The 219835-nt window shown below is 39.8% G+C and overlaps 10 protein-coding genes across 19 annotated transcripts; 7 read left to right on the forward strand and 3 right to left on the reverse strand.

The window, feature by feature from the left end:
* Window positions 1-336: 336 nt before the first annotated feature.
* On the forward strand, window positions 337-10907 carry uck2b (uridine-cytidine kinase 2b). The gene is made up of 7 exons (XM_062993844.1): window positions 337-695; window positions 4252-4411; window positions 4648-4744; window positions 5323-5465; window positions 5553-5650; window positions 5746-5794; window positions 9950-10907. Exons 1-7 carry the CDS (start codon window positions 591-593, stop codon window positions 10081-10083), a joined length of 786 nt encoding a protein of 261 aa, XP_062849914.1. The 5' UTR covers window positions 337-590; the 3' UTR covers window positions 10084-10907.
* Window positions 10908-11053: 146 nt separating this feature from the next.
* Window positions 11054-14729, forward strand: czib (CXXC motif containing zinc binding protein). Of its 3 annotated transcripts, XM_062992967.1 has the most exons (8): window positions 11054-11125; window positions 11210-11293; window positions 11971-12027; window positions 12690-12771; window positions 13226-13257; window positions 13694-13771; window positions 13940-14005; window positions 14461-14729. In XM_062992967.1, exons 1-8 carry the CDS (start codon window positions 11120-11122, stop codon window positions 14536-14538), a joined length of 483 nt encoding a protein of 160 aa, XP_062849037.1. In that variant the 5' UTR covers window positions 11054-11119; the 3' UTR covers window positions 14539-14729. The 3 variants fall into 3 exon arrangements, with proteins under 3 accessions (XP_062849037.1, XP_062849039.1, XP_062849038.1); XM_062992969.1 differs by lacking the exons at window positions 11054-11125; window positions 11210-11293 and having other exon boundaries at window positions 11974-12027; window positions 12695-12771; XM_062992968.1 differs by lacking the exons at window positions 11054-11125; window positions 11210-11293; window positions 11971-12027 and adding an exon at window positions 12512-12534.
* A 1077-nt stretch (window positions 14730-15806) lies between these two features.
* scp2a (sterol carrier protein 2a) lies at window positions 15807-27684 on the forward strand. Its single transcript, XM_062993845.1, has 16 exons — window positions 15807-15926; window positions 16825-16879; window positions 16971-17042; window positions 17243-17374; window positions 17608-17672; window positions 17936-18062; window positions 18609-18672; window positions 19111-19197; window positions 20157-20307; window positions 20881-21028; window positions 22334-22441; window positions 22711-22864; window positions 23365-23461; window positions 24300-24429; window positions 25269-25348; window positions 26383-27684. The coding sequence occupies exons 1-16, from the start codon at window positions 15876-15878 to the stop codon at window positions 26476-26478; spliced, it is 1617 nt and encodes a 538-aa protein (XP_062849915.1). The 5' UTR covers window positions 15807-15875; the 3' UTR covers window positions 26479-27684.
* Window positions 27685-28078: 394 nt separating this feature from the next.
* slc1a7a (solute carrier family 1 member 7a) lies at window positions 28079-40356 on the reverse strand. 2 transcript variants are annotated; one of them, XM_062992971.1, is made up of 11 exons: window positions 40222-40356; window positions 39366-39445; window positions 35273-35488; window positions 32902-32944; window positions 32421-32652; window positions 32114-32213; window positions 31216-31449; window positions 30632-30826; window positions 29622-29756; window positions 28913-29012; window positions 28079-28363 (listed from the first exon to the last, which is right to left on the reverse strand). In XM_062992971.1, exons 1-11 carry the CDS (start codon window positions 40354-40356, stop codon window positions 28079-28081), a joined length of 1755 nt encoding a protein of 584 aa, XP_062849041.1. The 2 variants fall into 2 exon arrangements, with proteins under 2 accessions (XP_062849041.1, XP_062849040.1); XM_062992970.1 differs by having other exon boundaries at window positions 28880-29012.
* Window positions 36937-38437, forward strand: LOC134311339 (uncharacterized). 2 transcript variants are annotated; one of them, XM_062992972.1, is made up of 6 exons: window positions 36937-37068; window positions 37287-37378; window positions 37472-37569; window positions 37654-37928; window positions 38024-38110; window positions 38194-38437. In XM_062992972.1, exons 2-6 carry the CDS (start codon window positions 37343-37345, stop codon window positions 38346-38348), a joined length of 651 nt encoding a protein of 216 aa, XP_062849042.1. In that variant the 5' UTR covers window positions 36937-37068; window positions 37287-37342; the 3' UTR covers window positions 38349-38437. The 2 variants fall into 2 exon arrangements, with proteins under 2 accessions (XP_062849042.1, XP_062849043.1); XM_062992973.1 differs by having other exon boundaries at window positions 37702-37928.
* Window positions 40357-46766: 6410 nt separating the features above from the next.
* On the forward strand, window positions 46767-118853 carry LOC134311235 (calsyntenin-2-like). Its single transcript, XM_062992838.1, has 21 exons — window positions 46767-46943; window positions 47053-47272; window positions 47877-48031; window positions 48132-48183; window positions 50414-50494; window positions 72085-72207; window positions 91282-91477; window positions 95536-95744; window positions 98579-98728; window positions 103205-103390; window positions 104250-104507; window positions 104984-105105; window positions 110912-111074; window positions 113567-113733; window positions 113822-113970; window positions 114281-114489; window positions 116277-116444; window positions 116557-116702; window positions 117062-117185; window positions 117321-117508; window positions 118105-118853. The coding sequence occupies exons 1-21, from the start codon at window positions 46767-46769 to the stop codon at window positions 118282-118284; spliced, it is 3423 nt and encodes a 1140-aa protein (XP_062848908.1). The 3' UTR covers window positions 118285-118853.
* On the reverse strand, window positions 112818-123031 carry LOC134312149 (retinol-binding protein 2-like). 6 transcript variants are annotated; one of them, XR_010011504.1, is made up of 7 exons: window positions 122947-123031; window positions 122666-122844; window positions 121775-121876; window positions 121037-121105; window positions 118090-118126; window positions 113628-114428; window positions 112818-113003 (listed from the first exon to the last, which is right to left on the reverse strand). XR_010011504.1 is itself a non-coding variant. In XM_062993854.1 (5 exons), exons 1-4 carry the CDS (start codon window positions 123017-123019, stop codon window positions 121052-121054), a joined length of 408 nt encoding a protein of 135 aa, XP_062849924.1. In that variant the 5' UTR covers window positions 123020-123031; the 3' UTR covers window positions 112818-114428; window positions 121037-121051. The 6 variants fall into 6 exon arrangements, 4 of the variants coding, with proteins under 4 accessions (XP_062849924.1, XP_062849925.1, XP_062849926.1 ...); XR_010011503.1 differs by having other exon boundaries at window positions 112818-114428; XM_062993854.1 differs by lacking the exon at window positions 118090-118126 and having other exon boundaries at window positions 112818-114428.
* Window positions 123032-124804: 1773 nt separating this feature from the next.
* copb2 (COPI coat complex subunit beta 2) lies at window positions 124805-140785 on the forward strand. The gene is made up of 20 exons (XM_062993851.1): window positions 124805-124909; window positions 128977-129201; window positions 129401-129527; window positions 129700-129848; window positions 130116-130362; window positions 131046-131188; window positions 131280-131479; window positions 132102-132212; window positions 132396-132484; window positions 133394-133500; window positions 133592-133735; window positions 134508-134638; window positions 135565-135772; window positions 135862-135972; window positions 136683-136897; window positions 137015-137107; window positions 137826-138009; window positions 138581-138655; window positions 139261-139392; window positions 140338-140785. Exons 1-20 carry the CDS (start codon window positions 124907-124909, stop codon window positions 140431-140433), a joined length of 2790 nt encoding a protein of 929 aa, XP_062849921.1. The 5' UTR covers window positions 124805-124906; the 3' UTR covers window positions 140434-140785.
* A 2270-nt stretch (window positions 140786-143055) lies between these two features.
* si:ch211-119o8.6 (uncharacterized protein LOC556659 homolog) lies at window positions 143056-147065 on the forward strand. The gene is made up of 3 exons (XM_062992839.1): window positions 143056-143223; window positions 143315-143334; window positions 145565-147065. Exons 1-3 carry the CDS (start codon window positions 143056-143058, stop codon window positions 147063-147065), a joined length of 1689 nt encoding a protein of 562 aa, XP_062848909.1.
* Window positions 147066-156274: 9209 nt separating this feature from the next.
* Window positions 156275-179824, reverse strand: rem2 (RAS (RAD and GEM)-like GTP binding 2). The gene is made up of 5 exons (XM_062992974.1): window positions 179813-179824; window positions 174109-174433; window positions 171241-171314; window positions 161371-161548; window positions 156275-156722 (listed from the first exon to the last, which is right to left on the reverse strand). Exons 1-5 carry the CDS (start codon window positions 179822-179824, stop codon window positions 156406-156408), a joined length of 906 nt encoding a protein of 301 aa, XP_062849044.1. The 3' UTR covers window positions 156275-156405.
* Window positions 179825-219835: the final 40011 nt, after the last annotated feature.

A 219835-nucleotide genomic window follows, 5' to 3' on the forward strand; every position in this document is an offset into this window, starting at 1 on the left:
TATAATCACTAATAAGTAGTGAGGAAATCATGCCTCAAAAACGTTCTATTTTATTTTTAACTCAGTGAACATTTGAAAAACTTTAAATGACAAAACTTCATGCATGTTCTTTGACATCTGTAAACTTTTTAAATACACACATACATACTAAAATGGAAAATGTGGCCGGGTTAGAAAATGTAAACGTTTGTAAGTCATTAATAGCTCATAATTGTTCTTATTTGTAAATGAAATTGATTGTATTCTTTCAAAAACGTCCTTGTTTGATACTTCAAACCTAATGCGGTGAGGGGAATCTGTATCCTAAATGTTACTATTCTCTCTACATAGGTGCCCTACTTAGGGGATTTAATGAATGTATTCTGTACCATATCTAGGGCACTAGATTTCAAATTGAAATTCAGTTTGAGCTCGAGGCAGCGTGGTAGAGGGAAGGCTTTGGCCTTATTCCAAATCGGACCATTTAGTATAAAGAAGTGCGCTACGAAAGGAGTTGCAGTCGTTCATTCAGCCGACACGTTAGTGCCCGTGGAGAGGGATCTTGGAGCGGTTTAGGATTAGATCTGTGGTAGGTTAGCGACAGAGCAAGCATGGCTGGCGATAGCGAAACGCGGCTTCAGGACCACGGGGAGAACGGCAACGCGGTTAGACAACCTTTCCTCATCGGCGTTTCTGGCGGTACGGCCAGTGGAAAGGTTCGTCCTCGTTTTTTTCATCGTGTTTTGGTTATTTTTCTTTCCGTCGTCGAGCTCGTTTTGTTGAATCTTTGTGTAACGGTCGGAGCGCGCGCGTGGAGTCGCTCCTTTCCGAACTCGTGGCATTTGTTTAAAGTTTGTTTATTCAAATATTATTTGGATTTGTAATCACCATTAGAATGTTTACCGGCTGATTGATTTACATTTAGACAAACAGGTGTAAAACGGAAAACTACGCATATTTCATAGTTTTGTTAGTCGTATCGGAATTTCTGTTAGCCTCGGCTCGAGCTGATCCCGTCATTCACCAGCACGTGCTCGAGTAAACCAGATGTACATTTGATTGTCCATTTCTGTCCCATTCTACCACATTTAGTATCAGATTTAAGCAGATCAGATTTTTTGTGATTGCTCTCCAACCACTTCCTCCCACACATTTGGGCTCTTGTAATGCATATGCATTAAATGATGCATATAATGTTATCTGTGTAGTGTAGAACATAGTTAGGCACTGTTCATGCCTATTGTGGTGTTTTGCACGTAGCCGACTTGTTCAAAGGGGGCAGTTTGGGGTGGATTCCGGCTCAATGTTTACAACGTGACGTCATCATTAATGACGTAATCATGGTGAAGGTGAAGAAAACTTTCCAAGGGTCTGTAGGGCAAAACTGTGCAAGGCAGGTGCGCAGGCTTTGCTACATATTTACCTGCGTACAAAGCTGCAGTCAAAGCTTTTAAACATTCCTATATCCCATCCGGTACAACCGGTCTGATAAAACCCTAGCTAAAGTTAAAAACAAGGCCATAATCAATATATATCTAAAGGAAAGGGGGGGGGGGCAAGATTTAATGCCCAGCCCCATTATAATGATGTAAGCGTTATAAATAAACATATTTCACTCACTAACTTTGTGTAATCAAATCAAGGTTTATTTGTCACATACATAGTCAAACACAGTACAACTGGCAGTGAAATGCTTTTGTTACTGCTCAGCCACAGCAGTTACAAAAAGTAAAAGTACACAAAATATATATTACACAAAAAATAGAAATGTTTAAAATCTGAAGTGTAATAATACAGAAATTTGAAAAATTGAAATTAAGAAAGCTTAAATATAATTAAAAATAAAAGTAATTTAAGGTAAACCAAGTATGCGAAAGTGACAACAGTGCAAGAACTTTACATAATATTGATCTATTATTGTGCAACATATGCAATAAGTGTGAATATCGTACACAAATACAAATCTATATACAGTGTATCACAAAAGTGAGTACACCCCTCACATTTCTGCAAATATTTCATTATATATTTTCATGGGACAACACTATAGAAATAAAACTTGGGTATAACTTAGAGTATTCAGTGTACAACTTGTATAGCAGTGTAGATTTACTGTCTTCTGAAAATAACTCAACACACAGCCATTAATGTCTAAATAGCTGGCAACATAAGTGAGTACACCCCACAGTGAACATGTCCAAATTGTGCCCAAAGTGTCAATATTTTGTGTGACCACCATTATTATCCAGCACTGCCTTAACCCTCCTGGGCATGGAATTCACCAGAGCTGCACAGGTTGCTACTGGAATCCTCTTCCACTCCTCCATGATGACATCACGGAGCTGGTGGATGTTAGACACCTTGAACTCCTCCACCTTCCACTTGAGGATGCGCCACAGGTGCTCAATTGGGTTTAGTCCATCACCTTTACCTTCAGCTTCCTCAGCAAGGCAGTTGTCATCTTGGAGGTTGTGTTTGGGGTCGTTATCCTGTTGGAAAACTGCCATGAGGCCCAGTTTTCGAAGGGATGGGATCATGCTCTGTTTCAGAATGTCACAGTACATGTTGGAATTCATGTTTCCCTCAATGAACTGCAGCTCCCCAGTGCCAGCAACACTCATGCAGCCCAAGACCATGATGCTACCACCACCATGCTTGACTGTAGGCAAGATACAGTTGTCTTGGTACTTCTCACCAGGGCGCCGCCACACATGCTGGACACCATCTGAGCCAAACAAGTTTATCTTGGTCTCGTCAGACCACAGGGCATTCCAGTAATCCATGTTCTTGGACTGCTTGTCTTCAGCAAACTGTTTGCGGGCTTTCTTATGCGTCAGCTTCCTTCTGGGATGACGACCATGCAGACCGAGTTGATGCAGTGTGCGGCGTATGGTCTGAGCACTGACAGGCTGACCTCCCACATCTTCAACCTCTGCAGCAATGCTGGCAGCACTCATGTGTCTATTTTTTAAAGCCAACCTCTGGATATGACGCCGAACACGTGGACTCAACTTCTTTGGTCGACCCTGGCGAAGCCTGTTCCGAGTGGAACCTGTCCTGGAAAACCGCTGTATGACCTTGGCCACCATGCTGTAGCTCAGTTTCAGGGTGTTAGCAATCTTCTTATAGCCCAGGCCATCTTTGTGGAGAGCAACAATTCTATTTTTCACATCCTCAGAGAGTTCTTTGCCATGAGGTGCCATGTTGAATATCCAGTGGCCAGTATGAGAGAATTGTACCCAAAACACCAAATTTAACAGCCCTGCTCCCCATTTACACCTGGGACCTTGACACATGACACCAGGGAGGGACAACGACACATTTGGGCACAATTTGGACATGTTCACTGTGGGGTGTACTCACTTATGTTGCCAGCTGTTTAGACATTAATGGCTGTGTGTTGAGTTATTTTCAGAAGACAGTAAATCTACACTGCTATACAAGCTGTACACTGACTACTCTAAGTTATATCCAAGTTTCATGTCTATAGTGTTGTCCCATGAAAAGATATAATGAAATATTTGCAGAAATGTGAGGGGTGTACTCACTTTTGTGATACACTGTACATATACACATATATACATACACATACATAGAACCTGTATACACGCATATACATATATACACACATACATATAAATCTCTCTCTCTCTATATATATATATACACTCATATATACACATAAATTAGATTTGTGTACGTTAGTCCTGCTATTTTGGTTGAGGACTCGAATAGCTTGTGGAAAAAAGCTCCTCCTCATCCTCTCTGTTTTGGCTTTTAAGGCACGAAAGCGTTTCCCAGACCGTAACAAAGAAAACAGTCTATTACTGGGATGACTGGGGTCCTTTACTATCCTCCTGGCCCTTGACCAGCACCGTTTCCTGTATATGGACTGCAGGTCAGGATGTTCGGATCCGTCAGTGTTCCCAAAACTGTGATATGGTAGGCATGTTTAGGAATGACAGGGCCCCAAGTAGGTAGATTTTGTGTCTGTTAAATCCAAAAAGTGTTTATGAGGTTGATAATACAAGCATAATATATATTTTCTATGTTGGGTTTTATTCGTATGTTCAGAGTGTGGCTGAAACACCCAAACTTAATTAGGAGGAGTGTTCGCATACTTCTGGTCGTATTAAATATATGTTTATGTAAATATGTGCATGCTTTAGGTGCACAATCACTGCCAGCACAAGAATGCAAGAAACAATATCCTTGAATTGTCCACTATAGCACTGTTGTGGTCTAATTGTATTGTCAACTTGTTCTCGACAGTCGTCAGTATGTGCCAAGATCATGGAGCTGCTGGGCCAGAATGAGATTGACCATCGGCAGCGCCAGGTGGCCATCCTGAGCCAGGACAGCTTCTACAAAGTGCTCACCCCTGAGCAGAAAGCCAAAGCCGTCAAGGGCCAGTTCAACTTCGATCATCCAGGTAATAAACCAGCAGTACAGATCAGCACAACAGAATACCAGCATTACTTTGTATTGTAGTATTGATATTGATGAAGGGCTTTGGCTCAGTGCATGGATCCAGAACATCTTGAGTTTAGGCTAACTAGGCTAGCTTTGTTTCAAAGCAGAATTGAAACCCAACTTTGATTTACTTTTAAATAAAGCTAATGTTAATTAATGATCTAATGTTTTAACTTTATCAACTTCTGTACCTAGATGCTTTTGACACTGAGCTCATCCTGAAGACCCTTCATGACATTCTGCAGGGCAAGACGGTTCACATCCCAGAATATGACTTCGTCACTCATTCCAGGTCAGCTTCAGCTTAATCATTTGTGATGAGATCTATCACTGTGGGTTATTTTTTAGGAATGAATGATTGGATCACAGACGACTGTCTAAAAACTTTACCACCAGTTTATTGTGGGTTTTCTGAGAATATTATAGCGATCATACAAAACATTAGCACCATTCACCAAAAATGCACATGGCTATGCCTGTTTGATAACAACTGTGCATGTCACAGTCAGTTGTTTGCTATACTGGCCTGTTTGCAGTCCAGATCTATTTTCTCTCAAAAATTAATGGCACATTTTAAAGAGGAGAATCAGACAATGATGACCACACACAATGTGATAAGCAATTAAAGTCTTCAATTAAAATCAAGCAAGAATTCCCTAAAAATTTCAAATGCAAAACTGCAACAATAAGTGTCCTCAGTTCCCTGTTTTATTTTGTTGGAGTGTGTTGAAGTCATCAAATTATATGAACCAAAATCTTATATTTACCAAAATCTTAAAGCTTAAGAAATCGCTTTGTACTTTCTTCAGGTAAATAAAGGTCCATATGAAAACAAATCTAACTTTGTGCGTACTACTTCTTCCTCCACAGAAAAGACAAGTTCATAACGCTGTACCCAGCTGACGTGGTCCTCTTCGAGGGCATTCTCATGTTCTACACACAAGAGATCCGGGACCTGTTCCAGATGAAGCTGTTTGTGGACACAGATGCTGACACACGGCTCTCTCGCAGAGGTACATGTGTTCCAAACTCCACCAGTTAAACCTCCTCGCGCCTTGATGACTTTTTAAAAAAAAGTCCTGTGTTTGATCGTGTGCTAGTTCTGCGTGACATCAGTGACAGAGGACGGGAGCTGGAGCAGGTTCTGTCCCAGTATATCACTTTTGTAAAGCCAGCCTTCGAGGAATTTTGTCTTCCAGTAAGTGTCGGGATTTTTTTCAAAGATCTGAATACTTGTATTTATAAATTGACCCACATATTCAAAGCTCTGGCTTCCCTTTGCTGCCTTTTCAGACAAAGAAGTATGCTGACGTCATCATCCCACGTGGTGCCGATAACCTTGGTAAGACTGTTTAGGACAAAAGGCTATTTTGTCTAAAATAGTCACTGTGTGGCTTCTATCACAAGTAAATCTTGCTGACTAGAACACAATTGGCCTTGTTGTGGCCAAGTTTGTGAAGAAGCATTGCCACTGTGTAGGGCTGTTGCAGTGACAGAATTTCCCCTTGCGATATTCAGCCTGTCTCAATATCGCGGTATGCGGTTATATCGCCATTTTTAGTTGTTTTTGAAAATTACTTAATTGATCTGGATTTTAGAGCTATATAAACAAGCTTTATTGTTAGGCTATGATACGGTATATTATTGCTTTATAATGACAAAGATGAGACAGCTTTAAGACCAATGAAATGCGTGTATAGGCTATTGTTAAATACAGAACAGAGCAGGGATGCGTGTCTTTTCTCTATTAAAAAAAGGTTTAAATAAGCTTCTAGCCTAGGTTAGATATACACTGTGAAACAAAAAAAAAGTGTTTAGGCTAAATATTTTAAATGCACATCTAATCAAAATATGGTAAAAAAAAATAGAATAAAGAATAAAGTCTGTAAGAGTTTAAACCTGCGTTATCATGCGCGCTAGACGAACCAACATGTTCACCTGATGTGTTTTAGAGAGGATCTGAGTGGGGTAGCGATGTTCCCCTCGGCACTAAAACTCTCTCTGATGGTGCTCGTTGCATTAACCTCCTCACTCCTAATGTCCAGTATACTGGACATTTTTTTTTCTGGGTTTTATAACTCGACAGGAAGTTTTACTTTGTTACACTCACTTTTAGACACTCCAACACAACTCTGTCTTTCTACTGGTTGGTCAAAGACATTGAGAATTTTTTTTAAGCTTCTTGAAAAAAGACCCGAAGATGGCAGCTGTTGAGAAAGACGCTTGTTGCCTCCGTGACCGAACAAAACATACGTTTTTATCTATTAATGTGCACATATAACCAAAGTGTTTTAGAAATGATGTATTTTTAGAAGGTTTTTGTAATGATTGGTAACAATATAAGCGATGAATATGTATTTACGCATACTTAAATTTAGAGCAAATGTTTTATGTCCAGCCAGCTGGACATTTGGATTTAACGTATTGAATGTTGTTTAGTTTGTCATGCTAACTATGAATTAGAAGATGTGCATCAGTATTACTTTTTGCATTTTTCGTGCTGTACATATCTTTTTCGTGTATGTTAAGGGCTGACAGTAGATGAGGTGCTTAAATTACTAGATGATAGTAATAGACTGCAGCAGGCACGTGCACAGATAGACCCCTAGTGGTGCTCAAGCACCTGCCCTTTTGCCCTGGATGAGAAAAGTGGCCTTTCTGCTAGAGCCCAACTTTTTTCTACATTCATTAATATTTAAAAATTACCCTCTCTGTCATCAATTCCCCCCAAAATTGTTTTGATATCTGACGGGCATTTATTTGAGTTCTTGTGAGAATTCTGCCCCAATATGATCCCCGCCTTGCCCCTCCCTCCTCCTCCTCCGGTTAGCAATCATGCAGTGCTGAGCGCCAGGCCAAACCGCTGCTACACACTTCTCCTCTGACCCGCATAAATAGGAAAATGTTATTTAGTTGTCTATTTGATTTTATTGGCATAAAAATAGGCCCATCGTTAACATTAACTACCCAAAGTGGGTTTCTGATTTGAAATCAAAGGTAGGTCTTAAGTTGAGCTACATGACAGTCTGGTGAGGTAAATTGATACTAGTAATGGTATATTATTAGTTTAATGCTTCAACTCTGTCAGAAAACAGTAAAATGATGTATACTGTGTTCTCCCCTTTATGGAGATTCAGTAAGTCACTCTTGAAAGGTTACAAAAGCAGAAAGAAAAGGAACTACAGCAAGCATCTCAGGGTAGCAGCTCTCTTTTATCCTGGATTAAGCCATCTAAAGCAAATGAGGGAGATGTATCAGTATCAGTTGTTTGGTTATTAAAAGCGTGCACAATATTGCCTTGTTTTTGCCTGTTTTTCATTTATTTATGCAATTTGATAATTTGAGTTATTTGATTAGATGTGTATTGATTGTGTTAACAAAAATAAATATATAACTTAAATATCGTACCATGTTTTTTTTTTTTTTTTTTTTTTTTAATTTTATAAATAATTTTGGCGATGGGTGCCCTTTTTTTTTGGTTTGAGCACCTGCCCCCAAAAATGTCTGTGCACGTGCCTGGACTGCAGTGTTGAGAGTAGTGGGATGAATATCAACAGGATAGTGATAGGGAGTCAAGTGATTCTAAGCCAAGATGTTAAATGCAGTGGGGCAGAGCACTTGCCAGTGGTGGGTAGTGATAGCACCAGCTTTCAGAGGTGCAGAAACCCTGGCTGCACCAAAAAATCAAGCATAAGATGTTTAAAATGTAATGTATTTCTTTGCATTCAAGTTGAACGAAACTGCTTTTATGAGTTCCACACAAGGTCCCGTTAAAAAAAGAAAAGAAAAACTCAAAGCTGAAATGCAAAAGGTTTTGATTTGAATAATTTAGATATCATTTATTTTCAAAATATTTATATTGAAAGATAGATATGTGGATAATTTAAAATTTAAAATTTATATTCACAAACTGAATATTCTGTTTTATGTTTTAGTAATGTTCCTTGTTTTTAAAATATATCTATAAAAGGAAAGTTTGTTTATAAGAAAAGGGGAAATGAACAAAACTAAATGTTTTAATTAAAAAGTTTGAGTTTTCATTTTTAAGGTTTGAGGTTTTTAAAATTAAAAGTTTTAAATTAAATATTTAAAATATTCATATAAATAATTAAAATGTAAATTTTAACTTCTGTATAAACTAGTATATGCTTTTTAATATTATAAACATGTATTACATTATGCCATAAATGTACAATACTTGATATGTCACATGTTATAATGGTAATAATAATATGTAAATTTTTTCAGAATCTTGCACATTTCATGCTCTTAATTCCAAATGTCCAGTATACTGGACACTAAATAACTCACAGTCCCCAAGCAAAATTTCTTTTTTTTTTTTTATAATGTCATTTAAAAGGCTGAAATGAACAAGTGTTGTTACAGGATATTGTTTGTTTTCAAAGCGTCCAATCTCGGGGGTGAGGAGGTTATTACACTGTAGATGTACTGAACCTGCATGCGACTTTAGAGATCAGAGAAAGTCTAGCCTGGTTATCGCGCCACTATTAACCATCTATTTAGTAGATATAATTAACATAACAATATATACTACATTTCAAGTTATTATTCGTTTCAATACATTTTTATTCAACGAAAAAATACATTTAAATCATTCCAGCAAGCCAGCAAGAGAGAATCTGCAGGCTGCAATGCCATATTAACCGTCATTAAGTGTTTTAGTACACCGAGGCTGTTTGAATATAGTCTAAATTACAAGTATTTATTGAGTGTGAACTCAATTTAATCATTAATAAACTTGCCTATAATTCCTGTTGCGATTGTTTACATTTTAAAACACAAAGCCTGACACTCAGCAGCAACGCATGAGAACAGGTTGCGGGAAAATGTCGCTCCTAGCTCATTTTCATTATGAATTTATTTAACATTTATTACGCACGAATGTAAGCGTATAAAACAAGATGGACCTGCAACAATAAAAAAAAAAAGGAGAAGAAAGAAAGAAAAAACGTGAATATCGCGGTGTTGCGGTTGTCCAGCATGCCCTGCGGTTGGCTGGTCTATACCGCGATATTTCAAAATTGCGGTTAGCGCGACAGCCCTACCACTGTGCACTGGATACCAAGATTCAAAAGCTTGTTATAATTGTTAAACTGCATTGATTACCCAAACTACATTGAAACAGCGATAGATACTGTACATCAAGAAGGATGTGCGTTGTACCTCTGTATGGAATTTCAACATGAGTGCTTGTGGAATCAAGCCATAAATAAATCATCATGACGTTTCTGTGGACTGGTACCACTGGCACAGTCTTAACAGAAAAATCAGCACTGTGTTAGGACCCCTTATTTGAGGTAATCGTAAGCTGTGTCACCACCAGTAGTTTATTCAGTTGTAATGTGCAAGACTTTCACATCATAGACGTCAAACCCATGTTTGAATGTACTGAACCAGTACAATATTGTTGCACTAGAAAATGTTGATCTTGATTCATTCTCCCTCTGAATAATTACGTTTCTCCTCTTTTTTGCAGTTGCGATAAACCTCATAGTGCAGCACATTCAGGACATTCTAAACGGCTTTGTCAAGCGCCAGAACGGCTACACAAACGGTACCGCGACTCCTCAGAGACAGAGACGGACTTCAGAATCAAGCAGACCTCATTGACCTCACCCTGTCCCTTCCTTTTGCTGAGGATGGGGATGCACCTCTCAAAAGACATGCGGTCCCTTCATCTTCTTCTCTTCAACAGCATCAACTGGAAGTGCAGAGATGTCTGACCGGGGCTGATATGACTTTTTATTTGAAATGTTCGGTTTACTTTAACCCTTTTAAGGGCTTTCTGTTTGCACGAGTGCTGTCATCTTTGCCTGTTGTAAATAAATGATGCGCTCTGTTGTGGCTCACAGTGAAAAAACTCCAGATGTACGAACGGTTAAGACTCAAGATCTATGTTTGTGTACGACGCCCTTATAAACTTGAAACCAGAACTCAGGAAAGGTGACAGTGGGGTCGAGTTGTCCTTCATGCAAAAAGTCCCACTTGCTTTGATGCTAGTGGTCAGATTTTATTACCGTAGTTTAATTACTTGACTATTCGAGGGATTGTTGTTGTTTTTTTTTTTTTTTTTCTTCAATAAAGGTCAAGACTTAATACTTTGATCACGCAAGATCCTTTGCTGCTAGGAATTTGTTCCATTTAAGGTTATAGGTTTACATTTGGATGCATTCACAGTGAAGCCTGTAAACAATTTTGGACTCAACTCATGCCTAAAAACCCGATCATGTTTTATACTTAAAAATCAGGGTGATTTCATGATGTCCAGACAATTACTTGAATTGTAGCTAGATCACTAAAAACTTAACCATGAGTTTGTTTGTTTTTTAAATTTATTTGTAGATAGTTGGTAGATTAGGTTTTGCCAAAGAATATAAGTGTGAATTTCATTCACAACAACTGTATTTGCAAAAGAAATAAAAACGATTTGATAATCCGTGTTTTTCATTTTCTTTAATTGCATGTGTTCCAAATTGCTTCAGTCTGTATATGAAGTGCACTAGACAGGGCGTACAAGAATACGTACCGTGCTCTATATGTAGTGCACTTGTGCAGGGGTAATGGAGACATATGGAACACTATCCCAGACAGCGGTGTGAACTCATTCTACGGATAGCGTATTTACGAAAACGCTCTAAACGCCAACATGGGGGTAGGTGTGCTTACAATTGACTTTCCACTGTTTTTGCTTGCCTGTTGAAATGCATTTATAAAGCACAAATATTGCTTTCCTCAGAAATTTGGTTTGCAGTTCAAAGCGACGTTGGAGAACGTTACAAATGTCAGACCTGACGGAGAAGACTTTCGCTGGTATTTAAAGGTAATTAGCTTCGTGCTAAATTCAAATGTACACACTTTAAAATGGAGCGTTTCTCAAAAGGTGTGATATATTTTTAAGTAGTTAATGCTACATATAACTAGCTTTTAGAGAAGTTCTTTGTTTAAACAATGTGTGCTTAATATGCCATTTTTAACAGCTGAAGTTGTTTTTATGGCTGAATCTCAAATGACCAATCTTTAGCTACGTAGTGCACTAGCTTATTTTTAGAATCACCAATTTTAAACACTTTATAGGGCACCTTAATAGGGAATGTGGGGCTATTTAGGATTCAGCTAGTGTGTCAGAAAACTGCGTGAACGAATATTGTCTCATATTTTTATAAACAGTATTACTCTGCCTTTAAGTAAGATGCATCAATTCATTACAGTGTGTTTAAATGTACAAACGGTAGTATTTGCAGTCATTCCAGCTACAAAATCTTTAATGTGGCAGTTCTGTGGCTGAATCCCAAATTCCTCTACATTAACTATGTAGTGCACTAGGGATGATTATACACTAGATACTTCTGTTTCTACAATGCACATTTTAGGTTTTACAGGCATGTTTATGTCAATGTAGTAAGTGTTGTGGTTAGCTGTGGCTGAATTACAAATGCCTTTCTATTGACAATATATTGTATTTTACCAATATTTAGATTTTTTTTTGTTTTATTGCAGCTCAAGTGTGGTAACTGTGGAGAGGTCTCTGAAAAATGGCAGTATATCACATTACTGGTAAAGCATAACATTATTATGTATTAGTTATTAACAATACAGATGGTTCTTTTTATTTATTTAGTTTTTTTTCTTATGAACCTTGTTAATGTTGAGTTATTTATTGTTTTTCTTGCATAATTCTGTACATTCTGCTCCATTTTTTTTATTTTTTTTTTTTATTTTTTTTTTATTTAACCAGGAAATTAATCTCACTGAGATTTACAATCTCATTTGCAGGAGAGTCCTGGCCAAGATAAGCAGCAACATAGTACATAGTTACACTTATACAAACAACATACGACAAACATGAATACATAATATAGACAATACAATGCTCATTTAAAACAATTACAAACTGTTTTACCTATGTCCATATTCAACAACATGTTTTTAAAATAACTTAAATTCACCAAATCCTGCAATTTTAAAACATTCTGCAGTGTATTCCAGTCTGATGGTGCAGCATGATTAAAAGCCTGTTTCCCTAATTTCGTACGTGCCAAGGGGACCTTAAGAAGATACAAGGTGCAAGAGCGCAGACAATAATTTCCATCCATTTCTTATTTTATTAGCATGTATTTGCATATTACTATATGTATTTCTACAAAAGTTGGTTGCTGATAATAAGAACAGGGCTCTGTATGTTTAGTATGTATTTACTGACAGAGGATTTTCTTTAGGACAGCATGCCACTTAAAGGAGGCAGAGGCAGTGCCAGTATGGTTCAGAAGTGTAAGCTGTGTTCCCGGGAGAACTCGATAGGTAAATGTGGTCCATTCAGTGAACATATCCAGCAAAACTGTATGATGGGATGATGGCAGATGATCTTACATAATCATTTAAAGTAAATGTTATACAGCAGTACAATGCATGAGTGTGGGCCTGTGCTTGCACCATACCTCTACAACCATATAGCATGAACATGGTTCCCAAACTTGAGCCCCTGAAACAGTATAGCCCATTTGAAGCACATTGTTTAACTGATGCAGGACTTAGTTCCTAGGGTCACAATTTAGCTGATGAAAATGTACTTTCATTGGAATAGTAATCTGCATTTAATTATGAACCTAATCTCTACAGTTTTTTATGCATGCATGTTTTACTATCTAACCTTTTCATATTTTTAATCTAATTATGTCTTAATAAAAACCACAGTCATTTTTATAAATGTGCAGTTTAATTAATCAGCTTTTGCCTTCATTTCTTTCCTCCACAGATATCCTGAAAGATACCATTACGCCATATAATGTAAGTGAGGGAACTCATGTCTGAATCCCTCTTTCCCGTTTGCATTGTATGTGTGGATATATCCAATTCTTCCTTACTCTGGTGGCCCTTGCCACTTGTGGTTACTTACTTACTCTGGCCAGCAGTAGGTCACAGAGTGCTGATTTGCACGAGGATTAAGTTCCACCAAAATTGCTTATTAGATGTTACCAAAGCAAAAGGTTGTAAAAGTGAAAAAAAAAAAAAGCAAAAGTACTGAGGCTGCGTTAGAATAATAGTGCACACGGTCATTTATCAACAGAACTTGATGTTTTCATTTAAACTTACAATTGTCAAACTATATTCTCACAATTGCTTGTATATAGCAATAAATATTCTTTATCTGCTTTTTAAGACTTCTTGTTATATATTTTATTCAACTCCATACACATCACCATATTTATATATTTATTTCAAGATGGAGGACAGCGATAGGTTTAAGACAATGGTGCAGTTTGAGTGCCGAGGCCTTGAACCAGTTGATTTTCAGCCTCAGGTGAGAGACTTTTTACATTGTGCTCGCTGTGCTCATAAAGGTCCTTTAAAAATCACAAACAGCTAGCAAGCACAATAACAAAAATGTCCGGTCATCAGTCTGTAATCTGAATAGTAACATTCTGGATCAACATCTTGACCACATGTTGTGAACCTGATTATTTTGCAGGCTGGCTTTGCTGCTAAGGGTGCTGAGACGACCACTCAGTTTCTAGAAATCAATCTTCAGGAGAAGGTGGGTAAAGGTTTCTCGTCACTTATAACACATGGCATCAAGTGCCGACAAACAAGTATTTGATGGTTTAGTTATTATGAAAGATGTTGCCATTGGTTGAAATATTTTACACAATAGGAATGATGATAAAGTTAAAGGACCTTCCTAAAGTTCTCAGATGATTACAAAATTTTACAACATTCTCTAAGACCAGAAGTCAACCGACACTTGCAGAGTTTCTGTATGACCCGAAGGCACCAGCAGTCCCTGCTGCTTGGAAATACCGCCATATCATGCTGCTCCCACCACCATGTTTCACTGTAGACATGGTATCTCAAGAATAATTAGCACAGCAAAGGGTGCAAATATTTTAGTAAATACAATTTGTTACATTTTTGAATTTGAGTGAATGTATTAAAATGTAAAAAAGTAAAAAAAAAGTTTTTTTTTCTGCACTGAAATTCTTTGTGTTTCAGGACTGGACAGACTATGATGAAAAGGCCAGTGAGTCTGTTGGGATCTATGAGGTCACACATCAGTTCATCAAGTGCTGAGCACTTAAGAAATGCAAAACGAGGGGTCCAGTAAAAACCTGTCAAAACAGACCATTTATGATAATGTTTTTATTACTGGTTGTAGGCAGTAAATGACTTGATTGGACTGTAGATGCAAGAACATTTACTACTTAAAGGATTGAAGATGAATACCAACTGGCAGTGACAATAAAACCTGGAAAAAAGCTGTTGATTGTCTATTGCTGTGTCTTTATTTTACATCAAATTGCCAAAAATATTTGGATACCAATTCTTTATTATTTAACTCAGGTGCATTAACAACACCCATTGCTATCAGCTGTGTGAAATCTGTTACAAAACTATATGCTTACTATTCTGTGCAAAGAGTCAGGTCCTTAAAGACATTGTTTGATGTGTTTGGTGTCAAAGAACTTGAATGGCCTGCACAAGTCAAGTCAGATTTATTCATATAGCGCTTTTTACAATAGACATTGTCTCAAAGCAACTTTACAAAATCCAGGACCAACAGATACAAAAAATCCCTGTTAAGCAAGCCGAGGGCGACAGTGGCAAGGAAAAACTCCCTTAAAATTACAGGAAGAAACCTTGCAAGGAACCAGACTCAGAAGGGCCCATCCTTCTTGGGTAGCCTGGAGGATAAACACAGAGCCCCAACCTGAACCCCACTGAAGATTAGCATGAATCAGAATGTCAGCTGTGAGCCAGGCCTTTTCCAACGTCAGTTATAGCTGCAAAGTACCAAATTGATATTAATGCCAATTGTTTTGAAATGGGCTATCCCACAGGCTCACTATTAAGTGTCCATGTACTTTAGGTCATATAGTGCACATTTACTGTTGTTTTAACAGTGTTTTATCTAGCATCACATTAAAACAAAATTCAACTGCACAATGGCAGATGAAAGAATACATTAGATTAATGACATTAGAATCCTCGCCTCCCTGACGCGACCCTGATCAGGAAGAAGCAGTGAAAAATAATGAATTCATATACATCGCCACCTCTAACAAAGTGTCAGTAGGTGGATTGGCAGATATAAATTGCCATTAGCCGTGAGTGAGGTCATGGACATGCTATTAGGCTCCGAACCCACCGTGAAACTGATCAGGAATAAGCCGAGAAAAGGAAGAATCCTTAATGTGAATATTAGCGCCATCTGCTGACAATAATAATATTCCTGGCACAATTTGATTCACTGAAATGAATCGACACGCTTTTTCTTCGCCTTGAATCAGTGAGTCGATTCATGTAACCCACTCTCATCCTGGTGAAAGGTTGCTGGTTGAGAAACTGTCAACTGTAACGAGAACCGGTCAGCAGCACTGTTTTATAGTTTGTACATTTTACCATAAAACATGGCTCCTGCGAACAACAGAGTGTTTGTGGTTGGTGTTGGGATGACAAAGGTAAACTAAAACCGTTTCATTTAGTGTACTTTTTTGCAAGCGACCTAGTTAGTGTAGCCGCCGTAGCTAAAGAACACAGCATTTAGCTCTCTGGTTGATACAAGCTAACATAGCTTATAACTTTATACGTTTATTAATTACTTACTAATCTGGAACAATGAATGCATAATGTAGTGTCGATACAGCATACACCATGTATTTAAATAGCTTACCAAGTTGTCTCACTGAACTGTCAGTTGTTCATTGCAATTTTATTCAATAGCTGTTCCATCAAAAGTCTGTCCAAATATTTAGTTCTGTGTATTAGAAGCATAAGCAAATTGTTAGGTCATTGTTAAATGTCTAATATTGAATCTGCACTTTGATCTGGATCTGGGTGCACTGTTCATGGTGAGTGTTACACAATAGCAGGTGAAAGTTAATACAGATGTCTGCATGATAATGGACATGGTTTTGCATCAGGATGTCCTGGTCATGATCAAGTGTCCACCTGAATGTTTTGATTCGATAAAAACCTAGTTCAATTTCCTCGTTATGGGGGTACCAAGTGTAGATATTTATAGATTAGGATTTTAATGTCATGTTTTACACATTTTGGTTACATTCATGACAGGACAAGTAATTACTGGTTACACAAGATTCATCAGTTCAAGTCTTTAATGTCAAACACAGTCATGGTCTTTGAACTGTGGGAGGAAACTCCACACAGAAAGGACCCGGACCGCTCCACCTGGCAATTGAATCCAGGACCTTCTTGCTGTGAGGCTACCAAGTGTAGATAAAGGAGTAAAAAGGGCAATTGTATTTATTTGAAATCAAATCCGCAAAACAATAAAGGTTGCAGGAAGTCAAGGGGTCTGAATACTTACTGAATCCACTGTATGTTCAATATTTGTAGTTCGATAAGCCAGGAGCAAGAGATGGCGATTACCCAGACATGGCCAAAGAAGCAGGTGTGTTTAATTTTTTTGCTTCTCTTCCAATTACCTAACCAAATAACCAACCCATCAGTGCTTATGTTGACTTGACCATGATATATTTCAGGAGAGAAAGCCTTGGCCGATGCAGGAATCCCGTACTCTTCTGTTGAGCAAGCCTGTGTGGGATATGTATATGGTATGTTATTTCATCTCACTCATATTTTTTGCATTTAGCTTCTCTTCTCTTGAGCATGCACCTCACACCTGAGTTCCTCCAATCCAACTTGACAAACAAGGGGAAATTGGAAATACCTAATTTGGAAGGAAAAAAGATTTCACTATTGTTACATTTAAAAAGGGTTAAAACTAATGCTGATTTGGTCTGTGCTTTTGAAGGTGACTCTACATGTGGTCAGCGAGCTATATACCACAGCCTGGGTCTGTCGGGCATCCCTATAATCAATGTCAATAATAACTGCTCCACCGGTTCCACTGCGCTCTTCATGGCACGGCAACTTGTCCGAGGAGGTAAGTTAGCCATTCAACACCTCGTCCACTATTAATGACTGACTAAAGAACACTTCTGAATTCCTTTTTTTTATTTTTTATTTAGGGACCAGAATGTCCACGCACACACGCACGCACGCACGCACGCACGCACGCACACACGCACACACACACACACACACACACACACTCCTAAACAGCATGTTAAAGCAAACCAGTGATTGGGATACACCCATAGACTCTAATTGTTGCAGGTTTGGCTGACTGTGTCCTTGCACTGGGTTTCGAGAAGATGGAGAGGGGTTCCTTGTCCTCTAAGGTAAGCCCACTGAGTCAGTGACCAGATGTTTATACATTAAAATCCATTAACTACCAGTGTTGGGCCTGCTGGGTAATGTAGCCAGATAAAGCAATATAGTCAGATGGCATTGTTCTCACTAACCAGGTTTAACTTACATCTGACTCTGCCTGGTCATTTGTACCTATGCGGGCATTGTTTATTGTATATTGTTTATTGTCATAGATAAAAGCTTTTGTCAAATGACTGAATCTGTAATTTTACTTAAATCTGTGCTTTTCCAGTACATGGACAGGACCAACCCTATGGACAAACACATGGAAGTGATGATCAATCGATATGGGATGGTCGCAGCTCCAGCTGCACCTCAGATGTTTGGCAATGCTGGAAGAGAACACATGGAGAAGTATGGTAAGACAAATAAACTACAAATAAAAGATGAATAAATACCTTAAATGGCCAAAAGAATGTGGACACCTGACCATTAGCTTGTTGAGAGCATAAATACGGAGTTCCCTCTCCCACTATAACAGCCTCCACTCTTTTGGAAGAGCTTTCCACTGGATTTTGGAGTGTCTGTGGGAAGATATGCCCACTCAGTCAAAAAAAAAAAAAAAAAAAAAAAAAACATTTGTTTGCTTGGGTACCGATTTTAAATAAGAAGACCCTGGGTTAGACTTTGTTTTGTTCACAACTGTTGCCTTAAAATGGAAGCATATAATAGATTTTATACACCTGTTACCAATGGGTGCAAATGAAACATCAGGGCTCAATAATTACCTAGGGTGTTCACATACTTTCATATGGTGTATTTTTAGAGCCATTGTCTGATTAATGGGCAGCTACAGCAGAGAAATTTGTACCAGTTTGTAGATTTGCACGACCTGTGGCTGTCCTGTGTTAGCAATGACCTGTGGAATACAATGAGCTTATACAATTGTGTTTTGTCTGTTACAGGCACCAAGCCTGAACATTTTGCCAAAATTGCCTGGAAAAATCACAAGCACTCGACCAACAACCCGTAAGTTCTGCCAACAAACCATGCAGTTGAGGCCTAAGGGTTACATACACCTGAAAAGACCATGCCATGTAGAAGTCTGTGTTCCTTAACCAGTTTATTGTGTGTTTTCTGAAAATATTACAAAATCTACTGGGTCAAAGTAAACAAACTGCATGCAGATACTTTTAATAGTCATCATAAGCTTGATCACTTGTGCACATTCACACTGGCATAATTTCAAATGTGCCAGAGGAAACTTTATGCAGTGGTTCAACTCTCCCATTATCAATAAAATGAATGGAAATTAACTCTTGAAACAATGAAAACAATGTTGTGAAGTTACATAAGGATGAAGAAAACAATTCCCCCTGTTAAGAGTTGTTGTTGTGGATTGCCAGTTGAGGAACAGAAGCTGTATCTGTTAAAGCCCTTCATTTTTGTTTCCTTCGTTCCCATCAGATATTCTCAGTTCCAGGACGAGTACAGTCTGGAGCAGGTGATTAAATCCCGAAAGGTCTTTGAATTCCTCACACTCCTACAGTGCTGGTAAGTAGTTTGCTGTGTCTGGGATTTGTACTGGATTCCACTTAAGCTTAAACTTAAGCCTGTTTGTGTTTTAATTAGGGCTGTCGAAGTTAACGCGATAATAACGCATTAACGCGATTTCAATTTAACGCGATTAAAAATAATAGTGCCGTTAACGCAAATTCTAGTTAATGTTGAGACTTGACTGGTAGAACTACAACGCTCGGTTACATTATGTTAACATTATGTTAAAACAAACGTTTTAATGTCGGACTTGCCACCGTTTTTCATTTGCGGTTTGTTAGCATAATGTAACCGAGCGTTGTAGTGATGCACTTATAAAGAAATAAATACACGCTATATTCACACGTTGTCGGGAGCAGAACACTTTTATTAACTTATTCTGTTAAGGTACCAAATACCGGAAAGCTGAGTCAAGCACGTTAGTCCATGAACTATGGAAGCCCCAAAGGGTCAAAACACACTCACTTCGTGTAGAAACGGCCATCAAACCATTGTCACAATACAACCACAGAAAAGTCTGTTGCAATAACTACGCCTTATCCCACCTAAAGCACCGCTGATCTACAATGTTTGCTGATGGAGAAATTCTAAACTACAATCTGACATTTACTGCCTAGTATGTGAGTGAATAAAACTCCCTTACAGTTTTCTCTTGTCCCAGCAGTTTTTAACATCAGTACATTTAGCATAAAATGTGTTCACCATTTTAATTGTAACATTTCACATAAAAATCCTTGTTTTCTATAACATTTACACAGATTTTTTTAAATGCGATTAATCGCGATTAACTATATGAAATTCTGAGATTAATCGCGATTAAAAATTTTAATCGTTTGACAGCCCTAGTTTTAATAGCTATATCGGCTTACCAGTTGAATTGGGACTTTTCCCACATGGTCATATGAGCGTTGTATAGCTTTTTTCTCTTTAAGAAAATGAAATTTTGTTGTGTGCAGTCCTACATCTGATGGAGCCGGAGCAGCAGTCCTGGCCAGCGAGGCTTTTGTGATGAAGCATGGCCTGCAGGCCAAGGCTGTGGAGATCATCGCTCAGGAGATGGTCACTGACCTCGCCACAACGTTTGAGGAGAACAGCTGCATCAAGATGGTGAGTGGAGGAGGAGGAGGGGGGTTCTTCTGCTTGGTCTTTATTATTTAAAAAATTTGTTTTGTTTTGTCTGGTTTTAGTCTTGTCATTGTGGCTCAAATGCTCTCATTCAAAATTCAAACATATCTGTCTCTTTAAATGTAAATGTGTGGATTAAAAACATGGCTAATAATTGACCAGCACAAGATGTCTACAGGTGGCGTGTTGCTGCAGCTCCAGGAACCTAGGTTTGATCCTAATCTTTGGATTGTTATGTAATGTTAACCGATTGCTTCTTTTCGCCGTCTGCCATCTGCTATCGACCGCGTCTTGTGCAGATGCAGAGGCCAAAATTGCAACAGCGATGCAAAACCCCACTGCAGACACACAGCCAGCAGGCAATTAGCACAACTGAGATTTAAACTTTGATCCCATAGGCCGCAACTACTTATTTTGCAAGTAATAAATGGATCTCAGATCAGAAAGTAGTTTTAAAACACCTGTAACCATTATAACCATAAGCTTTATTGTAGTTGCTGTTTTTTGAGAAAATGTTATTTGAAATTTTTTTGCTGTGATTCAAATGTTCCTCAGGTTGGCTATGACATGACCCACCATGCAGCCAAAAAGTGCTTCGAAGCGGCAGGCCTGACGCCGGCAGACGTCAACGTCATTGAGCTTCATGACTGTTTCTCTGCCAACGAGCTCATCACATACGAGGCCCTTGGCCTTTGCTCTGAAGGTGAGCTATATAAGCCTAGCAGTAGGTTGATAAATACAGCTGAATCCAGCCACACAAGTGTCATAGTTTGTTTTTTTGCTGTTATTTTGATAACAGGATGTAAAAGAATTAGGGCTGTCAAACGATTTAAATTTTTAATCGCGATTAATCTCAGAATTTCATATAGTTAATCGCGATTAATCGCATAAAAAAAAAAAATCTGTGTAAATGTTATAGAAAACAAGGATTTTTAAGTGAAATGTTACAGTTAAAATGGTGAACACATTTTATGCTAAATGTACTGATGTTAAAAACTGCTGGGACAAGAGAAAACTGTTTTATTCACTCACATACTAGGCAGTAATACTATCCAGTGGTTTAATGGACGTTTCTACACGAACTGAGTGTGTTTAGACTAGGGTGGCCAGATTCATAGTAACAAAAAGGAGGACATTACACCCCAAAAAGCCGGACATCTTATTAGGAACAGGGGGACATGCTACTGCAACACACAGAATGAATCCAGAACCCATATAACAGAGTTTTTGACCAATTTAAGCAAGAATTATATAACAAATGACTGTTTTACTCACTAAATGTTGTGTCTTTTCATATTTAGGTCCGTTCATCGCTGCCTCAAAAGTTTACTTTTTGGCATTTTCACCGCGTTCCTGATCATGAGAGCTGAGTGATTGACTCAGGTAGCGCGGTGTTTACAAAACAGAGAGGGCGGGCGAAATTCAACCACCCAATCATAGACTAGCATTTAGAGGGCGGACCTTCTCCGATTGGCCAGTGGTAGCTCTATAAGGAGTCAAATGAGGCTGTTAAACCAATGATATACAAAGCATTTGTTTCGACATGTACCTGAGCCAATGGTAAATAATATTGATCAAAAATGAAACCAGTTCACTCCAAAAGGAGGATTTTTAAGTGTCCATCCTAGCGTTACGTGAATGCAGGACTGGCAGCTTCTTTATTATGCAAGTGCATTACTACGACACTACGACGCTCGGTTACATTATGATAACAAACCGCAAATAAAAAACGGTGGCAAGTCCGACATTAAAACGTTTGTTCTACCAGTCAAGTCTCAACATGAACTAGAATTTGCGTTAACGGCACTAATTTTTATAATCGCGTTAAATTGAGATTGCGTTAATGCGTTATTATCGCGTTAACTTCGACAGCCCTAAAAAGAATATATGAGGATCTTGTCTTTTAAAACCTTTCAAGGTTCTTTTTGACTGTGGTGTTTGGCACAGTCAAACCTGTGGATTTTCATGCTGCTTGATTTTATTTTAAGATTTACTGTTCCTCTCTCAGGTAAAGCCGGAGAGCTTATTGACAGGGGAGATAACACTTACGGTGGCAAGTGGGTGGTTAACCCAAGCGGAGGGCTAATTTCGAAGGGTCATCCACTTGGAGCTACAGGTACGATTAAAAAGGCTGCTATTACACTGCAAATAATTGACACAGTTACAACTCCCCCGCCCCGTTCCCCTGTGTGCCCACAAGTTAAAAATAGGATCTGCTTTAAGTGAAAATGTACTTTGGTCTGACTCGACTGATCCTTCTTTTTTGATTACTTACGGACGTTGAACTGCAGAACTTTCAGTCCTGGATTTTGAGCCCTGTGGAGTTTGATTACACTACTCTCAGGTCATTGAGCCCTTGTCGTTGTGCTTGGTTTGATTATTAAGGTCTGGCCCAGTGTGCAGAGCTGTGCTGGCAGTTAAGAGGCGAGGCTGGAAAGCGGCAGGTCCCGAAAGCAAAGGTCGCCCTGCAGCACAACATTGGCCTCGGCGGAGCAGTGGTGGTCACTCTGTACAGGATGGGATTCCCTCAAGAAGTAAGGTGAGAAGATCTCTAGTGTTAATCTGTAATTATGTAACATACTGTAGTGGTTGTGCACTTGCCATGACATTGTAATGTGGACATGTGATTGGTCAGTTCTGGACTAGTATGTCTTTGTGTTATGTTACCAGTATTTATCTATTCTAATTTGCTTGATGCTTTGGGTTTGATCTCTTGGGTCTTTCTGCAAATGTTCCTTTCCTCTGACTGAATAATTGGAACGAATGAATGTCATGTTCTTTTAGTTGAGAGGAAAATACGTTACATATGTATAATATCCATAAAGCATAAGGCTTGCTGTTAACACACTTGCATTATTGGGTTTCTTCTAAATACACATGCTTTTGTGCTTTGCGACATTGTGAGCCACATTCAAAATAAAAATTCTATTCTGTATGTCATACATTATTAATTACTTTAGTCTTACCGTATCTTTAGAACTTTGGACTTGTAACTTCCTAAACCAACACACTACAGATAACATGCATTTTTTTTTTCAGGTCACGGATAGCTGCAGTGCCCACCGGTGCTTCCGACGGGCTGGAGGGTTTCAAAGCTCATGCACTTTTCAAGGAAATTGAGAAGAAACTGCAGGAGGTAGTAATTTATTTTAATGAGCGCACACACAGCTTAAATGTTTTAAAGCTGATTCGCCCCTTTAGATGTTTTTCTGTCTTTGTGTTTTTGACACATTAATGGCTTCAGATTTCATACAAACAGTAATGTAAGCCGAAGGGGAATGTTAGGAAACCCCAAAAAAGCACCCCCCTTTAAACCTGAGCAGCTCAACAAGTGTGGCTAAACGCTTTCAAATTGCTGGGGCGGTTGGGTCATTCATTTACATTTACATTTTCGGCATTTAGCAGACGCTTTTATCCAAAGTGACTTACAGTATAGAGTCTTAGCAATTGAGGGTTAGGGGCCTTGCTCAAGGGCCGAACCGTGGCAACCTGGCAGTGGTGGAGTTTGAACCAGCAACCTTCTGCTTACTAGTCCAGTACCTTAACCGCTAGGCTGCAACTGCCCATTCAGCCACACTTGATGTGCTTTTAGAGCATGAGCTGCCCATTTAAGGTCATGCCACAGCATCTCAGTGAAGTTTTAAGTTGAATTGAATTGAATTATGCTGCTTCAAAACCTCAGTTTTGTTTCTTTTGAGTCAGAGTTGGACTCCTGAGGTTTAATTTTTTTCTGTATCTTGGACTGGTAACATATGGAGTGCAAAATTAATGTTTTTGCAGACTCATAAAGGCTCTTAAAAGAATCATAAAGGCTGATGATATCCGAGGTGTTCGGTTCCTTATGTTTCTTCTGAATTTTGTGTGATTTGGGACGCAGCCTATGGTCAGAAGAGATACTGTTTAAGACAGTGTCAGGCTGAAGCATCCATAAAGAGTAAACAGGACTTTATTTAACTTGTCTTTCCTTTATCCAGGAAGGAGAGGCATATGTGAAAAAAATCGGTGCCATTTTCGCCTTCAAAGTGAAAGATGGCCCCGGTGGAAGGGAAGCATTGTGGGTCGTGGATGTGAAAAATGGCAAAGGATCGGTGGACAACGATGCAGGTCTGTCAATATTTTTTTTTTTGTTTAATTTGACGCTGAGGCGGTGTTGGCTTACTGGATCTGTATATTGAATTCAGCACAGGACCCAGATGGTGTGTGTTTTGGCTTATTAGGACTGGCTGTGGTCTATTTCTGGCATCTGTGATCTGTTGCTGGGGTGTTTGTGGGATGAGTTTATTTTCCACCACAAATATTGGTACTCCTGTAAAACAGGAACAAAACTGGGCGCAAACAATACTGAAACACATTCTTAAAAAGCTCTTTCTTTGTAAAAGTACAAAAACTGAAAAACCTTAAATAATATCATAAAAGTCAAAGTGTGCCTCAATTATTCCCACCCCTTCATTCAGTAATTTCTGTATTTTAGTGAGACTTGGCAAGGGATCTGATTCCCCATACAGAATCCCTCCAGATTCTGTCACCTCTACTTTGTGGACTTTCCTCTTCAGTTTGTCCCAAAGGCTTTCTGAGGTTTGTCAATGGCAAAACACTTTATTCTGTGGTCAGCGAACCATTCCAATTTAAGATGTGCTTTGGATCTTTGTCCTGCTGGAAGATCCAACCACAGCCCACTTTGAGCTTCCCTGCTGAGGCAGTCAGATATTGATTTAATATCTGCTGGCACTTGATGCTGTGCATGATACCATGGATCCAAACATGTTGTTTATGGCTTTTGGAAGAAAAACAGCCTCACAGGATTGCAGATCCTTCGCCAAGCTTTCCACATTCTCAAACACATTCTGGTTCGATAGGTGGCATCAGATAGCAGACATTTTTGCCCCAAGACTTAACTGATATCTCAGTGTCTAATTATTTATTTCAAATATCTTATTTCTCAGGCAAAAAAGCAGACTGCACAATTATAATGGCAGATTCTGAGCTTATCCACTTGATGACAGGAAAACTGAATCCACAAACTGTAAGTGTGTTTTTCAGTCTTTCAGTTCTTGTCAAAAACTTGCACAAAGAGCTCCATTAAAGTACCAAAAGTATGTGGACACCCCTCCTAATTATTGAGGTCAGGTCTTTTAGCCAACTCTTTGCTAACAGGGTTTTAAAATCAATTGTATGCTCCCAAGTTTGTGGCAACAGTTTGGGGAAGGCCCTTTCATATTTCAGTATGACTGCCAATGTGTAAAAAACACGGTTTAAAGAGACTTAGTGTGAATAATTTCATGTGAATAAATTCCCCTGGCCTACACAGAGCACCTTCACTCTTACTGAGCAACTTGGGATGAATTGGTGCATTGTTTGCATGCAGACCTTCTCATCAAGCATTAAAGTCTGATCCAGTGGAGTGGAGGCTGTTAGAGCTGCAAAGAGGCAGGCAACCCTGTTTTAATACCCATCGATTATGGAAAAGGATGTCTAATAATAAAGTAATGGCCAGGTGTCCACATATTTTTGATCACACATTGGTTGAATACTTGTTGTTTTTTCTTGCTTTATGCAACAAGTTTTCCCAAACTCATGATAATCAGCACATGTCAGGTGTTCAGGTAAAACAGTGCAAAGAGGATATACTTTAATGTTTTGTCTCATCAGCTTTATTAAATTTTGTTAATATAAGATAATTCCTAATATGACGTGAGCAGCATTCCTAAAAACAGGTGATGCTGTCATGATCTGGAATAAAAGCATTAACAAAAGGCTTAGTTGTTTATGGGCAATGAATGGTTGAATTTCTGGAAAAAATGTGCAAATAAATAGTCCAACAGTTTAAAAACACTTTTGTCTGTAAATAATTACAAGAAAAAAAAGATTTTTACAATCTACAGTCCATAATATTATTAAAAGATTAATAGAAAAGCCCAGATAAATTCCTGTGCATAAAGGGCAAGGTAAAAATAAATGCTGCTAACCTTCAATCCCTCGGACCACCTTCGATATTCATTTTGCTTTTGTTTTTTCTTTTTCTTTGCCAATGACTTTTGTCTTTTTTTTCAATCCAAGGCCTTCTTTCAAGGTAAGCTGAAGATCACTGGGAACATGGGAATGGCGATGAAGCTGCAGAACCTACAGCTGACTCCGGGCAAAGCCAAACTGTGAAGAAATCACAACTTCTGCAGCCTGATGCTGGAACTGGTGTCCTGTTAGGATGTGTGTTGATAATTAGCAAAGAGATTATGAGATCACGATTATGGATGCTTTAGTTTAAGCTCAATGAGTCAACAAGTGCTCATTATTACCAAGAGACAATGAACAAATCTGATGCTGCTAGGGTTGATTTACAGTTGAATTGTTGTAGATCTTGTAGTGATTTTATCTACAATATTGCAATAATACTACAGTATGAACTATGGGAAATATTAACAGTCCTGACTTTATAAGATTTTGATTCGACAACCTTAAACCGAGAAACATAGAAGAATTAGGATAAAGACTTTTCGAGGATTTAAATTTATAAGCCCAATAAACAATTTTAAAAGGTAGTTTAAAGTTACTAATGATTAAAATACGCTGCATCCCAAACCACATAGCACCCTAATATAAACAGTATGTCAGTTTTTAAAACCACCAGTGGTATCAAAACATACTATTCTATCCATGACATTTACTCAGGTGAGTAAGTCAATATGACTTACCAATCTACCAAGCCTGACTTACACAGGCCGAGCCTGTTATTAGCTAGCATGGCTAACAGGTGCAGTTTCACAAAGCACTGTTTATTTAGACGACACTGTAGCTTTAAAAGAAGTACAGCCAAACAACGTTACAGTGGCATAGTTGGCTCATATTGATACCAAATTTTCATTAACATTCGCTGTTAGACCTTCTCCACTTGTGTCTTCTCGAAATGCAATGGCTTCAGGCTCAGGGAGAACATCCTCATACAGATGTGTGAGCAAACAAATGGCTGCCACATTTCCATTACAGTGACCGTCAGAAGCATTTAGATTGCAGTTCATTCAGTAATGCACTTAAACTACGCCGCACGTGCCTACAGTTGAACAATGTTTATCTAATCTTGATGTCTAGATTTGAAATTATGACCCTAATTAAATCTTATTTCTTTAAAAATATAAACCTGATGTGGTAACCTAGAATCAACTTGCTTAAGCCATTTAGTGCAAATGACACTAATTACCACTTAGCAAAATGTTTAACATACTGTATTAGCTTCCTATTCAAGATTAGTGCTTGTCCACTATAAACAACATCTTGTATAATTGTAATTGTAACAAATGTTTAATACTGTTGAAGTTAATCTTTTTTGATGAGTATTTCTAATAATAAAAGTTTTCTCTGAATGTGCAGGATGTCTGTGGTGACACCAGGCAGTTTTCAGTCATAGGACATTTGTGAAAGGCTAGCACAGCAGCTTAGCTCATGAGTGTGCCACACAGCTGACACAAAAGAAGTCAAAAGATCCAAACTAAAGAAATCTGAGCTGCTGCTCACACCAGGTTTCACAACATTCATGTTTATAGTATCTGTGGTGATAATCAGTGGATTCAATGTTCAGGCCACTGGAACACCGCTACACCGAACAATAGAACCTCTAGAGGAAAGTCTGGAGTTCCTTGATCCCTTTATTCTTCTTGCATATTGTTCTGTATGAAAAACAAACCCCAACTTTCATTCTGTCTTGCTTTGGATAATGGAAATGTATAAAATCAGGCACTTCCGTCTCAAAAACTAAGCGAGGCTAGACGTTGGTCTCTAAGCCGTTCATGTCGATTGTACAGTGATCCCTGTTTCGGTACTGGTGCTTGTCTGTCTTCTCTTCATGGTGTGAGGACTTCTTCTTCTTCGTCTTTTTCCCCTGCTCTGGCTGCATCCCTTCTTCCAGCTGGACGAGGCGAGCCACGTCAGGAGAGAGCCGTTCGGGTTTCCTGGGTCCTGCTGAAGGAGGTTGGAAGGAGCCGTTGCTCTGGTAGGACGTCATTTGGTGGATGCTGATCATGGGCTTGGTTTCACAGATCAGTGGAATCTACAGTTGAGGAAAGAGCGCAAACTTGATCTTTTGTGTTGGAAACACGTTTTGAAAACAGGATACATATTTCACAGAATAGCTGGTCATTAAACATGTGATTTGCTTAAAGCTAAAATGTGATTGGCAACAGCGATCAGAAGTATATTGGGAAGTCAAAAGCTGAGTCGCTATCAATTCTTGAACTCCGGTGTGGACGGTGGTCAGCTACATTGTCTGACAAAGAAAAGGCTACTGCAACAGCAACGCCTGCTATATGATAGTAGAGCCAGAAGTGGTGGAGGAATACAACGAGCATAGAGTATTTCTCCATCCTTAATACTTGATACTGAAGCTGTCAGTAGGAATCTGCGGCTATCTGGTAAACCCAAGCGGCATCTGCACATGCCAGACAAGCCATGTGCCAACCTGCAAACCTTCTCAGACAGCAAGTATTGTGCATGTGACAAAGGTTGCAAGTGGAGACTTGGTTATGATTACATTGGGAAAATGGGAAAATAATTAGACAAAACAAACACATATTTGCTGTTTAAGGTTGTTGGATCTCACCCCTTCACACTCCTTCTGGAAGTCTTTCCTACAGATGTGTGCCATAATACCCGTAGCCAAAGCGTCTCCCAGCACATTCACCATCGTCCTGAATCTGTCCCTAAAATGGAAAAACAAAAGACATACTGTGGAATTCAAACATTTATGTATACTCATAGGGAACGTGATATGTAAGTGATTGTCCACAGTCAAACCAGCTTTACTTATTTTAGCTCTAGGCTCAGGTGCTGCTGTTTGAGTAACAAGCATTGCCACTCCTGTTGTTCCAGCAGCTTCTAATTCATGGTGGATTTTTATGTTTTTACATCAGACCATCTGGAAATTCTCTGGCAAGAGACCACTGTGTCATGTACATTGTGTTTGCTGCAGTCAAACTAAATTTATATGGGTAAAGAGGAGTCGTCAGCTATTGACAATTACATTCACAGATGTGTCCATAAAGACACAGTTTGTGGTTTGATTTCAGTGACCCGCTCAGAGCTCTGACCTCAACCCTTCTGAATACCTTTGATATGAGATGAAATGTTGATTGTGAGCCATGCCTTCTTACAAACTGACCTCAGAAATGCCATTTTAACAGATTGGGCACAAATATCCAGGCTGCTATAGCTGCAGTATGATGGCCAACACCATATTCAAGCCCACGTTTTTTGGAACGACAAGTTCAACAAGCTGTATAGTCTGTTCAGCTACATGAGTGTGTACTCACAGAGCCCAGTCCACGGCTATGATCAGTGTGATGTCATCTGCTGGAAGACCCACTGAGGTCAATACAATCACCATCGTTACCAGGCCGGCCTGAGGGATCCCTGCAGCACCGATACTGGCTGCTGTTGCTGTGATGCTGGAAAAGAAATCGGTTTTATTGACATCGGAGATCTCATAGTTTATATCAGTGGTTCTTAAGCTCATACAACATCATAAGCTCATAAAACATATTATACAGAGGTAACCTGTAAAACAATTGTAAGACATGGGGAACAAAGTAATCTAACACCCAGTAACTGCAACTAGAGGCTTTCATACCAGGTTTTATTTTTTGGGATGTGGTTTGGTTGTTGCAGATTTAGAGGTCTAAAAAGTTTGATTGCCTGCAGAGCCTCGACTCCAAACCTACTGAAAACCTTGAGGATGAATGCAAGCCAGAGCTTCTGGTCCATTAGTGTCCATCGTGATCTCAGCAATGGGCAGTGGTAGCTCAGTGGTTAAGGTACTAGACTAGTAATCAGAAAGTTATCTGTTCAAGCCCCGCCACCATCAAGTTGCCACTGTTGGTTTCCTGGTTTCCTTAGACCTACATGGCTTGAATTGAATTCAGTCATAATTAAAAGTCGCTTTGGAAAGAAGTGTCTGTTAAATGTCGTAAATGTCAGAAAAAAGTCAAATAATTTTGACTAATTGGGCACAATTAAAGTCTTGTGGAAAGCACTCTTAGAAGAGTGGGGGCTGTTATAGCTGTATACTTGTAGGGCAACGCTGCATTAATACTTTAGTTTTGGAATGGGATGTCTATCAATTTAATGGTCAGGAATCAACATACTATAGGCCATGTTGAGTAGATTTCTACCAAACTTAGTAGCTTGAGTTATACCAGTCAAAGATTTTTGGAGGTGTGCCACATAAATACACCACAATTATGGGATCACAATTATGGACGCCATACATGAAAGGTTACGATTTAACATGTTACATATTTTTTATTGATTAATTGGACCAAACCTAATGGTGATGATCTGGCCAAAGTCCAGCTCATGATTGTTGACCTGGGCAATGAAGATGGCTGCCACGGCCTCGTAGAGTGCGGTACCATCCATGTTGATGGTGGCGCCGACCGGTAAGACGAAGCGGATGATGCGCCGGTCGATGTGGTTGTTCTCCAGGAGGCACTTGAAGGTGATAGGCAATGTGGCTGAGCTAAAGCAAAAATTATGACACTTCATTGAGTGTTTTTGGTAAATCATACTTTACACACATGCATACACACACACACACATAAGGCTGGAATACACTTTGAACAGGCTGCCAGGTTATTACAATACACATATTCTTTAAACCTTTGGGCAGTTTAGGTCTGTTTAACTGTGGGAGATGGGAGACGTAGAGAACATGCTGAAAGCAGACTGAAAGCAAGGTTTAAACCCAGGTTCCTGGGTCTACATGCTACCAAACACAGTGGTCATGTTTTGTGAGCTTACCTACTAATTATACTTATAGACCCCCAATACTTTTGTCTACATAGCTATGTGTCTTATGTATATCTTATTTATTAGCAAAATCAAGTCTCTATGGAATCCATGGCTCACCTGGATGAAGTGGCCAGTGAAATGAGCAAGGCCTGCAGGATGCCTCGGATATAGACGATGGGACTCTTCCTGGTGATGAAGAAGTACATGGCGGGCAGGATAAAGAGGCCATGTACAATAAGGCCCATGACCACAGTGATGGCGTAGAAGCCCAACTTCCTCCCCATTGCAGAGGGGTCGTCCATCTCCAGTATCTTACCAGCTACCAAGAAAACGATCCCAAATGGAAAATACCTGTAGATTAAATGTTAAGTAATATTATGACACTCATTTATTATCAGTGACCATTGAATCAGATATGTCTGTTATGTACATTGGAAGTTAAAAGTTTACATGCACCAGCAACTATTCTTTATCTATGACTGAATGACTGAAACATGACTTTTTAATTAATTTGTGGGTCTTCTAAGAACAAAATGGGCCACAAATGAACAAATATACACTATGATGGGACATTTTTCTGGATGGTCACCAAAAACATTACTCGGAAGCAGCTAGATCCAGGGTTACAATGTCCACAGTCAACCTGTTTCAAAATTGGCTCCTGGCCTACTGAAGTTTGTTGCAGATTACAAATCCCCAGCAGCAATCTCTTGTGAAGGCTTTCTACAAAATTTTGAATTGTGTACTGGTGCACTGGTAAAGTCAGGGACACAATTGACGTTACAATTCCTCTCACAGGTCCTCAGTGGTTGAGGCCAGGTCTCTGGCGTTTCTCCACACCAAACTTGTCAAACTGTATGCGGCTTTGTGAAGAGGCACAGTCATAATGGAAGTGCAAATGGCCTTCTGAACTTGATAATTAGAAGGTATGTTCATATACATTTAGCCAAAGTTTTAATACAATAAACTAGGTGTAAATATTTATTTTGAATTAAAGCTGGATGATTATACTTACCAGATGACTATGGCCACAATCTTCAGTACTGCTTCATTTAGACTCTGGCAGAAGTTAATCAGTGCACTGCCATTAGGTCCCATTCTTCCCAGCATTATGCCTTTGGAAAAACACATAGCATTCTTTTGATAGCCACCAACAAGTTTCTGGCACAACATTGGTTGGATCTTTGACCACTTTGCTCAGAATTGGAAAAGGAATTATCCACTGCACCCATTGTTATAGTCTCAACTTTATATTAATGTACATAGTTTTTGAACAGGATAGTTGTCCACATACTTTTTGGCCATATAGCCTACATACTCACCCATCGTAGCAGAGAAGATGACAATGCCAAGGACGTTCATGCCTTCACTGGTGCCTGGTAGCGTCCTAAACACCACGTCTGGAGAAGGAGTTAAATCCAAAGAAAAGTTTTGGATGTCAGTGCTGTTGTCTTCTGCGATGCCATAGATGAAAATGCGCCTGGTGGTGGCTTCATTCAGATCTTGGCTCGATGTAGGCTTTGGCTTCAAAATAGGGATGCTCCTGGTACGATACTAGCCACCAGTAGGAAGATCAACAGCCTATTAATGATGGGCTACACCAATACAGCTCATGACATAAAAAATGAAAACAATATTATAATAATATAATATATAATAATATAATATAATATTATGTCTTAACCTATTTAATGACTTTTTTCTGACTTTTGCCCCATGTTTCCTTAGTTTGGTTTGTTACCAGAGTTTCCCCTCTAGAGTTCATAGTATCAAATGCAATACTTTTTTATTTTCGTTTCTCACCTGTTGAAATGTGGCTTGGACCAGGTTGGCAGGAAACATGTTTCTATTAGAGAAGAAGAAAATGGTATTAGTTAGTTTAGCACTTACATGCAGTGGTTAAAATTAAGTCAAACGATTACATACTCTTGTATGTTCAGTGTAGACTGTATTAAAACATGACTTGAGTTTATTGATTGTCTATGTGTAGAAAAATCTGAAATGCCATTACACTTTGTGTCATGGCCTCCTAATTCCTCATTACTGATTATGACTGACTACAGCTGGTCTTTTCTCTTCTCATATTAATTGTTGCTGGTTTAAGTGGACTCAATGGAGTCCAACTGGCCACAAGAATTATAATAGGAAAACTTGCAAAACTCTGAAGATTTCTTAGAAAGCAGAACAGATTCTTACAACTTAGGAATGCCACCTGTAGCCATTTCCCAGCAAAGTTGGGTCCTAAGATCATCTCTACAAGAAAGAAAGTTCTTGGAAACAAACTTAGCGGTCTCTTTTTAGCCCACGATGAGGAGGAAAACCAAACGTTTACTTGAAGTTTGAGGAACATTTGTTCAGAGGGTAAAATGTAATCCAAGATCCAAAATGACCCATACAAAAATCTAAAATCAGCACCTTAAAGCTCAACTAAAGTTTGTTGCTGATCACATGGACAAAGAGGCAGAGTTTTCTTTCTCACCTGGCAGCCTTTAAGCCCAAGTGAATGTTCTTGGCCTGGGTGCAGCAGCTAATTAATGGCAGATCTGTTTTAGGTGGCATATAAAACACATCTAACAATTTGGATATTTCTTTCCCAACACAAGTTAATCATTAGGGTTTTCTTTTGCTAAAAGACCACTATTTAATTATTTTGTATCTATTTTTAAACAATTAATGCCTTGCAAACAATATTTATTGTCAATACAAGTATATACATATTGATAAAGGCTTGTATGCCTAAAATCATGATGTAAAACATTAATTATGTGTGACTTCGCATATAGCAAGTTTAGAGAACACATAACTTATCTTGATAATAAATAAATATCTGCAAGGCATTAACTATTTAGTTAAACCAGACTGGTCTTTCCTCAGTGGAAATCTGTGTACACATGGTAAAAGTAAATGATGTTGTTTGGCTCTGCTTTTACTATTAAGATCACAGTGACAGGCAACCATTGTTTAGCACTGGATACTGATGGCTTGTGATGCTAATCAACTGCAACAGTGACCCAGTGACTCTGTGACTAAGTCATCTTAAGGACAGACTAATTAGCTTAGCGTAAGGACTTACTTAGCATGAACTCACTAAAGAATTAGACAGGTGAAACAGGGGCAAGAATTTACATTTTCTGCATTTAGCAGACGCTTTCATCCAAAGCGACTTACAGTTGTGACAGTATACAATTTAAGCAGTTGAGGGTTAAGGGCCTTGCTCAAGGGCCCAACAGTTGCAACCTGGAGGTGAGGCTTGAACCGGCAAACTTCTGATTACTAGTCCAGTAACTTAACCACTAGGCTACAACTGCCCTACAATTGCTGTGAAGTGTTAACAGAATAACAGGAGCATTAATGAATGGCTCATCTGTTCTCAGGAAAGGTTGGGTGGAAGCTCGCCAACAGACACAAATGTTTCTCAACACACAATTGCAAGGAATTTAAGTCATTTACTGAGGCAAAAATAAAATACTGAATGCCAGTAACATTTGCTTTTTCAAATAAACAATTATAAACAATTATGATTCTGTTATGAATATAACCAAATGGGTTCAGCATTACTTGGAAAACCCTTGTCAATAAACACAACTTGATGATGCATCTTCAAGACTCCAATATACAAAGTGTTAACCATTCATCAAGATCCAGAAACGCCATCAACTTCTCTGGGCTCAAGTTCATCTGAAATAAACTGACTCAAAGTGAAAACATAGGCTGACATTTACCTGCTTGTTTTAGCAATGCCAAGTCACATTCTGCAGGTGTTACATAAGCATGGTGTGTTAGTAAAAGAGGGCAGGTGCTAGACTAGTCTGCCAGCAGTCCAGACCTGTCTCTCAGTGAAAATGTGTGGTGAATTATGAGAGCAATATACAACAAAGCAGAAACCTGATCTCTAATTGTGCATGTACTTTCCATAACAAGGGCAGTGGTAGCTTAATGGATAGAGCTCAGGATTTGAATTCTGACTTTTCCATGGCACCCACTATTGGGCACTTGAGTAAGGTTCTTAACCCCTCGTCTTAGACCCCAGTTTGAACATGTCACATGCCTTGTAATTAATTAATGTTCTATGTTCATCATTTCTGGTAGGCACCAGAACTACCAGCATCTTTAATCAGAACAAATCAGTTAAATAGTAAAATACATCATAATTATAAGAATCATGCTCTCCTACCTGATAAGGTCGAGCAGGGCGTCTGCTGAGCTCATGATGGGTTTGCCGCTGTCCTTCGAGTCCCCTCTCTGCGCAGCTCCCCCTGGGTGGATGATAATCACCATGACAATGCCCACCACCACCGCCACGAAGGTGGTCCACAGGCAGTAGAAGATGGTCATGATGCCCAGGCGGCTCGAGCATTTGGCATCCAGGGCTGCCAGGCCAGACATCAAACTAAAGGAAAAGCAGATAATACATGTTGAAATGCGGTCAGCTGATTAATCATTGGAAATCAAGTTGAAAATTTACTGTATGGTTGAAAGTATGTGGACATATTAAGATTCCCTGAAGATTAAGCTCAGACTGCACTGTAGCATAAGAGGAAATTTGTACAGGAGGTAAAGGTGCATAACCAAACACCTTCAAGAACTGAATAACACAGCAAGTACATATTAATAATTTTTACATTACATTTGACATTTCCAGCATTTAGGAGAGACTTTTAAGCGGCTCACAGTACTGTGACAGTATATTGTCTAAGCAAGTGAGGGTTAAGGGCTTTGCTCAAGGGCACAACAGTGGCAATGTGACAGTGGTTGGGCTTGAACCAGTGACCTTTTGATTACACATACTAGTCCAGTACCTTAGCCTCGTGGTTAATGTACTGGACTAGTGTGTGTCAGCTTGTCAGTTTGTGTGCCAGTGTCAGGAGAATCATAATTTTCATATCTATGTAACTACACTGATCAGCCATAACATTAAAACCACCTCCTTCTTTCTACACACATTGTCCATTTTATCAGCTCCACTTACCATATAGAAGCACTTTGTAGTTTTACAATTACTGACTGTAGTCCATCTGTTTCTCTGCATGCTTTGTTAGCCCCCTTTCATGCTGTTTTTCAATGGTCAGGACTCTCACAGGACCACCACAGAGCAGGTATTATTTAGGTGGTGGATCATTCTCAGCACTGCAGTGACCCTGACATGGTGGTGGTGTGTTAGTGTGTGTTGTGCTGGTATGAGTGAATAAGACACAGCCGCGCTGATGGAGTTTTGAAACACCTCACTGTCACTGCTGGACTGAGAATAGTCCACCAACCAAAAAGATCCAGCCAACAGCGCCGTGGGCAGCGTCCTGTGATCACTGATGAAGGTCTAGAAGATGACCAACTTAAACAGCAGCAATAGATGAGCGATCGTCTCTGACTTTACATCTACAAGGTGGACCAACTAGGTAGGAGTGTCTAGTAGAGTGGCAGCAGTCAGTCAGTAATTGTAGAACTACAAAGTGCTTCTATATGGACAGTGAGTGTAGAAACAAGGAGGTGGTTTTAATGTTATGGCTGATCAGTGTATATATCTATGATTAATTCATAATAATTCACTTATTTGTATTCATGTTTAAACAGAATGACGGTTTACTACTAAACACCCATATATGAATCTAATGAACATTGGCCAGCTGCATTTAATAAACCAGTTCATTACTCCTAATGTAAATGTTAGTGTGTTCAATGCATTGATTACTTTTAAAATGCATAATAACTTAAGTTTAAGTGCTTAGAGCAGAAATTACAATTGGTTATACAGCTGCTTGCTGATGTTAGCAGCTTATGAATTGTTCTATGGAGACCTGCAGGCAGAGAGAGCCGAGAATATTGTGATGTCACAGTCAGCAGCTTTACAGAATCTCAGGCACACAGGAACACTGGATCATTTCATCAATACTGAGCACTAAAGAGGAGACCTGTTTTTGTGGCTATATTTGTTTCAACACGCTTTAGAAAAACTCATTTAAAAAACAAAATAAGGTGACTACATCACTTTTTTAATCAAAGATCAAACAGTTGAATGTTGCTGTAAGTGTGTAGTAAAATATAAAAATATTGATATTTTCAGTTAATGTGATCCTTAATGTGAAGGTGTCATGAAGTCTTATGTTGTATTGTTATAATTTTTGATAATAATATTTTATCCTGTGTACTGTGATCATCTGATACTTCAGATAAAATTTAATTATTTGATCCAGATCAGATTACTGACTGTCTGATTGACGGTAAAACCGGTACCATCAGTCTTTAAACTATGGAACCCTACGATGATCCCAGCAATGCTGACACGGTAAGAGAAACTTCTGCTAAAAGATTTAGTACTCAGATATATTCCTGGCAAATTTAATGTATTTGGACACCTGTTTTACATGATATTCCAAAGAGCTTGGCATCAGCTACCAGGATGATCATGAAGGATCACTCTTTCTCTAAACGTCATGGCTCCTCTGACATTATTTCCTTGACTGACATATCTGATGAGTAAGTCCAAATCAACCACAAGAAGAAATAAGCTTACAAAGGTTTGCATTTCTGTGTAAAATGAAGCTGATTTTGGTGTGTTAGGTGTTCTTTTGATCTGTCAGACATTCCCTCAATTTCTGGGGGAAGTAGTCTCAATTCAATCACAGGAGCATGTGGATTGCAATATGAGACGGAGGTGGATGTTGTCGATGAAGTCCTGCTGGAATACCAGGCTTCATCATCCTCCATCTGTACATTTGCGTCAGACTCCACAATGTCTGGTGAATATTATATTAACTACCCAGAGGAACACCAAAATCCCAGAGCTACGATTGATGGTGAGGAAGAGCTCAAAAGCTTCATGGTTGCACCAGTTGGTAAGTACAGGAAAATACTTTAATACATTTTTGTATTTTACATTTGTGAACTGGTTTGTACCTCAGATTAAATATACATTTATGTTTTCATTTAGACAAAGCTGATCAGCCAAGCTCTTTAAATCCAGAAGCTTTGGCTGATGGTGAGAAAGAGCCTAGGAGCTCCATGGTTGCACCAGCTGGTGAGTAAAGCAAAATAGCATTATTTTATATTCATGAACTGGTTTGTACCTCAGATTAAACATACATTTCTGTTTTCATTTAGACAAAGCTGATCAACCAAGCTCTTCAAAGCTGAAAAAACGAGTCAGCGGCTTCTTCAGAAGGGCGTGGCAGGCTATGAAACGACCCTTCATACCTGCCAAACGTTCCCAAAAAGTCTTCCCTATTGAATTACTTTATAGGGCTGGATTCCTTTGAGGATACCCAACAACCTAATTAATGGAAGTGATGTTTGGATTAATGGATTTATGTTGTTAATAATAATAATAATAATTCAGATGTACATATTGGTGATTTTCTTGCAAATAAAAAGCCAAAAAAAATTGAAAAAAAGAGTCAGTGCCTTCTTTGGAAGGGTGTAGCAGGCTAGAAAACAGGTCAATAAGACAGACACTCCAAGATCTTCCCTATTGGATACCTTCCACTTGATCTATAATAAAAAAATGCCTGCAGTTCAGCTGTGTCCGCTATTAAAAACACGGTAAAAGGATGTGTGTGTGTGTATGTGTGTGTTTGTGCGCTTTAGCAACATTGAATTAGATTGGACACCGTCTGATTCTGATGTAGTTTTGGACCATCTGGAGCTTACTGCTGCTTACCTCTGCTCCACAAGAGCATTACAGTAATCCTGAGGTGGGAAAGTGCTGTTAGAGGCTCCTTGTCTGGCTACTCAATGTTTTACTGAGTATTGTGATTATTAACCATTTGATTTCCTTCATTATTAAACTTGAAACATGCTATATCACCAATTTATTGAAAGTCACCATTTATTGAATTAATTCATTTATTTAAAAAATATCAGCTAATATCAGCTGGCTGGGCCTCTACCCAGACATGATTGGCTATGTCTGATGGGGTATAGAGGGGTGACTAAGTGCCCAGTGCAAAAGATCAGTACAGTCAGTAATTGTGCACACACAAAGTTTGTCTGTATGGTAGGTTTGGCCCATAATCAATAAATGTACATAAAGCAAGGTGTACCTAATAAAGTGCTCAGTAATTGTATAAAAGACAATAAAAAACAAATACAGAATAACTACTGCTTAGCTGCAATGCATAGTTCCATAGAGTTGTTTTCATCACATGGGCCCAAGACTTACTGCAGTTTTACACAGGTACGCCTGTTTTTCAGGTGCAAAGTGTTATTTTTCTGTTCTTGGAAAATCTCCCACTAATGGATCTGTGTAAATTACCTTAAAATTGGTGTCCACTTACCTTGAGACAACAAGAGGTAGGATGAGCATCTTCAGCATCCTCATGAGCAGCTCTCCAGGAAACTGAAAGTACTTCACCTCCTGTATACACAAAAACACAAAAAAATAAAAATGACTTAAACACATATACGCACAAATACACACCTTATAGTGAAGGTCTTTTGCTGTTTTACACAAACAGGATTTATAAAGACATGGTTTGATGAGTTTGGTATAGAAGATCTCCAGTGGCCTGCACAAGAGCCCTGCCTTATTTGGGATTTGCTAGCCAGGGCATTTCGTTTGTCATCAGTGTCTGAATGGGCACCAATTTCCATAGACACACCCAAACCTTTGTGGAAAACCTAGAAAGATAAAGGCTCTTACAGCTTCAAAGGAGAGGGAGGGGGCAATGCCATATTCATGAATTATAAAACTGCTGGACTAATCAGATGACTGTTAATCATAACCTGTTACCCATTTACCTGTGGAAGGGTCCAAAACAGGTTTTTAAAAAAAAAATTCTCCTTACATTGGCCTTGTCTCAACTTTTTGGTATGCAGGGGTATGTAGTGTTGGAGGGGGTTAGTGCAACTTCATATTAATGCCCATGGTCTTGGAATGGAATGTCCAAAAAGCTCATGTCTTAACATTCTCTCTGCAGTTTCAAACAAAGCCATTCCCAGTTATCCAAGATTCTTTATCCACCTCTAGAATTCCTTACTGGCTTTTATGATCAAACATGCAACCAGTTTATTAAAATAATCAGGTCACAGTTGGAATGACTATGTTACTGGCTAAAAGAGCTTTAAAAAAAATCACACCAAAAAAAAACACAGAGGGGACATAAGGATAGAAAAAATCAGTCAGTGACCAACCTGTTCAGAGAGGTGTTTGGACCGTAGGAAGAATCCCAGCAGGCATCCCACCACCACGGCCAGCACCGACATGATGAGCAAGCCATTCTGCTGGCAGACGTTTTTCACTCGGCTCCACACGGCACCCAGTGGCATGGTTTCACGTTCCTCACGATCCTGCCTAAACAACCAGACACAAAAAGTCCAAAACAGTGTGCAAACGACTGGAGAGTAACCATACAGACTGAACGGTCATCAGCTCTAATGGGTCTCACATCCGGTCTGGAGGTTAAAGCACTGGCTAAAGGTGCAGTGTTGGTGAATATTTCGCTAATTTAAAGCCCATCACAATATCCAGCGGCCTTTACTCCTTTACGTTTCTTTTTCCTCTGTCTCTCTTATCTACCGGAGCAGGCCGGCACTTACGGGCTCTTCGACAGCTGGCAGTATTGTCTCAGGGTTAATGCCAGCGATCCTATTAGGGCCGCACTGCATTAGGGGAATCTGGAGCTGGATTAAGGATCTTGGGACAATTGGAAAAAGATTGCTTCCAACTACAGATGAAAAATAAAAGACTTGAGACATGAGACTATATATATAGCTTTATGTCATTTGAAATTGATATAAACCATCAGCTTGACCAAACCAGACATGAAATTGACATGCATTTACATGGCCTGAACGATGTGTAGGAGCACCACCCAATGATCAGAGTAGATAAAAAGACTGTGGTGCCAGAATAAGGCAAAAAAAGTATTCCTCTAAATGTAAGCAGTGGTATTATAGTTTATAAGGCAGTTGTAGCCTAGCGGTTAGGGTACTGGACTAGTAATCAAAAGGTTGCTGGTTCAAGCCCCACTACTGCTAGGTTGCTGCTGTTGGGCCCTTGAGCATAGCCCTTAACCCTCAATTGCTTAGACTGTATACTGTCCCACTAATGCAAGTCGCTTTGGATAAAGGTGTCTGCTAAATGCTGAAAATGTAAATGAATTATTCCTCCTAAAATTAACAAAAATAGTGAGTTTGAATAACCTGCCTTATAAGTCAATGACTTATTATAATCCTCTCTACTAAGGCAGCTCCCTAGGTTTTCGAACACACCCAAAATGTATATCCTATTTCAACTATTCAACTATTGGCAATCACATGCAACATCAGCCTCCCCTCTTTTGGAAAATGTGTCCACAATCTGGCACCTGTTCCATCTGTGGAAATTTGTCACCTTTTAGTCAAATGAACATATGAAAAACAGCAGAAACAACAATCACACAATGAACAATAAGCAATAAACTGAATTTTAATCATCTCCACCCCTACATCCCACCTAAACATTGTGTATGACTCCAAGAACACCAAGGTATTCTTATGTGTTTTGTGGGGTTAAAGTCAGGGCTGTAAGCAGGCCAGTGGAGTTTCTACACACCAAACTCGAACAGAGAATGCTCTTAACAGTTGGACTCAATAATCAGAAATGAGTGTCCACATACTTTCGACCATATTGTGTATGTATTCATAAGCGGATGGCATAACCTCACACATTCTTTCAGCAAGTTTTTATTAAGAATATACAAGCAGCTTGGAAAACGAGTCATATGACCAAAACTCAGACAGCTATAAAGATTATTTATCAACTCCGTTCACTGGCATGTGATACACCTTCAGTCCTTCAACCTTTGCTCGAGACGTTACTACCGAAACCTGACATCCTGAATCTACCTCACTGTGCACAGTGTACTAGCATTTTTCATTTCGGTGTGATATTAGACCTTCGAGTGGATTTTGGCTGGTGTGGTTTTGGTATGTAGATAATTCTTATGTTAGTTTAAATGCTTGAGTTTTATAAAAATCAATGTTTTGTTTTATTATGACCATGTGATTGTAATTTAGATGTCTGTACCTCAGTGGACCACAATTTTAAATACTTTTAGACACCTACTAATTGCAGTTATAGCTTAATTTGGACAGACTTGATGAAATTCTATGTTTTATTACTTATATTTGTAATATGTGAAAGTTAATACAGTTTCAACTGGCAGGAAACGTCGGTGCTACTTCAATTCAGAAAAGAAAAGAAAATGTGGCATATACATATACAAGTTACATAATTATATATTTCTTCCAAATATTTGGAAAGCTGGTTTCCTGTATAGCATGTTAATATCTTTCCAAATAATCTGTTGGCATGGTGGGGCATCTGATGGTAGTTTAGAAGACTTGGTGTCACCGAAATGTTTTTTTTTTCTGTAATTCTCCAACACTGATCCTTAGGGATATTTTTGCCTCTCTTATTATCCTTGGCACTAAATGTGGGGACAAAACAAACTTGGGAGTCCAGGCAAGTTTGTCACGGTTCCAGTTGATTTTAAATTTCTATTTTTTTATTGCCCTAACTGTAGATAAGGAGAGTTCATTTTTTATACAGCCATTTACTGACAACACGCAACACGATTTTCTCTTATTTGAATTGTGCATTCTCTTGTATTAAGAATTTGACTTCAGTTAAACAGAATAAAATGGAAAAAATTGCATTAATTACATTTTTATTAAAAATTTCAATTTTTTATTAAAAATAATTGTGGCACATGTAGTTTAGTTAAAATAATTATTTCTTAATATGGATTTTCTTTTACTATTGATATAATTTATTTATAATAAACCTTGAATTGAAGGTGTTGACATGGCCACCCCAGTGTCCTGACTATAATCTTATTTAAAAAGCTGTGGGTGGTTCGCTTACTAATGTAAAAATAGGTATTGGACATCCCATTTCAAAACATTTACATTTTCAGCATACGCTTTTATCCAAAGCGACTTACAGTTGTGACGGTATACAGTCTAAGCAATTGAGGGTTAAGGGCCTTGCTCAAGGGCCCAACAGTGGCAACCTGGCAGAGGTGGGGCTTGAACCAGCAACCTTCTGATTACTAGTCCAGTACCTAAACCACTAGGCTACAGCTGCCCAGAGTTGAAACCATATTATTAATATGTTGACTGCCCCGTTTACGGCAGTAACAGCCTCCACTCTTAAGGAAAAGTGTCTTTGGTAATCTGTCAGGTAATAGGTCAGGTACCAATGTTGGCCAATATGGTGTGAACCTTGTTTGTGTACATGCGCACAATCACGCCGCAACAGGAAATGGCCCGTACTAAATAAAGCATTTACTTTATTGTACAGAGTAGAAATGGGTGGGGCTGAAACTAGCAAACTCAAAATCTGACAGTCTGTGTATGTGTTTATCTGTTTAATGTTCTTACAGGCTGGAAAAGTTCAAGCAAACTGAAGGGAAAACTATGGAACCTTCAATAATGGAGGAAGCTCTAAATGGTAAAAGAAGATTTTGTGGTGCTGGAAATGTTGGGACATTTTTAAATGCACAATGATACCTGGGTTTTGCATAGAACTGCTGTATGGTTTTTTTGCTTAACAGAGTTTCAGGTTTTATTTCATGATGCAGCCGCGGATTGTTTTAAGTGACAACCATATTTTGAAGTACTCCTGAGCCCATGTGTCTACATTTATCACATTAACATAAAATGTTTCATGTCTGAGGGCTCAAATGTTTTTGGCCTTACCCTACAAGGACAGGGATTTCACCGGATTAACTAAATCTTTGTACAGTGGTATGAAAGGTAGACGGTAAAAGATGTAAATTACTTAGATTCTTGCATTGAGAGATGTTCTTTTTGAACTGACTGACAATTTTCTCACCAAGTTTGGCAGAAAGTGGTGAGCCATGACCCAAATTTGCTTGTAAAGACTGAGCCTTTAGTGAATTCTCCTTTATACCCCTTTTAATCCTCCTTTTATGAAGCTGGTCAGTAGAAACCTCGAAAATATTTTATTTTTACTTTTATGTATCAAAGAAACTGTCCATTAAAGATTTAAATAATTCAAATAACTAAGCAAAATATTAAACATTACACCCTTGTTTTTCTACTTTGTTCTCTTCATATTTAGCCTCTCATACCAAAATATCAGCTGCCACAAAGTCAGAAACCTGGTCGATTCTCATTGGTGTGTTGCTCACTGTGGCCTCTGTCGGCTTTTTCATCATCATCATGGTCAAAAGCCGCGTCTTACAGCGTTACTTCGGCAGCTACAGAGAAGCTCTTCTTCCAGACGGAGAAGGTATCAGCCAGTTCAGCATTGATGGGACGCTTACATCAAACGTTTCTCACTATGGCATGAGGGACAGCCAGGACCCAGGAAGACATGCGGAGGATGATGACGGCTTCATCGAGGACAATTACATCTCAGAGAATGACAAGGTGGAAGCTGAAAAAGAGGAAGAGCATCAGGAAGAAAGCGATGATGATCTGGACATCCATTTCTCAATTTAATGATAAATGATCTGGACAATGTTCAACTAACCTTCATATTTTGTTTACTAATCATGGACATTTGCTGATTTATATATTATAATATGTGAAAAATTGTACCTTACAAAATACAAATTTTAAATAGTACGTACAGGTACTAGAAAAAAAAACCTAACACCAACTGTCTCTCTGTAAAAACAAGTATTTCCCTCATTTAACACTCAGCACACTCATTCAACCAATCAGCCAAATATAATTAATAATTGGGTTCAACTGGACCAGACAAACCCAGACTTAATTACTGGCAGCCCTGTTAAATCTTATTATGGACTAAATAGAAACCTACCAACACTGTAAAGCAGTTAAAATACTTTAACAAGCAGCAGACTGTGTCGTGATCTAACATTAGAGGCTGGGGCTCCAGGGAACCACAATAAAAGCCACTGCAACAGTTATGAATCAACATGTTTGACTTATTTGAATGCATATTTTGCATCACACAGAATCTACACTATTTTATATTACAATTATTCATAACAATCTTTTCAATTCATTTTTATGAATACAGACTGTGTCCAAATCACTGTATCTGCTCACTGCACAATGTTTACTGTAATGCTGTCGTAAAATCTGAACTGTTTATGAGACGTTTATTAGTATCGTAGTTCCTCTCTAGAGGTGGGAAGTAATGATGTATACGTTACTGTGTTTTGTTACTGTGTTATTTTTACTATATATTTTTATTCCTACTCATACTAAAAGATGAATCTGTACATATTATTCTGATATTTAATCAGTTGATTTTCCTAAACCATGATTATCAATACTAGAGAAACAGATGAAACAGATGGACTACAGTCAGTAATTGTACAACTATAAAGTGCTTCTATATGGTAAGTGGAGCTGATAAAATGGACAGTGAGTGTAGAAACAAGGAGGTAGTTTTAATGTTATGGCTGATCTTTGTATATTTTCTATATTTTTGCACCAAACATATTTTTCAAGAATAAACACATAAAAGAACAAAAAAAGTGTCAGATTATTCATCCAAAGAAAAAAAGTGCAGAAACTTTTACCTTCAGCCTTCTAACTGACTCTCAAGTTTTTTTTAATGTATACCCGAATCCAAAGCTCATATTAATATACAATTTGATACATCATATGAAAGCACCCTGAATCAATATTAAATCAGATGTCATGACCTACATTCATCATCATCCATTTGTGATACCATGCAGCATATGTAGCGCTTCCTACATGTCAATACTAGGATGAGTGTGATCCAAAGATACAGCCACACAGCTGAAAAACACAAGTACAGCAATCAATGTCTAACACATCAGAATCTTTAAAACATAACCCAAATAAGCCAAATACACTTACACCATTTAATAATCTGCATGAACCCCTTGCTTTTTTATTTTGTGTGTTTGGTTGGTTTGCAGAATAACTGGAACATTCTAGATGTTCTGGTCACTGTGGCTGTGCTGGTATTACTCAAGGTTTTGCCTCAAGGTGGGGCTGCCGTTATCGGGTAAGTTAAGTAAACACTGTGTGATGTTAAGGCAATAAGCCACGAGAGACCGTGCGTTACTGCGATTTTATCACGGGGAAGGATGTTTTGGTCTCTCACCAAATTTACTGGCAGTTGTAGTCTAGTGGTTAAGGTAATGGACTAGTAATCAAAAGGTCGCTGGTTCAAGCGCCGCCACTGTTGGGCCCTTGAGCAAGGCCCTTAACCCCCAATTGCTTAGACAATACACTGTCACAGTACTGTAAGTCACTTTGGATAAAAGGTGTCTGCTAATGCTGAAAATGTAAATGTATAATGTATAAAACTCATTATGACATTGTGTGTGTGTGTGTGTGTGTGTGTGTGTGTGTGTTCTCCAAGAATTTTACGAGTGGTGTGTGGCATCACGAGATTTGCAGCCATATCAGGAGTTTTTATTGTGATGTCATTGTCATTGTGCGGTCAATTCCTGACATGGGCTACACCATCCTCCTTCTTGGAATCATCATTTCACCCTTTAATGAAGCCCATACGTTAGCCTTTGGTGATCTGATGTCTGCAGTCTTCACCCTTTTCATATGCATCACCCAAGGCTGGATGAAAGTCTACAGGGGGTTTTACATGTAGGCAACCTCTCTCTTACTGGTTTGAGTGAATAGATAGAGCATTCAAACTAACAAAACCAACTTACCTTTGGAATTTTCATGTCCTGTTCATTTCAGTGAGTTAGGTGATGAGGATGATGAGGATGAGGATGAACACGATCATATGGATCACTGGATTTAAGATGCTGCTTTGTACTTGGTTTTCATCTTCTCTCATCATCACGAACATTATTGTGACTGTGATTACCACAAATTTGGAAATTTCGGCCACAGAGCAGGAGGAAAACGATTCGTCTGAGAATACGGTGAGCTTGCAAGGTTTCATACCTGAACTGCGAGGCTACAATCTGCTTGATCAGCTTGTTTTTTATTAGCTGCTCTGACAGATCAATCACATGTGTGTTTTTTAAACAGACGGCATGTGAAAAGCCAGTGACAGAGGAAGGTTTCTCTCTCAAACAAGAGAACTTCGTCCATGTAGAGGAACTGGTTACTAGAACAAAAATGACGAAAAGCCAGAGACCCCTGAGAACCAGCTGTCTGGAGAATCTGACCATGGACACATTTGAGGAATTGATCTTGGTCATGGCAGACATAGATAAGAGTATCAGAACATTCGGGAGGAGCTACAGATGTATGTGTCAACAAAACATCTGGTTACAGATCTATCCTGACACCATATGATACAATACAATCATATGGTCTTGTCTACACTAAATGGCCAAATGTATTTGGACACCTGACCATGGGCTTGTTGGACATTCTATTTAAAAAACAAACAGTATTAAAATAGAGCGGCCTCTGTAATCTCTTTAGCTAGAACAACTGCCACTCTTCTGAGAAGGCTTCTCACAAGGCTTTGAAGTATGCCTGTGGGAATTTGTGCCCATTTACCTATGGCTGGGCACAAATAAGTGTTAGAAAAGCCTCAATTGATGTTCCACTTCATTCCATCGCTGTTCAGTGGGGCTGGGGTCAGGGATTTGTGCTGGCCACTGACATTTAAATCAAGCTTACCTTCATGTATTTATAAATCTTGCTTTGTGCACTTAAACTGTTGCTGCAAAGTTTGAAGCATAAAATGCCAAATGTTGTGGCTGAAACACATGAATTCAATAATTAGAAGTGTGCCCCAATTCAAAAATTATGGGTGTCCCAATACTTTTGTCCATGCAGTGTAGGTTCCATCAGATAAAGCTAAAGTTCTTTGCTTGAAATTTCTTGCTACAGGGTTGTAGATGAGGTTTACAAACTATCCTCCAACCAAGAGATGGAGGAAAACAGGATCACGAGGAATAAGATGGCTATGGCTCTTCAGGAAAGCCTGCTCATCAACAAGCTCACCTCGTGCCATAGTGGAGACATTCTGTCCACCCTCATGACCTTGGAAAAGGTGAGGAGATTTGACAAACCATAAAACCAGCTTCAGAATGACAATTTTAACACATCTATATACAATGTGGCATCTTTTTGATATAACGTGTGTATTTCAGACCAACTTTAGAGATTTCAGCTTGGACGAAGAACCTCAGCTGTTTACTCGTGGTATGTTGTGCCGTGGTATCAGCCGCATAGCCATGCTGTCAACAAACGAAACATCTGAAACCTGACTGAAGGAAATAGTGCCACCAACATCAGTTAAACACAAAGAGTCTTTCTCCCAAACAAGAACTACAGGGAAGGAGCTTTCCCTTAAAAACATCTTATACAGATTGGGGAATCATACACAAAGGGTATGTCATTTATTTTACTTTCTATGTATCATAACTCAAGTGTCTTAAATGATTGCACATTTCTCCACATGTCATTTCATCTAGGAGTTCAACTGTTTTTTCCCATAAAGAGGATCTAGGAGAAGTTGAAGTGGTAGTGGTGCATTTAGTGTGTTTGAGGCTGGCAAGAGTGAACATAGACACAAAGACACACACTACTGATGCCTAAAGGCAGACAGCTATAACAATCCCCAATAGTAAAAAACTAAGAACATCTTCTAATCTGGAACTACAAACAATTGTATCTGCTTTCTTTCACTGTGTGTTTATTCAGCAAATGTCTAGAAAAATGTATTATTACTGACATTTTTAAAACTTTACATACATAATTTTTTTTACTGATGAGTGAATGATTTTATTTCCTAACTAATACAAGCCTGTAATCTAATAATACTACACATTGTTCTACACATTATTAACCAGCAGGGGGCAATAAAGGAAAGCCTAATTTACACATAACTAACGTTGTACTTGCAACAGTTAATCTCACAAATGACATGATAGTATAATACGTTAGTATTTATAGATTTTTATAATAGGTTTCTTTCTATTTTCTATTTTTACGTCAGTCTTCTACAACAAGAAAGATTCAAGGTTCTGTTTATTAACATGGTTATTCTATAATAATGATTTGGACCACTCAATGCTCTCCAAGGTGCTGAACAGGTCCAGCCATGATGTAGTTAGCTAAAGGATTTTATATTAGAACTGTGTAACTGGACCTTAATATAGATGGAAAATCTTATAGATGCAAAATCTTTCACTTTTTTTTATTTGAATAAATGTGCCTTGGAGTTTGAGGATTCATGTGTCATCAAAAGGAGTAAGACACACTGTCGTTAAGAATATAGTTTGTATCCATTGTAGGTCAGTTTTGTGTCATTCCCTGCTGAATTACATTTAGCAGACGCTTTTACCCAAAGCAACGAACAGTACTATGGCATTATACTGTCTAAGCAATTGAGGGTTAAGGGCCTTGCTTAAGGGCCCAACATTGGCAACCTGGTGGTGGTGGGGCTTGAACCTGCGACCTTTCGATTATTTGTCCAGTACCTTAACCAGTAGGCTACAACTGCCTGACCTGTGAGTTAGCCAAAAGATCCATCTTGGTTTATGGTTTCTATTATTATTATTATTATTATTATTTTTAATTATTTGATTATTATTATTACTATTATTATTATTATTATTAGTGTTTTTGATTATTTGATTATTATTATTATTATTATTATTATTACTATTATTATTAATTATTTGATTATTATTATTATTACTATTACTACTACTATTGTTATTAATATTATTACTACTACTACTATTAGTATTATATTTATTATTATTATTATTATTATATTACTTATTATTATTATTTTACTTATTATTATTATTATTATTATATTACTTATTATTATTATTATTATTATTGATTATTTGATGATGATGATGATTACTATTATTTCTATTATTATTATTATTAATATGAATAATATTACTATTATTATTATTGATATTATTATTATTATTACTACTATTATTATTATATTTATTATTAGTAGTAGTATTATTACTATTATTATTAATAATATTAATATTAATATTAGTATTAATATTATTACTACTATTATTATTATTACTATTATTATTATTATTAATATTATATTATTATTATTAATATTATTGTTATTATTATTATTATATTTATTATTATTATTATTATTATTATTATTATTATTATTATATTTATTATTATTATTATTATTATTATTATTATTATTATTGTTATTACACTTTACCTTTCCCCCTCAAATTAATGATAGGTGAAGTTAATGATAGTTCATGGGTAAGTGTGACGTAGTAAAACCGACCAGGTGGGCTTTTTCCCCGCGCGCGCACCGGTACTCCGCTCCAGTCCTGCGCGTGCGCTCCAGCACGAGCCGTGAGGAGGAAGGACAGGCTCGCGCTGTGATGTGAGCATGGAACAGACTCGTGAATTTGACCTGAAGTCGCTTTTCTGCTGAACATGGCTCTAACAGCGCTGGTGCTCATCGGGCTCTTCTGTCGGGGAGACGTCCTCGCTGCTAAAGGTAAGAGGAGAAATAAAGGACACTGTGAGCTGGTGCTGTTACCGGGCATCGTGTGTTCAATTTAATAAAGTCACCACGTGAACTTCAGCTCGGTTTTATTTCAGCTTTAATAGAATTTGTTTGTTTATTAGGATTTTAACGTCTTTTAATGTTTTACACTTTGGTTACATTCATGACAGAAACGGTAGTTACTCGTTACACACGATTCATCAGTTCACAAGTTTAATGTCAAACACAGTCATGGATAATTTATTATCTCCAATTCACCTCACTTGCACGTTTTTGAACTGTGGGAGGAAACCGGAGCTCCAGGAGGAAACCCACGCAGACACGGGGAGAACATGCAAACTCCACACGTAAAGAACCGGACCACCCCACTTGGGGATCAAACCCAGGACCTTCTTGCTGTGAGGCAACAGTGCTACCCACCGAGCCACCATGGCGCCCCAGCTTTAATAGAAATACCCGCGGTGGTGTGGACTCTTGTGTGCTGCCTTTAAGTGGACAGTTCTAATTACGAGTGTAAAGCTCAGGATTCTTGAAAATACAATTTTGGAGATAATAAAAACACATTTAAATCCACTGATATCACTGCAGCAGTCTGTGTGTGGAAGAGTTTGGCAGATTATGATGGATACTGGAAAGGTAAAGGTGAAGAATAAAGTAAACAAATAGTTATTGCTGTATAAAAAGAAGGTAAAACAAATCTCACCCATCCTTTTAATATAGAAAAAAATAAAAAGCAGTGTTGTTATTTCACAAACCTTGCTTTGCTGTGTGTTATGGGTGTAATAGGGTAGTAGTAATTTCCCATATTTTCCAATAATTTACTTTTCATTTCCAATAGAGTCGTACTGTACCTAAGCACCCATGCTCAATTTGGTTACCCTACTCGACAAGGGACAAAGCATACACAAGGGAACCAAAAATCGTGCATGCCATTGATAAGTCAAACTGATTCTAAGCGACATATTTAAACCCCAACTGTTTGTATGTATGAACTGTGGGTATATTTATTTATATATTTGGATTATAGCGTCATGTTTTACACACTTTGGTTACATTCATGACTCATTACACAAGATTCATCAGTTCAAGTCTTTAATTTCAAACACAGTCATGTCTTTGGACTGTGGGAGGAAACCGGAGCTCCCGGAGGAAACCCACTCAGAAACGGGGAGAACACGCAAACTCCACACAGAAAGAACCCGGACCGCCCCACCTGGGGATCAAACCCAGGACCTTCTTGCTACACACCAAGCCACCGACTGTACAAATACTGACTGTAGCCAATATGTTGCTCTGTATACTTTATCAGCCACTGTACCCCATAGGGACCCTTAAAGGACCTCGCTGACCAGAAGAAATTGTTGAGTTACTGGACAAGGTGCACAATGCAGAGCTTTTCATTAGGTGGCTTAGACATAATAGTGTTTGAAAATGCGTTCTCTTCAGCCTTGCTGGGGCTGCTGGAAAAACAATTAGATTTCCTAATTAACAAGGATGACAGAGTGAGCGCTAAATGCTCAGACTGAACGCTGAGCTTGTTTTTTCCTCCTTTTGCTCCGTGCAAAAGCATCCTCACGCACTGTCCTCGTCCTGATCCAGTGTGGGTTTTTAAGGTGCATTTGGGGCTGTCAATCAATGTCACGCTAAAGCACATTTTAATTTGAACATTAATTACCCGGCATGCATCATTAGCCTCAGCGTGTTGAGCAGCAGGGAGTGGTGGAGAGCCAGGATAGGTGGAGAAAGTGGAGGGGAAAAAAAAGCAGGACAAGAAGGAAGGTAGGGCAGCTCAGAACTGCGGGGACATTCGTTTCTGGGTCTGTAATACCCTCACCAGCTGGTCAGATGGCATCAGATTCTCTCACAGGTCAGCACTGGCCAATCTGCACTGGATAACACACCCACACTCATGCACACTTGCACAGAGGATGGTGTTGGTGCATAAGACCCAGTTCTTTGTCCTTACTATTTTTGTACCTTGTGTTTCTTTCTTGCAGATTTAGTCTCAATTAAAACATGTTTTAATAATTAGGAGGGTACGGCGCTAACGCCCAGGGCATAGACACGTACAGAGCTAGCTTTTATTGGCTTTTACACAAACAAGCAACCAAAACAGTCTTTTGGGACTCTTTCCTTTCAGGATATCATTACTTTTACTTCCTCACAGCTCTATATCACACTTATCTGTCTCTCCACGTGCACCCGTACTGGAGAGGAAACGGGTTTAGAAAGGCATCTCAATCACACATGCATCTGTGTACAACTGAGTATTAAGCCCTACCTGCTTGTTCTCCTGGCTTAAGACCCAAACTGATTGTAGTGTGATGGTGGGGTGGAACAGTGCTATTGAGCATTTGATTAGAATGTAATGCTTTCTCTCTGTGTGAGCTAAAGCTCAGATGTGATTGGGTTTAGCAGCACAGCAGTGATAAAAAAGCAAGGTTACTTCTGAAAGGCAGAAAATAATCAGAATGACTAAGTTCGCCAAGGTCAGTTGTTATTTGGTCAGTTCTGAGCAGAAACGGTGTTGACTTTAGAAAGGTTTATTGCCTCTTTTCTTTAAGAAGGGTGCTTTGCATAGAAAATGATAAAATAGTGTCTAAATACAAAATAAATAAGAGGATACATGGATGCTTAATTATTACTGACAGAAACAGCTGCAAAACCTACTACTGCCTGGGAAAATCACAATACAATAAACACACACACACACACACACACACACACACACACACACATCGTTAATGTGGAAACTAGGACTACAACAGCCAACTGGCAGAATTGTTAAATATAATTGGTAATGAATTCTGTTGACCATTAGTGGGTTTTTTACATACACTATATGCCTCCAGTATAATGAAGTGTGTGGGAATTTGTGGCCCTCATTTAAAAACGTTCGTAAGATCAGGCTCCAGCGTTGGATGAAATTCTAAATTTGTCATTTGAGTTCATGTATTATTAGTGTGATTGCAGTAGGCTTTCTTGGTCCGCAATTTTTGAGCTATTGATTACCATTGATGACTCCACTGCTTGTATACAGCTTTTAGATCCACGCACCCATTCACCTGCCACGCCCATTTTTATACCCATTTTTTGCCCCATTTACTTCCATTTATTTTTGAAATTACGAAGTATCAACGTTGTTCCAACTTTAAATCATCCGGCCCGTTGATGACACCGTGACTTGTATACAGCTTTTGGATATGCACACACGCTCATATGCCATGCCACTTTTTATACCCATTTTTTGACCCATTAATTTCTATTCAATTTTTGAACGGAAGGTTGACCTTCTGAACTTCTGCATGCATGACCAAAAGTATTTGAACACCTACCACTGCTGAGCTGCAATCACACTTACGTTTTCCACAGGAAATGCGCCTCTCTAGTTGCTATTATTGCTGTAATACTGCACTAGAGAATTGTGGATAAACTGTGTACCCTTAGTCAGTGTTATTTTTGTAATCTCATGTTTTGGTGAAGCCACACAGTTTTTTGAAGAGAGTGTTTTATACATGACATAGATCAATATGTCTGTGGAAAGGATTAAGTAGGTGATGAACAGTGGTGAGCTGTGGAGGCTTTAATCGGTGTGTGTGTGTTTGTGTGTGTGTTATTTGTTTTGTTTCTTACCTGCACACACTCCCATGAGTGCTCATTATTCATGTTTATGTCTGATATGCCACTCTGAACACCTGTGCCAGCATGCCGAGGCTCCCAGCAGAATGCCACGTTTGCTCTTCTCTCCTCTTTTGTTCTCCTCCCTATTGTCTGTTCTCTCTTCTTCAGCCTTCCCAACTACGCTATTCTATCTTCTTTCCCTTCCTCGCCACTTCTCGTTATATTCTGTATTAATTTCTCTCCTTCAGTTTTCTCAGTTCCTCTCTATTAAATCTCATTAAATCAAGACAAAAATTCCACTTGCAAAACTGCTACAACTGAGTGTTCTTAGCTCTCGAACCATTAAAAAGTCTCATTAAGAGGAAAGGTGATGGAACACAGTGATAAACATGCTTCTGTACCAATTTTTTTCAGTGTGTTGCAGGCAGATTTACCAAATACAAGGAGGCTGATCAGTGGAAACACTGGAAATATTTTATTTCTACTTTTATCAGTTAAATAAAGATTTATGAGAATAAACAAATCAGAGATTCTTCTTTATTGTGAATTTTACAAAATGGCTCAACATTTATGAAAATGGGCTACAAAAACCACTCTTTTTGAAGGATCTTCCAAGGTTTTGAAGTGCGTCTGTGCAAATTTGTGCCCATTCAGTCAGAGAGCATTTTTGAGGATAGGAACTGATGTTGGACAATGTTGGCTGGTTTGACATCACGATTCCAATTTACAGTCATGGAACAACACAAAAAAGTCAAATCTGATATCATTCCAGCCAGGAATTAGCCTCTACTTTTTGCCAACTGCCCCATTCCTGTCAGATTTAAAGGGTGCCTTCCAGGGCCGGCGCTGGGTGGGGGCGGCGCTGATGTCGGGGTGGACATTGCCCCCCCAGATTTCCTCACTGACCCCCCAAGTGCAACCCAAGCAAAGGCTATTTTTTAAAAGTATCACTTAACCAATCTGTTATGCTGGCTGGTATCGGCAGCGAATTAATAGATACACCCTAACGCAGCGAATTAGTAGTATTCGCACACCCTTCAAAATGCTGCAAACCCTCCAAACCCACACCCGTGCGTTGTTTTGGTAACTTCATCTAAGAGGACAGCAAATCGATCGCTGAGTTTCGGCAGCAGCATGACCAATCAACGATTGACCCCCAGATTTTCTGACTGCCCCCCCAAGCAAAGCAGTCCAGAACCGGGGCTTCTATCAACTGCTGTTTGGACCCATTGCTGACCACTTCAGAATTCTTCAGCGCTTTGTCCTAATCCATTTTTGGATCCCTTGGGTCATTGTCCTGCTGGAAGACCCATGGCCTCTGATGGAGACCAAGCTGTCTGAAACTGGGCCCTACATTGCACTCCCAAATATTTTAGTAGTCTTTAATTTTCATGATGCCATGCACACAGTCAAGGCATGCAGTGCCAGAAGCAGCAAAGCAACCCCAAAACACCATGTAAACATGTTTTTTTAAATCCCTTATTTTGTTAACTTTTCACACTCACACTGTAAAGAAGATAGAGCTTGGTGAGCTTATTTGAGAAAGCTAGTCTGCTTTGTTCTAGAAAGCCATTCATCATACAGCTATTTATGGAGTGGCTGGCACCACTACTCATCTGGATTTGGCAACAGTTATCCCTCTGTAGACTTTGTATACATTGTGTATAGAGGCAGGCAAAGTCTGTAACAAAAGAGAGCAGGCTAGCAGATACCTTCAGGAGAAACACAATGGCAACAAGATCCATTACAGTGCACTGATTCGTTCAGCTGAGACTTGAATCCAGCTAAGGAATAAAAGTCTATATTTACTGTATATGATTGTATACACTACAGTGATAGTGAGGTGGTAATAACATGGAAGCGTGTGTTGGTAGCGTTTTGGTATGAGTGTATCAGGTGCAGCAATGTTCTTGGGATTTTTACATACTGTTTACTGACCTCTTTATTAGAAACACAATCTATTAAAAACACAATCTATTGAAAGTGTTTGTGTAGAGTTAAAGAATAAAGCTATTTTTTTTATTGCTTTTTGATCCCACATTTGACCACTTTCATTATTTGCTGCCAGTCCCATTTACACCCCCCACTTCCAGTTAGACCAGAGACCAGTATATGGGACTGCAAATGGACTCAAATGAAATATGTTTTTACACTTACCCAAACACACCAGTGTAGGGGTCTAAATGGTCTCTGGTCTGGAGCAAAGTGCTAGTGTGTCTTTGCACGAATTGAAGTCCTTGAAGACACAGTTTGACAAGTTTGGTGTGAAGGATCTCCAGTGGTTTGCACTGGAAGTCTGGTAATGGCCTTAAAAGGGTTGGGTGCAACTCCATAACTCCCATAGGTTTTTTAATGCATTTGTCCCCCTTTTTCTCCCAATTTAGCGGAGCCAATTTACTGCTGTGGACCCCGACGTCATTCAAGAAGGGTGTATATTCAACTAACACACACTCTCTCCGATGTGTGCGCAGTCCACCAATTGCTTTTTATTTACCCACACCCCGTCTTTGCGCTCTTCCACTTTCTGTACAGACACCCTGGGCGACCAAGGTCCCTACACAGCATTGATAACCCAACCTCTTAGTCTGGTCTTTCCCACCCATCAGACTGGAAGCCAATTTTGTCTGCTGCAGGAATTAGGTAATTGTGCCAAGATTCGAACCTGGAAGATCAGAATCTCAGCGCTGGTGTGCTAGCGGATTATCCCACTGCGCCACCTGAGCAATTCCCACAGTTTTTAAAGAGAATCTTCAAAAAATGTCCTCAATCTTTTGGCCATATACGCCATTAACCATGTCATAAGGACTTGTGGTATCTGGTACCAGGATATAGTTCTAGCAGGTCCTTCAAGATTTGTACGTTGTTTTGTAATGTTGGTGAAAGCAGGCTTTGTCAGACCAATTAACCCTATATTTATTGCTCTGACGGTCCAGTTCTGAGATCCACTTCTTTCAGTAAATGATCTCTTTAGATTTTCATGCATAACAGTCTTTAGAACAACACACAATATTTACACAATATGTTAACATTTATTATGAATATTTCAGGAACTTCAGGATTTATTGTCATTTCTGTGCTCTATTTTTTTTTTTTATTTTTTTTTTTATTATGGCGAAGCTTTGCATTTTTTTTATTTTTTATTTTTTTACATTTTTTTTATTTTTACCCCTTTTTCTCCCCTTTTAGCTCATCCAATTGTTCAGTTAGCATCGTGCTTCCTCTCTGTCTATGCCGAACCCTGCCCTGACGGAGGTGATTGAAGCTAACCCGTATCCCCTCCGAAACACGAGCAGCAGCCAGATGCATCTTTGCCACCCACACATTGACGAGTTTGGCGCCACCTAGCGTTGCATGCGGAGAGACACACCCTAAGGGCACCCTCTCCCATCTCTGTGTAAGAGCCTCCAATCAGCCGGCAGAGAACGCAATCGCATTCTGACAGAGAGAGACCCACATCCGGTTCTTTGTCCCACCCCCCATATGAGCAACCGGCCAATCGTTGCTCATATAGCCACTCAGCTTCGAACCGGTAAAGCAAGGCTGGATTCGATACCACGTTCTCAGAATCCAGCCCTGGTTGCAGCGCGTTTCTTTTTACCGCTGAGCGGCTGAAGCTTTGCATTTTTGAGATGTGTGTTTCAGATTATTTACTTTACTTAAACTGCTTAAATATTAATGATACTGAAAAATAAGGTGAAGATTTAAATGTATTAAAAATGTGTCCACATTACTACAGAATAATGATACTGTATTCCATAATGCCTAAAAAATAAATTTATTTAAAACAATATTTAAAAAATAAAAGGTTATGAACATAAATAAGCACATTATTACTGACCCACATGTAGATTTACCTTTTCCTACTACTGTACCAAGAATAGCCCAGTTAGGTAATTTGTCCTCTATCCCAGGTCCTTTACCTGACTTTGGAATTAACCTCCACTGCTTCAACGTTCATTAACTTTTACCAGCTCAGCACATATCGGGGGGGATTTCATTGCTCCGAGCTACATTTCTCCTCGGGTCCCTTCAGCGCCTGGATCTGCATTTAAATCAGATTTGCCCATTTATCACAACGGAGAAAAAGTTGACCTTAAAATGATCTGAACCTTTTAACACAGCAGGCTGGTAGATTACAGTCCGCTGGGATTTGTGTCAGTGTCTTCTGTAGGTTTCAGTTTAAGATGCCATGTTTTGTCCCCTGTTTGTTTGCACAGAATACACAAAGATGCTTAAGCAAATAAATGAATTCAAACTGGTACTATAGTATGATGGATTAATGACTCTGTTCTCAAGAAACATGGGACAAAACATGGGACAAAAAGCTCATTTCAGGTCTGCCGTTCATGTATAACACTCTAGTGGGCTCAGTAGCCGACCTTTTTCTTATAAACTTGAGAAAGAGCGAGAAAAAGAGAGAGAGAGAGCTACTTTTAGAACACGCTGTATCAATTAATCATAATCTTCAGTAACAGAAAAGCACCACAGCATGGCAAAATATGTGCCAACCCATCTGGGCTGGTGAAAAGATATCACCTGTATCTGAACAACTATTCCCTAACACGCGAGGATGAATGATGAAGTGATTTTTCATGTTTTCGCGAGGTAGAGACCATGTGTTTCCTGTTGGGAGGAAGTAATTCTGGAACGAGTGGTGAGGAAAGGCAGCAGTGACTCACCACCAAGCTGATTCTGGACACAAGTGGACAAGTGGAGTTAAGGAAGCCAACAGAAACAACGGACAGTCACTGAACTTTTCTTACAAAAAATTACAAATATGGCGAATGACGAATGCGGAGCAACGAATGGAGTTCTTTTTATATGTAAATAAATTGTCATTGATTTTTAGTTGGTATAAAGGTGCACAAGGTTTTTTTTTTTGCAAATTTGGGCTCGTTTGGTACACGGAGGGAGATGTTAGCTGGCTCGTGTGATACTTTATCTAATGCACCTAATTATCAAAATCTCTAAAGCTCTTTTTCCACTGCACAGCACCCTAGGGTACAATTAGATTTTAAAGACGTCATCGCACATTCAGTAGTTGTTTTCATGTGCTGAATAAACCTCATTGTACCTAAGCACCCTCTTTGAGCATACTAAAGGGCGTGGTGCAAGAAACAGTGCAGAACATTAATTGTTTTACTATTAAACAGACTCACATGTGCGATTGAAAATGAAGTTCTGGATTTGGATCTATACCGTTCTCTAGAGTGCAGTGCCACGATGCATTGGTAACCCCGTCCTTTCATGTAATTTAGTAATAGAGATGTGAAGCAGTTATAAAAACAATAAAATGGTGAGAAAGTGTTGACCTATGAGGGTTGCCATGGTGTTGAGCATGTCTATGATGGACCTTGAAGTGTGGACAATTGAACGGAAAATCAAAAAGCCAGAGCTGAAGATTCCTGAGAGATTATCAGTAGCTCAGACATCCTGGCTTCAACCATAATCAAGCAAATTCTATTACTAATAATTCTGTAATAGTAATAAGAAAGCTCTTACAAAGCAAAACTCTTTAAAGACATAAAAAGCTCTGTTTATAAAAAATCCAGTGGCCTGTACAGAGCCCTGACCTCAGCCCCACTGAACAGCTTGACCAACATCAGTGTCCAGCAATATACAGTGTATCACAAAAGTGAGTACACGCCTCACATTTCTGCAAATATTTTATTATATCTTTTCATGGGACAACACTATAGAAATAAAACTTGGATATAACTTAGAGTAGTCAGTGTACAACTTGTATAGCAGTGTAGATTTACTGTCTTCTGAAAATAACTCAACACACAGCCATTAATGTCTAAATGGCTGGCAACATAAGTGAGTACACCCCACAGTGAACATGTCCAAATTGTGCCCAAAGTGTCAATATTTTGTGTGACCACCATTATTATCCAGCACTGCCTTAACCCTCCTGGACATGGAATTCACCAGAGCTGCACAGGTTGCTACTGGAATCCTCTTCCACTCCTCCATGATGACATCACGGAGCTGGTGGATGTTAGACACCTTGAACTGCTCCACCTTCCACTTGAGGATGCGCCACAGGTGCTCAATTGGGTTTAGTCCATCACCCTTACCTTCAGCTTCCTCAGCAAGGCAGTTGTCATCTTGGAGGTTGTGTTTGGGGTCGTTATCCTGTTGGAAAACTGCCATGAGGCCCAGTTTTCGAAGGGAGGGGATCATGCTCTGTTTCAGAATGTCACAGTACATGTTGGAATTCATGTTTCCCTCAATGAACTGCAGCTCCCCAGTGCCAGCAACACTCATGCAGCCCAAGACCATGATGCTACCACCACCATGCTTGACTGTAGGCAAGATACAGTTGTCTTGGTACTTCTCACCAGGGCGCCGCCACACATGTTGGACACCATCTGAGCCAAACAAGTTTATCTTGGTCTCGTCAGACCACAGGGCATTCCAGTAATCCATGTTCTTGGACTGCTTGTCTTCAGCAAACTGTTTGCGGGCTTTCTTGTGCGTCAGCTTCCTTCTGGGATGACGACCATGCAGACCGAGTTGATGCAGTGTGCGGCGTATGGTCTGAGCACTGACAGGCTGACCTCCCACATCTTCAACCTCTGCAGCAATGCTGGCAGCACTCATGTGTCTATTTTTTAAAGCCAACCTCTGGATATGACGCCGAACACGTGGACTCAACTTCTTTGGTCGACCCTGGCGAAGCCTGTTCCGAGTGGAACCTGTCCTGGAAAACCGCTGTATGACCTTGGCCACCATGCTGTAGCTCAGTTTCAGGGTGTTAGCAATCTTCTTATAGCCCAGGCCATCTTTGTGGAGAGCAACAATTCTATTTCTCACATCCTCAGAGAGTTCTTTGCCATGAGGTGCCATGTTGAATATCCAGTGGCCAGTATGAGAGAATTGTACCCAAAACACCAAATTTAACAGCCCTGCTCCCCATTTACACCTGGGACCTTGACACATGACACCAGGGAGGGACAACGACACATTTGGGCACAATTTGGACATGTTCACTGTGGGGTGTACTCACTTATGTTGCCAGCTATTTAGACATTAATGGCTGTGTGTTGAGTTATTTTCAGAAGACAGTAAATCTACACTGCTATACAAGCTGTACACTGACTACTCTAAGTTATATCCAAGTTTCATGTCTATAGTGTTGTCCCATGAAAAGATATAATGAAATATTTGCAGAAATGTGAGGGGTGTACTCACTTTTGTGATACACTGTACATGTTTGTATTTCACTGAATTTCATTGATCAAAGAAATCAGTCTACTGTAATAGCATTTCTTTTTTAAATTAGGATCTCCAACAAGCTCATGGTCAAGTGTCCAAATACTTTTGGCCATACAGTGTAGCAACAGCTCCAATTCGACCAGGAAACACTGGGCACAAGACCATCCATTGCTGGTTTTTGACCCCCCCCCCCCCCCCAGATATAGCCAGTCATCTCTAATCCAGCCTGGCTATTAGAATCATTAGTCTTTATCTGGGATTTGCTCACCATGCTGTGTGTGTGTAATAAACAGAACAAAGCCAGGATCATAATGCCATATTTTGTTGAGTAATTATCTATCTGCTGGCGAAACAGCCAGCCAGCTTGCCACAGCAATCTTTTTATTATTTTTAATGAAATTTTGCCTCCATCTTTTTATTGCATTACTGCCAATCTAAATCAGTTCTGCTACTGAGCTGGCACTTTCTCACCGTATTTAATATTCACAATTATTTCAGCATCAGACGAGGCATTACTTTGTTCTGTTGCAGCAGACCGTTTATCAGCCCGGTGGCTGTCTCAGCTCTCGAAAAATGTATTTGACAGATGTGAAGGATTTTTTTATTTTGCTTTTTGCTATCAGTATTATTTTCAGTGTGTGATTTGTATATACAGAGTTACCTTAAAACTCAATGTCAGTTCGTTCTGGGAGTGGCGGTGAGTTTAAAAGCGGTTAGGTTTCAAGATAATTTTTTCCATAAGGATGTCTGGGAAACCTGTTAATACGTACCTGTGGAACTGCATATATTTTAGGCTAATGTAAAATAATGAGGTTGTTTTTGACACTTATACCCTGAAAATAACACAAATATAATATAAAAAATACTAAAAAATACAATTAAAATTAGTTAAAATACAGTTCAAAATCAATATAAAAATATAATAAAAGCTGCACTTTACCTTTACTTCATAATTGTTTTATGCTTCTTAATCGTGGAGATGCTTGATCTTGGAATACTGTATTCCATTCAGTAAAGGTGCATTCACATAAGAAGCAAGAAACCGGTTTTGCACTGCTGTTCCATTATTTCCTATGGAGTGTGGCGGTGCACAAAGTTTAACATGACTAAAACAAGCAATTAATTTCATTAGTGGAGAGAACTTATGAGCAGTAATAATTAAGAGAGGTTTAGTGCTCCTGTGTCGTTCTTTTAATACATTAAGTCACATCAAGCTTTTTTTTTTTTTACAATAAGCGTTTTAGACTCTCGGCGAAGCTGATTCTGATTCTCACAATTTCTCAGAACCTCGAGCTGTAACACAAGTTTAAAAGTGAAACACTGAGGAAAATACAGATAAACACAGATACATGTGAAGCTTTCAGACTTTGCCGACGTTTTACCGCACCCCTCCAGCAAAGCAGCTGTCGGCCACACGTCAAGTTTAAGGTAAACATCGAGTTTAAGGGTACAAATTTCTCGACAAAGGGTGTAGAGTTTCAAAGATTTCGAGTTTAGGGGACGTCGAGTTACAAGGTACTGCTGTATGTATACATTTCTACAGAGATTTCTTGTTCATGCTGAACTAGGCATTAAGGTTAATGGTTTCAGTGACAAGGATGTGACTCCCAATTCTATTTTCCCACCTTTTAGAATTGGCTTTTCACAGTAGTAGCATCACCCGAGCGCAAACCAAATAATTACTTGTTTCCAGTTTTACCCAAAAATACCAACAGAAAGAAAATTGTTATAATTTTGGTCTTTTTATTATTTTATAAATGTTGTAAGAAGTGAGTGTTTTGGAGAGTGACAGTTCTGTGGCCCAGGATCAGTGTCAGGACTTTGGGGAGGCGACAGAAGGGGTGCAGATGGCTGGACACATGGTGAATGAGACTTCAGAGACACCACATTAGCGAAACAGAATCATTAATGAGAAAACACTCAGATTTATCACCCACTATTTTCCTCTCTCTTACTATTTTTCTATTCTCTCGCTTTATCTTGCTTTTTTTCTTTTCTCTTCGTCCCACTTTCTTATACATGTAGAGTTTAACCCCCCCACCCCCACACCCACACACATTTCACTACTAATTTTATATAATATTAGCGAGAAAGACATCAAATAGCAGGAGTACACAGATGAGCCAGAGCACTAGAACCACAAGCCTAATATGTAGGATCCTACTAAAGAAAAGTGCCACATTTCACTGCAGTCATTAAATTACATTCATAAATTGAACGATAGAATAAACTGAAGCTACAATACACAGCACAGCTACCTTAATACTTGAAAAATGAAAATACTCGTCTGTGTTTTGACCCCACCTTTCTGCATCCACGTAATCGATTGGACATTCAGTTACACAAGTCGTGTTTTTAGCTGCTTTAGACTTTGACATCTTGGACGTTTTGACTAACTGATTGCTAACGTAATCGAGCATCTTTAGAGTTTGCTGAGTTTATAAAGAAAGAAATAAACTGTACATAGAGATACTATCAGGACCGTAATACTTTACTGGCTTGTTCATTTGAGCACAGACTAGAAGAGAGATGATCACGTGTTTAGAGAAGCACACTTTTCCATTGATTATGGAATACCCAAAGGGACAAAATGCACTCAATATGTAAACACATACATCAAACATTGTCAGCTCACTACACCACATGATGCCATAGGATTGATAGGACGCCTCATATTGCATATTCCGCCTCATATTTCATACACTACGCAAATGAAAAATGTTAAATCGCTAAACACAAAAATTACATTCTGAATTTTACAGCAAATTGAATATGTTATAGGAAATGGCTTATTTCACTGCCGTGAATTAGGTAAAGCTTTACTAACATGCTTTCAAAACAACCCTAAAGATATCTGAAGGAGTCCTGTGGTATCCTGTACATTGCAAAATTAATCATCGCTTCTGTGGGTAAATGATGCATCTACGGAGAAAACAGAGTTTATCTGACCACAGTTTGTCTGACCACAACAGCAAAGGGTCTGAATACTTTTGCCACCTTGCCAATACCAGCTCAACTCTTAAATCTGTTAGATTCTGTTTTTTTTAGGAAGACGACACACACAGTCTCAACACATTAATCACATTAATTTTGTTTCAGCATGTTCTTCAGATAGTTCCACCTAATTAACAATCGTAAGATTAATTAAATATCCACCAGGGCATTTTTAATTCTGCTGTGGTCTTAGAACAGATTAGGCTTACTTGCAGCTTTTTATTTTAAAAACTCATTTATCTGTCGGTTTTCTTTGTAAAATTAAGTTTTGGTGTCTCTTTTTATGCATGCGTGGAAGCGAGGCTTGTAACACTGGGATGATTACTTGGTTAGTGATGCTCCTTCAAAATACAGACTGGAATGAATTTTAATGATGTTTGGTTTGTCTTGCTGGAATATCTTCACCAGATTTACACACACATGGAGATTCAAAAATGTAAATTCAGCAACACTAAAAATAAATAAATACAGAACATTATCCAGAGGAAATTCTCCTCTGTAGTGGATTTTGCTAACTGCGGCAGACCCGTCTGGCAATCCCGGAGCTCTTTTGCATTTGTTGAAAAAGAACTGAACAAGGTACCATAACACAAGGTCATATGTGCCCTCCTGTGTGTGTGTGTGTGTGTGTGTGTGTGTGTGTGTGTGTGTGTAGTAGTAGTAGAAGCCTGACTCATTTAACCTTTCATGCTAACTGGATTGCACTAGACAAATGAGTCTGTGTGAGGGGACCAGTTTGCTATTCCAGAAAGTGCAGGTTGTTTTAGCTGTAATGGGAATGGTTGGAGGGGATTATGGGTTTTTTAGCAGCCTGATATACCAGCGACCTTCTGGTTAATAGTCAAGTACCTTAATTTCGGAGCTACCACTGTTTATTGCCAGAATGTGACCAAAAGTATGTGGACACTTCTTCTAGCAATCAAGTTCAGGTGTTTAGGTGTTTAAAATAAGTTTTTTGTTTTACAGCTTTCAGTTTTGTGGCAACAGCTTTGAGATAGATAGACAGACAGACTGAGAGATAGACAGACAGAGAGATAGATAGACAGACAAAGAGACAGATAGATAGATAGATAGATAGATAGATAGATAGATAGATAGATAGATAGAAATACAGATAGACAGACAGACAGTCAAAGAGACAGATAGATAGATAGACAGACAGATAGATACGTAGATAGGTAGACAGACAGATAGATAGACAGACGGATAGATAGATAGATAGATAGATAGATAGATAGATAGATAGACAGACATATAGATAGACAGACAGACAGACAGATAGATACTTTATTAATCATGAGGGAAATAAAATATTAAATTTAAAATCAACAATTAAATGTAAAAAAAAAAAAAATTAAAATTACATTCTTAATAAAAGAATAGAATAAAACACATGCTTGTATTAGAATTGTGGACCTGCACAGAGCCCTGACTTCAACCCTGCTGAGAATCTTTGAGATGAATTAACATTGACGTAACGTTGTTTGTGAGCAAGGCCTTATCGATTAACATCGGTGCCTGATGTTACAAAAACTATTTAGGCTAAATGGGCACAGTTTCACATAGACACTCCAAAATCTCGTGTAAAGGATGAGGGGGGAGCCCTGTTACCTGTATTTTAACTGCACCTGAGCTGTGCAAGCTGTCAGCCAATCCTTCTGAACACTCATTCCAAACAGAAAGAAGTGTAGCGTGAGTAGACATTAAACTAAAACCTATAGCAAAAGCAGACAGAGAAGCTAAGTGGGTGTGGTAGGAATTCAAGTTATAGTGAGAGAAAAGGGAACAAAAAGTATAAAACCACGGCTGAGCTTTTATAGCTTCTGGCAACCTTTCTCTGCCTCCTACTCTGTTATTTCAGCTCCATCTCTGATCCACCTTAAGACTCGGAGGCTATTGCAGTGCAATCTACAGTTCACACTCACGCCTGGTCTGCAGCCGTCCTTTTAGCTCCAAATCGATTAGAAACAGAGGTGGTGTGTGTATAGTGTGTAGCATGTGTGCATGATGTGTGGGAAAAAATTAGAAAAGAAATGATCACATGTGCTGGGTAAGAAGTATGTGGACACCTAATCATGATCTTGTTGGACATGTGATTTGAAAAATATGCACATTAATATGAAGATGATCCCACATACACACACACACACTGCGATACAATACTGATAGATAGATAGATAGACAGACACAGACAGACAGACAGACAGACAGCCATATAGATAGATAGATAGATAGATAGATAGATAGATAGATAGATAGATAGATAGATAGATAGATAGATAGATATATAGATAGATAGATAGATAGACACAGACAGACAGACAGACAGATAGACCGATAGATAGACAGACACAGACAGCCATATAGATACAGACAGACAGACAGACAGACAGACAGATAGATAGATAGACACAGACACAGACAGACAGACATATAGATAGATAGATAGATAGATAGATAGATAGATAGATAGATAGATAGATAGATAGATAAACAGACAGATAGATAGATAGACAGATAGATAGATAGACAGAGAGGCAGACAGACAGACAGATAGACAGATAGATAGATAAAGAGGCAGACAGACAGACAGACAGCTAAATAGATTAAAAGATAGTAAGACAGACAGACAGATAGATAGACGGATAGATATAAATACAGCTATACAGACAGACAGATAGATAGAAATACAGATAGATAGACAGACAGACAGACAGACAGATAGATACAAATACAGGTAGAAATACAGGTAGACAGACAGACAGACAGACAGACAGATAGAAATACAGGTAGACAGACAGACAGACAGATAGAAATACAGATAGACAGACATATAGAAATACAGGTAGATAGACAGACAGATAGAAATACAGGTAGACAGACAGACAGACAGATAGAAATACAGATAGACAGACAGATAGAAATACAGGTAGACAGACAGACAGATAGAAATACAGGTAGACAGACAGACAGCCAGATAGACAGATAGAAATACAGATAGACAGATAGATAAATAGATAAAATACAGATAGACAGACAGTTAGATAGAAATACAGATAGACAGACAGACAGACAGACAGACAGAGATAGAACTACAGACAGACAAATAAATAGATAGAAATACAGACAGACAGACAGATAAATAGATAAAATACAGATAGACAGACTGACAGACAGACAGATAGATAGACAGACAGACAGATAGATAAATTGGTGGATAGATAAAGATAGATACATTTTGACTCATTAGTGTATATGTGTTTTGTATCTGCGCATTTTGCTTCTCTGGACTGTGTTGTAAATCTGCACGATAATCTCTGCATTTTGTCCTCACAGAGTTTCAGAAATTCTCTAACCAGGTCATTTGACTTTTATTAAAGTAATTCTGGTCTTTATGTCTAAATGTACTGTTGCATTTAACACGTGTACTGACATGACTATGTGCAACAATATTGTAGTCTGGTTATTTTGGCTTATTAGTGTATCCTGGCAAACTAAATGAGTGAGGATACCAGTGCTGGAATGTCATATTGTATTATTTCCTTCCTCTCTGTGTTTTCTGGTAATAAAAATCTCATTTGTAATGATATTTTTTAAGCGGAGAATGCTTTTCAAAGATAATCTCCCTCCCCCGAGCCATATGACTCTACAAATTATTATTATTTCGTCTAACAGCTACATTCACTTATTATTATTGCTCTCGTCTGTGTGTGTGACCTTTAGTTCAGACAACTCTGGCCAATTTTTTTTGCTGTTGTTTTTACAACAAATTATATTACTTCAGACCCAGTGCATCTTTTGACCTTTCTGAAGTAGTTAGTTGAAGAGTGTTGTGTTTGTGGAGAAACATCTGCCATTATTAGACCTTTTACAGCAGTATGTAAACTAATTTATTTGCTATTTACAGTGTTTGTTGCACTAAAATTAGTTATATCATAATTAGAATTAAATCACTGTAGAAAGAGCAGCACAGTGGCCCAGCCGGTGTAACACTTCATGGGCTATGACAAGACAAGAGGGGGCGGACACACTTTCAGAGACGTTTACACTGATTTATTAATAACTAAAAAAGACAAAACAAACGGACACAAGACATGACCTAAGCTAAATGCTACACTAACCTAAACTAAACACACATGAACTATGCTTATCCAATCTAAAAGCTAAACACTAAGCTAAACAAGAACTAGACAGGACTAGACAGAGCTAAACGGGACTAAACAGGCTAAGGCTAACAAACAAATGCTAAACAGGACTAAACAGGTCTTACAAACAAAGGTCAAGGCAAAGACAGGCAGGCGGGCGGACGGACGGACGGACAGAATCAAAAGCAAAGTATTGTTGGCTTCAGACTGAACACAAAACAACATGTGCTCCTGGAGAGAGGGGCGTGGCTGAATCGTGACAGCCGGGAATAGGGCAAGTCCTTGTCTAATTCTTATTTTACTAATTCTTGTCTTCTGTCACTGTCTATAAGGTATTTCTCGTGATTTTTTATGTTCTCTTGGTTTCCTGACCAAGAAGGTGGACTGGCTAATCTAAAGTTTACCCTAGATGTAAGTGAATGAGCTTGTCACATCCTGTGATAGATATGTATTTCAGCCTTGCACTTAGTGTAATCCTGACCAGGATGAAGTGGGATATAAGAAGATGAATAAACATTGGGTGCAGAGAACATGACGTTGACAAGGACTCACAGTGTTGATTCCTTGAATCAACAGCTTCTGCGCCTCGTTGAGCGCTGATTCACTACAGCTGTAAGAGCTCTTTACATTCCCGCCTGAGTGGCAGCTCTCCGCTGGCTTATTGTTGTTTGTGTTGTATGGTGTGGATTGCAAGGCCAGTATACATGACTGGACTATGCCCAGCATTCTCTCATGCTGGTGGTTTCTGGGAACTGAGACGGTTGCTAAATGAGAGCCATCCTGGGTGCATGTAGCAGCAGACATAGTGTGGCAGTCCGATTTTGTTCTACCGGTTCTCTGCCTTGGTTTTTTTTGAAAGTCTGAGTTGGCATATATTGGTGGATTGAGTAGCTGGTAACTGTGTGGTGATTCAGTTTATGTACTTTTCTTGTTATTTATTTATTCTAATGTTTTCAAGCTGTCATGCGTTACACTGAGAGCCAATCACTGATGACCCTGTGGGGCAAGTGCGTGGCCACCTGAGTTTTCTGACAAATGCCCATATGTTCTGTCGCCTCTCTGCTGCTGGCGTTTGGTTACTTTTATTTGTTTACGTTATTTTGTCCACCTTTTACTTCCTTTGTTGCTTCTTTGTTTGTGGCACTTTAGCCATGGTATTGTTCTACCTCTGATAAGTGCCCTGCAGTTGGGTTCTAATCTCCCAGTCTACCAGGTACGAAGCTTCACCTGCCACTTGTTACAAAACCACTGATCCACCCCCAACTATTCAACAAAAAATTAAAGCATGAAATAAATAATTATAAATTCTTAGAGTTTTTGTTTGAATGTATCTACATGGTTTTGGAATTATTAGGTTATTTCTTTTATTTATGGCATTACCTGCTTCATCCTGTTAAAGGATGTCACTATGGGTGGGGCGCCATTGTCCTTTATTTCACTCTGTAAGTCGTCATGCCTTGTTTATGGTTATATACAGTAAAAGTGACTTTCTGCTTTCTGTTCTCTCTGAGGAACGTACACACTCCTCACCAGCAGGTCCATTATAAAAAATTTAAGGTCAGCTGGGACAGAGGAGGAAGAGAGGAAGAGAGGAAAGAGAAAGAGAGAGAGAGAGAGAGAGAGAGAGAGAGAGAGAGAGAGAGAGAGAGAGAGTAACTAATGGAGACATGCACTTATCGTAGGTAAGAAATGATAAAGCGAAGATGAGTAAAGATGATGACAGAATGATGACCTAAATGAGCATCAAGTGGAGAAAGAAAGAACACCTTGATTGTTCCGTATCAGCAAAGCTCCAGTTTTGCTGATTTAAGCGATGTTTCTCAGTTAAAAAAAGGCATCAGATGCAGCATGGGTAATTCATCATGACTTATCTCTGAGCGGTAAATGATGTCTACAAATCAGGGAAGGCTATAAGATAGCAAAGTGCTTCCAGCCTGCTATCTCCACTGGCCAAAATGTCACTACAAAATTGAGAACTGTGGAAGTCAAGACAAGATCTGGAGGACCAAAAAAACCTCTTAGATAGAAGTGGCCGAAATGCTGGGCAGAAAGGCATGATGAAATCCCTGTATGACCTGCAGGAAGGGCACAAAAATGATTTGCAGTGAGTGATTAGAAGTAAATCTTACCTGCGACCTCATTATTAAAGTTCAACATTAAGGTAAATGGTGCAGGAGAACATTTAAGGTAAGCCAGAGGCATTTTGGCATCAAGTGGTGTGGACTGAGGAAATTGAACTTTTTAGCAACATCACCAAAAAGATGTTTATAGAAAAAAAGAACATTGTGCCAAATGGTAGACTTGTGGGATTAATCCATCATTCTTTGGGGTTGTGTGGAAGCCAGTGACACTGGAAACATGCACAGGTTAAGAAAAGCATTTCTGAAGATTGTACTCATTATATTTCATTGTAAAGTCTCGTGTTAAGAGAGTGGGGACATGAAAAAAAAATATTTTATTTATACTGTTATAGGTTTTTTTTTTTTTATTAACGTTTTAAATTATGTATCCTAAATTTGCTAGTAGATCAATGTGCAGGACACTGCTTAATTAAGCAAGCATTTTAAAGTTAATTTTATATACATTTATACATTTAATGTCCTGGGAACGGAAATGGCACTGGTCCGGCGTAATGGAACAAAGGTATGTAGACTTTTTTTTTTTTTTTTTTTTCAATCACCTCCCAATTTCAACATAGCCAATTCCCCAATTCACCTGTGGCTGCACCACCCCATGATGATAAGGAGGGTCGTGACTTTCAGTGATGGAGTCTCACAGAGAGCTGTATCGTGTACTGAGAGATGTGCCATGCACTGTGCCAACACCCTGTTCCTAGTGCAGGCTGTAATTGCACAGCAACAGCGAAAATCTTATTAAAATCCCTCCAGCTTTATGTGTCTGTGTGTAGACACCCAACCAGGCACCACCGGAGGGCCCTTGTATACTTTTGACCCAGCTTTCAGAACACCCATGCTGCCTTCTACTGCCCATATGTGTGTTTTTCTATCAGTGGTCTACCCGGGCTGCCTGACCGTGGCTCATTAGCATGCTACACTTCTATACTCCAGGTGTGTTATTGCTATACAATAATTCATAAGTGCAGCCCATGAGACTGCCCTTTTGCTGAGGGCGGAGAACATCTTGTCTAAATATATTGAATTTATTGTGCCTTTCATCTCAACACCTCTCTTGTTCTCTGTTTCCGGTGCTGTGTTATCTTTATCCTCCTCTTTCTTGCTCCCTTGGTCTGCTGGAGAGGTTGAAATATACTTTTAATAATAATAAACTCTGTGCTGCTTGGTTTTCGGAGTGATGAATTTGTGTTTGTGTGGGTTTGTGAGAGAAAAAATGAATGTGAGAGAGAAAACAGAATAAATTATGCACTGATTGTTCTGGTGGCTGCTTTAAAGTAGTAATGTGGCTGAAAGTATGTAGACACCTGACAGAAAGCTTGTTAGAAATTTTCAATCTAAAACCATGACTTGCAGAGGCAGAGTGTCTGTGGGAATTTGTGCTGTCAGCACTTGGTAGGGGGGCAAATACTTTTTTACAGCCCTGTATAATGTACATTGACCATCTTTCTTCGTCTCTTTATTTCAGTAAACAAACACAAGCCTTGGATTGAGACGTCCTACCATGGAGTGATCACTGAAAACACAGACACTGTCCTGTTGGACCCTCCACTAGTCGCCTTGGACAAAGACGCTCCTGTTCCGTATGCAGGTACTGACGTTTTTCATTCTGGTTAAACCTACAACAATACTGTCTCCACCCTGTGGGAATACTACGATCAGTTTGTACAATTAAAGATGCTACATTTATTTTAAAGTATTTAACTCTTGTGTTGTCTTGAGGGTCATAATGACCCACTGATATGATCATCAGCAGATAAGATCCTCTCAATCTTATTTCAGCCTGTGATTTGACTTTACCTAAAGTGACCCCAGTCACTCACAAAGCTTGTTTCTTTATGCAAGACAGGTTTGTATTTAATGTAATTAAGCTGGAGGAAAACATAGAACCAGATATTTGAGCACCATATAGTGGGGAGTTCTTCATTATACTGCTTTTGGTATATAACACTAGCCTGTAGGGGCGGCATTAAAAAACGTTAGGGTTCCTTTGGTATATAACATTAGTGTTAGACAGCAAGAGATCTTAGAGAAATCTTGGTGCTCTATGAGTCTGAGAGATAGAGCCCTACAAAACCTGAGTGCTCATGGGAAGAGACTCATCACACACACAGACAGTCAGAGTAACTTCCAGTTTACTGTATGAAGTTGAAATAGATGACAGGGTGTATGTGAGAGTGTGAGCCTGTGTCCGAGCTTAGTGACATTTTAATGATAGTCGAACCAAAGAGAATTATTTACAAACAATGCCAAGTTAATGGTTAGAGGTGTTGGGATTGTTTAACATTCAGAGTGGGAGACTATTAATACATTTTGCACTGCTGTTGTAACACAGACGTCAGAGGAGACAGACAAGTTAACAAAACTTTATGGACATCTTGAAATTTTACCTAACAACTAGGAGTGGCATTAAAAACGTTAGGGTTCCTTTGTAGTTTGCAGTTGGTTTAATAGATGTTGCTGTGTGTGTATTAGCATTACATTTACATTTACATTTACATTTTCGGCATTTAGCAGATGCTTTTATCCAAAGCGGCTTACAATACTGTGACAGTTTATTGTCTAAGCAATTGAGGGTTAAGGGCCTTGCTCAAAGGCCCAACAGTTTGCAACCTGGCAGTGGTGGGGCTTGAACCAGAGATCTTCTGATTACCAGTCCAGTACCTTAACCACTAGTCTACAGTCGCCCTCTAGTTGAGCATGCATGTGTGTTTGTGAGTATACATGCTTGTATTATTGTGTTTTTCATTTGTTTTTTTTTGTTTTTTTTATTATTATTATTTTTTTTTTTTGCTTTTCAGTTTTATCTTTACAGCTTTTTACTTAATCTTCACTCTTCATTGTATATGGCTTGAATCTGCAGACGTATTTGTCCTGTTTTACAATGTGAAATGAAGAGAAGAAAACCAAATAATTAAGCTGTATTATTTTAGGGGTTTAGTAAAGGCAGGTCAGTTTGAACCCTGGGACAATGTTAAGACTATACAATGGTTAAATAACAACAACTAAAGTGATTAAATAGTTTCCCCTCAGTGTATCTTTTGAATTATCTGCTTTTAGTTTCTGTTTCTCTGTCTTTTTCTTTCTTCACATATTCTGAGACATACAATGAAACAATAAAAATCCCACTTTGCTGTGGTAAACAAAAAGAAATGATGCATCCTCTTGGTTTTGTGTTATAAGGTGTGGAAACAAACATGGCTGTGGATCTTGTTCCCGCCTCCGTATTGCTCGGTGCACGCTTTCTTTCTGCTATGTAGCCTGCTTTAATGTCACACAACAATGAGATGCTGATGTGTTCTAAACCAGGCTGTCAAAGACAAATTGTCATTTCAGTGAATAAGAAAATGTAGTTTTTGTATCATGCGTGGAACATTTTCCATTATCTGATCGAAAATGTGGTTTAAGGGTGAAAAGGAAAAACAAAGTGCAGTTTAATTTTCAGATTCTTTATATCAGATGTTCTCTCTCTCAAATGCATTTTCCTTTTATCTGATGAGCCAACCAGACTTGAACAGAAAGGAAAGTGGTTCAGATAGATGAATGATGGATTACAGAACTAATCTGAGAACTGCAGCGGTTGCATGGCAAGTACATCACAAATGTATAGCGCTCTGTAAAACTGAAATCAAAGTGGCACAATACAAACAAGAAAACCTTACATTAAAAGAAAACTTTGGGCCGTTCAGGTGGCGCAGTGGTAAAAACACACGCTGGAACCAGAGCTGGGATCTCGAATACATTGAATCTCAGCTCTGCCTGTTGGCTGGGCTGAGCAACCACATGAACAACGATTGGCCTGTTGTTTAGATATGTTAATATCTAATATGGCAATTACGACCTCTGCTGGCTGATTGATGGCGCCTGCACAGACATGAGAAAAGAGTGCTCTCAGGGTGTGTCTCTCCCGCACTGCACTCGTTAAAGTGTAGGTGATAAGATGCATACGGCATGCTGCCCACGTGTCGGAGGGGGGCGTGGGTTAGCTTCGTTCTCCTCAATCAGAGCAGGGATCAGCATTGGTGGAGAGGAAGCATGACGCAATCGGTCAATTGGACATACTAAAAGGGAGAAAAAGGGGGAAAAAAGCATAAATAAAATATATATATAAAAAGAAAACTCTGCAGGCCTATCCAAATTCCCTCTGGCATATTCCAGTTTAGCCTTCCTGTGCTCCCTACGCTGCTAACTGTATATCAGAATATGTTATCTCACTTACTATTTACTCAGTACCACGTACTGGCCAACACTACTCTTGTCTCTAGTCTTGTCTCCCTCAATTACTTTTAGATTAGAAATGTCTTTTGTATTTATTGTAGGTTCTTGTATTTATTGTACTGTTGTTTAACTGCACTGTGTTTATTGTACTGTCCTGCACTTATGTTCTGTGTTGCACCCTGGTCCTATAGGAACGTTGTTTCATTTCAATATGTACTTGTATACAGCTGAAATGACAACAAAGTCTCTCTTGAACTCTTGAAGAGTGATGTAGAGTCTAGTCATGCTGTTCTTGGTTGTTTAGTGGTCTTCATATGGATGCACACATTTGACCCAGCCTTTATCAGGTCATCCCGTAAGTCTTGTCCAGTAACCCGGGGGTTGTTCTTAGCTGTTCTGATGAGACTGCTTAAACCTCTGGATAAACTTTTGGGTTTTCTCCGACTGCTGTGGCATAGGATTGGAACCTCTGGACAATGCAAGTGTGATGCAAGAGTGATACAAGGGTGTCTCTGGAAAGTTAAAGGTGTTGGAAATCTTCTTACACCCATTGCCCTTCTAATATGTGTTAACATGTATAAATATAAGAAAAAACTAATCTTTAGAAAACTCAACCAACAAAAAAGTTGGGATAGTAGCATGTTCACCACCTTGTTACATCAGAACTTGCAGTGATAAAACATGCTAGCACACCAGAGCTGACATCCTGAACTCGTCGGTTTGAGACTCAGCTCTGCCCCCCAGAAGGCTGGGCGCCTACACAAACAATGATTGGCTTGTTGTTCCAGGGAAGGTTCCAGAGGGGATTCCTCCTAACTGATGCAAATATGCCTTCTGCCGGCTGGTCAGATCAATGGTGCTTGCACTAAGACGTTGGATAATGGGGATCAAGGGGTGTACACAAAGCTGATCCACATATGAACTCACCTCATGCAGGTAAAAAGATGCAGTCAGTTACTGCACACGTGTCGGAGGGGGCGTGTGTTAGTCACAGCTCTCCTTGGTCAGTGAAGGTAAACATCAGTAGAGAGGAAACGTAATGCAATCGAGTAATTGGATATGACCAGATTGGGAGAAAAAATGGGGGGAAATGCAAGCAGAACTAATTGAAGAATTTACTATGCCGATATTTCTAGGTCTAAAAAGCTAAATTCTGTAATATGTACAGAACATAGCTTGCCATCATCATGCTAAAATAACAATACAATGTGGATGGGTCTTTCCTTTTTCCTGAACCTGTGAAAGGTCAATCTGTCAGAGCACAATTTGTTTCCACTGTGCATCAGTCCATTTTATTCAGTTCTATTTCAGTCTGTTGACATTCTCCTGTCTCAACTTGCATTTGTGGAGGAAGTAACAATCACTGTTTACTGGAAACAGTTTGTTAAAGTATTTCCAAACCTATGAGTGTTAGCCTACACATAGGTTTAAAGCTTATGGCTGTTCAGTAATGTTTTTTGCCCTGCCCTTTTTGCAAAAAAAGAGTCCAGATGTTATGGTAAAATTACATTTTTATGCTTAATATTACTAAAGTGTTGGTAGTATGCTGTTTTGTGCATTAAATCCTTAGTTATATTGTGCTTGAAGTACAGAGATAAGCATGTCTGTCGTTAAGCTGTAGAATATTGTAAACAGATAAAGGGCAATCGTTATCACAGAATGGAGGTTTCAAAGTCCAAGTGTTAAAACAGTGATGTGTCTAGAGTAGTATAGAAGGAGGGCCACAGATCTCTCTGTTGTTCTTCAACTCACATACTGCTGTAAGAACCCACAGTTGTGGGTTTTTTTTCTATTTATTTATGCATTTTCTCCCATTTTTCTCTCGATGTTAGCAAAGTCAATTTGTCTTCCGCTGCTGGGGATCCCCGATTGCATTCGAGGAGGGTATATTTGCTGCTCACGCCTCCTTTGACCCATGCGCAGTCCTAGCGGACCCCTTCTTTTCATCCATGCAATTTGCACAGACGCCTTGCACAGGTCCTTGCACAGTGTTTGAAGACCTAGCAGACACAGTGGCCAATTAGTGTCTGCTGCAGGCACTGGCAATTATGCCCGCTAAATGGTGCCCAGCCGACCGGTGGCAGAGCCGAGATTCAAACTGAGGAGTTCAGAATCTCGGCGCTGGTGTGCTAGTGGAATATCCCTCTGCGCCACCTGGGTGCTCCCACAATTGTGTTTAATAAATCTTCTTCAATCCAGTCCATGGGTGCCATTTGACTTTTTTGCATTCTCAACACATTTTTCCATGACTCACATTTATGAAATCTATTCATAATATTATGCACTGTAGTCAGTAATTTACTTTAATGTTACCTGCATTTGCTTTCTGTTGTTTGTTTTTATTCTGTCACATATTTCTCTGACATGCAATGAAATATTCCTAATCCCACTTTGTTGTTATTAAACAAAAGAACAACAGGTGTCCTCTCAGCATCGTATTGTTAGGTGTGTACAGAAAACATGGCTGAATTGCCTCTGTATCGCTCCGTGTACGCTTCTCTTTCTGCCATGCTGCAGTCGGCTTTGAAGTCGAAGAACAATGAGGAGCTGATGCTTCCTGAGCCGGGCTGTCAAAAATGAATTGTTATATCTGTGAATAATAGAATGTAGGTTTTTGTATTATGCGTGGAACATTTAGTATTAAATCACCACCGAGATGCTTTAGGGTGAAAATAAAAAACAAACCGCAGTTTCATTTGCTGATTTTTCATCTCAGCGTTTCGGTTGAATCTTATTTTACACATGATTTACAAGGTTGTATTTTTTGCTCTTAAATGGATTTCTCTCACATCTGATTAGCCAAAAAACAAGGCCAGGAAGTGATCCAGGTGAACAGATGATGGATCATAGGACTTGTATAGATGGCAGCCGATAGAGCAAATATGTTAAACAGGAACTGCAGCAGGATTGCAAATGTGTTAGAAATGTATAAACGTTGTTATTCATGTCTGAAAGCTTAACTTAAATTGAAGAACAAGAAGAACAAGAGTTTCTATTTCAACAAATAGACAAAAGTATGTGTAATTAGCAGGTTTAACTGTTACTGCGACAGCTGGTGCAGATAACTACAGATAATAAAGCATGTTGCTCTGCATTATTTTTTGATACTGTGGCGAGTGTCCGGCTCACCATTATAGAAATGTTGGGTTATGTCATCGGCTGTGGGAGCACAGTATCCCACGATGTAGTGCACCCACAGTTGAAACATTACTGTTGTAGCCTAGTGGTTAAGGTACTGGACTAGTAAGCAGAAGGTTGCTGGTTCAAACCCCACCACTGCCAAACCCTCAACCTTGGATTGTATACTGTAAGTCGCTTTGAATAAAAACGTCTGCTGAATGCACAAAATATAAATGTAGATTATAATGGTTAAATGGGTTTTATGGTTGGAATAGTTTGGGGAGCGTTTATGTCAATGTTTGTTATGATATAATTTATGGAGTACTTTGTGTTTGTTGAGTTTGTAAGTTTGAGTTTATAAGGAAAGACTTGTCTTTTCTGTAACCTTGTTTAGTATAGTGGGAGGGATCTGCTGTATTGTATCTGTTGCAAATAAAGAGTGCTGCCTCCTACAGTTAAAGGAGAAAAATTGCTTTCTTATGTCTTGCAGATGCCACAATATACATTAGCAATAAAATTGGTTTTGTCTGGGCACTCAGGTGGTGCAGCGGTAAAATGTGTTAGCACACCAGTGCTTAGATCTCAAACTCATGAGTTCAAATCTCAGCTCTGCTACCAGCATGTCAGGCACCTTTATAGGGCAGTAGACTAGCGGCAGAAAGGTTGCTATTTCAAGCCCCACCACTGCAAGGTTGCCACTGTTGCGCCCTTGAGCAAGACCCTTAACACAATTGCTTAGACAGTATACTGTCACAGTACTGTAAGTGGCTTTGGATAAATGCCCAAAATGTAAATGCTTGGTAACCTGGTCGAGTGGCTTTACAAACATTGGCAGGATAAAGATTCACCTCTTTGCTGCAGCAACAGCATTTTCTACTTTCTGGTCAAGGCTTTGACACAAGTGGCAAAAAAGAGAGCATTTCATGTTCCTTATCTGACTGGTGGATTCCAGACACTCGGGTGTTATCGAGGCGACATCTTTTCCTGAGAAGTCAACGGGTATTTTAGGAAGGCAATGCTAGACCTGCACCTGCTTCTAGTGTGTGTGTGTGTGTGTGTGTGTGCTTGACTGGTCTGGCTGAAGTTGAGATCTGTTAACTGTTGAAAACAAAAAAATCAGACAATGCAAGCAGGGACCAGTGAGCAGCTGAAGTCAGTTCACAAATGATTAAAAAGTATAATTACTGAGTGTGTGTCACAAGCGTCAAAATCTAAATACGAGCGATCTTCAAAAAGTTTCTGCACTTTTTAAACTCTATTTATTAAGAATTTTAAAAACAAATGACATCACTTTTCTACATAATCATCTTCCGATGCATTTTTCCCAGCAGCACCGAACCAACTTTTTTATGCAGATTAGCAAAAAATGTTTTTGGTTGAGTTTGTAGCCACTGATGCAGCGCTGCTTTCACATCATCATCACAGAAAATCTTCTTCTCCTTAAAGCTTCTTTGAGTGTACAAAAAGGTGGAAATCAGATGGAGCTAAATCCGGACTATAAGCGTCTCTCAGTGTCTCAGACACAACCGATTACTGCTCCTCCCACCCTCACCCCTTCCAACCAAAATATAAAAGTGCGGAAACTTTTTGAAGATCCCTCGTATGTTTATAATTACAAAATACAATTAAGTTGAACAGTGAAAACATTGGAATTGTTTTTCTTTTTTTTTCTCTGTTTTTCTCTCACTTTTTTTTACCTTCAACATTTAGCAGACGCTTTTATCCAAAGCGACCTACAATTATCATTGAATAAAATTTGACCAATTGAGGGTTGAGAGCCTTGCTCAGGGGCCCAACAGTGGCAACTTGGCGGTGGTGGGCTTGAACCAGCAACTTTCTGATTACTAGTCCAGTACATTAACCGCTGAGCTACCGCTGCCCAATCACAGATTGTTATTTTTATCGCATTTTACAAAATGTCCCAATTCGTCCAGAAATTGGCTTTTTATATAGTATATACTTTACATAATCCATGTCCTACTCTGGCTGTTGGTACATATAATTTGGTGTGGAAAAGCTTTTCATATAATAAATGTGTATGAAAGGTGTAATAAAGGAAATACTGTACTTTACTACAGCAGGCTCAGTTTTCACATTCTGTAGTCTCGGTCATAAAAAAGATAAAACAACCGCATGTGTAGTGATAAAGCCGATCTGGTGATTTAACTGAAGTTATTTATACTAACATAAGTTCCTTCTATTTGTGTAATGATGGTTGATTTGTAGAGTGGATCATACACACATCAGCGCGGCTCAGATTACCGTCTGAGCCATTGAGATTATGGATTATCCCTCAGCGTCATTAAACTACGATTGTGAGAATCGATGGTTCTGAGTGCTTGCACGTGTCCCCTGTTTCCGTGACATAAAATCAATGAATGCAGTGCTATGTTGACATCCTTTATCTGTGTGTCTCCCTCGAGGCGAAAGATAACGTCTGAGGAACTATCCAAGTAACGAACTTTTCTTTGGCACGGCAGTTCTGCCATACATCATCTATATTCAGCCGGGATTTAGAAAATACAGTTCAGCTGTGAAGTTACACATGATCCATCCTGCGCAGACACTTATTGTTCTGCCAGCGTAGCTACTGATTATTTTTCTCTTCTATCACGAGTCATGCTCAGAATATTCAGTGTGTTGAAAATCTATAGCAACATCTCATCAGTTAGTTTATTTTCACAGTGTTCTGTTCTTGATGGGTAGCACTGTCGCCTCACAGCAAGAAGGTCCTGGGTTCGATCCCCAGGCGGGGCGGTCCGGGTCCTTTCTGTGCGGAGTTTGCATGTTCCCCCTGTGTCTGTGTGGGTTTCCTCGGAGAGCTCCAGTTTCCTCCCACAGTCTAAAAACATGCAGTCAGGTTAATTGGAGACACTGAATTACACTATAGGTATATGTGTGTGTGTGTGTCTGCCCTGTGATGGACTGGCGCCCCGTCTAGGGTGTTACTGTGTGCCTTACACCCATTGAAACGCTGGGATAGGCTCCAGCACCCCCGGCGACCCTAATTGGATAAGCGGTTAAGACAGTAAGTGAGTGAGTGAGTGTTCTGTTCTTATCTCTTAAACAGACAGACAGCATAACCAGTATGAAGGAAAAGTTTAAAAATACAATCATAAAATGTAGAGATACCTGCAGTTTTACACACAGTTCAGTACAAAACATAATCACCAATGAGTCAAAACATTACATTCACCCCCGTCCTCCTTATCAAGTCAAGGTGTTTCAACCTCAAACAATGCAAACAGGTTTATAATGTCGATTGTATTAAATAAATTATATGCTTCTAGACTGTGGGGAAGATCCATAAAAACATGATTTGGGTTTAGTGTGGAGAGCATCCAGTGGCCTGCTCAGAGCTCTGAACACCTTTGGGACGTAGCTAGTTATTAATTTATCTCCTATCAAGAGCCATGCTCAGAATATGCACTATATGACTAAATGTACTGTACGTGTAAATGTACTCCTCCTCATTATAAATTCCAGTGTTTTAATCTCACCCGGGCAGCACGGTGGCTCACTGAGTAGCACTGTCACCTCACAGCAAGAAGGATTCAATTCCCAGTTGGAGCAGTCCAGGTTCTTTCTGTGTGGGTTTCCTCCGGGTGCTCTGGTTTCCTCCCACTGTACAAACACGTGCAAGTGAGGTAACCTGGAGACACTAAATTGTCCATGACTGTGTTTGACATTAAAGACTTGAACTGATGATCCTGTCATGAATGTAACCAAAGTGTGTAAAAAATGACGTTAAAATCCTAATAAATAAATTATATAAAATGAAAGATATACCTCCGACTTTCTGGGGAAGTCCTTTACCTGCCTGGCATGACTGTGTCCCTGTGTTTTGAACAAGATCCATGATGACATGGTTTGGTGAGTTTAGTGTGGAGAGCATCAAGTGGTCTGCACAGAGCCCTGACCTCAATTCCACTAAACACATTTGGGACGAATTGGATCGTTAATTGTAAGCCAAGCCTTCTCATTTAACATTGTGCCTGACCTTACAAATGCTCTTTTAATTAAAAAAGAGGAAGCACAGAAGGACAGAAGGGTGGCAGCTAGTGGTAATGGTGGGGGCTGTCATTAAGCTGTCCCTTTTGGTTTTGGAACGGGATGTCCGACAAGCTCATGCCTAAATAACCACATAGTTTGGCAATGCAGTGCACATGTTTGCTTTTGCTTTGTTGTGTTATTAGCTTGAAACCCAACAAACACGGGACTGATAAGGCTTATCGGGCATTTGCTAAAGCAATTTTGCCCGTGCTAAAAATCTATAGCAAAATCTCATCAGTTAATTTATTTTCACTGTGTCCTGTTCTTATCTCATAAACAGACGGACAGAGTAAACAGTGTGAAGGAAAAGCTTAAAAATACATTTATATAAAATGCAGAGATAAAGTAAAAACATAAACACTGATGAGACGAAACATTACATTCACCCCCCTGGCAATTTCTATTTCATAATAATTGTGCACGTGGGTTCAAGCATATGGTAAATGTTGGACTGACAGTAGTTACTCAAACGCTTATGTCATAAATATCCTGGGGGATTTTAATAGGGGGGGGAATTGTTATGGCCAGATCTCCAAAACAGCAAGGAGTGTTCACAGGCAACCAGTTTGAAGAGGGACAAGCCTCAATTCACCGATGGGTTGTTGGACAGCCATGACTCATTGATTCCAGAGGATATCAGATACGGACCAACAGAGGAGCTACTGTGGCTCAAATTGCAGATTATTTTAATACTGGTAATCAGGTGAATGGGTCACAACACGCCAAACCCTTGTGCGCATGGGGCTGCATAGTCTGAGACCTAAATTACCCATGATATGTCCTTGACATGTGGCGGGGCCATCATTAGACCAAATATACTGGGGCTTCATAAAATGTTGCTGCTCCCAACTAAGATAACGGTTGTAAAAAGGACACGCGAATTCACTATAGGACCTCCATTTTCCATGACGGGTGACTGCTGTAATAGCCGACATGTTTGACATTCCATTATTGCTGCCCTTGAAAGTGTGGCTGGAGTGAAGAGTACAAAAAGAAGCACCATGTCTGTCTTAAGCCATTGCAAGATGTTCTAATCAGATAAGGAACACAAAATGTTTTACACCCAAGCTTTAGAGGATGTGCTGAAACTGTAACATGACTAGAGCAGTATAAAAGGATGCCCACAGTTTATTCTGCAGCTATTACACTGCTGTGCTAATAAATTCTCCAATACAGTGAACTGTAATCTTTGTCTTCTTTGATCATGTGACCTTATTTTTCCTCAACAATTGTAAATCACATTCACGTACCTTGTGTGTTCACCCAAATTAAAATTTTCAGACAGAACAGACACACACCTAAACTAAAAAAAAACACCTTTACACGAGAACAAACATAGCTGGGGTCCAAATGAACTTGGGTCAAGTTAAAGAAAATGTAAGTGTAAAAACACCCCAACACGTTCTCAGTCGTGTTAGCTCGGTTAATGGATTCTGTCTAATGACTAAAATTTTTCACCCTCTTTTGATGGGCTGTGAAGGAGCTGTTCTGTTCACTTTTAATTTTAGCTGCGAGCTCTAAGGTCTCAAACGTAGCGAGAAGCTGTTACCTGCATTTTAAGTTCTTGCTGGTTTCATTACAGTCAGTCAAATGTAAAAAAAAAAAGCTGCAGGCTGAATCACTGTATTGAACCTGTAACAGAAATCCATAAAGTAATAAAAACACCATCACCAGTAATCTGCTCATTTTATCCAGTCCCAAATGTTAATGCCATCATTTCTTTTATTACACTTTATCCTGTCAGCATGGAAACGTGTGTAATGATTTTTTTTTTCTTTTTTAAATGACACAGAGCAGAATCAGATAATCTGCTGTGTGTTTATTCGAGAGAAAGAAATTGACTACCTACATGGCGACAGATGTGGCTAAAATATTGGTGCACTTCCACCTTAAAAAAATGAAAATAAAAACTTTTTTTTTTCTAAATTAGGTTACAGAAGGCAATAAAAAATATTATTTAAAATAGGCATGTTTATTTAAGAGACCTTTAAATACAGCGAGTGTCATCCAAAGCTCTGTACAATAAAATCAGAACAATGATAAAATAATTCAATGACATAAAATAGTAATAAAAGACATATAGCACACATATAGCAGAATAAATAATATATAAATAATATACATATTACACATACCTTTATATTTTTTAGCATAACCTTTGTCTGCAATCATGCGTTTTCTATAACTTGTAATAGGATTTCTGCCCTTCTGTGCTGGTAGTTTGACCCATCTGTCTTTAGCAAACTGTTTGAGGGGTGCACTTTCCAACTGCAAATTTCCCTTAAACTCAACGTGCGTGCGAGGTAAACAAAGGGGTAGGTGTTAGGGCGCATTCACATGGGAAGCCGCAAAACAGCTTTTGCACTGCTGTGTCGTTGTTTCCTATGGAGTGTGATGGCGCTGCTTAGCTTGCTGCTGCACTTCATATATTTCATATTTTATATTTGTATTCTAGTGTATTTTATATTATATTTGTGTTATTTTCAGTGTATAAGTGTCAAAAACAACCCTATTATTTTACATAAGCCTAAAATATATGCAGTTCCACAGGACCATGAAACACATTAACTGCTTTCACATACTTCCTTAATGGAAAAAATACCTTACAACTCGACGCCACTCCCAGAACCAACTGATGTTAAGTTTCAAGGTACCACTTTATTTGACTTTATACACCTGGTAGCAATCCGTGTCACCAAAACACAATAGATGTCCACATAGTTTTGCTCATATAGTGTAGTTAGTCTAAGAAGCTAATAGCTTGTCAGACTGATTAAAGAGGTACAAGACGATGTGTAAATTGCACAATGAATCAACAAGTACGTAATTAAAAACTCAGTGAAGCGTGACATTGTCCTGCACTAGAAAGCTCATTATCCAGCATCCATTAACTGAGAGCAATTCAGACTCTAACAGATTAGTTTATTTTTCTTGTCAGTGACTTTGAAACAAAAATCCTGCAAAGTCTTACAGAAATGTACTCACAGACATAAAGAGAAAAACAAAAGAGGGATCCAGGGGGGTGAAGTGCACCCAAACCATGCCCCATGACTGTAGGATTCAGTGTTTATCCCTGTGCTGTTCATTCTAAAGTGATCAACACTATCCGCTAATCCAAGTGTTTCCAAATGTTTTTGGTCTGAGCTTGAAATGCTAGGCAGACAATAGTGCAGTAAAACAATTTCTCCCCAGTGGTGGTCCTGTGGTACCTTTGCATTGCTGGACAAGGTCAAATTTAATACAGTCAGCATTTCTATGTCTACAAAGTCCACATATATGGCTGTTGTACCTAATAAAAACCAATGCATTTGGGGGATCTGAACCTTATTAAACTGAGTGGTTGAGGGAACTGAGTGGCTGACAGAAACTCACGGTGCGGACCAGAAGGTTTGAAAGACCTTTTTAAGAGATGCAAGGTGTAACCCTCGTGCAACAGATTAATTAAATGTGTAATGTCAGCAGCTGAATCCAATCAGATTTTTCTTCACTGTCACCGCTCTGAATGGAGAAGTCGTGGTCCTGACAAGCCAATTAGATCCGTATTTGAATATCTGCCTTGGTCCATTTGCGTTGTTCAAAGAAGCATGAAATGGGCAAATAATCTGTAAACTCTGTGTTCAGCAAGACCTGTTCTGAAAGCTTCTGATCGCTGACATGCTCTGCTCCTTCTCAATTGCTAAAATGTGCAATTTAAAGTGTGTGTAAAATTTTAAATGTGCATTTTTACCAACAACGGAGCATTTATAATGAAGAATATGCCGTGGCCATGCTCACATGGACATTCTTTTCAAGCATGTGTTCATCAGTGGAGATTATTTTCACACATTGCTAAGAAACTTGTGTCTTAAATTATATAACAGGTTGTAACAGGTTATAGCAGCTAACGTTTGTCACAGTATCACTATCAGTGACATTTACTTGCACTTTTGTCATTAATGCTGAGGTATGAACACATTTTGAAGCCACACGTGTCTTATTTTAGGTACGTCTTTGTTTGTTTTAGCAAGACAATGCCAAATATATTCTACATGTGTAACAACAGCATGACTTAATAATAAGGGAGCACAGGTGCTAGTCTGGCCTTCCTACAGTCCAGGTGTGTCTTATTTAAACCATGTGGTAAATTATACAGCTAAAGTAAGACAATTCAGATCCTGGACTGTCGACAAGCTGAAATGTATTATCAGGCAAGAATTGGAAGAATTCTAGGCGCCCAGGTGGCACAGGGGGATAATTCACTAGTACACCAGCACAGAGATTCTGAGCTCCCGGGTTTGAATCTCAGCTCTGCTGGGCGCCCTCTAGCTGGCACAATTGGCCTCCTGTTTGCTGGGTGGGGAAGACCGGACTAACCCCGGGTAATCCCAGGTAGGGTTATCAACCCAAGGCTCCTGTACAGAAAGTGGAGGAGCGCAGAGATTGGGGCGTGGCTCTCTGTACGTGAGGCCAACCTCACAAGCAAATCCACCAAAGTATGAATAAAAAGGGATAGGTGGACTGCGCACACATCAGAGGGAGTGTGTGCAAATATACACCCTCCTTGGAAGCCGTCGGGGTCCCCAGCAGCAGATTGTCTACGCTAAATTGGGGGGTAACATGGATTTTAAAAAATGGTGTTTCCTAACAATCGTGTTGTGTCCTCCCAAACAATTACAAAGCATTGTTTAATGGAATGGTGATGTAACACAGTGGTAAACATGCCCCGTCCCAATTTTTTGGAAACCTGCCATCAAGTCTTTCGCTTTTATTCTGCTTTCACTGTGCACTAATATAATCACAACTAAGATATCTTATCTTGTTTTATCCAGGTTCCACAGAGCCCGTTTCTGTGCGGCTCCATCTTCTGTGCCACTGTGCTGGGCTATTTATATAAAATGATTAATTTGAGAGTGACAAAGGGGGTAATAGAAAAGTGATGAAATAAAAAAGGTGAACTTACTTGCCTGGATGTGTGTGGTAGTGTGTGGTAGTGTAGAATAAATGTAAACGCTTTTAGCATTTATCCTTTAAAGGATACAGAGAGAAAAAGTCTGAGCGAGAACGTCACACTGATGATGTGTGGGTCATTCATTCTGAATATGTCAGCATATACATGAGGGGGTGGGGGCTCTCCTTGAAGTTCTCCAAATTATGTCCTAGTTCTATTCAGAGGAGACAGGACATTCACAAAAGGCAGTAGATTAGAGCTCACTGTTCATGTTAGAACACCTTCACTGGGAGAAGTAGATAAGAGAGACGAAGGAGAAACAAAGCCTGCGTATCGTTGGTGGACCATGGCAATGCTAATCTCTTTCTGCTCGGGTTATTGCAATTATTACCATTCTGTCATTTAGCCATTGTTTAATGATCCCCGTATTGTCAACACTGAACACGGCATGAGATTAATGCTGCGTTCACTGGACGCAGTTACCCTTTAGATGACTCCTTCGACTTTTCGCACACTTTGTTGTGATGTAGATTTAATGTGGAATGAAATATTTGCCATATTCCAGATTAATCATGTGGAATCTCATATATACGTTTAGGGCTGTTTTATTAACAATGAAAAAAATCCTTGAAAGTATTCAGACCTTATTCAATACTTACCGCAGTAATTACCGCTACAGGACTTCTTGTAGTCCTGGTGGAGTGTAGAACACATATACAGGTTTTTTACTGTCATTACAGATATTGTCCACACTATTCTGAGATATGACCCACTTAAATTCCAATAATACCTACATCAACCTTAAAGTTACAGCAAACACACTACCTTTAGTATGTTATCTTATTCTTATACACTGATCAGCCATAACATTAAAACCACCCCCTTGTTTCTACACTCACTGTCCATTTCATCAGCTCCACTTACCATATAGAAGTACTTTGTAGTTCTACCATTATCTACACCCTGTTCTTCAATGGTCAGGACCCCCACAGGACCACCACAGAGCAGGTATTATTTAGGTGGTGGATCATTCTCAGCACAGCAGTGACACTGACATGGTGGTGGTGTGTTAGTGTGTGTTGTGCTGGTATGAGTGGATCAGACACAGCAGCGCTGCTGGAGTTTTTAAATACCGTGTTCACTCACTGTCCACTCTATTAGACACTCCTACCTAGTTGGTTCACCTTGTAGATGTAAAGTCAGAGACGATCGCTCATCTATTGCTGCTGTATGAGTTGGTCATCTTCTAGACCTTCATCAGTGGTCACAGGACGCTGCCCACGGGGCGCTGTTGGCTGGATATTTTTGGTTGGTGGACTGTTCTTAGTCCAGCAGTGACAGTAAGGTGTTTAAAAATCCACTCATACCAGCACAACACACACTAACACACCACCACCATGTCAGTGTCACTGCAGTGCTGAGAACAGTCCACCACCCAAATAATACCTGCTCTGTAGTGGTCCTGTGGTGGTCCTGACCATTGAAGAACAGCATGAAAGCAGGCTAACAAAGTGTGTAGAGAAACAGATGGACTACAGTCAGTAATTGTAGAACTACAAAGTGCTTCTATATGGTAAGTGGAGCCGATAAAATGGACATGTGTGTAGAAACAAAGAGGTGGTTTTAATGTTATGACTGATTGGTGTATATGTTATCTGTTTTGTTATCTTATCCTCCAGGCACCCAAAGAGGATGGAGGTCCCTGCTGAGTCTGGTTCCTCTTAAGGTTTCTTCCTGTAATTTTAAGGGAGTTTTTTCTTGCCACTGTCACCCTCGGCTTGCTCAACAGGGGTTTTTGGTCTGTCGGTCCTAGATTCTGTGAAGTTGCTTTGAGACAATGTCCATTGTAAAAAGCGCTATACAAATAAAATTGACTTGATTGAATGTGTTTGTCAACAGATTTTATTTTCCCCACATTGCTAAGAAACTTGTTTCTTAAAGTATGTAACAGGTTATAACAGGTTATAGCAGCCAATGTCTGTCATGGTATTAGTATCAATGACATTTGCACTCTTGCACTTTTGTCATCAATGCTGAGGAATACAAACACATTTTAAAGCAACAAGTCTTTTTCAGTTACATCTTTGCTTGTTTGTTTTAGTAAGACAATGCCAACCATGTTCTGCATGTGTTACAACAGCATGGCTTAATAATAAGAGAGCCCAGGTGCTAGACTGGCCTTCCTACAGTCCAGACCTGTGTCCTATTTAAACTATGTGGTGAATTATACATCTAAAAATAGGACAATTCAGATCCTGGACTGTTGAGCAGCTAAAATCGTCCAACAGGGGTTAGTCTTGCTCTCAGAATTTAAGGAGGACTTTGACAATTTGACCAAAATACTATGCTACCTTAAATTCTGTGACTCTATTTAACTGAAAGTGTACAGCAGCTATACCTGGTCACCACAGCACGTTCACAGAGGATTTACTGCATGTCAGGTCAACATGGCTGACCTTGAAGGTGAAACTAGGACCTCATGTTGCTTTTAGGTGATAAAAAAGCCACCAGGGGGGTAAAAGCAGACAAATGTGAGTAAATTCCATTATCACTTTTAACTGTGTTATATGACTGTGGAGCTGAATGTTCAGATTAACAAATACACTCCACTGCACTTACTGACATTCATTTATGGTTCGGTGCACAAAGTGTTGAGCCTCTAAGTAACACTTATTCAGTAATCTTCAGTCTGTCTACAGCTATGAGTCAAACTAAATCCAGAAATAAAATGATCCCCAGCCTGTTGGACATCACTTCTACATTAATAACCATGGTTATTAACATGGAGCTCTTCACACTCCCCACTCCATTAATATTGTCTTCCTCCACACCAAACTCATCAATGTCTTGTCATTGATTGATAATGTATACGCTTGTTAGCAGTGAGGGTGTCTGAAACCTCTACAATCACCACCAAAAGAGACATTATTTACAAGAGTAAATCATTATGTCTTTCCTTAAATAAAACAGGAAAATTAGAAAATAGAGCTTATAGTGAAGCGTGCTCTGTTTCATTTTTTATAATTGAATCTTTCTCAACAGGGAATGAGTGGGGGCATTGTAAAATAAATTCAGTATATTCAATATTCAATATAAATTCATATTACTGATTGATAATGTATACACTTCCTAGCAATGAGGGCGTCTGAAACTCCTATAATCAATAATAAGCAGGGGTGTCCACATTCTTTTGGCTGTGTGGATACAATATAGCCTTTTATGTGACAAATTTCATATTTATGCGCTAGCATTTCTAGTAAATGACACAGGACTATGAGAGCTAATAGGTTGGCAATGTTTGGTTGATCTGGTGTTGGCAGTAGATCGACTATACGGCCAAAGTGGGTGGAAACCTCTCCTAATTGCACCCATTGTAGGAGTAATATTGTGTAATATCTAAATATTTTATTAAAACTTTGTGACAGTTGTGTAAGAAAGTTCCTTTCCAGCTTCATTATGATTCGCACATGAGGCTCCTTCTTGTGCTGCTAACCAGGGTCCTTGCACACCATTTGAAGACCCCACCCACTTTATTAGTCCAGTCTTTTCCCACACAGCAGATTAGATCTGCTGCAGACACTGTGAAGTGTGCCTCCTAGATGGCGCCCAGCCATCCGGTAGCAGAACTGAGATTCGAACTGAGAAGTTTAGGACCCCTGCGCTGGTGTGCTAGAGGAATATAGGTCCATGAAAACATTTGAAGAGTTCAACATAGTATGAATGGGCACAAATTCCCACGGACACAGTGCAAAATTGTGTGGAAAGCCTTTCCTGAAGAGTGGAGGCTGTTATAGATGTAAAAGGGGTTATGTCATATTAACACCCAAGGTTTTAGAATAGGACGTCCAACCAGCTTATCGTCAGGTGTCTACATACTTTTTGCAATGTTCATTTTTGATGTATGTGTATCAACGAAGAGTAAACCAGATTTATTCTTATTATAGAGGAGACACATTTTCATTCCTTAACCTTGTACATGAAAGAAAAGAGACACAAGTACATCGTTGAGGCCGTCCACCAATTAAATGGAAAAATGAGAAAATCGTGCTCGGTTTAATATTTATAATTGAATTCTTCTCACAGAGAAATGAAAGGGAGCCACTTAACAAAGTACCAGCAGGAAGAAAACAAGATTTAAAATATTTAGATCAAAACTATTACAGTGCCTTATTGAAACTTTCAGGGTTTGAAAGCTGCGTTTTTTAACACAATTTGATTCTATTTTCTTCCTTCCCCAGCAGAAGCAGAGCGGCTCTAAATGCCCCCACAATCCTGCACACTTCAGCTGAAGTGAAATCCTGCTGCAGTGTTCATTATACCTCTGCTTCTTTTCTTTTTTTTTTACAGGAGACATCTGTGCATTTAAGATTCATGGCAAGGACACTCCGTTTAAGGCAAAGGTGCTAAACAAGACTTCAGGGGAAGGAGTGCTGAGAGCTTTTGGTCCTGTAGATTGTGAGCAGCAGAAGGAGTTCACGTTCATCATCCAGGCGTACGACTGCGGGGCCGACGTGACGGGAGCCAGCTGGAAAAAGAGCCACAAGTGTGTAGAATTAATATTAAAACTGGGTAAAGCTTAAAAATAGAATTAAATACCAGTGCTTGTAAATGAAAAAAAATTCAATGTAACTTTAACAGAATATAAAATTACAAACCTAGCTTATGTGTGTTCTTCCACAGCGTCTTCCACGGTTTAACGTTTTTTGCAGTGGTCTTGCCCGAATTGAACTGTTTTTGGTTTCTTTGTGCTTGGTTGTGCACTCATCTTCACATACACTGTAGGTTCCAAAAGGAAAAATGCAAAAATGGTGCAAACTGGCTACTGATTAATGAAAACGTTCTAAATTTGCAGCACTTTAGGCAGGCTGAGGCGTAGCTATGGTAACAAACCCCAAATTAAAAAAACAGTGGCCACATTTCATGTCAATCATGTTGACTTGAATGAGGCGTATTGGGCCCCCCTGTTCTTAATGGTTTCAGGCTTGAGACATTAAGAACACAACACAACTTTCTAATAACCATTTACATTTATGGCATTTAGCGGATGCTTTTATCCAGAACAACTTACAGTACTGTGAAAGTATATTGTCTAAGCAATTAAGGGTATGGGCCTTGCTTAAAGGCCCAGCAGAGGCAACCTGGCAGTGGTGTGCCTTGAACCAGTCTGTTAGCCTAGACAGCCAATGCTGAGGTTTGAATCCCAGTGGTGCAATTTTTGCCCATTATTGTGACAAGCCTGATACAACTTGCCTAACAGTCATTGGTCACCGTTGTCTGATTCTCCGCTCATGGTTCACCATTAATTTTTTATAGGAGACAGATTTGGACTGCAGGCAGGACATTCAAGCACATTCACCCTAGCTGCGCCGGAATCGCATACTTCCATACTCAATAGTACGCGAAATGAGTACGCGAGCGCGGTTAGTATGTCCGAATACATAGTATAAATAAAGAGGTACGCGAGAAGTACCCGGATGACCTACTTATTGGGCAGCCATGTTTGAGTATGCAAGCGATGCACACTTGCGGTCCGCTAATGTATCCCATAATGCAACTGGAGCTGCGTAGGCGTTCAAAGCGGAGAAAGATAGCGGAAAACGGAGTCCTCTGTTCACAAGTGTAAGTAAGATAAATAAAATAAAACATTTTAAAGACGAATAAATAACAAAAACACGATAAATATCCAAAATTTTGGCGAGTGGGGTTTGTAATGAGTGTAACTATGGTGATATTACGTAATCACGTCCTTACGTCATCACTTGACGTTGGCAAGATGGCGCATGTAGTACGGAGCGGTGTTGTGTGCATACTGCATACTTCTGTACTGAAAGTATGTACTTTTTTACCGGCCGAGTAGTGCATACTTCCTCCAATCTAGTACGTACTTTGTAAGTATGCGATTCCGGACGCAGCTCCTGTGTCTTAAGGCCTGGCAGTGTCTTGCTGAAATGACTTATATGTATAACCAAGATGCCACCTTGACACCAGCATTTGTCTCTGTAGAATCCCAATTCATGTCAATATTACCTTCACACATATTCAAGTTATTTATTTATTAGGATTTTAACGTCAAAGATTTACCCAAGATTTATCAGTCAAACACAGTCACAGATAATTTTGTATCTCTAATGCACCTGAGTTTTTGACTGTGGGAGGAAACTGGAGCTCCTGGAAGGAACCCACACAGACACGGGAAGAACATGCAAACTCCACACAGAAAGGACCTGTACCGCTCCACCTGAGAATCGAACCCAGGACCTTCTTGCTGTGAGGTGACAGTGCTACCCACCCAGCCACCGTGCCGCCCCACATATGCAAGTCATTCTACTAATGCACACTCATACCATGACAGATGATGGCTTTTGCACCTTTCACTGATGGAACAAGCTTGACCGTGGACACATCTGACCACAGCACACGTTCCCACTGTCTATTGGGCCATCAGCATTTCTGGATAAATGTGATGTCTGGTTTTCTGTTTGCATAATATAGTTTTAGGTTGCTTTTCTCGATGTAGCGACAGACCGTGTTGCGACAACGGTTTTCCAAAGTACAAATGAGTGAATGGAGCTAGATTAATCAAACTAGCATGCACTAGTTTACAGATTTACCCCACACAGACTAACCCTTCTCTGGATTCTCTGAAATGTATCACATCAGAAGTGCACATATTAGACCTCAAAATGAGCTTCCATCTTTCACGCTATAACAGTCTTCACTTCTCACAGGCTTTTCACAATAATTGCTCCAGTAGTTCCAATTCACTTCAAATGTGTTGACGTCAGTTTACTGAACTGAATTGAACTGAACCTTTATTTTTGACTTCGCTCAATACTGTCTACAGTAATTCAGACTCCTGCTCAGCTCCTGAGGTTCTCATTATCAGATTACTCTAGTAATAATCTTGATCATTTGTTAATTCAGATTTTTTGTTCCAGCTATCCAATAATTCTGTCAATGTAAAAGCATTCACTGACTCTTAATTATATAAGCATGTAAAGGACAGAGAGAGAAGCGAGTACAGAGCTTATAAACAAAATTATTCTGAGAAGTGTGAAAGGCCACCAAGAAATTCCTCATTTCAGACCCGTAGGAGTCTGTAAGCACCTCGGTGTGCTAGATCTGACATGGTGATAAACATTCATGCCGAAATTCAAAATGAGTTTCTGGGTTTGTATTTCTCTTGTGTGAATGACAAATATATTAGAAAGAAAGCCAAGGGCTGGTATTAACATTTCATTTGTATTTCTGTTATTTTCCTGTAGTGTATTATGTTTTTTTTGCTTTTGCTGTAGAAAGAAGCAGAGTTGGTTCATGTACAGCAACATGAGTGCATGTTCCTGGGTTCCTGTGTTTAAATCTTGCTTTTGGTCCCAGCGTTTGCTTGGGTTTCCACCTTTTTTCCAAAAAGCATTCATTTTATCCAACTGCTTTATGCTGGTCAGGGTAGTGGAAAGTTAGGATGATTCTAAGGGTCTGTGACTTACCAGGGACCTTTATTTATTTATTTATTTATTTATTGGGATTTTAACATTCATGACAGAACAGGTAGTTACTGGTTACACAAGATTCATCAGTTCAAGTTTTAATGTCAAATGTTTTAATTGTCGCGGCTCAGGTGGCGCAGCAGTAAAAACACATGCTGGAACACCAGAGCTGGGATCTCGAATACATCGTATGGAGTCTCAGCTCTGCCTGCCGGCTGGGCTGATTGGCCACATGCACAACGATTGGCCTGTTGTTCAGATAGGGGTGGGATATTAAAGGAGGATAGGGACTCTCATAACTAATGCGATTGTGACTGTCAGGGTGCGTCTCTCCGTACACAGTGCTGATCTCATTGCACCTGTCAAAGTGTAGGTGACAAAATGCATACGGCTGTCGGAGGGGGCATTGGTGTAGAGGAAGCATGACGCAATCGGGCAATTGGACGTGCTGAAGGGGAGAAAAAGGGAGAAAATGCATAAACAAACAAAAACAACACACACACACATTGTCACAGACAATTTTGTATCTCTAATTCACCTCACTTGCACGTCTTTGGACTGTGGGAGAAAACCGGAGCTCCCGGAGGAAACCCACACAGACACAGGGAGAACATGCAAACTCCACAGAGAAAGGACCCGGACCGCTCCACCTGGGAATCAAACCCAGGATCTTCTTGCTGTGAGGCAACAGTGCTACCCACCTAAAAAATGTATATTTTTTAAATATCCACATAGATTAAATAAAAAGATGTGTGTAAATTTGAAGTGGATGTTGCATGAATGGAAGCATGTGGATACCTGAGCATCAGCTTGTTGGACGTGCCATTAAAAACCCCAACCGCTTTGTTTAATGGGGTAAAGATGGACAGGGCTGTGCAGGCCACCGGACTTCCTGTCACTAAACTAATTAAACCATATCTTTATAAACAGTCATGCTGGAAGAAGAAATTGCCTTTTCCAAACTGCTGGCACAAGAGGGAGAGCACATGATTTATTTGACATTTATTTTAACGCACCTTGGAGGATACATAGTAAATACTGGATAAAAAAATGAAGTGGTTATATATTCTTTTCCTTTATTAGATCATTTCTTTGCTCTTTTATTCTGTGTCAGAGCGATGGTGCACATCCAGGTGGAGGATGTGAACGAGTTTGCTCCATTTTTCCGTGAGCCGAAGTACCAGGCCACGGTGACAGAGGGGAAGATCTATGACAGTATCGTACAGGTGGAGGCTTGGGACCAGGACTGCTCGGCCCAGTACAGCCAGATCTGCAACTACGAAATAATCACGCCAGCCACTCCCTTCGCCATTGACCGCAACGGTGAGGCTACACACACACACACACACACGCGCGAAGATAAATGTGCACAATAAAAAAAAACAAGGCCAAGTTGCACATTAGCTCTTCCCAGTGAATGTGGATTGAAACAAGAACGGATTTCACATTCAAATATTTGACCTGGGATTTCTCTCTTGGGCTGTTCTGTCTCTGGAACAATGTACATTGATGCACTATTTAGCTTGAACTTGCTTCATTTCTTTGCTTGCTTGTTTTCATTATTTCCACATTATTCCCAGTCACATGATGCGCCGTTGTGGTTTACTGTCCACCCAGGCTGTCTGTCATCCATCAAAAGCAAAATCAATGTCAGCTTCTCTGTCAGATATATCAAATCTGGGTGCTCAGGTGGCGCAGCGGTAAAGCACGCTAGCCAATCAGTGCTCATCTGGAGCTTGTGAGTTAGGAGGGAGGGCTGCTGGGATTCCTCATAACTGCTGCAGTGTTGTGTCTTCTAGCTGATTGATGGCATCTGCTGCACAGAGACGGGGTATAACGGAGATCAGTGCGTGACTCTCTGTGCGCAATACGGATCTCCATGCAGGTGGAAAGAAGCGGCCGGCTAGTGTACATGTGTTGGAGGTGAACTGTGTTAGGGCACTCACCAATGTGCTCAGCATTTGGCTTGAGCGGTGTGACAAAAGGTCATCAAAGTGCACATATGAGACGAATCTGCATTTGTGTAGAATAACCGTCAAATCCAGTCTGAAAGCTCCACATGTATCTGTGTTTATCTGGATTTTCCTCACTGTTTCACTTTTAAGCTCGAGCTTCTGAGAAATTGTGAGAATCAGCTTTTCCGAGAGAGTCTAAAATTTCTAACATGGTTTAATGTACTAAAAGAGCGACACAGGAGCACTAAACCTCTCTTAATTATTACTGCTCATAAGTGTTTCCACTAATTAAATTCCTTGGTCATTGTTATTACACAATAAGTCACGTTAAGCTTTGTTCACATTAAGTGTTGTTCGTACAGCCTGAGTTGCTTTTACTGCGTCATATCAAACAGTTCGACTTATTGGAGGAGCTTTGAAAAGGTCAGCGGCAAACAGGGTCAATATTCAATCAGGAAAGCGCAGCAGCAAGCGAAGCGGCACTGTTATACTCTATAGGAAACAACGGCACAGCCGGTGCAAAAGCGGTTTTGTATGTTCTCATGTGAATGCGCCCTTTAGTCACAGTTCTCCTTGCTTGGGAGTGGACGTCTGCAGCACTAGAGGCAGAAATACAAATCTGCTAATTGGATATGACTACATGTGGAAAAATGTTTGGGATTTTTTTTATCTCACCCAACTGAACATTTAATGCAAGCCAGGACTAACAGTGCAACATTAACCGCCTGACCTCATGATATTATTTCAACAGAACTGGCAGAAATTCTTCCATTCACACATTCTACTACCTATTTAAATACAGTTAAATTTAGCTTGTTGTTATGCTTAATGATGCTGCTCGAGCTTTGTGGGCGCCTCAGACACCTGCAGATTTAATGGCTTGTCCTCCTTTAGAAGCTCTGGACTGTAGAAAGTGGGAGTTTGAGCACCAGCAGAGGTCACCATTTAATTGCAAGGTCTCCCCAGACTCCAAACTGGTTTCTCAGACGTAATGAGGCTTGGTGGAAATTGTCAACCAGCGGATCTTTCTCGAGACTCGTCTGGCTTGTCTGGACGCCCGTCCGTGGCCGAGTCAATAGCTTCTGGAGAGTCTGTGCTTAGGAACTTACATAGTTAACATGGTTGTTACAGTCAAGTCAGACATAAAGGTCCTCATGAGGGGTGGTTGAACGCCGGGCGTGCTGATTGGTCCACCATAAGTGGTGGAAAGGTCCAGCTAAAGAAACGGGATGTGGAAGCTGCAGCGTGAAGAGAAGATTTTTACATTTACACCATTATTGTGTGTGTGTTTGTGAGAGAGAGTAAGAGTGTAGATGTGTTTATGCATATGTGAGCCTTTGAAATAGGCCAATTCCCTCCCACCTCTGCCTTATTTTCTATTCTATTTACACATTTCCCCCAATTATCTCCCAGTATAGTCATATCCAATTACCCGATTCATATTTGCCTCTGCTGCTGCAATCCTTCACTCTCAGTGTTAGGAGAGCCACAACCATCGGACACTCCCTCCGACACGTGTGTAGAGACGGCTGTTTCTTATTACCTGCAAGAGGTGGGTTCATGTGGGGATCCGTATTGGGCACGGAGAGTGACGCGCTGATCTCCATGATCCCCTGTCTTATTGCGTCTTATTGCGTTGACTCCCTTGATCAACCATCAGAGGTCAGAATCGCAGCAGTTATGAGGAATTCCCACAAGCAATCCCACCCTCATGGATGAGCCAATCATTGAGCGTTGGATATAAATAATTCTCTTACGTTTACATTTGAGTTCAATCTTTTAATACACCAAAGTAGAATTTAATACTGAAAAAAAGGGCATTAAAAATGTATTAAAACAGCCAAAACATATAAACATCATTTTTAAATGTATATGTGTTACTTTGGACTAGTCCAAGAAATAAAGATATTTACATTTACGGCATTTAGCAGGCGCTTACAGTACTGTATACACAGTATAGACAGCAATTGAGGGTTGCGGGCCTTGCTTAAGGGCCCAAGAGTGGCACGCTGGCAGTGGTGGCGCTTGAACCAGTGGCCATCCAATTATTAGTCCAGTACCTTAACCGCTACAGCTACAACTGCCCACGGCTACAGAAATCATGTGGGATGAAACACTTTACATTTCATGCCTATTATCATGTTTTTTTTAACATTCAGTGATTTATTGATTTTTTTTTGCCTCTGCTTGTTTTTCCTGAAGGCAACATCAGAAACACAGAGCATCTGAACTACGAGAAGCAGCAACTCTACAAGATCATGGTGAGCGCCTACGACTGCGGCCAGAAGAGGGCGACAGAGAGTGTGTTCGTCTACATCCACGTCAAACCCATGTGCAAGCCTGGCTGGCAAGGTCAGTTCAATGCTCTTCTACTTGAAGATTTTATGACTTTCATGGTTGAGAGTTGATATCATGAGTTTCATGGTTGGGAGTTGATTTAATGAGTTGTATGGTTAAGAGTTGATTTCATGGGTGTTTTGGATGTTGAGAGGAATCTGGATTCCAGTTGTCTGTGACATCTTGGACAAAGTACGTTCACTGTTTTTAACTAACGGTTGTCCAAAGTGCATGTTTACATTGCCTTATGCTTTTGCTTCTGCTGTAAAACCATTTTTCCAACCATTAAAAATATGGTCCGTGGCGCCCAGATTCTGAACTCCCCAAGTTTCAAACTCAGCACTGCTACTGGTCGGCTGGGCACTCTCTACCAGGCAAATTTGCAATGCCAACAGCAGTCAAAATTGGCCATTAAGTTTGCTGGGTGGGAAAAGACTGGACCAAAAAAGTGGATGGGGTTTTCGCACACAGATTCTGGCCTTATGCTTAAATTCACTAAATGTGTGGGTGAATAAGAAGGGCTGCGTACGTGTTGGAGGGAGCATGAGTCTCCAGCAATTGAATTGAATACGGCACTATGAGCACTATGTGGACACCTGACCGTGAGTGTATGGGACTACCTATTCCAAAAACCCTTAAAAAAATTGGTGTGTCTGTGCAAATTTATGCCCATTTAGATGAGAGAACATTTTAGAGGTCAGGCAGTCATGCTGGACATGAAAACCTGACTCACAATCATTCGATTTTATCTCAAAATGTTTTAGTGGGTTTATAGGCTCAGGGCTCTGTGTGGGCCTTTGGAGTTTCTCCACATCAAACTTATCAAACCACGTCTTTATTGACCTCATTTTATCCAAAGGGGCCTTCCATAAACTGTTGTGTTGATACAAGGTTGAAAGCATTTATTCTTTATTTAATATAACTGATTTTATACACATTAATTTTGGCCCTATAGTGTAGCTCAGAGTAAAGGACAAATGACCAAATCATTACAGGTAAAAGACCTTAAACCCAAGACTGAATGTGTGTCCATGGCAGAAGCTTAATTTTGTGTTCAGTAAACTATTTTTATGTTGATCTGGACGCATGCTTTGGATCAGTTTTTGTTTATCTGACTATAGAACTTAGTTCCAGTCCCAGTCCCAGTAGTGTTTAGTGCCTCTGCTTCAGGCACTTTGTGGTGAGTTGACAGGAAAAGCTTTCTTTTGGCATGAAGGTGGCGTCTGATGGTAGTTTTGAAGGCTAATTTTTACTGTATCTTGCCAGCAGTGATCCTTGGGGGATGTTTTGCCCATTTAATGCCTAATTTTTTTCTTTTCACTGTGCATGAAGGCTACTTGAAACTTGGTTCCTCATCTAAGCAAGTTTGTCACAGTTCCAGTGTATCAGAAAGTTTTAATTATCAGTCTAACTGTAGATACGGACACTTTTAGCTAGTTTTTATACTCATGTCCTGACTTTTAAAGGCCAACACACTATCCTAATAGCACCACTGGGGATTCAAACCCTGGATTCCAGCAGTAGTGAGCTAGCTCAATTTACTGCTGCGCCACCTGAGAGAGTACTAAAACTTTATCTATGCAAAACTTGAGAGTAAGTCTCTTTTATTTACTTTGTTTGTTGTTAGTAATTAGTTAATCCTGCCCAGATCGTGGTAAGTCCAAAGCCTACACAGAGGTTCTGAGAACAAAATGGGTAGGCGATAATAGGCCATCAAATATTTACCCATTTACTTGCTTAGTCACTCCTAGGGGCAATTAAACATATCCAGTTCCCCTACTGGTATGGTTTATGACTATGTGCTGTTCACTGTGCCAATTACGAAGAGTAGGCAATTGAACTGGCCGTGCATCTAACAGGCACAGTAGGTCATGCCTGAGGGAGAGAATGTTAACAAGGAAATGCAGCGTTTGCTGTCTGGTCGAGGCTTCTTCACGATTGGTGGACGATTCAAAGAGGGCTTAGTGTGACTCCACATACGGGTGGTTCTTCCAGACCGCTTGCAGTTAAAAAAAGCGGCTGGCGGCTGCATGTGTGTCAGACAGGGTGAGTGATAGTCTGCAGGTCTTCTCGGCCATAAGGGGTTGCTTGAGCAGGAATTAGAATTGACCAGATTGGGAGAAAAGGGGAAAAATGCTTAAATAATAATAAAATAAATACATAAATATTATCATCATTGACCAATCACAATATTCTGTATTAAATATCAAATATGAACAGTGGCTTAACGTTTTTCAAGCGACCCACGTTTAGTTCAAACAATGCATCAAAACGCAACACAAAATGATATATACTTAATGATATATATTTAATAAAAGTGCTGCCAATCTGGTCCCACTGTGGTTTACAAGGTGTAACATAAAGTGTATGTGTAAAACAAGGGGGCGTATGTGTACAGGTTAATTTTTTGTTTACGTACCTGTTAAAATTTTTTAAAATTATTATTATTTTACTTTGCGACCCATTTTTTTGGCTCACGATACACCCAAAGGTCATGACCCAGGGTTTGAAAAACTCTGTTCTAGCCTATCACTTTTGAGACCTGTGATGACCTCCATGTAGATCCCCATCGTTTTGGAATAAAATGTCCAACAAGCTCATGGTCGGGTTTAAATTGAATACAAATGCTATTCCAGTTAGGCGTACACGGCACAGTTTGCCGAGTTAGCAGGATAAACAGAGATGTTCTCGCTCTCACTATCAGATAATTAATCAGGTTTAAGTAAACATGTTCAGAGGCAGAATGTGTCTGTCAAAAGTTTAAATCCCTGTTTGTGCAGAGCTGTTCGTAATGAGCGCCTCTACACGGCTGCAGTCGTTCCAAATACCTGTAAGAACAACAGCTGAGCTCCAGGATCACTGTAACGTGGGGCAATTACAGACCCGCCATTACTGTATTAGACCGGGATTAATAAACTATCTATATGTATTTATCTGTCTGTCTGTCTGTCTGTCTGTCTGTCTGTCTGTCTGTCTATCTATCTATCTATCTATCTATCTATCTATCTATCTATCTATCTATCTATCTATCTATCTATCTATCTATCTATCTATCTATTTGTTGTCCTATCATGATTTTTACCGTGACCTAGACAGCAAAAAAATGAATCAAAACAAAAATAAAATGGTGGCAATTTGTTCCCACTGTGGTTACAAGATGTAACGTAAAGCCTAAAGTACAAGTTCAAGTCATTTTTATGTGCCTGTTAAAATTCTTTTTTTTTGAGACCCACCCAAGGTTTTAAAAAAAAATCCCTGACCTAGAGTGAGGTTCCTGTTACATGTAAAGCCAAAAGCAGCTTCCAAAATCCATTATGTAATCCTCTACATATGAACTGTATATCATGTAAACAAACAAATCCAGTCAAAACATGATTTACATCGTCAATAATGTTTCCAATATTTTAGTAATAATAATATGGCAGGCTGCTACACCCAGTAAAATAAGCGGTCAGTGCTTGGCAGTCGTAGCCACCGCTATTCCATTCATTAGGTAAAAAGCGAGGTTAATGATGGAGGTGTCAAATCCAGTCCAAAAAGAGACAATCACACCCTTTAAAAGAAAATAGATTTGTCAGTCAAGCATGGCATTCTAGTGGCAGTCTGTAATTGGCCACCCTCTTTTTCCATCCAGGGCCAGTCACTATATGTCAGTCCTGATCTCTTTGCCCGCCCGTTCAACCCTTTACCCTGTCAAGCGGTCCTTCCTCATCCATCTAGAGAAATTAACAATTCAATCAGCAGTTTAAAAGCCTCTAAAAAGCAGCTCTGCTTGTCAGGTCTGCTAACGTCAGGCTTTTGTATCAAGACGCAGTGATTCTCCTCGCCTATTGAATGCACTAATTAATGCATCGTTACCTGCATTAAATCGCTCGTCAGCTGCTTCAGATTCTGAGCACCTAAGAGGTTGGGTTATCAACACTGTGTAAGGACCTTGGTTGCCCAGGGCGCCTGTACAGATAGTGGAGGAGCGCAGAGATTGGGGCGTGGCTCTTCAAATGTGAAGCTTCCCTCACGCATAAATCCCCCAAAGTACGGGAGAATAAGGAGGGATTGGTAGGACTGTGCACACGTCGGAGGGAGTGTGTGTCAGGCGCATATACACCCTCCTTGGACGCCGTCAGGGTCCCTAGCAGCGGATTGGCTATGCTAAATTGGGAGAAAAAGGGGTTAAAATGCATAAAAAAATCCAAATAAATAAATACATAAATCACATCAGTGCCGGATCTTACAAATGCTCTTTTAAATGCATAAATGAATTTGCACAACTTTCCACAGACACACTTTAAATCTTGTGAACAGCCTTCCCTAAAAAGTGGCCACAAGTGTGTGTGTGTGTGTGTGTGTGTGTGTGTGTGTGTGTGTGTAAGAGAGAGAGGTTTATCAATATTTATGCACACAGTTTTGAAATAGAATGTCCAACAAGCTCCTGGTCGCCATACAGGGTACATACATGATTAAATACCTGCACTTATTCTGTTTCATCCTCAGGCTGGAATAAGCAGGTTGACTATGAACCAGGAACAGGCAGCAGGCAGCTCTTTCCTGTGATGCACCTCGAGACGTGTGACAGTCCGGTGTCCTCAATTAGAGTCACGGTGGAACTGCAGACCAGCCACATCGGGAAGGGCTGTGACCGAGAAACCTACTCGGAGAAATCGCTGCAGAAACTCTGTGGTGAGCTTCAAAAGTGAATCATCAGTGTTAATGTACTTTAAATTTCTGTTTTGTTTTCTGTATTGGTTATGTACAGAGGTATATAAAACAAGGACATGAACTGTATAAAAACAGTGTTTTTATTTATATTAGGGGCAAAGTAATCCAACAAAATCTTTTAGCCTTTTATTTATAAAATAGATATTAAACTGGTCATTAGTAGGGTGTAACGATGCACCACAAGACAGTTAAAAATCGATTCACATGTGTAACGATTCAAAACGGTTGACTATATATAATAGTATATATTAATCAATATTCACTTTAAACAGCAGAGTGCGCTGGCGCTATGCACCTCGCCTGGTTGACGTCACTACAGGGTTGCCAGGTTCGGAATTTTCCAGCCAAATTTATTTATGTGAGGATGCTTTCTTTATTTGTATTATTCATTTATTTATTTAATGTGGAATTTATTTCATTTCAGTTTTTTTTTTTTACACAAAAAGGGAAATGTTCAGCATTGTTTTGCATAGTTTGTACCTACCTCAGAAATAAAAGGACATTCATTATTTAGATAAATAAAAGATAAGCACAAATACAGTATTTTCTTTAATTTTTTTGTCATAATTTGTCTTTAATTTTATTTGGTTTAAAAAATCGGGAACAAATCGTATTGTGAACCCAGTATTGTGAATTGCATCACATCATGGGTAGAGTGTATCGTTACATCCCTAGTCATTAGGCCTCATTATTATTGTTATTTAATGATGTCCATGAGAAAAGCCCTTGTGTCACGATCCGTGACACGATTTTTATGGCCATGAATTAGGTAGGGTCTTAATCAAAACTCGTGTCATTTTCCCTTCTGTGATTTCTCCAGGTGCTGCTTCAGGCAGCGTGGATCTGCTTCCAACCCCCAGCGCCTCCACAAACTGGACGTCTACCTTGCTGACGGACGACGGACGAGACAGCGACCTCATCTTTCATTTTAATGGACGACAGGCGGCCAACATCCCAGAGCAGGTGGCGCCTCAGAACCTCACAGAGCAGTTTACCATCGCCACATGGATGAAGCACGGCCCCAGTCCTGGACTCAGAGCTGAGAAGGAGACACTGCTGTGTAACTCAGACAAGACTGGTACGAGCTTTGCTGTCCATATATAAGCTGGTTTATATAACGTATGATCGAGGCTGTGGTGTGATGGTGCAAGTAAACAGTTTAAATAATGCAAAGTATTTGCAAGTATTTGAATTTGGAATCTTCTCACAGCTGGCCGGGCGCCTACACAGACATCGATTTGCTAGTCCGAGGGAGGGAAGAAAGTAGGGTTTCTTCATAAATGTTGTAATTATGACCTCTACTGGCTGGTTGATGGTGCCTGTACAATGAGACGGGGGTTAATGGACATTGTGACTCTGCGACTATTAATAATAATAAAAAATGTCTCACCATTGATATTATAGTCAAAATAATGAGGATCTGACACAGTTTCAGTACCCAACCCATGCTTTTAGATGTGATGTTCTGCTATCACACTGTATGTTCAGTTTATTTTGAACTAAAAGGACTAACCATGTTTGTTTGATGATGTATTTCCTGTTACTAATAAACAGAGATGAACAGGCATCATTACTCGCTGTACGTGCACAACTGCCGCCTGGTGTTCCTGCTGAGGAGGGACTTCACGCAGACGGACACGTTCAGGCCGGCCGAGTTCCACTGGAAACTGGAGCAGGTGAGTCGCTGCTGCAAGTCATGCCCATCCAAGCTGGCAGGGGTGGTGGAGGTACTGTCGGACAGAAAGAACCTGGAGATGCTGCAGTCTGTACACATTCTGTACACATTCAATTTATACAGACAGACAGACAGACAGGTAGATAGATAGACAGACAGATAGACAGGCACACAGATAGATAGACAGATAGACAGACAGACACATTTTCACTTTTGTAACCGCTTATCCAATTAGGGTTGCGGGGGGTGCTGAGCCTATCCCAGCTTTTCAATGGGTGCAAGGCACACAGTAACACCCTGGACGGGGTGCCAGTCCATCGCAGGGCAGACACACACACATACACATTTACCTATAGGGCAATTCAGTGTCTCCAATTAACCTGACTGCATGTTTTTGGAGGAAACCGGAGCTCCCGGAGGACCACCCCACCTGGGGATCGAACACAGGACCTTCTTACTGTGAGGCGACAGTGCTACCCACCAAGCCACTGTGGACAGACAGACAGATAGACAAATATTTATAGATATATAGACAGATAGATAGATAGATAGATAGATAGATAGACAGACAGACAGACAGACAGACAGACAGACAGATATTTATAGATATATAGATGATAGATATGGAGATGTCATTTGGTATAAATTGTAAAGTGGTCTACAGCACTGGAACGTTACCTGGATGAAAAATGTTAAATAACTAAACACAGACCTTACATTATGAATTTCACAGCAAATTGTATATTACACAGGAAAAGGCTCATGTCACGGTCCGTAAAGTGATTTTGACTGTATTATCATTATATTTATCTGCTGATTACAGTGCTTTGCACAGCTCTTTAGTTCTCTAATGTGCAGAACCAGCCCAGGTTGATTGTTGGGCTTTTTGACACAATAGAGTCTCATCAGGACTCTGAGGAGACGTTTAATGTCCTCCACTGAAACTCCATTTTACACTATTGATTTTGTTATTGATCTTTCTTAGTTCTGTCTCTCTTAAGTGTTCCTCTCTTTCACTAGAAAGCATAAGAGGAAAAAGTCACAGCAGATCCGCTGTGCACTTTAATCCCTTCACTGCTAATGGAGGGTAAAATGGGTTGCTTTGTGATGACTGTTGTTCTTGCCATGTTTACTTTAAAGAAACCGTTGGTGTCTTGTGTATTTTTAAAAAATTGGAAACATTGTGAGGCTTGAGCCTAAAGTGAACCTGAGTTCATGTTGATTTCAGAGAGACAATGCCAGGTTTCATTCTGTATGTGCTACAACAGTGTGGCTTTGGTGTGCGTGCTTGACTGGCCTGCCTGCAGTCCAGATCTGTCTTTTATTAAAAATATATCGCACGTCATGAAGAGAAGATTCAGAGAACAGCGACCACGGACTGTTGAGTCTCGTATCAAGCAAGGAGGTTAAAATTCCACCTGCAAATCTTGCAATTAGTTTATTCAGTTACAAAACCATTAAAAATAATAATTGATAGAAATAAAAAGATGGTGTAGAGAGGTAAACATGCCTTTGTTCCAACTGTTTGAGTGTATTGCAGTCATCAAATTAATAAATATTTAATTGAGTTGGTTTGTGAACACATTGAAGACACTTTCTTTGTAGTTTTGTCGGTTAAGCAGGTTAAGGTTCATGACACCTTACAACTCACAGACACTTATTTTTATTGCATTTGGCAAAATGTCCCAACTTTTCCAGAAATGGGATTTTTAATAAAGCAGAAGTTATAGCTAAAACTCTACCTAATTCACGGCTGTGAAATGTAATATGCAATTTGTTGTGAAATTTAAAAGGTAAGGGTTGTGCTTAGCAATTTAGACATTTACTGTTTAATTCTAACTATGAGGTGGTCCCAGCAATTCTACGGCAATTCAGTTAGCAATCGCTTAGTCAAAATGTCCAAGGTGTCGAAGTCTTAAGCAGCTAAAAACACAACTCGGGTAACTGAGTTTGGAAAACTCACAACTAATTCTGTGGACGCATGGGGGGTCAAAACGAGCATGAGAATTTTCATCTTTATGACTGTAGCTGGTTGTTTTAAGATTACATTCAACTATTAAGGTAGCTGTGCTGTGTACTGTAGCTTCCATTTATTTTATCATTCAATTTATGAGTGTAAGTAGGTAAGTAGTAGTCTTAGTAGGGCCTTAACTAAAGCACATGCTAGAATCTTTATTGTGTTAAATAGCAAATTGACTGTGGTAACTTTGGTGCTTTTGGAGCACATTAAATTGGATTTTATGTCAAAATGCACATTTTTTCTGTCAAAATGCACATAAACAACATCTGTTGTTAATGTCAGGTGACTTTGGGTTTCTACAACATCAACACACTGGTGCTGGGATGTTCTCGGCTGTTTCCATTAATGATGAACTTATTCGCTCTTCTCCGATTTAAGATAAAGTGAAATTGAACTCAAAGGGCTGTCCACATACTTTTGGCCAGTATGTAGATAATCGTATCTTTTTAGAGAATCTGTGAGCTGCTTGTTGGCTTCATTGTGAAGGTCTGTTTTAATATTTCAGATCATTTGGTAGCCCTACAGCGTGAGATAAAACGTCTTAAGGGAACAGCGGAGAGCCTCAGATGTTTCTTAAGATTGCACCCCACCAGGAACTTCCAAATTTGGCCCATTAGATGTTCATATATTTGCAGCCAATTTCAGCCAATCTTCTGCTTCAGTGATCAGCTCGTCCGCACTCCCAGAGCAATCAACAGCTCTGCCTGAGATTAAACCAAAGATGATAATTTTATCCTCTTTGTTTTTGTCAGGAAGGTTGTACCACATCAATAATCATCAGCCTTACTGAATTCATTTAAAGATTAGATTTTCATCTGCTGTGTGGGTGATGACAAGGTTTCTCAGTGTTTAATCTAGAGGGCAACAGACTCAGCACAAGCAAAATCACAAAGTGGCATCTCATGAATATTTGGCGTGTGTTCTAATTCAGTGGTCCCCAATCACCGGGCTGTAGACCGGTACCGGTCCGTGGGTCATTTATTCCCGGCCCGCACAGAAAGAATGAATTATTAGAGATTGCTAGAAAAGCTTCTATTTTGGGTGTTATTGTCTCGTTGCAGCGAAAAATGCTCATTTTACACCTGTTTGTGAGCAATATTATTAAACACTTCCTTCCATATTAACAATGGCAAAGTATGTGGGCATCTGTGTCCATTTTAAAACCATGGCCAATACTGTGTCATCCCCCTCCTTGAGGTTATAATCGCCTCCATTCTTTTGAGCCTTTCAGTGGGTCAGTTTGGGTCAGCTTGGCCACTGATATTAAACAAAATCCTGGCTCACAACTTACCGATAGCATTGCTGAGTTTCAAACTCGGGCCTCAGAGTTGGTGGGCTGACGTAACATTGTGAAAAATTCAATAAATCCAGAGGAATCTTAGTCTGTGCAGGTCAAGGCCAGAAACCACTTTTGAATGTGAGTGACCTTCGAGCCCTCAGACATCTTTGCATTCGAAACTGTCAGACTACTGTAGAAGATATAAGAACACAGACTACTGTGGTAGATATAAGAACACAGACTACTGTGGTAGATATAAGAACACAGACTACTGTGGTAGATAAAAGAACACAGACTACTGTAGTAAATATAAGAACACAGACTACTGTAGTAAATATAAGAACACAGACTACTGTGGTAGATAAAAGAACATGGGCTTATTCAGTCCACCACTGCATCAAAAATGCAAAGAGAAAGCTGTAATATTTTTATTCATCATTATTAATTAAAATGTCTTACTGAGAATATCGTTTGTGCATGTGTGCTCATGTCCTACTTATCCTACACATAATGTGTGTGTTAACCACGGCTCTCATTGTTTAGGAGCAGAGGTCTCCAGAAGTAGAGTGTAAATGGATACAACCTGACTGGGAGAGAAATTTAGGGAAAAATGCTTTTAAAAACCTGGAATTATACCAGGCTTGTATAAACTCAGCATACAACTAAATATCATCATGTAGTAGAAGTGTTAGCTATGTAGCTGTTGTTGCAACAGAGTACCAGAGTAAAGGAGACCTGCAGAAACTGCAGCACTGATGATTCTTTTCTCCTTATTGCTGACAGGACAGAACGATGTTCGAGCAGAGAAGTGAACGTATAATAGCACATATGATTTGTGTTCCTGCTCTCGTTTCTTGTCACACTTTCATTTATGTATTTGCTCCAAAGGTCACAAACACAATTTACTGACATGAAAATGGATTATGATTGTTTTCTCTGAAACCTGGGGACATTCTTTGACCACATGAAGCTACAGCCTGACAAACCAATAATTATGCATCATGCCTTCTGTAAACTGTAAATAATGTAAAAAAATACAAAACACACAGGGTTCATTTTATCAACATCATATCATCAACAGCTTAGCACCAGCACTGGTGCATATAAAGAAACCTCTGTGCTTTTATAGACAACAGTATCAGGATGTGGAAGACGATAGTAATGAAGAGATTTCTTACAGAATGCTTGTATGTTTTATAAACAGTGAGAGGTACTATGAATTTGGTACCTTGGACCCTTGAAACCCCCTAGACACAAATACATGCCATCAACACTCACCCCCCACAGAGAAAAATAATAATTATTATTATAAAGCCTTGTGGAGGCTTTATGTTACATCTTGTATACCACAGTGAAACCAGATTGTACAAAAAGAGTAAGATGCATTGCTTGTGTTGCCTGGGTCACCCTAGGCTACTACTGTCCACAAAAGACCCTTTCAGACCCTTTATTTAATAGCTACAGCAGCTTATTATTACCTGTTTATAATACCTTTGTCCTCTAACAGCAGGCCACATGTTTTTTTCTTTTCTTAAATCGGTGTTATATTGTTGGTCATAAATAAGCATCAGTGGTCTTGGAACACACAACGTGCCCACAGAGAGCTGACAAAAGAGTGCTGGCAGTGTCAAAAATTTGGAATCAAAATCAGTGCTGCTGCGAGGCTTGTCTAAAATGCACCGGTTGGTTGACAGCAGGAGACGACATGAAACTTTGTTATTTTAGCAATGTGATACCAACGTACACAGAGGCCTGACACTTCTAACAGCGGTACAGCGGCTACTACAGATGTTAAGAGATGGGAAATATTTCTCATACTGTTTAAAGAATAAGAATTCAACATTGTCTTCTTTCACCCAGCCATTAACTGCTCAGACTTTCCCGCTTTGCATCCTTTTTTTTTGCTATTTTGTTTAGGCATTTTCTCCCAATTTAGCGTAGTCTTCTGCTGCTGGAGACTCCAGTCGTGTCCAAGAGGGTATTTTGGCCTGCCTCACGCTCCCTCGGATGTGTGCGCAGTCCACTGACCTCTTCTTATTCGCCCACACATGACGATGAAGAGACACACTCTGATCACTGTGCTCCTCCTCTTTCTGTACAGGAACCTCAGGCTACTAGCAGGCTACTTACACAGCGTCTTGGGCTACTAATGGGCACCTTGGGCTACTAACGGGCTATCTACACAGCGTCGAAGACCCCACCCAATTTTCAATCGGTTTTTTTACCCACCCGGCAGACTTAGCCAATTTTGTCTGCTGCAGGCACTGCCAAAATTATGCTCGCTAGAGAGCTCCTAGCCGACCATTAGCAGGAGTTAAGATTTGAACTCGAGAGTTCTGAATCCCAGTGCTGGTGTGCTAGCAGATTATCCTGCTGCACCACTTGGGTGCCCCCTCTTTGCATCCTTAATCATGGCACATCACCGCCATTATTATGCCAGGGCTTGTTTTTGTGATTAATATATTTACAGATTTAATGTAAATGTATTTCTCTTATTTTCTCTTACAGATCTGTGATGAAGAGTGGCACTACTATGTCATAAACGTGGAGTTTCCTGCTGTTATGCTCTTCGTCGATGGAGTGACCTATGACCCCTACCTGGTGACAGACGATTGGCCCATTCAGCCCTCACAAATAGACATGCAGCTGACAGTCGGTGCCTGTTGGCAGGGTGAGTGAATGAAACAGAGGGGAGTAAGTACCTGAAATTCACCCTGAAATATGAGCGCATGTTTCACTGTTACACTCCTCACTAAACCCACTTAGCTATTAATCAGGATCAGCAGAGGGGATTAGCAGCAGCTCACCACTCCACGCAGTCAATATAACGACGAGCTGTCTAATATTTAAGCTGCTAATTGTTTTTTAATGATCCAACTGGGACACACGTCAGTGTTTGAGGCAGAGTCTCACTGTTCTGCAGCTCTGAACAAAATTAATAATTTCTCATCTAATGAATTTTAAGTACCCTGATAAAAACAGCCTGGGCTAACAGACTCGATGTACTGGATTGATCCGTCTCCACCGCTTTAACTAACAACTGGAAGTGCAGATCGACACATTGTAGTTCTAAATAAACTCCATTGTCTTACGTTGATGCAGCCTGTAAGGTAGACGGCATATTTATTCAATATGTTAAATCAAAAATCTTATATTTTAATAGATAATAATATAAGAATTTTGAGGTGGCACGGTGGGTAGCACTGTCACTTCACAGCAAGAAGGTCCTGGGTTCTGTTCTCCCCGTGTCTGTTTAGGTTTCCTCCGGGAGCTCCGGTTTTCTTCCACAGTCCAAAGACGTGCAAGTGAGGTGAAGTGGAGATACAAAATTGTCCATGACTGTGTCTGACATAAAAAAAAAAAACTCATGAATGGAACCAAAGTGTGTAAAACATGACATTAATTCATTAAAACCTGACACAATCCTAATAAATAAATAAATAGAAGAATTTTGAGCATGATCAGTGTTGTCGGATGTCTGTTTGGATAAATAATTCTAAGCGAAATATAAAATTGAACCCATCAGTGTTGTTGGAGTTCTGAGAGCTGTTTGTGCTCATTCATGGGTATACAGTAGAAGCGTCCTTTTATTCACAAACCCATCAGTGCTGTTGGCTTTCGAGGGCGGATCGTGTTCACAACCACAGATATTTTTAGTTCCTGTTTTTCCTGTGCTAATGCTTTACTCTCTGATGCTCTACATGGATGGTTCTATCCCCCCATAGGTGATTGAATTGTTTTTTTTTCTAGCCAGTCACATATTGGTGTTGTGGTTGGTGTTCTTGGTTTAGTTTTCTTTACCTTTACTTCTGTACTATATGCTTTTGGAGTTTGATTTTTGGAGTGGGGAACATTTCTCAACACTCTCGCCTTACAATATAATTTGCTAGGAATCAGGGTTGATGGTTCAAAAATGATTGGGACCTAGACTAACACGTAAACCCCACTTAACATCTGTGGGGAAACCTAAAGATGTCAGATCACAAACACTAGCCATCCAATTAGGTGAAGAGATTCGGATCTGCCATGAAAAATGGGTTAAATTATATAAATCCAGGAGTGCAAAGCTTGTACAAACGTATGCAATAAGACTTCAGTTGTAATTGCTGCCAAAGGGGCTACACAGTATTAATAAAAGGGTCTGAACTCTTAATTAATTTTTGTAAAACTTATTAAACATATTAATTGTAGATTGGTGGGTAAAAAGAAACTATATTAATTCAAAGTTAAATTCACAACACAGTATAGTGAGCAAGGTCAAAGAGTCTGAACTCTCTCTGATTAGACTGTCTGTATTAAAGATTGAAGTAGGTGCTGAAGTTTGATGGATCTCTCGGTGAAAACAAACCATTTGACATTGAATCTAAAGTTGCATTTATTTAGCTGAGTACAGAAATACTCAAGAGCTGCTTGATTAAATTAGCACTTTTATTTTCACTTTGAATGCATTGAACACTACAGAACCAAAACTGAATCTCTGCTGGAAAGGACAGTTGTAGCATAGTGGTTAAGGTACTGGACTAGTAATCAGAGGGTTGTCGGTTCAAGTCACACCACTGCCAGGTTGCCATTGTTGAGCACTTGAGCAAGGCCCTTAACCCTAAACGGATAAATGCAGAAAATGTAAATGCTGGATCAGATACACTATATGGCCAAACATTTAATGAATTAGTAAGTTCAGTTTGTCAAAGTTCTGTTCTATTTCAGTGTGCACAAAGCTCGGTTCATAAAGACAAGGTTTGAAGTTTGTGCAGATCACTGAAGTTCCTTTGCATTAGAGTTATAACCTCAACCCTGTTGAAGATCTGTGGGATGAATTGAAATGTTAATTGTGAGTCAGGCCTGCTCGTCTAACATCAGTTTTGACTGAATGACCAAAATTCCCACAGAAAGCCTACACAACCGGATGAAGGTTGTTATAGCTCCAAAGAGCCAACTCCCTGGTGATGCCGATGGATTTGATTAAGATGTCCAACAACTAATAGTCAGGTGACCACATACTTTTAGCCATATAGTGTAAATTAGTTGTGTTGGGCAACTTAATAACAATACACTGTGATGTGCTGTTGACGGATGCAAGTATTGTTGTTTATTGGAGAAAATAATGTGTGTGTGTGTGTGTTTGTTTGTGTATGTGTGTGTGTGTGTGTGTGTGTAAAGCAGGAGGTGAGATGACGAGTCCTCGCTTCACACAGTTCTTTCGTGGAAGTCTCTCAGGACTCACCATCCGTCCCGGGAAGATCGAGACACAGAAGGTTATCTCATGCCTACAAGCTTGCAAAGAAGGCCTGGACATCAACTCACTGGAGAGCCTGGGTAAAGGCATCAAGGTGCAAATTACCAACCACATACATATTTAAAATCTTTTTAATATAAGATCGATAAGTTGCTTTATCCATCACTCTTCATCTTTCTCAGTTTCACTTCAACCCGGCTCAGTCAGTGCTGGTGATGGAAAGTGAAGATCTGGAGAACATTAACACAGCTGTGGCGAAGGTGTCCTACATCAACTCCAGGCAGTTCCCTACTCCTGGTCTGCGGACGCTACGTGTATCTACTACAATTCAGTGAGTGCAAAAAACAACAAAAAAGGGATAAAATTAAAGGATCAGTGAGTGCAAAACAACCCATCACAGCAAAAAGGATAAAAGGACACGACAAGTGTTTAGGTAGAGCAATTGTTGGAAATTACAGCTTTCAGATATTTATGATAAAAAAACAGACAATTTTGTTAACTGTCATTTAAAATACTAAAACAAATACTAATAGTAATACTATGTAATTTAGAATAATAAATATGTCAAGGCAGGTCTCAAAAGTGTGTTTATTCATTTTAAAGTCTCTAAAGTGTGTTTCTTTCCTGCTTATGTGTTCCAGATGTTTCGGTGAGGACCCGTGTATCTCCATCCCAGACATAAAGGCAGTGGTGATGGTGATGGTCCCCAGCAAGCCACAGATCAGCATCACGGGTGCTGAGCAGGTAACAGTACCTGCCGCTGAGCTCCAAACCTCTGTCGGAGTGGCACTGTTCAAAGAGATTCACATCATCAGTACCGTCATCAAGAGCGACGGCACTGTCAGCTCAGGTACGACAGGGAACGAACACATGCACACACACACACACGAAGCAGGGATTCATATCTTCTGTCTTCAGCTGCAGATTTAAATTCTTTTTTACTTGAATGTGGTTCATCTAAATAGATAGACTTAGATGGACTATAATTACAAGTGTTACTCATCAGTCTACACATAAATACCCATAATTATGAACTAAATCTGTTAAATTAAAATTATTATAAAGAAATAAATTCTCTTAATCATAAAAAAAAAAGATTCTTTGCTGTGTAACTCTGAACTGAGCTGTCTGTGGATCTCTGCAGTTAAATTGTGGGAAAAAAGGATAGAAAACAGTTTGTAAGGCTTTGAGTGCCCCGAAGACCACAGTGTCCACAATCATTTTGAAATGGTAGAATCTTGGCACAACCTTAAACCTTTTTGAATCAACTTTAATCGATTTTGTATAACTGATTGTATATAACTTTTGTGTAACTGGTGAAACACCTGAACCTAATAATTAGGGGGTGTCCACATACTTCTGGCCATTTAAAGTCATTGTGGTTTTAAGTTCTGGTATCTGGCGCCACCTGGTGGTTGATTGTAAAGTTGACGATTCAACATGGACGTTCTTTTGACTAATTCGTTCATCATTCATTTGTTTATTCAGTTATTGTCAGTTTTACCACCGCCATGTCCTGGTTAGGGTCGCGGTGTGTCTGATTAATCAGGCGAAAGGTAGGAAACAATCCGAAAATGTATTTAATTTATTCTATTTATTAAATAAATGTTAATAAAATTCCATGTATTATTTAATAAAAGTAATTTGTTCTATTTATTAGTAGATAATTTACTGTACACGTCATTTAGTTTCTATTGTGGTTTTATTTTGGATATCTGGCGCCACCTGGTGGTTAATTGGTAAAGTTGAAGGCTCTCCATGGGAATACCCGTGACAATTCATTCTTTCATTCAGTTTTTGTCAGTTTTACCACCGCAGTATCCTGGTTAGGGTCGCGGTGGGTAAGAAAACACCCTGGACAGGTCCCCGCAAGTCAGTTACAGGGCATCAAGACAATTCTTCTCTCTTTAATTAAATAATAAATTAAGTTATAACTTCTTACCACTACTTTTTTTTTTTCACAAACAATAAAATGTGTTACATAATTGATAAATTAATTATCTATATCCCACATTCATAACAAGCATACAGAATAAATGCTTTACCACTCAATGTTGCCATCACTTAAAATAAAAAGTAACTTATTCTATTTATTAAAGAAATGTTCATTAGGTAATTTGTTCTATTTATTCTTATAGATAATTTACTGTACACTTGTGTGTATGACAAATTAAGGCGATCTATTTGTGTCTTATACAAGTGTGTGTAAACGTTTGATGTTTTGACGTGTCCACATACTTCTGGCCATTTAGTTTCTGTTGTGGCTTTATTTTGAATATCTGGCGCCACCTGGTGGTAAAATGGTAAAATTGAAGGTTCTACATGGTAATACGTTCATTCAGCTTTTGTCCGTTTTACCACCGCAATATCCTGGTTAGGGTCGCGGTGGGTCTGATTCATTAGGCGAAAAGAAGAAAACACCCCGGACAGGTCCACGCCAGTCCATTACAGGGCATCATGACAACTGTCCTCTCTTTAATTAAACAATAAATTAAGTGAAAGTACAATTCTTAGCACTACTTTTTATTCATTGCCCGTGTGTGTATATGACAAATAAAGTTGTGTCTATTAGTGTCTTGTACATGTGTGTGTAATCTGTAATTATTATTGGTAATGTGTTTGTGTGTGTGCGTGCAGGTTCCAGGCCCGGAATTTTAGAGGTCATGCATAACCTTGATTACTGTAATGTGATGGTCATTGGAGAGGAACTTAATCCAGAAGATGAGAGTCTAGAGATCCATCACAGCTCTCTACTAGGAAAACACCTTGATGCCACCAACTCCACATCTGGCATCTCCATCTATGGTATGTATCGCATCTCCTCCTTCCATGTCCAACCAGGCTTTAACGTGCACTTAAAAGTGTCTTCAATTTTTTTATAAGTAACATTAAGCTGCAGCGTGACGTCTGTTTTTAGGTGTGGACTCCATGGCAAATTACGAGCAGGCTATCCAGCAGGTGAGGTACAGAAACTGGAGACCAGACAGGCTGCTGCAGAGAAGGTTTCGTCTCAGCTGCTCAGAACTCAATGGACGCTACACCAGCAACAACTTCAACCTGGAGGTCAGAGGTCACATTGTTTTTTATGGTGACTTTGTTTAGCAATAGCAGGACTTCTGTTAGTACCTATGATCCCCTGCAGCTCATCCAATAAATGATATTTTCATGAAATAGCGGAACAGAGGGTTATAAGGAATGCATGCTTGATCACCGTCTTTAAATCTAGATTGAAAACATACTTGTTTAGCCTGGCCAAGTCTCGACTTTGCCAGCAGCCTAATCGTGCATTTAACAGAAACAACTGGCCACGTCAGAACTGGATTCTTTGACTCCTGTGTATTTGAGGGTGGTGGAGGAATACAGATAGCATGGTGTATTTCTGCCAACTACAATGATATGTACTTTGAACCTTCTTCTTCCAGATTGGAATAGTGCACATCTCAGAGGCCATAAGGCTTGTCAATCAAATGGCTGTCCAGCCCCTGTACATTAGACCAGTTCATCATCCTCTGGTCATCCAAACAGTTAACTCGGACCAGATCTCAGGTAAGAAGACCAGACACCAAAAGTTTGGCCTTGTTAAAAACAAGTGTTTATACAGTGTTTTTTTAATTATTATTTAAGCTTAGCCCTTAAGAGGAAACATACAGTATATAAAACTGTTGCTGTGTGTGGTCACAGGTACAGCCCTGGCAGCTATAGTGCTAATAGGGATGTCTGTCGCTGCCCTGGTGGTTATCATGGTTCTGGGTATCTACTGTATTCATGCGTCTCATCTACAAAGATTACAAATAAAGAAGAATGAAGGGAAAGAACCAGAAACGGTCTGGAAAGATGCCGCAATCACAATCACTGTCAATCCCATGGAGGCAAGTTGTACACATACACATTACAGTAACCCCTCAGTTAGCCCATTTTTCAGGCTTACAATAGTACTGTGATAGCAATGGTAGTACTTTAAATCAGTATTTTTAAATCATCCTAAGGTGCCAGGTGTTACGCCCTGCGCTGAGAAGAATATGAGATGGAGGAACACAGGGAAACAACAAAAACAAAACAGCAAAATAATCCAAACAAGACAAACAAATTAGCAGCTCGAGGACACCCGGGTGGCACAGCGGTCTAACACGCTAGCACATTGTTGTGGAGTGTTCGACATTTCTTTGTTAATATTAGGGCCTTAAATTGCGACAAATTGTGCTACCTGACCAGAACTTTTGAGCCCATGTAATTATATTTATTATAGAAGCATGACATTTTATAATGCAGTTTTTCATGCCCCGACTTTTTCGGTTTAATAGATTGTGTATTGATAATTATACTGGTGTTGCGCCATTATTCACAGTGAAATTGTTCGTGTTCTAAATTAAAGAAATAAGTAGAACAATATGAGATTAGATTTATTTTCTATGTTGGACGGAACATTTCTAACATTTATGAATGTTCTTACGTTTGTTTGTGACAGAACCTTGATAACCCTCAGAGTGCTGAAGAGACCCGGGGGCAGGAGTCAGAGAACGACGATGAAGACGATGACAAACCGTCCAGGAATCAGTTCAGCACAGAGTCAGATGATAATGAGGAAGAAGAGCAGACAATTCAGAAGGGTAGACTGGTGTGGGAGCATTCCACTCCATACTATTAAATCCTATCCACAGCTCATACACTCAGGACACGTTTAAAGCTCTCATACACATTCACTTTTACCACTCGTTCTCATACTGGTCAGGGTCGCAGGGGTTTTCGTTACCACCTAAAAACATGGAGCACAAGGCAGAAATAAACCTAATGCAAAAAGATGCATTGCAGCACAGGACTCACTTATACCTTAGGGGTATTTGAGTATTGCCAATCGACCTGGAAGGTGGGAAAACTGAAGTACTTAGAGAAAACCCATACAGACAGATGGGGGACCTGCAAACTCCTAACAGACAATGACCAGACCAGACATCCACATTACCAGCTGTACCGCTGTGCCACCCGAACCTTTTGCTCACTGCACCCTCCGGTGTCCACTGTTCCACTGTATATATGCACAGATGAATAAAAAAAAAGCAGCAGTTGTGTTCTGGTTTAGAGGTTTTACTAAAATATTGGGTCATATCAGGGTAATCATCGGCTGAATAATGGCATACACCCAGCCTTTAGATTCCTAGAGAAATGTTGTCATTAGAGCATTTTATTAGAGATATAAAATAAACTATTTTTTCTTTGCCTGTTGGAGTGATGGTGATTTTCATGCTTGTGTTCTGTACATAGAAAGCTGTACAGTAGTAAAATGTTCCCCTTTACATTCTCCACTTTACACTGCTTCATGTCACCTGGTTTTGTGTCTATCGCTGTTACAGAGTAAACATCTCCCGATGTTGACAGTAGGTATTGATTTCTTACCCTCTGTTACCTTCTATCTGTTATAACTGTCAATTAAAAATAAGATTTAAAAAGAATACTTTTGTTAGCCAGAATTGATCTGAGGTAAAGATTTGTAAAATCTGGTAATGTATTCTAGTTCTAACAATAATGTGGTTATGCATATGGTTATGTAGATGGCATAATTTCAGCAGCAGGAGGTGCAGCTTACAATATAATGCCCACCTGCCATGCCGTAGAGGCGCTTCCTTTTATCAGGCAGTCTCTGCGCCTCATCAGCATTAATTTGCTGCAGCTTGGGGAGATTGTTAAAAATTAGCCACCTTGCCATGGGTGTGTTGTATTGTTGTATTGTATTGACACACAAACTCCATACAGGGTGGCGTAAAAAGGAATCATTTTATTAGCTTTATTACCATTTTATTACTATTGAAATGGTGTAATAAATCAGACATACAGAGATGCTATTGGAACTGTGAATCTGTGGGTGAATTTCCTGATATTACAGTCAGTAACTGTGGAGCTAAATAAAAAATCATTTCCAACTGGGTTCTTAACCATTATCATCACTTGTTATGAATATTATAAATAAACATTGCTGTATTTAATAAGTACTGGTAAATAAACAGATTCATACTGTTAATGAAATCTCTAGATTCCCTCACGTTTCTTCAGACATGTATTATCATGTAAGATTACATTTTACACAAAGATCTCGCCAATTCTACCACACAACGTTAGTTAATTTCATAGAATAAAGTACAATTTTCTAAAAGCAAACTAAAATCACCTTAATTCAGGATTTTTTTTTGGGGGGGGGGGGGGGGGGGTGTTATTGCTTAATTCTTACCTATTTGATGACCAGCTCATGAGCTGAATTAATTGAGAGTGTAAGTGAGGGTGTGTCACATGCAAATACTATGCAAATGATGACAAGGAGGACACAGCTAAAACGCTTCATGCTTCAGTCAGAGCTTGTCTCGATGCAGTAAACAGTTTCATGAATTAAACACAGAGCAGTGTGCAGTTTATTCTGCGTTCTCATATCTGCAATTGTTTATGCACAACTGCTGATTACCAATATAAGATCAAGAAGATAATTCTAATATGTAGTCACACGTATTGTTAGATTTTCCTACTGTGAGATCTAGACTGCATTTTTCCAGCCAGTGTGTACGTTACATCTGTAGCAGTGATTGTTATTTTGCTATTTTCCTCATCCATTAGTGCTTGTACATCACCGAGACACTTACCCAGCAGTTCCTGTGTTTTTCTAGGACTTTTTACAACCATAATAATAGATGAGGGGGGAAACTGTCAAAAGATCAATACTGTAAAATTCTGTAAAACTATTCTTTTGTTTTGTAAAGCTTCTGGATTATTATTTCTTTATTTACAGAACTTTCTGTAGCACTGATCAATAAAACTTTCCTAGGAATATCTGAGTGTCTCTTTTTCTTGTCAGTGCTGAAGAGCTTAAGCTGCATTTCTTGTTGTGGCTTCACACTTAAGGCTGCCATATGTTTTCTCAGACGTGCATCTAGAAACAATTTTAGTCAAGTCAGATTAAGTCAGATTTATTTGTACAGCACTTTTATTTACAATGAAAATTGTCTCAAAGCAACTTGACAGACATTCAGGCTGCCACAGCGGATCATTCTGGTCCGCATTCTACTGGATGCCCTTCCTGACAGAACCCTCTTTATTTATATCTGGGCTTGGTACTGGCACTGAGAGCGCATTGAGAAGTGCACCTTCTAGTGGTTAGGCTGGTCAGCCACCCGTCCCCACCCTCAGACACAGCCAATCATGTCTGTGTAGACGCCAGACCAGCCAGATTTGAATCCTGGATCTTGCCGATAGTGGGCCAGTTTAATGATATAAAATCATTCAGCATGACAGATTTGCAGTAACAGAGTAAATCAGAAAGGAAGCAATAAGGTTTTCGCACCATTTTCACACTAGAAGACTGGCATCATATTTAGGAATTCTTTAATAATGAAAAAATAAATTCATTTTCCAGTTACCGCAGAATGTGAGCACTAATCCTTTTTCCTGAACACCTGATGGCAAACAACACCTTCACAAAACAGGTCCTAAATACAAAGAGAAAAATACAAATCATTATGTAACAAGACTAATTATTAATTAGGGCTGTAGGGCAGTTGTGGTTAAAGTACTGGACTAGTAATCAAAAGTTTACTGGTTCAAGCCCCACCACTGTCAGGTTGCCACTGTTGGGCCCTTGAGCAAGGCCCTTAACCCTCAATTGCTTAGACAATACACTGTCATAGTACTGTAAGTCGCTTTGGATAAAAGCGTCTGCTAAACGCCGAAAATGTAATTATCACTAATTCGTGCAACACAACTTGATTTAGTCACAGAAAAAGAACAGCTGCAGAAATCATTGAAATCCCAGGATTAGGCCATGTGTGCACCTATACACAGACTTTAATTATTAACTCCCCAGCTTAATGTGTTGGTCAAGATCTATGTAAGAATTTAAAGCTGGGTGCTGGGGTGGTACAGCGGTAAAACATGCTAGCCCACCAGTTTGCAAGTTCAAATCTCAGCTTTGCTAACGGCCGGCCAGGCCCCTACATGGACAATAATTGGCTAGTCTGAGGAAGACAGAGCTGTAGGGATTCGATTGTGCCTGCACATTGATGGACTATAAAGGAGGTCAATGGATTTAGGAAGGGGTTAGGGTAAATATTTTTTCAAGACAGTGGATTACATTCCTTACGCATCAAACACAAGCTTACCAAGTGCAGTTTATCTTCCTCCAGCCAGTGCGTCCATCCACGGTTGGCCTTGTCACCCTTCTGTGTGCATACCAGTGTGTCACCCTCCCAGATTACCAGGGTCTGTCGACACAGGTAAACATCTCTGAGCTCAGTGCTACATCTGATTCAGCTCTATTTGACTCATAGTAAACTCAAATAACCTTTGAGGTCTTTGGAATGTTTGTCTCATTGTAAACTAAAAAAATGTCATAACTTTACAGGTTGAGACTGTTGTATTTGACTCAAATACTTGAATAACCAGTATCACAATTTTAGAGGTTGAGCCTTTTAAAATATTTCTTTTACAAGCATCACAACTTTCAAGGTTGAAGTTTTTGTCCATTTCTGTCCCAATATGATTGTGGCCAGTTCATTTATTTGATGCCAATTCTTGTAGTTTGTGCCAGATCCCCTCGGACACGCATCATTTCACTTGCCAGCGGTGGAGTCTTACAGAGGGTCGTCTCATGTACATCCATCATTAGTGCATGTGCCTCGACCAGACAGCAGAGCGGGGCGCAACTGCCCAGAGGCAAAAACAACCTTTTAATCTTCAAATTCCCACAGACACACTGCAAAATCCTATTAGAAGGCTGTTAAAGCTGCAGAGAGACAACTTCATAATACGTTAATATTTTTAAAATGGGACCTTTTATTTATTTTAAAGTAAAATCAGAGAACCAACATCACAACATAGAAACATGGAGTTGGAGTTGGCTACTTTCTTTTTAATTAGTAGTCAAACTAACCCTATTGATATTTATTTATATGTGCTAACTTAGCTACAAGAACAGTTGAGACCGCAAGATCATTAAGATTTTTTCTATGGTAAGTATTTAATCAAGTCTTATTCCAGATTTTAGTCCTTACTTTTACTCTCCTGTTGTCTAGACCTTTAGTGTACTCGTCAATCTTCTCTCCAATAGTAAAGCTCATCTCATAGTTCCGAAAGGTGCTGAGGGTCTTAATCACAAATTTGTCCCCATCTTGGATAAAGACCTTGGTTTGAGAAAGATGGATGGCAATCTTACGTGTGGCAAAGTCAATGTCTGTGAACAAGAGCAAAGCTTAGATTACATCAAAAGTTAACAAGCACTTTGTTTACAATACAAGAATCAGGATCATTAATTATTTTCATTATTTTTGCTTACTCAGTACTTTCATGTAATCCTCAAACTTGTCATTCGTTTCCAGCACCCATGTCCCGCTGAAGTCTACAGGCATGGTGGTGTGTGGTGAACTTTGGAGGGAGCATGATGTCCTGGGATTTTTATACTGGTGCAATGAAGGGGTCAGAGTACTAAAGATAAGAGAGGGCAGTGGACACAACACCACCAGCACCACACATACATATCCTGATTCAGACAATATTCTATATTTTTAATGCAGGTGTGTAATTTTACATTTGTATTACTTATTTATTATAATATTTAGGCTCTTGGTAAAAGTGTATGTTTTTTCACACCACACCAGCTGGATACGGAGCCCCTTAGCTGGAACCATTTACCTCTGCAAACTTGATTATGGACATAACTTTGTCTAAACTTTTTGCATTCATTCATTTCATTCATTTTCTGTTTAACCACCGCTTTATCCTGGTCAGGGGCACAGTGGGTTTGATTTATCTGTCAAGAGGCAAGAAACCAGTCCATCACAAGGCAGACACACACACACAACATTTTTTCTCCAATCTTTAACTGGCCTGACTGCATGTCTTTGGACACAGAGAGACCATGCAACCCCACACTTAAAGGACCCTGAATGCAACCAGCAAGGATGTGAGCTCCAAAATTGTGTGCATTTCACAGTTTTTTCGAGTAGAGTAACAGAACACCATCGTGTTCTAGGGTTGAAAGCTCTTGTAAAAGAGAATTTTATTATACTCATAGCACTTGGCCTGGGGTTTGTTTGTTTGTTTATTAGGATTGTAACGTCATGTTTTACACTTTGGTTACATTCATGACAGAAACGTAGTTACTCATTACACAAGGTTTATCAGTTCACAACACAGTCGAACACAGTCCTGGACAATTTAGTGTCTCCAGTTCACCTCACTTGCATGTCTTTGGACTGTGGGAGGAAACCGGAGTTCCGGAGGAAACCCACGCGGACACGGGGAGAACATGGCCTGGGGTAAACTGATTAAATCCAGTACACATTCAACTGATAGAGACTTAATTTAAAGCAAAAATTAGCTCAACAAGTTTAGAGTTATAAATCTTTTTCTTTTGGGGGGCTGAATATTTTCCAGTCCAAATGTACGTATATGCAATGAAATGAGGTGAAATTTCATGCATACGAGCAAACGAGAGCTGTTGTGTTCCAAATACAATCCTACATACTAAATAGTGTTCTAAAATTACAGTTCAGCCAACAGCGAGGCTACTATTTCGAGCTCACTGTATAGGCAGTTGTGTGTTGAATGAGACACGTCCCACCAGATTGCCTGTTAGTTTATTTCACTAGGAAAAAGCGTCTTGTAAATGTAAACATATGTATAATATGTATAATTTGGATATAATTTGAATTTTCTATTCACACTTTTTAATCAGTACACCACCTACTTAATAAACGTCTATAAAATTATGTTTAGCTCATTCGAAATACTCAATGTACTGTGAACAACTTGAATTTAATAACGCGGTGTTAACCTTTTCACAGCTTAAATAACTACTTATTTGTTTACATTCTATTTAGTCACAGTTGTAAGTCAGTTTGAATTAAAAGCGTCTGGTAAATTACATTAATGTCAGCACAACCTTAAAATGGTGGATGTGTGTTTGCTGACTAGGACAGAGTTGCTTGTTTGGTTTAGTGTGCACATCACATGAATCATGTTGCATTTATATAATTAAAGTAATTACAATAATTAAAATAATGACTTTAGGGCTGGAAACAGTTTGAACTCGGTTGTAATTTGGCCCCTACAGACGCTACTAGTGAACAGTTACCCACAATCCTCAGCTGGTGTGCACGTCACCCCTTCAGACGCACACGTTTGAGGAAGTTCCACGTCAGATTTGACTGTTCGGAGGAAAAGTTGCAGTGAGCTGAGTGTAGCGGAGGATCAGCACTGCGGTTTAAACCCGGAGCCACATCAGCACAGCAGACATGGTGAGTACAGCCGCGTTATTAGTGCTTATATTCAGCTATAGAGTCGTGCTGAGGTGTGACATTAAGCGCCTATTCTTTAGCTTTGCATCGCTAGCTAGCATTAGTACAGTATTGCTACAAGAGGCCGAACGTTAGCCAGTTAGCATGAGCTTTTTTTTTTATCAGCTGCTAATAAATATTATTAAACAGGACTCGAGCTGTTTGTAGGATTTAATACATCATTTATTGCTGTGTCCTGGTTTGTGACTGACTCTTGTTAGTTCAGACTTTTCCGTCAGTAAACAAACCTGCTAGCTTTTGTTTTGGCTTCAGTTTGCTAACCGGTTGGACTCGATGCTTCATAATCAACCGATTTGAAAAGTCAATATGGAACAGTTGTCAGTGGGATCTTGTCTTAAATAGAAACAAACAATAATCAACAACTTGTATTTGTATGATCGCGGTATTCTGTACAATATTTACTCATATGCGTGTGTGATTTCATTTCTCATTGTGCTTCATCTTGTCTGACTTTATATGACACATATCTTCCAACTCGTATCTGTCATTTCTTCATTCTCTTGATTCTTTATTTAACTGGCAAAAGTACAAAGAAACGATTCCCAATGTCTTCTCTGACCAAATTGAATGTATTTTGTAAATATAAAAAAATAGAGATCTTTCTTCCCCACCCTTTTCCTACACTTGACTCTACATTTTATACTGCACACATATGTATATATGTATATATAGTATATACCGTGGTACCTTGAAACTCGAATTGAAACAATTGCTTCTGTGACTGGCGTTGAGTTTAAAAGTTGTTGAGTTTCAAGGTATTTCTTCCCATAAGGATGTTGGGGAAAGCTGTTAATGTATTCCATGGTCCCGTAGACTTGGATATAATTTAGGCATTTCTTAAATAATGGGGTTGTTTTTGACACTTATAAACTGAAAATAACACAAATATAAAATAAAAACACTGAAATAAAAAGCTGATTTTTACAATTTCTCAGAACCTCGAGCTGTAACACAAGTTTAAAAGTGAAACAGTGAGGAAGATACACATAAACACAGATACATGTGAACGCTTTCAGAGTGAATCTGACGGTTATTCCACACAAATGCAGATTCGTCTCATATGCGCACTTTGATGACGTATGACCGCACCTCTCAAAGTGAACACTGAACAAAGCGACTGTCAACAACTTGTATTTGTATGATCGTGGTATTTTGTACAATATTTACTCACATGCGTGTCGTTTTGCACAGTATGATTTCATTTCTCATTATGCTTCATCTTGTCCGATTTTATATGACACAACTGACCATATTATCACACAATTGTGTCAATATTGTGCTTCATCTTGTCTGACTTTATATGACGCATGGCCATATTATCTAACAATGTTTGATTTCAACTGTGTTGTAGAAATACAGTACAATCCTCACCATCTTCCAACTCGTATCTGTCATTTCTTCATTCTCTTGATTCTTTATTTAACTGGCTAAAGTACAAAGAAACGATTCCCAATGTCTTCTCTGACCAAGCATTTTTAAGACTGCTGTGTACTCAGAATATCTTTTAAACTTTCCATGCAACTCACATGAAACGTCCAATGTAAACAAAACAAGCAATGCTGTTAACATGGCAAATTCATCCAGGCCTTTACAAGCCATGTGAAAGATGCACGTTTATACTAGGTCAGTCTTTAGTAAATATTCAGCTTTTAACGTATATGAATATATGAGCATACTAAGCTGTTGCTTAGAAAAGAAGTATCGCTTTTAAGATTTGTGTTGTATTGGGGGGCAGTAATACATGGCAAAAGTGATTAACCTCTTAATATGGTGGTTGGCTACACAAATAGATGAATAGTTGACAGAATTAAACACGGTACACTTTATATCTACTCTGTTACTATATCTGTTACAAATCCTTTACAATAACAGATTGAAGTCCAGAGTTTGATTTCTAGAGTTATTTTGCATTCTTCGATGATTGTCTTAGATAGATAGATAGATAGATAGATAGATAGATAGATAGATAGATAGATAGTAGGCTGGGCGATATATCGAGATTTTATAAAATATCGATATATTTTCATACGCGATATAAGATAAGACAATATCGCATATATCGATATAGATGTTGCGTTCCAGTTAGATCCGACAGTTCGTCTTTCTCTTCTCCCAGTTTGTCTCTGCACATGTTTACCTGCCCCGCCCCTCTCCCTCACTGAACACAACTCACCCCTCCCCACCGCTTCACCAGTAATTCCTGCAGGCAGCGATAGCATGGAGACGGATAAAGACGTGACAGAAGCTATCGAAGAGGAGCTGCTTACTAAAAAGAAAAATAATGACTCTTTTTGGAATTATTTGGAGATGGTTCGAATTCAAAGTGTCAGATGAGCAGCAGAATAATGTATTCTGTAGAGAATGCCGAAAACAAGTCCAGACAAAAGGTTCCAGCTTTGTGTACCTTTGGTCATTCGTTTTCACTTCAAATCCCAAAGTTAAAAAACAAGAAAACGAGTCGTTATTCGTTTCAAAAACCAATACAAGCGCATGCACGTGCTGACATGCACGTATTTACTTCACATTAAGTGTTGAGAAAGTAATAATAACGTAACGGTGCGTCTCCTGTTGTTCTGACTCTTGTGTTTGTATATGTGATGTGCATATACTTGCTCTATCTGTAAAAACAAACATTATGGGGATTTCTGTACTGGATGTTGTACGTGGTTGTGTTAGTTTATACTGGACGATCGCCCGACGTCCGACACGTCATTTATTTATTTATCTTCTATTATAGTATTTCTTGTTGTCGGCCAATAAACAACCAAACATTATTAAATTGCATGAACTAACTCTGCAGTAAACAAGGAGCAAACAGCAATTAAACAACAAATAAAGCTGTTAAACATGAACGATTAGTTCTGCCTGTATTACAGAACTGAGTTCTATATGGTAAAAAAAAAAAATTAATGTAAATGTTATGGCGACATATACATAAAATAATGTACAGTATAAAGTCCAAACATGTGGGGGTGGGGTGGGGGGTTAACGAGGGGTTTACTTTAACGGGGTTTTACTTTTAATGTCACACAAGCTCAGCCGGAAACCGTGTCATTCCAACATCTTCCCTACACACTCGCTCCCTGCGCCCTATAGTACACTTAACATTCTTAAAGGGCCAGACAATATATTTGTAATTCACATTACACAACAGGAGATGCCTTAGAAAACAACTTTTTTTTTTCTTAGAATAGCTCTTTTTTTTATTTTTTTTTTTTAAGGAAAAATAATTCTTGTGTAAATCTCCCCCAGCATGAATATTAATAAAAGTGCCTGTAAAAAAATTGGAACATGTAGCTTTGTCTCAGAAGTGTCTTTTTGTTAATACCTTATGGGATAAAAAAATATCGAGATATATATCGTATATCGCAGTTCAGCAAAAAATATCGAGATATTATTTTTGATCCATATCGCCCAGCCCTAATAGATAGATAGATAGATAGATGTTACTGATATTCTCTGTTTTTTTTGCACAAACTTCTGGTAGATGCTAACTGCATTTTGTTGCCTTGTACCTGTACTGAGCAATGACAATGAAGTTGAATCTATCTATCTATCTATTACAATTCACACTAAACTGCAGAAACAACCTCTAAACCTTCTGCCTACTTACTCTAAACAAACCAGACTCATGAAGCAAACATAACTTGCACTGCACCTAAGACCTCTTAATTTGACTGATATGCTGTACAGAACGCTGGTAGTGTTGCTAGAACTCCATACTGCACCACTTAATCGTCACCCTGCATCAGAAGCTTTTGTGAAATCCGTTTCCTGTATTCATTTTAAATTTCAAATTCATCACTGTCTAAATGCCATTCTTATTACTGAGAAAACTTAAACTAATCCCATTTAAATATGGCTTAAGTAGCAGATTTGTAGTATTAATGTCATATCACATGGGGAATTATCATGAAGTTAATATTTATTGTGGGCAGTTTGTAATACTGACAGTATTAATAATCTGCCCAGAAATCTGTAACATTGCAATTTCTGTTTTTCTGTAGCCTCTCAGGCTGGACATCAAGCGCAAGCTCACGGCCCGGTCCGACCGTGTCAAGAGCGTGGACCTCCACCCCACGGAGCCATGGATGCTGGCCAGTCTTTATAATGGCAGTGTGTGTGTCTGGAACCACGAAACACAGACCTTGGTGAAAACGTTTGAAGTTTGTGACCTTCCTGTGAGGGCTGCGAAGTTTGTTGCCAGAAAGAACTGGGTCATAACTGGAGCTGTAAGTACTGGTTAACTACCTGTTAGTCTAACAGATGATGTGTTTGTTGTGGTTTGTTACTTCTCTTGAACCTATTTTTAACTGACGAGTGCAAAGAAAAGATTTTATGCCTTCACTCAAGTCAACCAAGGTGGTAAAACGTGAGGATTTCTTGTACCTGGTTGTGAATTGTAAAATATTTTCCATCCCCTCTCCACAGGACGACATGCAGATTCGCGCTTTCAACTATAATACATTAGAGCGGGTGCACATGTTCGAAGCCCACTCGGATTACATCCGCTGCATTGCTGTTCACCCCACTCAGCCCTACATCCTCACCAGCAGTGGTCAGTAGCATCTTGTTTTGTTCTTGAACTGTTTTGTTCTTGTGTTTTTATGGACCAGATCAATCCTTACCCAAGCCTGTGTGTGTGTGTGTGTGTGTGTGTGTGTGTGTGTGTGTGTGTGTGTGTGTGTGTGTGTGTGTGTGTGTGTGTGTGTATGTGTGTTTGTGTTCAGATGACATGCTCATTAAGCTGTGGGATTGGGAGAAGAAGTGGTCGTGTAGTCAGGTGTTTGAGGGCCACACACACTACGTTATGCAGATTGTCATCAATCCCAAAGACAACAACCAGTTTGCGAGTGCATCGCTGGACAGAACCATCAAGGTAATTATTGGCCGCTGGTGGTCAGTATTTCTTAAAGATGCATTTGAAATAAAGATTTTGAGTGGAAAAAAGTATTTTTTTTATTTTCTGTATGTTTTTAAATACATAAAGTTTAATCAATTGAACCACCAGCGCTACTCTATAGCAAAAAAACGGGAGTGGGTTAGTGTTATCTAATCCCCTAGTTATTCTGTAGCTGTGTTAAGCTTTCGCTAACATAAGGAAGAAGAATTCAGCTTCCTAAATGTATTTATGTGAATCTCTTAGGTGTGGCAGCTGGGTTCCTCATCTCCCAATTTTACCTTGGAGGGTCACGAGAAAGGCGTGAACTGCATCGATTACTACAGCGGAGGCGATAAGCCCTATCTCATATCTGGAGCTGATGACAGACTTGTGAAAATCTGGGATTACCAGAATAAGACGTGCGTGCAGACGCTGGAAGGCCATGCACAGAACGTGTCGTGCGTTAGCTTCCACCCTGAGCTGCCCATCATCGTCACAGGATCTGAGGATGGTAAGTTTTTGTTTGCAAACAGTGCAGTAATGTGTTAATAAATATGCAGGATGGTACATCGTGTGCTACGAAAATTTGCTCGCAGAACTGTAACGGTATTTACATCAAGTAGACTGTATGAATGCAGTGTGGAACATTATAATTAGCAATATAGAGACATGGCTGCCTATAAAGAATGTGCTTATATAAAAGACAGGCTCGATGGGTAGAAGGTCAGCCCAAAAAAAGTTTGTCCAGCAAAGTGCTGGTGAGGATGCTGGTGATGGAGGAAGATTTCAATCCTTATTTTTTGTCTTATTGGAGTGTTAAGGGTAGCACAGGAAAAAAATATTACTGTAAGGCCAGCTGCAATCTCTAACTAAGAATTGTAGACTAGAGAATACCATTAAGACAGTCTTCAAATTTACGTGAACACGCTGTAACGTAAAGCCTCCACGAGGGGGCGTTCTTGTAAAGTTTATTTCGTGTTTGTTGATTTCATTATTGCTATTTTTCTCTGCGACCCATTTTTGGCAGTGCTGGGGTTTGATCCAGTGACCTTTTGGTTACTAGTCCACAACAGCACAGCGTTTACGTCAGCGAGAGTCACTGTTGCTGTCCGACCTTCTTTCTGTTGCCTGTTAAGTACCTGGTTTGGTCTGTAGCACCTTCAATAATTTGATGTTTTTTCCTCTATTGTTTAGGCACAGTGCGCATCTGGCATTCCAGTACCTACCGACTAGAAAGCACACTGAACTACGGCATGGAGCGGGTCTGGTGTGTGTGCGGCCTGCGTGGTTCTAACAACGTGGCACTCGGTTACGACGAGGGCAGCATCATTATAAAGGTAATAAACGATGTGGAGTGTGAAAACCAAAACACATTGATCATGTTGTGAAATTCAATTAAATGATGTGATCTGTGCGCTCTTTCCTAAGCTCGGCCGTGAGGAGCCAGCCATGTCTATGGACACCAACGGGAAGATCATCTGGGCCAAGCACTCAGAGGTACAGCAGGCCAACCTGAAGGCCATGGGCGAAGCCGAGATTAAGGATGGAGAGAGGCTGCCGTTGGCCGTCAAAGACATGGGCAGCTGTGAGATCTACCCTCAGACTATTCAGCACAACCCCAATGGAAGGTTTGTTAATAATAATGTTTAACAATGTTAAAAATGCTCCTGGTCACCTGGTTTCGTCTTGTTGAAAGGTAACAGCGCTACCCACTGCACCACCATGCCGCCCCACAATCTGTACCATTGAATTAATAGTCTAAGTCAGGGTTTACAATCTGCTCTACAATCTGGTCCCACTGTGGTTTACAAGAGGTAACATAAAGCCTCCACAAGTGGGCATTTGCTCGTTTTGTTTAATTATTATTATTTATCTCTGCAACCCATTTTTTTGGCTTGCAACCCTCTAAATTGCTGGATGTGTAATTTTGACTTTAAAGTGTTTTCTTGGACAAAGACTTGTGTCCCAGTGAATTGGTCACAGACATACAAACTTTTTGGGCCCAATTTTACATTTATGTTCATGGCACTTAGCAGATTTAGCAGACTGAATACAGTTCGAGCACTTTTAGATTAGGGGCTCAACAGTGTCAACTTGACTTTGGTTGGGCTTGAACCGGCAACCTTCTCAATACTAGTCCAGCAATCTAACCACTGAGCCACCACTGATAGTTGTGTAAGTTTTATAATACATATCCCATCTGTTTGTGATTCCTTGCTTTTAATGTTGTCCTTGATTTTCCATGTTTAGGTTTGTGGTGGTCTGTGGAGATGGAGAATACATCATCTACACAGCTATGGCTCTGAGGAACAAAAGCTTTGGCTCTGCTCAGGAGTTTGTGTGGGCCCATGACTCTTCTGAGTAAGTGTCTTATTCTCTCCCATAACACAAAGCTTGTATAACGTGGCTTACTAATAACATTGTTAACTGGTGTCTCTGTTTCATGTGTAATGAAACTTTCACAATAAAAAGCTTTTAATTAGTAAATCTGAAGTACATTCAGGTCGGACTGATGGTGATTTTGTTCTGTGTGCTGGTGTGCAGGTATGCGATCAGAGAAAGCAACAGCGTGGTTAAAATCTTCAAGAACTTCAAGGAGAAAAAGTCATTCAAACCAGACTTTGGAGCTGAGGGTATTTTTTTTTTTTTACTAAATAAACATATACTGAGAAACCTCAATTTAATGGACTGAAAGGGGGGAGCACTCCGAAAAAGAGAGCTTTTTTTTCCAAGGGTGCGAAAATATATGAAAACACAGCAGTAAGGTGTACAAAAATGCTGAACATGCACATGTGATAAACAGTACAATGAACAACGTAAATAGATATGTAAATATGTCATCTAAAACCTGTAAATACATATTAAATTTTACTGTGGCTGAGTGGGTAGCACTGTCACCTCACAACAAGAAGGTCCTGGATTCGATCCCCAGGTGGGGCGGTCCGAGTCCTTTCTGTGTGGAGTTTGCATGTTCTCCCCATGTCCAGGAGCTCCGGTTTCCTCCCACAGTCCTAAGACATGCAAGTGAGGGGAATTGAAGATAAAAAATTGTCCATGACTGTGTTTGACATTAAACTTGTGAACTGATGAATCTTGTGTAACAAGTAACTACCGTTTCTGACATGAATGTAACCAAAAGTGTGTAAGACATGACGTTAAAATCCTAATAAATACAAAATAATACATTAATAAATAATCAGCAATACCTAAATGCACCTCTTTCGCTTACCACTTTGTCTTTCGAAGCCATAACTAAGCACTAATTATGAAGCATAAAACACAGAGACGAGAAAAAAGGTGAAAACAAAGCGAGCCTCCCAGCAAAACAAAGTTGATCACTCATGTAAACAGAGGGACGTGTGCCAGCTAGTGGACAATTACTGAACTACTGGTCTCTGTACTATTCTCCCGGGAATTTTAAACAACGGTTTTTCAGATTTTGTACTTTAAATTGATGTTCCGCTGTATTCACTCGTTTAACTACATATTTATTAATATGGGGCTGAAGTACTTATACAGACTGGTATTTATTCCCCTCTCAGGTATTTACGGTGGTTTCCTGCTGGGTGTCAGGTCTGTAAACGGTTTGGCTTTCTACGACTGGGAGAACACAGAGCTGATTCGCCGTATCGAGATTCAGCCCAAACATGTAAGCTGCTTCACTGGATCATTTCTGGTTTTCTCCTCACTGTCCTTCTGAACACGAGTGCTGAGATTTCGGTCTAATCTGTATTTTTTAGATCTTCTGGTCAGACTCTGGTGAGCTGGTGTGCATCGCCACTGAGGAGTCCTTCTTCATCTTGCGCTACCTGGCCGACAAAGTCGCCGCATCACAGGAGTCAAATGAAGGGGTCACTGAAGACGGAATTGAAGATGCTTTTGAGGTGATTGTTGGATCATAGGCATGAATAAAATCATGTGTTTTTATACCGTCAAGTATTTACATTTGAGTTATTAGATATAAAGTAGGTTTTATGAATTACTTGCTAATATACAGTGTATAAGCAAAAGTATGTGGACACTCCTCTTAATTATAGAATTTGGGGTGGCATGTTGAGTAGCACTGTCGCCTCACAGCAAGAAGGTCCTAGGTTCGATTCCCAGGTGGAGCTCTCCAGGTCCTTTCTGTGTGGAGTTTGCATGTTCTCCCCGTGTCCGCGTGGGTTTCCTCCGGGAGCTCCGGTTTCCACCCACAGTCCAAAGACGTTCAAGTGAGGTGAATTGGAGATACTAAATTGTCCATGACTGCGTTTGACATTAAACTTGAGCTGATGAACTGGTGTAACCAGTAACTACCTGTGCTGTCATGAATGTAACCAAAGTGTGTAAAACATGTCATTAAAATCCTAATAAATAAGTAAATAACCTCACTGAACACCTTTGGGATGAATTGGGAAGGCGAATGTGAGTCAGATCTTCTTGCATAACACAAGTTCCTGGCACAAATGTCCACAGACACCAAAAGCTTATCGAACGTTATCTGCAGCAAAGGAGTAGCCAACTGCATACTAATGTCCATGGTTTTATAATAAGATGTCCAACAAGCTCACGGTCAGGTGTCCACATTCTTTTGACCAAGTGTAGTCCAGGATTTGTGTTTATCGATTATCAATAAATTGCTGAATACTTACAAACTGATTACATGGATGTGTGCAGGTCCAGGGTGAGATCCAGGAGATTGTAAAGACAGGTCTGTGGGTGGGAGACTGTTTCATCTACACCAGCTCCGTCAACAGGCTGAACTACTTTGTTGGTGGCGAGATCGTCACGATCGCTCATCTTGACCGGTACAGCATTTTTATATTTTCACTTCACTGTCTGAAAACCTAGTGATCTCTCTACACAGAGATTCTACACATTTTAGGTCATACTACGCTCCTGAGAAAAGGGAATGTCTAAATTCTTAGATTCCTTAAAATGCTCCTACTGTGGTGCCTCCGATGAGAGAGTGTCCGATGCTTCTTCAGCGGTGAAGGCAATCCCAGCATTCAGAGCGGCCCAACTATTCTCACAATAAATTACAATAACGGCGGACGGATGTGGAGCAACCAACTGAGTTTTTTTCAAATGTAAATAGATTCTTATTGAGTTTTGATTTGTTTAAAGGTGCATCAGTGTGGTTTATTTGTAAATTCGGGCTCTTGAGGGACAGTTTAACCATTTTCAATACATGGAGGGAGATGTTAGCTGGCATGTTAGTGGGTTGTGTCGCCTCAGATCATTGGTTTGAATGGCCTGAGGCTAACTGTGTAAGCGAAGCTGTGGTGACGTAGTGCGTCTAAATAATCAGCCTTATGGGTTTGATGTCTTAATAAAAACTTCTCTATTTAGGCAGCTCACTAGGTAGGCAGCAAGGCGGCTCACTAGGTTTTTGGACAGACCCATCTGTTGCCGTGATTTTTGCATCAATTTGTTGTAATTTGACCTTATTACTTTTATTTGTTTCACTTTTGGATTGGTCATAATGCCCATTAGATTTTTGCCCATAATCTTTACTAGATTTGATGTCTAGTGCACAACATGCTGAGTTAGGAAGTTTCCAAATGTTTTTAAGTGCTCGCAACTCAATGAACCTCAAATTGTGCCCAGTTGACTTAGGGAACTGGAAACGACTAAATTGGGACAAAAAGAAAAGCAAATGTGAACTTGGTGAACTAAATACTTGTTTATTTAAACCTGAAGAAGTGAATAAATAAATCCCTGATCTCCTCAGGACCATGTACCTGCTGGGCTACATTCCTAAGGACGACCGCCTGTACCTAGGAGACAAGGAGCTCAACATCGTCAGCTACTCACTGCTGGTGTCTGTGTTGGAGTACCAGACGGCCGTCATGCGGCGTGACTTTGCCATGGCCGACAAAGTTCTCCCCACCATCCCGAAAGAGCAGAGGACCAGGGTGGCCCACTTCCTGGAGAAACAGGTTTGATCTCCTGAATGAACATGTTCAGGTTTCTTTATTCCTCACATTGGTTTTGTTTTTTTATTGTTGGTCATGTTCTGTGTTCACAGGGCTTTAAACAGCAAGCGCTGGCTGTGTCCACCGACCCAGAGCACAGGTTTGAACTTGCTCTGCAACTAGGGGAACTGAAGATCGGTTACCAGCTAGCTGTTGAAGCAGAGGTAACATTTACATGATGATAATGATGAGGTGAATGATGATAAAATGAGACACCTAGACATCGAACTTTAGAGGGCAGATTGCTTTACAGTAATCCCTCCTCGATCGCGGGGGTTGCGTTCCAGAACCCCCCGCAAAAGGTGAAAATTCGCGAAGTAAAGCTGAGGCGACATAACCTGCTAGCATACCAGTTAACCTCTCCCTCGTGTACCGAAAACTTAATTTGATACCCAAAATTGCAAATAAATAACACTTGTATACCTTTAACAATTACAAATGAATAATAATTACTTGCATTTGAAAATACCTCCGCTTGCTGCTCCACTGTGGTCCGAAATCTTTTGTGAGAAAAGTTGTGCCGCACTGAATGCTGGGATTGCCTTCATGGCTAAGAAAGCACACGGAGCTCCTCGTTATTCAGTCAGAATATTCATCACAATAAGGCATCTCAGTAGGAGCATTTTGAAACATCTATGAATTTAGACAGCCTTCTTCTCTGGAGCACGTAGGAAGACGTTAATTGCTGTCTATATAAATCACTCACTAGATTTTGAGACCGACCCGGAGAAGCTACAAACCCACCTGCATCACTGCATTATTCAGAAGCTGAACCCAAATCAAAATCACACCATGGAGCAGCTGCCTGCATATAAATCAATCATTTGTCAGTGCTGAGTCTTATCTGAGTCACGTTTTGATTCCTCCTGTTTAGTCAGAGCAGAAGTGGAAGCAGCTGGCAGAACTGGCCATCAGTAAGTGCCAGTTTAGCTTGGCGCAGGAGTGCCTCCATCATGCCCAGGACTATGGTGGCCTGCTGCTATTGGCCACGGCCTCTGGCAACGGCGCCATGGTGAGCAAACTGGCCGAGGGCGCCGAACGTGATGGCAAGAACAACGTGGCCTTCATGACGTACTTTTTACAGGGAAAGTGAGTATACTGGGATTAATCGGCCTTTAATTACTGTTTTTTTTTTTTTTTAGATACCCTAAAGGATTTTTTAAAAATATTTCTTAATGTTTCAATAATGTTGTTTTCAACATTTAGGTTGGACCAATGTCTGGAGCTTCTGATTCGGACCAATCGCCTACCTGAAGCTGCCTTCCTGGCTCGGACATACCTGCCCAGCCAAGTGTCCAGGTACGTCCATCACCCACTCACCCACCCACACACACACTTACAGTAAGTGGTCAGGTCTTGATAAAATGTCCAAGAGTTGAGGCCTGAGCTCCAATTACCGTCTTTGGTGTGATCCCATTGAGACCGCTTGGATTAACTTCGTTAGCACAGTTGGTCTGTCTCAGAATCTAGTGAGCTGCCCACTGCCAACCTAGACATTGAATTTTAGAGGGCAGATTGCTTCAATGGCTGTCTCTGCCCACTGCCACAGTTTTAGCTTACTAAGCTAAAACAGTTAGCCTCAGACCATCCAAACCAATGGGCTGAAGCAACACAACCTGCTAGCATACCAGCTAACATTGCCCTTGTGTACCGTGGGTTAACTTTGTTAGCACAGTTCATGCACACCTTCAGGAAAAACAGGCAATGTTAAACTGACCCTAGCATGGCCCTACTATTGGATCTGTTAGCTCTTTATTCCAGGTAGGCTGTGTGTCATGTTTTGCAGTAAGAACAATTAAATTAATGCATTTTTAATTCATTCATCTGATCTGTGCAAATATTTATTTACCAGCGTGTTATAATACTGCTGTGATGTGGGGGGTTTTAGTTGTGCAGTGATAATTATTCCCCTTGGTTGTACCATGCGGATTACTGTAACATTAACCTTGTTTGTGTGTGTGTGTGTGTGTGTGTGTGTGTGTGTGTATATGTGTGTGTGTGTGTGTGTGTTGAACAGGGTGGTGAAGCTGTGGAGAGAGAGCTTATCGAAGGTGAACCAGAAGGCAGCGGAGTCTCTGGCGGATCCCACCGAATACGAGAACCTGTTCCCGGGTCTGAAGGAGGCTTTCGTGGCTGAGCAGTATCTGCGCGAGACCTGTCTAGGCAAGACTAGAGCTGCCACTGACTACCCGCTGGTCACGGTAAGTTGTTTTAACTGCCTTTTAGTTGTATCTTTTCCAAACGGCTGAGCAGAATCTTAGGGTATTAAAAACAAGTCCACTTTCAAAATACCAAAACATTTGGTATGATGCCAGCTGTGTTTTTACGTTTGGCTACTGAAAAGTAAACTATATAGATATGTGGCTCTTGGGTGGCACAGAGATACTGCTGGGATCCAGCGTTCGAATCCACAAGTTTTGTTTTTGTTTAATAGGATTCTGAGCGAGCAGGAACCCGAAATTCATTAAAAAGCACCCATTTATGGACGAAAAGAAACATTGGACCATTTTGAAGTGGCCTCAGAGAGTTTTGGAGGGCGTAGTTAATAAATCCAATATGCAAATGTGCCTCAGAACCTTTTTCAAGTTACTGAAAAATTACTAGAACTTAAAGCTCTAGAACATTTGGTTCCTGTTTGGGTCGTTTTCTTGAAGCAGTAGGAACACCCTATAGAGTATTGTCATCAATTTATATTATTCACCCTGTTGTGTGGTAAATGTTTATACTCATTCCAGACCTGACTGCTGACTGTGTTGTTCTGTGTCTGTTTAGCCCAATGAGGAACGCAACATTTTGGAGGAAGCCAGTGGTTATGAGCCCAAAGGCGTTCTTCCCACCCCTGCACAGGTATGTGTTCACACAATCGGCTCAGTCTGGTACAACATATCATACATTTAGCTATTAGTTTAAAAGGCACAGCCGAATCGGACATAACTTTTTAACACACTCTCACTTAGGAGGAGATGAAGCTCCAATATGTGACACTTGCCAAGTACCCATCTCTATTCGGTATATTCCAAGTATTAAATTATTAAACCAATAAACTAACAATCAATAATAGGCGCAGCCATTATGAAATATCAAGCGTTTGAATAATTCGTTCTTCGATTCAGGAATCATTTTGGCACTGATTCCAGCCACCTAATGGACCAAAAGTCCGGCTGAAATGAGCTCAGAAGAACTTTCAGCAGCGTTTCTGCATAGAAGTGGTTGAATTTTTTATGCAGTAGTGGACTGTGTTAAGCGACAAGGGTTTTCCTAAGTAGTCCCAACTGTCGTATGGACACTATATAGCCAAAAGAATGTTCACATAATTTGCAAACCATTGCAAATTATGTGAAGTTTACCTTGTATATCGTGCTCTTCTAAAACACGACTGCCTTTTTCTTTTGTTACCTGTTTAAAAATTGGAATATTTTTCCAAAATAAGCAGATAAAATTTTTGTTTACAGCACGCTGCTGATTCTGAGAAGGCAGAAGTATCAGACTCCGTCGTGAATGTGGTTTCAGCGCCTGTAGCTGCTCCGGTTGCTTCACAGCAGGTACTGGAACCAGTAGAAGAAGCTGAACACTCAAGTGAAAAGGTACAGTCCACTCACAACTGCTTAGTTAAAGTATATATTCAATTAAGTGTTTTACTAGAGAAGTAAATCTTTGTAGGGATGCCATAAGTTTTAGAGGGTATTGTTAGTTCAGAGTTGGATGGTTACCACAATGATGCCTATCTAACCACAAGTAAGGAATTTTTGAATGCCCACAACCAAAATTTTGCTTTGAGCCAGGAGCACAGGCTCTATTCACTTAACATCTTATGAACTTTCAACTATACAGTTGCAGAACTAGAGTCCAAAAGCCAAGAAGGAAGTATTGAGCATAAGGCTGCATTCATTTGTGCTGGCTGGGTCTTTGTTTCCACCTTCTGTACTCTGTAACAGAGTGTAGGTGCTGGACTGGCCTGCCTGCAGTCCAGATTTGTTTTTGAATAAAAGGTGGGGAGTTGAATTTACCTGTATAACTATTACATTAACATTTAGCAGACTCTTTTATTCAAAGCGACTTACAGTACTGTGACTGTATACTTTCTAAGCAATTGAGGGTTAAGGGCCTTGCTGAAGAGCCCAACAGTGGCAATCTGGCAGTGGTGAGGCGTGAACCACTGACCTTGTGATTACTAGTCCTATTACCATAACCGCTTAACTAAGTTATGACTGAATTCAGGGTTAAGTGCCTTGCTTAGGGGCCCAACAGTGGCACTAGTTCAGTAACTTTACCACTAAGCTACCACTGTCCCTACTACTAGAATTGGTGTTCTAATTAAGGTCCAGTACTGAAATTATTACAGAATACTACCGAAGTAAAAGTGATGTAACACAGTGGTAAATACAGTATGCCCCTGTGCCAACTTTATTTGGAACGTGTCGCTCTCCCAAGTTTTTGGAACTGGAATCACATGTGACAGCACATCAGATAAGACAAAAGATGTGCACCTATCGTTTCTTGCCTGACTGATACATTTACTGTGTTTATAGACTCTGGAGGAACTCGAGGATGATCTGGACAACCTGGAGTTGGACGACATCGACACCACAGACGTCAACCTGGACGACGACTTCTTAGACGACTGAGCACTAAACACAGCCGTGTTGAGTTTTATTTAAGAGACCAAGCCCTTTTGTATTCCTCCTTGTGTCATTAGTCATGCTCGTCAGCCCAAACTCAAGACCTGTGAGACAGATGAATAATGAATCGGGACTGGGCCACGTACAGCAGGCTTCCTGGAGCTGCGGTGTATTGAGAAGAAGAAATATTTGTCTTGTCAAATTAGAATTTTCTACTTCATGCTGAACCTTCAACTGTTCTTTTTTTTTTCTTTTCTTTGTGTCTTGTTTGCCAGAACGTCAAAATATATATTAGACATGTCTGACTATGTGAACATAATACAGTTAATCATAATAAATATCAATTTCAACATCTCGATTAGTAAATGTTTAGTTTCATGTTTTTTTTCTTGTATACAATTAACAATAAGTTAAAGAAATTTCTTAATAATACAAGACTAATGCACATATATAATGTAATAGTTTTTCAAGACCATGATTCTCACTTTTAGCTGGTGTAGGTGCTGCCATCATATGCTGCATCTTTGATTGTGCTGCATATTTGATTGTGTGTAGAAAGCTCGGGTCATTGGGTACCTGGTCATATAACGGAGGCTTGTACTCCTCTACGATCCCTGCAACCGATCACCAAATGACAACTTATTGATCACACACTATCTCAAACATCGATTAGAACTATAGGAGTAGGAACTGACCGTTGCTATAGGTGCGCCTTGCAATCTCCCACAGCACGAGGCCAAACGCCCAGATGTCCACTCTCTTATAGGCGTCGAAGCAGTCCGTCTGAATGGTCTCGTCTAGCACTTTGGGTGCCATGTAGCACTTGGTGCCCACTTTGGGGTTGTTACCCACGTCCAGCTGGTTGTCCGCTTGAGTGTGAGTGACTAAATAATAATGAAGGGAAAATGTTTGTGTCATACTGGTGGTTAGTTGTAACAGCCTGTGTAGAGCTGGGCAGATTTAACCAGACCATCAGCATGTTAAACTTCCTGTTGTATTTAGTAATTGTAAGGTCAGGTGCTGATATTGACGGAGAAAGCCTGGCTTGCAACTGATGATTCAATTCATTCTGAGGTCAGTGCGCTGAGCAGGCCATAAGTTCCTCTTCAAACTCATTTTAAACTATATCAAACTTTCCAAAGTTGTTTGGTTTACCTAAATAATCAGATGAATTTCAACAACAAAAGGCGAGACAGATGTTTCTGTGCTCCATTCAGCTCGAACTCCGAAGCAATATTTTCTAATGTAAACACTGATGATGGATGGTTATTCAGTGGCTGGCTGGCACATTGCGTAATGGTACTTGTCTCTTTATCAATAAGACCTTATCAGAAATATATACACCACAATTTATGGCCATAATGTGGACACCTGACCCTGAACTTGTTGGATGACCCATTTTTAAACCATGGGTATTAATATGGCCATCCTGCACGATGATTTAGGATGTGTCAAAAATTAAAGAACATGCTTCACAAATTTCACATGTTATTTTCTCAGTTTGTTTTTGCTTATTCTCATACTGGTATTTGAAAACAGCAATTTCCAGTCTGGCCAAGTGATGGTGCTGCAGTTTCCAGTTAGCATCAAACCCAACACCATAAAGTTCCAGAGAGAGAAAAGCTGACTTGGGTTGCCACTTGAAACTAATTACTTGTTTGAAGAGAAACACTTTAATCCTACTTTCATTTATAGATTCTGTTGTTTAAATCAATATTGATAAACATGGCTCTTGTTCCCAGGACAGTTTCTGTAGACAAACACATGTGCCCACACTGTGGTGACTGTTCAAACAATCCTGTGGAATTAAGGTGCTGCCACAAACTGTGCAAACACTGCATACAAACCTACTGGGAGACAACACGCTGCCTTAAATGTCCTGTTTGTTTAAAAGAACCCTTGTGTGCAGTGTCTTTACAAAACATTGCCTCTCTGAAGAAAGAAACCCTCATGATGGGGAACACTGAAGGTGCAAAGGTGAGTACAGATGTTCTGATTTACATGAGTAAACGTTGTTAGATCTTTGATAATGACATAAATCCCTTGATAATAATTTTAATGACAAACCCAAAAAGAGCCTATTTACTACAATGAACCAATACAACTACCTAGGTGGGTTAATTCTGATGATTTTTATTAGCATTTCAAGCAATTTCTACACATATTTGAACGTTTTACAATATAAAAAAGGTCCTGGGTTCGATCCCCAGGTGGGGCGGTCCGGGTCCTTACTGTGTGAAGTTTGCATGTTCTCTCCATGTCTGTGTGGGTTTACTCCGGGTGCTCCGGTTTCCTCCCACAGGCCTAAGACATGCAAGTGAGGTGAATTGGAGATACAAATTGTCCATGACTGTGTTGGATATAACCTTGTGAACTGATGAATGTTGTGTAATGAGTAACTACGTTCCTGTCATGAATGTAACCAAAAGTGTAAAACATCTAATTAAAAGCCTAATAAACAAACAAACAATATAAAAAATCTTTTAAAATAATATAATGTGCCTAGGTCTAGGCTCAATATCCCTAATGTCAATAAGATGTGAACAGGAAAATTTGACTATAAATTGTTTGTCCAGTCAGTCACATTATTTCACTAACTTTGACTAATCTTTCTACACACAATCAAAGATGCAGCATATGATGGCAGCACCTAAACCAGCTAAAAGTGAGAATCATGGTCTTGAAAAACTAATGGGTTTAAAAAATGAACCAGTAGAGCTGAACATTTCTGCCCATTTCAGCCTAGAAGAAACCAACACATGTGTACTGAAAGCAGAGGAAATCACTATTTTCAAGGTAACGTTTATCAGTACCTAAATATTCTCACAAATACATGTTTTCTGTTATGAGATCTTATTGTAATATAAAGGTGTGTTCTGTACTTTAGAAGCAGCCCAGAGGAAGCAGGTACGTCTGTTCATTATTGTGCATGATTTTAACATTTTCTGTCTAAAACTGCAAAAAAGAAGCTTTATAATCAGACATACAGTGGTGCTTGAAAGTTTGTGAACCCTTTAGAATTTTCTAATTTCTGCATAAATATGACCTAAAACATCATCAGTTTCAGAACCCAGTTAAACAAATGAGACAAAAATATTGTACTTGGTCATTTATTTATTGAGGAAAATGATCCAATATTACATATTTGTGAGTGTCAAAAGTATGTGAACCTCTAGGATTCGCAGTTAATTTGAAGGTGAAATTAGAGTCAGGTGTTTTCACCTGATTATGGGATGACAATCAAGTGTGAGTGGGCACCCTGTTTTATTTAAAGAACAGGGATCTATCAAAGTCTGCTCTTCACAACACATGTTTGTGGAAGTGTATCATGGCACGAACAAAGGAGAATTCCCGAGGACCTCAGAAAAAGAGTTGTTGATGCTCATCAGGCTGGGAAAGGTTACAAAACCATCTCTAAAGAGTTTGGACTCCACCAATCCACAGTCGGACAGATTGTGTACAAATGGAGGAAATTCAACACCATTGTTACCCTGCCCAGGAGTGGTCGACCAACAAAGATCACTCCAAGAGCAAGGCGTGTAATAGTCGGCGAGGTCACAAAGGACCCCAGGGTAACTTCTAAGCAACTGAAGGCCTCTCTCACATTGGCTAATGTTAATGTTCATGAGTCCACCATCAGGAGAACACTGAACAACAATGGTGTGCATGGCAGGGTTGCAAGGAGAAAGCCACTGCTCTCCAAAAAGAACATTGCTGCTCGTCTGCACTTTGTTACAGATCACGTGGACAAGCCAGAATTCTATTGGAAGAATGTTTTGTGGACGGATGAGACCAAAATAGAACATTTTGGTTTAAATGAAAAGTGTTATGTTTGGAGAAAGGAAAACACTGCATTCCAGCATAAGAACCCTATCCCATCTGTGAAACATGGTGGTGGTAGTATCATGGTTTGGGCCTGTTTTGCTGCATCTGGGCCAAGATGGCTTGCCATCATTGATGGAACAATGAATTCTGAATTATATCAGAGAATTCTTAAGGAAAATGTCAGGACATCTGTCCATGAACTGAATCTCAAGAGAAGGTGGGTCATCCAACATCCCAGAGTTGAAGCTGTTCTGTACGGAGGAATGGGCTAAAATTCCTCCAAGCCGGTGTGCAGGACTGATCAACAGTTACTGGAAATGTTTAGTTGCAGTTATTGCTGCAAAGGGGGGTCACACCAGATACTGAAAGCAAAGGTTCACATACTTTTGCCACTCACAAATATGTAATATTGGCTCATTTTCCTCAGTAAATAAATGACCAAGTAAAATATTTTTGCCTCATTTGTTTAACTGGGTTCTCTTTATCTAATTTTAGGACTTGTGTGAAAATCTGATGATGTTTTAGGTCATATTTATGCAGAAATATAGAAAATTCTAAAGGGTTCACAAACTTTCAAGCACCACTGTAAATGAAATATTGTATAAAACTCTTTAAAATTCTGTTTTTAATGTCTGGTAATATTTTAAGAATTCTACTTATTGGTGTACATTTTGGTATTTCTAATTATAAACTGTAATTAAGGGTTCATTTTCTTCAACCATGTGGAAAAGTTAGTTCATCTGTAGTTATTCAGGTGAATGACCACAAGCCAAAATGATTGGATTTAAAACAAAAAGGTGAGATGGTTGATGTTTCTGTGCTCCATTTAGCTACTACCAGGGGTGATATTTTCTATTGTAAACACTGTGTGGATACACCAATGGATGGGTATTCAGTGGCTGGCTGGCACATTGCATAGAGGTAGTGGTAGTTTTAATCAATAAGACATTTTTATGGCCAAAATGTTGACACTCTGCCTTTAAATTGTTGGACAACTCGTTTTAAAAACCATGGGCATTAATACGGCCATCCTACTCTTCCAGGAGGGATTTTGGGATGTGGAAATTAATGGCAACTTAGTTAAAAAAAGCATTTGTGAGCTCTGGCACTGATCCATTTCATCCACAAGGTATTTAATGGTGTTAGGACATACTACACCCTGTCTTTATTGACCTTATTGATTTTTGCTAAAACAAGATGGTGTGACTGAAAGACCTGAACCCAGTAGTTATGCAGGCTGTACATTGTATTTCTTTAGATGGAATAGCAGTTAACTAGAATTGTTGAACCCTGGTATTTGACACCTTTCTAGAATATCTGATGAAGAGCAACTGGCGCTTTCAACTGAACGTAAATCTTCTGTTGATCTCCCGTCCACGGACACGAACCCGATGAGTTCAAGAGGCCAAATGGCTTCAAATATTCCAGTGAATTTAAAGTCCAATCTGTGTTCTGAGTGCGGCAAGAGCTTTAAAAGCAAATCAGCCCTGACAGACCATCAGAAATCCCACTCTATCCAGCGGCCGTATTCGTGCCCTACCTGTGGGAAGAAGTACGCTAGCAAGAATGAGCTCAACCTACACCAACGTCTGCACACTGATGAAAAGCTCTTCCATTGTGCCTACTGCAAAAAGAAATTTACAAGAAAAAGTGGCCTGAAGTGCCATGAGAGGAGCCACATGGGAGAAAAGCCTTTTTCCTGTTCTCAGTGCGGGAAGAGCTTCGGTCGGAGAAACACACTGAAAGTGCATCTACAGCGGCATGCAGGGATAAAACCGCACCACTGTGGCCACTGCGGAAAGTCCTTCATCACCTCAGCATCTATGAGGATACACAGAGCGACTCACACAGGTGAAAAACCTTTTCCTTGCCCTCAGTGTGGCAAAGGATTCGCTCAGAAGAGACAGCTGAGCGTTCACTTGCTCAACCACACCGGACAGAAACCTCATACCTGCTCGGTGTGTGAAAAGAGTTTTGTGTACAAGCAGAGCTTCACGATTCACATGCTGTCCCATCAGGACAAGCGTCCATTCAAATGTCCAGACTGTCAGAGTAGCTTCAGGAGAGCAGGCCACCTTGAGTCGCATCTGAAGGTCCATTCGGGCGACAAGCCACACAAATGCGGGCACTGCGGCAAAGCTTTCAAGCACCCCAACTCTCTGAAGCATCACGAGCGCACTCACACCGGTGAGAAGCCCTACGGCTGCGAACTTTGTGAGAAGCGCTTCATATCGTCCGGCGAGCTGCGCGTTCATCGCAGAGTCCACTCCGACAAAAAAGACTACAAGTGTTCAGAATGCGGGAAGAGTTTTCGATACAAGCCCTCCCTGAAGGTCCACCAGAGGACCCACTCTCAGGAGAGGCCGTACCACTGTCGTGAGTGTGGTAAATCCTTCGCCGCCTGCTCACACCTCCGCTGCCATGAAGAAGTGCACAGAAACGAGCGGCGCCACCGCTGCACCGTGTGTGGACAGGGTTTTAACAACTCCACCACTTTAAGGTCCCACCAGATGACCCATTCCAACAGGACCCAGTTCCCCTGTAGTGTATGCGGGAAGGTTTTCACCCGGAACGACACCTTTAAAAAGCACCAACAGATCCATACAGGCGCCAAAGTCTACAAGTGCCCGGAGTGTGGAAAGAGCCTGAGTTCGTCCAGTAATTTACAGCGGCACGTACAGAGTCACACAGCGAAGACGATGTACCACTGTGGTGAGTGTGAGAAAAGCTTCAGCAGTCAGGCGTACCTACGGAAGCACCAGCGGTCATCACATACAGCTGAGACACCGTACGCTTGTACATCCGGACAGTGAGGAAAATGACCACAGGTGCCAGAAGTACAAGAAGCTGTTCAGTTCTTTATTTAATACTAAAAAGAAGCACAATTTAAGTTTGCGGCAAAGTCTAAAGACACCTAAATATATTTTTGATTGTCTTTTCATGTTAATGTATCGTCAGTTTCATTATTGTGTGTTTTTTTTTTTGCAGTGGTGTTTTCATTCCACTTGATGGTAACGTGATGAGTGAAATAAATGTAAGATAGTTACATCGTCTTCTAGATGTCTTGGATATTTCTATAGAATAAAATGGCTTTATTTGTCATATATACATACACTGATCAGCCATAACATTATAACCACCTCCTTGTTTCTACACTCACTGTCCATTTTATCAGCTTCACTTACCATATAGAAGCACTTTGTAGTACAATTACTGACTCAGTCCATTTGTTTCTCTGCATGGTTTGTTAGCCCCCTTTCACCCTGTTCTTCAATGGTCAGGACCCCCCCAGGACCACCACAGAGCAGGTATTATTTAGGTGGTGGATGATTCTCAGCACTGCAGTGACACTGACATGGTGGTGGTGTGTTAGTGTGTGTTGTGCTGGTATGAGTGGATCAGACAGCAGCGCTGCTGGAATTTTTAAATACCGTGTCCACTCACTGTCCACTCTATTAGACACTCCTACCTAGTTGGTCCACCTTGTAGATGTAAAGTCAGAGACGATCGCTAATCTATTGCTGCTAATTGAGTTGGTCATCTTCCAGACCATCACAGGACGCTGCCCACAGGGCGCTGTTGGCTGGATATTTTTGGTTGGTGGACTATTCTCAGTCCAGCTGTGACAGTGAGGTGTTCCTTCAGTGCTGCTGTGTCTGATTCACTCATACCAGCACAACACACACTAACACACCACCACCATGTCAGTGTCACTGCAGTGCTGAGAATGATCCACCACCTAAATAATACCTGCTCTGTGGTGGTCCTGTGGTGGTCCTGACCATTGAAGAACAGGATGAAAGCAGGCTAAAAAAAAGCATGTAGAGAAACAGATGGACTACAGTCAGTAATTGTAGAACTACAAAGTGCTCCTATATGGTAAGTGGAGCTGATAAAATGGACAGTGAGTGTAGAAACAAGGAGGTGGTTTTAATGTTATGGTTGATCGGTGTATACAGACGTAAAGTCCAACAAAATTCTTTCTTCGCGTATCCCAGCTTGTTTTGAAGCTGGGGTCGATCGCAGGGTCAGCCATTGTACGGCACCCCTGGAGCTGAGAGGGCTAAGGGCCTTGCTCAAGGGCCCAACAGTAGCTGCATGGCAGAGATAGGAATCGAACTATCAACCTTTCAGTTGATAGCCCAAAGCTCTACCCACTAGGCTACCACTGTCCCCAGTTTCTGTAATGGCATATTAGTTTTCACCTTTGTCATTATGTACCAAAGGAGTTACACAATGGCACAGCAGGTTGTATTGGTGCAGCACGAATCCATGTCTGAGACCCGGGTTCGTTCCTCGTATTTTGTTACTGTGTGTAGAGTTTGCAACCAAAGTCTTCAACCAGACTTTCATCCTGGTGCTCCAGTTTCTCCCAAACCCTCAACAGATGCTCCTGTCTCGTTTCAGAAAAAGTAATAGCTAGCAGAAACACTTAGACTACAATTTATGGTCAAAATGTGGACACCTGACCCTGAACTTATTGGACAACACATTTTAAAACCATGGGCTTTATCATGACCATCCTATACTCTTCTAGGGATGTTGAAATGTATGGCAACTTAGTTAAAAGAGCATTTGTGAGCATGTCCAAAACCTGGGTTTGTTCCTCATGTTTTGTTACTGTGTGTAGAGTTTGCAGTCTTCAACCTGACTTTCCTCTTGGCGGTCCAGTTTTCTCAAACCCTCAACAGGTGCTTCTGTCACGTTTCGGAGAAAGCGAGAGCTAGTTTTGACCCTCCTTAGCCTGCATGGGGGTGATGCACACTGCAGTGGAATTGCAATAGGCAATTGGAAATGACTAATCTTTTGGGATTTAAGTGATCCACTCCTAAGGTATTCTTGTCAGGAAATGCCTCTCCTATTTTTTCCCTTAGAACAAGCCTTCGATAAATGTGCCCGAAAAGTTTCGTTGTTTAAAACAGACCTTTTTTTAATCGATTGTGAGTAAAGTTTCCTTTTGAGGACTTTTTCATGCAGAGCGACACTGCACAGCGTAATCCCGTTTCAGCTAAGAGCTTCTTTTATTTTAAAGTTCAAACGTTCCCATTTAGATGATGCATAGTGCTTCAAAACCCAGAGGGTCGGTCTTGGTTTTACCTCAAGTTTGTAGACTGTCAGTTTTCCGCTCCATTAGTTTGAACAGACATGGTAAGGAATTCCGAGCAAAGCCATTGAGAATCACAACCCGTCTCCCTGACGACTGTCACCCAGCAACTACCATCCGTCATCCTCCTCCTCCTCCTCTCTCACCTCGAGTCCCATCCATCTGCCCTTAGGGTTGCAACTTCCAGGGTTTGCAGAAAGTGCTAAATTGGGGCTTATTCATGTCGAATCTATAAGAATCTATAAAAAAGCTGCTAACGGTGGGCAAGCACAGAACTAAAAAAATGCTGACAAGTTTATTTGACCATCTGATGCAAACAACCAAACAATACAAGCGAGAAGAAAGTTGTGGTAGAAATATTCTTTATTTTATCTCTCTGAACAGCCAGAAACAAAGTGAGCAACTCTCATCAACAGTGAGTAACCTGTGAGTCAGCAATACAGTGACACTGTGGTGTTGAATTCAGAGCAACGTTTCCAGAACGCTTTTCTGTTGCATAAGCATGTGTGGCCAGCCCCCACAGCAATACTCCACCTCGCATCACATTTGTATACGCGCAAATCAATAGTGTTGAGACATGAGGACACCAAACAAAAACGCTGACTGTCCAAGGTGGCTTTTAAGACCCTTCTCATAGTGCGTTGCACTCGCCTCAGATTAGAACAATAACATCGACCCTGTGGAGGTTTCTGGGTGTTTTACATTAACTGTACATTTAACGAGATATCAGTGTGATATTGATTACACATGCGTTAAAAACTACCAATAAAACCTGCATTTTAGTACTGATTTAAACACAAGACTGTCCCCCCACACTAATCCTCATCCTAACCCCGAATACATTTACACAGACATCTTCAGCAAATGCTGCATCTTGGCCAGAATCACAATGGGACTGTCGTTTATCCTGGTTTGTCATTAATAGCTTAAGTTAAATCATTTAGACCAGTGGTTCTCAAACTGTGGTACGCGTACCACTGGTGGTACGTGAAGCAGCATGAGGTGGTACGCCAGATAATCTCGGAAAAGTAATTACATGTACTGAAAAAATAAATCATTTAATAATTATAAATAAAAAATAATATGAAACAAAATGTGTAAATTACTAATAAAATCTGTTTCAAAGTTCTTATAATTCTGTTTTAATAAAATCAGTTTAATTAAAACAAGTTGTATTTAAACGAATGTGTTTTAAAAAATATTCGGGGCTACGCAGACACCGTACTTCATTAAGTCTATACTTCACGTTCGCAGTTTCCATCTCGAAATTTCCGAAACGTTCTCAGTAAAGTGATCAGTAAAGTTCTCAGTAAAGTTCTCAGTAGCGCTCTCGCTTTTGTCAGAGCAGATCTGTGTTTGAATCTCACTGATCTCGTTCCTGACATCACCAGGCTGCTCCGCTAAACACGCGCACTCACTCAAATCCGAAAACACTTTCAGTATCGCGGAGAATGAGCGAGCGACACGCACGCACACACACACACACACACACACACACACACACACACACACACACACACACACACACACACACACACACACAGAGAGAGAGCTAGAGCTAGTAGTATAATGACAAATAATTCAGAAATAAACTATAAACTTGTTTAATTAGGTTAAATCTGATTATTTTATTGTGCTTATGTTTTAAAGCAGAATCAAACTCAGTCACATCTTTGTACAAGAAAGGATTTTTCTAAAACTTAATGAAATGCAACCACAGTCTGTCTCTTCCCTATAGTTTTTTGCCTTTTGAAATTAATCGTTCTTATTTAAATGATGTTTGAATTAGGCCTACATTTAATGCAAATTTGATGTTAATATCGGGGATGTCTTATAGTTTACCTAGCAGCGCGAAGATTCACTTTTTGAATGGCTCTTTAAAAGGAACCAAGCCAAAATATCCGGCTCCTGTCAAGAAGCCATAATTCCCATCACTGCCTATATATACAGTGTATCACAAAAGTGAGTACACCCCTCACATTTCTGCAGATATTTAAGTATATCTTTTCATGGGACAACACTGACAAAATGACACTTTGACACAATGAAAAGTAGTCTGTGTGCAGCTTATATAACAGTGTAAATTTATTCTTCCCTCAAAATAACTCAATATACAGCCATTAATGTCTAAACCACCGGCAACAAAAGTGAGTACTCCCCTTAGTGAAAGTTTCTGAAGTGTCAATATTTTGTGTGGCCACCATTATTTCCCAGAACTGCCTTAACTCTCCTGGGCATGGAGTTTACCAGAGCTTCACAGGTTGCCACTGGAATGCTTTTCCACTCCTCCATGACGACATCACGGAGCTGGCGGATATTCGAGACTTTGCGCTCCTCCACCTTCCGCTTGAGGATGCCCCAAAGATGTTCTATTGGGTTTAGGTCTGGAGACATGCTTGGCCAGTCCATCACCTTTACCCTCAGCCTCTTCAATAAAGCAGTGGTCGTCTTAGAGGTGTGTTTGGGGTCATTATCATGCTGGAACACTGCCCTGCGACCCAGTTTCCGGAGGGAGGGGATCATGCTCTGCTTCAGTATTTCACAGTACATATTGGAGTTCATGTGTCCCTCAATGAAATGTAACTCCCCAACACCTGCTGCACTCATGCAGCCCCAGACCATGGCATTCCCACCACCATGCTTGACTGTAGGCATGACACACTTATCTTTGTACTCCTCACCTGATTGCCGCCACACATGCTTGAGACCATCTGAACCAAACAAATTAATCTTGGTCTCATCAGACCATAGGACATGGTTCCAGTAATCCATGTCCTTTGTTGACATGTCTTCAGCAAACTGTTTGCGGGCTTTCTTGTGTAGAGACTTCAGAAGAGGCTTCCTTCTGGGGTGACAGCCATGCAGACCAATTTGATGTAGTGTGCGGCGTATGGTCTGAGCACTGACAGGCTGACCCCCCACCTTTTCAATCTCTGCAGCAATGCTGACAGCACTCCTGCGCCTATCTTTCAAAGACAGCAGTCGGATGTGACGCTGAGCACGTGCACTCAGCTTCTTTGGACGACCAACGCGAGGTCTGTTCTGAGTGGACCCTGCTCTTTTAAAACGCTGGATGATCTTGGCCACTGTGCTGCAGCTCAGTTTCAGGGTGTTGGCAATCTTCATGTAGCCTTGGCCATCTTCATGTAGCGCAACAATTCGTCTTTTAAGATCCTCAGAGAGTTCTTTGCCATGAGGTGCCATGTTGGAACTTTCAGTGACCAGTATGAGAGAGTGTAAGAGCTGTACTACTAAATTGAACACACCTGCTCCCTATGCACACCTGAGACCTAGTAACACTAACGAGTCACATGACATTTTGGAGGGAAAATGACAAGCAGTGCTCAATTTGGACATTTAGGGGTGTAGTCTCTTAGGGGTGTACTCACTTTTGTTGCCGGTGGTTTAGACATTAATGGCTGTATATTGAGTTATTTTGAGGGAAGAATAAATTTACACTGTTATATAAGCTGCACACAGACTACTTTTCATTGTGTCAAAGTGTCATTTTGTCAGTGTTGTCCCATGAAAAGATATACTTAAATATCTGCAGAAATGTGAGGGGTGTACTCACTTTTGTGATACACTGTATATATATATATATATATATATATATATATATATATATATATATATATATATATATATATATATATATATACTGTACATACACACACACACCTAATTAATGTGTGCTATATGTGGTTCTGTGATGAGAGACATAGGTGGTACTTGGAAGTTTTGATTTGACAATGGGTGGTACTCGGTCTAAAAAGTTTGAGAACCACTGATTTAGACAATCCCTTGGAGCTCTGATAAAGGCAGTCAAATGTGCCCAAAACAGGATTTGTTTTTCTTTTTAAAAACATGAAAATTTGAATGTTGCCTTTTTTTTTTTTTTTTTTAACAATAAATCCTGTGTAAAAGGAAAACTGTCATCTGGGTCTCTTTGTGAAGTGTTGCTTCAGTTAGCAATTTAGCTACACCTAACTTGTATTTGGGAATTCATTCTGGGTTTTTTTTTTCAAGCATTGTAAATGCAATTGAATGTCCTGGAGTTAACTTTGGGGCCCAAACCTTGTGCCGGGACACAGCAAACACTTAAGAAATTCTAAAATTCATGTAGATTTTATATATGTTATGCTGATTATATGATATGCAATAGAAACAAAATAAAGTCACTTTCACTAGTGGTTTTAAACCAAAATATATTATATTATAATAATAATAATACTTATAATAATAATAATATATTATATTAAAGATATTTTTCCAAATGTACTAATTAATTATTGGGAAAGTTTTTTTTTTTTTTAATGCATTTTCTCCCTATTTTCCTCCCTATTTAGCTCAGTCAATTTGTCTTCCGCTCCTCTTCTGACACGTGCACAGCCCTCTTCTTCTCGCCCCTGCATTTTGCACAGGCGTCTCTTCCGCCAATCAGGGTCCTTACACAGCGTTTAAAGACCCCACCCAACCACACATAGTCCGGTCGTCCCGCCCTAGCAGATACGGTGGCCAATTAATATCTGCTGCAGGAACTGCCAATTATGCCCGCCAGATGGCACCCAGCCGATCGTTGGCAACGCCAAGTTTTGACTCCAGGAGTTCAGAATCTCGGCGCTGGTGTGCTAGCGGAATATCCCACTGCGCCAGGGAAAGGTTTTTGATTGAATTTTCTTTTTTTTTTTTACTATGGATTTTTGTTACTGGCTAGGAAATAATTAGAAGTTGTTCATCACTATGTTGTCTAGCTGCTCACATTTTTTTTACATTTTTTTTTTTTTACAAAACTTAAGTGTGTTAAAACAGTACTAAAATTCAGGAAGTATGAAACTCAAGAATTTGATTTCTCATTATTGCTTAATATATTGTTTTTGTTTATGAGTTTGTGGCTTTTGGTGTGTGGTTTTGATTCCAGGTATAACAATGTGGCTAAATGTAAGCATACAGTATGTTTAGTCACAGTCTTAAAGGTAGGAAAAAAACCGGATGTGCTTTTACATAGAACAGATTCAGAAAGTATTCAGATCCCTATTTACACACTTTGCTTTTAAATAGATATAACTGCCATTTTTGTTGGTCCTTATCAACCCTGGTGTGTCTTTCCAAACTATGTCCAATTAATTCACATTGGCAGGTGGACTCAAATCTAGATACAATTCTCGTTCTAGACACAGGATAATTAATAATCCTCTCAATGATAATTAAAGCAGACCACAAAAAAGGGTGATTAGGTGTAGATTGATTGTAAAAATGGCCAGTAATATCCAGTTAAAATCAAATCACCTAACAATAAAGTAAATGAAAAATCAAGGTGTCTGAATACTTTCAGCATACAACGTTTATATATTACTTATTGTGCAAAGTAGGTGGTCAATCATGTCAGTTTGTGAATGGCTTTGTACTGCACGAGTCTAACGGTGATCAAGTAACACATTATTACTACCAAAAAACTGGCAAATCATATTGCTTTCATTATTTACCATGTATGAACATGGTGTTTATAAAGTAGTGGTGAGTTAGCCTTCCAGTCCTCTAAAAACTACAAATAATTAAAGGATTTAAAATTTCTTCAGTTTACATTATTCTACATTCTAACTAACTCAGTATATACATAATAAGATTATAGTTATCCGGATGCACTTCTCTATTAATCACTAGCTTATATGATACTTCTTTAAAAGGAACAAATTCATGTTCTTGAGGCATTGAGACTAATACAATATTGTGCTTTGTTGTAAAATCAGGGAGTCGTGCAGATAAAGCTACAGATCCATGCACTGACTACAATACTGTCGTACCACGAGCCATCGGGTTTAGTTTCAACAATACTGTTTTTCTACAGGAACTGGTCAGGAAGGGGTCGTACTAAACCCTCCTCTAAATACCTGTTTTGTTTTGTTTTTTAAACCTTGTCTGCCTTAATACAGCAAGGACAAATTCTACCACTTTTGTTTTTCTTATTTAATATACTGACAGTGCACATTCCATTTTTCACAAGTTAACACTGTCATTACCGCTCCTGGCCTTTACGGCTTCATTATATTTACTGTAAAAAAATAAGAAGCTTTTTTTTTTTTTTTTTTTTTTTTTCCAAGGTTACAATAACTGGCATTTCTAAAATCATCCATTTATTTCCAATGAGAAACAAGTATTGAATTATTTTGACTGAATGTTTTATTTTGTCTGAATGTTGAACTGAATTTTTTTCTCTTTTTCTCTGACCCCCCCCCCCCCCCCCCCAATAGTCGTATCCAATTACCCTGATTGTGTTACGCTTCACCTCTACCGATACAACCCTCCACTTCTGACTGAGGAGCTTCGCAACTGACACACGCCCCCTCCGACGCGTGCGCAGTACCGACTGCCTCTTTTCACCTGCACGAGGCGAGTTCATATGCGGATCAGCCTTGTGCACGGAGAGCCACACCCTGATCAGCATTATACCCCAATTCTGCACAGGCGCCATCAATCAGCCAGCAGAGGTCGTAATTACACCAGTTATGAGGAACCCTGGTCCGGCTCATCCCACCCTGAACAACAGCCAATCGTTTTTCATGTGGCCGCCCAGCCCAGGCAGATGGCAGAGCTGGTGTGCTAGTGTGTTTTACCGCTGTGTCACCTGAGAATATTACATTATTTTGACTGAATGTTTTATTTTAAATTTTAATGTTGATTTTTTTAACTGAATATTGTTTTATTAGGACTGAATGTTGAATTATTTTGAATTAATTTTATTTTATTCTGACTGAATGTTGAATTATTCTGACTGAATGTTGAATTATGTTTTTTGTCTTGAGAACACCCTGACCTTACATATGATGTATGTATTTTCAATATCTTGTTGCTTGCTTTCATATTGTTGTTAATGCTTATTAATACAGGTTTTTAGTTTACAGATAGTAACTCAAGAAATATTAAAATTTACAGTGGAGATATGCACTGACAGTATGTAAAAAACAAAAGTGGCTTGATATTCGCTTCCCCTCGCTCTGTCATTATCCCAGTCTCTTCTCCCATTCTCTTCCCCATCTCCACTTCAGCCTTCACATCAGGGCGCTGAGATCATGACAGGAGCGAGATTTCTGGCGCGACATGCACCTGCCTCTGTGTCGCTCCTGATCGTGGAGGCGCTCTCGGCCGTGGTGCGAGCGCGGCACCAGCCCTGACAGGAAGCGCCTGGCCCTGGTGGTGATGCTCTCACGCCGGGCTCTGATAGGTGCCTGCTCGGCCCACCCCGGTCCCAGTCCATAGCCCCTGGCAGCCCTCACCGCTGCCTCCAGCAGCTCATTAGTGCCGTGCTCCAGCGAGACTGACAGCTCCAGATACATACAGCCGAACATCATCGCGCAGTGGTGGGCTTCTGAGAAGAAAAACAAACCAACAAGGAGTGAAATACAGGATTTTTACAGCTGTTTTTTTTTTTATTTGTTATTTTCTACTTCCCAAGTCACAGCCACCACAGTCACTGCACGTGAATTGAGCACCCTGTGGTGTAGCTTCCAGCTCTCCATGACTGTCTTCAATGATGAGAGCCAGGTAACAATAGTATTTTCCCCAAGCCTTGGCATTGTTTACTGGCTGTTTTGATGCCAGTAGAATAGATAAAATAATTACAAAATATAGGAAAATTACAGCCAATTTCTTAAATGGATGCACATGGGTGTTCCAGCAAAACAACAGCTGAAATAAAGCAGATTTAACAGCGCTGTTTCTATCATGGACCAAGCAAAGCTGCTTCTAGCTCGGAGCAGCATGACCTGGGTCCTTCTTTTCCAAATATGCTTCTCTGTATGATGAATTCTATGGTAGCTTGCTGTATATTTTCAGGACTGGGTATTCAGTCATGAAGAAGCTCTCGTAGTATTCTCCTCATCCCTGAGGACATGCAAATGTGATGGAGCTGTGAGCGAAGGTGGGAAAGAAGAGGATGTTTGGACAGAAACCAGTGTTTGACTCAGCAAGACGAGTGCGAGTACCCAGCATGCCAGCTGCCTACAAGTGAAGAGAAGGAACTGGCAAGTGAGATAAGCAGGGGTACAGATTGGGCGAGGTCATCCGAGTCACCCGGCGAACGTAGTCATAAAATCTGCGAGCTAGATTCTCAGAAAGAAACGGTAGATTTATTGCCCATGTGCTTGTGTGGGTGAGTAAATATCACATCTACTCAAGTTATTGAAACAGAGATGCCATGTGGCGTAGTGAGTAAATACAGACTCGTATTCTTAATCGCTCTTCCTCCAAGATAGCTCGGAGGGAAGGATGTTTATGAGATTGCGTGTGTTCCATTAAGCTATACTGCGCATTGGGATATATAGTAAAATTTTGATAGCAGGAGAAAGATGGTTACTAAATATATCCACGCTACAATATCCACAAGAAGAGAATATGCAAAGTACAGAGGTATAAACAGTCCCAACTCTTTTTTTTCTCTTTCTTGCTTCCATAAGTTTTAAATGCTGTACCAAAGAGTAGGATTATTTCCTGCCAATCCTCATTTCTCTTATTTACTCTTAGTTATTTCACACAGAGATGCTAACCTGAGAGATAGTGCAAGGTGTTAGCGCAAGAAAGACGAGATGCATGAAGATAGTAAGTAACACCAGTGCTCTGTGGCTGAAAGCTAATCTCAAGCGAGCAAACCAATCCCCTGCATGGCAAGACTGTTGACAGCCAGGATTAATATTTAATAGAAAGCAGCGCGGCTTGCTACGTCGTATTACGTACGCGGCTGCTAGATGACATTTCCAGTCCATAATTGAGTTGACACCAACCCATTTGTTTTCCAACAAAAAAAACCTGTCACACCTGATCCACCTAACCAGAGTCTTCAGAAGACCTTGAGATGTTGGATATGGCAAACCGGTTTGTATAAAGATGGGGGTTTGTTAGTCTCGTTCCAAGGGGTGCTCACCCTGGATCTGATTTAAGTCCGAGGTCACTTTTTAAGTCATTCCTAAGAGGAATCAGGAGTTAAAACAGAGAAAAGCTCAGGCCTTCTTTAGGACTCTGAACTAAAGAGGTTTCAGATTTGAGCTCATTTTTACAGCAGCTTTTCTTTGGATTGGTTTCTTAAGACAATATAGACAGCACCAATGACAGTCCAAGGATTTCTGACATCATAAAGTCCAACAGACTGGTAGAAATCAGACATTTACATTTTCTGCATTTAGCAGACGCCTTTATCCAAAGCGACTTACAGTACTTGGACAGTATACAGTCTGAGCAATTGAGGGTTAAGGGCCTTGCTCAAGGGTCCAACAGCAGCAACCTGGCAGTGGTGGGGAACCAGCGACCTTCTGATTACTAGTCCAGTATTTTAACTGCTAGGCTACAACTGCCCTCAACATAATACAGTATTTGACCAAAAGTACACCTTGTAGGATAACACATTTCACAGGCATAAATAAGGAGTCCTCCCCTCTCTTTTGGTACAGCTTTCCACAAGACTTTGAAGTGTCTGTAGGCATTTGTGCCAAATCTTTTTTTAGTATTTTATTTTCATGCATTTTCACACTTTTTCTCCCAATTTATTGTAGCCAATTAGTCTTCCACTGCTAAGGACCCCATTAGTGTCCGAGAAGGGTACAGTAGTGTTCAAAAAAATAGCAGGGATTTTAAAAAAGCGAATAAAGCACAAATTCATTATAATAACTTTTATTTCCATAAATGCAAATGCACTGAAAATACTACACTTTCAATTCTAAATCAGAACATTAACAAAATTTAGCCAGTTTGTGTTAATCCTTTACAGAAAGTTAAGAAAAATAAATATTAGGCTGTTCAAAAAAATAGCAGTGCAGCATTTTTCTTTAAAAACTCTTGGTTTTTAAAAAAAAGTTTATAGAAAATGATCTATAAACTGAAAAAAATGTTTGAGGTTTCACTTTACTTTAAATGACTGAACTAATATTTAGTGGCATAACAATTTTTTCTGAGATCTGTGTTGCATGGGGTCGACCAACTTCTGGCACCTCTGAACAGGTATTCCAGTCCAGGATGATTAGACTACATTCCACAGTTCGGTTTTGCCTCAAAAAACGTGTTTCAGACATCAGCCCACAAGTTCTCTATGGGATTGAAGTCAGGGGATTGGGCTGGCCACTCTATTACCTCAATCTTGTTTGTCTGTGATCAAGATGTTTTGGGTCATTGTCATGTTGAAACACCCATTTTAAAAACATTTCTTCTTTGACATAGGGCAACATGATCTCCTCAAGTATTCTGATATATTTAAACTGATCCATGATCCCTCGTATGTGATAAATAGACGTAACACCTTGGTATGAAAAACATCCCCATATCATCATTTTGTACCACCATGTCTTCACAGTGAACTTTGGTTTGAATTCAGTGCTCGGGGGTCGTCTCACATACTGTCTACGGCCACTAGACCCAAAAGGAACAAGTTTGCTTTCATCAGTCCACAAATGTTGAGCCATTTCTCTTTGGACCAGTCAATGTGTTCCTTGGCAAATGTTAACCCATTCAGGACACGTCTTTTTCTTAACGGGACTTTGCAAGGAGTTCTAGCTGGTAAATTGGCTTCACTTAATCATCTTCTGTACTCACTGGTAACTTCAGATGTTCCTTGATCTTTCCGGAGGTGATCATTGGCTGAGTATTTGCCATTTTGGCTATTCTTCGATCCTTTAGAACAGTAGTTCCATGCTTCCCTCCGCATCTTTCAGGTTTTGGTTTTCACTTCAAGGCATTTGAGATCATTTTAGATGAGCAGCCAATAATTTGCTGCACTTCTCTGTATGTTTTTCCCTCTACAATCAACTTTTTAATCAAAGTACACTGTTCATCAGAACAATGTCTGGAACAACCTATTTTACCCAATATTTCAGAAGGAAATGTGCTATGACCAACCTGTAAAACATTTGCCACCCTTCTACCTTAAATAAGGGCCAAAATTGACACTCGTTCTTCTGCAGAATGAATGACTTCACCAATTGAATTCCTCACTGCTATTATTTTAAACAACCCCCTTTTAATCAATGCTTCGATTACTCAGAATGAGCGGCATGCATGTCCTAATTGTTGGGTTTGTTTTGTTTTCATTACTCTACTACACTTTCAAGTGAATATTTTGCTATGTAGAAATATCACTTCTACTAAAAACAGTGATTTGTCAGGTTAATGGTGTTGGACTGCTATTTTTTTGAACACCACTGTATATTTGCCTGACACACTCCGTCCAACACATGTGCAGTCCACCGACCTCTTCTTATTCGCCTGTACTTCGATGGATTTGCACGTGAGGCCAGTCTTGCGCATGGAGAGTCACGTACTGATCTCTGTGTTCCTTCACTTTTGTACAGACACCTCAGGCTACTAACCAGGGTCCCTATACAGCTGCCTTTTTAGTCCAGTCTTTTCCCACCCAGCAGACTAGTGGCCAGTTTTGTCTGCTGCAGGCAATGCCAATTGTGCCGACCGGTAGCAGATCTAAGATTCAACTTGGAACATCCCACTGTGTCACCTGGGCACCTGTACAATCTTTAAAAGAATACTAATGACCCATCTCTTCAGTAAGTACTTATATGGGAACTAACCCTGCATTTGCTAAATCCTCCATATAAAAAGCTTGGCAATTCAATTTCCACTGGGACATTTCTGTTGCAAAAGGAAGAGTCAGTGTTTTGGTCTAAACAGCATGAATCCACAGACGGTGGTGGTGTAATGATGTTTTAAATAACTGTACTTAGAAAAAACATAGATGAAGTCCAAATGCTTTAGCCTAGCTTTAAAAATCCTTTTTTCAGCTTAAATGATTCATTATTATTTGTTAGCAGAAGAACTGATGTCAATAATAGATGGAGCATCAAATGATGTGGGTCACCACTGACCAGCAGTGCTTCATAAATAAAATGAGTATTTCTCCACCAGAACCACAGCACATATGATCTCTGTTTTATATTTTTGGCTGATTAGCAGGCGCCTCGCTAAGGGAGTCATTAAAAATCAAACAGGTCAGATCAGGTTGTCCTATTTGTGGACCTTACCCTCTGTGCTGATCTCACGCGAGCGCACCAGGTCACTCTTGTTGCCCACAAGGATTAAGGGAGTGTTGGGTTGGCCTTCTCTCAGCAGCAGGCGCAGCTGAGCCACGCGGTGGAAGCTACGACGGTCCGTCACCGAGAAGACTAGTATGCAGACCTCGCACTGCAGGGCGGAAAGGTCCTGTCAATCAGAGAACACAGGTCAGGAACAAAGTACAAAAAAATCCAAACAGTAAAGGGTTTTTTTTTCTCCCCTTTTTCTCCCAATCTAGTCATTTACAATTCTCAAGACTAGCAAGCAACCCTCAGATTTGCATGCTGTCACAGGGTACTTCTCTTCACCTGCCAGAGGTTGAATCTCACAGCACAGACAGACACACTATGCCCTCCAGAAATCATCCACCAACTGAGCAAGCACCCCAACCAGCCAGCGGAGGTTGAATTTGCAACATAACTAAGGAAAAACTGTCGAACTCTCTGCCTCATGCCTGTCTGATTCTCAGAAAGGCAGCCTGACAGCTCGAAGCTCGGAGCAGTGGGCTAGCATACAGGACTGCTCCACTACAAGAGTACCTCAGAAATAGCTGGATAAAAAATTTGACCTATAATGCAAAGGTTAGATTTTATGCTTAGTATAATCTGAATGTTAGTATTATGCTGCTTGTGCATTAAATCCTCATAGTCATATTGTTTCTTGAGCGAGCGCAGCTGGAGTGGAAAGTACAGAGATAAGCAAGTCAGTGCAAGATGTTGTAACGAGATAGGAAACACTAGTTACCACAGAATAGCTTTAGATAGATAGATAGATAGATAGATAGATAGATAGATAGATAGATAGATAGATAGATAGATAGATAGATAGATAGATAGATAGATAGATAGATATTTAATTGATCCCGAAGGAAATTAGAGTCCCAGTAGCATTGTACATCAAATCAAATCAAATACACACTATAAAGAAAAAAGAAAAGAAAAAAAAATAATTGCAACAATATAAATTCGAAAAAGTACAAACACTTTTGACAGGTTGAAGGTAACCTGAGTTTTACATATACTGCATAGCTACAGAGCAGTTATTAATGAATTCCAAATGGAATGGAATTAAAAGTAGAGGAAGTGCTGAAACTTTGTACGTGACTAGAGCAGTATAAAGGGAGGCCCACAGTTCTGTTCTTTGTTCTTCAGCTGATACATGGCTGTAAGAACCCACGATCATGCTACTATATTCTTCAATTCAGTCAACTGTAATGTTCGTCTTTTTTGATCATCTGACCGTATTTAAGCCCCACCGTGGTTTAAGTCCCTTCAACGCCAAGCAAGGCCCTTGAGCCTTAGTTGCTCGTTTTGTATTCATGAATGTAATTGTACGTTGCATTTCTATGTTCACTGATTAATTTTTAAAAGGGATTTTTTTATACACAACTTTTTAGATTCTATATTAGTAGATTATTTTGGTTGCCTGATACCTCCCAAAAACTGGACTAACTACTTCAAATTCACAGTAGGTGTGAATAAGTGAGTGGTTCCTTGCATGTATACACACCATGTGTAAATAAACCAATGAACAATTCACTGAATTTGAAAAGCCAGTTTGGCCCAATAAAGAGCACAAAGGCTTGACTGTTGCACCTTGAGTTAAGGGTTTCCATTATTCTGTCCATCGCCCGTTACATAAAACAAAGACACAGTGGAACTTGGACTTAATTTTTCACTTTGTTAAAAAGCACTAGTGAGACTTAATAAGATAAAATGTGCAGATGGAAGGACATGGGCTCCGTACATCGTCCCAGCGGACAGATGCTGAGCTCAGGTGTGTTCTGCCCTCACCCCAGCGTAGATCCACATGAACAGATTTATCACACTTGACAGAGTCATAGAATTAATTCTGTCAGGCTGGGTGCTGACAGGCAAAGTGAAATAAAATGCAGCTACTTCCTCTGACCCCTGGCTTTGGCCTCTACTGCTTGAAATGAGAGAAAAAAAAAGAAGAAAATGCTGACGCTGGTTTTATTCCCCGGAGCTTTCCTTGTAAGTCTGTGAATGGCGCAGAGGGACTGACAGGCTTGCTGTATCTATTTTATCCTGTCTTACATCACCTGGCCTGAAGGTGAACACAGAGCCCTCTGGAGACCTGCCTCAAAAATTCACAACCAATTGGATTGCATTCTGGAGGGAACGTGAGGGGGGTGTTGTAATCTCAGGTCGGTTCTGATGGGGGAGGGCAGGTGGAAAGGAAAGATCCTGCACAAGAGAGAGAAGCGACACAACCAAGCAACCTGCCAAAACCCCATTAAGAGAAAAGTAAAGTTCAGGGAAGATGAAGAAGATGCTTCCTGCTTTCAAAGACATAATGTAATGCTAGTGGAGGGTAAACGGGATGAGCGATCGATAGTGTACAGAGGGACGGAGCTCTCTGGAGAACGCCTGAAAAAATAAAAGGTCTTCTCATCAGAAGATGGATTTACACACCCAAACCTGAAGGGCTTTGTCCTGCTTACGGCAGCGCTGGCCATCTGTCAGTGTCCACCCACCTTAGTATTCATTCGTTCTCTCTCTCTCTCTCTCTCTCTCTCTCTCTCTCTCTCTCTCTCTCTCTCTCTCTCTCTCTCTCTCTCTCACACACACACACACTCAAACTCAATCGTAGCTACATAGGCATGACAAAATATGGATATTCATATTGCTAAAGCTTAGTTACATACTAAGGAAATATAGGAAGGAACAGTGGTAAACCGGTGACAGGGTCATGCAGGTCGCTTACCTGGGGAACACGTCACCAGGATGCACTATGGAAAGAAGACAAGGCTGTGATGCTTTGGGCAAAGTTCTGCTGGGAAACCTTGGGTCCTGCCATCCATGTGGATGTTACTTTGACACGTACCACCTACCTAAGCATTGTTGCAGACCATGTTCACCCTTTCATGAAAACGGTATTCCCTGATGGCTGTGGCCTCTTTCAGCAGCATGATGCGCCCTGCCACAAAGCAAAAATGCTTCAGGAACCGTTTGAGGAGCACAACAACGAGTTTGAGGTGTTGACTTGGCCTCCAAATTCCTCAGATCTCAATCCGATCGAGCATCTGTGGGATTTGCTGGACAAACAAGTCCGATCCATGGAGGCCCCACCTCACAACTTACAGGAGTTACAGGATCTGCTGCTGACGTCTTGGTGATAGATACCACAGCACACCTTAAGGGGTCTAGTGGAGTCCATGTCTCAATAGGTCAGGGCTGTTTTGGCAGCATAATGTTATGCCTGATTGGCGTATTTCCTTCATGTACTATGAAGAGGACAGTTAGAGAGGCAAATATTCTCCAAAAATCATGCTTAAAAGATTTACAAAAGAATTCTCAACCTCTGTGCCAGTAACGTATGAAACTAGCATTTTCTTTATCTGATGTTTGCTAGAAGATACTGGAAATTTGACTAGAGCTGGGTTGTGTGGTCTGATAAAACAAAAATAAAGCACTGAAGGTGAGTTTAAGGTTACACAAAAGAAGCTTTAACACAATTATGGTATCATGAAAAAACACACAGGCTAGCAGGAGGCGCCTGGAAGCTAAACTGGGTCACAGTTGGATCTAAAATGCTCATCTGAGCAAAACCTGAATTCAATGATCCGTGTGTGGCAGAAGATCAACTGGTAATGAAGCATTTCTGTATGTTCTTAGAATCCACAATTTTATAAACCTAAATAAAATTTAATTATGGTTTTTCTGAATTCATGTTAATCATGTAAACATAAATGTATTGGAAGAGACCATCTGTACATGTGTGCAGTCATCCTGTTCAAGCTCTTTCCAACCCTCACACACACACACACACACGGTCCTAGCTGTCCAACCGTCTCCTCCCCCACTTCTCACAGCGGCCACTTCTGCTGACACAACTACAAGAAACACACAAACAAATCCACAAACGCGACCCATTGCTTTGCTGTCAAACAAGACGCGGCGTCCCGTCTGTGCATCGATACCCGACAGACGACGTGCTTGCTAGGAGATGCTAGTAAAATCTAGACCGAGACTGTGCTATACCTTCCATTCATAGTTATTATCAGAAGGCTGTAAACAGCTGTACAACAGCTGGGCATAGTGACAATACGCACTGATCTCCCACAATGATAACAGCACTAACAGACGGCAAAAACAAGACTGATAATCTGCTTACAATGGCACCTGTCAAGGGCGAGGATATAACAGACAGCAAGTGAACGCTCAGGTCTTGAAAGCAGGAAAAATGGAGAAGTGTATGGAGTACAGTACATTATACATTTCAATTATGAATGAGGAAACTATTAGAGAAAAAGAATGGAGTTCTTAGGGCAGTTGTAGCCTAGCAGGTACTAGACTAGTAATCAAAAGGTCGCTGGTTTAAGCCCCATCACTGCCAGGTTGTTATTGTTGGGCTCTTGAGTAAGGCCCTTAACCCTCAATTGCTTAGACAATATACTGTCACAGAACTGTAAGTCACTTTGGATAAAAGCGTCCGCTAAATGCTTAAAACGTAAATGTAAGAATGCCTTTATTTGTCATATATACATGTACACGTGTACACACACTCACTTTCTTAACCGCTTATCCGATTAGGGTCACGGGGGGGAGCTGGAGCCTATCCCAGCTTTTCAATGGGTGCAAGGTACACAAAAACACCCTGGATGGGGCGCCAGTCCATCGCAGGGCAGACACACATACACACACACACACATTCACCTATAGGGCAATCCAGTGTCTCCAATTAACCTGACTGCATGTTTTCGGACTGTGGGAAGAAACCCATGCAGACATGGGGAGAACATGCAAACTCCGCACAGAAAGGACCCAGACCGCCCCGCCTGGGGATCGAACCCAGGACCTTCTTGCTGTGAGGCGACAGTGCTACCCACCGAGTCACAGTGCCGCCCTACACGTGTACAGTACAACGAAATATCACAGCTTTTTTTTTGGTAGCTGGGGTCTGAGCGCAGGGTCAGTCATTGTACGGCGCCCCAGGAGCACACAGGGTTAGGGGCCTTGCTCAAGGGTCCAACAGTGGCTGCATAGAAGAGGCTGGATTTGAACCAGTTCTAAAAAGATTCAAATACAGATGCAAAACATCATTTTTGAAAACAATACAAAAGAAACAAAGAATTTTGTACTGATCAGCCAGTTCCAGACAGATTTTTTCTTTAATCAGCATGTTTTGTCCCAAACCACAAACCACCCTAATTAATACTGCGTCTAATGAGTAGACCACAGATGCACAGTGAATGAAAATGCACGGCTTGTTTCAGGCGCTTATTAAAACTATAAAATGTTTGAATTGCTTGTGAATAGGAGCTCCACACATCATACAGAAACATGTGCTAGTGTGTTAAGTCTTTGTCACACATCTAATCACCGGAAGAAAAAGAAACTGAACCGTGACGAAAGAAAGAAGCTGAACAGACTAGAAAACAGGGTTGCACACAGGGTTGCCAGGTATTTAGAATTCTACCAGCAGTCCTGGTCTAGCTTACAGGTTCAGGTTTAGTTTGGACACTATATTAAAAGCAATTCTAAAGTATGTTATGTCTGGGTTTTAAGTAAAATATAACAGTGGGGTAATAAGAACACACTGAAAAGGTGTGAATGCCCTGTAGGACGATCCACCTCATAAAGTGCAGAAGCTGAAAGACCTGCTGGTAATGTCTTGGTACCACAGAATTTTTTCAGCTGTCTTGTGAAGGCCATGTCTTAGAGTCTAAGCTCTTCTGACAGGATTATGTCCCATATATTATGTCATATGCTTAAAATGATGATAATTATTATTATAAAACACTATATGAGACACTGGATGGGGCAAAAATCTATCTTTGGCACAGCACACACACACACATTTACTTACTCAAAGCACTTTATGTTTTTGTCACATGGGAAGAAACTGTAATTCTCAGATGGACACAAACAGACCATGACTAACCTCTCACAGACGCTGTCTGGAGATAAGGTTAAAACCCAAATCCCCAGGACCATGATGCTGTGAGATGCCCACACTATCCGCCATGCTACTGTGCTTTCTAATTATTATTAATACTAATTAATGATTTATTTTGATCGTTTAAATTGTGCCTTTGTTAAACAAACCAAGACACATTTTTATAACCCAATCAGTGCAGGTAATCACAAAAACTGTAAATAAGAATCACATCTGTATCGAGTCAGTGGCCAGAGCACTGAAGCTTCCTCCTCATCCTTATCCTGGCCCAACGATGCAGTGCTGGGAGCGTTTACTGCAATGCAGATGCTGTGCAGTCTCTGAAGTTTGCAAGCAACTACTCTACAGGCGAAGCAGTGAAGCGTAACCCAACAGTGGCAGAATGAACTACTACTGTCTGTTTAAAGACCCCCTTCTTTATTTAAAAGTAAGCACACACACACAACCGTGCACAAAAAAAGTTCTGGTTTCTACATGTTTTTGCTTCTATCAGGGTTTCAGCAAATTTGTTTTCTTGTTCTGCTGTCTACTTATGCTAGACTACGAAATATTAACTGAGGAAACACTTCAGCAAGTCTTCCTGTGACCTCCCACTGGCATAAAATGCATTAAAGGTTTTGTTCTTTGCATTTTCGGCTTTTCCTCTCAATCTACCCGTTCTAGCACCAACCCTCTCTAACCAAGAACAGCCACAGACTCTGACATGAGTCTCATAGTCAACAGTATCAAATACATAAAAGACACACTATGCTTCCCAGTGAGTCATCCACCCATCATGCAGGCACCCCGCCCTGCCAGCAGAGGTTGCGTTTGCAGCAGCAATGAGGAACCCATTCGGCTTCCTTCTATGGACGACCGGCCAGATCGGTAGCACAGCTGAGATTCAAACTCAATAGCTCAAGATCCCGGTGATGGTGGGTTAGCACATTAAACCAGTGTGCCAACCAAGTGTCAATATTTTAGATATCTGTTTTATTCCTTTCATTTCATCAACTGCTTTATTCCAGGCAGGGTCGCGGTGGGTTTGGGTTCACCAGGAAACACTGGGTGCAAGGCAGGAATACCTTGGTCAGGGCGCCAATCCCTTACTGCTGAGATGAATGGTGAAATAAATAAACAGACTTGGCAGGGTGTACACTGGTGTACACTATTGATTAAAGTATCCTGTCTGAGCAGGTCGTACAAGTGAATAATGGTGTGTCAGAAAGCGTGTTGCCTGTTGTCCATTCCAATGTGATTCCAAGTGATTCGAAATGCTGGAAGTACAATCCAAACGTCTGTTAAAGTCCTCACTACACTGACAACGCCCTATCCTTCAGAGAGGTCGGGGCTTAATAATAATTGCTTCAGAATGAACCGCAGTCTGCGTTCCACGATTAATAAGGTTGGACGTCTGAAAATGAGCTCCTTAATCCTTCAATCTGATATGATGTGATGGTCAGAATGAACAGGGTCAAGCAGAAACATGCAGCAGTGGTGACAGAGCAGGGACGAGATGCTTTTTACTACATGTGTAAGTATATGCGGCTATTTTAAGAAAGTGGATAACTTATTAAAACGGTTCCACCGACCTGCTGTTAGAAGCATTTCGAATACCCAGGGGAAGTCAGTGTGCTTTATACAGTGTGTGTGTGTGTGTCTACACCGCAGTGCATTCATCCTGCTGAGTGTGAGGATATAATGTAGGTATTTGCATATGTATAAATGCACAAGTCTGTAGCAAAGCTGACAGTTTAATAACCAGCGATTATGAATCGTGATAAACGGCTTCATAGAATCTATAATGAAAATGCTCAAATCTGCAAAATTCCATCTTATACATAAAAAAGCAGCTTTCACTGTGCACACACATACACACACACACACACACACACACACACACATTAGCAATTAAGCATGCAGCCAAACATGCAAACACACACACACATTTACATTTTCAGCATTTAGCAGACGCTTTTATCCAAAGCGACTTACAGTACTGTGACAGTATATCGTCTAAGGAAATGAGGTTAAAGGGCCTTGCTCAAGGGCCAAGCCGTGGCAACCTGGCAGTGATGAGGCTTGCACCAGCAACCTTTTGATAACTAGCCCAGTATCTTAACCGCTAGGCTACAACTGCCCAGGACGGCAGTTCAGGCCTATAAGGGTGAATCAGAAAGTATTCAGACCCCCTAAGTTGTGACCACACAACCCACCTCTGCTTGCAAAGACTGAGCATTTGATTCCCTTATCTGGTGCGAAAGTACATGCTTATTGTGAAATGTTTCTTTTCTCATTCTCAAATTGCCCCGTCCTGAGTTTGTGTAGCATGTTGCAGGTGTCAAATTTAAAATCTGTCACTTAAATAAAGGGACCATTGTTTTTGTTGTGTTTTACAAACTGTCCCAATTTTTCCAAGAATGGGGTTTGTATTTTATTTTGTATTTTTTTATTTTTTTGCACCCCTCGTCCCCAATTTTTCTCCCAGTCTAGTCATATCCAACTACCCGACTGCATTCCGCTTCCCATCTACTGATGCTGACCTCCACTCCTGACTGAGAAGAGCTGTGACTAACACACGCCCCCTCCGACACGTGTGCAGTAGCCGACTGCATCTTTTCACCAGCACAAGGTGAGTTCATATGAGGATCAGCTTTGCGTACGGAGAACCACACCCTGATCCACATAATCCCTCGACTCTGTGCAGGCACCAACAATCAGCCAGCAGAGGTCAGGACTTCCTGCAAACGAGCCAATCATTGTTCATGTAGGCGCCCAGCCAGCTGGTAGCAGAGCTGAGATTTTAACCAATGAGTTCTAGATGTCAGCTCTGGTGTGCTAGCGTGTTTTTCTGCACTTGTATTTTCTTTTTTAATTGAGGTTTTAAACACAAATATCTTAGTAAGTGCATCTGCGTTTGTGTTGTGTTTTCTCCTAGTTAGGATTATTGATGCAGGTAAACACTTCAATGCTGATAATGGTTCTTGGAATTAGACAAAACAGCCTGGCGTATCGATTGTTTGTCAGATGTAAAGAATGTAGATGACTTCTAAATAATATAGAAGCACCATGTTCACAAACACTACAGAAATGTAGAAATACTGAAATGTAGGGGAAAAAATCACAGTCCAGAATCTTAAACACTTAAAACTACTACAAAATGTAAATGTAAATAAACAATTCAGTAGGGGGGCAATTGATCATGAGGATTTTTAATGCACACTGACTCCTCTGTTATTATTATTATTATTATTATTATTATTTACTTACAGTCTAAGCAGTTAAGGGTTAAGGGCAGTGGTGAGGTTTAAACCAGCGACCTCTTGATTACTAGTCCAGTACCTTAACCACTAAGCTCCAGCTGCTTTAGTTGTTTTTATAGGAGAACCTGAAGTGTTAGAATCTATAAATTTATCAAACCTTTACCAAACTAATGATAGTAGTTTTGATACACCAAGATAAAATGTGATAACGGCTCCCAGCAATCTCTGTAAACTGAGTGAAATGAATGATCAGAATGAAAGGCTTTTCTTTAAAAGAAAGAAAATGTAAAAGAACTAACAACAGGATTTCTGTTTTTAGCCTTTTCAGTCCTCACACTAATCAACCAAACAATTAGTCTAAATAGAAAAAGCTTTCACAGATGCTTTCAGAAATAGTCATGAATACAGCTTCTTTTTTTAAATAAGTGCATAGCAGGTTCAAAACAACTACTACACATGTTCTGAACATACTGACTCAGCACTGTTAATACATTCTTGGTCACACCATACAGAAGCTAATTAGTTTCAGCATTCATTCATTCATTCATTAATTGTCTGTTTTAACATTGCTTTATCCCATTCAGTGGGTTCAATTCACTAAGTGAAGGCTCGGAACCGCCCCTGTCCGCAATAAGACAAATGAAATATCCATGTATGTATGTATGAATGACTTACCTGTTTCCAATTGTCATAAACCAAAATGGAGCTATCTTCATCATCTACTGTCACCCTTCGCTGATAGCCCTCATCTACAAAACAAACAAAAAGTGTACACAAGCTGTGAATAAAGGTCATGCTCTTTAAAAATAAAACATTACATTATTTTTCACCTCATTTAATTCACATGCCTGATGTAGGAGTCTGTTAATTCATACATGCTTTTGCCTTCAGCCTTTTTCAATCCAGCTAGGAGCTATAATCCATCTATAATTATTTTAAAGATTAAATCTGGTCACAAGAAAAAATTGACGATTTATGTGGCTGATTTGAAGCATGCAGTTCTAAAATAAATGACCTTCTGACGTCCCATTGTTTATTTTTACTAACCGCTTGGAAACACTGGAAATGGACGGCGTGCCAAATTGCCAATCCATCGTGCATCATTACACACTCGAGCGAACCCTCGCTTACTCACTGTAACTAAAGCAGCCAATCCAACCTTTGCTTGTTTTTGGAAAAAGTAAGGCACCTACTGTACAGTACCTGAAGGAAACAATAGTGGATATGACATTACACAGCATCCTATCAGACTGTAGCCTAAGGCAAAGATTGAACACAGGTCCACAGGACTCAATTTGTCTTGCAGCACCAGGTCTACCATCTATGCCACTGTAACATGTTCTTGGGAGCTAATAGGCTGGAATACACTTCATAGAAACATATACAGTGGACTAAGAAAGTATTCAGACCCTTTAACTTTTAGTACAGTTTATTGTACTGTTGATTTGCCATTTTCACCCACGGTGCTCCACTTAATCAATTATTAACACAAGTATTTTCTTGAAATCAAAAACGAAAATCTTCTTTTGACAAAAGTATTCAGTCCCTTTGCTCCGACACTCCAAATTGTAGTCCGGTGCATCAATTTTTGCCTTAATTATCATTGATGCTTCTACAATTGAATTCTCCTTGCAATCTAAATTGATTAAACACGTGGGTGTGTTCCAAAACCTAGTGAGCTGCCTTGTTGCCTACTGCCTACCTAGTGAGCTGACTAAGTAGAGAGGATTCTAATAAGACATCAAACTTATAAGGCAGATTATTTAGATGCACCACTATTAGACAGCGATTATGGCAATTACGTCACCGCTGTTTTAGCTTACTTTTATTTATGCATTTTCTCCCAATTTAGCATAGTCAATTTGTCTTCCGCTGCTGGTGGATCCCTGATTGCAGTCGAGGTGGGTATATTGCTGCTCACGCCTTCTCCGACCCGCATGCAGCCCTTAGCGAAACAATTTTTCTTCGGAACCCTCAACTGCTTTTTCTCTATTTGCAAATCAGGGTCTCTACACAGCGTTTGAAGACCCCACCCACACAGTCCAGTCATCCCGCCCTAGCAGAAACATGTCTGCTGCAGTCCCTGCCAATTATGCCCGCTAGATGGCACCCAGCCAACCTGTGGCAACGCCAAGTTTCAAACTGAAGAGTTCAAAATCTCGGCACTGGTGTGCTAGTGGAACATCCCACTGCGCCACCTGGGCACCCACACATGTGCACCTTTACACCTAAATTAAAAATCAATGAGAATGTGTTTAAATTTTAAAAGAACTCTGTTGGTTGCTCTGCATTTGTCCACCATGATTGTAATTTTTTTGTGAGAAAAGTTGTGCCACAATGCAATGAATGCTGGGATTGCCTTCACCGCTAAGGAAGCATCGGACGCTCCCTCGTTATTCAGTCAGATTATCACTTTGAATTAAGGCGCCTCAGTAGGAGCACTTTAAGGTATGTAAGGATTTAGACACGCCCTCTTCTCGAGAGTGCACATAGGATGGTGTAAAATGCATCTATGTATCACTAGGTTCACTATCTCTGGAACTTCACAGTCAAGTTGTGGGGGCCAAAACAGGGCAAGGAAAAAAAAACAATATCTAAAACTTGAAGTGAATAACACTGATTATCTTTTCATCACGGCATCTGTTAGTGGGGGGGATATATTAGGCAGCAAGTGAACATTTTATCCTCAAAGTTGATGTTAAAAGCAGGAAAAATGGACAAGCGTAAAGACTTGAGTGAGTTTGACAAGGACCAAATTGTGATGGCTAGACGACTGGGTCAGAGCATCTCCAAAACTGCAGCTCCTGTGGGGTGTGTCCCGGTCTGCAGTGGTCAGTATCTATCAAAAGTGGTCCAAGGAAGAAACCGTGGTAAACCGGCAACAGGGTCATGAGTGGCCAAGGCTCATTGATGCACGTGGGGAGAGAAGGCTGGCCCGCGTGGTCCGATCCAACAGACGAGCTACTGTAGCTCAAATTGCTGAAGAAGTTAATGCTGGTTCTGTTAGAAAGGTGTCAGACTTCATGCGTCGACGGGTCAGGGCTGTTTTGGAAGCAAAAGGGAGACCAACACAATATTAAGAAGGTGGTCATAATGTTATGCTTAATCGGTGTATATCAGTGGCTTCTACCGGTGAAATAAAGGAAGCTTGGAATGATTCATAGCTTGGATGACAGCCTGGCAAAACTCTAAATGTGCTTGAGTGGCCCAGACAAAGCCCAGACTTAAAGCCCATCAAACATCTCCGGAGATAGCTGAAGATGGCAGTTCACAGACGCTTGCCATCCAATCTGGCAGAGTTTCAGAGGATCTGCCATGAAGAATGAAATACAACTGCCAAAACTTGTAGTGCAACTTGTTCATTAAGGAATATTAAATGTAGACTGACGAGTACAAGCGGCAGTTACATCCAATCTAAATTCATTCCATAATGTGTGTGAAAAGTCAAGGAGTCTGAATACTTTCACACAGTCACACAAAGTTAATAAATGAGCTGCTTAAAGCATAAAACTGAAATAAATAGAACCAGAAGCACATCTTTACCTGTTGTTTGGGTTTCAGAATCGATCGAAAGTGATCTGTCGGACAGACCAGCGAGAGAGAGGGCCAACGAGGATTTGCCAACACCGTTCTGTCCCAGCAAGACGATTCGCAGCGGCCCATGGTACTTTTGCTCTGGAACTTTTAAAAGAAGCGGCGTATCCTGGTTATCGATGCTGCTGCTGGGTGGAGCGACGGGCTCATCCAGCCCTGGCATCCAGTCATAATCCTCCGAGACCGCTTCCTCCCGTCTGAGCAGGTGCTTTACTGGTAGCGGCGTGCTTCCTCTGCGAATTGGGGGCGCAGCGGATAAAGTCAAGCCATAAACCTGTTAACACAAGCAAATATTTATTAGGATTTTAACGTCATGTTTTACACACTAACACACTGCTTACATTCATTGCTTGCACGTCTTTGGACTGAGGGAGGAAACCGGAGCTCCCGAAGGAAACCCAAGCAGACACGGAGAGAACATGCAAACTCTACACAGAAAGGACCCGGACTGCTCCACCTGGGAATCGAACCCAGGACCTTCTTGCTGTCAGGTTACAGTGCTACCCACTGAGTCACCGTGCCACCCACCGCAGGCAAAGTTACAACAATTCTTCTGAATTGTCTCGCATAGTGGTAGTATAATAATAATAATACAAATATTTCCCCACATACACAACGTTTCTGCCCCAGTATAAACTAGGATGGCACAAACCTAATTTTAGTTGGCATCATAGTCCCATTATTTTCTTCTGTAAACAAAACACAGAACCCAAGATGCACATGGTGTGTTTACTGATCACAGGAGTCACATTTGCTATTAATATTAATAAAACAATTAACCCAGGTTTGGCACTGCAGGTGTGCCAGGGACTGAGTTGGACCAATGTTACACCAGATACCCAGTACACACACACACATGAAATTACACTCACTGTAATTGACTAATAAATTAATCATCATCCCAGCATCCTCAGTACAACAGGCTCAACAGACGTCATGCGTTCTGTAACTGTAACCTTCTCAATTCATAAAGCACAGCAAAATCAAGTTACATCAATTACAGTACATTCGGGATCTGGGGGCACGGTGGCCCAGCTGGCAGAGTGGTGCTGCCCAGCATTATGGGTCCTGGACCCGGGTTCAATTCTCACTCCAATAGACCAGTTTTGTCTGTTCATTCCATTTAATTTGTTTAATGTTTCCATCCAAGATTGATACAAGTGAACAAGTGACCCACTTTGACCCTGACCATGAAGATGCTGATTAGTGAAAACGAATAAATGAAAGAAAAGTTTTAATACAACCGAATAAATGAACATGATTCATTAGGTCAGTCATCTCATACGTACATTCCTTGAGTATTTTATAAGTAACACACACCATCCTGATAAACTTTGTGGGTATACAATTACTGACTGTAGTCCATATGTTCCTCTGTACACTTATCACCCTCTCAGTACCCTATTTATAATTTGAGAAACTTTCATAAACCCACACTGACCAGATATTGTTTGCATGGTGGACCGTTCTAAGCACTCCAGTAAAAATAACGTGGTTAAAACAAGGCATTTGTTGTTCTACTTGTAGTGTAGCAGGTGCAGCAGTGTTGTTGGGATTTTAAATGTTTCATGTCAAAGCTATGTGTAAAATATAAAGTCAACAGCGTCCTGTAATCAAAAAGATTAACACACACACGGATGAAGGAAATAGCTCTAGTCAGACAGTATTTAATAATCCCAATAACACTACTGCAGCTGCTACACTCATGTCATTATCATGTTAGTGTCATTGCTTTGCTGCATCTATACAGACATGATTGGCTATGTCAGGGATGCTCAAAGCCCTACAACATATGGGCTATATTGGCGCCTAGTCCAGGGTATCCCAGATTTGTGCCCAGTGTTTTCTGGGTTCTCAAAGTGATCCTGACCAGGATGAAGCAGATAATGAAAATGATTATGTATCATCCACAATATATAACACACACACATACACACACACAAACACACACACTCACATACAGACATACACACCTATATATGTACACACACACACACACACACCCATACAGACATACACAACTACATATATATACACACAGACTTATACAGACCTTACACACCTATGTATACACACACACATACACACACACTTATACATACACACCTACATATGTACACACGCACACACACTTATACATACACACCTACATATGTACATATGTACACACACACACACACACACACACACACACACACTTATACATACACACCTACAAATGTACACACGCACACACACTTATACATACACACCTACATATGTACACACACACACACACACACATACATACACACCTACATATGTACACACGCACACACACTTATACATACACACCTACATATGTACACACACACACTTATACATACACACCTACATACACACCTACATATGTATATACACACACACACTTAGACATACACACCTACATATGTATATACACACACATATATACAGACATACACACCTACATATGTACACACACACACATATACAGACATACACATCTACATATGTACACACACACACACAGACTTATACAGACATACACACCTACATATGTACACACACACACACAGACTTATACAGACATACACACCTACATATGTATATACACACACACACTTATACAGACATACAGACCTACATATGTACACACACACACACACACACTTAGACATACACACCTACATACAGTGCTGGCCAAAAGTATTGGCACCCCTGCAATTCTGTCAGATAATACTCAATTTCTTCCAGAAAATGATTGCAATTACAAATGCTTTGATATTAAAATGTTCATTTAATTTGTCTTCAATGGAAAACCACAAAAATAATTGTCAAAAAGCCAAATTGGATATAATTCCACACCAAACATAAAAAAGGGGGTGGACAAAAGTATTGGCACCCTTTGAAAAATCATGTGATGCTTCTCTAATTTGTGTAATTAACAGCACCTGTTACTTACCTGTGGCACATAACAGGTGGTGGCAATAACTAAATCACACTTGCAGCCAGTTAAAATGGATTAAAGTTGACTCAACCTCTGTCCTGTGTCCTTGTGTGTACCACATTGAGCATGGAGAAAAGAAAGAAGACCAAAGAACTGTCTGAGGACTTGAGAAGCAAAATTGTGAGGAAGCATGGGCAATCTCAAGGCTACAAGTCCATCTCCAAAGACCTGAATGTTCCTGTGTCTACCGTGCGCAGTGTCATCAAGAAGTTTAAAGCCCATGGCACTGTGGCTAACCTCCCTAGATGTGGACGGAAAAGAAAAATTGACGAGAGATTTCAACGAAAGATTGTGCGGATGGTGGATAAAGAACCTCGACTAACATCCAAACAAGTTCAAGCTGCCCTGCAGTCCGAGGGTACAACAGTGTCAACGCGTACTATCCGTCGGCGTCTGAATGAAAAGGGACTCTATGGTAGGATACCCAGGAAGACCCCACTTCTGACCCAGAGACATACAAAAGCCAGGCTGGAGTTTGCCAAAACTTACCTGAGAAAGAATGTTCTCTGGTCAGATGAGACAAAAGTAGAGCTTTTTGGGAAAAGGCATAAACATAGAGTTTACAGGAAAAAAAACGAGGCCTTCAAAGAAAAGAACACGGTCCCTACAGTCAAACATGGCGGAGGTTCCCTGATGTTTTGGGGTTGCTTTGCTGCCTCCGGCACTGGACTGCTTGACCGTGTGCATGGCATTATGAAGTCTGAAGACTACCAACAAATTTTGCAGCATAATGTAGGGCCCAGTGTGAGAAAGCTGGGTCTCCCTCAGAGGTCATGGGTCTTCCAGCAGGACAATGACCCAAAACACACTTCAAAAAGCACTAGAAAATGGTTTGAGAGAAAGCACTGGAGACTTCTAAAGTGGCCAGCAATGAGTCCAGACCTGAATCCCATAGAACACCTGTGGAGAGATCTCAAAATGGCAGTTTGGAGAAGGCACCCTTCAAATCTCAGGGACCTGGAGCAGTTTGCCAAAGAAGAATGGTCTAAAATTCCAGCAGGGCATTGTAAGACACTCATTGATGGTTACCGGAAGCGGTTGCTCGCAGTTATTTTGTCTAAAGGTTGTGCTACCAAGTATTAGGCTGAGGGTGCCAATACTTTTGTCCGGCCCATTTTTGGAGTTTTGTGTAAAATGATAATTGATTTGACTTTTTTTTCATTCTCTTTTGTGTTTTTTCATTGCAAGCAAAATAAATGAAGATATTAATACCAAAGCATTTGTGATTGCAATCATTTTCTGGAAGAAATTGAGTATTATCTGACAGAATTGCAGGGGTGCCAATACTTTTGGCCAGCACTGTATGTATATACACACACACACTTAGACATACAGACCTACATATGTACACACACACACACACATATACAGACATACACACCTACAGTACATATGTATATACACACACACATACAGACTTATACAGACATACAGACCTACATATGTATATACACACACACACACACACACACTTATACAGACATACAGACCTACATATGTACACACACACACACAGACATACACACCTACATATGTACACACACACTTAGACATACACACCTACATATGTATATACACACACACATACAGACTTATACAGACATACAGACCTACATATGTATATACACACACACACACACACACACTTATACAGACATACAGACCTACATATGTACACACACACACACACAGACATACACACCTACATATGTATATACACACACACACTTATACAGACATACAGACCTACATACGTACACACACACAGACATACACACCTACATATGTATATACACACACACACTTAGACATACACACCTACATATGTATATACACACACAGACTTATACAGACATACACACCTACATATGTATATACACACACACACTTATACAGACATACACACCTACATATGTATATACACACACAGACTTATACAGACATACACACCTACATATGTATATACACACACAGACTTATACAGACATACACACCTGCATATGTATATACACACACAGACTTATACAGACATACACACCTACATATGTATATACACACACACACTTATACAGACATACACACCTACATATGTATATACACACACAGACTTATACAGACATACACACCTACATATGTATATACACACACAGACTTATACAGACATACACACCTACATATGTATATACACACACAGACTTATACAGACATACAGACCTACATACGTACACACACACAGACATACACACCTACATATGTATATACACACACACACTTATACAGACATACACACCTACATATGTATATACACACACACACTTATACAGACATACACACCTACATATGTACACACACAGACATACACACCTACATATGTATATACACACACACTTAGACATACACACCTACATATGTACAGTATATATATATATATATATATATATATATATATATATATAATATATATGCATGCATATATATTACTGTAAACAAACTATAACATGTTATAGACATAATAAGGTTAATCTAAACAAAGCTGGCTTGCCCGCGCGTGCTGAAGAAAGAGGGTGTGTACCTGCACCACTATGGTACCATGCCTAAAAGATGCCAACAGAAACCGAGCGTCGGAGGTCCGGTAGGTACCCTTACCTGTTCCGACATCGTTCCCCCTTCATGTGTTCCCATTCAAACAGTCCTTCACCAAGGTGATCAGGGTCCACAGCGTGACATGCCAGCGGTGCATCAAAACGCTGCCGTCGCCGCGCGAGCTGTTTTATACAGAGGCTTTACAAACGACTCGCGCGCTCCCGCATGGCACCTAAATACGACGGATGCACGAGACTAACGGGACCGATCGTGACACCCGAGGCTGTTAAACTGGGCGGCTGCGGGAACGACGGGACTCCACTACACCTGTATTTACTGGACGCTTAATGCCACGCCCATCTCTGCTAATCAGGGCAGCTTAGTACCTTTCTGCGTCCATTCTGGGGGGGAGCGCGTGCCTGCTGACCACGCCCCTCACGAGCTGTTCGAGTTGTTCTTATTTATCTGATCAGCTAAGCATCAAGGAGACTTAGTTCTACATCTATAAAAGTTCTAGGAGTCCTAACTCATTATATGCTGCTATCGGTCGTTTTGAATAAAATCGATATAAAAATAAATAATAAAAGTGGACTTTGTGGTCTTTAAGGATTATGTACATACTGAGAGCCACCAGATGGCGGCACAGTGGGAATAAAATAAACCCTGTGTAGCAGTGTTGTTGGGATTTTAAACACTTTATGACAATGCTGGAAGAAAGAACAGTGCTCCAGTCAAATATATAAAGCCAACAGCGTCCTGTAATCAAAAAGATCGACACACACATGGATGAAGGAAATTGCTCCAGTCGGTTTTAATAAGTACAGTACTTAATAATCCCAACAACACTACTGCAGCAGCTACACTCATAACAAAACAATGCATTCTATCATGTCATTATCATGTTAGTGTCACTGCTTTGCTGCGTCTACACAGACATGATTGGCTATGTCAGGGATGCCCGAAGCCCTACACTATACGGGCTATATTAGCACCTTGTCTAGGATATCCCAGACTAGTGCCTAGTGTTTTTTGGGGTTCTCAGAGCAACCCTGACCAGGATGAAGCAGATGATGAAAATGATCCCATATGTTCCTTTGTACACTTTGTCCCCCTTTCAGTACCCTATTTATCATCAGATAAGATCAGGTCAGATATTGTTTGCATGGTGGACCATTCTCAGAACTGCAGCAACAATAATGTGGTTAAAACTTGCCATTTCCTGTTCTACTTGTATATTGTAGCAGGTGCAGCAGTGTTGTTGGGATTTTAAACACTTTATGTCAATGCTGGGTGAAGAATAATGCTCCAATCAAAAATATAAAGCAAACAGTATCCTGTAATCAGAAAGGAAATGAAGTATTTTTGTTTGTTTTTGATAGAATTACATGTGTACAATTAAAGTTTTCTTTTTAATATTTCACAAACTGATTAATTCTGGTCAGGGTCACTGAACAGGACAACAGTCCACACACTCACTGTTTAGAGTGGCCAGTTTACCTTACTGATCCTCAATCAAATCAAACTCAACCTCTCACTTGAAGCCCAGATGACCAAACTGAAACTGAATATCTCTTACTTTGTACATTATGCTTGGAAGAATTGAAGGTAAAAGAGGAAGAGGATGACGACAACAAGATCACTGGATAGTTTTGGATTGTACACTTATTTTTCACCTTGTTCAAACTCAAACTGACCAGACATTCTTCAAACGTTGTATTTTTCGTCTTCTTTAACATTTGACTTTATTTAACATTCACATGAGTTTCACAAAACACATTAGACCTTTAAGTAAATGACCTGATCACCAATTAAACACGTTCAGATATCAACCACAATATTAAACAATTATTTCATTAAGCATGGGTCATTTAATGTATAACCATGTAGACAGTCTGGCAAAAATACAATAAAAGCAAGAATCTGGGGTTTGTTCATTCTCTTTAACCTTTATTTATCTGACAAAAGTACCAAGTAACAACTTTTAATGTTGTAGCTTGCCAACTTAATTACATTTTGTAAATATAAACAAAAGTTACACCAATTTGAAACCAATGTTTTACAAAAGTAGATGAATTGGTAACAAGTGAGAGAATCTTGACTGGTGTGGTTGTCAAAATCTAAGTTCTCAATGACCCCTTAGACAGCGTCAGGTCATGCAACTGTGATAAATATAGCCACATGGGTTCAGGAAATCTTGTCTCTGTTTAACACATCTTGTCATTTAACACAGTCCGCCGCTGCGTCAAGAAATGTAACTTAACACTCTGTTATGCAAAAAGAAAGTCAGAGGTCAATTCTATGCAGAAACACCACCAATTTCTCTGGGCCTGAGCACCTCTCAGATGGACCAAAAGACAGTGGAAACGTGTGCTGTGGTCAGATAAGTCTGACAGTTTAAAAACGAGTTTGCACAGTTTAAAAAGTAGTAGTTATAAATGTACATACTCTGGTTTAGCTTTAGTTATTTATTTTACTGTAACTTTTACTTCCATTATCCTATCTGGGTCAGTATGTTGCATTACCACTGTTGGAACATCATTTGTGGTAGAAATAACATAAATTTGGCTCAGCCTCTCACATCTGTATATTCCATAACCATACACATTACATATAATGCTCCTATATTTATACATAACAATTACATTCAAATTTAATCATCACTGATATGCACTGCCATGCGTTTTGAAGTGTTTTGCCAGTGCAGTTAGAAATGGATGATTAGACTGCACTGAGATAACGAAAAGCTCGTTGAGCCGTGGTGTTTTAATTATGCCTCATCGGCTTCATCAGCTCTCTGTGTGAGCCTGAATGAAGCCTGATGAGAGTGATGAAGACTAATTATTTACACTTCCGTAATATATGACTGCTGTAATTCTGGAATTTATCAAGTGAATTGAAGTGTGATAACGGGACAGAACACCACAGGAGTGTAAAATACTGCCTAGCACAGAGAGTCACTTTGTTACAATCATTTACTATGGTATTAGATATGTGTTTAAAGAGTATTTACATTGTATTAGTGTTAGTATGTGTTTATACATGATCACTCGTTTTAGTTTAGTCTGCAAATACATACAGAGTTTAATTCAGAAGTTAGAACTGAAGACTTGGAACAAAATCTACAAATTTGAGCTCCTTCATCTCAAGTTTATTGTGGGTTTTTGGAAAATGTTATTTAACTGGCTGGGTCAAATATGTACACTCCAGTGCATATACATGGGCCGAACCCAAAATTCCTTTTAATAATCCTAACATCAAATAAATGGTCGGAAAAGCTTTGTGGCTTGACCTTCCAATTAAGGGCCAAAACTAACTAGAATATATATTATAATAGTGCCACTTTAATGACTAGGAAGTACAGAAAATAATTTAATAAATAAAACAATCCACGGATTTTATGGCTAGTTAATAAAGATCAGCTTTCATGTTTCAGATCAGTTAATTCATACAGATACAGCATCTACCAGATACAGCATCAAGACATGGTAAAGCAGCAATATATGGTTGGACTGATTGAATAGATAGATGGTCATGTTTGACACAGATGGATTATCTGATGTCTTGCAAGCACTAAATATTATTTTTTATATTTACAAAATATAAATAAGTTGGCCAGTGTTTTTTTATCGCATTTGCAATAATGCAGTTTTATGGAATGGTGGTGGAATATTAACCCAATTTCCTTTGAAGAACTGCTATACATTCTAGGTTGTAGCTTGTTTTAGGTCATTCAGACCTAAAGACTAATAAGATTAGATTAGATAAAATTATTATTCTGTTTATCGAGTTTTTTTTTTTTTTTTTGCTTTTTATTATTATTGTTCAGCAAGGATTTCCATGTTACTTTGCTTACCTTAATCACATTATCTCTCTTTAGTACTTTAGAATTACAGTATGAGACTGCAGCTGTGCATAATAATATCATATTGAATTACCACAACCAAAGCATGTTATCTGACCTTATCTCTATAGTACATCATTATATTTGCAATATTACTTTATAGTTCCACTTACTGGATGCAAATAAGTTGCCAGGACAGGATTTCTGTTCTGAGAAGGCAGCAAATACATGCTATTAAATATTTTTTGTTATGTAATTTGGCTTTACTTTAGATTACAGAACAACCACTGGGACTCCAGTTCATTCTGTAATTATTAACAGTGCAGTCACGTTAAAATTAAACAGTTCTGGTTGCTTTTATTTTTCTAATTAGACCCAAATTCTTGGACACTAATTCAAGCACTATATGTTACCCAATAGTCTAAAAAAACTGAAATATTCATATTAAACATTTTAAAAAGAGTGTACATGCATAAACATAAAGTGTATTTTACATTTTTTCAAAAATAACCAAAATAAAACATATTTTTGCCTTTATATGAAAAAGTGCATGTGATGAAAGTGCCCACATAAATCCTGTGTGGGTATTTTTAATGGAATAAATTGAGCAATGGTGTTTCAGTGGATAAGATACTAGAATATTAATCAGAGGCTGTCAGGGTTGGATTTTATTGTTTGAGCTGTTCGTCTTTTCTATTAAAAAACACAAAAACACAAAAAGAAAACCAATTAAATAGGAGATCTAAAAAGTCAGTTCTTAATACAGTTTTGAAACGTCTAATGCACCACTCTGAGTGTGGGAAAAAGAAGAAAAAACAGTGTGTGCATGTGTAGCTACCAGTACAGTAATACTAAAGGTGAAGGAGTTCATATTGGACTCTTGGAATGTGGCATTGTTAAGATAAACGGTTATTTAGATTAAAAGTTACAGCTGCCACCTCCTAACATCATTATTACACCAGTATGATTTCCAGCACTCTTCTTTTCACATCAGAATGATAAGGTTGCTTCCCCTGCTGCTTGGTAATGCTAACGCTTTATATATATTCTAAAAGCTATATTCGATATATATATATATATATATATATATATATACAGTATATATATATATATATATATATATATATATATATATATATATATATATATATATATATATATATATATATATATATATATATATATATATATATATATATATATATATATATATATGTGTGTGTGTGTACATTTGTATCATTTAAAAAAGACTTGGATATTGAATGTTTAGGCCAGTAATGTCAGGTTAATTTAATATCAGATTAATCTGGCTTGTAGACTAGCAGACTGATGCAAATTTGGCAATTAATTAATTAATTAATAATTAATTTAATTAGCTGTAAATGATGTGAAATGCCAGAATATTAACATAAATTCAGGTTCATGTTCTGTGGATCTTCATATAAAACATCAGGTAAAAATATAGGTCCTATATATTAATACATATTAATTATTTAATTAATGAATTAATTAATAATTAAAAATGAAATGTTTATTAAAGATGGATTTTTTTTATTCACACAGAGAATTTCTGCTCTAGTTTCAAAAAATGTAACTCACACTTTTTTTTATTGTGTCAATGTGTGTTTACTCCTAGCCCTTGTCTCCTGCCCGGTTGGCCAGTTTCAGAGTGCATCTCAGAAGCTTGGATTTGCAGGTTCTTGTGACTTTGAAGATGATGAATGTGAATGGGTTGATATCAGTAAGGATGAATTTCGCTGGAGATTGGAAATGGCAAACGTCAGCAGTATCCCGGGTGTAGATCACACCACCGGATCACCATGGGGTACAGAACTTACCCTTCTCAACAGTCACTGAATGCCTATTCAGAATGTTCATTTCTGCTAAGCCTGGACGTGCTTTTATTTACAGGGCAGGTTATGCATGTGAAAGGTGAAAAACAAGGTATTTTCTCAAAGGCTGCTTTGGAGTTTACATCCCCTCATCACTCTGCACTTGGCTGTCAGATCAGGTATACCACAGTTTAAACATTTATTCTGTGCCACTGTGACTCTAGTAATGTAGTAATACTGAAGACTGCCTTATATATTTACCCAACTGTGAAAGATGTAACTTGTCAAAAAACAAAAAACAAAACAAAATATTTAAACATGCTGACATCCTTTCTAACTCTTTGCTTTAATTTAACATAACTTGCCAACTAGCCAAGTCTGTTAATTGATGACAGTTGATGTGTTTGTAGATCTGCAATTTACAAATAACTATATTTCTGACTAGTCCAGGACAGAGAGTTAGTTTAGAGCTATTACTACAGTAGATCCTGGCAACAAAGAACACATTCAAGAAAATAAATAGCATTTAAAAGAAGTCAGGGATCTAATTCTTAAATGAGAAGACATTGTCGTAGATCATCTGAAAGGCACTAAACATTTATGCAAGTTGTAATGTAAAAGCGTCTATACATTCATAACAAGTTTAGATGGGTGGGCTGACCGCAGTATGGATATAATCTAACATTTACTGCATATACCTATAAGCTCAGTGTAGTCTAGACATTGATTGGATATATCAGATTGGGACAGTGGCAGCCGATTAGAGCTTTGGGTCATTGGAGGGTTGTGGGTTTAAATCTTGGCTTTGCTATGCAGCCACTATTAGATTTTGTCCAACACTACCAGTCAGCCCACCCATATAAACCTGTTTAATTTTAGCAGAGGTAGAATTGGTTTGAATGGCTGCTTCTACAACAGCTGTGACTCTGACCAGACTGCAGAAGTGAGCAGCTTTGCTTACAGCAGACGTTTATTGATCAGTTATGTCTAGAAGGCCATTAATAAGATCGAGTGTCGCTTTAAATACTCACCAAATTAGTGTGTTTAGATCTAATAGAACTCGGTGCCTGATCGAAGCTTCGTGTAGAATAAATAAATCAAGACTTTTCAGCCAGGCAACACCATTTCTGTTGTAAACTAGGGTATTGCTATTGATTATCAGGCCAAGAAGAATAAAAACATTAATGATGTCGAGTACAGAGAGATATTAAAGTAAAACCTGCACCCCTTATTTACGTAGGATGGCATATCCTTGAATTGTTTAGATTTCACTTGTATGCATGGGTAACCACACTAATATGGTCCATGTTTCAACATTTAAGTCTGTTTTTGCAGCTTTTGGTATCATCTCCATGACCCAATTGGTATTTCCTCTCATTTTGCCCTGAGTTTGCAAACTAATGATTCATCTGTTAATCTGTGGGAGATTAAGCTTGGCCAGACTGATGGCTGGGTCAATGCCTCTGCGAGAGTGGGAAATCAACCTGAAGGATTCAAGGTAGGAAAAACACACCTTTTTCACTTTTATTTTGTTAAAACACACCTGTACTGGAACGATTCCACTTACTGTAGACATTACAGCTTAGATGTACTCATTTATGATCCTATGTGGGCCATCTGCATGTATTTTATTTTAAAAAATGAAACAAAATGCTTGTTCTGTTAGTTCTGTATTTTAAGCACATTTGCTATTCTGCTTTATTCAAAAGTCACGTAAACATTTTTAATTATTGTCTACTTTTATAAACTCTTCTAGGTAAGTTTACAAATGGCAAAATGTATATTTTTTACTTGATAACTAAGTAACTAAGTAAATATTTAACTTACTAAAAAATTAACATCTCTTCATTTTAAAGTTGGTTAAAATGGTTAAAACAATCTATTAACACCATCTTTCTCTCATTAACATCTACACCTGCAGCTGGTGTTTACTGTCGACCCCTCGTTTATTGGAAATCAGGATGTAATGCTGGATGATGTTAGTTTGATCGGCTGTGCAGAAGGAGAAATTCCTCAAGGCTCAGACCAGCTCTCGTGTGACTTTGAGAAAGACCTGTGTGCTTGGTACACGGACCACTCTGCCAGTCTCACCTGGGAGAGGACCAAGGGTCATAACCCCTCATATGACAATCAGGGACCAGGGCATGACCACACTACTGGCTCTGGTAAAAATGTTTACTACATTTATGCAGATTATTGACCGTATTTCAGTTATCTTTATAGTATATGTGCAAATAATCTTCATTTTTACAGGTTTCCTTGTTGTGTAACTAATATGTGCTTCTGTTTTAGGTTATTACATGTTTATTGCAACGAAAAGAAGCTCTAATCCATCACAGACAGCAAGACTCATCAGTTTTCCCCAGCAAGACGTATGTGTGAACTTCTGGTATCATATCTATGGAGGCAGCATTGGTGAGCACAATATTGATCTAGATTCACAATTCAACACAGTTTTCAAGTACAAGCCTCAATTTGGTAATAAGAAAGTTCAGAAAGGTAAGAACAGTGTGCAAAATGCTGATAAAAACAGAATGTGGATTTCTCTGGAAATATTCAGACCTTCTTTCGTGACTATGCTGTGCCATGATAGCTAATGGCAAATTTTTTCCAGGCCAATGAGGGCTAATGAGAGCTTATAAACATATTTCCTTTATCTTCGTATAAAACCATGCCACATACTTTGTTTGTACTTTGTGTTTAGACTTACTGCATTTAGACATCATGTGGTGTTAGCATGCTAAACTGGCTTTGGAATCATATCTTAAATGTGCTTCTTAAAACTCACCATTTCCAGGTTCTCTAAAATTTATATCTAAAAGCAGTAATGGGACTGAGACCCTGATGTGGATTAGAACTGGGACGCAGGGTAACAAATGGCGCTTTGTAGATCTTAGCTTCAGCACCAATGACGGTTTAGTACAGGTAATGTATCTCTAAAAATTCAGTATTACAGTCGAGAAAATTGGCAAGTACCAGTTCACCGTTGCATGTGTGTGTGTGTGTGTGTGTAGTTTATCTTTGAAGCGACCCTGGGAGGCACTGACGGCAGTATTGCTATAGATGATGTGCAGGTCTGGAGCAGTGTTGATGGCTCCTGTCCGGCTGAGAAAGAGTGCACATTTCAGAGCTCCCTGTGTGGACTACAGCCTGACCCCACAGCTGATTTTAGCTGGATCAGAATCAGCGGAATACAGGCTCAAGGTTTGTCTAGCCCAAGCATGGATCACACACTTGGAACTAACCAAGGTGAGAGAGTTTAATCATTATTCATTTATTGTCTGTTTTACCACTGTGATGGGTCTAATTCATTGGGAAAGGCAGGAAACACCCCAGACAGGTTGGCAATCCATCATAAGACAGACAGACACACACACACACATAGGGCAATTTTGGTTGCTCCAATTAACCTGAATACACATCTTTGGATTTGTGGGAGCTAATTGGAGCACTCTAATTGAACCCAGGGAATTAAACCCAGGCCCGACTTGTTTTGAGGCGGCAGCACTACCCACTGTGCCACCGCGCCACCCTTGTAAAACCAGCAGCAGTTACAGAATGTATTAAATGATTTTTTTGAATTGGGGAAGGTGGGGTCCAGAATGTTTTATAGAATTACATTTCATGTAAGATTATAAATTCTTTGAGTCACGGTGGTTTGGGTGCCACCTGGAAAAGTGCAGAGGAGGAATACAGTCAGGACAGGGTGCCAATCAATTATAGTGCCCCTAACGTTCACATATTCACTCATTCACGCCTACTGAGAATTAATTTTAAACATACCAAACAACTCCTCACAGACAGTGATCAAAGGTGAGATTCAAACCCATGTCCCAAAGCCCCTGTTGCTGTGTGGCACTTACACTTACACTTACAGTTATGGGAGAATAAGTCAAATATGTGTGTGTTTATATGTTCTGTTCTCTCAGGCTACTACTTGAATGCACAGATGTGGAATCAGACTCTTGGTAGCCAAGGCCGCATTGCATCGCACCACCACGAGCCGACTCAGGAGAGTGGGGAATGCTGGACGTTCTGGTACCACATGAGTGGGAAAGATTTGGGCACGCTCAGCGTGTACCTGCAGTATTCACTCGAATCCAAAGTGTCTCTCTGGAGCCGCAGCGGAGATCAGGGGGAACGATGGAAACCAGGTCGAGCCACTGTAATCATCACTGACGGTCCTTACCAGGTAACAACTGTGGTGGAAAAAAACTGAAGTACCTGAGACTCAATTATGAGTAGAAATGAGTTCTATTCTTGTCTGAAGAGAAGGATCACACTGACAGAGTTTCACATTGAAACTCTTATATATGCTGTTCTTAGAGGACACTGGAATATAAACCAGCTAGAACTGGGTTTTGGAGGTCATAGAATGTAACTGACTCACTTTTTGTCACGTACGCCACTTTCTAGTTAGATTCAACTGTAGCAGTAGTCCTGGAATACTGGAATATGACTACTGGCAATCATGCCCTAAGCATATCTGCACATTCTAATTATCAATTGAATATGTATTATTACTTCTAGTGTAGATGAACATTTTTCTTCCACACAATGTACAGCATATAAAGTAGTAGGCACCAGGGGTTTCACAATCATTTGTGATTGTAGCAGACACAATTGTTCACTTGCTTTTCTTAAAAAAGGTGGCACTGTATTTCTAAATACTGAAATTGGAAGTAAAACTGCAGACATTCGTGACTCCTGAGTGGTCCAACAGAAAAGTGTACACCCTATTGTTTAGAACTCTCTGGCTGAGGAAGATAAAATTCACATCTTCTTTATTAATCAAGCAAAACCAGAAAATCGCAGACACGATCTCATGTGAATGAATAAGTAACAGCTAAACTTGATAGTTAGGATTGGTGTCCAAATACATATGGCCATACAAGTGGAGCACTGCTGTAATTTATGGAACCGAATACTTTTTCAGACCCTGTAATATTTCTGCTAAAATCACTAATGGTTTAATTATTTTATCTATATTACACTTTAGAATAACTCCAGCTTTATATAGCTGTACACAAGCACACCGTGTAATACCTCGTAAATGATCTTTGAGAAGAGTTTTAGTTCAGCCTGACTTGCTTATCAGTCTAGAACCAATGAATATACAATTAAACCTGCTGACCTCAACGTACAAGGTACAGAATGCAGAATTCTCACAGGTCCATGAACAGTCATTAAGAAAGAACACTGCACTACATATCTTGCACGTATAAATAGTACACAGGAGGGAAAAGCAAAATGAACATCTTAGTATGTCAATGTATTTAGCTCATGTGTCTAAAACCCACAAATATTTAGAATGTTCTTGTTTGGTTCAACAGATTATATTTGAAGCCGTGGCTGGAAGTGGTGAGGTGAAGAACATTGCTATTGATGACTTGACTGTATTGAATGGGCCATGTTCACCTCATGGTATGAGCAACTTTATATCAATCTGTTAAATGTTCAAAGTTGTAGATATTATTACATATTCTACTATATGTCTATAACAGTTGTGAAATACCTTTTGGAAGGTTGTGGGTTTGTATATAGGATCCTTTCGTATATTTGTCCTTTCGGCTCCAGGGGCGGCTCATAATGATATATATACAGTATATATATATATATATATACTGTATATATATAAACAATAAATATATCTGTATATATATGTGTCCACAATAATCACAACTTTCACAGCATTATATTGCACAGTATTTATGTTCGGTTCTTGCAGAACTTTTGTTTTCCATTTTTTACTTTAAATTGCTTTTATTTTTATCTGATTATAATTTTAATTTAACATTTTGTAATTTTCAATTTAACATTAAAAAACACCCCATTTCCATTCTGTAGTAATATTTTTTGTCCAGTTCTGTCTAATTACTAATGAAGCCGAGCAGTCACAAAAGCATTTCATTGCCAGTTGTACTGCGTATGACTGCGTATGTGACAAAAACTTTGATTTGATTTGATATGTGGAAAATATTTTACTGTACATGTGTATGACACATAAAGGAATTACACCTGCCCTACATTACAATTAAAATTATGTAATAATTGTATAATTATTATAATTATGTAATTCATTTAATGCTGTCCTGCTCCCCTTTAGGACTGTGTGATTTTGAAATGGACCAGTGTGACTGGTTAAGCCTTACTCTCAGCGAGTCCAGCGTGGCATGGGGCTGGACATCTGGAGCCAGTGCCACCATGTTTGCCCCCCAGGTGGACCACACGACCAATTCAGACTTAGGTAAGAACTCTGTATAGACTCTTGACTCTTGTGTTATAACTAGCAGGCACTTGCCATTGTAGTTTGTTCTTAAAACCAGAGCTCTCTGACGAATTATCTTCTCTCTAGGACATTATATGGCCTTCAACACAAAAAGGAGCTCCAGTGAGCAGATTGCACATCTTCAGAGTGGCCTGATGCAGCCAACAGCCCACGCGTGCCTTGAGTTCTGGTACTACATGGATATGTGGACTTCAATAGGTAAGCTTTTACATTTAGCGTTACATTTACCAAGTGTTAGAACATCAGGAACTCTTGGTGCTAAGATCTTCTACTCCAGTGTCATTTGCTGCTATGAGTCTGAGAGAAAGAGCCATGGGAAGAAACTCATCACACACAGACAGTCAGAGTAAGCTTTCGTTTTATTGTGGGGATGATTGAGTTTATATAGAGATGTGTACTCTATACTCTATAGTCTGTCTAAGCTTGGTGGAATTTTAATAAGAGCACGAAGAGAATTATTCACGAGTATAGCCCAGAATCAAGTTGATAGTTTGGGGTGTTGGGGTTGTTTAACTTTTGAAGGGGAAACAGAACCTGTTGAGACAGGTTCAGTGGTTGAATATTACTGTAATAAGCACCGCTGTTGTAACACTGAGGTTAGAGGTAAAGGACAAGTTACCAAAAGTTTATGAACACCTTGACATTTTAACACCAAGTAACACACATTGCAAAAAATCTAACTGGAATTAATGGCTAAATTTGTGGATTTATATACTTTTAATATAATGTAACAAACACACTGGGCATCACATAAAATCAATATTTATAATATAATAGGAGTTTTTGATAATAGGAGGTTAAAAGACTACAATCATACATCTGAGCCAAACCATTAAGAACAAAACATGTCGCATCTTACCAAGTTAACTGTCTAGCTGAGGATCATCAATTAAAATATGTTTTTGTTTCCTATTTTTGCAGATAAACTCACATTTAAAGTGTATTTGACTGAGTCAGGTACTCTTCATCTCCTGTGGAATCAGACTGGATCTCAGGGCAGGGTGTGGCACAAAGTAACTCTTGATTACAAGGCATCTAAACAATACCAGGTACATCAGCACTTACCCTTGCAAAATACTTTAAGAAACATTTTGTTGCTTCACAGCTGCTGATCTGAACCTCTTTTTTTAAATAAAAGTTATTTATCACAACTTGTTCTGATTCACTCACAGATCGTGTTTGAAGCCAACCGGCCACCCACCCATGACGGGGCTATTGCCTTAGATGACATCTTTATCAGGGAGGATGAACGCTGCTCAGATATAAGCGCTACCACACCAGCCCCTACGACACCTCCCACTACATCACCTCCATCCTCCATGGACTGCAATTTTGAAGATGGTAGGTGACAAATCTAAGACTCCTGACTAATGGTTTTCCAAAACTCACTAGACACAATGCATTAACACACCTCGGACAGGACGACAATGCATCGCTTGGCAAAGTAGATGCTAACCAACCGATAGCACCGCTGGTGATTCAAACCCTGGATCCCATTGGTGGTGGACTAGCATAATTTACAGCTGCACCATGCAAGCGCCCTATACTTTTTATTTTTAATGTTATTAAAAACTTTTAGATGTTTTTAATGGTTGAATATTGCAATTTTAGCCAATATTAGCCAAGCTAGACATTATATTTATGCAAGTATAAGTATAAATATTATTCTGGCTTCAACTGACTACTTTAAGAGTGTTGTTTGATATGTGGTTATATAAAGCAACAATAATATATATATTTTTTGTTTGTAGGCTTGTGTGATTGGGTGCACAAAACTGACGCTGGGTTTAACTGGATTCGACAAAGGGGTCTGCAGGTAAACACATATGACAAACGGCCCCTTTATGACCACACCATTGGAAACAATTATGGTAATTAAAAAACAATTACTCGTCTACGTTGTCTGCTCTAATGGTCTATTTTTTTCATCTGGACTTTGTCATTACTAATGATTGTGCTTGGCTTCTAGGCTTCTATTTATTTCTGAACATGTCTGAAGAGAAAGATGGTGAAACAGCAGTCATTTCCACCTCTGTGACAATTCAAGCTAGTACTATGTGTGTCGAATTCTGGTATTTCATCTCAGGACCTTCGGTGGCACAGCTTGACCTCCTGATTGAAGCGGTACATATAAACTATAAGATTCATAGGTGTATTGTCAGATAATCTTGGTTTATTATTAATATTTTATTTAACTATTTCATACCTTGTTTGACAATAATATGGGTTTTTTATGTCTCAGGAAAGCGAAACGGTTGTATGGACCAAAAAAGGCACAGAAGCTGCTGAGTGGTTAAAAACACAGATCACTATCAGCCTGGCAGATATACAAAAGGTGAACCAGAACCTAAACTAATGCCCGTGATTCACTCCACATAGATGTACGTACTGCGCTTAATAAACATACAAGCAAAATATAATTGTATTATTTTAAAGGTAAAAATCTCTGGGAGTAGGACTGCCAAAAGCAGTGGGTTCATCGCTATCGATGATATTCGAGTCACCGCAGGTGCCTGTAAAGATCACAGTAAGTGTATTTACACTGTCTTTTATACTAAATCCATTTATATAGAGAGCCCCAGCTCCTATAGGTTTAATTAGTACCATTAAAGAATAACCTTGATTATCATCCCTTGGTTAAAACGTGTTCAGTCAGTGTTTGGCTCACTTCCTTTACCCTTTAAAATTAAATTAGTATTACAGGTTTTCAAGATTCGAGAGTAGAGCATTTATGTAAAACCTTGTATAAGCAGTAACATCTACAATAACACTAACAGATAGTAAAAGCAGAAATTCATTCATTCATTGTCTGCTTAACCATCGCTTTATCCTGGTTAGGGTTGTGTTGGGTCTGATTCATTGGGTGAAGGACAGGAAACACCCCGGACAGGTTGCCATGCCATCACAGGACAAACACACACACTCACACACACTTACACTTACACACACACACACACACACACACACACACACACACACACGTTAATTTTAGATCAGAAATAACTCAGTGGTTATGGTACTGGACTAGTAATTAAAAGCCCTATCCAAGCCCACCACCAAGTTGCCACTGTTGGGCCCCTGAGCAAGGCCCCTTAAACTGTGTTCAGTCAAAACTGTAGCTGCAGATGTATACCAATTTGTAGTAGCTTCAGTTAGCCTGACTGCATGTCTCTGGACTGTGGGAGGAAACCGGAGCTTCCAGAGAAAACCCACAAAAAAATGATATGAAAAATATAGGGCATTTATATGATACAATACATGTATGTTATATAAAATAATGTATGTACATATACAGGGGTTGGACAAAATAACTGAAACACCTGTCATTTTAGTGTGGTAGGTTTCATGGCTAAATTGGACCAGTCTGGTGGCCAATCTTCATTAATTGCACATTGCACCAGTAAGAGCAGAGTGTGAAGGTTCAATTAGCAGGGTAAGAGCACAGTTTTGCTCAAAATATTGCAATGCACACAACATTATGGGTGACATACCAGAGTTCAAAAGAGGACAAATTGTTGGTGCACGTCTTGCTTGCGCATCTGTGACCAAGACAGCAAGTCTTTGTGATGTATCAAGAGCCACGGTATCCAGGGTAATGTCAGCATACCACCAAGAAGGACAAACCACATCCAACAGGATTAACTGTGGACGCAAGAGGAAGCTGTCTGAAAGGGATGTTCGGGTGCTAACCCGGATTGTATCCAAAAAACATAAAACCACGGCTGCCCAAATCACGGCAGAATTAAATGTGCACCTCAACTCTCCTGTTTCCACCAGAACTGTCCGTCGGGAGCTCCACAGGGTCGATATACACGGCCGGGCTGCTATAGCCAAACCTTTGGTCACTCGTGCCAATGCCAAACGTCGGTTTCAATGGTGCAAGGAGCGCAAATCTTGGGCTGTGGACAATGTGAAACATGTATTGTTCTCTGATGAGTCCACCTTTACTGTTTTCCCCACATCCGGGAGAGTTATGGTGTGGAGAAGCCCCAAAGAAGCGTACCACCCAGACTGTTGCATGCCCAGAGTGAAGCATGGGGGTGGATCAGTGATGGTTTGGGCTGCCATATCATGGCATTCCCTTGGCCCAATACTTGTGCTAGATGGGCGCGTCACTGCCAAGGACTACCGAACCATTCTGGAGGACCATGTGCATCCAATGGCGGTGCCGTGTATCAGGATGACAATGCACCAATACACACAGCAAGACTGGTGAAAGATTGGTTTGATGAACATGAAAGTGAAGTTGAACATCTCCCATGGCCTGCACAGTCACCAGATCTAAATATTATTGAGCCACTTTGGGGTGTTTTGGAGAAGCGAGTCAGGAAACGTTTTCCTCCACCAGCATCACGTAGTGACCTGGCCACTATCCTGCAAGAAGAATGTCTTAAAATCCCTCTGACCACTGTGCAGGACTTGTATATGTCATTTCCAAGACGAATTGACGCTGTATTGGCCACAAAAGGAGGCCCTACACCATACTAATAAATTATTGTGGTCTAAAACCAGGTGTTTCAGTTATTTTGTCCAACCCCTGTATATGTATATATACATATATGTATAATTTCGCTGCTCAGGGTGTGTGCAACGCTACCACATGCTACGGTGTAAATGCTCCATCTTTCCCTTATCATGTTTTAAAAACTGCCAGCCATCGTCTCCCCCTAGTGGTGGAAAGTGGTAACACAACATCAATTGTAACACGACGTTGTAACAGCATTGTAATAAGCAACAAATTACAGAAGTGCTTAAAATAAAACAGATTCATCATTTTGACTGTGATTCACACTCCATACATTTAGCCATGTCAGATATTTGTTGACAGTTTGTTTGGCTGTGCCAACCAGCATTTAGATTCGTAGTTAAATGTAACTTAAATGTGTGCAATACTTGTGTGCATGCAGATCCATGTGGCTTTGAAGGTGCTTCAATGTGTGGGTTCGAGCACGATGTTACTGATGCCACTAACTGGCATCATGTAAATGGCAGCACTGGCCATATCGACCACACTTACAGAACTCTAATGGGTAAGTGTTACACTGTGTGTGCATACATGTATATTAAACTTGGATAATATCCTAAAATATTGCTTCTCATAAAAACAAAAATGGTATTTTGTTCTTTGTAAGGTCATTCAATGGCTGTTTTGGGAATGAAGCTTCTAAAGCCAGTGGAAACACATCTGCTGACACCTCTGTACAGCCAGACTACTGAGATGTGTTTGAAATTCTGGTAAGCTTGGAGATTTTTGACCTTAATACTGTTTTAAAAATATGTGCATTGTGAAAAAGAAAATATAATGGATTATACAATTAATTCACGAGTTTCATACAATTTCTTTAATGTTTTGGTTCACAAACCAGTTTGCAAAAAAATAAGTGGAGTTTTCCACACCAAACTTTTTAAACCACATTCTTCGTTTGTGGGGCGAAGTCCAGCTGAAACAAAAAAGAGCGTTTCCAAATTATTAAAACAAAAAAGAAATATATCATTCATTTTATAAGACTGATTTTATATACCACTTAGTAACTGATGTGGCAGAAACGCTTCAATACTCAATTATTTGGAATGGTGTCCAGATATTTTTGGCCATATAGTATATTCTGTTTGTATAATGGATGAACAAGTAATCAACAAACAAGTACAAATTACAATCTAGTCATTTATAGCATTTATAGTACCAGACTGGGTGTGTTATAGCATTTACCGTCTTATTTTGTATCTTGGGGTTGCACTGTAGCATAGCTGGTAGTGTTTGGTACCACTTTTTTTTAGCATGTCCTTTCTGTTTCCTCCATCTTTTGAATTATGGGGGTATTAGGGGAGGGTCTGACTGTTCTAATAAACACTTTGACCCCCCGAAAAGAGCTAACAACAACAATTTGGGAAGAAAGTAGGTTGTTAGTTAACTAAACTGTAAACTTAGGCAAAACTTAGAAAGTAGCTGATGTTAGCATTCATCAATGTACAGGTGACACATTCTAACATAGCTCCAGTATGGTCCACTTTTCTTCCAGGCATGAATATGGGATACTGCCACTGTATAACACTTACTCTGGTTTCCTCTCACCTCTTAAAACATGTCAGTAGTGGAAAACACTCATCTGCTTCTAAGGATAAGTGTTTATACTGCGATTTGAGAGAGATGTTCTGTGATAGGCCGGTCTCTTTCCAGAATGTTCTACTGCTTTTCAATCAATGTTCCTAGGACAGCATACAGATCTACACCAGCCTGACCAGGCTAACTGGATTCTGTCCAGATTAGTATGAATTAAATACATTTGTGTCCTGGTGGTTTGTGTAGGTACTGGATATCTGCTGCCTCTAGTGATTCCCTGTCAGTGCATGTTTACCTGAATGGAGAGCTGGGTCCTGCCCTGTGGTCTCTCAGAGGAGCTCAGTCTACAGGCTGGGAGGTGGCAGAGGTCACTGTGTCCTCTCCGGCCACATTCAGGGTAAGTTCTCGTTTATTTATTATTTTCCGTACAGTTCCTATTAGACTTTTCCATAAAAAAATACAAATTCACTAGAGAAGGTCTTTTTGGGTAGCCTGAAACCTCCTTTTTTTGTAGATGGCATTTAGGGCAGAGTTAAGTCCTGCAGAAAAGTCCTTCATACTGCTGGATGACGTGTCTGTGAGAGATGGAGCCTGCACTCCCACAGGAAGCTGTGATTTCGAGTCAGGGTTTTGTACATGGCTGAATGTAGATTCAGATAACCAAGACTGGGAGCATACTGATGGACACTCACATGATCAGCTGGTTGATCACACAACATACACCGTGGATGGTGAGAACCAAAAAAACCTGATCTGTGTAGAGCTAGTGACATACAGTGTCTATATATAAAATCTTCAGTATTTATAACACATTCTAAAATGATTAAATACTATTTATCTAAATGAGTTATAGTTTAAAATAAATACTTTGTCTTAAACATATTGCTTCATTCAGGCAGGTTTATTCTGGCTCAGTCTCAGCCAGGCTACAAGGCTTTACTCACTTCTGAGCGAATCTTACACAGCGACTCCTGCATCTCATTCTGGTACCACATTAGCAACAGGTCTGACATTATTACCCACACATTTTGATTCCCATTTTAAACCAGTTTACCTAAATGAATTTAAAATTATTATTGACTGGTTTCTTTCTGTGTAATTTGTGTCTGCAGTGACTCGGGGGTCCTGCGAGTGTTTCTGGATACAGACAGCAAACAACAAAAAATGATTTTTGAAACAAGCGATGCTGTTCACAGCTGGAGCAACTTCACTACCACAGTGTCTGAAGCACGTCCGTATCAGGTGAGATGAGACTAGATTTTTAAGTGTGTTCCACCAAAGCAGAAACATACAACCTTAAAAGTGCATTTTAGTGACATTTAAACATGTAAGACTGTTAAACTAGCTTCTAATGCAACACATTACCTTGTTAAATAAACTTGCAGCTGTAGATTTTTAATATTTTTTATAAACTGTTTATGCAGTGTTCATGGAGCTATTTGGAGACCATGGATGAAAACCTGCTCTCCTTCTGCCTGAAAATGTAGCCTTTTCCTATTTTATTGCCTGGACCAAAATGTCATTGCAATCTTTTGGACTGTTGATGGATTATCCATACGCCATTGCTGCTGGCCCATCCCGAGCAATAACACAAATGTCTACGGAAGTGTGTCCTCATGGTAGCCATTTATAGCCTGCCTTTTGGTTATTTATTGGGGTTTCTGTGGGTGGATGTAAAATTCTTATTGGATGGATAAAGGTTAAATAAATTAATTGTGTTATTTAGAGGGGGAAAAAAATTGTCCGAAGGTAACCAGTACAAGTCCAAATCTGTCGCATCACGTTAGAATGAATGTACACCACAATTTCATAACAAACCCAGTAGAACTGCAATAAAATTTGCTAAGAGCAAGTGTAAATAATTCTTTAGGAAGTAAATAAAAGTTCCTTGGCAAATTGTAACTATTATTAATGTATTTATTTAACACTTTGGAACTTGTGTTTCCCAGATTATTCTAGAGGCAGAGTCTGGAAAACAGGGATTCATTGCTGTGGATGATGTAACTGTTATGAAAGGACAATGCCAAGGTGACGATATTTTGTTGTTTTTGATCTCCATACAGACAATACTGAAAGTTCTGTGATTGCAAATTATCCATTAAAATTGTCATTCTAAGGAGATCCAGATGCTCTATGTTTTACAAGCATCTCATCCTATGTATGTTTTGCCATAATGATACAGATCTCAGTGTCCCAGAGGAAGCTAAGATATGAATCTCTATAGGAAACACAAAAGTGTTCAAAGAAATAACATCTAAAATGCACTTTCCTTATACATCTGCCCTAGTGCCCATTTAAATGAGTTCAGTTTACCTTATCTGTATGTTTTTACATGCTTATTATTTTTTATGATTATCAAAAGCTGTGTGTGTATTTGATTTGTGAATTATTGCCACACTAAGGTTCTACAAACTAGCAAAGAATTCACTTAATTTGAGCAAATAAATTCCTTACAGATATCAGACAGATAATTACTATTATTACTCATTACTCAAATTATTAATAATAATTTTAATATTGAATTAATAGTAATAATGTACAGTGCATTCGCTCATAGTGCCCAGATGTAAAGATTCTATATTTATGTTGGAACCTGAGTGAAAGATACTAGAGTTTAGGTTTTGTATGTTAAGTAAATATTTATAATAATAATAATAATAATAATATATTTAATTATCTTTTCAGGTTTCAACTTTGCTGCTTTGAATGTGCATTTATTATAAATATTCTTGTTTATTAATTAAATTTTTTCTACCCAAAACAGAGGTGACTTTGGTGAATGGGGTGTTTGCTGGATGTGATTTTGAGACAGACAGCTGTAACTGGACAGACGTGAGTGTGGGGCAGTTCTCCTGGCATCGGGACCGCAACGAAACAGCTACCACTAACACTGGCCCATCAGTGGACCATACCACTGGCACAAAGCTAGGTACCTTCCCTCAATACCTGCCAGTATTTTCTTCTAATTAATCTATCATATCTTTATTATTCTGTAAATATTAGTGTTTACTAGTAAAATAGGTGTTATTTGTTACTGTTACTTGATGACATGATTAAGACATGATTAAACCAATCTTATATGCAACACTACCCATTTTGATTTGTCTGTCTATGAAACATTATCTGATTGGGGATCATCTTCCCATTAATCCCATTTTTGTCCCGTCATGAACGTTAACCTCAGATAAGCTTACAAACATCCACAGTTACTTTCACTGGTACTGGGACCTTTGTGACTTTCTGAGATTATAAAGGTCCTAGACGGTTTTTAATTTGCTCTGGTCAAATTTTATTAGAAATTATAAAGTACAATCGTTTTGAGTGCTGAAAGTCTTACCTACTCTTATTTCCTGTTCTTTTGTTAGGCTGGTACATGGCAGTAGAAGCTAGTCAAGGAGATTCAAACAGCTATGCTGCTTTACAGAGTCCTGCTATGAAGCAATCCAGCACTGACTGTGTGCTTGAGCTCTACTACCACATGTACGGAGAAGGTAAAATAAACATTCTGGACATTATAAAACATAAATGCAGATTTAAAATGCAGTGATTAAGCACTGATAACGTTGCATTTTTACTGTAACAGTTATTTGGTATTGTATTGTGCAGGGATTGGGGAGTTAAAAGTGTTCCTCCAGGAGGGTGTAAGAAGAACCCCTTTATGGTGGAAATCTGGTGATCATGGAGACGAGTGGCATCAAGCAGAAGTGTCGATAGGTAGAACTCACCAAGTCTTCACAGTTCTTTTCGAGGCCACCAGAACCTTTAGTGAGCTTGGTGACATTGCTATAGATGACATTGCATTCCTGAACTGCTCCCTTCCAGGTAAAAGAGCATTTCACCATAAATCAAATTGTCTGGTGACGGCACTCTAATGACTTTCATCTTTCCCACTTATCTTTGTGTCTTTCAGAGCCTCAGGATTCATGCCCACCGGGTACATTTACCTGCTTTAACCATGCGTGTGTGGAAATGAGCAGAGTTTGTGACTTCAGCGATGATTGTGGGGATGGAAGTGATGAAACACAGTGTGGTAAGATGTTAAGCTTGTGCCTCTTGTTACCTTTGGAACTGAATATGAATGAATGAATGAATGCCGTTATTTTCATTTATTGTCATTGCCCTACATGGAGGGAACAAAACCATAGCTGGGTTATATGGGCCACAGTATAGTGAATGAAGAGTGATTATAAGACTATGGACATTACACATGAGTAATCATCATGGCAAAATGAATGAAAGGATCTGAGGGACAAACACTGAACATTCCTGTCATTAAAACCGGCTGGATGATTCAAAAAGAGGAAGTTTTTATAGGAAAGGTCACTTAGCAGGCCAGTGGTTTTGGAGTGATGGATTAATGTACTTTATTTATCTGCAATGGGGAAATTAAGAAGCCAATTCTGGAGAGAATATGAATGTTTTAACAAGACAATGACAATAAAACCTAAACCTAAATACATAAATACTGTACATAAATACATGTTTCTCCTGCTGTGTGTGTGTGTGTGTGTGTGTGTGTGCATGGCCAGACGGGCTGGGTAATAAGCAGCGCTGCAGTTTTGAACAAGGCATGTGCTCATGGGAGATAAGTGACAAATGGGCTGGATGGGCCCTGGAGAGAGGAGACAGGGTGTGGCCAGATCATGGACCACCCAGAGATCACACTCGCAACATAGCAGCAGGTATATACACACTAATTAAATCCCCACTCTGTGATCGGTATACATATATCAATATATACAGTTAAGAGAGTGTAATATATACATTAAAAAGATTCTGTAATTGAACTGCATATTATTAAACAAATAGTCTAAATTACACTTAATTATATCCAGCAAATAATACTTTAGTATAACACATGTGATACATTTCAGGTCATTACATTGTTCCTGCCACAAAAAGCCAGACAGCAGAGATCATGTCCAGCACTTTTCTACCCAGCTCAGACTGCACTGTGAGTCGATTTGTTTGAGTTTTTAAGCTACATCTTCAGACACGAATCATTTTCTTGTTCTTTGCTCATTACAGAAGTAAGCAACTACAAAGTTGTTGGTCTGTACATAAGTTAAATTATGTCTATATACCATAACCTAAACAACAAGGGTTCCTATTATTATAAGTTCTAGGGTACTTTAACATTATACCTCAGAAAATTGCAGATTAATAACTTTGACATATTGTTGTCTGCTCTTGGTAATCCCTTGTCTAGTTTACATTTGGTATTCTGAATATAAAACTCATTTGCAGTTTGTTTCCTCTTGCCCAGCTTCCAACAACCCAAACAAAAGCACTAAATATCTGGATCAGGTGTTTTGGGAGCTAGAAGAACAAAAATTGGGAACATCTTGTGTACACTTCACGAGTAATTAGTCAGATCTGCTTTATCTTACTCTAGTCTCTCCTCACAGGTAAGCTTCTATTACTTTTCTCATGGAAGTAACTCCAATGCTGGACTCACCATGCGTCTGCGAACACTGCTCAGTGGGGATCATGATGTCACACTCTGGGGGTACACAGTGACTCAAAAATATGACTGGAAAAAGACAGAGGTCACCTTCTCCTACTCAGTGAACGCCAAGGTCTACACGTTCAAACTCCAGTCATCTGTATTTATCTTCATAATGATTTGCTTATAAATAACTGAACTGAGCTAACCATTACTGTCTGTTGTGTTTACAGATAGTGTTCCAATTTGTAAACACTGGCAAGAACTCAGGAGAATATTTAGCAGTAGATGATGTGTCCTTCTCACCTAACTGTGTTTATGACCCTGAGAACAGCCAGCTGCCAAGCACACTGTCTACACCCATCCCTACAGTCATGCCCACCACAAGCCCATACACACCACTGTCTACCGAACATCCCTGCAGGGTGAGACTTTACTGATTAAGCTGCTAGAGTACTGCTAAACATGACTAAAGCTTTTCCCACAAAAAGAGCTACAGAGATCAAATGTGGGGGGTTCCAAATGCATAGGAAATGTAAATATCATGCTGATCATTGGAAGTACAAAAAATATACATTATTATTATAAATCCATGTTATTTTTAGTGTGTCTGGGGGCATTTTCTACAGGTTTTGAGTAAGACTTCCAGTTAGCCACTTTTGTTTTAGGGACGTGTTTGGATCACACATGGACTGAATGTGGATGTGAGGTGCCTTACAACCTTCACCCACTTCTTTAGCTTTGGATAAAGGCTTCACATAAAAAAAACCCTCTGAACCAACCGTATGGGTGCACTTTTCACTTCATGGACAGAACAGACCATCATAGGTCAAGTGTAGTATTGTTATTTGTATTTATAACAATACTAAAAGCATTATTAGTGTAATAATATGTTGTTATTAGTAGTATATTATTAGTATTGTGTTGTTAATTAGCTGTTTATAGTACCGGATTACATTAATAAGGATTGTTTTTGTGTTGTGCTCCCAGATATCACTGTTAGCATAACTGGTTAACCATTATGCTGCTGACCTGCTAATAAGTAGTCAAAAGAAGGTTGCTCTGCTAATGGTGTCTTCTCTTTTTTTCTCTTTTATCTTTTTTGGTTTGTTAATATACCACAAAATTAGTACTAATTCTAAACTAAGTAGTTAAAAGGTCCTCAGCAATCCTTTGGGCCATTGCTTTATGTCATTTTCTGATTGCCAATATTCTGAGGGGGGCAGCTAATCTATTTAGCACTTTAATAGTTTTTGTTTGCTTTGATATTATTGGTTATAAAAAGTAAAATACAGCTGCATGACCATAAACAGCCTGTCAGGATCCTTATTTAATTATTAATGTTAAGAACGTAATCATATTTTAAGGGTAATTAACTTATAATACTATACGTAAACAAACAGAGAATAAGCAATATGGCTACACTATATACATTTTTGGCATTTAGTAGACACTTTCATCCAAAGCGACTTACAGTCTAAGCAATTGAGGGTTAAGGGCCTTGCTCAAGGGCCCAACAGTGGCAACCTGGCACTGGTGGGGTTTGAACCAGTGACCTTCAGCTTTCTAGTCCAGTACCTTATCCCTTAGGCTACAACTGCCCTATGTACACCACTTAAATACACCACCTACATCACAGAAGTTAGAAAGAAAATGAAGTTTTTAAGCAAAAAAGGACTAATTTAATATTAATTTTTATTTTATTTTTAGGAAGACGAGTTTCTCTGCTGGAGATCAGATGATAAGAAATGCATTGCTGCTCATGCTCACTGTGATTATCATATTGACTGCTCCCTGGGGGAGGATGAGGAGACATGCGGTAATCATTTTAGTTCTAATAATCCTTTATATGTCAAAATAAAATAAAAGTTGGAAGTATAAGTAACAGGTTTACTCATAAAAGGATAAGACACAGTCTTATTCTCCACTTGGTGTGTAATTTTAGGACCCTGTACGTTTGAGTATGGACTGTGCATCTGGAGTGACATAAGTCAGCATAATTACAAGTGGCAGAGAATAAAGGCTAGTGAGAACACGTTACCCCCTACTGACCATACAACAGGAACAGGTGATCCCATCATGCAGCACAAACAAGCAGTACATTTGTAACAAATAACCCAAAAACATTTTTCTTAGGTCACTACATGCATGTTAACATCAGTACAGTACGATCTGAATATGAGGTGCAGTTTGAAAGCCCATCACTGCCCCCCACCTCCCCTTACTGCCAGATACTGTGAGTAATTACTTACTACACTACAATGCTAGGATTAGTTCAGCCTGGAGGATTAAGCTACTCCAGCATTTTCATGTGCTAGTCTTTGGCTGTGTCTTGATCAGTCAGTGACTAGTTATCCACACCAGAGAGAATTTCATCTCAAATTAGCCCCATATATACACACATCTCTGTGCTTTCATGTTGCTTTTTGCATATTTTACAACATTTATTTATATTAATGTTCATATTAAAGTCAAACAAAAGAGTATTCAATATGACTATGTAATACAAATTTGACATTTGCAGGACAGACTTGTTGATATGTTTAAAATCATGTTTTAAAATCATGCTTTTTATTTAATTTTATGGATATGGCAGCTTGAGCTAATTCTCCTTGTACTAACATGCATAAACCACTTCTGTTTCACTATCTGAACCTCTATTTCCACTGCCTGTGCTTAGATTTTATTTCTATCTGGCTGAGGAGGATGGGGTTGGTGGTCTTACTGTGTTCCTACAAAATGAAGAAAATAAGAGGACACAACTCTGGACTCGTACCAAAAACACAGCAGGTCACTGGAGTGCAGAGCACCTGGCAATAGGAAAACAAGAGCAGTCTTACAGGGTGTGTTATTAACCCATATGATCTTTTAATATCACTTTCTTTTCATTCTTTCTTCAGTAACCGCTTTACTTTGATCAGGGCTGCAGTGAGTGTGGTGCCACCCAGATTTGCTGGATGCAAGGCAGAAATACAGCCTAGACAGAGCTCCATAACAAGCATTGATTTACTTACTCACAACTAGGGTTAATTTAGAGTAGCAAGGATGAACATGCCAAACTCTCACAGACAATAGAGATGTATGAATCCATGTTCGCAGAACCTAGGTACTTAGCAGCACAGGGCGGCATGTGGGAAGCACTGTCGCCTCACAGCAAGAAGGTCCTGAGTTCGATCCTCAGGTGGGGTCCTTCTGTGTGGGGTTTGCATGTTCTCCTCCGGAAGCTCAGTTTTTTTCCCACAGTCCAAAGACGTGCAAGTGAGGTGAATTGGAGATACTAAATTGTCCATGACTGTGTTTAACATTAAACTTATGAACTGATGAATCTTGTGTAACCTGTAACTACCGTTTCTGTCATGATGTAACCAAAGTGTGTAAAACATGACGTTAAAATCACAATAAATAAATAAATAAATAACTTAGCAGCACCTACAGTATTTTGCCCACTGCTCCTTAAAATATCCTCAAAACTTTGTCTTATTTACACACATATTTATGATACCAATATTTGGTCATAAGTGAGATGGGCAAAAATATATTTAAAATATTATAGATCATTTAAAGTTAATCTTAGAATATTATTGATATATGTTTACTTTGAGTAGCAACACTTGAATGTAACGTATACAAAATATATTGTATACAAATGTAAATGCAGTTTAGATCTGGGATCTTTGTATGTTATGTATTCTTTTTTCTTCTTAGATTATCTTCAGTAGTCCGGCCACATCATTATGGAGCACTTCTAACCCTCTAAAGAACTCTGTAGCTCTGGATGACATCTCCTTCCTGAACTGTGAGACATCGTATCAACCACCAGGTGGGAGTCAAGATCCAAAATAACGTTTATGTATTAGCATTAGAAAAAGTAAACAGACAAGCTGTTATTAATCTTAAAAATAATCTGCAGGCCTGTAAACACGTACTGAAGGTTTAACTTCCAGGTTTATATTATCATGAATTTAGTCTTATTAGGAAAGGAATTGATGCTAATGACAGTATAACCAAGCACAGCCTGAACACAAACATCAAGCTAATGAAAGGCTTACCAAAAGTGACAATAATCCCATAGCTTGTATACTACCCAAAGTCCTTTGCTAAGTTTAGCTTTATGAGTTTATGTGTAGTAAACGCTTTTTAGGGTTCTTTTAAGGGAGTTTTTTCTTGCCACTGTCACCCTCGGCTTGCACAACAGGGGTTTTTGGTCTGTTGGTCCTGGATTCTGTAAAGTTGCTTTGAGACAATATCCATTGTAAAAAGTGCTATACAAATAAATTTGACTTCATTTGACTAAAAAGAACTCATAAGATTTTTCTGATGTCCTTTTACAAAACATTCTGGTCCTGTATGTTAGCACTGAAAAAATAAGGTAAATGATGTTTCTACAGGTGTAACATGGACATACGTCTTATTAGGTTCTTGGTATTAATATAATTTATGCTGTGTCCATCCCCTAAATTTGTTAATGAACTTATTAATTTAGTGAATAATCAGTTATGTGTATATTACGTAATGCTAATTAGACTTATATTATTACATTGTTTAATGATTAATCATACAAACAGACTTTCTATCAATTTGTTACCAGCATGGCTAAAACCTGACACCCAAGTGTACTGTAATCATTTGTGTGTGTTCACCTTGTTCTTGTTACGCTTCAGCTCTGTCGACCGCTGGCTGTTCGTTTGAAGCAGACCTGTGTGGATGGGTTCAGGGAAGCACTGAGGACTTTTACTGGCTGAGAAACAATAAACCAACTGAAACTGTCAACACCGGCCCTGCAGGAGACCACACTAGCAGTACAGGTCCGTCTTTAACCATACACAGTGTAGTCAGCTTTGGAATAATGGCACAATTGGGGGTCATGATAATAGGCTGTTGTGCTTTGTTAGGTTTGTATTGCTTATTAACACCAATTGAGAGATGTTTCAAGTAGGAATATTGTACCAATAGAAATACTTTTTGTTGGGTTTTTTACTTGGGTGTTTAGGAACTTGAGATTTCTTCTTTTTGCAGGTTATTATCTGTACATTAAAAGTTCAAGTCCTGTCAGAAGAGGCACTGTAGCTCAACTGAAGTCTCCATTTCTACCTCCTGCTGGACAGAACGGTTACTGCCTGACTGTCCATTTTCACATGTTTGGGACAACAGTGGGCTCACTGAAGATTCTTCTACACAATCTTAACTCCAGGCAGTCCTCACTGGTGAGAAGTTACATTTCACTAACTAACAATTATTGCTCTCTTTTATAATAATATCCATTTTCAAAAGTTGGATCATGTTTACTTCCTTTCATTTGAACACAAACCAGCTGTGGCAGAGGGCAGGATCTCAGGGGAGCGAGTGGCAGGCGGCCCAGCTACATATAACCCTACAGGAAGTTCATCAGATACTGATAGAGGCCTCAGTAGGTGGAGAAGCTGGAGATATTGCTATAGATGATTTAATATTTGCTGAAGGAGCTTGTGTCCCCACAGGTACACGTTATTTCTAGACTTCTTCTAAATGCACAATATGACAGATCTTTCATTTAGGTCACTTCAGTGGTGGGCTGTGCTGAAGGAAACCATGCTTTTTTAATTGTCCATTGTTTAAGTATCAAAAGTTAAAATTTTAGTACCTATCATCAATTTACAAGTGACCAGTTTGGTCCCAGTGGTATTCAAGGCCAAGTGCACATGACTGGTTACATCTATTGTCACACATTGTGCAAGGAATAAACACAAAATTAAAAAATACTATTTATTTAAATAGATGCAATTAATTTATTCGTTTTTATTAACTGCTTCATCGTATTTATGATCATTGTGGGTCCAGTGCCACACAGAAAATGTGGGCACAGGAATACACACAGAACCAATATCAAGTTTTGAAAAAAATCTGTAGGCATAATTCATGCTTATTTTACTGCATTTATGTATTTTTACCTTAGAGGGTCTTTGTGATTTTGAGGAGGGGAGCTGTGACTGGACACAGATGACTGATGATAATCTTGACTGGGTTAGAGGATCAGGGAATGTTCCGGTTGTAAACTCCCAACCGAGCTTTGACCACACAACCAACACAGATGGTGGACATTACTACTATATGGGCTCCTCCTCTTCTCATGTACCAGGACACACTGCTAGGATGCGCTCTGCTCTTCTTACTCCAGGTACAATATCTACCCAAATTATTTATTTAGCTCGTCTGGCCTCCTGCCTGTCGAAATCACTGAGCAGTGGTTACTCATGCTCATCATGTATATAATTCATGAATTTTGGAATGATTTCAGTTAGATGATGGATGCAGAGTGTAATCCATACTAGTGTTTGATTTGCAGGGAAGAAGCTGTGCTTTCATCTGTGGTATTATATGAGTGGGCAGGACCCTGGCACACTGAATGTGTACCAGGAATATTCAGATGGAACAAATTCTCTGCTACTGAGTCAGTATGGAGAGCATGGTGGGATGTGGAGGTTTGCCCAGGCTCCACTCACCCACACCGGACCGGAATACAGAGTGAGTCCTTTACCTACACTAAAGAATTACAATCACTTGACTTTACTGTGGGAACAGCAAAGTGGAGAGCACAGACGCCCAGACGCATGGATGCAGTGATTGAAAAGTTCAGAAATCAATATGTGGTGCAATAACCAAATATTTTATAGTTAAAACATTAGTATTGTGGCGTTAGGTTGGCACAGTGATTTAATGCGATTTCCCGTCACCACTTAGGTCTCTTGAGTCTGTTGAGTTCGAACCTCAGCTGTGCTATCAATCTGGCTGGGCTTAGTTTTTTCTCATTTTTTTAGTGTGCAAATAAGCAAATAATAATAATTGTACTCATTTTTACCAAGAGTTATGTACCTTTATATATCTTTACCAAGATTATGTAGCCTGGTATTAGCAGAATAAAGCACCCTGGGGTGTATTGTCATTGAAAAATAATAAACTTTGAGAGGTAAACAGCCCCACACCACCAATTGTTGATGATTTTTCTGTTTCTATAAAACTAAAGGTCTAAATATTTGAAGAAATGTTCCCTTTTTGTTCTTGTATATTGTTCCTTAGCACAGTCTACTCCACAGCTCAAGACACAAACATCTCATTAAGTCAGACAGTAGTCATTTCACATTGTGGTGGAGAGGATAAATAGGGACACTGGTAGATTAGACAAGGTTCGTTAGCAGCACTAAACTGATCCTTGAAAATTCATTCACATCCACACACATGTTTTAAGCAGGTTTAAGCAGGTCCTTGCTCTCATTTCAGATTGTGGTGGAGGGCATCAAGGGACAGAGTAAACAAGGCATCATGGCTGTGGATGATGTCCTGCTATCCAGTTACCCATGCACCGGCCCAGGCCACTGTGACTTTGAGGTGAACATGTGCAGCTGGAGCAATCTGCTGGTCGAGGATGAAATGGACTGGCTTCGAAATCAGGGAAACACTAAAGCGCCCAGCACGGGGCCCAGCGTAGACCACACCACCAACTCCTCCGTTGGTCGGCACCATTTTCTTGGAGCTAGAATATTGTTAAATGAAAAACACGGCCACATCTGTAATAATGTGATCATACTTCTGCGCTACTGTTTTTCCTTCAGGTTACTACCTGTATGTGGACACGTCAGTGGGACAGCAGGGAGACAGTGCATTGCTGCTTAGTGAAATCTTCCCCCCAGACAACAAGGAGCAGTGTTTCACGTTCTGGTACCACATGTACGGCCTCAACGTAGGGAGTCTATATTTGTACATTAATAACAGGTAAGATAAAACAGGTACCCACAATAAAAGAAATGTTTGCAGAATAATTATTAACTATAATAACAGGCTCTTTATTTCTCTTTGACAGGACATTGTATAAAAGTGGAGAGAGACTTGGGTCTCTGATATGGAGGGACTCAGGTGATCAAGGGGACGTGTGGTGGCAGGCCAGAGTGAACATTGATCAAAAAGAGCCATTCTGGGTACCGGACTTTAATGCTCATTAATATTACACAAATACCGTTTGCACCCAGGAACAATTTGCACCAACATTCATCTTAATAATATGAAAACTCCTACTTGTGTATTTAATTTAAATTTAGGACCATGAGGGCCATGTCCTTGCTAACTTATTGCTCTTGACAGGACTGACCAGGATAAAGCAGTTGATGATAATAAAATAAAATGTAAAAAACTTTATGTTTAATTTACGTTCCTGTAGCGTTTAACAAACTATAGGTGGTTGAATGAGAAAAACGTTTTCCTGGCAAGTCTTACAGATAATCTGTTGACATGGACATGGCTTTGAATGGTAGTTTTGGAGACCTGGTGACACCATGATGCTATTTTTTCTTTCCAACTTTCCAACAGTGATTCCCTGGAATTTTTTGTCTCTCTTATCATCCTCCACACTGCACATGGGGACAAAAGAAACTTTTTTTTCTTTTGGATACTCGACCGGGCAATTTCATCTCAGTTCCAGTTCATTGGAATGATGGAACTTTTTAATTATTGCTCTGATTATTAAAAATTAGGGGCATTATTAGGTGATTAGTATGATTTTATAGCTATTCCCTGACTCATGAATGTCAACAAACATTAGCCCCGGTCTAGCTGCACATGCTTGGTAGAATTTGGTAATTGGCTGTTAAATTTAAATACACAAGAATTAGTTTAATATGACCTAACTAATGAAATAATTTATGTTTATTGTTTATGTTAGCAGATATACGTAATACTGCAGTAAAATACATGAGTATCTGCTTACAAGCCAATAAAATCTCATAAATAAGGCCCTACCTAAGACCATGAAAATCATGCAATTTGCTGTGACATTCAAACTTTAAGGTCTGTGTGTATTATTTGGAGTTCTGTAGTGCAGAAATATTTGTGTAAAATATCTAACATATTATAATATGTTACAGTTTGTATTCGAGTATTACAAGGGTAAGGGATCCAGAGGAGATGTGGCCATTGATGATGTACAGATTACCCACAGTCCTTGTAACCCAGAGCTGCCCATTACAGCTTCCCGTCCTGATGGTAAGACACACGGTTTATTAAGAATCACATAATGATTAAAGCACTCGAGTCTCCTAACAAGAAATTGTATAATTCTTCACTATGTAAAATTTTGTGTTTTTGTTTTTATTAGTACTTAATTAGTTTAAACAACATCTGGTTTATTACACTAGCCTGTTACCACTGAGATCCGTGTTTGAAACTCATTGGTGCTCTATGGCCAGGCGTCTGTGTCTAAAGGGGGTTTGGCTGAAGCCCTAAGATGGCTTGCTGGCCAGTCTAGGCTATTCCTGCCAAATCTATATTATTAACCCCAGATTTGGAATGAAGTTTCCAGCAAATTTATGATAAACTACTGATGATAGTCGTAGACCTTTGGCTCCTGCTGTATGGATGCTCTCGTTCTTATTCTTTGTGTGTTCAGTTGTAGGAATAGGAGTGGGAGTGACAGTGACATTACTGGTAGTGGCCACAGCCTGCGCAGCCCTGTACGTGCTATGGAGAAAAAGGTTCAACAGGTGACGTCATGGCTGTATATAATATATTCTAATGTTTATAAAGTTTTTTATTTATTTACATTTAGTTTTTATTTTATTTTTCAGTTACAGAGAATCGGACACTGATATGCTGCAAACAAATGAAGTTTATGATCTTTATGATGGTGAAATCGAGGTGAACATTTTGATCACATTGGTTATTATTCATTACTCATGCTCAATTCAGTTTTATACAGATTCTAAAATAACAGTGGACAGAATGTCTCTTATTTGATGAACTCTCTTTCTCCAGGAGTCTGCATCGTGAGGAAAGATCGTTAAGAAGAAATAATGACTTACTCAGAGGAAAATACTGTCTGTCTTTCCAGATCTGTTTCTCGTTTGTCACAACACTACGACTTTAGTAATAAGATCACAAATTAAAGGTACTTATATGAGTCTGCAGTCTCAGTAGCCCTTGTGAGTTCAGAACTTAAAGTGAGCAGCCATAGTTTATGGGAAAAGGACAAAAAAGTGATAAAATTAAACAAAAATCCCTCAAATATACCTGAGAAAAAAGGTAAAATATATTTTTTAAATAAACAAAGTTAATTTACTCAGAGTTGTTTTTGTTTGCTAGTGCCTTAATAATAGATTGTTATATTTTTCCATCATTATAATTAATTTTTGTTACCTGATAAGATCATCTGATGTCATAAGATTTAATGTGACGTCATGATTTAATGTGATGTCATAACATTTAATGTGATGTCATAAGATGTAATGTGATGTCATAAGATGTAATATGATGTCATAAGATTTAATGTGATGTCATATGATTTAATGTGATGTCAACATTTAATGTGATGTCATAACATTTAATCTGATGTTATAACATTTAATCTGATGTTATAACATTTAATCTGATGTCATAAGATATTGTTCACAAATGATGATTTATGAGAAAACATTATTTTTAAGGTAATGTAACAAAGAAAAAGAAACTAAAAGAATATTTAACACTGGTGCTATCAGTGGACTTTAATGAATGAGCATGACATGCAATATATTGATAAATGCACATTACAGGAGAACCTGTGCTTTAGTTGTATTAGGTAACACATGCAGTTTGCAATTTTCTGATGATTTGTTGCTTTGCTAAATCACAGCAGGTGACGCTGCGATGGATTTTGTTCTCTTTTGCCATAAACCACATTGTTTTTAGTAGTACACCGGACAGGACAGGTTATTTGGTCAACATTTTGCTTTTATGCTATTATGCTATGACTGTTTGGAGACTGACTTGCATTTTTGTGGTGTTTAAGTTTGCACATTTTGTTGTTTTCTTATCCAAGTAAATAAAAGCTACAGTTCTGAAAAAATAATATTAAGTCAGATGGAAAATTTATAAATGCATTATTGTGTTATTCTCATTTACATTTTCGGCATTTAGCAGACGCCTTTATCCAAAGCGACTTACAGAAGTGTGACAGTATACAGTCTGAGCAATTGAGGATTAAGGGCCTTACTCAAGGGCCCAGCAGTGGCAACCTGGCTGTGTTGGAGCTTGAACCAGCGACCTTCCGATTACTAGTCCAGTACCTTAACCGCTAGGCTACAACTGCCTACAGTAGCTTTATTAAACACTGACTTTTTCTCTGGACTTTATTTCCCATCTTTGCGCTCTTATTTGGATATAATCAATTCCCCTGTGCATGACGCCCTCGCTGGTTAAGGAGACTCACAGATAGTACGGACCAGCACTGGCTTCTTACAGAGAGTGGCTTCTTAGCTCACATATGGGAACGCGCTGATAAAAGAGGTGAACAAATCATGATTATGTTTATTTTTATTCTATTAAATCATGATGTGCTTTCCCTCAAAACCATGGGATATTTATAAGTAAAGATTGATGTTTTTTAAGAAAAAATCAGATATTAAAGAATTTTTAATGATCCATGATGCTAACATTGATACTATACATATATTCTGCCTTACTTGATCAGCACTACACCACACTAAATCCCCACATCATGTCCGGAAGTCTTATTTAAAATACCAGTCATCAGATAAGGAGCAGTGGAAACTTCAGTGGTTAACATCATCTACAGCATCTACTGTATGTTCCAATCACTTCTACAAAGAACTATGTGATACAGATGAATCTGAACAAACCAAAACAGGACTGTCCCCAACTGTGAGACAGAATCTCAGACAGAATCACCCGGAAGAGAGATTTTCACTGGCTTCCAGGTCTCTCAACCACATGAGGCATGTCACACTCACCAAATCCTCTCATTCTTCAGAGGAACCAGTTTCCTTTCCTGTGATTTGCTCCCCTGTTGTGTAAGGACTTCTTCTATTTTTTTGCTGAATGAAGTTACAGAACTTTAAACTAACCCAATCTATCGCAATCCATCCCATTCTTTAAAAGATCAAGCAATTGAGAGAATACAGCGAGTCAGACCTTTTAATGTTTTGAATTAGCTCATTAGGACTATGAGATGGACAGATTTCAATCCCTAAAACAACTTTTGAACTTTTAACTGCCACTGTAAGACTTACACTCACAGCGTTTAACTGACCAGGTTTCCTCACTGGTGATAAAAATGTGGAATTTAATTCTGACTTAATTCCTTAATTAAAATACCCTTAATTAGAATCAGAATTAAGCTCTGATACATTGTTATGCACAAAAAGTTACATATTTTACATGTAAATTCTACTTTTGTAATTACTACTAAATAATGGAACTCCTGTTTAATCTGTGATTGGTGTGATCAGCTGTGGATGAATCTGTTTGTAAGATCTTTAAGAATTATTGTAAATTATCATAAAAAGAAAAAGCTGAAATAAACTTTCAAAACAAACCAAAAACACGTAAGTACAGACCTGAAAAGAATACAAGAGCTTGATTAAAAAAGGGAATTAGCTATGACATTACAGCCTCACTGCCAAACTCGAGCGTCCCATCTAAACTTAGTCAACAAACTTAAAGGGAGGGAACCTGCTGCGGTACAGAAACAGTCAGAGCAGAAGATCTACAGGAGTTTAGAGCTCCTAACTAAACAATCATGATGGACATGATGGTTGCAGCAAAATTCAATGTTTTCTTTGGACTGTTCACTGTGATTCAGATAAAGTTCAGCATTGAGGAACCATCAAGAAGAGGTAAGTGAACCATTCCAGACTCTCACTTAGCTTGTACGAAGGCAGTGGGGTAAATGACGTAGGAAAATGTATGTCAGGTGTTGATATTGATTGCAAAATGATTTGTAAATTAATTACAATAATTAATTATATTATTAATAATATAATATATATTTTATTGTTTACTGTTATAAAGTAAAGGTGGCCAAGTATTAAGTGGAATAATAAACCATGTTTGCATTTTATATTGTGGTATATATTTCAGAAGAAATAATGAGAGCTGGTGATTTTTTAAATTAGGTTTGATTATATTATTGTCATTTTAAAAATGTAATTCATTTTGTACTTAATATTTTTAGTGTGTGTATGTAGCAGTTTCTATTTATTGATTTTCTATTTCTAAGATAAAGAATTAATGACTGTACTAAGACTGTACTTACTTAGACTGTTCTGCAGTAGAACACTTGTTCCTCAGTATATTTTTGGTTTGGGCAAAATCTTAAAAAGAATGTAAGATAGAATTGAAACATCTAAGCCTGTTGTGTTTATGTTTGATAAGCAATCGTACATTTAGTGCTCTGCTCACTACCTTAATAAGGTATTAGATATTCTCAAACAGTTGCTTGACAAGGCTACAATCAGCCCCTGAATTTCTGACTATACACATACAAAAAGTTAAACGTCCCCAACAACTGCTGCCACTGACCCGTACTGCCCTGTTCATCTGGCTGCCACTGTGAGGAATGTCAGGCATGTTTCACTGTGACGTGTGAACAGATGATTGTGGACTCTGTGTCACTTGCAGGATGTGAAAAATACATTTACTTGGCCAAAGATTTAGACCAAAACAAACACAAGCACACAAACACACACACACACACACACACACGTGTAGCCAGTTTTATACACTATATAGGCTAAAGTATTTGGACACCTGACCATGTGCTTGTTGGACATCCCATTTAAAAAACAAATGGTATTAAAATAAAACGACCTCTGTGATGCATTATCATAATTAGATAATAAATAATGTTAATAAATTATGGGCTTCAATTTTAATAAAGCCCTGATTTTAATTCTGTCTGATTATTTGTGACATATTTCATTTCGTTTGCATGTTTTGCCACTCCTTTATCCTGGTCAGGGTCGTAGTGTGTCCAACTTTCCCAGAATCACTGGACACAAGGTCTTCAATCCATTGCCGGGCCTCGTCCAACCTTAGATATAGCTAGTCATGTCTGTATGTAGGCAGTTGTAGCCTAGTGGTTAGGGTACTGGACTAGTAATCATAAGGTTGCTGGTTCAAGCCCCACTGCTGCCAGGTTACCACTGATTGTATACTAGATTGTATACTACACAGTAGTGTAAGTTACTTTGAATAAAAGCGTCTGCTATAATCCAAATGTAAATGTACGTAGATGCCTGACTGGCTGATAGCACAGCTGGGGATTTGAAACGTGGAGCCCAACAGTAGTGGGCTTGTGTAATTTACCTCTGCGCCACCAAAGCACCATTGTGACACTTATCTATACTTCTTCTTCCTCAGCCTTTGTCCCGTTCGGTTGCGGGGTCGGCTCGTCTGGATCGCAGTCGCCATTTTTCTCGGTCATGAGCTTGGTCTGGGTGGAGTCGTGCAGCGGCGAGGTCAATGTGCAGCGTGTCTGTCCAGCGCTGCTTTGGGCGGCCTTTTGGGCGCTTTCCGGGCACTTCAAGGCTGAAGCCGATGTGTGCAAGTGAAACGGCATCTGAACGAAGTACGTGGCCGTACCATCGGAGGCGTGCTTCACGCATCTTCTCTGTGATGTGAACGACGCCGTAACGCCGGCGAATGTCGTCATTTCGGACGTGGTCGAAGCGCGTGTTGCCGCTAATCCAGCGCAGCATCTTTGTCTCCATGACGGCGAGGCGGCACTCGATCTCCTTAGTGGTGGGCCAGCACTCTGAGCCGTAGAGAGCGACTGGGCGGATGACTGCGCGGTAGATCTTTGACTTTAGGCGATCCTTCATGCGGTGGTCACAGAGCACCCCGGTAGTGGAGCGCCACTTCAGCCAAGCAGCATTGACCCGCGCGTTGGCTTCATGCTTCAGGCTACCATCAGCCGAGATCGACGAGCCAAGATATTTAAAGTGCTCTGTGCGGGTCAGATCAACACCGCTGACCTTGATTGTGCCGTATACGTTCACATCTGTTGTCAGGTACTCGGTCTTTTTGAGGTTCAGTCGGAGCCCATTTTGTGCAAGACGATCGTGCCAGGTCTGGACGAGCAGCTGCAGGTCGGTCTTGTCGTGGGTGGCGAGGAGCACATCATCTGCATAGAGCATAGTATAGGGCGGCGTTCTTTGGAGGTCACGAGTGATGGTGTCCATGACGAGTATGAACAGCAAGGGTGAGAGGGCAGAGCCTTGGTGCACGCCTACAGAGATGTGCAGTGGCTTTGACGTTCCGGCAGCGCTTCGAACTCGAGTCTTTGGGTCGCGGTAGAGGAGCTGGACCCAGGTGACGAGTTCCTCAGGCACTTGGTGCTGGCGCAGCGCATGCCAGATCAGTTTGTGTGGGACCCGGTCAAAAGCTTTCTCAAGGTCAAGGAATGCGACGTGAAGCGGCCTCTGCTTCTCGCGATGCTTCTCAATGAGCAGTCGGGCAGCATGGATCGCGTCGGTCGTTCCGCAGCCTTTCACAAAGCCAGCCTGGTTAACTGTCAGCTGGATGAGATCACGGATCCGCTTGTCAAGGATGCGCTCAAACACCTTCATGGTGTGTGAGAGGAGGCGAATCGGCCTGTAGTTGGCGCAATCAGCGGGGCAGCCTTTTCGCTTCCAGATGGGCACTGTCATGCTTTGCTGCCAGTCGGCAGGTATTTTCCGCTCCTCGACGATGCGGTTGAACAACTTGGCAAGCCAAGGGGCGGGGTTCCAACTCCTGGATTTCCAGAGCTCTGCCACGATGTCATCAGGTCCTGCTGCCTTGCCGGACTTCATCCGCTGGAGTGCTTCAGCGACTTCTTCAGCATTGATGGGCAGGACAGGGCCGGGAACGGGATGTAGCTGGGGGATTGGCGGGTGCGGGAACTCCTCGGTGAAGATCTTTTCGAAGTGCTGTCGCCATCGCTCCACAGCGGCCTTCTTGTTGACGATCAGCTTGCCGTTCTCATCATTAACACAGTGGAACTGTTCGATATCCTGTGTTTGCTGATGTCGGCGCTTGACGAGACGGAAGAGGTCGCGTTCGCCCTCTCGCGTGTCGAGCTTCTCATAGATCTCGGTATAGTGAGCGGCCTTCTTCTTGGCAACGGCTTTCTTTGCTGCCTTCCTGGCTTCGCAGTAGGCCATCCACTTCGCAGCAGTCCTGTCATTGAGGAAAGCATGGTAGGTCCCCTTCTTCTCTCGGACCTTGGCCATTACATCCTCCGTCCACAGCCACGTATCACGTTTGATGAAGCGGGTGCCAGGCTTGGTGTTGCCGAGAGTAGCGCGGGCTGCTGTGTGGATTGCGTTCTTTGTCTTCTGCCATGTTTCCTCGACAGTCGTCACATCTGGCAGGCGAGTTTGTAAAATCATCTGCGTCTCCTTCTCACGCATTCGCCACCACTTGATGCGGGCAGGGCCTGTTCGTTCTTCTCGTGTCAGCTTTGGCGGCTTGATGCGGAGCGTTGCAATGATTGGCCGATGCTGTGTTGTTACCGTTTCGTAGGGCACGGCCTTCGCATCAGTGACGATCTTCAGGTCACGTCGTCGCACAAGGATGTAGTCGATTTGTGACTTTGTGCCGCCGCTGTAGTATGAGATGAGGTGGGAGGACCGCTTCTGGAACCAGGTGTTGGTGATGACGAGGTCATGGGCGTTGGCAAAGTCGAGGGCGCGGTTGCCATCGTCGTTGCGTAGGCCATAGCCCTTGCCGCCGTGGCTGCGGTTGCCGTCTGCTGTCTCGCCGACATGGCCGTTGAAGTCACCGGCGAGGATGATAAGTGCGTCGGCAGGCACTTCACGGACCTCCTTGTCAAGC

This window comes from Trichomycterus rosablanca, chromosome 4, assembly GCF_030014385.1.
Source record: "Trichomycterus rosablanca isolate fTriRos1 chromosome 4, fTriRos1.hap1, whole genome shotgun sequence".
In the NCBI taxonomy this organism is placed as follows: domain Eukaryota; kingdom Metazoa; phylum Chordata; class Actinopteri; order Siluriformes; family Trichomycteridae; genus Trichomycterus; species Trichomycterus rosablanca.

Bases quoted from the DNA above. Each gene is read 5' to 3' on its own strand.
- rem2 (XM_062992974.1), bottom strand. The intron at 171,315-174,108 runs GTAAAGATGTGC...TTTGTTTTGTAG, and splicing joins TTCTGAAACCCAAACAACAG to ATGAGGGCTATCAGCGAAGG. The intron at 156,723-161,370 runs GTAAGGTCCACA...TTTTCTTCTCAG, and splicing joins GCGTGAGATCAGCACAGAGG to AAGCCCACCACTGCGCGATG.
- scp2a (XM_062993845.1), top strand. From the start codon at position 15,876: ATGGCTCCTGCGAACAACAGAGTGTTTGTGGTTGGTGTTGGGATGACA. The intron at 16,880-16,970 runs GTGTGTTTAATT...GATATATTTCAG, and splicing joins AGACATGGCCAAAGAAGCAG to GAGAGAAAGCCTTGGCCGAT. The intron at 17,673-17,935 runs GTAAGCCCACTG...GTGCTTTTCCAG, and splicing joins GGGGTTCCTTGTCCTCTAAG to TACATGGACAGGACCAACCC.
- LOC134311339 (XM_062992972.1), top strand. From the start codon at position 37,343: ATGGAACCCTACGATGATCCCAGCAATGCTGACACG. The intron at 37,379-37,471 runs GTAAGAGAAACT...GATATTCCAAAG, and splicing joins ATCCCAGCAATGCTGACACG to AGCTTGGCATCAGCTACCAG. The intron at 37,929-38,023 runs GTAAGTACAGGA...GTTTTCATTTAG, and splicing joins CTTCATGGTTGCACCAGTTG to ACAAAGCTGATCAGCCAAGC.
- slc1a7a (XM_062992970.1), bottom strand. From the start codon at position 40,356: ATGCCACTGGGTGCCGTGTGGAGCCGAGTGAAAAACGTCTGCCAGCAG. The intron at 29,757-30,631 runs GTTTGGTCCAAT...TTTCTTTTCCAG, and splicing joins GGCCAGATCATCACCATTAG to CATCACAGCAACAGCAGCCA. The intron at 29,013-29,621 runs GTGAGTACACAC...TTTCCATTTTAG, and splicing joins ATAGCCGTGGACTGGGCTCT to GGACAGATTCAGGACGATGG.
- si:ch211-119o8.6 (XM_062992839.1), top strand. From the start codon at position 143,056: ATGCAGCATATGATGGCAGCACCTAAACCAGCTAAAAGTGAGAATCAT. The intron at 143,224-143,314 runs GTAACGTTTATC...TCTGTACTTTAG, and splicing joins AGGAAATCACTATTTTCAAG to AAGCAGCCCAGAGGAAGCAG. The intron at 143,335-145,564 runs GTACGTCTGTTC...ACACCTTTCTAG, and splicing joins AAGCAGCCCAGAGGAAGCAG to AATATCTGATGAAGAGCAAC.
- copb2 (XM_062993851.1), top strand. The intron at 133,736-134,507 runs GTGATTGTTGGA...GGATGTGTGCAG, and splicing joins GAATTGAAGATGCTTTTGAG to GTCCAGGGTGAGATCCAGGA. The intron at 135,973-136,682 runs GTAACATTTACA...CCTCCTGTTTAG, and splicing joins AGCTAGCTGTTGAAGCAGAG to TCAGAGCAGAAGTGGAAGCA.
- LOC134312149 (XM_062993854.1), bottom strand. From the start codon at position 123,019: ATGCCTGTAGACTTCAGCGGGACATGGGTGCTGGAAACGAATGACAAG. The intron at 122,845-122,946 runs GTAAGCAAAAAT...TCTTGTTCACAG, and splicing joins GGATTACATGAAAGTACTGA to ACATTGACTTTGCCACACGT. The intron at 121,106-121,774 runs GTAAGCTTGTGT...CTTTGTATTTAG, and splicing joins AGGAAGATAAACTGCACTTG to GACCTGTTTTGTGAAGGTGT.
- czib (XM_062992967.1), top strand. The intron at 12,028-12,689 runs GTAAAGCATAAC...GATTTTCTTTAG, and splicing joins GGCAGTATATCACATTACTG to GACAGCATGCCACTTAAAGG. The intron at 13,258-13,693 runs GTAAGTGAGGGA...ATTTATTTCAAG, and splicing joins ATACCATTACGCCATATAAT to ATGGAGGACAGCGATAGGTT.
- LOC134311235 (XM_062992838.1), top strand. From the start codon at position 46,767: ATGAGGATGATGAGGATGAGGATGAACACGATCATATGGATCACTGGA. The intron at 113,734-113,821 runs GTGCAAATTACC...CATCTTTCTCAG, and splicing joins GCCTGGGTAAAGGCATCAAG to TTTCACTTCAACCCGGCTCA. The intron at 116,703-117,061 runs GTCAGAGGTCAC...TTCTTCTTCCAG, and splicing joins GCAACAACTTCAACCTGGAG to ATTGGAATAGTGCACATCTC.
- uck2b (XM_062993844.1), top strand. From the start codon at position 591: ATGGCTGGCGATAGCGAAACGCGGCTTCAGGACCACGGGGAGAACGGC. The intron at 4,412-4,647 runs GTAATAAACCAG...TTCTGTACCTAG, and splicing joins GTTCAACTTCGATCATCCAG to ATGCTTTTGACACTGAGCTC. The intron at 5,651-5,745 runs GTAAGTGTCGGG...CTGCCTTTTCAG, and splicing joins TCGAGGAATTTTGTCTTCCA to ACAAAGAAGTATGCTGACGT.